General features: G+C 40.4%; 1 protein-coding gene across 1 annotated transcript; it reads left to right on the top strand.

Moving 5' to 3' along the window:
• Nucleotides 1-79,543: 79,543 nt before the first annotated feature.
• Nucleotides 79,544-217,005, top strand: LOC126235453 (Down syndrome cell adhesion molecule-like protein 1 homolog). Its single transcript, XM_049944175.1, has 17 exons — nucleotides 79,544-79,650; nucleotides 89,416-89,540; nucleotides 111,698-112,126; nucleotides 117,125-117,363; nucleotides 126,783-127,020; nucleotides 128,734-128,880; nucleotides 143,547-143,702; nucleotides 144,923-145,062; nucleotides 161,312-161,580; nucleotides 173,908-174,062; nucleotides 175,561-175,578; nucleotides 183,617-183,715; nucleotides 188,913-189,098; nucleotides 197,636-197,929; nucleotides 205,503-205,679; nucleotides 208,117-208,298; nucleotides 216,761-217,005. Exons 1-17 carry the CDS (start codon nucleotides 79,544-79,546, stop codon nucleotides 216,866-216,868), a joined length of 3,069 nt encoding a protein of 1,022 aa, XP_049800132.1. The 3' UTR covers nucleotides 216,869-217,005.
• Nucleotides 217,006-288,358: the final 71,353 nt, after the last annotated feature.

Below are 288,358 nucleotides of genomic sequence, written 5' to 3'. Positions count from 1 at the left end.
CTGGATCTGACGGGATACCAATTCGATTCTACACAGAGTACGCGAAAAAACTTGCCCCCCTTCTAACAGTCTCTAGAGGAACGGAAGGTTCCAAATGATAGGAAAAGAGCACAGGTAGTCCCAGTTTTCAAGAAGGGTCGTCGAGCAGATGCGCAAAACTATAGACCTATATCTCTGACATCGATCTGTTGTAGATTTTTAGAACATGCTTTTTGCTCGCGTATCATGTCGTTTCTGGAAACCCAGAATCTACTCTGTAGGAATCAACATGGATTCCGGAAACAGCGATCGTGTGAGAAACAACTCGCTTTATTTGTTCATGAGACCCAGAAAATATTAGATACAGGCTCCCAGGTAGATGCCGCTTTCCTTGACTTCGGAAGGCGTTCGATACAGTTCCACACTGTCGCCGATAAACAAAATAAGAGCCTACAGAATGTAGACCGGCTGTGTGGCTGGATTGAAGAGTTTTTAGCAAACAGGACACAGCATGTTGTTCTCAATGGAGAGACGTCTACAGACGTTAAAGTAACCTCTGGCGTGCCACAGGGGAGTGTTATGGGACCATTCCTTTTCACAATATATATAAATGACCTAGTAGATAGTGTCGGAAGCTCCATGCGGCTTTTCGCGAATGATGCTGTAGTATACAGAGAAGTTGCAGCATTAGAAAATTGCAGCGAAATGCAGGAAGATCTGCAGTGGATAGGCACTTGGTGCAAGGAGTGGCAACTGACCCTTAACATAGACAAATGTAATGTATTGCGAATACATAGAAAGAAGGATGATTATATGATAGCGGAACAAACTCTGGTAGCATTTACTTCTGTAAAATATCTGGGAGTATGCGTACGGAACGATTCGAAGTGGAATGATCATATAAAATTAATTGTTGGTAAGGCGGGTGCCAGGTTGAGAGTCATTGGGAGAGTCCTTAGAAAATGTAGTCCATCAACAAAGGAGGTGGCTTACAAAACACTCCTTCGACCTATACTTGAGCATTGCTCGTCAGTATGGGATCCGTACCAGGTCGGGTTGACAGAGGAGATAGAGAAGGTCCAAAGAAGAGCGGCGCGTTTTGTCACAGGGTTATTTGTTAAGCGCGACAGCGTTACGGAGATGTCTAGCAAACTCAAGTGGCACACTCTGCAAGAGAGGCGCTCTGCATCGGGTTGTAGCTTGCTGTCCAGGTTTCGAGAGGGTGCGTTTCTAGATGAGGTATCGAATATATTGCTTCCTCCTTATACCTCCAGAGGAGATAACGAATGTAAAATTAGAGAGGCTCGAGCGCGCACGGAGGCTTTCCGGCAGTCGTTCTTCCCGCGAACCATACGCGACTGGAACAGGAAATGGAGGTAATGACAGTGGCACGTAAAGTGCCCTCCGCCACACACCGTTGGGTGGCTTGCGAAGTATAAATATAGATGTAGATAGTGTACCTATCGCACACGCAAAGATTGCAGCACACACTGTAACATCAAATACTTGAAAAGCACGTAAAACGGTAAAAGAGTAACTGTTAAGCTGGATGTGCCAAAAGAAATCAAACGTGAAGACCTTTCATCGATTTCCAGTGATTCCCGATCCCGTACCTCCATTCGCGTTGGTGAGTAAGCCTTATCTGAGTCTCACAAGGGGGCCATCAGACCTATTAATCGCCGATTATGATGAGTCTAAGGTATGTTGCAGGGGGACCTGTCCTGAGTACTTTGACAGCGGGTGTTAATGAAACGTTCACTAGTTTCAGAGAAAATCTATGTTGAAGTTTTATACTCATCTCCTACACCAATAATGATAATAATATTTCAACCAGGCGAGTGGCTACCACACGGGCGGTACAAGTTCAGATCCTGCCCAAGTCTTCATTTTTTTCCCAATTTAATCCTACAGAATGTCATTAAATAAAATTTGTCATTCTCATCGTGTGGCAACCTTTTCGCGTATCTGATGTCGTTGATGAATTCGCCCTTTGATTGCTCATTGTAGTTCTCTCTCTGCTAGTGATGTATCTTCTTTTGACTGTCCTTCCGTAGAAACGCTTGGTTCTTCCATTTCACTGTACTTTTTTTAACACACACTGCTCTGACCATGCGTTGCGGACAACTGACGCTGGCGACAAATGCAAGCTGGCGGCTTACGGGGCCTGGTAATTCCGTAAGGGACAACAAGAGGTGAGGTCACGCCTCGGAAACGCAAGAAGCGTACGTTGTTCAAATATTTGGAATTTTAACTACGAGCCACAAAAGGAATACACGTTACTGCTACGAAAATCACTATTTTTGAATAATTTTGCATGACATATACTCAAATAATTTACTGGTTTGCTGCCGGGTGACGTCGTCGTCCACCGCTGATATTTCGGCAGGAGCACACCCTGCCATTCTCAAGGCACAACTGCAAGGAGGAAGCAATGTGCAAGGGATTTTAATACCTCGGTTCACAGGGGAGAAACAAGGCAGATACAACACACAGAACAAGTAACCGCAAAGTCAACACACAACCAAAGATAACCAACATCAGAAATATCGATACTGACTATTAATCAACAGGTGAGATAGCCCTAATTCTATGGAGGACTTTGAGGAACGTGCATTGGAGTCAGCTACCTTGAAACCTGCTTGTTTTTTTCGGATATGTAGACGATACTTTTGTTGTTAGGCCTCATGGTAGTGAGAATTTAAACTAGTTTTTGGAACACCAGAATTCAACCCAACCGAATATTCAGTTCACTATGGAGGTGGAAAAGAACGGATGCCTTCCCTTCCTTGATGTGTTGGTCAAAAGGAAGACTGATGGTACGTTGGGACATTCTGTTTATAGAAACCCCACCCACACTGACTTGTGTCTGCGAGCTGATAGTTGTCACCATCCAGCTCAGCGTGAAGTACTTCGTACCTTGGTTCACACGGGCCACGTTATCTCAGACACTGAAAGTTTGGCAGCTGAGCTATCACATCTTGAAGTCACCTTTCGTCAGAATGGTTATAGTGAGAGGCAGATCAAACGTGTGTTGCGCTATCAGCCTTCCGTGCAATGGTTGAGTGATGATAGCAACGAAGTGGCACCTAAGTCTATGGCCTTTTTGCCTTACGCAGGAAGCATTTCCAACAGGATTGGCCGTATTTTGCGGAAATATGATGTGAAATGTGTTTTTCGACCACTTTCTAGGATTAAGGCCCTGTTGGCGTCCGTAAAAGATGATCTTGGTTTGCGTAAGGCTGGTTCTATCGTATTCCTTGCAGTTGTGGCATGTCGTATATTGGTCAGACAATCAGGACTGTGGAAGACCGGTGTATTGAACATAAGTGTCACACACGCTTACAACAGAACATTGCCTTGACAGCGGTCATCCAATGGAATACAACAACACGGTGATTCTGGCTTGCACGTCCAGCTATTGCGATAGTGTCATTAAGGAAGCTGTTGAAATCAAACTGTCAACCGACCTTACAAACAGAGATGGTGGATTTTGTATAAATGCCATCAAAAAGCAGAGGAACAGAATTAGGGCTACCTCACCTGTTGGCCGGCCGGTGTGGCCGAGCGGTTCTAGGCGCTTCAGTCTAGAACCGCGTGACCGCTACGGTCGCGGGTTCCAATCCTGCCTCGGGCATGGATGTGTGTGATGTCCTTAGGTTAGTTAGGTTTAAGTAGTTCTAAGTTCTAGGGGACTGATGACCTCAGATGTTAAGTCCTATAGTGCTCAGAGCCATTTGAACCATTTGAGCCTACCTCACCTGTTGATTAATAGTCACTATCGATATTTCTGATGTTGGTTATCTTTGGTTGTGTGTTGACTTTGCGGTTACTTGTCCTGTTGTGGTATCTTCCTTGTTTCTCCCCTGTGAACCGAGGTATTAAATTCCCTTGCACATTGCTTCCTCCTTGCACTTGTGCCTTGAGAATGGCAGGGTGTGCTCCTGCCCAAGTACAGCGCTGGTCGACGACGTCACCCGGCAGCAAACCCGTAAGACTCTCGTAGGATTTGAACCTGTACTGCCAGCGTGGTAGTCATGAACCTTGGCTGCTGCTCTATGCTCGCTTGGTTGAATAATCGTGATTAACTTTATAGGCATAGGAGATAAGCGTAAAGCTTCAACATGGATTTCCTCGGAAACTAGGGGCCGTCGCATGTAAAGTCGATTGCCAGTTCCTCAGACAGGTCCCTCTTCAACATACCAAAGAGTCATGGAAGTCCCTGATTAAAAGGTCTGGTGTTCCCCTTGCCTGTGACTCTCTTATTAAGTGCAAACCTCTGCATGAAACTAATCATAGTAAAAGCATGCTGTCGATTCTCCAGCCTTCTAACGACAAAATTCCTTTCTCGAAGTACAGCGAGTTCTGTTCGGAAATTTACCTTGTGCTGTGAAGACAGCGCCTGTCACCTTTCTCGTCGTTCCAGGTAGAAGTGCTAACCTCTTTCTTCGTCCCTTTGGTTGATGCATTCTTGCCGCCTAGAGGTCATATCGTGTGCGGCACGTGATGCGCAGCGTCGGCGCCGGTGCTGCTGCGGACGTTCGTGGGCGCCACAGTTCGGCCGGGCGCCGCGTGGCGCGCTGCCTGCGAGGCGGCCGGCTCCCCGCGGCCCGCGGTCTCCTGGTCCCTCGACGGCACGCCGCTGGCGCCCGACCACAGGGTCGCGGAGTCGGCCACGACGGGCGCGCAGCTGTCGGAGCTGCTGGTGGCGCGCGTCGGGCCGGACGACGCCGGCGTCTACCGCTGCGTCGCCGCCAACGCCGCTGGCACTGTGTCGCACGAGGCGGCGCTCAGGGTGCTCGGGCCGCCGCACGTCAAGACCATGGAGGACCGCAGGGTCCCTGCAGGCACCGACGCCGTCTTCAGCTGCCGCGTCGCTGGATTCCCCATCAGTCAGATACAGTGGCAGAGGAATGGTGAGTTCAAGAAGCCAGTACTTCTCAAACATTCTCAGCTCAGCGCCTCCTTGCTGCTTTGGAACGGTGACCTGTGACCACCCTCCGCCCGTCAAAAAAAAAAAAAAAAAAAAAAAAAAAAAAAGTGTACCTACTACCACGTTTCACCGTCACAAGCCTTATAAGTGTAAACGTAGCCAAATTTACCTGGTGTATAAACTCTTAGTCTATCGCCAAAGACTTACTTATTTATTGCACCTGCCGTGTACGAGGTGTGATCAAAAACTAAAGAGAATTTTTGTACTTCGAGGGCTTCATGCATGCGATATTCAATTTTTTTTTATCTCGAAATTCCTGGCAGATTGAAACTGTGTGGTCCCGAGTTCGAGTCTCGCTCGGGCACACAGGTTTAATCTGCCAGGAAGTTTCATATCAGTGCACACTCCGCTGCAGAGTGAAAATCTCATTCTGGAAACATCCCCCAGGCTGGGGCTGAGCAATGTCTACGCAACATCCTTTCTTTCAGGAGTTCTAGTCCTGCAAGGTTCACAGGAGAGCTTCTGTAAAGTTTGGAAGCTAGGAGACGAGGTACTGGCGGAAGTAAAGCTGTGAGGACGGGCCGTGAGTCGTGCTTCGGTAGTTCAGTTTTCAAGTCTTCCCTCGAGTGAAAAGTTTAATTTTGCCGGCATGGTAGCTCAGCGTGTTCGGCCAGAGAGCCGGTTGGTCTCTGTAATAAAAAACTGAGTGGAAGGATCAACCACCGAACTTGAACAGGATGTCTTGCGACGTCCGCCACGACCCAACACAACGATCAAAGAAAAAAAAAATGTGTTGGTAGAGTACTTGCCCGCGAAAGGCAAAGGTCCCGAGTTCGAGTCTCGGTCCGGCACACAGTTTTAATCTGCCAGGATGTTTCATATCAGCGCACACTCCGCTGCAGAGTGAAAATCTCATTCTTTTTTAATCTTGTTGGTGCACATGTTCCTGATGTATCTTTGCATTTTAAGCTGTTTTGAATATTTAGTTTGTTTTTGACAGTCGAAAAGGTTATACGTTTTTTCGAGTGCTTGGAGAACAAGCACAAGATGAATAAAAGAATTTGCAATAAATTTAGCCGGCCGCTGTGGCCGAGCGGTTCTAGGCGCTTCAGTCAGGAACCGCGCTGCTGCTAATGTCGCAGGATCGAATCCTGCCTCGGGCATGGATGTGTGTCATGTCCTTAAGTTAGTTATGTTTAAGTAGTTCTAAGTCTAGCGGACTGATGAACTCAGATGTTAACTCCCATAGTGCTTAGATCCATTTGAACCATTTTTGCATTAAATTTCGCTTGAAAAGTGGAATAAAGTGCAGCAGCGCGTTCGAATTGTTGACTGTGGCTTTTGGCGAACCTACTATAAGTGAGACAAGAGTTTACGAGAGATATAAACGTTTCAAAGGGGACCGAGAAGACGTTGAATACGGCGACCACCATAGCACATCAGTTGCTGACGATATTGTGGAAGAAGTGAAGAAAATGGTTCTGTAAAACCGCCGAATCACCAACAGAGAGTTTGCTGGCGATGTTGGCGTGTCCTTTGGCTCACAGCAAACATTTTTTTCGGATGTTTGGGGCATAAACGTGTAGCGGAAATTTTTTTTCCGAAATTGCTGAGTTTCGACCAAAACCGACGCCGCGTAGACATCACCCAGGAATTGCTAGCTGAAATCGACAACAATCCAGAAATTCTAAAAGAAGGTTATAACAGGTGATGATCCACGGGTATACGGATATGACGTCGAAACCAAGGCTCAATTGCCCCAGTGGAAACTGCCTGAAGAGCCAAGACCGCAAAAAATTCGACTAGTTCTATCACATGTGAATGTTCTTCTCTTTGTTTTCATCGAATACAACGGGATAATCCATCAAGTGTTCCTGACCTATGGTCGTACGGTCAGTAAGTATTACTACCTGGAAGTTACGCGTCTTTTGCGTGAAGGAACGACGAAAATTGTAGCAAAACCACTAGTAGAAATTGCATCATGATAATACTCCCTGTCACACCTCAGTGCTTGTTCTTGATTTTTTTGGCAAAAACAAAACCGCTATGTCGCCTCAGCCACCGTATTGGCCAGACATGGCTCCCTGCGATTTCTTTCTATTCCTGAGGCTGAAGAGAACCATGATTCGACGTCGTTTTGCTGCCACTGATGAGATAAAAACAGAATCGCTGTTGGAGATGAACACCATAACGAAAATTGAGTTCCGGAAGTGGTTCCAAGATCGGAAAAAGCTCTGCCAAAGGGGATGTCATTGAAGAGGACAAAGTTGATGTTGATGAATAAATAAGGATTCTTTAAGAAAAATAAAATGTCCTTTACTTTTGATCGCACCTCGTACATCTAATCGGACATCGTCAGTAAGGCTGCGTTCACAGTGTCGCCCACATTGGTCGTCAGATGCCGTCGCCAGAGGCCACCCAATAACATCGGCCGACAGCGTGGTTACGGTGCCTCCAATCTTCTTCGTCAGTTTTTGACAGGGTCAAGGAGGTTAGCTTAGGTTGGGTTAGAATCTATTCTGTGTATGAAATAGATAAGAGTTTAATCTCCTAGGGTGGGATATGGTATAGCGTTGCCATATCTATCTGGTACCTCGTCGGGATACGCTAAGAAGGGGGTGTAGAAATGAAGTGAAAAGTCTATTTAATACAATTAATTTTTATTTAGAAGTTAAAAATCCAGCATCGATTGATATAGTACTGTGGATTATATGCGCAGGGCACTCAATTCCTCCTTCTTTAATTTTGTGAAACGTATTCCACTGGCCGCGTCGATGAAGCCTTCCGAAAATGGTGTTGCTAATTGTCTTCACGGAAAGAGATTAATTTATCTAATGGAATTTGCAGTTGTCTTAAAGTGTCTGTATAAAACTCTGCAATTGTCTCCGACGTTTCATTATTCAGCGAATCAAACTTCAACAGCTTCTGTTGGATTCCGTCAATTTCAGTAAAGTACTGAACAATTAAAAGGAGCATCTTTTCAGTCTTGTGGTTCGATGCGTCGGTGCCTATTCCATAAAATTGTTTTATGCATTCGGACAAAGAGTGCGATGCGAGAATATTTTTAACAATCGCTTTAGCTTTGTTGCTGGCTGTTGACTGCATTGCGGCGACTTTGGAGTCAGGATACATTGCGGCATTCAGTTTTACGATACAATCAAGAGAACAGAAGGACTGATCACGTTTGACAACTTTATAAGCTGTTGTGTGTTCTGCAGCACCAACGAAAAATTCTTCCTGGGTATCTTCTTCGAACAAGGATGTAGAAACAGGCTTTGTTACCGACGCTATAGCGTATCTATTGGCATGATTCTTCGTAGTAATGTCATGCCTCATATTTGCTTAACCTCCGTGAGTTGCTGATATGAGACAGCTTCGTTGTTTGACAAGAGACCACTCTATTGTGTAACCATTCGAAAAGTGACACTTTCTCTTTCTATCCTTAGATACTTTCGTAAGCCACGATAAGTTTATTATACGGTAAACAGTTTACTGTAACACTTTAGTCATCGTCACTAAACACTCCACGCCTATATACCCGCAGTAAACACTTCAAACATTGTTAACGTGCACTCGTTGTTCGTAATATGTTTGGAAAGAATGGCATTTCAGATGGCTACTCAAATGGGAACTACCCTACCCTTCCGCATGGCGCTGCTTAAATAGTTCCAGCCCCGTCCGTACTACTGGCGAAGTCTGGTATTTTCAAGAATGAAGGTATTTGCATCGCCGATACAGGATACGTCACATCAAGCGCCATCTGTGAGACGACCTTGTCAGCATAAACTTGTTGACATAAATAAAATTAACTGACTCGGCATTTACATATTGCACTGACAGAGAAGTTACTTCAGTACTTGAGCCAAGCTCGTAACAATACTTTGCAAATTCGGGACAAAATTGGGTCTCGTTTGGATTTCAGGACAAGAAGGTCCACATTTTGATGGTTCAAATGGCTCTGAGCACTATGCGACTTAACTTCTGAGGTCATCAGTCGCCTAGAACTTAGAACTAATTAAACCTAACTAACCTAAGGACATTACACACATCCATGCCCGAGGCAGGAATCGAACCTGCGACCGTAGCGGTCGCTCGGTTCCAAACTGTAGCGCCTAGAACCGCACGCCACATTTTGATGATCCCGATATATTGGGATTGATGGCACCCATAGATGAACACCACAATGCCTGTGTGCTTGGGGGCAAGTGCTGCATTGTGGCTTCTGCTATTAAGAAAACGCCTAATGCATGTGAATGAGTTTCGAAAAGAACTTGGCAGGCATTGTACACCATTTTCACAGTTACTGGAATAACCATACGTGCTTTACGAACGTATCTGGTGAAGAGAGAAACGTTCTGTTATACATACACACTCGAGATTATTCGTGATGGTACTAAAAGCAAGATGACAAACACACTGCACAACCTCAAATACATTCAGAATCACAGAGATTAAGTCAATTAACCTTTAACGACTTGATTCAGCCTATGTTTGAAGGACATGATCAATTTTAGAAAGAGACACTCCGAACATCTAAAACACATAAAAAGTGGAAACACAAGCACCATATTTGCAAACCACCTTTTACAATATTGTCACCATCCTACTGGCATCAAGACCCTGCAGTCGAGTCGCCGTAAGAAGATCCCTGCCAGCTTTCAACTGCAATGCTGCAGGCGAAAACAATAGCCTTCTATAGAGATCTGACAACAATGATGTGCTGCCACTGAGACGTTTACTAAACCACGTTACTATGTGACTAGTTAAGGCACGCAAGACAAGTGACCGCGCCCAGCCCTCTGCAACAATTAAAATTCATAGCCCAGTAACATTGTTCAAATGGCTCTAAGCACTATGGGACTTAACATCTGAGTTCATTAGTCCCCTAGACTTACAGCTACTTCAAACTAACTAACCTAAGGACATCACACACATCCAGGCCCGAGGCAAGATTCGAACCTGCGACCGTAGCAGCCGCATGGTTCCGGACTGACATACCCCAGTACTGCCGCGCTTTGTGGTAAAACTTGTGAAACAAACCGCACGTGACATTGGAGTTACGACAAAGCCCTACAGTACTGGACTGTTACCTTCAATTATGCATGTTAACAATTGATATACAGGGTGTTACAAAAAGGTACGGCCAAACTTTCAGGAAACATTCCTCACACACAAATAAAGAAAAGATGTTATGTGGACATGTGTCCGGAAACGCTTAATTTCCATGTTAGAGCTCATTTTAGTTTCGTCAGTATGTAATTCTACCTACGCTCAATGGAGCACGTTATCATGATTTCATACGGGATACTCTACCTGTGCTGCTAGAACATGTGCCTTTACAAGTACGGCACAACATGTGGTTCATGCACGATGGAGCTCCTGCACATTTCAGTCGAAGTATTCGTACGCTTCTCAACAACAGATTCGGTGACCGATGGATTGGTAGAGGCGGACCAATTCCATGGCCTCCACGCTCTCCTGACCTCAAACCTCTTGACTTTCATTTATGGCGGCATTTGAAAGCTCTTATCTACGCATCCCAGGTACCAAATGTAGAGACTCTTCGTGCTCGTATTGTGGACGGCTGTGATACAATACGCCATTCTCCAGGGCTGCATCAGCGCATCAGGGATTCCATGCGACGGAGGGTGGATGCATGTATCCTCGCTAACGGAGGACATTTTGAACATTTCCTGTAACAAAGTGTTTGAAGTCACACTGGTACGTTCTGTTGCTGTGTGTTTCCATTCCATGATTAATGTGATTTGAAGAGAAGTAATAAAATGAGCTCTAACATGGAAAGTAAGCGTTTCCGGACACATGTCCACGTAACATATTTTCTTTCTTTGTGTGTGAGGAATGTTCCCTGAAAGTTTGGCCGTACCTTTTTGTAACACCCTGTATGTGGTTGACATTCACATTGTACTAGACAAGGGCCATTTGGCGCCAACTTCTGTTACTGTACATGTATGATTCGAGTAGTCCATTTTCCTACTGAAGAGAACAAATCTGTATTTTTCGAAACCACAATAAAGACTTGATAAGCCTTTAATCCAGCAACTAATTGGCTGTTATTTTCCAGTCCAATTTTCTACATGCGCAGCCACGTTTAAAATTTTGAACAAATCTATTTGTTTCTGAGGTTGGTCAGGTGAATTGCAATCTAGGGCCAGTATGAACATGGGAAATCTCCCAAAATCACCCTCACATGGGGGATGGGGGGGGGGGGGCAGATTGACCTACAGCATCTGTTACAATGTATTCCTCGTCTGAAGTTTGTCACATTATAATGCAACCATGCCAACAAGACTGCAGAATTCGTGGACTGCGTGCTGGATTGCACCCGTCGAGGTCTCAATTCATGGAGAGAAGCGTGCGGTTCTGTAATTTGCAGTTTAGCAGAGCAGCAAACACCCATTGTTACAAATTCATGAAATGAGAAGTCTGTATACAGAGCTCAGATACAAGCGCAAACTTCATACATCCGTATTTTTAGTAGTCTGACAGTAGCTGGCACCATGTGAAAAACATCACAAATTGTACAAAACTGTTAGAAGCTCTTAGAAGAAACTAAACTGCGCCCAAACGGGCTATGAAGGCCCAATGGTACCCACCGGCCGTATGTCAGTTTACGAGACCGGTGCCACTACTTCTCAGTCAAGTAGCTCCTGAGCTGCAAGGGGAATACCGCCGAACGGCGGCACAGCTTTGAGATTTCGCATTAAATTGCTGTGGGTAGACTCCCTGCTAGTCAGTATTCATTCACGTTCTGGGTTCCTTATGCTGAGTTCATACGTCTGCGTGGCGGGGCGGGAAGAAAGCTCATTAGCCAAGATAGTTTTCTTTTCTAAGAATTGGGGGAGGAGAGTGGAGAGCAGTCACCCTCCTCTGCCCCTACTTGGATACCAGCAGGATAGAAAAATTGTAAAGTTAACCAAAGATTTGAATGTGTGCCTATCTAACAGATGTTGAGTGTTATATAAGAGCGTGAAAATACGGGAATACGAGATGCAGTCATGCAGAAGAGCATCAGACTATTTGAAGAACTGATGAGTATAAATAAAACTAAAAACATTTTAATTAAAAATGTATAAACTCCAAAGAACTCGACACTGAAGCACTCTTGTATGAACGACTGTTGCACAAAGCATGTGGTTAACGTGATCATTGTACATTATACGTCGAATTTGTCAGTGACATATAAAGGGCATTCACAAGCGTTACTAAATTCTGGCATTTCAGTGGAACATTACATACGGTATGCATTAAATGCTTGTGATTAAATACGGCACATTGCTAGCCATCTCATGCGGAAGACATGCTACACTACTAGCCATTAAAATTCCTACACCAAGAAGAAATGCAGATGAAAAACGGGTATTCATTGGACAAATATATTATACTAGAACTGACATGTGATTACATTTTCACGCAATTTGGGTGCATAGATCCTGAGAAATCAGTACCCAGAACAACCATCTCTGGCCGTAATAACGGCCTTGATACCCCTGGTCATTGAGTCGAACAGAGCTTGGATGGCGTGTACAGGTAAAGCTGCCCATACAGCTTCAACACGATACCACAGTTCATCACGAGTAGTGACTGGCGTATTTTGACGAGCCAGTTGCTCGGCCACCATTGACCAGACGTTTTCAGTTGGTGAGAGATCTGGAGAATGTGCTGGCGAGGGCAGCAGTCGATTATTTTCTGTATCCAGAAAGGCCCGTACTGGACCTGCAACATGCGGTCGTGCACTATCCTGCTGAAATGTAGGGTTTCGCAGGGATCGAATGAAGGGTAGAGCCACGGGTCGTAACACATCTGAAATATAACGTCCACTGTTCAAAGTGCCGTCAATGCGAACAAGAGGTGACCGAGACGTGTAACCAGTGGCACCCCATACCATCACGCCGGGGGATACGCCAGAATGACGATGACGAATACACGCTTCCAATGTGCGTTCACCGCGATGTCGTCAAACACGGATGCGACCATCATGATGCTGTAAAAAGAACCTGGATTCATCCGAAAAAATGACATTTTGCCATTCGTGCACCCAGGTTCGTCGTTGAGTACACCATCGCAGACCTCCTTCCTGTGATGCAGCGTCAAGGGTAAACGCAGCCATGGTCTCCGAGCTGATAGTCCATGCTGCTGCAAACGTCGTCGAACAGTTCGTGCACATGGTTGTTGTCTTGCAAACGTCCCCATCTGTTGACTCAGGGATCGAGACGTGGCTGCACGATCCGTTACAGTCATGTGGATAAGATGCCTATCATCTCGGCTGCTAGCGATACGAGGCCGTTGGGATCCAGCACGGCGTTCCGTATTACCCTCCTGATTCCACCGATTCCATATTCTGCTAACAGTTATTGGATCTCGACCAAAGCGAGCACCAGTGTCGCGATACGATAAACCGCAATCGCGATAGGCTACAGTCCGACCTTTATCAAAGTCGGAAACGTGATGGTACGCATTTATCCTCCTTACATGGGGCATCACAACAATGTTTCACCAGGCAATGCAGGTCAACTGCTGTTTGTGTATGAGTAATCGGTTGGAAACTTTCCTCATGTCAGCACGTTGTAGGTGTCGCCACCGGCGCCAACCTTATGTGAATGCTCTGAAAAGCTAATCATTTGCATATCACGGCATCTTCTTCCTGTAGGTTCAATTTCGCGTCTGTAGCACGTCATCTTCGTGGGATAGCAGTTTTAATGGTCAGTAGTGTATGTTGTGCTCTACGAATTTTCCAGTTTTTATAGGGATAAACTGAAACTATAGTGTTCATCTTCGACACAGTTGTGTAGAAGTGTAATGAAACCATTCGGTATTTCCTTTGTGTATCAGATAAATGTGTTCTGAAAATCTGGATATTCAGATTTCATTATTTTAAGGTGCTACTCGTCTTGATTTGCCACTATCTTTCACTCATTGTATCAGATCTCATCATTGTGTATTTTCGAAGGCTGGCTCCTGTAAGAAACAAAATTCGTACTATTTCCGCAGTTGCTGTAATCTGCGTTTTGAGCTTTATACACAATTTGGCAGTATTATCCTCGTTCAGACACCCGTTCCCCTTATTTCTGTATGTACATAAGTCAATAAAGGTAGGGAACTGTCGGGTATTATCGGACAGCTGTTTGTATCGGACAAGAGCTGTTTCTTAACTCTAACGCCAATGACAGCGCCTGGAGGACCACTGTTGCTTAAACTATGGAGGAACACGACCACGTAAGTGATTTTGTATTACAGTGCGTTCCGCTGTGGCAGAAAGTTAGCTGTTTCTGGTGAGTTTTTTGGTGAACGAACTTAATTTTGGAGTGTTCAGTTTTGTTGTCAAGTAAGTAATGCTACAGTTTTATTGTATCTTGGATCCATCTGACATTATTCTCTATACTGCAGGCTGTAAAGGGCCCCACACAGTATCGAAGGATTGCAGTATACGTCGCCAGGTTGTGCGATCTGTCCGAAGATTGTAAGTGTGTTCGCCAAAATACATTTTTAAATCCGGAGGTGCGCATAAAGATCATCCGAAATTCTGCTAAACGCATTCTCTGAAAAATATTTTGAACAGTTAGTTCATGAGCCCACTCGAACAGTATACGGTTGTGAAAACACGCTTGACCTCTTGGCAACAAGTAGCTCTGAGCTAATAACGAGCATCAAAACAGATACAAGGTTTAGTGAACACCGTCGTCGTACCGACGCTGAATACCGTAACTCCCAAACCCTCCGAAAATAAACGAAAAATATTTCTATTCAAAAAAGCGGATAAAAATTGGCTTGACGCTTTTCTTAGAGACAAACTCCACTCCTTCCTCAATAACAATGGACAGGGGATAGATAAATAATGTGAACAATGGTAGTAGCAGGATGGTTGTGTTTGATGGTCAACAACGCAGATGATGCACGTGTAGCGCTGGCGTGTTCAGTGCGGACTAGCATCAGTCCATGTTGTTGACGAGTAGTGCACACTTCGTATCTACAGTCAGAGGCCGAGGTCGACGAGCTATGAAAGACCGAACAGAATTCCAAAGAGGGCAAACTGTGGGGGTCCGATTAGCTGGAGTATCAGTAACGAAGATAGCCAACTTATTGAATGTTTCAAGAGCAGCTGTTCTAACAGTCATGACAGCCTACACAAAACATGGAAAGACATCATCGTGTAAACGTAATAGTGGGAGCAAATCAAAACTTAATGACAGAGATCATCGTACGCTAACACGAATTGTGTCAAAACAACACAAAACCACGGCAGCTAAAGTGACTGCAGAGCTCAATAGCCATCTTCGAGACCCTGTATCATCGACACTGTCCGCCGAGAACTCCTTAAATCATGGGTGAGCTGCTATACCAAACCAATTAGTGATGACAAACAATGCAAAGAAGCGTAAAACATGGTGTCAGGAGCATAAATTCTGGACGGCTGATCAGTGGAAACACGTCATATGGTCCGATGAGTCAACGTTTTCGTTATTTCCGACACCGGGCCGAATTTATGTCTGGGGAACGCCAAAAGAGGCCTACAATCCGGATTGCTTGATTCCAACGGTTAAGCATGGAGGTGGAAGTGTGATGGTGTGGGCAGCCATATCACGGTATTTTGCTGGTCCCATCATTACTCTCCAAGGTCGTCTTACAGCCAACGATTATGTGAACATTTTAGGTGATCAGATGCACCTCATGCTTAAAATGTTGTTCCCCAAAAATGATGCCATATTTCAGGACGACAATGCATCCATTCACACAGCCAGAACAGTACAATCTTGGTATGAGGAGCATGCAACTAAACTGCAGCGTCTTGCCTGGCCAGTACAGTCCCCGGACTTGAATATTATCGAACCCTTGCGGGCGGTATTTGAGCGCAGACTCCGAAGCAGATTTCCGACCCCCTCGTCACTATTGGAGTTAGGAGAGGTTCTGATCGAAGTGCGGCATAACATTCCACGGGAGACTGTAAAATAACTATGTGCCAGTATTCCAAGAAGAATCGCATCTGTATTACGGGCAAATGGGGGTCCAGCCCCTTATTAATAAACCATTCCCAAGTAAGTACAGGTGTTCACATTATTTCGCCTATCCCCTGTAAGTGTAGATCAAATGTGGCTTGAATTCAAATAAATAGTATCTACAGCAACTGAGAGATTTACGCCAAACCAATTTACAAATGACGGCGTTGATCCCCCATGGTACACAAAACGGGTCAGAATACTGTTACAGAAACAACGAAAAAAGCATGTCAAATTTAAATGAACGTTAAGTCACCAAGACTGGCGATCTTTTATAAACGCTCGAAATTTTGCGCGGACTTCAATGCGAGATGCATACTTCCCACAATGAAACTTTGTCTCTAAATCTGGCAGAAAATCCAAAGAGATTCTGGTCTTATGTAAATTATGCTAGCGGCAAGACACAATCAATGTCTTCTCTGCGCGATAGCAATGGAAATACTATTGATGACTGTGCTGCTAAAGCGGAGTTACTAAACACAGCCTTCTGAAATGCCTTCACCAAAGAAGACGAAGTAAATATTCCAGATTCGAATCAAGAACAGCTGCCAAAACGAGTAGCTTAGAAGTAGATATCATCAGAGTAATGCAGCAACTTAAATCACTTAATAAAAGGAAGTCTTCGGGTCCAGACATTATACCGATTAGATTCCTTTCATATTTCGCTGATGCAATAGCTCCCTACTTAACAAGTACATACAACTGCTCGCTCGACGAAAGATCCGAACCCAAAGACTGGAAGGTAGCACAGGCCACACCAATATTCAAAAAATGCAATTGGAGTAATCCACTAAATTACAGGCCCATATCATTAACGTCAGTATGCCGCAGGATTTTGGAACATATATTGTGGTTCAAATGGTTCAAATGGCTCTGAGCACTATGGGACTCAACTGCTGTGGTCATAAGTCCCCTAGAACTTAGAACTACTTAAACCTAACTAACCTAAGGACAGCACACACATCCATGCCCGAGGCAGGATTCGAACCTGCGACCGTAGCGATCGTGCGGTTCCAGACTGTAGCGCCTTTAACCGCTCGGCCACTCCGGCCGGCTCATATATTGTGTTCGAACGCTAGAATCACGTTAAAGAGAACGGTCTATTGGCACATAGCACGGGTTTAGAAAACATCGTTCTTATGAAACACAACTACAACGATTTAGGAGACAATCTGAGCAGCCGTCTTAGGTTGTTTGCAGATGATGCACTCGTTTATCGGCTATTAAGATCATCAGAAGATCAAAACAAATCAGAAAACGATTTAGAAAAAAAATCTATCTGGCGTGAAAATTGACAGTTTCCCCTAAATAATGAAAAGTGTTAGGTCATCCCCATGAATGCCAAAAGGATTGCGCAATAAATCAGTCAAATCTAAAAAACTAAATAACAAGGAATTACAATTACGAACAGCTTAAATTGGAAAGAACCAAAAATGTTATGAGAGTACTGCTGCGCTTTGTGGGATCCTTACCAGATAGTATAACCGGGGTACATCGAGAAAGTTCAAAGAAGGGCATCACATTTTGTATTATCGACAAATAGGGGAGAGTCACGGACATGATACAGGATTTGAAGTGGACATTTTGTATTATCGACAAATAAGAGAGAGAGTGTCACGGACGTGATACAGGATTTGGAGTGGACATCATTAAAACAAAGGCGTTTCTCCCCGATATTGTCAACATTTCTATAGACGCATCCAGATTGCAATAGAAACTGTGTAAATACTTGCTGTTAGTCAATGAGAAAGGAACTGCACTACCACACTAGAAATATATTCACAGCCAACGTGGCGTCAGTGAAAAGTGTAGCGTATTCTGTAAAAGAGCCCACAGTTCACAAGAAAAGAATTCAAAACAACCTTAATAGCAGCCAATTCCCGTTTCTTTTTAAAATTTACTTTTTGCTTATATTCGTGGAGACACGGAGATCAGCTGACGCTGCTGATAAACATAACAGTTCATATTACATCCCAGAGCTTCTCGAATAGGCTACTGGTTGAAACTGCTTGGCAAATCGCTCGTGTGTGGCGAGGCAAGCGACCAGTTGCAGGTGATATCGCTGCGACCCGTCGCTCGCATGTGAGCTCCTCAACAATGTATAGCGCAAGTAATGACAATGGGAATGTTTCAGGGCGGTAGAGTGAGCACAAATTAGCTCGACCCGTATCTGCGCAGAACGGCGCTGTTGGGGAAGGGGGTAGTGGTGAGGTTGCCTTGCAAATGGCCACCGCGAGGTACGAGAGATGCAGGCTCAAACACATATCTTGTATAGGTTGTAAGCTACAGTTATTGAGTCGGGAACAACTGTATTAAAGGATTACATCAGTATGACGAATAATTCAATAAATGTAGACGAACAAAGTCACTAGTTTCTCATTAGAGTACTTAAATAGTGGCATAACCAGAAAATCATCCAAACAACAAAATTTTGATCATGTGCTGCCAGAAGAAAATCTCGTACAACAATAACGGTATAAAAAAATGTAGCGGAGCGGACTGCTTCACTAACTATGATTCTGAAATTATAAAATAAAGAACGTATGTAACGTGGAAGTTAGCTTTCTGTCCGTGGCAAACTGTCTGTCAATATTACCTAAATATAACGCCGATAAACAAGTAAGTTTTCGACCAAATGGCCTTCTTCTGAATTAAGACACACACACAGCCTTTTAGCCAAAAGCTTACTTGTTTAGCAGTAGTTTTGTTGTGCCTCTCTGCGACTCGACACCTCCACTATACGGTGAGTAGCAATCTATCATTTCATAATATTAGCATTATTTCACTCTGAATTTTTCGTTGTTTGATTTTACCTGAATACGAAATTTTCTTCCCCGTCTTTCCTGATGCAGTAAAACCTTGATATGTATCTGTAACAATGTTTTCCATCTCTTCTTTTATTTTTTTTTTCACTGTACCGTTTGGAATAGCTAGCGTTTCTCGATACCCTCTCCAGCATAATTTTGGTGAAATTTCTACTTCCTCGTTTACACTATCAGAACATAGAGATGGATTCGCAGAACGCTCAGAACAAGAATGCGTTTCTGCGCTACGATCACACTATTTGCGCAAGCTCTGCGTTTGCGTTATATTTCCGGTTGCACCTGACAAAACAGATAGCACTGAAACTTAAATTTGTATCGTTTTCTTCATTAACAGACAACGGTAGAGAAGTCGGGACATAAATCGGCGAAAAAAACGTAAAGAAAGTCACGGAAAAAGTCAGACTTCTTGAAAAGATAATCGGAGAAGTGAGAGACAAATATTCATTTCCAAGAAGTTCATTAGGTAACACACTTAAGAGTTTACAGGAAAACAAAGACGTTGCGGTGTTTTTGGAAACATTTCTTTCTGAGAACATTAACTGATAAACAGAAAATAGTACTGTATGGTCTTGTTAAAATTTTTTACAACCAGCTTACACCGTCGAGTAAAGATGAGTTCTTAAAACTAGTGTATAAATATGCAGAGCAAATGAAAATAAGGCATCGGTTCAATAAAACAAAAATGAAATCATATGAAGACTTTTACTACGATTTTATGAAAAGACTAAAGGCTGAGAACAGTTGAATCCATCAGTTTGCATAGAGCAATAGGTTTCAGCAAGGAGCAAGTTGACAGATTTTCTGACAGACGAACCGAGGGCATGGCGAGATTGGTCCCAACCAAGATCGCAGACACAGAGGACGCAAAAACTGACTGACAAAAAAGAAAGACTATTTAAGAATTAACAGGAAGATGTATATTAGTTCCCTACCTCTGGTGTTTCTATCTTCCGCCTGTGAGAAAAAGCCATATGCTTGGCCAGTGTTGCCAACTCCGTGATACTGAAAGTTTCCAAGTCATTTAAAAAGTCGCCGTTTTTAATCAAAATACCCCAACTTTAAATCAAATACAGAAATAAATAAATTATTAAATTTAATAGTTTTCAGCGTTGTTGCGTGCCGTTTGTGGTGAAATAACGACTTAATAAACTTTCGTAATCGTTCGCTCTCTGTGTTTCTTTAGAGTTTTCTGCGCTTCGAAGTCGTTTAGTAAATTTCGTGCTTTAGTTTCCAACTGACGTTCATTCCGTTTCTAGTGAAATATTTCAGTAAAATTTTCATTCAGTGTTTTAACTTCTCTTAGTGATCCAGGCCGGCCCGGGTGGCCCAGCGGTTCTAGGCGCTACAGTCTGGAACCGCGCAACTGCTACGGTCGCAGGTTCGAATCCTGCCTCGGGCATGGATGTGTGTCATGTCTTTAGGTTAGTTAGGTTTAAGTAGTTCTAAGTTCTAGGGGACTGATAACCTTAGAAGTTACGTCCCATATTGATCAGAGCCATTTAGTGTTCCAGTGGTAGCTTGAATTTTTTGGTTTTAGCTAATAATTTTGTGAAATTTTGCTGGTATTGTTATTAGCTGTGGTGTAGTAGTATTAATACGAGTAGTTGCTTTCTTAATAGGCAGAGAATTTCGAGACCATTATTGTTGGTTCTTAAATAGTTCTACTGGTGTAACTGAACTTTGGTAACGTAGATGTATGGTTCTTTTTCAATAACTGTAAAATTTTACCATGAGTGAGAAGTGTGGGTTCTGTCGTAGGTTTGTGAGTAGTGGGTTACGGTGTGGGATTTGTTCAATGTATTTTCATTGGGGGGAATGCAGTGGGGAAGCCAGTGGTCATTTTAGTGAGGTCCTCTCCTGGGAATGCAGGATCTGTAGCAGAAATAAGTTGATAGAGGAGCAGGAGCGTAAGATCTGTGCCCTTCAGGTGCAGTTACAATGCGCAAAGGAGGAACTAGATAGGTTGAGGAGGGTGAAGGGTGGTGGGGAATGGGAACTGGCAGTTGGCAAGAAGGCAGCTAGGAAGAGGAGGTATTCAGTTTTACTTTGCGTACATGCAATAGATTTGACCAACTGTCAGAGTTGAGTGGACAGGAGCCTCGTGTAGCTGTAGATGTAGGGAACATGCAGCAGACCTCAGCAATTAGGAAGCCTAGGTTAGTCGCAAAGTCTAGCAGAAAGAAGAAGGTTCTGCAGCTAGATAGTTCTCACGGTAGAAGTGTGGGCCAGCAGTTGCAGGAAGTGTTGGGGAGTGAGTACCAGGTCACCAGCATTGTGAAGCCTAGTGCAGGGTTGACTCAGAGGAGTTATGTAGGAATTTTACGAAGGAGGATAAGGTAGTGATAGTGGGTGGAGGAGGGAACAGTCTCGATAGGGACGGGGAATATGATGTAGGTGGTGACCTGGTAAAGATAGCTACTCAAACTGGTGGCACTAATGTGCATTTCGTGCAACTGCTTCATCGTCATGATCGACCTCACCTTAATGCGGCTGTTAGGCGCGTTAACGTGGGGCTGGAGAGGGCGCTGATGGCACAGGGCATGGGTCACATCTCAGTGGTGCCAGTTGGGTCTATCAGTAGAACGGGTTTCACTAGGCATGGCCTGCACCTCAATATGTGTGGGAAGGGGATGCTGGCTAAGCTTATAGGTGACAGTGTAGTGGGTGGTGGTGGTGGTGGTGGTGGTGGTGGTGTCACTCATGAAAAAATTCCTGTAGTAGTTGGTGCTAGAGGTGCACCTTTTTTAGATTGAAGTCAGCTGCTAGGTATACCTGCTTAAAGGAAGTCCCTCTAACTAAGGGCTCACCTTCCAAGGATGTAATGTTTCCAAGTAGAGAAGGAATTAGCATATTTTATCAAAATATAAGAGATATTAGAGATAAAGTTAGTGAACTGCTTATAGATGTTGACTATGAAAATATTGGTGTATCAGAGCACCACTTAAATAATTTGACAATTCAGAGGCTTCCTTTACTGGGCTACAGATTGGCTGGCTGTTCAAATGGTTCAAATGGCTCTGAGCACTATGGGACTCAACTGCTGTGGTCATCAGTCCCCTAGAACTTAGAACTACTTAAGCCTAACTAACCTAAGGATATCACACACATCCATGCCCGAGGCAGGATTCGAACCTGCGACCGTAGCAGTCGCACGGTTCCGGACTGCGCGCCTAGAACCGCGAGACCACCGCGGCCGGCATGGCTGGCTGTTTCTCAGGGAGTTCCTTGCGGGGTGGGGGAGTGGCTATGTACGTAAAAAACAGTATTCCATTTGAGTCCGTAGATGTATCACGACACTGCACTGAGCAGATATTTGAATGTTGTGCATCGGTAGTTGAATTTAGTGAAACTAAACATCTAATTGTTGTTTATAGGTCCCCTAACTCCTACTTCAGAGCATTTCTGCTCAAGCTAGAGAGGGTTCTTGATTCACTTTGTAGGAAGTTTAATGAAATAATTTCATTAAAAAATAATCATGATCATAAGTTACCTTTTTTAAATTTGCTTTTGAGTTAATTTTCTTCTGTCTGTCTTTTTGTACGTACGTACGAACTTTGTTGTAGAACCTACCTCTTATTTACGTGTGGTAATAAAAAATTCATTTACATGGATTAAGTACATTTAAAATTACGTGAACTCATATTAACTGATTAAGAATATTTAGTTGATAAATTAAATCCTTTACATAATTCGGCCTTGGCACACGTTTTCTAAATGCAGTGGGTTTTTTTTCCTTAAATATTTACTGAATTCTTTCCCGGCGTTAGCTATGGAACACAAGACTGTCTCTATTAGCAGAAAATGGTTAAATATTGCCAAGCCGACGTTTAATTATCACTGATATAACACACTTGACTATACATTTAAGTTATTTGAAAGAAGCAAAATTGTTAAATTTCAACATTAACTATCCGCCTATGAATGCACAAATCCGTCAGTCTCAGGATCGCTGTAAAAGAAGAACATTTTCTTAATTCACTGCTTATTTTTATCTGTTCCCGATTTACGGGTTTGGTTAATTTTTCTTAGCGGAACAATTTTTTTAAATGTGCCGCCGCTGCAAATCGATCGGTCGCGGCACAGCCCAGCAACACCGCTAAAAATGCTGAAAATTCTTTAAATAAATATTATAGATGACATGGGCAAGCTAATTTACATTAATAATACACACTTTTGATAAATTATAATATATTTATACCACAACAATAATTCAACTTACATTAGTTTGTAATTTCTGCTCTAATGGCGGCTGAATCTCGATACAGACAAAAGAAGTCTACCCATTCATAAAATACTTCGTCACAGCTTCCTCTCGCTTTCAGCTCTACAGGGAGATGACCAAAGAATCCACAGTACGTGGTGCTTTTATACTACTGCTGACTATTAACATTTCTTTGCAATCTTACGACATTATTTTCTTCTATGGCTGAATTTTACATTTTTGTTATCGCAGATATTGACACTTTTCACAATTATATTATGAATATAGAAATATTACCATCCTGAATACAGAGATAATATTACTACAAAAAAATATTATAATAATAATGAATGTCCTTTACACAAAATTCAATAATATTTGTTGTTAAATAATTACAGTATTTACAAAGTGCTTTTTAGCGGCGTATATGGTACAAATAAATTTTAGTTTATAAATAGTGTTAGTTTGCCAGGGAATGTTACATTGCCCCCTGGCAGCATTTGGCAAAGAGTTTCTATACTTTGACACAATGGTGCCAGTAACGTTCTTTACAATTCTGTATTTTTCTTATGGAATGGCTCTTTTAATTAGTCCCAGGGTTATATATATGTTCATGGCTCCCCCTTTTGGGCGAAGGCAGACAGGAAACCTGGGCAAAACTGTGCCGGAGCCCAGCCATCCCAGTTGGTTCATGATTAATCTTGTCTCTTTAACAGTCATTCTTTTGAATTGATTTAGCAGTTTGTCATCAACGGTTACATAATATCACAGTCACATACAGTTCAACGAAAGTTTTTTGTGTGTGATTAACAACTCGTTATTATTAATTTTGCGATATACTGCAAGGTCACTTGTCCTAGGATAAATCACTTAGTTTTTTTAAATAATTTAGCACAACGTCACTTTTCATTATGTTCCCACTACACGTGTGTTACAAATCCATCTCCTACACTTGTTAGTGTTCATTTTCTCTTATCAGTTTACGGGTAAACATAATAAATGTTCAATATTTATCAAAAATGGAGTCATTGACATGTTATGCAGTTTGTGTAAATATTTTGGAATATGTCAATAATGCTGTAGTTGGTGAGCGGTGCGGAGTGATTGTTGAGCGGCGCTCGGCGCGGCGCGTCGGCTCCGTGTAGGTCACCGCCCCCGGTGTTGACAGCTACGGCGCGGAGAGGCGTGTGGCTGTCTGGTCTGCTACGGGCTGCTGCGGCCGCTGCATGGCTGAGGTAGCCGGATGCGCGTTGTATATCAGCTCGCCCGTGTGACATCTTCTTGCAGTGCTCCAGCAAACATGCAACAAGTTCACAAACAGTGTACTATCCTTATGGGCATTTTTCCTGCTGTGGGAAAAAACGCACACAGTTATTGGCAGTTATTATTCAGTAGGCCTTCACTAGTCTGGTTTGCACAATGTTTCGTTGTCACAGTAACACGTTTTATGGGCACACAATATTTTTTCACCATGTCATGTCACACGCAAGTTTTCACCCTAGGACAAAATGTATCTCTGTAGTCAATGCGCTTTTCTGGCGTCCCTTGACACACAAAGAGTTATAGTTTGACACTAACTTGGTCCACCGTCCGTTATCGGCTCACTGTTCGTGTCGTGCTAGTTCCTTGTCCACTTGCACACACGGCGATGATACAGTTTCTTATCGCTTGTTCAAAACAACTTCGTGACGTATTGCTGCAGGTTTAACAGTCACTGTCTGTCTCTGCCACACAATTCTGCACTTTTATTTAAGTTTTTTCATTTACAATGTCCGTTGTGCAATTTTTGTAACAGCACATACGTAACTTCTTTGTTCGCTCTTTACCAAGGTGTGTGATATTTGCGTACATGGTAACAAATATTAAAATTTCGTATTAGTTTGCCCAAAAATCATCTATATTTATGTTCTAGTAGATTTTATTTGTGCATTCCAGCCGGATTCAGGCATATTGTTCAATAACTCCTTTGAAATTATGTCTCACTTTACTTGCAAGGTCCTACGTAACTACAGTGTAGTCTCTGTAGGCTAAAATTGACTTGGACTGTATTAGGCTAGCTCTTTTTTACTGATTGAATCTGCACATGCTTCAATTGAAGCTTCTTTGTGCGTAACTTTGCGTTACTTAAATTTGCAATAAGTTTGCCTCCCATGGTGCCCTCGGGTCACTACTGGGTGCATTATTCTCTTTGATAACACTGGTTTGATAATAAAGTTCTCAGGGTCTCGTATTGCTGATATTATTCTGGGTTCGAATCTGTCAATCTGACAGCTACATATATACACATATACATATAATAGAAAAGATTGTACCAAGAAATATTTCAAGTTTGACACACATATAGAATATTATGCAGTACACAAACTAATCACTACTAAAATGTTCCTCCTGACTGAACTCTGTCACAATTTAACACTATAAATAATTGCACTAATCCGGTTATCTGTGCAGACATTTAGAGCATGTTTTAGCTAACACTAATTAAAAAAGACATAACACAAATATTCATAAACAAAAGAGAAAGGCAATCATATTCTTATAACTAAATACTTCTACACTAGTACATTATCTCTACAGGTCACACATCATTAATGTTCATTCATTTTCAAAAGAATGTTGTCCACATAGGACTATAGTCATTTACTGTAGGAATATTTTTACATTCTTACGCAGATACAGTCCCCGTACTCTCCCTAAGTGGGGATCTGCTAAGAGATAGCTACTATTTCCTTCTTGGACTAAGGAATGGAGTATGAGGCTCGACAGTAGGTTTTGTGAGGCTTCACCTCGATATTGTATTGATACCCCTTAACAATTCCTGGTCGTTCTAAAAATACATCTGCATAATTAGATAATAACTGTACCAAATCCTGCTGTTGCATTGAGTTAAAATTTTCGGACTGTGATACTTTGTTCACAAGTGCGTCCACATTTGCTTTTAATTGATCACTTTGTACGTCTGGATAATAGAGATTTTGTCCTAGACAATGATTGTCTAAATGTAGTATCCACTGATTCCTACATTTTATATTAATAACATTACAATTAGGCACAGGTACCTCTTCAGATCTGAGCATGGACAATTCTATCCTCCTACCCGCGTTCATCAAACTTAATTTTCCCCGAGAAAGGTCGATTACTGCGTCCCTTTCTCTCAAAAAATCTACCCCCAAAATGCAGGCTACCTTTAAACCCTTTACTACCAGGAATGAGCACGCTATGGCTTCTCCCCCTATATACATCTCTACCCGCACTTGGAGTTTAATTATTTGTCGCTGTGCACTGATGGCTCCAGTGACTTTGCAATTGTTCACATGAAAAGTCAGCATACGCTTTTCTTTCCCCAGTACTCTGAATAAGTCCATACTCATGACACTGACACCTGTATCTACGATTGCTTGCACATCAATATTGTTAATTTTGATCTCTATTATCGCTTGTACTTTGTCTTTGTGCTCCTTTATGCACGTGGATGGTTCAGTTATTAATTCATGTCCCATCTGTACCCCGTCATTATACCTGAGGATACAGATTCTCGATGTTTTGTTCTGTGTCGAGCTGCTCTCACTCCAAACCTCAGCCGACGATGGAGAGCGTATCTCGGCTGAATCTAGTTTGTTGGATTATTACTGGTGGATGGGTGTGGCTGCTCTGTGTCACTGACCTCCACTATGTGTAAGTTGTGTTGTGTCGGCCGCCACGGTTGCGCAATTGGCGCATTTTGTGGTGGCGGTCGGTTATTGTCATATCTTTCGCTGTTTTGCCGGTCCGGACTGGGCCTCTGGTTCTGTGGCCAAGTTCGGTTTGCATCGTTATAGGTATTAGTGTTCCACGGCCCCCTGGCATTTTTCCATCTACTATTGCTTGGTGGGCCTGTTTCATATCCGTCGTCGAACCTCCTTTTCCGGTCACTATTCACCGGCGGACTATTGCCGTTCCGGTCTCTACCTCTATTCCCGTTTTGTACATAATCTTGTCTCCTATTGTTACCTCCGCCGTTTCCATTATTTGGTGGAGGCGTGTTATTTCGACCATTTCTGTAACCGTTTCCGTTACTGTTCAGAGGCTGCCTTAACATCCTCCTGAATCAGGTCAATTGATTCGAGAACAGACAAGAAATGTTCTATGTCGTTCTCCGGTACGTGTATAAGTTTTTCCTTTACGTGTATCGGCAAGCGTGATTTCAAAAGTCTGATCAAATCCCGGGATGAAATCTGCTCGTCCCAGTAACGGGTCTTATTAATGTACTTCTCAAAATATTTTCGCAAATTGCCTAATCGTGGAGAATACGGCTCTGGATTATATACCTCTTTCCGTAATCTCTCCTGAATACATGTTGACCAATATTTGGCCAAGAATGCCTTTTCAAATTGCTCATATGTGTCGCAACTGTCAGCTGCTTCGGTTGCCCATAATGCAGCATCTCCTTGTATGTAAGACATAACGAACTGTATTTTCTGTGTATGACTCCAAACGCTAGGCAAAATGTTTCTAAATCCCTTGATAAACACCACAGGGTGAACAGATTTCTTCTCCGTTGTAAAGATCTGAAACTGTCCGTTTCTAATCAGGCTTTCTTCAATCACTATTTTGGAATGACATTTGTTTGTTTCGCTAACATTGGTTGCCTGTTCTGTCTCGCAGTCGCAATTTTTTACTGCTGTATTTATATCCCTATCATTGTTGGACCTGGCTGGCGTGACACACGCCTGTGCGTCGCCGTGCAGCAAGCTGTTTTCTAGCTCGGCAAGACGACGGTTGACATTCCGCTGCCACAGCGGAATGTCAGTGTGTACCGCCTTTTTTAGGTCCTGCATTTCCGCATTGGAGCCCACATCTTTGGCCTCATACCGCCTTTTTTAGGTCCTGCATTTCCGCATTGGAGCCCACATCTTTGGCCTCAATCGCGGCGTGCGCTTTCTCATCTATCTTTTTTATAAACTCGTTTTCAATTTCGTGCACTTGTTCGGACATTTTGTGCTCAATTACTTGACTTGTGTCAATTTCTAATTGTTCCATCCTGTTAGCCAGTACACTGATTTCACCCACGATACTGGCGTTAGCCACTTGGACATTGTCTACTCTTTCGCTCAGTTCTTGCACCGCTTTGGGTATGGTTTCATAGTTTTGTCTCAAACTAACAATCTCACTTTGCATAGTTTCCAAAGATTGCATTAACTGCAAGTCTCTCTCATGCAGGCGTCGATCACGCTCTGCTTCTTTAGCATCACGTTCTCTATCGCGTTCTGCTCGCATACTTACAAATTCAGCTTGGAAATTGAGCATGCGCTCGAACATAACTCTTAATGATTGCACTTCTGACACCTCACCACTCTCTGGTCCGTGTCTAGTGCTTGCGGGTGGCACAGTATATCTACTATCAACTGAATCACTGGCTGGCAGTGGCAACATTTCTTGCCCTTCTGCCCCCAGATTCTCACATTGTACTTCCTGAATTACGCCACTAACATTACTTTGTGTCCCACTTTCTAACTCGGTATCACTACTTGCTAACTGTTGTTCATTATCCATGTTGGTATCTTTCTGACTACGCAATCTAACCATAGTCAACAAAAGAAACAAAATCTGAACTAAATATCCTAACACTCAGGTCTCACTCACATAATCACACAAGAAATGGTCATTTGGTGAAACACACTTATTATATACTACAGTGACTAACTACTCAAATGTCCTGTTATTTTAAAAAAGAAAACACTAACAACAAGCACACCACTAATGATCCGAGAACACTGCACTGAGGCTACTTTACTACCCACAGAACAACTACACTGTAGCTTTACCTTTTGGTGATCTATCTTGGGTGCAGCTGCCCCCTGGTATTGTGGTAGGTAATTAATTTTCGATATAATGAGCTCTCTTCTTCAGCTTGCCTCTGGGTATATAGTGTTCTCATGCAAAAAATCATATACAGGTATTACCACACAATATTGGTTAGACAATACATACAATACACGGAAAAAAATATTAATTGTTCTCCAACAAAGTTCGACTATAATAATTCCCTAGTTATCTCATGGGTATTTAGTGGCCACTGCATATTCGAGCCCCACGTTGGGCGCCAATTTAATGAAATAATGAAATTTCATTAAAGAATGATCATCAGTTACCTTTTTTTTAAAATTTGTTTCCTTAGTTAATTTTCTTTACCTTTCTTTATGTACGTCTGAACTTTGTTGTAGAACTTGTTATTTACGTGTGGTAATAAAAAAATTCATTTTACACGGAATTAAGTACATTTAAAAATTACGTGAACTCATATTAACTGATTAAGAATATTTAGTTGATAAATTAAATCCTTTACATAATTCGGCCTTGGCACACGTTTTCTAAATGCAGTGGGTTTTTTTTCCTTAAATATTTACTGAATTCTTTCTCGGCGTTAGCTATGGAACACAAGACTGTCTCTATTAGCAGAAAATGGTTAAATATTGCCAAGCCGACGTTTAATTATCACTGATATAACACACTTGACTATACATTTAAGTTATTTGAAAGAAGCAAAATTGTTAAATTTCAACATTAACTATCCGCCTATGAATGCGCAAATCCGTCAGTCTCAGGATCGCTGTAAAAGAAGAACATTTTCTTAATTCACTGCTTATTTTTATCTGTTCCCGATTTACGGGTTTGGTTAATTTTTCTTAGCGGAACAATTTTTTTAAATGTGCCGCCGCTGCAAATCGATCGGTCGCGGCACAGCCCAGCAACACCGCTAAAAATGCTGAAAATTCTTTAAATAAATATTATAGATGACATGGGCAAGCTAATTTACATTAATAATACACACTTTTGATAAATTACAATATATTTATACCACAACAATAATTCAACTTACATTAGTTTGTAATTTCTGCTCTAATGGCGGGTAAATCTTGATACAGACAAAAGAAGTCTACCCATTCATAAAATACTTCGTCACAGCTTCCTCTCGCTTTCAGCTCTACAGGGAGATGACCAAAGAATCCACAGTACGTGGTGCTTTTATACTACTGCTGACTATTAACATTTCTTTGCAATCTCATGACATTATTTTCTTCTATGGCTGAATTTTACATTTTTGTTATCGCAGATATTGACACATTTCACAATTATATTATGAATATAGAAATATTACCATCCTGAATACAGAGAGAATATTACTACAAAAAAATATTATAATAATAATGAATGTCCTTTACACAAAATTTAATAATATTTTTTGTTAAATAATTACAGTATTTACAAATTGCTTTTTAGCGGCGTATATGGTACAAATAAATTTTAGTTTATAAATAGTGTTAGTTTGCCAGGGAACGTTACAGAAGTACCAGAAACTGGTTCTACGTGGTGACTTCAATATAAATTTTGTATATGATGGTGCAAGAAAAAGGATGTTGGTAGTGCTCCTAAATTCATATTATCTGATGCAGACTGTGTTTTTTCCAACTAGGGTCCAAGGGAACAGTAGCACAGCCATAGACAATATTTTTATTCATTCTTCATTACTAGATAGGCATTCTGTTAGTAAAAGCGTGAATGGCCTTTCAGACCATGATACACAAATTTTAACACTAAAAGGCTTTTGTACTCAAACCAAGGTCATATTTAATTACAAACTATCCAACAGCATTACAGAGTTTTTTATACCTTGTCAAGGAACAAGAGTGGCCGGATGTTTACAGCGTCGATAACATCGATGATAAATACAATGCTTTCCTGAACACATTTCTCATGATCTTTGAGAGTTGCTTTCCATTAGAAAATTCTAAACGGGGTACTAGCAGTAATGGGCAGCCCGGGTGGCTGACTTGTGGGATAAGGATATCATATAGAACAAAGAGGGAATTATATCAAAATGTTAGAAGTAGTCACAATCAAGCTACAGTAGCCCATTACAAACAGTACTGTAAGGTGCTTAAAAATGTTATCAGAAAGGCCAAGAGTGTGTGGTATGCAAATAGAATAGCTAATTCACAGGATAAAATTAAACCATATGGTCTGTTGTGAAGGAAGTGTCTGGTCAACAGCACAAGGTCGACGATATAAAGCCAGTTCGCAGTAAAAATATTTCTGTTACTGAGAAATCTGATATATGTACAGTATTTAACAATTATTTTCTGAGCTTTGCTGGTGAATTAAATAAAAATTTAGTTTCTGCAGGAAATCATATAACATTCTTACCAAATTCCTTTCCGAGATTGATGTCTGAAATACTCCTCTGTGATACAGACAAGAGGAAGATCGAGTCAGTAATTAAATCACTGAAGACTGAGGACTCTCATGGTTATGGTAGAGTGTCTAGAAGAATATTAAAGTACTCTGCTGCATATGTTAGCCCTGTATTTTGCCATATTTGTAATTTTTCCTTTAGGAATGGTCAGTTTCCTGAGCAATTAAAGTACTCAGTAGTAAAGGCGCTTTATTTAAAGGGAGAAAGGGATAATGTAGATAATTGTAGACCTATTTCTATGCCATCAGTGTTTGCAAAAGTTATTGAAAAGACTTTGTGCCCCAGGGATCAGTGTTGGGGCCACTCCTTTTCCTTATTTATATAAATGATATGCCCTCTAGTATTAAGGGTAACTCTAAAATATTCCTGTTTGCTGATGATACTAGCTTGGTAGTAAAGGATGTTGTGTGAAACATTGGCTCGGTTTCAAACAGTGCGGTACATGACCTCAGTTCATGGCTTGTTGAAAATAAACTAAAGCTAAATCACAGTAAGACCCAGTTTTTACAATTTCTAACACACAATTCAACAAAACCTGACGTTTTAATTTCACAGAATGGGCATATGATTAGTGAAACTGAACAGTTCAAATTTCTGGGTGTTCAGATAGATAGTAAGCTGTCATGGAAAGCCCACATTCAGGATCTTGTTCAAAGACTTAATACTGCCATTTTTGCTATTAGAACGGTATCGGAAGTGAGTGATCGTTCGACAAGAAAATTAGTCTACTTTGCTTATTTTCACTCGCTATTGTCATATGGTATTATATTTTGGGGTAGCTCTTCCCATTCTAAAAGGATATTTTTGGCTCAGAAACGGGCGGTTCGGGCAGTAAGTGGTGTTAGTTCACGAACCTCTTGTCGACCTCTGTTCACGAGTCTGGGTATTTTGACATTGGCTTTTCAATACGTATATTCCTTATTGTCGTTTCTTGTTAACAATATTAGTTTATTCCCAAGAATAAGCAACTTTCACTCGGTTAATACTCGGCAGAAATCAAACCTGCATTTGGATCGGGCTTCCTTAACTCTTGTGCAAAAGGTGTGCAGTATACTGCTGCATCCATTTTTAATAAGCTGCCACTCGAATTCAAAAATCTTAGTAGTAATCCACGCGCTTTCAAATCGAAACTGAAGAGTTTCCTCATGGGTCACTCCTATTCGGTCGAGGAGTTCCTTGAAAAATTAAGCTGATATTTATTGTATTGCTGATAGCGTTTACTTAAACTTATGGACTGACTTTTTTAAGGTTCATGAATATTTATTTTTATCTGTTATTATGTTTGTGTTGTATTTCATGCACTGACACATTCCATGACCTTGGAGATTTGCTCCTCAATTTGGTCCTACGGAACTCGACGAATGAATAAAATAAATAAATCAATCAATCAAATTTCGCTTAAAATTTATTATTATATTTAATCTAAATTGATAATGATAATCAGATGCTACCTAAAGTAAACTATTTTTTTAAACTTAGATTCACATTAAATCATCATCCTCACTAGGTCCAGCTGCTTCATTATCAAGAATAATCTGTCCGATGTAACTTGATGTTGTAGCTATCAGTTTCAACACGAATTCAGGTAGTTCATATGAATGACAGCACTTTCCTATGCGCTTTCGCCCACTTCTTAATGTAAGAATCGAGTTCAGAGTATTGATATTCATCCTATTTGCGCAATTTTGCTTTCACAGTGCTCATTTGGCTGATAACCCTCTCCACTTCTGCATTTGAATGGGGGAGACTTTAATTGTGAGAGTTTAATTGCGAGACACCATAACTCTTGAAAGGAATTCATGTCTGTAGAATCTTTATAAGCACCTATTCCAGTCCAAAAGTCCACTGACTAATGGTTGAGTCAGTTAAGTTCAAGCTTAGTACAACCAAATATTTCAGCTAATTCAGTAATCGGTTCCTTAAGAGACTTGAGAACCTCGTTCACTGAGAATATGTTAATTTTTTTCAAGATGTGAATGTTATTAGGAAGGTTATTTTTTAATTCTTTAGTGAGTTTTATTGTGAAATGTATGCACTATTTACGAAGATTTTCCGTTTCACAACTGAGTTCAATTTCTGAAATGATTTTCTTCAATTCGTACCACATATATAGTTTAGGATCACGTGTCAGGATATCTACTTTCGCTTTAGGTATTGCAATTCCCCAGGTCACTGACTGTATGAGATTTGTCAAATCCAGAAGCAATTTTGTAGGGTCAACGTTCGCGCTTTCAAAAACCTTGGTCGTTTTTTTGCACTTTCTGTACTATTGGTTTTAAATAACACAAACATCACAGGACCACAAAACATGTACAACATTTCTGCTGTGTAGCTGTTTTGTTTAGATCTGACATTCTGAAAGTGAAGTTTCATTTCTTCCCACTGTGATAATATTCTTGCAACAACGAGCTCAAAAGTAAGCCACCGCGTCTCATACACAACTGGAATTTTCAAATGTTTCTCCCCGTGATTTAATGTTTTATAAATGTCCCTGTACAGTGCTTGGCGCTTAGAAGAATGCGAAAACCAGCTGTAGGTTTCTCGAACCAAAAAGTCTATACTTCTCCGTAATGTCTCTTCTGCTGCATGAGAGTGAATGACAAACACAACGAATCATAATTGGGTTTTAGGTTTAAGTCTCATTTCAGCCTCTCATATAAAACATTGTTTATTCCTTTGTTTACGGAAGCTCTGTCAAACCTGAACCCAATCATATTGTCTAGGTTAAGTTTATGACACTCCAACAAAGCTTTTATTGAATTAACAATGGCTTCAGCTGCGCTAGATTCTAATCCCACCAGACCCAAGGACGCCACACTATTTTTTGCATTAAGACGCTGAAATAGCGTATACAAACGCCAAGTAATTTTGTAACGGATATATTTGTTGTTTCGTCAAAAATTAAGCTGACTCCATTACCACCAATAGCTTGACGCAAATTTTCCGAAAAGTGTGAAGCTAACACGTTTACGACAATTTCTCTGCACTTAGTTCAGTGTAACTGGAGTTCTCTCGCACATTTACTATCTGAAAATAGTTTTTTACACAATTCTGAAAAGTGATCATACGAAAGAAATTCACTGTGGGAGTGAACATGCAGATTCCTGCTTCTGATAATTTATTGGCATTTTTTTAGAGTCGCTTTTAAACGGAAGCTTCGAAAACATTCAAAAGGATCCGAAAATTTGCTGTGTTTTAACATAATGTCTGTTAAATTTGCATCAATTTCGCAGTTGCAGAAGTACAGTAGGCTCTTGTAGCGTCATTTTCAACAGAATGTAACCACCCTTTATACTGAGGATAGCACTGCGAAACCTGTCTGTAATGTTGTTGGTATTTAGGATTAGATTCCATCGCGAAACACGTGCGAAATGCACATTTTGCACACAGACACATTTGGAATCAAACGCTGAATTGAACATAACAGTGCAGTCAAACTGCATATCAGTACGCTGCATTCTGGAAGAGTCATTGTTGTAAATTGTTTATTTGTTCTGTTCTTTAGATTAGGCCGGTATTACACTATCAAATTTCTTTGTCCAATATCTTAGTCAAAGATATTTGATAGTGTAATAGGGACTTTGTCGAATGTCGTCCAATATTTGATCTAGGGCCTCGCTGTATATTTGATCAAAGAAATCGCTTGTCTTCTGTTCACTGCAATGTGACATGTTACCACATGGAGCGCTAGCATCGCTGCAGCGTTCTGTCATCTGTAGTGTTTTTATAACCATTGCCGGTAAATACAATTAGTGTGTGCCGACAACAACCGACCTGATCTGACCTAACCTAACCTAACATAACATAACCCTCTCCTGTGGCAAGGAATCGGAGTGTTACAGTGAGCCTGTCTTTTGAAGATGTAGCAGTTCTTAAGTGAATATTGTGCTTTGTGATATGAGGATACACTTCATTGAGCACATACAGAGATGTATGCTCATCCATTCTTAAGTAATTGATGTACGACTTGACGTCTTCCACTGTAAGCTCACGTAACAAGTTTTGTTGAATGCTTTTATCGTGTCGTCGTAAAAACCATGGCTTCACCCAGATTAGATTAGTTTTTCGTTCCATAGATCCGTGCTGAGGAGATCCTCGTGGATGTGGAACGTCGATTTTTTTAAAGCAGAAATAATACTAATAGTATGAATAAATACGATACATCATTTGTTTCTATTAAAAATTTCGCCACTGGAGTAGGAGTTGTCCACTAGTAAGTCTTTCAGGCTCCTTTTAAACTGATCTTTATTTCTAACTATATTTTTTATGTTTGCTGGCAAATTATTGAAGATGAGTGTTCCTGAGTAGTGGACCCCTTTTTGAACTAAAGTAAGTGCTTTTAAGTCCTTGTGCAGATCCTTTTTGTTCCTGGTATTGTATATATGAACTGAGTTGTTTGCTGGAAAAAGAGATATATTATTTAGGACAAATTTCATTAAGGAGTAAATATACTGAGAGGCAGTAGTTAGTATACCCAGTTCTTTGAAGAGGTTTCTGCAGGAAGTCCGTGAATTTACTCCACAAATAATACGTATTACACGCTTTTGGACTCTGAAAACTTTTGTTTGACTTTAAGACTTACCCCAAAATATTATCCCATATGACATTATGGAATGAAAGTAGGCAAAGAATGCAAGCTTTTTCATTTTATGTTGCCTATGTCTGCTAACACTCGAATTGCAAATACAGATTTGTTAAGGTGTTTCTGCAGTTCTGTGGTGTGCTCCTCCCAACTGAATTTATTATCAAGTTGTAATCCCAGGAATTTAAGACTGTCAACCTCGTATGTATGGTTCCTTTTTTTTCCCCCACTTATTTTCTGCATGTGCACACAATGCAATTGCGGTATGTGCAACTGCTGCTGTTAATAACAAGTTGTTGTCAGCCATCTTGAACTTTGACGAAAAATTTGATGACAGTGTAATGGTCTTTCTTCATAAGATCTTCTCGTCTGCTATTAACTAGCCATTTTTCGCTCCTAAAACGAAACATTCATCATTTATACACATACAGTTTGCAAGTGAATCCTGACGATACACTTTAGTAACATGATGGTATATACCTCTCAGGATCCTTAGGAAACCTGAAAAAGACAGCTGTGGTGTCTTCTTCCTATTGCTGCTGCAATTTATTGCGCTACAAACGCTCCCGATGGCAGAAACCATTGTGTAAATCAAAATAAACAGTCACTATTCGATTTCACGATCGCGCCGAACTCACAGTTCAACCTACCGGCCGCTTGGGGCGCTGCTGGCGCTGAAGGCAACAAAATCTAGGCGAAGTGTCGCGACTGTTATGTTAGACTGTTGTAATACCACAGTCTAATATAACAGTCGCGACACTCACTGCTGTAAAAGTTGTTGCCGTTTGACAGGTGGAGCGACACTAGCGCTCCAAGCGGCAGGTAAGGTGAACGTCAGATGCGTCGTAAGCATAATGTTTGTTTGCATCCATTTCCTACGTTATTTCCAAATTATTCGAGTTAGTTTCTTGCCTCCAAGAGTTTGTGTAGTATCAGAAGGCATATATGTTTCTAAAAATGATTCTAAAATAAGCGCAAGTATGGACAAAAACCATTAATATAGTGGCAAGCTACAACACATTCGTGAAGAAACACTTGTGACATTGGACAGAATTGCAGCTTACCACGTCGATATCAAAAGAATATAAACACACAGAATCACATGTAAGAAGCACAGACATGTACCTCTACATGCAAAAGCGATGGACAGCTCGTTTATCGTTCTGTAGGCCTACTGTGTTTGTCATTGTCGCCTGTTGCCACAAGTACGACCTTCATCTTTATATTATTCTAAGTGGGAGAAAGATGCTGAAAACATTATAATGAGCTGATTATATTACATTTCACGCAAAACCAAATATTTGAATAATTTTCAAACAGTCTGTCTGTAGGCACTTTCCTTGTCCCATAATAGTTTCGCTCGAAGTTTAGCGATCTGCACATTCTGACACTACACACGCTTTTGTAAGACATGAACAGCTGCACTTAATCTAACCACTTCATCGTCAAAGCAGGTCTGTGTTGATGATTCTCACGAATCTGGCACTAATACATGGAGAGTTGAACTGGCTGCTTCTGTGTCATAGGACTGTTTTACAGCTTTAGATTGACTGTCAAACCTTTGTGGCAGTTTCCTCTTCATCGTCAGTTGAGGTGGCTTATTTGGAATGTCAAACAGTGTGAGTACTGCATTCCACACGAGTTTGTTATTGTCTGCGTTCATGAACTGGTTTTGTTCGAAATGTAGCGAACAAAACCTAATATTATTATACAGGTAAACCGGGTCTTTCTTCATAAGATCTTCTCGTCTGCTATTAACTAGCCATTTTTTGCTCCTAATTTTTTTTTATCTTTATTGATTTTCAATTCCCCCGAAGGGGCCGGGCTGGCAGCAGCTTACTACGCTGCTCTACAGCCTACAAACTTTTTTTAAATAAAGGAAGAAGAAAGAAACAAGGTAAAACAGGCGATAAAATGGTGATTTAAAGTGTAAAATGGCGTAAAAATGCGGAAAGTTAAAACAGAAAGCAAAAGGGGTTGCAATGTAGATAAAATACACAGGAAGCAGACAAGTAACATAGTAGACACACAATTAAAAAACACGGCGACAGTCTGGTTTCTGTTTGCAAGAGATAAAAGGCACACCCAGCGACAGTATGATGGCCGTTCGCAACAAGTCCCAAAAAACACAACACGGAACACTCATTGTAAAACACGCACTGTAGAACACTCACTGGAGAACACTGCACGAAAGTGGCAGCACAAAGATGACACTCCCAAACCAAAGGCAGATGGGGGGGGGGGGCGGGGGGGGGGATGACCTGCAGGAGGGGGAAAAACAAGGAGGGAGGAGAGGAAAAAAAACGAAAAGGGGGGGGGGAACCAAGGAGGGAGAGGACTAATAACGGGGGAGAAGGGGGAGAGGGAATGAGAGGAGGGAAATGTAAAAGGACGTGGGGGAGAGAAGGGGGCAAAGAGAGGGGAGGTGGGGAAGAAAGAGGAGGGAAGGGGGGGGGGAGAGGGAGCCCGGGTAAAGGACAGAGGAAAGGAGGGGGAGTGAGGATCAGAGTTGATATGAGGGATAAGTGGAGGGAGAGAGGGCATCATCCGGGAGGGGGAGTTGATGGAAGCCACCTTGGGAAAGGAGATGTAGGGTGTAGAGATGGAGGGTAGGGGTTTGCTCCTAAAATTTTTTTCCCCTTTATTGTAATTTTAATCACCTATACAGGCGGGCTGGCAGCAGCACATTACGCTGCTCTTCAGCCTTAAGTGGAACAATAACATGACATAGAGGTGATACAGACAATACAGAAAAACGGCGGGCAAAAAATGGTGATACAAAAAAACAATAAACATGAAGCCGTTCACGTTGGACGATAAAAACACTAACACTTGTGGACACGGCGCACAAAACACGGAGAACGGCGATGGCACATGTGAACAGTGGAGTCGTAACTGCACGAAACACGAAACGAAGCACACACACGAGATACTGATGTCGATGATCTCCGGCGCGCGAATATTCACTATGCGTGTGCGAGTCCGGGGACCTGCCAAGAGAGGAGGAGGAGGAAGGGGAGTGGGAGAGCGAGAGGGGAGAGCAGAGATGCCACGGGCGGGGGAGAAAGGGGGGAGGGAGGAAGGGGGACGGGAAACCGGGGGGAAGAAGGGTGGAGGGAGGGGACGTGGGAAAAGGAAAGAGAAGGCAAGGGAAGAGAAGGGAGGGAGGGTGCCCAAAGGAAAGGACACCGGAAGTGGGGGGTGGGGCAGGGTCAAAGTTGATAGGAGGGGTAGATGGAGGGGAGGAGGACATCATCAGGGAGGGGGAGCCGGCGGAAGCCACCTTGGGAGAGGGTAGGGAGGGTGGAGAGATGGAGACCGGGTGGGACGTGTGAATACAGGCGCGGCAGCGGGCGGGGATGGGAGAGGATCGGGGAGACGAGCGGGTGAGGAGGATCGAGTTTGCGGGAGGTGTACAGGATCCGTATCCTTTCAAGGAAAAGGAGGAGGTGGGGGAAGGGGATGAGATTGTACAGGATCCGCGTGGGGGAGGGGAGACGGATACGATAGGCGAGGCGGAGAGCATGTCGTTCAAGGATTTGGAGGGATTTATAAAAGGTAGGGGGGGCGGAGATCCAAGCCGGATGAGCATAACAAAGGATAGGGCGGATTAGGGACTTATAGGTGCGGAGGATGGTGGAGGGGTCCAGACCCCACGTACGGCCAGAGAGGAGCTTGAGGAGACTGAGGCGGGAGCGTGCCTTGGCTTGGATTGTCCGGAGGTGGGGAGTCCAGGAGAGGCGACGGTCGAGGGTGACGCCAAGGTACTTAAGGGTGGGAGTGAGGGTGATAGGACGGCCATAGATGGTGAGATAGAAATCAAGGAGGCGGAAGGAAGGGGTGGTTTTGCCTACAATTTGCTCCTAAAACGAAACATTCATCATTTATACACATACAGTTTGCAAGTGAATCCTGACGATACACTTTAGTAACATGATGGTATATACCTCTCAGGATCCTTAGGAAACCTAAAAAAGACAGCTGTGGTGTCTTCTTCCTATTGCTGCTGCAATTTATTGCGCTACAAACGCTCCCGATGGTAGAAACCATTGTGTAAATCAAAATAAACAGTCACTATTCAATTTCACGATCGCGCCGAACTCACAGTTCAACCTACCGGCCGCTTGGGGCGCTGCTGGCGCTGAAGGCAACAAAATCTAGGCGAAGTGTCGCGACTGTTATGTTAGACTGTTGTAATACCCCTTCTAGCGCTACGTCAAAGATCTTTGTCGGAATATTTGATCACATCTTTGATCAAATCTTTGACAAAGAAATTTGATAGTGTAATACCGGCCTTAGAGCGAAGGAGATCACAGCGCAAGTTGCTCTTGCTTTACAGGTGGTGCAATATAGGAAGGAATCATGTTCATTTACTCTGCAAAGCTCTTACTAATTATTGTTCGAATATAAGATGATTGCTAGCGTCAGGTTTATACTCATCTCCTTACCGAACAACTTAATTCCCGTCGCTCCGCAATCTTCCTCTCCCTGGACCTCGAACGTGCCTATGACCGCGTATGGCATTCCGGTCTCCTCTTCAAGCTCCAAACCTTCGCCCTTCCCATTAACTACGTCCGTCTGATAGGATCCTTTCTCTCCCGCCGTCCTTCCTATGTCACCATCCATAACACAGATTCCTACACCTTTTTCCCCTCTGCCGGTGTGCCCCAAGCCTCCGTCCTCTCCCCCCTTCTGTACCTCTTGTACACGGCGGATATGCCGCCGCCGTCAGCCCCTGTCCACCTTCTCCAGTTTGCCGATGACACCGCCTTCCTTGCCCTTGCCCCCACCCTACAGCGCTCCCAACACCTTCTCCAATCCCATCTTGACCGGTTCACCGCTTGGTGCAACCAGTGGTTGCTCAAGGTCAATCCCTCCAAAACCCAGGCGATCATTGTAGGCAAAACCACCCCTTCCTTCCGCCTCCTTGATTTCTACATCACCATCTATGGCCGTCCTATCGCCCTCACTCCCACCCTTAAGTACCTTGGCGTCACCCTTGACCGTCGCCTCTCCTGGACTCCCCACCTCCGGACAATCCAAGCCAAGGCACGCTCCCGACTCAACCTCCTAAAGCTCCTCTCTGGCCGTACGTGGGGTCTGGACCCCTCCACCATCCTCCACACCTATAAATCCCTCATCCGCCCTATCCTTTGTTATGCCCATCCGGCTTGGATCTCCGCCCCCCCTCCCTTTTATAAATCCCTCCAAATCCTTGAACGCCATGCTCTCCGCCTCGCCTATCGCATCCGTCTCCCCTCCCCCACGCGGATCCTGTATGATCTCATCCCCTTCCCCCACCTCCTGCTTTTCCTTGAAAGGATATGGATCCTGTACACCTCCCGTAAACTCGACCCTCCTCACCCGCTCGTCTCCCCGATCCTCTCCCACCCCCGCCCGCTGCCGCGCCTGTATGCACACGTCCCACCTGGTCTCCATCTCTCCACCCTCCTTACCCTCTCCCAAGGTGGCTTCCGCCAGCTCCCCCTCCCTGATGATGTCCTCCTCCCCTCCATCTACCCCTCCTATCAACTTTGACCCTGCCCCCCCCACTTCCTGTGTCCTTTCCTTTAGGCACCCTCCCTCCCTTCTCTTCCCTTCCCTTCCCTTCCCTTCTCTTTCCTTTTTCCCCGTCACCTCCCTCCACCGCTCTTCCCCCGGGCTTCCCCTCCCCCTTCCTCCCTCCCCCCCTTTCTCCCCTGCCCGTGGCATCTCTGCTCTCCCCTCTCGCTCTCCCACTCCCCTTCCTCCTCCTCCTCTCTTGGCAGGTCCCCGGACTCGCACACGCATAGTGAACATTCGCGCGCCGGAGGTCATCGCCATTAGTGTCTCGTGTGTGTGTCTTCGTTTGTGTTTAGTGTTTGTTCGCCGGAACGCCGCCACTGTTCACGTGTACCATCGCCATCGTCCCTGTTTTGTGCGCCGTGTCCACTAGTGTCGGTGATGTTTTCTCATCAGGCGTGAACGGCTCCGTGTTTTTTGTTTTTTGGTGTCTACATTGTTTTGCCCGCCATTTTTGATTGTATTCTCTGTGTCCCCTCTATTTCTTACTTATTGTAAATCTCAAGGCTGAAGAGCGGCGTACTCAGCTGCTGCCAGCCCGCCTTATGTAAGGTGATAAAAATTACAATAAAGGAAAAAAAAAAAACAAAAACAAAACGTCAGGTTCACCTCTTACACTCCCGCACTTACGAACCCATAATCGCAGGAGAGGTATTTTCTGTAGATATTTTCTCCGTATGCCTCTCTACATTACTGCAGAAGTATTACAGTAGTACCGAATATTGCGTATAATTTGCGAGTTTTAGTGACAAAACATCTTCAAATTTCCCATAAAACATCCAAGAAGACCCCAAAAAATGCGCCGGCCTTCGCGGTCGCCTCCCTCTTTTTATTCGTTCCTTTTTAATGGATCGACAGTTCAGGGTACGTGTGGGTTCTGTCCTGTCAGACACCTTTCGCCAGGAGAATGGGGTGCCACAGGGCTCAGTTTTGAGCGTCGCTCTCTTCGCCATAGCGATCAATCCAATAATGGATTGCCTCCCAGCTGATGTATCAGGCTCCCTTTTCATGGACGATTTTACCATCTATTGCAGCGCGCTGCGTACGTGTTTACTGGAGCGCTGTCTTCAGCGTTCTCTTGACCGTCTTTACTCCTGGAGTGTCGCCAATGGCTTCCGTTTTTCTGCCGAGAAGACGGTCTGTATTAACTTCTGGCGCTACAAAGAGTTTCTCCCACCGTCCTTACGACTCGGTCCCGTTGCTCTCCCATTCGTGGAGACAACAAAATTTTTAGGTCTTACATTTGACAGGAAACTTAGTTGGTCTCCACATGTGTCATATTTGGCTGCCCGTTGTACCCGTTCTCTAAATGTCCTCCGTGTTCTCAGTGGTATGTCGTGGGGAGCGGATCGAACCGTCCTACTTCGCCTATATCGGTCGATCGTCCGCTCCAAGCTGGATTATGGGAGCTTCATATACTCCTCTGCACAGCCATCCATCTTACGCTGCCTCAACTCCATACAACATCGGGGTTTACGACTTGCGATCAGAGCGTTTTATACTAGTCCCGTCGAGAGTCTTCATGCTGACGCTAGTGAGTTGCCACTCACCTACCGGCGCGATATACTGCTTTGTCGGTATGCCTGTCGGCTACTGGCAATGCCCGACCACCCGTCTTATCGTTCCTTTTTTGATGACTCTCTCGACCGTCAATATGGGTTGTATGTCTCTGCCCTGCTACCCCCTGGTGTTCGCTTTCGTCGCCTCCTTCAACACCTTAATTTTTCACTCCCTGCAACCTTTCGAGTGGGCGAGAGCCACACGCCACCTTGGCTCCAGGCTCAGGTTCGCGTCCACCTTGACCTCTGCTCGCTCCCAAAGGAGGTTACCCCCGGTTCAGTCTACCACTCCCGTTTTGTCGAACTTCGTTCGAAGTTCATTAATATGACCTTCATTTATACAGATGGCTCTAAGACCAATGACGGGGTCGGGTGTTCTTTTATTGTCGGGGCACAAAGTTTCAAATACCGGCTCCATGGCCATTGTTCGGTCTTCACAGCTGAGCTCTTTGCCCTCTACCAGGCTGTTCTTTACATCTGCCGCCACCGACATTCTGCATCTGTCATCTGCTCCGATTCCCTGAGCGCTATCCAGAGCCTCAGTGATCCGTACCCGGTTCACCCTTTCGTGCACCGGATCCAACGCTCTCTTCAGCAGCTGGTGGACGTCGGTTCTCTGGTTAGCTTTATGTGGGTTCCTGGCCATGTCGGTATCCCTGGGAACGAAGCTGCAGATGCCGCGGCCAAGGCTGCGGTCCTCCAGCCTCGGACAGCTTCTTGTTGTGTCCCTTCGTCAGATTGTAGCAGGGCCATTTGTCGGCGCATTTTATCGCTGTGGCATGCCGATTGGGCTGCACTTACAGACAACAAGCTTCGGGCCTTGAAACCTCTTCCCGTGGCTTGGACGTCCTCCTCACGCCCTTCTCGGCGGGAGGAGGTAGTTTTGGCCCGGTTACGAATTGGACACTGCCGGTTCAGCCATCGCCATCTGCTGACGGCTGCGCCGGCGCCGTTCTGCCCATGTGGGCAATTGCTGACGGTCCGCCACATTTTAACGTCCTGTCCGGATTTTAACACACTGCGTCTTGATCTTGGCCTGCCGTGTACTCTAGAAGCCATTTTAGCGGATGACCCACGGGCAGCTGCTCGCGTTCTTCATTTTATCAATTTGACAACCCTCTCTAAGGACATTTGATTATGCTATTTTCTTTTTTTTAATCCTATGCCTGTCAGTCTGTCTTTTATCGTGTTTTCCGTTTCGTTGCTGTTTTAAACTTGTGACTCGCGGTGCATTCCTAACGTAGTCTGGGCGCTAATGACCGTTGAAGTTGTGCGCCCTAAAACCACAAAAAAAACCAAAAAAAAAAAAAAAAATGCGCCAGTCCCAAACGTTAATTGTTGTCGCTGTTGTGCTTGTCAGGTACCCCATATTTAGCGATTCTCCCCCCCATATAGGCAACACTGCACGCAACACACTACGGCAAACTCACACCGCTGTTGTGACATTGTCATTTTGTCCAAGTAGCTTTGTAAATAAATGACTGCTACCGAACTGAACGTCTACCGAGGAAACGTGTATCACAAACATAGTATACGTGGCACCAGTGCTCTTGGTTCACACACCTGCCGCATCCAGACAGGTGACGTTCAAACAGTGAAGTTTTTGCGATCTGAAAGGTTGACGAGCGGTTTTTGAAGCAAACATGTTATGTGAGTAAAGGCTGCCCGATTTTTGCCAACTGATGACAAGCTTGACGCGATGGTGGAGGGAGCAAGCAGAAAAGGGGGCTGTCTAATTTTTTAGCCTCTCCATCTAGTACTGTTGCTCTGAGACTCCTGCTTCTCCCGGCGTACGGAATGTAGCCGAGTAACGTCTTCGAGGACCGCCGATATTTCTATAGATAAACACTCTTATCATTTTTGATACAAATGAGACGAGAGATCAATAGTGGACTTTGATACTTGCCCTGGAGTAATGAAAGAAGGCAGCAAGTAATATAAAAAAATTTTATCTCACGCTTATCCAACATGCATACGACATAGATCGTTTGGGACAATTTCCAAACTTCATCAGAAACCAGATATTTTATTGTGCAAAGGTTAAGTCCCTATGAAATGGATTGACTACTTGGGGACACAGTGCACATCATATAAACCTCCATCACACATTAAATTTGATTAGTAGTTATTCTAAATGTAAAAGGACTTTAATTCTTTATCTTTCAGGGGAACAACTATAAGACGTGAGAATATATGTCAAGGGTCATTATTTGTAAAGCAGCTCTCACTAAACTGGTGGTTTATCGTAATGATCAACAACCCACATGAACTGATATCGAACCAAGGGTAAAATTATACAGTCTCTTTCATGCACGACAACAATGTTTAAATAAAATTACTGGAGAAAACCATCATGAATGACTTCAGAGGCAAGGATGTAAAAACTGGTAGATCACACAAAGAGGAGAATAATCCTTCACCGCCATTAAAATAATCACACACTATATAGTTACTGAAAGAGACAGCTGCTTCTTCAATACCATTCAATCCCACATGTGAAACAAACTTAACTACAGAGTGACTGAAGTCAATGTCAGAGCCTTCACCCTAAAATTAATCAATTTCATAACTGCCATTATATTTGACAAATTTTATGCACATTGGAAATCATTCTGCATACCATCATGTATTTCAGTCAACAGTACTCGTAAAGTGTGTGTTCACATCTTTATTTCGTTTACACATGGCAGTTACAAGTTCGTATGTAATAAACAGAAATAACTTCAAATTCTGCCGCCAAATTCAGATAAATACATATCAAGACTATGAGTTGAAAGCTGAAAGTCTGCTTATCTTTGCAAAAAAAATTAATTTATATCAGCATCAAGGAGTTTTGCAGACTGCAGAAAACACTACTTTTAAACAAATGCGGAAAGATTCTCAGCTAAAAAACACTAGAGCTGGTGCCACATGGTCAGTATTGATATGAACGAAGGAAGAACTCAAGTTTAAAAGTCACTCACAAAAATTAATAGAAAAACTCCGCATTCAAAATAAGAAACACTTCCAAACATTTAGTGAAACTGATGAAGCAATTTACTAACAAAAGACAAGTCTCTGCCATCACTAACCAAAATAGAAATTGCACTAAACCATTTTCCAAGGAACATTCATACTTATTAGTCTGGCAGTAGAACCCAGAATTCCTTTCAAAAAAGCCAGCCAGCATTGGTAACTGTGAACACAAGGTTTTTAAGGAAGTGGTTAAGGGTCTCACAGCCAGTAGTTTGAAGGGGGAAAGGAGCAACTGCTCTGACTCTCACAGAAGCAACTGTACCAGAGCTCTATGGAGAAGGTTATCAAAGTAGGCACTACGGTATCAGAGATCACAAGGAAGTCTTTATTTCCCACACCAGCAGATGTGAATGCATACACCCACACATTCATAATCACAGGGATTATTTTTGAACACGGAATGGATGAGGTGAACATAATGGTTATTGCATGAAATAAAACTGACGGTAATTTTAGGCTATTGTCACACTATGGGGATTCTCTTTCCAAGGGACAACAATGTAAGTACAACACATCTATCTGTGCAGCATACAACCAAGGTTGCAAAGCAATGTCATGTGACAAAAAAGTTTAAAATTGGCTTAGACAGCTACTTTTCAATGTCTGTTATTTTTTTAATTATAATAATGCATCATCTTAACTCTATAATTCACAAGTAATGCAACTTCCTACTGGAAAAACTCAGAGCAGGTGGGGGAGGCATAAATATTAAAAACATCATCTAACTTCATATTGACATGTTATACGTCAGATGCTGCTTAACTTCATAAGAAGAAATTCGCCTGTAATTAGGTAACTTTTAGAAAATTTCACATGAAAGTAATTGAAAATTGATAAACATGGTCAAAGCTTTTAATCATGCAACTGAGAAGGAAAACACCAAATTGTGTATGATTCAAACATGTTGGGACTTCTTCATGAGATGCCACATTCAGTGATTCTGCTCAACCAAGGCGTTTTGCCTCCAAGAATCTGCAATGTAGAAAAAGTACTTCTCTATCATGGTTGTCTGCATTTTCTCACTTCTTGTTGCTGGCAGCCAAGTTGATAGCACATCTAGGTCATTGTGCTGGACTGTGTTGTCTACTCTGGGTGTGGACCACATCAAAAGCACATTTATGGTGCCAGCTGTGAGACAGCCAGAACGACTGCATGAGCAGCCCTCATCATGGCCTCAGACGTCTGCGGGAGCATCTTGGCAAGGTGTGAGACTTTGTTACAGCATTACCACTATATCAACCAGTTGCAGTGATCTCTTCATTTGCCGAGTGGTGTATTTTCCCCTGAGAGAGGTCATCTAGCTGCTCTTCTTGCATTTTTGTCCTGCCGTGCTTTTGAACACACTACAATGTCTTCTGTCACCTCTTGCATCGAGGTGGTTGTGACAAAATCACTGGCCATCGTCAATATGGAGGTGTTCACCAGTCGTTCCTCTGACTATGCACCTTGATGTGGACATAGGTGGGAATCGCCAGTCTTCTTCTTCAGAGCCATGCAGTATAGTCAAGCTTTACACACATTCCTGGGGGTGATGGGGGCGGGTAGGGGAGCTTTGGCTGTTCTGCCATTGGTGCAGAATCACCTTGCTACAGCTCTGGAAACTACATGAGTTGACAGACAAGTACGTGTTTATGTTCCGATTAAAACTCTTTTCCAAAAAAACTTATTTGTTAATGCTTTTCAGTTTGAATCCTTCAAAAATTTTAATGACCTAAATGCAAAGGATGCAAAAATATTGTATATTCAATGAACATCTATTCGTAGTACATCTAGTTTTTTAATTCTATTTATTAATGTATCGGCACTGTTTAGTGGAAGGGATGTTCCTATACAACCTTCAGAAAAAAATTGTGTATCTGATACTATCCAATCTTCCCCTGCATTTTTGACAATTTTAGGAAGCTGATGAGTATTGTATAGGCCTATAACACATTTTGTAGTAAATTGGTGGTTGCTAATCAGCAATATCTGGTGAGGAAAATTGTTCGCATTAATCAGGGAGTAGGTATTTATACAGTTACTGCAATATTTCCAACGGTTTTCTTTTCATTGACCAGTATCTACTAAGAATGTGTTTGGAAGTTTACCTTGGACTGAGTAATTCATGAACAGATCATAAAATTAACATTGTGCTTTTGAGAAAATTTGTGATGTATTTTACATCCGTTCCTATGAATTTCTTTTAGCCTTTTGATCTCCTTTTTATGTAGGTAAATTTCTGCCACAGAACCATAGACAACTGGTTTTCCCAAATGGTACTCTAGTAATTCGAGATGCAAAGAAGGAAGATGAAGGTGGATACTTATGTGTAGCATCCAATCCTGATGGACTTACTTCAAGAAGCAAATTAATGGTACAAGTAATGGGTAAGTCATATCAAAACTATCACATAGAGCTTTTCTGTGCTGCAGTCACAAATATATGACATGCTGAGAATCTTAAGAGCCACAGAGTACAGTCACGCATTTTTGAGAAAAAACAGGTTTATGAAAATAAGGTACGTAGACAAATGAACAGTCTGATAGATCTGAACTGCGTTTTAACCAAGTCTCAGCATCCTGTACATCCTATTAAAAAAGTAATGTGTCCACTTTATGTAATGTAATTTTAATCAATGTTTAGGATCATATTTATCATTAATGTTAATTCACAAAATTTCTCTATATATGCTAGTGACAATAGTGCCCTTTAACAGTTGTAAAATTTGTAATTAATGTGAAACTGGAATCAGAATATAAAGAACAGAAACCAAATGCACCACACACATAATTATGACCTACTCCACCATTTCATGGTCCTTGTTATCATTATTTTAATTAATCACATTCTGTGACTTTAGCTTCAGATAAAAATTCAACAAAGTAATGATTTTAAGAATACAATGAATAACCAGTTGTTGTATCTAAAAAAAAGATGTAAAACTATGGATGCCATTATACACATAAGCTGTATGATAAAATATGTTTTCATAAATGAGGTCCACAACTTATTCTAATTGAACAAATGCAAGTTAATCCTATTTATTTATTTTGCATGTCCAGGAAATGAAATTATTATTATAATTCTAGTGGATCATTAATAACATACACACAGAGATACCAAATGTTAGTTCTGATCAAGGATAATACAAAAGAGCCATATTACCTGCTGTCAGTCCTTATAATAATCTTGTTTATCATGGTATATTTCCATGGCTGAGCAGCAGACATTCCTTACTGCCATAAGGAAAAGGCTAATTTGATGTCCAGTGTCACAAAGAATATTTTCTTGTTGTGTGGACTGTAATAGTTTTTGCTGAACCCACAGAGAGTTATTTGAAGAATACAAATGCCTCTGCTTCATAAAACAGAATGTGGTGTCTTCTCTCAGCAACTGAAAATGCCGAAAGTAACACCCTTATATAAAAAAGGTGATCTCATCAATGTATGGGTAACTATAGGCCTGTGTCTCTATTGTCAGGGTTTTTGAAAATTATTGAAAAAGTGTTCCTTTCAAAACTAACTACATTCTCCAACAAGAATAATATTATTTCTGGATGTCAACATGGTTTCAGACCACAGCGATCAATTGAAACAGCCACTTTCAATCTGATAAAACATGTCTTAAATGCAGTGGACAACCACAGAAATATCTCAGGTTTATTCTTGGACCTAACAAAGCTTTTGATATGATTGATCATTCTGTGTTCCTGAGGAAGCTTGAATGGTATGGTGTAAGAGGTGTGCCAAATCAGTGGATTAAATCATATTTGTAATATCACTCTCAGGTAACTGAAATTAAGTACATGGGAGGAAATGAACTCCAGGTACACCTTTCAGAACCATGTGGACTAAGTCATGGTGTTCCACAAGGCTCCATTTTAGGTCCCTTTCTTTTTTTGGTGAACATTAATGATTTCCCATAACACATTAGGGATTTTGAACCAGTACTGTTTACAGATGACACCAGTCTGTTGATCGAAGGGAATAAAGAAGAAACTCTTACTGCATCTGCAAAAGATATTACAAAAGGAGAGTCTGAATGGTTTACCAGAAACAGGCTAATAGTTAATCGCCAAAAAACAGTACTCATGAATTTCCACGCTGATCAAAATAAAAATGTGGCTCAACCCGTAATATGTATAGATAACCAAAACATTATTGCTGTCAATGAAACTAAATTTCTTAGAATTCATAGCCAGGAAAATCTTAAATGGATCACTCATGTCTCATCCCTAAATTCAAAACTAGCAAAAATTAACTATATAGTAAGAATTCTTTGCAACAATACTAGTGCAGAAACAGTTAGGGCTATATACTTTGCTCAGGTACATTCAATACTGAAGTACAGTATCATTTTCTGGGGAAATGTACACCAGGCTGTAACAGTTTTCAGGAAACAAAAGGCAATTATAAGAATAATGAAACAAGTGAGCAGCAGAAAACCATGCAAACACTTCTTTAAAGATCTAAAGAGCCCACCCCTTCCCTGCATTTGTATACTGGAAGTAGTCAAGCATGTAAGAAAAGCATACTGAGAAAACAAAACCTTTTTTGTCAAAACAAAAGTGTCCATGATTACAGTACCAGATCAAACAGTGACATACATGTTACTCATTGCCAAAAAGATGCGTATATCATGCAAGAACAAAAGTTTACAACAGATTACCAAGACACATAAAATCTCTTCCTGAACTACAAAGCTTTAAAAAGTCTGTGACAGCCTACCTTCTGAAAAATTGCTTCTGTTCAACCTCACAGTATCTTATGCAAGAAAAAATGTAATTTGTATCTTTAATTGTAGAAATAAGTTATAAATATACAGTATTTTAAAAAATTTGAAATTATTAACTGTATAGATCCAATTTGATAAAAAAATTTTGATAATGTATGTTTGACATTTGAAAAACCAATAGCTAAAAAGGTTTTCTGTCCAATATCCTGTGTACAATATATGTACTGAAAAAGAGATTTATATGGACAAATGAATCAATAAATAAATAAATAACTGATAGGGAGAAGTTGTCCACTTCTTGGATGTCTTCACAGTATCACTTTTCAGTAAGACCCCATACAGAGAATAAAAAACAGGGATGATATTAAGGAATTACACCAAGATTTTTTAACTAATTGTCTCCATTAGATCATAGATATAGTCACTAAGCGAATTTGAAATTACTGATTTCCATGAGCTAGAAATAAGCCACAAAACATCAACAACTCATTTAAGTGATACTGAGGTGTCATTTATTAGATGCAGTGCAATAGAGGGCCATATGCTGATTAAAAGTGAGTCAGGCTTTGATGGCAATTACCATGTGGTTGACAATTTCTCTTTTTCTTATTCAGGGATATAGGTTACAGTATATAGATATGTCATTTAAAGCCTCAAATACAGACAATCAACAACTGGACTATGTAAGGGACAGTCTAATAAAAATGGGACAAATGGAAAAAGTAAGTAAAATGTTTGCTATTTCGTAAGTAATTGCCATAACAGTTAATATATTTATCCCACTGTGAGACAAGTCAGTCAGTTCCCTCATGGAAAAATGTTTGTAGTTGTCTACAGAACCAGGATTGTAGCTCTTCATATGAAGCAAATCAACTGTCATGAATATCTTTCTTCATAGATCCAAAAATATGGAAATCACAGGTGGGCTCACTTGTTGCCAAGGTTGTTTCGACTATGTTGCAGAAGTGTTGATCCTTAATACAGTCCCAACCTCTCCTTGTGTGATTTCCATATTTTTGGAGCCCTGAAGAAAGACATTCATACCCAGTGATTTGCTTAAGAGGAAGAGCTGCATACCTGGGCACAATTGTGGTTTGGTAGGCAACTGCAAACAGTTTTCCATTAAGGCACTGACCCTCTTGTTTCACATTGGGGTAAATACATTAACAGTTATGATGATTACTTTTGAAATAATAAAAAATTTACTTACTTTTTTCCACCAGTCCCTTGTACATCAATGATTGACATACGCTGATGCAGTTGCAGCCTTAGCACTGTATCAACATTCTGTCAGTTACATCCCTGTGCACTTCTTTTCTAGATGACACTTTCATCATGTAAAGTAATACCAGTCACCCACACATGACTTACATTGTGAACAAATATCAAAGCAAACAATAAGTGTTACTGTGAGCTGTATTTTTCCACATATTTGCAATGCTAAGAGCAACATTCCAAAAGAAAACTGTTCATCTCTGATAGAAGACGTAGGTGAGCATCATTAACAGCTTAAAAAATTCTTAGTTATGATGCATTTTTAGCATGATCACACTCCATATTGATGCTGCTTACACTGAAGTGAAGTGACATATCCACTTTGTACACTCACATTCAGAAAAAATAGAACACCTTGAACAACTAGAGACAGAACGTTCATATTCACAGAACATGTACATTAGTATGTTCTGCAGAAATGATAAGCACTTCAGTTAACTCAGTTCAGCATAAGTTCTGTTGCCTAATAGGCACAGGATCCGCCATGGGCCCTGATAATTTGTTCCATGTGTGATGGTATCGACGCATATAAGGTGGTATAGCCATCCATGTTGCATTCACCTGGTTCCAAAGTTCTTCTTTGGTGGTTGACATGAAGTCCCAATACAGCACCTGTTGTTTCACCATATTCCACTCATTTTGACTGGCAACAAGTCTGGTAATCTGGCAGGCCAGGGCAAAAGGCTGACATCTTATGACATCAAGAAGGCATGTGTTGAGGCAGCAACATGTGGCCAAATATTGTTTTGCTGAAAATGGCATCTGGGGTGTTGCACAGAAAGTGTACAGCTGCAGCTCACCGGATGTCACTCATGTTGGTCATACTGGTCCAAATAGTCCCAAAGTATAGTTGGTTTCTGCTATTCTGTCATACTAGTTTTTCACATCGCTGATCTTTCAGCAGAAACAGGATCCTTTTTATGGTCAGTATATGGGAATATTGGATTGGACATGCTACTTTTTGTGGATGCCCATTCTAGATATTCATTATTTCAAACATATTGTTCCATAAATCTTACTGTGAAGAAGGGCCATGAATGACTTGGAATGAGCCAGACACTCATGCTATACATTAACAGTTACAGCAGTCACTTCAAGTTGCTTCTGTTATGCAGACTGACAATCAGTAATGATACTGAAAATCTGCTCTCTGTGTGAATTACTTCTATGTTACATTACATATATATTATCAGGAAAGCAGCTGCTCTGAAAAAAGCCACTGCTGTCTCTCTTACACTACTCAGCTCCTGTTTACTCTATACTAAGCATTTAATTAACTCAACTAATCTCAGAGAACACTGTCAGTTGTCTCTATGCAAGGAAAGTTAAAAGCCAACACCCTGCAACTATCATCAAAAGAACCCAGGTGAGGTAAGGGAGCATTATGGTCTGGGCAATGTTTTTGTGGCATCCCCTGGGTGGCATCATTCTGGGAAGAACAGTGGATAAACACAAGGATGCATCTGTCCTTGGGGAACATGTCTACCCCCACTTGCAGTTTGGTTTTCCTTGGCATGATGGCATCTAGTGGCAGGGCAACAGAACATCTCACACAGCTTGCAGAGTATGTGCATGGTTTTAAAAGAACCAGGATGAGTTTACCGTACTCCCTGACCACCAAACTCGCAGTATTTAAACCCAATTGAAAATCTGTGGGATCACCTCTATCAGGCTGTTCACATCATGGAGGCTCAGCTGAGAAATCTAGCACAGCAAGCCACGGTACTGGAGTCAGCATGGCTCCACATCCCAGTTGGTACCTCTTCCAGAACCTCACTGACTCTGTTCCTGCATATCTTGCAGTGCTCTGTGCTGCAAAAGGTAGTTGTTCAAACGTTTGACATGTGGTCACATTATGTGACTGGACAGTGTATGAGTGGCTAGTAAAGTAGGCCTACTCTTACTTTGTTTTTGAATGTGCTGAGATTTCCAATTCAATGTCTGATGTCTTCCAGCTGTCTGTTACAGTCGTTATCTTCCAGAAACTCACTGATCTCTTCCTGCATGTTTTGCAGTGCTCTGTGCTGCAAAAGGTGGTTGTTCAGGCATTTGACATGAGGTCACATTCTGTGACTGGACAGTGTAGGAGTGTCTAGTAAAGTAGGCCTACACTTACTTTGTTTTTAAATGCACTGAGATTTCCAATTCCATGTCCGATGTCTACCACCTACATATTACAGTACAGATTTTACTTTCTGTATACAAATCTCCAGTCTGAATCCTAAGCATGGATTGTATGGAGATTATTTTTACTTCTGTTGTTATTCTTAATTTCGCAGATCATCCTAAATTCATTCTTAATATTAACTATTTGGAGATACCAACTACACAAAATATTTTTACTGCTTGCATAATAAATACTTTTTTGAAATTAACTGCATTGCCACAAAATATCATGTCATAGCATAGTATTGCATGCTAGTAAACTAGCAATCAAGTCTGCTGGTGAACACAGCGAGGGAGATTTTCTAAGTGCAAAGCAAGTAGAGCTGAGTTGAGTTTTTTAGTTAACTTATGCATGTGCTGTTGGCACCTCAGCCTTTTATGCATATGGTTACTTAATAATTTAAGACAGACATTTTGGAAAAAACTATTATTTTTACTGAGTCACCTCCTTCCCAAACATACCTGGAACTGTGTTCGTGAAAATTCCTTCTCCAGCATTCTCTCTGTCTCATGATTAAATTTTTGAATTTTCATCAGTTAGATCTTTCATTGCTTAGTTACCATATTCTAATGAAATTAGGGGACATCTAACTTCATTAAATGTCAATTACTTATAGTGACCAGTTATGGCAGTTTCTCTATATTATCATTTATTGTTTTTATTTGTAACTAGGCTATTTTCAGAATAAATGGCCTTTTATTTTCTGTTTCCATGTTGTTTTAGAGGCACCTGTCATTGATCGTCTATACACGAAAAAAGATGTACAGAAAGGAATGAGAGTGCACCTGCATTGTGTTGTTGTCAAAGGAGACTTTCCTATATCACTGCAATGGCTAAAGGATGGCAAAATCATTCCCTATAGACTGTCAGTTGCTGAACGAACCATTGATGAATACTCAAGCACATTGACAATCAGTAAAGTTACAGAGGAGCATAGAGGAAATTACACATGCATTGCAGGAAATGCTGTTGCCAATACAAGCCATACGACGCAGCTTATAGTTAACGGTAATGAAATTTCACAATGTTCTTATTCATTAACTGATATTTATATATGAAAATATGGAATAAATTTATTAATGTACAGAAAGTTCTGGTGGAAATTACGAATTATTTTGGAATAAAGGATACAACTCACAAAAGCAGAAGTGCTGCATCGTCGATTGGTACACAAACCAAAGATACGAAGCTTGACTAGCTTTCAGAATCCACTTTTTTCCTAGCTATAGGAAAAACACACACACACACACACACACACACACACACACACACACACACACACACACACACACACAGAGTCACTCGCATGGGTACCCCTATACCCCTGTCTCCGTGTTGTGCTCAGTCGACTGCCAGCTCCTCACTCAGAGTTACTGGCAGTCAACTGAGCACAGTTTAGGGAGACAAATATGTGCATGTGAGTAAGTTTGTGTGTATGTTTTCATGCATCTTTTTCCTACAGCCAGAAAAAGGAACCACATTCCAAAAGCTAGCCAAGCTTCTCACCTCTTGTTTATGTGTCTATCAATGATGCAGCACTTCTGCCTTTCGGTGAGTCATTTCATTTATTCTTGAATTAATTTAGTATAGCTTAACAACTGAATTAGTAAATAGTAATAGTGATTAAGATAAGCAAATTTACCAATAGTTATACAGGTAAATCATCATACAAAGCACAAGAAGCAAATTTTGTTCATTTAAAAAGTACTATGATAAGGTGAGCCATACTACACTGAACCAAAACATATACTTTTTCTCTCCAAAATCTTTTGAATGTCCATCAGTACTGTTCGTGTTCCTAACTTCCTTCAACAGATAGGCAGTTCCACAGTATTAAAAAAATCAGACCAGCTTCTTAAGATTTATAATGTTACACTTAGGTTTAATTTTTTGGAATGCCCTACTGTCCACTATCTAAGTATTATTTAATAATGTGTCAGAAATATGAAATAAATAACATATCTATGCCTCCTGGTAAGTGATATTTTTTTTATGCAGCTAATGTATGAAGACATGATGAAAAGTAATCCTTCCAAATTTTTATGTGAAAACTCTTAAAGCTTTTTAGGTCAATAATCATAATTTCATTATATATGATAATCATAATTTCCTTCCTTATTAGCTACCATTTTTGGTGAAATGAAAGCTAAACAATAACCAAAGTAGAGGCAGCCTCTTTGAAAGTGCATTTCATTACACACCAGTGAAATCTAAATATGCTGCTGGTTAATGTTCGATGTCATACTGTTCCACCCCACACATTGTGATATTTGGGATCTCTGTGGATATGCAGTCCACAAAATGATCAAGATGTTGCCCCTCAAGCCTGCTCCATTCTTCAACAGTGGTCCTCATAAGCTCATCCTGTGTGGTAAGTGGGCTCTTGCAATCACATACTGTGAATTTCACCTCATTCCTAACATGCTCAATTGGATTTATGTCTGTAGACACTGCAGACCTTTCCATTTTCTTGATTTCTGCCTCCTGGAGAGAGCTGTTCATGATATGGGCATGGAATCTTCATACATTACAATCTTGAACAATGAATCATACTACTACACAGCCCTCAAATTACCCTTGATATTAGTGAGAGGTGTCTGACATAATGATATCAGCCCAAAAAATGAGTGAGCCAACTCTCTGTAGAACCAATGAGACAGCATGTCTGAGGGTCTGGTAACATTAGTACCTTGGTACCTGGCCACCTCCTGAGTCTTCTAATATCATCACAAGGCATCAGACAAATCCTGCAATTGTTGAAGAAGAAAACTTGATGCCATTGATCCATGTTCCATTTCAGATGTTCCCTAACTTAACTTGCACCATGGCACTCCTTTGCCCAGTTTGCAGCATGGTGCCAAGGAGGTTGTACTGTTGTTTGTAATTGACACCTAGAAGCCAAATTTATCATGTGGAAATGATATCTTTACTGTCTGGTTTGACATAGGTTTTCTCAGTCACATCCAAAAAGGCGATACCATTATCAGTTGATTTACTCATTGCTGGGTGTCATGTTTATGTCTATACCAAAACTTAAACTAATATTCTTCTCTCTGGAGATGAGATCACTAAGTTCTTCCTCACTTCCTGCAATGAGGGTAGTATCACCTGCAAAGTGTAAGTTGTTGATTTTCCTGCCACAAATTGAAATTCCACCATCCCAGTCATCCAGTGCATCCCTGATGTCATGCTCTGGGTATGTGTTATAGAGCAAAGATGACAGTATACAACCTTGTCTGATTCAACCCACCTTTATTGCAGCAGTACAGCTGTTACAAAGACCTTTAAGTAATGATACTAGTTGTTTTAGAACCACAAACTCATTGAGCTCATGCCAGAACTCGTCCCACATTTCACTATTTCTAATGCTTTTTTATAGTATAGGAAACAAAGAAGGCAGAGACACACAACTCTTGGCATTTTGCAGTTATCTGCCTTAAATTCATGACTGCCTCTCAAGTACCTGACCCTGTCACAAAACCTGCTTGTTCTGCAGAAATCTGAGACTGCAGGAATTTAGGCATTGTGTCATTACATACAGGAGGTCTTCATTAGTATGCTATATTAATACTATGGTACGATAGTTGGGCCAGTCCCTAACTGATCCTTTTTTGTGCCAAGGAACTAGAACAAATGTAGTCCAGTCTGTAGGCTGTTCACCATTACATATTATGAGGTGTATCTAGATAGAACAGCTTGCACATGTCACATTAGATTCAGATACTCTGAGGTGGACAGAAGAACTGTGGCCATGCAAAAAATGAGTGACACACAAATATATATGTCATTGCACTATTATACTTAAGTTGTAAAGTAACTTGTTTGGTGTGCTTGCAGACAGATACAAGTAAGCAATGGCCTGTCGAGGCATGCCTTACTGAATATAATGTCAACAAGTCTTTGTCCATCCTGGGCACCATATTCTCATTCACTGTACTAAATGCTTGTCCTAATGCAAAGGCCATAGACAACTCCACTTGTAGACGAAGTCTCACAGTTTGATCTCCACTACAAACTGTATCTACGAGCAGCAACCCAAAAAGGTGAAATCTTCAATGCTAGTCCTGTCATAAGCAAACATTGAACATGAACCATTCATTGCTACCTGTGGTCACTGCTTATCACAATGCAGAAGTCCAGCAGCACAGAGATTGCTGATCTGGCCATGCTTTTGGTTAATGGCAAACTTTGAACCGCTGCCCATGGCACCAGTCAGGAAATGTCTCAGTGCACCAGCTCCAGTTGCATCCATTGGCGAGGGCACAACAATCCCCCCCACCCCCAAACCTCCCCACCATCATCATGTAGTGTCATTTGCTGCTATGAGGGGGGGGGGGGGGCAGGTGTGGATGTGCAGTAAGTGATGAGGAAACTGGAGCCGAGTCTGTAGCTGGTGCCATGTCCCAGCTTGTGTCCCATCATTCACTTGCAACTGAAAAATGAGATGGAAGGCACATTCTTCCAATTGCCAATGGAGCACAAATTTCATGTCGTTGACCCACAATGGCATCGGGAGGTGGAATGGCAGCCCATTAGCAGGCTGCAGTATGGAGTGGACCATGGACTGGCTGGGGCATTGGGTCCAGACCCATGTGTTCAGGACTTGATAGTGCCAACACCAGACTCCCATGTCGCTGGATGGAGGGCACGCTGCATCATCCAGGCACACAATGAATCTGTAAACAAAGACTTCGTGACAGGATCACACAAATTACAAGGCTGAAGTTGGTTCCAATTCCGCAATGTGAACCTCCTGGACTCTGTACACGAAACATGGATCTACCTAATGATTTTACAATACTGTCAAGTTCCCAGCTCTTCCATCTGCCATACAATCTGAAAGAAATTGTTGATTAGCTTTATGCATTGCCTGAATGGTTGACTAGGCACTGGCCACTGAGATGGGTGCAGCAGCTGAAGCAGTGTGTGGTGGCAGCAACCATGGAGCAACTCCACTAGCAAAGGACCATTGCAGGGCTGGGAGTGATAAAACAAGAGGAAGACCAGCAAAACTCATTCCCATGTATGGTGGTGCATAGCTTGTCCATCTGCTATTTGAAAGTGCGCATGAAGTGCTCTGATTCTCCATTTGACTGTAGGTGAAAATGCACACTGATAATGTGACAAATACCATTGGTTGCACAAATGTCCTCAGATTCTGCCAACAAAAATCAAGATCCACTGTCAGTCACTACCAACTCTGGAAGACCTCCAATGCAAAATATGGACTACAAAGACTTGGATTGTGCAACATTTCAGTACTGAATTCATGGGCACAACAAAAGGAAACTTGCTATATGTATTGATGACAATCAGTCAATGAATGTTCCAGCCATGCAGGATTAGCCGAGTGGTCTAAGGCACTGGTCCCAGCGGAGGTTCGAGTCCTCCCTCGGGCATGGGTGTGTGTGTTTGTTCTTAGGATAATTTAGATTAAGTAGTGTGTAAGCTTTGGGACTGATGACCTTAGCATTTAAGTCCCATAAGATTTCACACACATTTGAACATTTTTTGAATGTTCCAATATGGTCCAGCAAAGTCCAAATGAACATGCTGCCAAGACACTTCTGGTTTTGGCCAATCAAAAAATTGTTGAGGAGGGGCTGCCTGCTGCTCCACACAAGCATGGCACTATGCTGTCGTCTGTTCTATTTGAGCATCCATGGCAAACCAAGTGCAGTGTTTGTGAGCTAATTGTTTCGTGCAGACCATGCCCCAGTAACCTTGGTGCAGGAAGCTGTGCTCATGTCCCTGGAGAGTCTTTGGGATCACCACATGTGCTTGTTCTGATGCAGTACATAGCAAAATAGCACCTTGAAGCACTGACAAGTCATGCCGACGTGCAAAGTATCAGCAGATCACTGCGCTCATTATTTGTTTCACTGAGTGAGGCCAACCCGTGTGGACATAGCACAGCAAAATCTGCAAGTCTGGGTCCACTTCTGTTGCCTGGGTGACATTCTGGTGATCTAGGGGAACTGGTCCAGAGCATCTAACTGCTATGCATCGATGTGACAACATCAAGCTTCCGATGTTTCAAATTGTACGTCCGGTCTGACAGAAAGATGCAAGAGCGCGTTTGAATTGGCATGCTTGGATGTGTCCCCCTACCGATAATGCAAGAGAATAAGAGCCCATGACTGCAATTTTTGTGCAGTGTGGTTTGGAATAGATTTGTCCAGATTGAAAAGTGACTGCAGTGCTTTGTGCTCAGTGACTAAGTAGAATTTTGTTCCATGCAGGCACTGGTGAAATTTAGTCACTCCATATATGATTGCAAGAGCCTTCTTCTCTCTATATGAATAATCGGACGGAGCCTTGTTGAGAAGTTTGGAGGCAAAAGCTATTGGTCTGCCTGCAGAATGAATTCTGTGTGAAAGTATGAGGATGCATTTGTGGCCAAGACAACTGGTTTGCCAGAATTTAAATGGACCAGACAATGAACAATTTCTGAAATGCAATGTCACATTTGTGGGAGCATGCAAAAGGTACATGCTTGCACTAAAAACAATGTAAGGGCACTGTGATTTGAGCTGCATTAGGAATGAAGTGAATGTAGTAGGTCAGCTCCCTAGTACTGATTGCAGATCAGAGAGATTTCTTGGAGGTTTGAGATCACGAATAGCCTGCAAGTGTGACTGCGTCAGATGAATATGTTGGGAACTGATCATAAAACATAAGTACTCAAGTTCTGTCTGGAAGAACACACACTTGTCTTCATTACATCTGAGGCCTGCCTCTGACAACACTTGGAACAGGGTAAGCAAATTGCTGAGGTGCTCTCCTGGTGTGTGGCCTGATACCATTACATCTTCCAAGTATTTTATACATGAAGGCACAGATGCAGCTAATTGTTCCAGATAGCACTAAAAGATCACTGGTGCTGATGCACTACAAAAGGAAAATGAAGAAATTTGTAGAGTTCCATGTGTGTATTAACGACAGACACTTCCTGTGATTGTTAATCTAATGGAATCTCTAGGTACACATCACACAAATTGATCTTGGACAAGTAGCAACTGGCTCCTAAGTGCTCCATAAGCTCATCACATCATGGCAGTGGGAAGGAATCAACTACTGTCTGAGGTTTCACTGTTGCCTTAAAGTCTGTGCAGATTCTCAATTTCCCTGAAGCGTATGTGTTACCACACAAGCTCTGCAAAAGTGAGGCTGTGCATTGTCTTTGATTATCACAGGAGCAACAAAAATGGTAGCTTTACCTAACCCCTCAACAAAAAAATCTTTAAATTCACCACACAACTGAGTAACACTGTCTCTAGAGTCAGATGAAGTAACTGCTAGCACATTGTCTACAGTAAGCTAGCCAAACAAATCAAGGTCAAAAATGTTAGCACTGTCCCATGAATGAAAAACTTGGAATGACACACTCTTTTGCAAATTTTGATTGATGGCAGGAAGGCTACAAGATCCAAATACTGGAATATCCTGTCCATTACACCCTGTCAGTGTTGTAGTTGTTGACTTCTGTAACCTGTGTTTTCCAAGGAGCTCATAAGTAGTGCAATTTAGCAATGACACTGAAGCACCTATTTCTAACTGAAACTGAACACTTTGGCCAGCAGTAATGAAATCCACTAAAAGTTTGTTGAAGTGTCATTGCGCTGAAGAAACTAATAATTGTTTGTATTGCACAGTTTCTATGTTATGTCCTACACTAGCACCACAGCACGGCTCATAATGAACAACATGAATTTGCATGTGTTGCATATGTAGCAACATTGTGGATGATGCTGGGAAAGGGTATTACAGATAGATAGGTTGTTATTCACACAAAATTCCAGTGACTGCTCTCCACGTTCATTCCTCACACCCAAGCGGTAAAGTCCAATCCTACAGGTCTCATGTGTCCGTCATCTATAGTCTCACTAATCTTCATGATAAAATCACCCTGAATGGTTAATATTTCCTTTAAGGTATCTTTCTGGTGGTGTGTTCTAACAGCTCATAAAATTCATTGAGTTCTATTCCCAGTAAAGCTGTAGTGGGAGCATAAACCTGAATGATGCTGGTAATACAAGGAGAAGCTTTCATTTTAATGGAAATTATTCTATCACAAATGGGTTCATAAACAATGACAGCATTACCAAGGCTCTTAGGAATCACTATAGTGATACCATTTCTACTCACCTCCTCACTTCCAGAAAAATACAGTATATTCTACATCTACATCCATACTCCGCAAGCCACCTGACAGTGTGTGGCGGAGGGTACCCTGAGTACCTCTATCGGTTCCCCCTTCTATTCCAGTCTCGTACCGTTCGTGGAAAGAAGTATTGTCGGTATGCTTCTGTGTGGGCTCTAATCTCTCTGATTTTATCCTCATGGTCTCTTCGCGAGATATACATAGGAGGGAGCAATATACTGCTTGACTCTTCGGTGAAGGTATGTTCTCGAAACTTTAACAAAAGCCCGTACCGAGCTACTGAGCGTCTCTCCCGCAGAGTCTTCCACTGGAGTTTATCTATCATCTCCGTAACGCTTTCACGATTACTAAATGATCCTGTAATGAAGCGCGCTGCTCTCCGTTGGATCTTCTCTATCTCTTCTATCAACCCTATCTGGTACGGATCCCACACTGCTGAGCAGTATTCAAGCAGTGAGCGAACAAGCGTACTGTAACCTACTTCCTTTGTATTCGGATTGCATTTCCTTAGGATTCTTCCAATGAATCTCAGTCTGGCATCTGCTTTACCGACGATCAACTTTATGTGATCATTCCATTTTAAATCACTCCTAATGCGTACTCCCAGATAATTTATGGAATTAACTGCTTCCAGTTGTTGACCTGCTATTTTGTAGCTAAATGATAAGGGATCTATCTTTCTATGTATTCGCAGCACATTGCACTTGTCTACATTGAGATTCAATTGCCATTCCCTGCACCATGCGTCAATTCGCTGCAGATCCTCCTGCATTTCAGTACAATTTTCCATTGTTACAACCTCTCGATACACCACAGCATCATCTGCAAAAAGCCTCAGTGAACTTCCGATGTCATCCACAAGGTCAATTATGTATATTCTTTGCCTTGAATCACAAAGTGACTACATTCTTTCCAGTATGACTTGCTAAGTCCAAATACATGTAGATCTTGAAAGGCAATTTCTCTCCCCATGGTAGCAAACTTTTGTGTCTTCAAGAGGCCTCACACATTCCATGTTATTTTGCTTTTAATGGGTTGGATTGGTCTTTGCATTCTGAGGCTCCCCTCAACCCTGTTGCCTTCAGAGATCCAACTTGGGGCTTGTTCCAGAATCTAATTTAAGACTGAGTAAATCCATGAGGTTGTCATGGGAAAATAATAGTGCTGATTTCCCATTGCCTTTCATTGTTTTATTTAGGCCATCCTGAACATGAAGTGAGATGCTTTTTGTAGCCACTCCCCTGAAGCACAGACCACTGACACCTTACTGAAGTCCCCCTTCTCTGCTGCAGGTGCTGTTAATCTCTTCACCATAAATCTGGCAAGGGGCCATATGTCAAGGTGCTACTATCTGGAGCCAGATGAGCCCTGGTTGTTTCAACAATGTTAATACTCCTAGCAGTCCTTGTTAGTTGTGATATGAGGCTTATGACCAGTAATAGCGGAGTTATGTCATAACACTGTGTAAATACGCAATATGTTTTAAGGTACTGATTTACTTGTACCGAAGATTAGCCATGAGGCCAACAGTGGGTCTTGAGACTAAACTGGTATTTCAGGTCACCTCACACAATATCACTGTAAAGAAAAATCTATTAATCAAAGCATTAAATATTATAATTGTATATAATGTTCATTGCATAAAATGTAAGAGACACTGTATCTTCTAGTTACTGGTACATATTATATTAATATCGAGTTGAGCCTCTATGGACTGCGTGGTAACAACCAAATTCATTTTAGTGTTTAGGTCTCGTTCTTGTTCCAGCTTTGACTTCCTGCCAGTATCTTCTGCACCCACCAAGAAGTGCCTGTTTATGCTGTTCGAATAATGGTCCTCTCTGTCTTTTGGACGTTGATGCCATTTTAAAACCTTGGTAGTTGTTCACCAATCTTCTAAATTTGTTGTCAGGAATTTCTCTTTCCTGAGATACCAATCTGCCTAAGATCTTTTTCACATTCTTGGCCTTGTTTTCTTAGATTGGATGAAACTCCATATTCTTTTAGTTAGTCGGTCACCATCCATCCTCATGATATGACTGTAAAATAAGAATCGTCTCTTCTTAATGGATGCTCTGATAGGTTCTGTCTTGCTGTACAAGTCATCATTTGCTCTCATTCGCCATTGTCCATCAACCCATCTATTACCTAGGATTTTCCTTAATATATTACTAGTATATTATTACTAAAGCATGAAAAAATAAAATGTGTATTCACTTAATTTTCTCAGAAAGTGAACAAGTTTCTATAAATAGTTTCAGAATGTTCAATGTAGAAAGAGGATGAAATATAAATCCTGTAAATGACATTACAGATGTTTAAAACACTAAATCAAGGGAAGTATTTTTCATACCACCATATTCCTCTCCCATCAAAAAGAAATTAACACTGGTACAGTAACATTTTGCTACTCTCTTATGTGTAGTACTAAATCAGAGAATTGTATTCAATTAAATAATTATTATAATTCTTACAGTGCCTCCCACATGGTTACATGAGCCTGAAGATATTAATGTGCTTATGGGTGATACTTTATTAATACCCTGTGCTGCTGATGGGTCACCAAAGCCAGTAATATTATGGAGAAAAGAATCAGATAACTCAGAGTCTTCATCCCAGAATCACATTTTTCAGGCAGCAAATTATAAGTGAGTAAAGCATATAAGACAGCTTTAACTATTTACTGTCAAGAGAAAATAACTTTGCTGGATATATTAAGAGATATAAATGACAGTATTTTTCCTACCTATGTCTCTCCAAAACATGAGACAATAGTCAACTGGCTCGTTTTAGTCTTGTAAAATGTTATGTCATTGAGTGTTTCTATTTTGTTAACTCTAAATTGCATTTATTAAAATATTTCAGTAATTTTTTATATGGTATACTTTTGCCTCACCATTTCTATATCTCATTTCTTTATGTCTAAAAACAAAGATGATGTGACTTACCAAACGAAAGCGCTGGCAGGTCGATAGACACACAAACAAACACAAACATACACACAAAATTCTAGCTTTCGCAACCAATGGTTGCTTCGTCAGGAAAGAGGGAAGGAGAGGGAAAGACGAAAGGATGTGGGTTTTAAGGGAGAGGGTAAGGAGTCATTACAATGCCGGGAGCGGAAAGACTTACCTTAGGGGGAAAAAAGGACTGGTATACACTCGCACACACACACACACACATATCCATCCACACATATACAGACACAAGACTCTCTTCCCTCTCCTTCCCTCTTTCCTGACGAAGCAACCATTGGTTGCAAAAGCTAGAATTTTGTGTGTATGTTTGTGTTTGTTTGTGTGCGTATCGACCTGCCAGCGCTTTCGTTTGGTAAGTCACATCGTCTTTGTTTTTAGATATATTTTTCCCACGTGGAATGTTTCCCTCTGTTATATTAATATCATTTCTTTATGTCATTGATGTGCAGTACTTAACTGTGTTGGATACAACATCCAGTAGCAAATCAATTTGTCTTCAGTGATTCCTTTATCAAGGGTCTATGAATTGAAGTCTTTTAAAAAAAATTATTGGATTTCAAAATTTGGCCATACAACCAGCCTACATTTGGTTTGTTATTCGTTGGTTTTTCATGATTTCAAAATTATCCAAATATTAATGGCAACAATGAAATTACATAAATGTGTAGCATACAAAGTTTGACATACAGTATCTAAAGTAGAGTAAAAAAGATGAAGAATATAACATAGTATACATGGAGAAAACTGTCTACCAGTGCTGTAGAAACTAGTAAAGCCTCTTTTTATAGATATTTTGCAATATATATTTTAATGATCTTCAAATATCTGTTCTTTGATAGAGGGTAACACTCGCCACATGTGTAGCATGATTACAAATGAAAGCAGGTTGGACAGCACCAATGGTAACAACGACAATACATTTGGACTTTCCCATCAAGATATAAGAAGTGTGATACACAGTAGAATATTAAAAAGTTCAAGGTATTTCTAAGTATGGGCTACACTTAATAAGCCATAATTCCAAAATCACAGAAATTGAATATATGCACGTAAATGGGTACCAGTTAGTATCTCATTACTGTAGGCACAATAAAGGAAAGGGCGAATAAAAATATAAGCTCCTTGTCTGTGCTCTGAAGGCCCACAGGGTGTTGACCAGCCATCGTGTCAACCTCTACCATTTGGCATCATGCGAATGTGATACAATAGAGTATGTCCTGGGCCATAGACCTAAATCAGTAATTCACTCAACAGCCTGTAACCTCCCCCTCACTTATCAACCTTAATGACAGTGAAAAATTAAACCGCGTGCACCTAATGGAAATTTGGGAAAAGCAATCGTCACCGAAGTTAATTTGTCGGTAAAGAGGGAGGAAAGGGTTACATCTAAATGAAAGGAAAAATGCAAATGAAATTGGTGAAAATTAATTTTGAGAAAATGGTAAAATTAGTAAAGAAAGTAAATGTGTGGTCGTTACATTAACAATTAATTGGTGTTAATTAGATATTTGAGATTTGGGGAAAATTATGGTCGCCAGTCCTATGGACAACTGCTATAATAACTGAAAATGAAAGATTAATGCACATATAATTAGCACTAAAAGCGTGGCAACTGAAGGTTGACAGTGTTGTGTGAAAACTGAATGTTTGTCAGAAGTAATAAATTTCGCTACACTCTTAGTTTAGCAAAAGAATTAATAAAACCAGAAAATTGAAAGTTAATTTAGTGACTGAAATTATTAGTGAACTTTGTTTCTGAAGCACTATAAAATTCAATAAAATAAGGTTAGTCTTGGGCTACCTCAACAACCATTTCAAAAGCTACTCGAATCTACGCAATTTAGAAATAAGAGATTTAACTTTGAACTTGAATTAAATGATTCTGAACAATTAACAATAGTAAAATTTAGTACGTACCAAGCTGAGTTGCAGTCACAGGTAAGCTAAAATATGGTAACAAAACTCGCACTCTTTATTTCTGCTCGTGTAATCTAAATATTGTAGCCAGCTATGAATACTTCAACTGGACTTTGAAATTAAAACAGTGAAATGGAATGATATTACTTTAACGCTGGCGTATGAATTTCAACGACACTCGGGTTCATTCCAGAAAAGGAAGGGACCCTGCTTGGTAATGCAATTGGGACAATGAGCAACAAAGGTTCATGCTAAGTTGCTGTATTTTTTGATGCAACAGTTTGAAAAGCTTTCTGCCATACAGTTCTAAGACTTTACGTGCTCTTAGTCTTCCTTGTTGGTTGATTGAAGGTTTGAAGTCATCGATCGAGGAGGTGGCGACAGCCACTCATTGTCGGCCGTCGCTGTTGTAGAAGCTGGATGTTGGCGTGCCTTCTTCTCGACACGGTCAGCATGCGAAACGGGCTCTTGATGTGTGCCAGCTAATGCTTCCCGTCCGCGACATCGTGTCAGAAACTATCATAGCAAGTCGAGCGCAATTACATGCTGACAAACCCCGAGAGCGCGGCAAATCATGGGAGCGTCACACAACACACCTGTTCCACCGCCCTACTCCAGCCAGACTCTCTGCCCGCGATCCATGCGGCAGAGTTAACACTCCCAAAGATCCTAAACACTTTGGTTCTCCACACGACCTATCGATGTAGTCGTTCGATAGCACAGTTTTTCCTAGGCCAGACCCAGCATAAAAGTATAATTAATATTTACAAAACAAACCAATTATACATTGACATAAATGCATAAATAGTAAAACAATTACAATATATAAAGACACAGAAATGTCATATCTTCAGGTAACAAATAAAGGAAAAAAATTTATAGTACAATAGATGGAAATAGGAGAATATGCATTTCCGGCGTTACAAGCCTTTTGAGTGCTGTACATCAGGAACACACTTATAAACAAACAAGGTAGTAGCTCTGACAATGTAAAGGCACATACAAAACCTCATCTAGTGTGTGCCTTTTGATCTCTACTTCTGTTACCTGTAATTCATCTTCATTTGTTTGGAATTTCACAGTATGAGTCCTTGTAATATTAAGGGTCGAGCTGTTTTCTGAGAGCCAGTTTTAAGTATGTTCCACTATTCTCCTGGGTGCATAGGGTGTGGTTGTGTTTGATGCCTTTTTGGTATGTGATGAGCAACAGCAAAGTGTGTAAGTGAGCGAGAGTTTTCAAGAATGGATGGGAAAATGTCCATGATGAACTCCAGTCAGGCCAATCATTGGTAATTTTGGAAGATTTCATCAAATATGTAGATGATATGATTCATAAAGAGTGGCGATTCACAATTTCAGTTTTACCATTGGAATTCCTGAATGTTGGTAGAACACCTTTGTACAAAATTATCTTAGAAATGTTGCAGTTCCACAAATTGTGTGCTTTTTTGGTTCCCAGGCAGCTTACTGAGAAAAACAAAATGGAAAGAAGGGCTTGCACTCTCTATTTTTTGGACTGATATCATGAGAAAGGTGATCAGCCTTTAGAGAACATTGTCACAGGGGACAAGACATGTGTTTGTTACATGATCCTAGAGTCTAAATGTCACTTAATGGAGTGGTGTTGCACATCACAAGTCAAAGTCAGAGCCAAGCAGATAATCTCAACATGTAAGAGATGGCAACCATGTTTTGGGATAGACATGGAGTCTTGTTAGTTGAGTTTGTGCAGAAACAGACAACAACAAAAGCAGCCACTTACTGTGCTACCCTGAAAAACCTTCAGTGTGTAATACAGAATAAGTATTGTGTCCTTCTGATGTCAGGAGTTTTGTTACTGCTGATAATGCCAGACCCCATTTTGCCATGCGTGCACAAAATCTGATCAGATCTTCTGGGTGGAAACAACAGTCCACCCACTGCACAGTCCAGACTTATGGCCAAGAGATTTTCACTTGTTCTGTTACCTGAAGGAGATTCTCAGAGGCAAGCACTTTGCAACAGATAACAAGCTGAAAAAAGCAGTTAAAGATTGTTTATCCTCACAGGTGGCCGATGTCTGTGACTTAGGGATACGAAAGACTGTAGAACATTATGACAAATGTTTAAACAAATATGGAAATTATGTAGAAAAACAGAGTAATATGTAAGGAATTAAATAAAAACAGTTTTTGAAAACTGTTTTGTAAGAAATCAGACCTTACTTTCCAAATAACCCTCATATGCAAGAACAGAGCAAACCAACAAACAAATCTTGTGGGGCATCATACTCAATCAGGGTGTATATGACCCGGGAAAACCCCAGGAATTTTTTCATCCGTGAGAAAACCGGGAAAAACCCAGGAATTGTTTAGAACTCCGGGAATTTTTCAATGTTAAATTTTTGTGATTTTGACTGGTAAGAACCAATACTCTAATAAAGGATATTACTGTATCCCGCTATTGCAGATTGCAGAGTAATATTGCAGCAACAAAACATGAAAAAAAACCAAAATAAAAATTAATTTGCAAAGGAAATGCACCGTATACAACAACAAAACACAGTGCTCATACAAGCGTCTGCCAACAGCAAAGTGTCTCAAACGCTTTAGGAAGACTATGCAATGCTACATAACAACAAATTTCCTCCGATGAGCGTGATGTGACAACTGTTTAAATTAGAATTGTTTGAGCAGTTACGGGCGGGCTCTAGCGCATGCGCAGTTGATTCGCGTATGAGTAGTACCTTCTTTCACTTCTGGTCACAGAAGTATGGCTGGACACCACTACTTAATATTGCCCCGGTTTGGAAATATAGTAAATCTGGCGCTGATACCCAGAGCAGTCTGAGTTGTGGTGGGGAGATGGGTCGTCTCCATGTGACCTGTGTTTACGTTCAGTGATTTGGTTGTTTCCTCTTTGTTTATTGCTCTCACGTTAAATGAAAACAAACGGATTTTTGCAGCTGGGAGTTATCAAATGAATTAAAATACGTTGGCATAATTACAGAAGGCTAAAATATGGTATTAGTTTTAGATTTTATTTGCAACTTCCTCACAGTCAAGCATTAATCGCCTTGCAGAACAATGAAGTAATTTTTGTCGGTTTGCTAAAGATATTTGGCTTTCATTAATCTTTTCTGCTTATTTGAAACAAAGTGTTTAATTTCACACTATTGACTAGTTTCAACTGTTCGCTGCATTTCAAGTGCACGTATGGCATTATGCTATAATAAAGAACTAAACATGAGATAATACAGTACTCCAAGAAAATTGACATATGAATCCGGACATATGAATGTGCATTTTAAACTGAATTATGGATTTTAGTATGGTTCACAAAATTCTGATGCTCTTGAAGTATTCTCTGATGTCTTGTTTTGTTTATGACATAATGTACGATCTTTTAATGTTTTACACGTACGAACATATGAGCTTCCTGCGTCATCGTAGCTGAATAAGCACGGTGACGCCTATTATCTGGCACTCTCTTCCAACTGCTGAAACAAACCTATTTCTAACAGGTCGCAGGAAAATATTGTGGTTGGTGGTTTGAAAAGTGTTACATTCAAACTAAATTTCCTTTTATGCAAGATGAACTGTATGCAAGAATGTACGATGAATTTCTTAAATCACAGAGTGTTTGACTTTCGTTTAAAAATCTACTCTTTGAGGACAACCATTTAGAAGAATTTCGAGCCCAGAAGATCAGACATTTACGTCGTTATTAAAAATTTTACTAGCACATTTGTGTAACACGTGCAAAAAAGATCAACATTATATGTGGAAGCTTAGCTTCTCTTCCAGCGTATTAATCTTAGACACCAATATTATATGTGAATGCCATGTATATTAATTTAAACCATTAACTTTTCTTATTTGTGTGTTCACGCTACTTGATCTTGCCATTGGCTGACTACATCACGTGTCCTATGCTGTCATCAACCGGTGAGATCACGTGACATGAGCTAAGACTGGCTTACAAAAGCGCATCGCAATCTCGATTTCAGTGCTTCGGAAAGTGACATGCGGTGTTTGGTGGAATTGAAATTTATACCTGTGTACATGTTGCTGCACACCAGAGGTCTTTCAAAACGTGTTTTCCCCCCTGAGTTTTGTTTTCTAAAGTGCCAGGAAATTCTACATCGGTATATAAAACCTTAAACATTCAAAGAATTGATGAGTTTTACAGTGCTGAAGAAGAGTATACTTTCACTTAACACAGAAAAAGTGTATTTTCACCTGGGAGAAAGTGTATTTTTAACCGGGAAATCTGGGAATTTTTTTTCCTTGTCCACGTATACACCCTGTCAATGTTTCCCCACTCTGTATTTGGTCTTACTCCCAGGGAGTTATTTGTTAATGTATCCTTCTACTTTCTACTGTTAAATAAGCATCAATCCATACAAGGCCTTTAACATCACACCATTACAGTTGCCACAGTAGAATTTTATGATCTACACAAACGAAGGCCTGAGCATGATGACAGAAAATGTCAAGAGGACGGTATTACATGTGACCACCACCTACCATGTTTACTTGAGTATAAGACTATGCCCCTTCTGTAAGAGGTATCTGTTCTTTCAGACATGTCTGAAAGAACAGATACCATCGGTGACCATGCAGCTCGTTAGAATGAAATTACAATGAAAGAAACACCCTTAGCTGCTTACAGGCTTTGACGTACGTCAACGGGGACAGATGAAAATGTGTGCTCCGACCGAAAGAACAGATACCATCTTAGTATATATATAGTTAAGGCTCACCGGCCACTTGACCATCTTCTTCTTCTGTGCGAATGCACAAACAGTGCCCAAACTCTTATGGGAATCAGCAGCGCGCCATGAGTAATGAGTATAATGGGCGGGGGCACTACGAATGTAGTGCGGGACAATACGTTGAGAATGTGGGTTTCGCAGGAGGCGTGCCAGAGATAAATCCCTGTAGTCGTGCTATCCTCTGTGGCTCAGATGGGTAGAGTGTCTGCCATGTAAGCAGGAGATCCCGGGTTCGAGTCCTGGCAGGGCAGCGTGGAGTGTAAAAATCGCAGAGGGAGACCAAGAGATGAATACACTAAACAGATTCAGAAGGATGTAGGTTGCAGTAGGTACTGGGAGATGAAGAACCTTGCACAGGATAGAGTAGCATAGACAGCTGCATCAAATCAGGCTCTGGACTGAAGACCACAACACAACAACAACACAATGGGTCTCTGCAACAAATGCGTGGTTCATGCACACATACTGACTGCTGTTAATCAGTGATGAAGATTGGAATTTCTGCACCAATACCACAGCTGGACATCCACTGAGTGGCAACAGGTGGCATTTTCAGATGAATCACATCTTATGCTCTACGTGACAGATGGGTGTTGGTGTCAACAGAGAGAAACGTCTGAAAGCAAATACTCTGTAACAGTTGTTGAAAGGGTCCAGGTTGGAGGAGGGAGCTTTATGGTCTGGGGAATGTTTTTGTGGCACTCCCTGGGTGATCCTGTTATTCTAGAAGGCACAGTGGATCAACGCAAGAATGCAGCTATTGTTGGGGACGATGTCCACTCCTACATCATGCAGCATAAGGGTATCTGCCAGCAGGACAATGCAAATTACCACACAGCTCATAGAATACGTGCCTGGTTTGAAGAGTACCAGAATGTTTTTATTGCACTTCCCTGACCATCAAATTCCCCAGGTTAAATACCCTATCAAGATCTGTGGGACCATCTCAGTTGGGCTGTTCACAGTGTGGTTCCACAACCAGGAAACCAAGCACAGTTGGCCATGGCACTGGTGTTAGCATGGCTCACACATCCCTGTTGGTACCTTCCAAAATCTCATTGACTCTCTTCCTGCATGTCTTACACTGGTCTGCACTGCTAAAGGTAGCTATTCAGACTTTTGACAGGTCATTACATTAATGTGATTGGACATTGTATATTGATTTCTCTGTAGAATCCCTTTACAGAAGACAGCCTGAACTGTTTTTAATATATTATTCTCATAAAGGTGATTCAGTACTCTGTTGTAAGCTGTTGTCTCAAATTTTTCGTAAAATGGGAAGGTGGGAGGTATATGTGTCTATAATTAGGTATCACTGGCTTTTTGGTACTTCCGTTAATGGGTGTTAAAACTGCATACTTCCATCACTCAGAAAATCATTTCAACCCATCATCTGATTGTAGCTCAAGGGGGTGCTGGTGGGGGTACTACCCAATCAGCAGAATATTATAGTACTCACACCAATATTTTATTATAGCACTTGGCTAAAATACACTGGTGTCCAATATTAAAGCAACAAACAGAAATTTTGCAAAGTTGCATTTATTTTTCCACCAACAGTATAAACAGGTGAAACCAAAGTAGAAACCCTGTAAATAATATAGAACATAAACAACTGCAACATGCATGAAAATGTTCATCACTTTTTCCAACATAATAGATTCACACACACATTCTGACAACTGGTTAACGTGCTTACTGTGGAGAGTGACCACCTATGGCAGTAATAAAGGCTTCACAACAATGGAGCATGCTGTGAATAATGCCATCAATGTCATGTTGAGGCAATAATGTCCATTCTTCCTGCAGAGCTGGTAGCAAGTCTTAGAGAGTAGTTGGTTTATTCTGACATGAAGTAACCCATCTCCCTAGAGCATCCCAGACATGCTCTATGAGATTCAAATCCAGAGAGTGAGCAGGCCACACCATGCTTGCAGTGTCTTCCATTTCCAAGAAAACATCAACCACTTGTGCTCTAGGAGGTTGAGCATTATCATCCATCAGTGTGAAGTATAAGCACACAGCACCTTGCAGCAACCATATATTAGGTCCCAAGACATCATCATGAACCTGAAAGCAGTTAAACCTTTCTGCTTCACCCATACAGTTTCATGAAGAGGTGTTCGAGTGGTCAAAATAATCCTTGCCCAAACCATTAGCAATCTTCCTCGACATCAGTCTGTTTCCACAATATCTGGGTCTCAGAGTCATACAGCAAGTCTCCTACAATAAAGGCCACTCTGTCGAAGCCTTCTCAATACTATTTGCATCGATACATGTCCAGTGGATGCTGCAAGGACAGATGCTGTTTGCTGCACAGTACTAAGGCAGTACTGTCACGCCTTACAACCAAACAACAGTCCTCTCTTTCTGATGTCACAATGGGTGGCCCTGCCCTTATCTTCATGATGCAGCTTTGGTCTTTCTAAACCCTTGTCACATCCAAGAAACAACAGAATGATTCACTTTAAGACATCAGGTAACATGAGTTTGGGACTGTTGGCTTGGGTTGTTTGGGGAAGGAGACCAGACAGCGAGGTCATCTGTCTCATCGGATTAGGGAAGGACGGGGAAGGGAGTCGGCCATGCCCATTGAAAGGAACCATCCCGGCATTTGCCTGGAGCGATTTAGGGAAATCACAGAAAACCTAAATCAGGATGGCCGGATGCGGGATTGAACTGTCGTCCTCCCGAATGCGAGTCCAGTGTCTAACCACTGCGCCACCTCGCTCGGTAGTTTGGGACTGTACTGCTTCCATTCTTCCTATAGCCCTCCACTGATCATTTACACTGTAATATTTTGCATTAATCGTTGCTACTAGTAGTTCTTTTTTGCAAACAGTGATTTAGACTTAACTACATTCAGATACATACGCATAAACATATTATAAAATTTCACATTTTCAAGAAATTCCATAGAGTAGTTTTCAAGAAAATACAATGATTTCAGTTTGTGTTTGAAGTTCATTTTGTTACTCATTAGATTCTTCGTTTCAATGATAAAGTTGTGAAAGATTTTTGTGGCAAAATACCTTACTCATTTCTGTGCCCAGTATTATGGATCATTGGTTAGTGTAAAGGATTCCTCTTCTTCTTATTATAATGATGAATGTTAGCCTACTGTTGTTTTCAGACTTAAATTCATCATTGGAACGACAGTTTATTGAGCTGTCTTCAACAAGTTCTAGAGTGGACATTACGTATTGTTACAAGTTTCTGTGCGAAAACACTTTCTGCCTTTAGGAAAAGTTATCAGAATCTATGATGCCATAACAGATTAGAGAACAAAAGTAGAAAAATTAAGTCAACTTTTGAAATTTGCAACTGCATCTCTGCTGTTACCCATAAAGGGATAAGTTGCAGAGCTTGGAAGCTACAGATTTGTAGCCTGTGAGTTTCATTTTCGATTTTTATCTGCAGGCGACTGTGTATTACTGTTTTGCTTATAATTGCACCAAAATGACAAATATTGTAAGCAATCTCAATGGCCTTGTCACTGGACAATCATCTTTTTGAGACAAAATGTACTTGACGTTTCAGTTGTTCTTGCCTTCCAACATTACGCGAAATAAAGCTGTTGAGCACCTGGCCTAACATGTCAACATTTGAATTAAGATTTCTCTCATACAGATGAATGATCAAATCAGTTATAAAATTTATTACATTCCTCACAGATCTGAATGTGTGATAGGATATACTGTAAGCAAATGAATCTGATTTTTCTCAGCACCAACACAGTTTGGCAATACGGGCTTTGTCTGCTTTCTACCACCATGCTTACACAAACCTCATCCCCCCCACACTTCACTATTGCTCCATCTCTATGTACAGAAGCACCATCTTATGTGGTGCAGGCTTAAACAGGTCTGGAGCTCATGTGCTTTCTGGTGACACCAGTGGCAGCACGATGGTGGCAAGCTAGCCTGCAGTGATTAGTTGGCAGTCAGTGATGTCAGCGCGCAGGCTGGCAGAGAGCAGAGTCAGTGTGTCCACATACAGCTGGCTAGTGACATAAGCAGCAGGCTGTCCCCGGCCCATAGCCATGTGTGGTTCCTTTTTGGGGGAACTGACACACAAGCAAACTCTGGTTGGCAGTTAATATCATGAAACGAAGCGTTCACAAGTTGCGCTGTTCATATTTCATTACATTCACTGACACAGTCTGATGTGGAAGCATGGCATGGCATTCAGTCCGACTTTGATGATCAAGACTATGGAGGCAGGGGAACTGCATGAAGTGACTTAACTTGAGCCTGGTGCCATTATGACTCACACGCGGGTCCCGAAACTGCAATGGACTAGCCTGGTGTCATGGTGGGCGAAGTCCAGAGTTTGACAGGAATACAAACACAGACACTTGCAGGGCAGTTAATCCAGTCTCAAAGCCCGACGCGATGGAGGCACAGATGTGAGTGCAGGAGCTCCGATGCAGAAGCTGCCGATGAGCCAAGAGGTAATGACTACAGCTTGAGGGGAGACCAGCTGATGATGTAGTCCACTAGACAAAAGGTCTCTACAGCAAGCAGTGGCTTGGGGGCATATTCTAACCCCATATGATGGCTGGCATGCATGCAGGCTGCATTCCATGTCGTGTTGTTAATAAATAGCTTGGGCATTTGAAATGGACATGGCAGCCAGAATGTGTGATGTAGTTTGCGGGGGTGCTTGGTGTACCTGTGGTAGGCCCAGACTGACCAGTTGGACCATCTGCCTGGGCTTGGTGGGCGGGGACTGAGGCATATGTGGTGGTGCAGTGACAGCTGACAGCATTCGTGTGCCAGCAGCTGTGCCAGAGAGCCTCTCTGTCTGGTAATGGGAAATTGTCATCCATCAACAAGTTATCTTCCACTGGATCAAAGAAATAACCAGCTGCTGGAGTGGATAAGACATTAATCAGGTTTACTTGGTCGATCAAGACTTTAGATGGCTCACCCTTGTACTCGATGTTGAATTTTTTTTTTTCCACTGCGAGTGATTACATGTTGCGGCCCCAAGTAGGACGACTGATATTGAGGCTGCACTGCATCAGTGCACAACATTACAATGTGTACATCATTGTAGACTGCCATGTATAAATCCTTTGTTGTTGCCATGCCATGTCAGTGCATGTGATTGGTGGCTGGCCGTATGGCTGTTCAGATGATCTACCAATAGCAGGGTACTTCCTCCATGAAATCTCCAGGAATGGAGAGTTGTGTTATCTGTAGATGAAAGGTCAATCTCTTCCTTTGGTGAAACTTGCAGTCTGAGAAGTACTACAGAAGTGCTTCCATCCAGGTGATGTGGCAAATGGAGACTAATTTGAGTCATAGGCTGGTGGAGGCATGGTGGCACAGGCTGTCAGGCTGGTCATCACTCTCCTGTTCATGGGCAAAATCTTTAAAGTTTATAGGAGGAGAGACAACAGCACAAGTGCAGACACACTGGTGGCAACTATATTGGCTACCCCAGAAATACCACAAATGTTTGTGTAGCACTGTGACATGTACTCCAACTGCTGGGACTGGTGTGGTGAACATTTGGTGAAGTTAACGCCTGAAACAAGTGAGTGACGGGCTTGTGGTTGGTATAAGTCATGAAGGAATAGGCTTCTACTGACAGGTGGAAGTATTTTACTGCCTCATACACTGTGAACAACCACACTCATAGACACTCCAAGCATGTTGTGACATCATTAGCTTCCATGAGAAGAAGCTGAGTGGCTACCAGCTACTGTGGGCATGCTGCTGGAGCACTGCACCTACAGCAATCTGGCCAGGGTCAACAACCACACCCAGTTCAGTGTCGTAAACTGGGTGCATGAGTAGTGTCACTTCTGCGAAGTTTCATATGGTTTTGGTGAAGTTTTTTTCCATTGTGTCTGTCCAGTGCACAGGAATCCTTTCCTTCACAGAGGGGATGTGCAGAGCTCCAGTAAGCAGCTCCTCCACAGCAACAGCATTAGGGAGAAGTGCCGATAAAACTTCAGCATGCCAAGGTAGTGGTGTAACTTATTGTGTGTTGGTGGGTGTGGCATTTTTAAGGTTTCCTATACCTTATCAGGTAATGGCTTGGATCCATTTGGAGTGAACAGTGTCCCAGAATCTCTGTTTCCATGGCAACAAATATACACTCCAGGGGTTAACAATAATGCTGACCTCACCCAGGTGCTGAAAGAAAGTTGTTAGCGGATGGCGATGGAGCTCGGGGGACTTCAAGAAGACCAAGATGTCATCAAGATACATGAAACAACTTGGTAAACCTTGTAAGATGCCATCCAAGAAACGCTGCCAGGCCTGGGCAAGATTCTGAAGACCAGCTGTTGTATACATGTTCTTGAAGAGCACAAATGGCATGGTTATTGACATTTTTTTAATGCCTTCAGCAGTCACTGGAATTTATGTGAATATCTTTGTGTAGTTGATTGTGTTGTAAATTACTGAGCCCGCCAAGGCATGGCTAAAATCTTGGAAGTGTGCTACCATGTATCGTTCCGGCAGTATTCATGAATTCAAGACATGATAGTTCCCATATGGGCACCACAGATTGTCTTTTTTTGGAACTAAGTGTCAGGCAGAGGACCACGTGCTGCTTGATGGTCAGACAATGCCTTGTCATAGCATGGAATTAAACTCAGCCTTTGCTGCAGCAAGCCTGCTGGGTGCAAGTCAATATGGTGACATGAAGTGGTAGGACAGGGTGTGGTTATGATGTGGTGGACTGTTGACTGTTTCATGACCCTCGGAGCATCGGGCAGGTGAGTGAGCTCTGGAAATTTGTTGATGATGTTAGCATACAGCCTGGGACAATTAATTGGTTTTTGTGCTGAACGCAGCAGCCTGCTGCTATCTTCAAACTTGTAGTTGTGTCTGTCAGCTGGGTGTTTGTGATATCAGCAAGTATCTTGTAGTGTCCAAGGAAATCCAGCCTTAGGGTTGGCTTGTTGATTTCAACCACAGTGGAGGTCCACACCAAATGTGTGGCATAGTCGAAGATCGAGAATCCAGATTTCATTGGTATATCATAGATTTAGATTGTTGAAGTATTTGCAGCCCTGAGAGATAGTGCCCTGGTGATCCTCTGGTCCCTCAGTGTGTCTCAAAGCAATATTGAGAGGTCGAAAGCTGTGTCTACAATGTATCTGACACCACCAGCCTGCTCCACAATGGAGAGATGCTTTGATATAGCACTGCAGCTGGGTGCATCTAATCCCGGTTACAGCTGGCATTTGGGTGTGAACTGGGTGGCTGGCACTTTGTCTCATCATTACTGAAGCAGGCATGGTACTAGCAGAACCCATTTGGTGGCTGATTTGATGGTGGCTGAGTACAGCTAGAGTGGCTGGTGCTGCATTGCCAGTTGGGCAAGTCGGATCATCAGTAGTTGGATCAGATGCTGCTATTGTGCCTGCTGCATTCCGTCCACACTGCACCAAATGGTCGATCTCCATGCTCAGTTCTGCCAAGTTCTGAACTAGCTGGTGCAGATCAGCACCTGAGACAGTAGGTGCGGGAGGTGTGTGCCACCATGGATGTGGGGGAACAGTGTCATAGGCTGCTGCAGCCACGGTACAGGGGACCATTGTCAGCACATCATGCACCTGATCAGCCAAGTCAGCAGTGGCATAGAACTGCATATCTGTCTGCATAGCTATGAGAGCCTGCACCTTTTCTGGGAGGCTGCACATGCAGATAGCATGCAGCAGCAAGTCTGGCATCATGTAGCACTGTGCGAGGCTCTGCAGATGGCACAGGAACTGAGATGGCCTCCTGTCACCACATTCCTATTGGCACAGCAACTGATGTACTCATTGCTCTCCTTTAACTGGTGACATCATTGGGGCAGCAATTATGTCCCAGACTTGGACAGTGTAGTTCTGGTTGAGCTGGCTCATGACAGGCCCAAATTTGGCGAGGTCACAGGTTATATTGTTACTTAGGAAGACCACCTCCACTTGTCTGAATCACATGAATGGCTCATGGGGCCAAAATGGAGGCAGACTGACCAATGTCTGCCCAATGCTTGTCACTACTCCAGCAGTGTGACATTGCTGAGCTGGTCCTGGGCATGTGGAGCCTCTGCATGTGGACATGCCTGTAATTCACTTTCAAGCCTCTGATTTGTACACTAGAAGATCTTCTATAGTCTTTTGCAGTTCCTCTAAGGCTGCCATCTTGGTTTAGAGTCAAGATTAGATTAGATTATTTTTTCATTCCATAGATCCGTGCTGAGGAGATCCTCATGGATGTGGAACATGTCTTTTTATTTATTATTTTTTTTAAAGCTGAAATAACAATACTAATAGTATGAATATATACAATACATCATTTGTTTCTATTAAAAAATTCGTCAATGGAGTAGAAGGCATTGGCCACTAGTAAGTCTTTCAGGCTCCTTTTAAACTGATCTTTATTTGTAACTAAATTTTTTATGTTTGCTGGCAAATTATTGAAGATGAGTGTTCCTGAGTAGTGGACCCCTTTTTGAACTAAAGTAAGTGCTGTTAATTCATTGTGCACATCATTTTTGTTCCTGGTATTGTATGTATGAACTGAGCTGTTTTTTGGAAAAAGAGATATATTATTTAGGACAAATTTCATTAAGGAGTAAATATACTGAAAGGCAGTAGTTAGTATACCCAGTTCTTTGAAGTGGTTTGTACAGGATGTCTGTGAATTTACTCCGAAAATAATACGTATTACATGCTTTTGGAGTCTGAAAACTTTTGTTTGACTTGAAGAGTTACCCCAAAATATTATACCATATGACATTATGGAATGAAAGTAGGCAAACTATGCAAGCTTTTTCATTTTTAGGTCACCTATGTCTGCTAACACTCGAATTGCAAATACAGATTTGTTAAGGCGTTTCTGCAGTTCTGTGGTCTGCTCCTCCCAACTGAATTTATTATCAAGTTGTAATCCCAGGAATTTAAGACTGTCAACCTCTTCTATCGGCTCTTCTTCATACTTTATGCATATCCTGGGTGGAAACCTCTTACAGGTTCTGAATTGCATATAGTGAATCTTTTTGAAGTTTAATGTCAGTGAGTTGGCTTTAAACCATTTATTAATGTCCATGAAAATATCATCAGCAGATCTTTCTAGAACTACACTCGACATACTATTTATTGCAATACTTGTGTCATCTGCCAACAAAACAAACTCAGCTTCTGGCAGTGTAATTGATGAGAGATCATTAATGTACACAAGAAAAAGCAAGTGCCCTAAGATGGATCCTTGTGGGACACCACATGTAATTTCTTCCCATTCTGATGATGACTGATGACTTAATTCACTAGTCCCTTACAATGACACCCTTTGTTTCCTGTTAGCGAGGTATGACTTGAACCATTTTGTAGCACTGCCCGTGACACCGTAGAATTCTAATTTATTTAAAAGTATGTTGTGGTTCACAAAATCGAATGCCTTTGACAAATCACAGAAAATACCTGCTGCTTGTAACTTGTTATTTAATGAATTAAGTACATTTTCACTGTAGGTGTAAATAGCCTTCTCGATATCAGAACCCTTCAGAAATCCAAACTGTGTTCTTGATAATATGTTATTTGTGGTCAGATGGTTGAGAAGCTGTCTGTGCATTACTTTTTCTAAAATTTTTGAGAATGCTGGCAAAAGTGAAATCGGTCTGTAGTTTGATGGTATCTCTTTATCCCCTTTCTTGAATAGAGGCTTAACATCTGCATATTTTAGCCAGTCAGGAAATGTCCCAGTTATAATTGACTGGTTACACAAGTAACTTATAATCATACTAAACTCACAAGAACATGCCTTAATTAACTTTGTTGATATTTCATCATAACCACTAGAATTCTTTGTTTTTAAAGATTTTATTATGGAAGTTATTTCTTTTGGTGAGTGACATATCCATGTACCTGAAGCTATTTGTAAAGGCTAGGTTCAGATATTCAAGGGCATTATTTACTGATCCTGACAATCCCATTCTATCAGTAACGGATATAAAGTACTTGTTAAATAGATTTGTCACACTATGCCCATCGGTTACTAATGTGTCATCTACCCTTAGTGCTATTTTCTCCTGTTCCTTTCTGGTTCTACCTGTCTCCTCTTTCACTATATCCCATATTGTTTTTATTTTGTTCCCTGGCATTGCTATCTTCTTCTCGTAGTTCATTTCTTTAGATGTCTGAATTACTTTTTTTTAATATTTTACAGTATTCCTTGTATTTAGCTAAATCATCAGCATTTGAGCTATTCTTGGTTGACAGATACATTTTCCTTTTTGTCTTACAGGAAATCTTTATTCCTTGTGTAATCCATGGCCTTATTATAGACTTCTGTTTAATTTGAGTAACTTTTAGAGGAAAACAGTTTTAAAACATGGTACTGACATTGTTCATGAATGTGTTATATTTTTCATTCTGCAGAAGTAGGAAGCTAGCTTAAATCCTGAAGTGTCTAACATATCTATAACAGTGGTCACTTGATGTTCAGAGAGACAGATTATGTCAATTTGGTTAGATGAATTCATTTCATCGATACAAATGACTAGTTCATCAACTTTATTTCTGAGTCCCGCAATGTTCTGGTGTAATAAAGATAACTGATACTGCGCACTAATGGTATTATAGTTGCTTAGGCGAAGATGAACTGGCAGTTTCCGATTACTTTCTGTTAAACATTATTTAAAAGGAGGCTGTATGCTAAAATCTGACTCCTGTTCATCTGTTTTCTCAAACTGAGTGTGTCTGCCAATATCTCTTAAAACTCGTTTTCTTTCCCCCTTTCCTATCCCAAAAAAGGCATCCCTCTGACACCTGTGACCACTGGTATTTTACCACTTGTGACAGTGTCCCCCTTTAAGTTTTCTGTGATCAACCCAGACAGTTTTCCCTTCCCTTTCCTATTGAGGTGAAGGCCATGCCTAGTGTAGTCCCATCTATCGATAGCATCCACAGGAATCAAACCAATATGAGACCCTATATCCGTCCTAAGCAGCCACTCCAACTCCAAGTTCACCCTCCCTACGGAAGAGTTCAAATGAGGCTGATCATGGCGTCTCAACACAGACACAAATCCCACACTCGTATGCTTCGTTCCACCAGGGAAAAGCAGATAAAGATAATTTGACAGAAAATAGATAAATGTTCAGAGTTGAAAGATTTTTCACATGTGACTGAGGGTGAACAAAGAATTGTTTGTTTGGTAACAAGATACTGTTCGCACACAAGGATGTCAGCTCGATTCCACTCATGATTCCACTTCACAGAGTTAATCACCACATGTTTACACTACAGATCTCATTGAGGTCGCCAGTGAAGCAGGAACATGTAGAACTGCTGGTTAAAAGTGAATAGTGTAATGGGCCAGTTTTATTGCTGCACACACACACACACACACTGTGCTCAGAGTGTAGGAAGTGGTGATGGTAACTGACAGAAAATCTGTTGGCATAATGGTACATTTATTTGTGGCAAAGGAATATGCAATCAATTGATAATGTTTTGTAATAATGAAAGTCTTTGCTCTTGCATTCGTGTGGTCACAGTAATGGGCATTGCTCGAATGCTATTCCCAGGGAATGTACATTACTCAGTGATTGATCACATTGTTTGATTGCATTACTAAAAGAAAAACAGTGGATGCATGAGCCAACAAAACCAATAACCATCTTCCAACCCAAAAGGCACTGTGAACTTCACAGTCGCGATGTAAAAAGATGGACAAATGGATGGTGCTGTCCAAATAATCCCAAATGCATTGTCAGGAGCTCACATTAAGCTCAACTGATATGGTCCAAAACAATTAGAATCAGACTTGTCGAACAGTATTTACATTGTTCATTGCTTTATGTTGTGCACACCACCGCCAAGATTTGGCTACAAAGTAAATCTGTGGGTGAGTCAGCAGATGCTGGTTGCTAGTTTGTACTGGCTGTAACAACAGCTTGCACATTTCTCAGCAGCAGACACAACCTCAATATGTTGCAAGTATCAGTATTTGCCAGAGCATTGTTCTGTGCAGTTGTGAGTGCATTGTGTTGGAGCAATGTGAATTCGAGTATGGGAAAATTGTTAATGCTTGTACGGTGGATGCTTCTGTAATCAGGGGAGCTGAAGTGTTTGTGTTTCAAGAGGCATTGTATCATAGATTTGTACCAGTTACACGGAAAGCCAAATCACCCACTAACTCACAATTCAGTCAAAAGTGTGTGTTGAGCGATCATCATGAAATGTCATTGACATGGATTGTGACAGGAAATAAGAGGACAGCAGCTGCAAAAGTCACCACAGAACAGAATGTCACACTCATGAACCCCATCAGCACTAAAAAATGCATAATCCTTCATATACAGGGAACTACAGGCTGAGCCGGAATTCTGAAATGTCCCATTAGTGATAGGAATTTCTGTAACAAGAAAACATAGTGCCAAGGTCATAAAACCTGGACTGTCAAACAATGGAAGAAAGTGGTTTGGGCACTTAGTCTTATTCCAAACTGTTTCCAACTTCTGCCCAAGTTTAAATCCCAAGAATGAAACATGTTGGGGTCAGTTATGATTTGCGAAATATACTGTGGTATTCCATGGGGCCCACTGTTAGTAAAGTTACTTTACTGCTAAGGTTTCTGTGACCATTTTGGCTGACCAGGTCCATCTCACATAACAATGTTTGTTCCCTAGTGGTGCTAATGTGTTAAAAATGACATGGCCCCTTTCACACTGGTGGTTTTGTGAGCACAAGGATGTATTGTTGCATCTCCCCTGGCCATCACAGCCACAAGATCTCAATGATTTTGAGAATTTGTGGTCTAATTTAGACAGAAGGATACATGACTGATATCCAGCTCCATCATCATTATTCGACTTGCCACTATTTTGCCGAAAGAGTGGTATAAGATTCCCCCGAAAACCATATAGGTCCTGTGGTTTCATTCTGAAAGGACTGTAAGCTGTTTTGAATGCCAACAGGTTTCCTACACTGTACATGTGGTTTTTTGGTGTTTTTTATATTTTTGTCCAACCCCTGCAGAACATGTGCCAATTATCATACTAATTAGCATTATAGTCATCACATAACCTGATAGAGAGAAGCTGTAACAAATTTAGAATGTTGAAATAGTGACAGCTACAGACATGAAGAACTTTCAGAGTAACACTGAGATAGCTTGATGGAGGAAGGACTTATCAATAAATTAGATACAACAGAGAAACTGCTATGCATCACCACCACCCAAGAAGATACCACAGCACTTTAACAACTTGCAAGTTTTCCCAGTGCTGACTTGTGTGAAATTAATGAAGAAGGTCCTTTTATTTTATTTGTAGCAAGTAATGACGAAATGTCGGCAGGCTACACCCTGTGGCTATTGGAAAGCTCATTAGGTGGGAATATGAGTCATTATTTAAACCTGTAATTACATTATGGCTGCAGGGTTAAAAACTGTTTGAACAAAGCAAGTTTTTATGCCTACATCACCAAGTTACTTACTACTAAATAATGCGTTGTAAGCACTGTACATATATAGCTTATAAGTATGAAGAATTGCTAAATAAAATGGTGTATTGTCATGAGTCACTGCAGTTAGGCAATTTAGCAAATTCATAAACCCATATGGGGAAAACATAAGAAAGCTGTTACCAGTTTGTGTTTGGACATTCTGATCTGAGTGAGTCACACAATTGATTTATATTCAAGTGAGCATGACTGATGTGTAGACAGTGGCAAAAGTCTTCTGTGATGATTTTCACGAGACATGAACTCCAGGTAGCCAAACAATGCAAGTAGGAGAATACAGTTTTGCAGTTGCGAAGATAAAAAAGTCTTGGATCTTCATAAGTGACAGGCTCAAATGGGAACATCATATCAGAAGGTGTGAAGAAACATGTAATATCATAAGAGCTACAACTGGAGCATGGTTGGCTACCAATCGACAAACAGCGATGACTCTATACTAGAGCCTGTTAATGACATGCTTTCATGATGGTTACATGTGCTATGGATCAGCACCAGTGAGCCCATTTGAGCCCAACTTTGTGTAGTAGAATTCCTGGCATGTAATTACATGGCTATTATGATGACCTCAACAGATTCATGACTGATTGAAGCAAATTAGACACTTTTAAAAAAGTGTGCAACAATTTCCTTCTTTATTTATACTTTAAAGATATGTGTCTCTATATGATAAAATCTAAGCAGTGTATGTATTGTATGACCATAAAAATGTGGTAAATCAACAGCTTCCACCAGTAGTGGTCTACATTAGATTGGGTTAGATTAGATTTACTTTCATTCCAATTGATCTGTAGTGAGGAGATCCTCCAGGATATAGAACATGTCAGATAAAGAATAATACATGACAAATATTTACAACTGAAACCAATAACCTAATGCACCTTCCACTGGTCCCAAGGGAATGATCGTCATTTTTTTAATGAACACTATATGAAAGAATCATTTTACAAACACTAATGCACTGAAATTAAAATAAAAAAGTTTTTTATTTATAAGGTAATAAACATGTAATAGAACTACTACTACAATACTTATTTACAATGAAGACATTACTGCACTAAAATGGTGCAGAAGTTAAGACTGTACTCACACATACACACACTTATTTACAATGAACACATTACTGCACTGAAATGGTGCAGAAGTTATATTGAACTTATATATATATTGACACACACACACACACACACCAGTTGGTTCTACTGAGAAATTCATCAATAGAGTAGAAGGAGTTGGCCACCAATAAATCCTTTAGGCTTCTCTTAAACTGAATTTCATTGGTTGTTAAGCTTTTTATAGCTGCTAGCAAGTTATAGAAAATTTGTGTTCCTGAATAATGCACACCTTTTTGTACGAGAGTAAGTGATTTTAAATACTTGTGAAGATTATTCTTGTTTCAAGTATTGATTCCATTAATTGAGCTGTTGGTTTGAAAAAGTGATATATTTTTAATGACAAATTTCATTAAGGAATAAATATATTGGGAAGTAGTAGTTAGAATCCCTAGTTCCCTAAACAGGCTTCTGCAGGATGTTTTTGAGTTCACACCACATGTAACTTACTGCACACTTTTGTGCCCAGAAAACTTTAGCTTGGCTTGATGAATTACCCCAAAAAATAATCCCATATAACATTAAGGAATGAAAGTAAGCATAGTATGCCAGCTTTTTCATTTTTATATTCCCTATGTCTGACAGAATTCACATTGCAAATAGTTTGCGTAGATGCTTCAGCAGTTCTGTGGCTTGCTCCTCCCAGTTGAATTTATTATCAAGCTGTAATCCCAAGAATTTAACACCGTCCACTTCTTCTATCTGCTTGTCATCATATGTTAGGCATATACTCGTGGGACACCCCTTACAAGTTATGAAGTGCATGTAGTGTGTTTTTTTCAAAGTTTAGTGACAAGAAATTGGCTAGGAACCAGTGATTAATGTCCACAAATGTTTTACTAGCCGATCTTTCTAAGACTACACTTGATTTGCTATTTATTGCAATGGTTGTGTCATTGGCAAACAGAACGAACTTGGCATCTGGTAATATAAGTAGAAGCAGAAATTACAGAAAAGGTTATGTATGGCTCCACTCATACTGATCTTATGTCAGATCATACAAAACCTTAACTCTGCAAACTGATATTAGGACACATTTAAGATTTCAAAACCACAATCTTAGCAACAAACTGTAACAACAACACAATTCCGCTGCCAATACAATGGGATATGAGCCCACCCAACAAGGAGTCATATACAAGCTAGATCCATCCTCAACCAAGGTGACAACTGAGCTGACTGCAATACTGGAAGCATTGATATGTACACAGACAATTTACAAATAGAAAATGATCATAAAATCCAATGGTAAGTTAGCTTGCAATTAATAAGAAACCACCACATCAGTTGTACAAATTCAACATCCAACACATTCATTGAAATCATGTTCAATATGAAGATAAAACTTTGATAAATTATGATAGCTTGGATGAAATCCCACTTTGGAATCCCTTGTAGTGAAAAGATAGACAACTTTGCTAAATAAACATCTGCAAATGGCACTCTTAAATGTGTGTAAAGACTGGGATTCCTATTCTCAGAAAGCAAGTGACAGTAACCTGGCAAGACAAATGAGAAACAACTTCTAAAATCAGAGGTAGCTGTTATGCATTAATTCATCCAATTGTTTCAGCAGTACCATGGTTTCATAAGATAAAAACATCAAGAAGTCTTACACCAGCTATTGCAAGACTGAAGTTTAATCACCGGAACTTCCAGAAACTCCTTCACATCAACTTTAGTACCACATCATTTTACATTGTGATAGAAATAGTTGCACTTAAAAATGTCTAAATGTAAATTCAAACAAATTAGCCATCAGTACCTAATCAATCCCAAAATCTTATTAGCTATTTATAATATTCCAACATACAAACTATTGTACAAGTTTCTGATTGACACATACATCTTATTACAGGAAACTAATTACTGAACTAATGAAACTTACTTTGTCCATTCATCGTATGCAACATCTTTAAAAGGAGAACAGTATAACTGATTGTATAATTTTAGATAGATTTACACTCTGTCATTAACACAGATTGAGATGGAAAATACATATAGTTGAGATGGAATATAAAAAAGTTGTATTGGTTTGTACTTTCCTGTTAGACAATGTACCCATGTGACCTATGTCATATCCATCAGTTTAGTGACACTCTATTTTAAATACTGTATGTCAAAATTTGTATTCTGTATTTTTTCTTACAAATCAGTTTCTACTTCATTAATGAATTTTCCTCGTCTAAATTATTAATATGTTCCATTTTAAGATAAGCATATCTTTGGATATAACTGTGAAGTCAAGCCTATTGACAGATACAATTCTTGTCTCGCTGTCCATGTTTTGATTTTAGTCAGTTGAATGAATTACATTTTGTGAAACCTATGTAAGAGAACAGTGATGTATTGTCAAAAGTTTCAAATTTCATCTAAAGAAAACCAATTTTGTAAATTGTACAATATGTTTTATTTCATATATTTACTTATGCTAAGGTTAATAAAAGCCTTTCAGTACTTGAAGTACTATCACAAACAATATAATCATTTGCAATATGGGTTAAACAATTACAAGTAACATCTCAAAGTCATTGTTCAACTTTCTGGCATAGCTCCAAAATAATTGATGATCTGCCATATGTACTCATATATAAGCCTGCCCCTACAATTCTTTCCTTTTACTATCCCTTCAGCTATTATTTTCTGCAATGACTCATGTTGTGTATGTGGCAAACCACTCTGTCTCTTTGCTTCATTATGTTCTTTATTAATTGTTTTCTTGTTCACTCAGTACAAGAATTATTTCTTCCTTATTCGATCAGGCTATCTGATTTTCCCCATTGAACATGTTTTGCATCACATGATGAATCCATAATTCAGTCTGCACATGAACAGTTCTCACCAAATTTTCAAAAGTTCAGTGAATACTGATTTCCAAAGTTGACCAATTAATATATCATCCATGCAGGTACAGTCTTAACTGATTTGTGTATTAATTTATGAATCTGATTATTTTAACAGGGTTCTCAATAATGGCAGCCTTTGGATTGAGAATGTTTTGCCAGAAGACAAGGGCTATTATTCGTGTGAAGCAAAAAATGAAATTGGAATGGCACTGAATAAAATTATTTATGTTACTGTGCATGGTAAGTATACAAAACTGTTAACATTCCCTATCAGTTTGTCCAATATTTCTTCATAACAAACTTGTGTTTATTATTACTTAAAACTTCTGTTCTGTGAAAAAGGTAAAGTATGAACCCTAAACAGCCAACCTCAAATTGCTGGCACTTGCTACTTTGGTGACAGCATTAGTAGGCTACTGGACACTTGTAACAACTGAAACTTTGTAAAATGCTGTTAGTTCCTCACCAAAAATGTTAGGGAATTAGTAACTCAAGCTGGCCTACAAATCTAAAGACTGTCTGATGTCTAACAGATTGTTTGTATGTACATTTTCCTAAATTCACTGGTATAACTAGTTATTTATAAAATAATTTGTGTATCAAAGTAGCTCACATATGAAACCAAATTATGAAAAATACATTAAGTCACAATATGTTCTACATGAAACTTTTGTTCCAGTTCTATTACATGCTCCTGTACCTTTCTCTCTCCTGTCCATTGTCCACTCCCAACAACCTCTTGATAGTCACCAGCCAATCATGAGATTAGAGCTCAGATTAGATTTACTTTCATTCCAATTGATCTGTAGTGAAGAGGTCCTCCAGGACATAGAACATATCAGAAAAACAATAGTACATGACACATATTTACAACTTAAACAAATACTGTAATGTACCTTCCACAGATCCCAGGAGGAATGATTGCCTTTTTTTACAATGAACACTATATGAAAGGATCATTTTACAGGTTTTACAACACTCATTTATTAAGATCACATTAATGCACTGAATACACATGCGCACACACACACACACACACACACACACACACACACACACACACACACACAAAATATCAGTTGGTTCTACTGAGAAATTCATCAGTGGAGTAGAAGGAGTTGGCCACCAATAAATCCTTTAGGGTTCTCTTAAACTGAATTTCATTGGTTGTTAAGCTTTTTATGGCTGCTGGCAAGTTATTGAAAATGTGTGTTGCTGAATAATGCACAGCTTTTTGTACAAGAGTAAGTGACTTGACTCCATGAACTGAGCTGTTGATTTGAAAAAGTGATATGTTTTTAATGACAAATTTCATTAAGGAATAAATATATTGGGAAGCAGTAGTTAGTATCCCTAGTTCCCTAAACAGGCCTCTGCAGGATATTCCTGAGTTCGCATCACATATAACTCTTGTTGCACATTTTTGTGCCCAGAAAACTTAAGCTTGGCTTGATGAATTACCCCAAAAAATAATCCCATAAGACATAATAGAGTGAAAGTAAGCATAGTATGCTTTTTCATTTTTATATCACCTCTGTCTGACAGTATTCACGTTGCAAATATAGTTTGTGTAGACACTTCAGCAGTTCTGTGGTGTGCTACTCCCAGTTGAACTTATTATCAAGCTGTAAGCCCAAGAATTTAACACTGTCCACTTCTTCTATCTGCTTGTCATCATATGTTAGAGTTATACTCTAGGGATACCCCTTACAAGTTCTGATCTGTACGTAGTGTGTTTTTTCAAAGTTTAGTGACAAAGAATTGGCTAGGAACCAGTGGTTACTATATTTTGTTAGCCAGGCTTTCTGAGACTATGCTTGATTTGCTATTTATTGCAATGTTTGTATCATTAGAAAACAAAACAAACCTGGCATCTGGTAATGTTACTGAGGAAAGGACATTGATATACCGGTACACAAGAAAAACTAATGGCCCTAAGATGGAACCTTTTGGGACCCCACATGTAATTAGTTCCCAGTTGGATGACAGCTTAATACATGTCTCTTTCCTAATAACGCCCTTTGTTTCCTGCCAGAGATATAAGATTTTAACCATTTTGCAGCATTTCCTGTTACACCATTATATTCTAATTTACTTAAAAGAATATTGTGATTTATGCAGTCAAATGACTTTGACAGATCACAAAATATACCAGTTCCTGCAATTTTTTGTCTAACAAATGAAGTACGTTTTCACTGTAAGGGTAGATAGCTTTCTCAATATCAGAACCCTGTAGAAATCCAAACTGCAACTTTGTCAGTATGTTCTTTGTGATAAGATGGTTATAAAGCTGATTGTACATTACCTTTTCCAAAATTTTTGAGAATGCTTGCAAAAGTGAAATTGGATGGAAATTTGACACTATTTCTGTATCTCCAGTCTTAAACAGTGGCTTAACTTCAGCCTATTTCAACCATTCAGGAAATATTCCACTGATAAACGATTGGTTACACAGATAGCTTAATGTGTTACTTAACTCAGAATCACAATCTTTAGTTAACTTTATTGATATTTCATCATACCCACTAGATATTTTTGATTTTAAAGATTTTATGATGGACATTACTTCTGCTGGGGTAGTGAGGGTCAAATTCAAATTATGGAAGTTACTTGAAATGTCTGGTCTGCGGTATCCCATGCAGAATCTACAGAACCTCACACCCCATCTTTTCAGTAACAGTTGTAAAATGTTTGTTAAAGAATTCTGCAACACTATACACATCTGTCACCAATGTATCATTTACTCGTAATGCTATTTGCCCCTCGTCATGTCTGGTTCTACCAGTCTCCTCCTTCACTGTATCTTGTATTTTCTTTGTTTTGCTATCTGATATGACTATCTTTTCCTTGTAATATATGTGCTTTGATGTCTGTAGTACAGTCTTTAATATTTTGCAGTATTTCTTGTAATGTGGTATAGCATCAATATCAGAACTGATTCAGATTGACTGATACAGTTTTCTTTTTATTTTACAAGATACCTCTATTCCTTGGTAATCCATGCCTTCTTTGTAGACTTTACTCTAACCTTGGTTAGTTTTGGAGGAAAACAGTGTTCAGAAAAGGTAAGCACTTTATTAGCAAAAGTGTTTTCATTCATGCCATGAGCACTGTAAACATCACTCCAGTGAATGTCTCTGAGGAGTGTCCTAAAATAATAAATTTTTGGCTCATTGATTACCTTCTTGAGTTCAGATTTAACAGATTTTATATACTATTCAGTATTAACATTTAACAAAAGGAGCTGCATTTCATGGTCTGAGAGGCCATTGACTATTAGAGTTGCTATCCAAAATTTTCGGGACTGGTGCTGCCATCTGTTGAAAACCTTAGCTTTGGACTAATGGTCACTGTTATAACCAGGAATAACACAATAACCTCTTCAGTCTGGTTTATTAAATCACAAATCACTTTTTAACAATTATGTTAGCCAAGCGTCTACCCAGGCTAACACTCAGAAGTAATGCATAATTAAAGTTTGGTTATACCAATGTCCAAATGTGCATGGTGGGGTGCACGTCCCATAATTATTCCCAAGTCCAGTGAAGTTCAATCTCTCCAAGTGAAGTCGCAAGATTTCCATCGAGCAGCCAGGTAACCTCGAGTGGTGCGGCGAGTCATCCACAAGCAGCTGGAACACGGCTTACTGCACTTCCCGATGAGAACTGTCGTTTGCGGCGGCGGCCGGCTTTATATAAGGCTTGCTATTTAATGGAGCCGTTGGCTGGGGTTGCTGTTTTCCAGGGAAAACCAATTGCAATGTTTCCTGGCGTAGCCAATTGCTGGGTGCTGACAAACGCGTGCGCGCAAAGGCGGCCAGCGATGGTATCCGCGAGCCGCCCGGAGAAGTGCGGCCCGCGATGTATTTCTAGGCCATGTAAGGGGGCGAGCGTGTGAAGACGGCCAGCGATGGAAGCAGCAGGCCGCCCAGAGAAGTGCGGCCAGCGATGTATTTGGCGGCCGCGTACTGGAGCGCGTTGTTCGGTGTTTGTTAGAAGTGGTGTATACCACACCCCTTCCCCCGTGGGGAAGCGTGGAAACATTGGCTGCGAATGAACGCCACGTCCATGGCATCCTCCTCCTCCAAAACCTCGGCGTCAGCGGTGAGACTGGGCACAGGAGCATAAGGGCGAAAATGCCCTGGCCGGGGGCGAAGGTTATAGTGTGCGGACCGCGGCATTAGAGGAGGCAGTGCAGGAGGAACCAGTGGCATGTCTTCATCGGCATCCGGAGTGACCTGGGGGTGGCAATCGGGAGAGACCTCAGAGTCCCCGGCTGGCTGTGGCTGGGTCTGGTCCACGTCCGGGGAAAGAAACTCTGGCTGGGAGGCATCGTCCGTGAGCCGAACGGGGGCCAACTGCAAGGACCACCCGGGCGTGCCCTCCCCTGGTTGGCATGGCGAATCAGGGGAAGCAGGGGATGGGAGGAGAATATGCCGAGGGGGGAGGAGAAAAACGATTGTGAAGGCAGGCGAGGGCGAAGCTGATTGGCATGTCGAAGAACCTCCCGGCCGGGAAGTTGAACCCGGAAGACTTCCCTGCCCCTGCCCTGGATGATGGTGGCTGGAATCCAGGCTGGTTGTTGGCCGAATCCCTTCGCCCACACCAGAGTACCCGGACAGAAACGAGAAGCAGACAGCGACAGAGCCAACCGAGGTGTCAGCAGAAGCAGATTCATGAGGGTCCGGGGCTGCCGTCCGTGAAGAGGTTCCGCCGGGCTTTTATCTCCGATGGGTGTGGACCTGTAACTGCTCAAGAAAAAAGTAAGAGATGCGTCGGGGGAGTGATCCTGGAGGTATTTCTTCATCTGCGTTTTGAAGGTGCGGACCATCCTCTCCGCCTCGCCATTAGATTGAGGATGGAAGGGGGGCGTCGGAATGTGGCGAATGCCATGCCGGACACAGAAAACCCGAAAAGCCTCACTGCGGAACTGCGGACCGTTATCCGAGACGAGAACCTCCGGCAGACCTTCAATGGCAAATATTTTATCTAAGGCTGCAATAGTGGTGGAGGTGGAAACGGAGTTGCAGCGGACAATATATGGAAACCGGGAATATGCATCGACGACAATAAAAAACATGGCATTAAACACTGGCCCAGCGAAATCAACGTGCACCCATTCCCACGGGTGAGCACATGGTGGCTAAGAGGCAAAGGAAAGTCGTGGAGCTGCCTGCTGGCGTTGGCAGGAGGGACACGTCTGCGTGAGGCGTTCAATCTCCTGAGTCATAGCGGGCCAGTATGTGAATCGGCGAGCCAAAAGCTTTGTCCGGGATATCCCCCAATGACCTTGGTGTAACAGGTGCAGAACGTGCTGATGTAAAGACTGCAGAATGACTACCCGTGGATGTCTGTCGTCCAAAAGAAGTAGAAGGACCCCGTCAACCAACTGAAGATGATGGCGGACAGTAAAGAACTGACGAAACGCCGCGGAAGCCGTGGGAGGCGGTCGTTCGGGCCATCCATTACGCACGTGACGACAGACTTGTCGGAGCACCTCGTCGTTACTGGTTGCGTCCGCTACGCGAGAGCTGGTAATGGGAAACGCCTCTACTGCGGCCTGTGCTTCTTCATCTACATGAAAACACAGAATTTCCTCTTTGTTGAAATCCAAATCCGGTCCCCATGGAAGGCGGGAGATGGCGTCAGTGTTGGCATGCTCGGTTGTGTTGCGAAAGTGGATTTCATTCTGGTATCGTGCCAAAAACAAAGCCCAGCACTGAAGACGGTGAGCAGTGTGAAACTGTGTACCATACACAAAAACATGGAACTTCTTTAAGGCGAAGATGATGGCCAGTGCCTCTTTTTCAATTTGGGAATACCGACGTTGTGTATCGGTTAATGTTTTCGATGCATAGGCCACAGGGTGCTCCGACCCATCTGCCTCCCTGTGAGCCAGGACCGCCCCGATGCCTGTATCCGAGGCATCCGTTGCAATGACGATTTGCTTAGTAGGGTCAAAACGTGTGAGGCACGGGGCCTGCAGTAATTGGGATTTCAACCTGTGGAAGGCGCGGTCGCATGCCGGCGTCCACTCGAAAGGAACCCCTTTTTTGCATAACTGAGACAAGGGGGCAGTTGCCGTCGCAGCCGCGGGTAAGAATTTTCGGTAATATGAAATCTTCCCCAGAAAGGAACGAACTTGTGTCAGCATTGTAGGTCGTGGCAGCTTGATGATGGCTTCTATATGTTTCTCTAACGGACGAACACCCGAACATGAAATGATGTGGCCCAGGTACTCAATTTCAGGTTGGAAAAACAACATTTTTCTTTCCTACATTTTAGGCCAGCCTCCCGTAAGACATGGAATAAAGATTGCAGGTTGTGAAGGTGTTCCTCCGTCGTACGACCCGTCACCATGATGTCGTCCAAATAGTTAATGCATCCATCCACTTTAAGGACTAATTGTTCCAAAAACCGCACTGGCTATCCCAAACATAAGGCGTTTCAGACGATATAACCCGTGCGGTGTGTTGAGGGTCAGGAACTGCTGAGATGCGGCACCAAGTGGGAGTTGTAGGTATGCTTCAGCGAGGTCTATTTTCGAGAATTTTCCACCCTTCAATTTGGACAGCAACTCCTCCGGCTTTGGAATAGGATATGTCTCGATCTCTGATTGAGCATTAACTGTTACTTTAAAGTCGCTGCAGAGACGGAGCTGCCCTGACTGCTTCCGAACAACGACGAGGGGAGTAGCCCACTGACTAGAAGGAATAGGCTCAAGAACGCCACTTGCCGTGAGGTGGTCCAACTCCTTCTTCACTTGATCTCTGAGAGCTAAAGGAACGGCACGGGCGCGAAAATACCAAGGCCGCGCATTCCGTTTCAGTGTGATGTGTGCCTCAAAATTTTTTGCGGAACCGAGGCCGGGGGTGAACAGGTCTGCATAATCCTTGCAAAGCCTGTCCAGATCTGAGTACGGAACCTCATCCGACACCAAATTCACAGAATCGTCGATTGAAAAACCAAATTTCCTAAATGCATCCAGCCCAAATAAATTCTCAGAGGAATCCCTGTTAATGACTAAGAAGGTGACCTGGCGGGTGACATTCTGGTATGTCGTCGGCAAGTCGACTTGACCGCAGACTGGAATGAAATGTTTACCATACGCCATGAGGTGCCGCTGCGTGTCGTGCAAGGGAGGAGTGCCAAATCTCAAATATGTGGCGTAATTTAGAATGCTCACGGCTGCGCCACTGTCAACCTGTAATTGAATCGGTTTTCCCGCAATCAGGACTTCAATAAAAAGCCTATTGGTGGTCTCCTGATTATCAATAGCGGCGATCAGATTAACATCCATCGGAAGATCCGAAGGTTGCTGCGGCCAGCGGGACTTTCGACCCACAGAAGCTAAATGGCCCTCGGAAGAACATTTGTAGCAAAAGGCCGATCGATCAGGACAGTCATCTCATTGATGTTTTTTAAAACAATCAGGACATGATGGCAAACGTTTTGGCACCCACGACCAGTTTGAGCGGTTGGAGCGAGGTGGCGGACGGTTCTGCTGAGTGGACCGACGGCCTGTCCGCACTATCGCTATTTCGGAATCATCACTCGGGTGGGCCTTAGCCGCCGGCTCTGATGTTTTTACATTGACTGCTGCAATGTCGACCCATGATTCTAGATTCTTGCCTGCTGCACGGATCACCTCGAAGCTTTGTGCCAAGTCCAAGACTTTATCCAATGAGGGGTCAACGAGCTGAAGGGCCTCATGTTGGAACTCCCTGTCTGGCGTATCCCTGATTATCATGTCCTGGATCATTTCTTCGGCGTAGGAGTTCTTATTTTTAGAGGTAACAAAGTGACATCGTCGCCCCAAGCCTTGCAATTCCGCTGCCCACTCTCTATGCATCTGATTCGGCTGTTTCTTGCATTGGTAAAAGGCGACTCGAGATGAAATAACATGGGTATGGCGCTGGTAATATTTAGTGAGCAACGAGCGAATCTCAGCAAAAGTCAGCCCTGAAGGTTTTGATAAGGGGGCCAGCTTGCACAAGAGCCGATAAATCTCAGGTATAGACCAAGACAAAAACAAAGATTTCATGAGGCCAATGTCAGTTACCTTGAAAGCATGGAAATGTTCCAGCAATCAGGATTCGTAGGCTTCCCTGTCCTCTAACGTTTCTTCAAAAGACGGAAACGGCGGTACTTGCTGCGTGGCCTGCGTCTGCATGAACCCTTGTATAAGTGGCTGGAGGGTGTTGAGGAGCAGCCTGTGGTTCTCGTCCTGCTGCTGGAGAAGTGTCTTGAGGAGATCTTCCAACGTCCCCTGGTGCGTGCTCATCGCCATTTTATTGTGTTATAACCAGGAATAACACAATAACCTCTTCAGTCTGGTTTATTAAATCACAAATCACTTTTTAACAATTATGTTAGCCAAGCATCTACCCAGGCTAACACTCAGAAGTAATGCATAATTAAAGTTTGGTTATACCAATGTCCAAATGTGCATGGTGGGGTGCACGTCCCGTAATTATTCCCAAGTCCAGTGAAGTTCAGTCTCTCCAAGTGAAGTCGCAAGATTTCCGCCGAGCAGCCAGGTAACCTCGAGTGGTGCGGCGAGTCATCCACAAGCAGCTGGAACACGGCGTACTGCACTTCCCGATGAGAACTGTTGTTTGCGGCGGCGGCCGGCTTGCTAGTTAATGGAGCCGTCGGCTGGGGTTGCTGTTTTCCAGGGAAAACCAATTGCAATGTTTCCTGGCGTAGCCAATTGCTGGGTGCTGACAAACGCGCGCGCACGAAGGCGGCCAGCGATGGTAGCTGCGAGCCACCCGGAGAAGTGCGGCCCGCGATATATTTCTAGGCCACGCAAGGGGGCGAGCGTGTGAAGACGGCCAGCGATGGAAGCAGCAGGCCGCCCAGAGAAGTGCGGCCAGCGATGTATTTGGCAGCCGCGTACTGGAGCGCGTTGTTCGGTGTTTGTTAGAAGTGGTGTATACCACAGTCACCATCACCCTTGAAGTAGTTCCTATCTGCAAGTACACACCAGTCCCAGCACTTCTGCCACTGCTCAAACGTATTCTGGAAGTCCTGTTCTTTAAGGGTGTTTATCACTGCCAGCAGTGCTACTTGAATCCTCTCTAGAGTGTTGAACCAACAACCTTTCAACTTGAGTTTCAGTTTTGGGTATAGCGAGAAGTCGCAACGTCCCAAATCTGGTGAGTATGGTGGGTGGGGTACAACCGCCATGTTGTTTTTTGCCAGAAAGGTGATGGTGAGCAAGGACATGTGACAGGACGCATTGTTGTGATGCAGCAACCAGTTCCCTTGATGGCAAAGTTTGGGCTATCGTCGCCAAACATTTTCATGGATCCATCACAAAATGTCACAGTAGTATGTGGAATTCACTGTTTGGTTGGGTGGGACAAATTTTTTGTGCACAATATCTGGCGTTGTGCAGCTAACGGGCCTTCCAGAGTGAGCATCATCTTCAGCACCTGCATGGCCGGCCCTTAACCGAGCATGCCGCTCAAACACATGCTTATGGCTCATGCTCTGTCCCCGAAACTCTTGTTGAATCATTGCAAGGGTCTCCATAGCACTTTTCCCGAGATTCACACTGAATTTGATACACGTGCTGTTCTGTTTGCTGATCCATCATAAAATTGCCACATACCGGACATAGAGTATTATGTAAATCACTGTGGAGACGCAACATGTCATCCCAGCTGAATATCACTCCATACACTGACTCATCAGATATGCAGCTCTCAGCACCTGGTGGTGCAAAGGGCTACTACTTCTACTTTCCAGTTGGCAGCACCAGTCCCAAAAATTTTGGCTTCCACTTCATAAATTTGTTCATTGGACTTTTCTATAAAGCTATTATCAGTGGCTGTTTGTGAGCAACTTGCTACCCTAGTTGGGAACTATACAGTGCAAATGAAGTTGAATGATAGTGTTACTAACTCAAATGAGTTCTTATTGGGAGAGTCTTTAAGGAAATCTGCATTGAAGTCATCAGCAACCACTACTTCTTTGTATTTGGTTGTTAATTGGGCCAGTACAGCTTCAAGATGGCTTATGAACAGATTAAAGTTACCTGCAGGTGCTTGAAATACAATTAATATTATGAAGGATTTTTTATGAAATTCTACTTCTGTTGCACATGCTTCCATATGCTGTTCTAAGCAAAATTAATGAATGTCAATGTTCTTAAATTTATGACAGTTCCTGATGAGTGTGGCAACTCCTCCTTTCTCCATTTCTGCTCTACAAATGTGAGATGCTAACTTAAATCCTGTAACACTTAATAGTTCTTTACCAGTGGTCACAAGATGTTAAGAGAGGCAGATTATGTCAGCTGGGTTTGAGGTTTCTAATTCATCTATGCAGATAATTAATTCATTAATTTTATTTCTCAGTCCTCGAATATTTTGATGCAATAAACATAGCTGACATTTCACATTAACTGATTGTTAAAAATTCTTAACGAACAGCTGTTTATGCTGATGTAATAAGCTAGAATTACTTTTTTTGGTTTGTTAGTTCATCATCCTGTGCTGCCCTCCAGTGACAGGAATGAGAGTCATCCATGTGCAACCTTATGAACACCTTGTTTTTTCTCACTTACCCCTTTACTTTTTCAGTTGTCATGCTCTGGATCACTTGTGGAAATACTCACTCCAGTGGCCCCTCTCCATTTACGCTTCTCCAATAGCTTGATTCAAATTTTACACTGACACTTCAAATAACATCACTTAAGTGTAACACCCAGGCAAAATTTACACATAAATAAAGTCACTGAAGAAAGAAATAACTTTAATCACATAAACAACTTTAAGACTGACATCTTCCCAGTTACATGAAAATGCCTTGCCCTATACTCACACCATTACAACCACAATCTATATTTACAAAACAGTTCTTCATAAAATCTGTTCCTAAAATTATGTTTACTTTTAGTTCTAGTACCACAAAGAATTCAACTTCCATCTCCTTTCCTTGTACTAAAACCGTAATTTTTGCCCCATCAGTTCTAACCCAATCACAGGCATGACTGTTAGTTTTCTTTCTACACACAGAAAATCAAATAACACTAACAGTAGTGTCCAAAAGGTTCTTCTTCATTTCCATTTACTTCTACTTCAATTACAAAATTTTAATAGGCTCTTACTTTCCTTCTTCTTCACCATCATCAAGCATAAAACCTTCAATGAAAAAATAAAAACTCCAAGTAGAAACATGAATAATGTAGGAAAACATAGATTGCTACTTACTGTAGAGATGACATGTTAAATTGCAGACAGGTACATTTAAAACATTTACACATAAGCTTTCAGCCACAGCCTGCATCAGAAAAAGAAAAACTCATCCCATGCATTTACACAAGCAAGTGTGCACACTTGACCACCAAGTTGGGTAGCTCGAACCAGGATGCAACGGCCATTCTGGCCGGAACTGCTGGAGTTGGCAGTAATGTGTGCATGAGTTGTGCTTGCTTGTGTGAATGAATGAGGTGTGTTTCTCTTTTTCTGTCAAAGGCTGTGGCCAAAACCTTACTTCTAAGTGTCTTTTACTTGTGCCTGTCTGCAACTTAACATGTTGTCTTTATGGTAAATAGCAATGTATCTTTTCATACATTGTTGATAAAATCATCAATGGTTATTTCCAACAGTCTCATCTCTCATTTCTCTTCTGCTTAGGTAACTCCTTCTTCTTTCTTTCTTTTACCAGTTGAGATTTCCTGTTCCTGTTCTTTTCATTCTCATTCTCGATAGATTTTATGCTATCTCCCTTTTCATTGGCTTCTGAGTATCCTGGATAATTATCAACCTTCATTTCCTTTCATATGTATAGAATTGTAATTTTATCTTCCTCAGCTAATGATTCTTGTACTTGAATATCTTGCCCTTTAAGCTTTACATCACCATCTTCACCATTTCCATCACTTTCTTTCTGCAAATCACTGTTACCCTCAAAATCAATATAACTGAATCTTACCCATTTTCATGGCTAATATTACTCTCACTGTCACACCAATTTTTACTCTCCACTTGAGTTTCATCTTCTATATTACTTAATTCTTCACTAATGCTTACCAATGTGTTGATATTTTCTTCTTCTTCTTCTTCTTCTTCTTCCACAATTTGTTGAACAAATAGTCATCTTATACTTTCTGTTTCCTCTAAATTATCCAGAAAATTCAGTACTTCCTTATACCCTATTGCTTGGAGTAATTCCTCATTATGTTCTTCACTTGAACCCTTAGCCTATTGTATATCTAGTCCGATATTAACTTCATCCCATACATCAACTATGTTTTTACCATCCCTATTTACACCAATTGATTTTATACTTCCCTTTAATTCACATACATCAGCAGTACTATTTTATACTATACATTTACGATTTACTTTGTTTTCCTGTACTAAATTCTCTTTCTCCTTTAACATTTGCATTACATAAATTCACATATTTTGGACCAGCATCGTGGCAGGTCCTTACTTATAGTGTCTTTCATTTTCCTTATTGTTCTCATTGTATATTTCATCATAACAACCCTGTCTATTTACATCCCTTCAATCTTCATTTCAAAGAATATAACTTTTTCAACCCTCACACCTGATTCCTCTTCTTCCTCTCGTACTATTGTCATAACAGTGATCAGATATCATAGTGACATGTTCTACATTACCATCATTCCTCCAATAGCTCATTTCATTGTTGCTGTTAAAAGCTCATTTTTTGCATTATCAACACAATCAACCAAGATTAAAAAATTCTTCACAGTTTCAGAACATGGTATTTTTATAACCTACTTGAAGCCACTTGGTAACTTGATATACAACATTTCATTTATCTCTCCTACATCCACATCTACATCTACATCTGTACTATGCAAACCACTGTGAGGTGTGTGGCAGAGGGTATATCCCACCATACCAGTTACTACTGGTCCTTCACATTTCATTCAATATGAAGTGCAGGAAAAATGATTGAATGCCTCTGTGCAAGCAGTAATTATTGTAATCTTGTCACCATGATCCCTGTGTAAGCAATACATGGGGGATTGTAGTATATTCCTAAAATCGTCATTTAAAGCCAGTTCTTGAAACTTTGTTAACAGGTTTTCACAGGTTAGTTTACGTCTATACTCATGAGTCTTCCAGTTCAGTCCCTTCAGTATCTCCGTGACACTCTCCTACAGATCAAACAAACCCATGACCATCTATGCTACCCTTCTCTGTCTAGATTTAGTATCCCCTGTTAGTCGTATTTGGTACAGGTCCCACACACTTGAGCAATGTTGTAGAACTGGTTGCATTAGTAATTTGTATAGCAATCTCTTTTGTAGACTGATTGCACTTCCCCAGTAAACCAAAGTCTACCATGTGCTGTACTGAAGACTGAGCCCAAGTGATCATTATATTTCATATCCCTTCAAAGTGTTAAACCAAGGTATTTGTATGAATTTGATGATTCCAACAATGACTAATTGAGATTAAGTCATAGGATACTACATTTTTTCATTTTGCGAAGTGCACAATTTTACATTTCTGAACATTCAGTGCAATCTGCCAGTCTTTACACCACTTTCAAGCCTTACTGAGATCTGACTGAATATTTATGCAACTTCTTTCCAATAGTACTTCATTATAGATAACTTCCATCATTTGCAAAAAATCTGAGATTGCTTTTAATATTGTCTGCTAGGTAATTCATATAAACATTTTATTAATATACAACATGAACAGTTCCCTCAGGCACAGCTGAAGTTGCTTTTACATCTTACAATGACTCTCCATCCAAGATAACATAGTGTCATCCCTACTGAAAAGCCCTCAATGCAGTTACAAATCTTACTTGATACCCCTATGACTGACAATAATTGAAGATGTGGCACTGAGTCAAATGCTTTTCGGCAATAAAGAAATACTGCATCTACCTGACTACCTTAATCCAAAGCTTTCAGCATATCATGTGAAAAAAGTGCGAGTTGGGTTTCACATGAGCCATGTTTTTGGTATCCATGTTGGCTGGCATTGAGCTCAGAATATGTTCTACGATTCTCCAACAAATCAATGTCAGGGATATTGGACAGTAGTTTTGTGGATCACCATTACTACCCTTCTTGTAGACAGGTGAGACCTGTTCTTTCTTCTAGATCTGGGTGCGGGTTTGAGGGATCTACAATAGATTATCAAAGAATTCGCTATAGAAGAAAGAGTAAATAAAATGGAGAGAGGGTATGGAATAACTAGGAATGTCTACAACAAAAGGTGTCTGTCTAAAAATTTGAAGATACAACATTACAACACAGTAGTAAAACCAGAATGTCTTTAAGCAAGTGAATGTTTAGTACTGAACTACAAATTACACAAACTTGAAGTCCTAGAAAGAAAAATCATTTGAAAAGTATTTGGACCACCAAAAAGTACAGAGCTATGGAAATTAAAAAGCAATGAAGTAGTTTATCGCAACATAGAAAACATAAATAAAACACTACGAAAGAGGCGACTCCTATTTTTTGGACACTTATACAGAATGAACAGCAACAGGTTAACCAAACAGATTTTTAAACATCTTTGGGACAAAAAGTCAACAATAGCCTGGGTTCAAGAAGTTAGGAAAGATTTGGCAAGAAATGGTCTGAGGAGAGAAAAAGGATACATAGTGAAAAGATGAAAGAATACTCGAGGAAAAACAACAGACAAGGAAGCATTGAAATTGGTGCGTGGTCCTTAGATGACCCAAACAAATAAAGAAAGAAGAAGATTATTGTTAGGAGAGGAGCTAACTAAGCCACAAATTCAATATAAAATCTGACAGGGATTCCATCGAGCCCTGGAGCTTTGTTAAATTTGTTTGATTGGCACTAATACTCATTTCATTCATCTTTTCATGGTATGAGGTTTAAATTGAGGAAATTCTCTTGGGTTTTCCTTTGGAAAGGAACATTTGAAAACAAAGTTAAGCATTTCAGTTTTTGCTTTGCTATCCTGTCTTATTGGCTAGGGATGTGACACAATTTTTGGTGCCACTAACAGTCTTTAAATGTGACTAGAATTTCTTTGGTGCTACAGCAGTCATTGAAGGCATCACACATTGCTGTTTTGACAGCCAAACGTGTTTCATTCATCATTTCTCCATCTATAGCCCTATGCTTTGTTTTACATCTATTATGCAGTAATCTCTGTCGCTTTAGACATTTATTTACAGTGACTATATACCATGGAGGTTCCCTCCCATTATGAACTGTTGTACTGGGTACATATCTATCCAGTGCATGGTCAACTATTCTTTTCAACTTGAGCCATTGTTCTTCTCTGTGCTCCTACCCTGTGCTGAAAGTTTCAAGTTCCTCACTGAGATACAACACTATTATTTTTTTATCTAGTTTACTAAATATATATATAATCTTTCTGCTTGTTTTACTGGTCCTTTGTACTTTGGTAATCATTGTTGCCACAGCCACAACGTGGTCACCGATACCATTTTAGGTGTGGACATCCTCAAACATCATCCTCAAAGTTGTCAGATCTATTTGTTGCCATTAGGTCCAATATATTTCCATCATGAATGGGGTTCCTAACTATCTGTTACAGGTACTTTTCAGAAAAGGCATTTAGTAATGTTTCGCAGGATGTCTTATCATGCCCACCACTAACAAAACTGTAATTTTCTCAGTTAATTGTTGGATGATTAAAGCCTCCACATATAATTACAGTATGATTGTGGAACTTATGTATAAGTGAACTGAGGTTTTCTCTAAAGTTTTTGATTACCTCAAGAGATGAGTGTGGTGGGTGATAGAAGGACCCAGTTATCATTTTGTGCCCACTCCTGATACTGAGTCTTGTTCAAACAGTCCCACATGCAGCTTCAATTTCTATCTCAGTGGATCTGAGTTTCTTGTCTACTGTGACAAATACACCACCACAATTTCACATTTGCCTATCCTTTCGACATACACTTAAATTTTCCCCAAATATCACTGCTATCAATTTCAGATTTCAACCAGCTTTCTGTACCTAGTATTATGTGAGCCTCACTTCTTTCCATGGGCGTTTGAAACTCTGGCACTTATTACAAATGGTTTGGCAGGCATTTCTTTCAATTTTACACTGATGCTTTGAAGTTTCCTACAGCTATCATTATATAGACTTAGTGGAGAGTTGCCTAATCTAAGAAAAACCTTCTGTGCACACCACACACCATCAGCTACCTGAGTAGCAGCCTCTGATGTGTGGTGAACACCTGATCCATTTGTGGGGACCCTATAGTTCTCAACCCTATGGTGCAACTCCAGGAAATGACAACATAGCTTGTCACAGAACCTTTGAAATCTTTGGTTCAGTCCTTCCACTTGACTCAGAACCAAAGGGCCACCATCAGTTCTGGGGACAATGCTGCAAATTGTGAGCTTTGTTGATACTTCATGCACAGGGCTGGTCTTCTCAACCTTCTCTGCCAGTCTCTGAAATGACCCAACTATGACCTCGGTGCCCAGACGACAGGCATCATTTGTTCCAACCCATGCCACAGTCTGCAATTGATTGCACTCTGTTCCCTCAATAGCTGCTGGAATAGTCTCTTCAACATGTTGAGTGAGGCCTCCAGGCATACATACTGAGTGCACCTGGTGTCCTTTCCCGTCCCTTGCTGTCATTTCCCTGAGGGCAGTACATGTGAACTACCAATGCTTAATAGACCCCCTTCCACTTCATATTGGTCTCCTCTTGACACCAGACAAAACAGCTTTTTCCAAAATAGGTGAAGTGGGTTTCTGTGAAAGACAGCACCCCAGACTTGTTGGTTAGGGGGATCAGTACAACACCCTAAGTCCTCCCTCATCCCCATCCACCCTGTACAGGACACCCAGATGTACCATTGACATACCACTTGCAGTCAAGTGGGCAAGTATTGACAGATCCTGTACTTTTGCCAGAGAAGACAGAATCCATGGAAGAGGATAGTAATTGAGATACCTCTGGTATTGGTATCACATGTACACAACTCTCAGAAGCTCTTCCAACACACTGATTTGCATCAGCTGCCAATCATTTGGCAATAGTCAGGACAATTTCCAGCTGCTTATGAATGTCAACTAACTCATCCCATGTTTCACAGGGGGACTGCATTTTGGCTGCTGCAATGTATTACAAGGCAGTGAACAAACACCTATAAAGTAAACCTGTTGACTATTTTTTAATCTGTTGAGCTATAAAGTTGCCAATTCCCTATAGAAATTGGAGCAAGTACACAAAACAAGATTTCTATAAAGGCAGTGCAAAAACCTGTGGTGAAAATTACTATTTCCCTAAAACATTTTGAGGTTGATTATAGTTGTTAGCAAACTCAAAAACAGAGTTAATTTATGATAAATAGATATTATATAGTCTACTCCTCCATAATGGAAAACTAGCTATAGCACAATATTTTAGAATATCTGCTACAGTAACTAAATAACAAACACCAATTTATTACAAATTGCTCATAGATTACGTAAAGGACAACAGTACCTTCCGAAAATTCTCAAAAATGCATATTTATTTGCACTGATATATACTGAAAATCAGGGGTAGTGTTTTCTTTGGCAGAACTGTATACCACAAATGCTGATTTACTTTTAAATAAGTTATGTACATAAAACACTCATACTGGTAATTCATGAAAGTATAGTTTTGTAAGCATCCAAAAATTCTCAAAAATAACCTGTTTCTCATGTAATTGTACAATGAAATTAGAGAATGAGGATAGGCCTACTGTTCTAAAAATTTTAAAAGACCACAATTAAGTTTAAGCCTATAATTGATGATAACAGTATGAGTTTAACACAGCACTCATGAATGTTCAAAATTTCACAATATATCAACAATAGAAATGGGTATTGATACAATCAGTGAAAGATTATGCAGAAGTGATGTGAACAGTAAAATATGAAAATGTGGAACTTCAAATTGACACACAAATCTTGTATATACAGTCTCACACAAAGGTAAATTCTGAAGTCGGCTTTTATATATAAATAAACATGTATATTGCATGGATTTTTCACATAGCTGTTTCTGTGCAGACCTTTACACTGGTGTGCTGAAGAAGAAGATTGCAGTGTGAGTTTATCTCAGTCAAAATTGTTAAACTGTGAAGCACCAACAAAATATATCTTCCACCTGTTGTAGCTAACAATATTAATAACCATATTATGTATTGTTAAGATATTTTTATTTTGTCAGCAGTGTTCAAAATGTTCTCTCCTTCCTCTTCTATAACTAGGAGCTCACTTGAACCCAATGTTAGCCTTTCTTTGCTTCTTCTTGGACCAGTATTCCTCTAAAAACAATTTACTAAATTCCTTAAAAAGTTGTGCTCCTTTCCCTGACTTCACACCACCATGATTCATTGTCTGCAGCTGAAAGATTCTTTACACAATTAATGTTACTCTTCTCTGGTTATCCTTCTGGACTATCATCCCGCACATATCTCAATCTGACACAGGATATAGTTCGGAATTTGGTGCAAATTTTTTAGTAACAAATTTATTTAAAATATTACTGCCATCACTGCACACAGCAAAGATGCCACCAGAATAAAAATCCCAACACCTGTCTTTACTACATTCACTTCTTACCTAATTTCACTCAACTCTTTCTCAATAATGAATTACCTCTTTTCATATTCACTAGTTTGCCCTTTCAGCCTGTCCTTTAATTTGTCAAACTGCCCTCGCCAATCTCATCCTTACGGTTTTCTATGCTCTTCCTTCATTACTTTTTTTGACTGTTTAGTGACCATATCATGCCTTCAATTAGTTTCTTCAATCTTCTTGACTATGTTTTTGCTAAAATTGTCTATCTTCTTATTGATGCTCTCAAATTCTCTAAGTAGCTGCTGTATTTCTGTACGACAGTCCTGTGTTTTCTTACAAAGCTGCTGGTGCAGCTTTTGCATCATAAATGCCATTACCTCTGTAGGTTGCTCCCTTCTTCTAGGTCTTACTTTATCCGGATGTACACAATCTACTTCAGGGTTCCACTATTTCCATATTTTAATAAATTTCTTTTCCTCTTTCTTTTAACTCTGTTGTGCTTCCATCTTCAGAGTCTCTATTAATCATCCTTTCTTCCAATTTTTGTTCTGTTGTCTTTCCTGGATCTCGACATCCTCAACCATTACATTCTCTGCCTTTGTCACACTATCTCTCTTATTTCATCCATTATTCACAATGACCATCACTGACATATCATTTCCCTCCAACTGATCTTTCAGATTTCAAATTACTTTCATAAATTCACTCAAACTGTTTTTCAGTCACTAATAATTAAACACTACTATGTTTGTGAATAGTGATTAGTGTTATTATTATTATTATTAGCATCATCATTATCATTATTCTTAAGTCAGATTCAGATTGTGGACTAACAGTTACTAAATGTCAAACCATGCGATACTCCAATCTGAAAACAGCTTCTAACTATCAAAAATGAACATCTTTTCATTCTTTCAGTTAACTATAGAAGTTTTCCTATATTGCTGTAATTTTTCAGAAACTTGATAGCATGGATTTTGTAACTGTTAAAATTTCCAAGTAATTGACAACCATTTTACTTTAACTAACACTTAAAAACAAGTTCAAAAGTTATCCAGAATTTACTCATTATAATGCAAGCAAATATACTGCATTATTAACACCCCTCACAGCTACCAGAATCTTTCCATGTTCCTGTATGCTTTACTTTGTTTTAACAGTTACCAATTTCTTTGCAAAAGACATAAATTAAATAAATACTCTGTTAGTTAGAGTAAAATGCTTGTCAATTACTTCAAAATTTTAACAGTTACAAAATCCATGCTATCAAGTTTCTGAAAAATTAAAGCAACATAGGAACACTTCTATAGTTAATTTCTTCAAGACTGTAGTTTTCTTTATGAGCATTAATCACCAAAATTAAGGGAACTTCTGATGGTCATCAACACTAAATTTCCATCTATGTGATTTTGTTACTTTACATCCGTAATTATGTTGACAACATTTAATATTCAAAAGCTAATGGTAAAAGCTAATGGTACTTCAAATTCACTTCCTTCAAAACACAAAGTGAAATGGCCACACATGACACCAGATAATGTAAAACACATTAAATCACATTTTTATTCTTCATAAACCTTTTTTCCCCAGTTTTAATCACCCACTCTCACACCTTCCTCTCTTCCGTCCGCAGTCCAACCCCTATCAACCTGTGAATAGTTAGCAGCCAGTCACTTAAGTTTGTTATCTAGTGCAGCCCTTCAGAGACAAAAATGGAAGTCATCCATTTGTGACTTATAAATGTCTTATTCTGTTTCAAACATCTTGTCTTTGCTGTATGAATGAAGGTAATAAAAGTCAACCACGATGGGAACTTTTAGTGTTTTGAGTAATGTTTAATTTTATTGGTGAAACAATGGTTCAGAACATTTAAGTGTATAGCATATTTTACTATTTTAACCAGAGAAATAAAATGTTATAGTCATTACCTTCAAATGTTACAAAAATAATACATTTAAAAAATATGAGTACATTTTGTCGTAGAGGAGCCCAACATTCAGGAGCATTACGAGCCCTACAGCAAATAATGACCACTGTATCCCAGTACATATATTCGCTGATGCGTTTTGTAATTAAGAACCCTGCACAATTTCCATCAAATAAGAACTATCACAAATATAATACAAGAGGGAAAGAAAATCCTCATTGTGAACTTAAGAACCTGACAGTTGTTCAGAGAGGCGTCAAATGGTCAGGAACAAAAAATTTTAACCATCTCCCTGACCAGATAAAATGTTTAAGAGAAAATGAATCTCTTTTTAAAGCAAAACTAAAGGAATACTTGTTAAATATGTCTGTTTATACATTAGAAAAGTTTTATGATGCAAAAAGGGAAATAGCATTTAGATAGAATTATCCATCTTGTTAACAAAGAAATGTGCTTGCAATTTTTCTCCAAATTAAAACATGAAATTTTGTATTAACACTCAAAGAAATCTGCTGTTATATGTACAATATCTGTTTTTCCTCTAAACTTTGTATTAACTATATGCAGTTATGTAGAACATTTTTTATATATTTAATGAAGACTGTTTTGTATCTTTTTGTATGTTTGTTGTTTTGTATGTTTGACTTGTTCCACATCTCATGTGACATGCTCACAATACAAGGTCTACGGAACATGAAATAAATAAATAAGTAAATAAATAAAATCACCAAGCACTGAGGGGACATAAGTCATGGGATATCTCTTAATATCATATTGGACCTCCTTTTGCCCAGTGTAGTGCAACAGTTTGATGTGGCATGGACTGAACAAATGGTTGCCAGTCTCCTGCAGAAATATTTAGCCTTGCTGCCTTTATAGCCATCCATAATTGTGAAATTATTGCCGGTGCAGGATATTGTGTACAAACTGATCTCAGTTATGTCCCATAATTGTTAGATGGGATTCTTGTCAAATGATCTGGGTGGCCAAATTATTCGCTTGAATTTCCTGGAACATTATTCAAACCAATCGCAAACATGACACTGGCTCTATAGGGCCTGCACCACTCATCTGACCAGGCCATGTTTTTCCAGTCATCTATCATCTAACTGATATGGTCACGAGCCAGGTGAGGCACTGCACGTGATTTCATGCTGTTAGCAAAGGCACTCGCATCGGTCATCTGTTGCCATAGCCATTAGTGCCAAATTTCACCACACTATCCTAACAGACATATTTGTTGTAGGTCCCACATTGGTTTCTGCAGTTATTTCATGCAGTGTTAATTGTCTGTTAGCACTGACAACTCTACACAAATGCCACTGCTCTCAGTCATTAAGTGAAGGCCATTGGTCACTGCATTGTCAGTGGTGAGAGGTAATGCCTGAAATTTAGTATTCTCAGCACACTCCTGACGTTGTGGATCTCATAATACTGAATTCGCTAACGATTTCCAAAACAGAACATTCCATGCTTCTAGTGCCAACAACCGTTCTGGATTCAAAGTCTGTTAATTCCCATCATGCAGCCATAATTATGTTGGAAATCTTTTCACATGAATTACCTGAGTACAAATTACAGCTCCACCTATGCACTACCCTTTCATACCTTGTGTAGGTGATAATATCACCATTTATATATGTGCGTATCAATATCTTATGATTTTTGTCACTTCCATGTAAACTGGCAATGATAAATGTTACGTTTGAAGTATCAGATGAAAATAGAAAGTATCTGCACCATTATAATTTCTGCCAATCCTGATTTATAATAGATATTCACATAATGGATACATGGAATTTTGTATTGTGCTGTTGAAATGACATTGAAACTGCTAATTCAATATATAGGTTTACTGAATAAATAGAGTTCAAAACTTAAAAGCCAAAAGTACCACAGGCCACATACTTATTTGAATATTTACTTTTTTCTCCAGTTCCTGCAAGATTTTCCACATCTCTTCAGAATGTGACTGTTGCTAAAGGTGGGACAGCTGCAATTGATTGTGTGGCAAGAGGTGACAAGCCCATAACAGTAAAATGGTTTCATGGTGGGGATCTGTTTGAGGCACATAACCATCCAAGGGCTGATGTCAGTGAAGAAAGCTTGGAGTTCGGTATTCACTCGAGAATAACACTGAAAAATGTTCTTCGAAATGATACTTCAGCATTCTTGTGTCATGCAGATAACCAATATGGGAATGATCAATCAGAGATCTGGGTCATTGTTCAAGAAGTTCCTGAGCCACCTGGAAATCTTCATGTACTCAACTTTAGTAGCAGAGCTGTAAATCTCACATGGGAGCAACCTTACAGTGGCAACAGTCAAATCACTGTATATACTATTCAGCATAAGCACAAATTAGGTAAGTTTTTGTTGGATCAAGAGACTGATTATGCTGCAAAAACATGTACAGAAAATTACCTGCAGATGTTGTAGGACTTGTCAAAACAATTGCACTAGAGGTTTCAGTGAAATTCTGGATAGACTAATGTTGTAGGCACATAAATAAACACATCTGTGATGAACATTTTTGCTGTCACTTAAACATTGCCATAATGTTTGATGGCCACCCAGAAACCATATCACCACATATCTTACAAAGAAGTTCAAAAAATTTGTAAAATTAATAAAATGTTTAATAAGGATTGGTTCACTTTATTTGTCCATCAGCAGACAAAAATAAGTACAACAAAATAGACAAGAATTTCATAACAAGATCATAATCAGTATGTCATCCAAAATTTATTTTGAAAGTTATTAACTACTGTATCTTAGTAACATTTTTGGATTAGAGCATATTACAGACTTCTTGCTCATATGAAGCTGTCTATAAGGACTTAGTAGACTCAGTTATACTTGTTATCCACAGATTTAATGTTGTCATTGCAACATTCAGTAAAAAGTGCTTATTGCCAGATATGCCAGTGACAAAAACAATAGACCTGTTGCAGAGAAATTTTTTCTCGTGGTGTTCTTGATCTGATGAAAGACTATTCAGTCAACATAGTTTTAAGCTTCTGATCAAAGATTAGAAATGATTGGTCTAGATGCCAAGAAGTTCAGTTAATCATTGGAAGTGGAATTATCCATAATGGTTACTAATAGTCTCACTGTTGGACATTTTAATCATAAAACTAACCAACTAACCTGACACTATTGTCATCGGAGCTTCCAAAATTAATCTTCTGTGCTGTTATAATCTTAATGTGTTGGTAAACACTTCCACATCTTATCATATTTGAGTTTCCTTTTAACGCACAGCTATAATATAAACTGCTTGTGCTCAAGCTTGTCAAAAATGAATGGAATGGCACCATTATATCACTGGAACAATATATTCCAACAGCAGTCTAATGATCCTGGTTACCAATTCATTAGTTCTACAGTTGTACAGATGATTAATCACATCAGAGCATATTAATACCACAGAAACTTTGGCTTACATCTCATTATTATATCTAAAAATTATTTGCCACACCACTCCATATCTGGCACTTCTGTGAATAATTTAATAAAATTATCATGTTCGTACAGAAGTAGGAAATGCTAGTAGAATATAAAGAAATAAATGAATAAACATAGTCACTCATTGATTATTGGATACAGTGAATGGTTGGTACACACAAAACAAGAACTATAAAATGGTTTCCTGTGTTACCCAAATATCTAATGATATGTAATAAATGTTTTCCTTAAATGCACCAGTGATGAGAATAAACTTCTTCATAGTACACACACACACACACACACACACACACACACACACACACACACACACACACAGAGAGAGAGAGAGAGAGAGAGAGAGAGAGAGAGAGAGATTGTCCTTGTGATCCACTTGGAGCCCTATTGTGCTTATAAACTGGCAATATATTTCAGAGTACCACTCTGTGACAATGAAGCTGTCTTTATGTTTGTGGCTGTGAATTCTGAAAGAGAACACAAATTATACATTGTGCTACTATGTTCCAGATCTCGTTTTTATGCCTATACACCACTCAAAAACTCAACTCTGAAAAGAGTAGCTTTTTTTCTGCTCTAATAACATTTGTAATTCTTTGTCTTGGTCAAGTTTTTCCACATTTTGCAGTATTTTCACTTCTGTTTATTGTATTCTTGCCTTCCTATGACAAGTTGCTAATTATGAGCCAGATGTGTTTTAATGTTGTTAAAAATTGTGTGGGATACAATGAAGTTTTAATTGTTGAGACTGACAGTTACCTATAATTTTTTTTAAAAAAATGGCTAATCTTAATTACAGTACTAGCTAAGTTTTCAAGCTAAAATGTTGCTGATGATATTCATACTGTATCTTTAGTTAATACATATACATTTCCCGTGATAAGAATTATTTTAAGTTCAATTTGATGATAAAGAACCTATTGGGTAACAGAAACAAAGGATGATCATGCATATAGCCCTGACACGTCATATAGCATCCAAAGTACATCTGAAAAGTTTTGTGACCGGTCTTTGAAAATAAAGAAAACAAGAGTTACAAAGAAAAGACCCTTAGTTGCCTTCAAAGTAATCACCATTAGCCACAACACACTTCTGACATTGGTTGTAAATCTGTTGTAAACTGTCAGCAAACACTTCTTGTTGATTCACTCGAAGCACCATGTTCACATGTTGCTGGATGTCTGCAATGTCTGCAAATGTTCATGAACAATAGTGCTTACACTGTGTTTGCATATCTTCAACTCTTCTGCTCTCATTCTAAAAGGCACCTGCTGATCATCACACTCATCCAATGTTGTCTGGGATTGTACATAGTGACCTGAATACAGATCATCCTCAACATCATCCTTTCCATCTCTAAAGCATTCAAACCACTGAGACATACACTTTCTTCTCACTGCTTCAACACTATACACTTGCACTAACATTCTAAGAGCGTCTGCCACTGTTTTCTGTAATTTAAAGCAAAACTTCATGTTAATGCATTACACAATTTTGCAATGACCCAAGTGTGATGGATGGTCAGGCTGTCTTTGACAATGAGAGCAGAACAGCTGAAGATAAGCAAAGACTGTAGCAAAGACTGTAGTTCATGAACACTTGCAGCCATTGGTGTTTTGATGTTAGCACATTTATTTCTATACTCTTGGAAAAGTATGGGTATCTTTTGCAGAGTATTCATTTGTAAATAACTTAATTGTTTTATCTGGCTTCACAGTGTGACAGCTTTTATTCATCTAACAATTATTCCATGTTGTTGTTGTTGTTGTTGTTGTTGTTGTTGTTATGGTCTTCAGTCCAGAGACTGGTTTGACACAACTCTCCATGCTGCCCTATCCTGTGCAAGCTTTTTCATCTCTGAGTAACTACCACAACCTACATCCTTCTGAATCTGCTTAGTGTATTCTTCCCTTGGTCTCCCTCTACAATTATTACCCTCCACACTTCCTTCCAATACTAAATTGGTGATGGCTTGATGCCTCAGAACATGTAGTACCAACTAATCCCTTCTTCTAGTCAAGTTGTGCCACAAATTCCTCTTCTCCCCAATTCTATTCAGTATCTCCTCATTAGTTATGTGATCTACCCATATAATCTTCAGCATTCTTCTGTAGCACCACATTTTGAAAGTTTCTATTCTCTTCTTGTCCAAACTATATATCATCCATATTTCATTTCCATACATGGCTACACTCCATACAAATACTTTCAGAAAGGACTTCCTGCACTTAAATATATACTCAATGTTAACAAATTTCTCTTCCTCAGAAATGCTTTCCTTGTTATTGCCAGTCTACATTTTATATCCTCTCTACTTCAACCACCATCAGTTATTTTGCTCTCCAAATAACAAAACTCATCTACTACTTTAAGCGTCTCATTCCCTAATCTAATTCCCTCAGCATCACCTGATTTAATTAGACTACATTCCATTATCCTCATTTTACTTTTGTTGATGTTCATCTTACATCCTCCTTTCAAAACACTGTCCATTCCGTTCAGCTGCTCTTCCAGGACCTTTGCTGTCTCTGATAGAATTACAATGTTGTCAGAAAACCTCAAAGTTTTTATTTCTTCTCCATGGATTTTAATTCCTACTGCAGATTTTTCTGTTGTTTCCTTTACTGCTTGCTCAATGTACAGATTGAATAACATAAGGGATAGGCTACAAATATGTCTCACTCCATTCTCAACCACTGCTTCCATTTCATGCCCTTCGACTCTTATGACTGCCATCTGGTTTCTGTACAAATTGTAAATAGCCTTTCGCTCCCTGTATTTGACTCATGTCACCTTCAGAATTTGAAAGAGAGTATTCCAATCGACATTGTCAAAAGCTTTTTCTAAGTCTACAAATGCTAGAAAAGTAGGTTTGCCTTTCCTTAATCTATCTTCTAAGATAAGTTATAGGGTCAGTATTACCTTGTATGTTCCAACGTTTCTATGGAATCCAAACTGATCTGCCCTAAGGTCAGCTTTTATCAGCTTTTCCATTTGTCTGTACAGAATTCATGTCAATATTTTGCAGCAGTGACTTATTAAACTGATAGTTCGCTAATTTTCACACCTGTCAACACCTGTTTTCTTTGGGATTGGAATTATTATGTTCTTCTTGAAGTCTGGTGGCATTTTGCCTGTCACATACATCTTGATCACAAGATGGTAGAGTTTTAAGGTTCATAAATTTCAAGTTCTACAAAATTGTTTTTTTTGACTTGTAGTAGGCACTGTCACTGACCACATTTTACAAACACTTGTTAAATTCCATGTTGTTATTATTTCTTACTTGACAGTCGGGTTTAAAGCCTCAAGTTTTACTTTGATTAAGTTTTCAATGTAATAAAGCATCCAAAGATAGAGCAAAAATATAATTAAGGATCAGGGAAATCAAAGTCGGCAAGTGCTATACGTACAGCAAATAGTCAGTAAATGCAACATAATACTAAAGATTTGGCATGGCAGATACAAAATGCAGTAGAAACATCATAACACCAATAGATTAAATTTACTCTGCAACAGAAAATATCTTTATCACTGAGTGTTTGGTAATAATTTTGCACTGCTGACAATATTTCAGCTCTATACACGAAGCACATTGAATATAAAGAATCCAATGAGTATGTCACTATGCAAAATTCCTGAAGGATTTGTGTTTATGTTTGCATGTGAAAGAGCGAGAGAGAGAGAGAGAGAGAGAGAGAGAGAGAGAGAGAGAGAGCACATCCATATGGCCAATACTATCTCTTTAATGAGAGAAGGATATGATAAAATCCCAAATGCAGAACTGCTTTGAAGGTTATCACAGTAAGTTAGGGTGTTAAAAGTCCTCTGAAAGGCTAATATGCTCATTTTGTTAATAACATCCTTTTCAGACATAATCATTGGTTTTCTTGTGTAGTGGCATGGGAGAAGAATGTTTCTCAGATGACTGTTCCGGGTGATCAGACTTTTGCGAGTATCACTGGACTGCAGCCAGCTAATAGCTACCATTTTAGAGTTACAGCAAGAAACAGTCTTGGATCTTCAAATGCTAGTGATACAATCACAGTAACCACTGCAGAAGAAGCTCCTGGAGAAGCACCACAAGAAATAAGAGTCAGGGCTGTCAGCTCAGAAAGTCTTCATGTAAGCTGGAAGGTAAATTTCCTGTTACTCAAGTGTGTTAAAGACAAATATGATAAGCAAAACAAATAGATTCCATTATCAGGTGCAGTCCCATGAATAATAAAGCAATAGTAATGGATATAAATTTCCCAAAACTAGTTATGAAGTGAATAAATTAACCTACAGTAGTGGAGGATGACAATATTTTTATATATGATGCAAACTGTAATTAGATGTCCTCTTTTAATGTCTATAGTTATTACTCTGTAACCAAGTATATGCCACTTGTTTATTCTAAATACTTCTGGATTAAAGAAGACCATTCACTGAAAAGGAGAAGCCCTGAGTCATGGATAGGTATATACAAAAGGAAACTTCCTACCTTTCACAGTAAGCATTTTAAGCCATTTTTGAGCTGGTGTCAAGCACACACACATACACACACGTGGGCACACATGTGTGCTGGTGGACACACAGTGCCAGTGCTGCATGTCGCCACGTGGACTAGATTGTATCGGTTGTGATGGAGTTTGTGTCAGGTGGGGTGGTTGAGGGAGAGAGAGAGGCAGTGGGTGACAGGAAAAGGAGGCAGCCTGTTTTACAGGTAGGAATGCAGGAGAGAGGGGTGGTAGGTGCATGGGCTAGGCATGCAATGCACGGTTGCCAGAGCCAGTGGGGAAAAGTGAAGTGGTGATGTGAACTGGGAGGGGGCAGGGGGTGACAGGATGGAGAAAGGAGAAACTGTTGGATGGGGTGTGTGAGGACAGTGGGTTACCAGAGACTGGCACCAGGAAAATTATGGGTTGGCGGTGGCCATTCATCCTGTGGACAGCAGTTGGTAGTCATACTGACATAGAAAGCTGTGCAATGTTTGCAGCAGAGTTGATTTATGACATGGTTGTTTTCACAGGTGGCCAGGCCTCTCATGGGGTATGATAAGCCTGTGACAGGACTGGAGTGTGAATCATTGGGTGGTTGGATTGGGCAGGTGTTGCACCTTGGTTTACCACAGGGATATGATATCTGTGGCAAGGGGTTGGGAGAGGGAGTAACATAGTGATGGACTAGGATGTTGTGTAGGTTGGGTGGGTGACAAGGCATCACTTTAGGAGGGAAGGACATGATGAGAGGTAATGAAAGCTCAGAGGATGGATATGGTTTGGCTGTTTCAGTCCAGGGTGATGTTGGGTGACAGGGAAGGTGTTCCTTTTAGCTGATTCATGGGGGTAGTGGGAGGATTGGGAATGTGTGAGGATATGGCATGGAAAATCTGTGGACTAGGTTTCGGAGGTAGTGCCAGTCTTTGAAGGCCTTCCTGAAACATTGCCATACAGGACAAAGGAGTTATCATCACTGCACATATGTTGTTCATTTGTGGTCAGACTGCATGTATGGGAGGTTTTTTTTAAAAAAAAATTAAAAATAAAGAGATGGCAGCTGTTAAAACTCAGGTACTGTTACTGGTTAGTAGGTTTAATGTGGATAGGGTTGTGAATGGAACCGTCATCATAGAGGTGGAGGTCAACATTCTGGAAGGTGGCACATTGGGTTGAGGAAGACTAGGTGAAGTGGATGGGAGAGATGTTGAAGTTATGAAGGAACAAGGATAGGAAGTCTTGGCCCACAGTCCAGATCATGAAGATATCATCAATGAACATGGAGCGGGTTATGGGTTTGGTGTTTTGGGAGGCTTTCTTACATCATTTGTTTATTCCTTCAAGCAAATGGGATGAGATAATATGCATTAGTTCTTAACTTTCTTGTACAGGGTGGCACTTGAAAAACTATCCCCAAATACAGAATGCTGACCAGTTATGCACAAATTGTTGCCTGCTACCATCAGGTATAACAACAAATGGAGACATATGTAATAACTAGATAATAAAGAAACAACTATATAAAATGAAGTTAAGGCATGTGTCAACAATAGACTTAGACACACACACACACACACACACACACACACAAATGCAAATGCAAATGCACACACACGACAGCAGTCTCAGGCAACTGAAACCACACAGCGAGCAGCAGCAACAGTGCATGATGGGAGTGGCAACTGGGTGGGGGTAAGGAGGAGACTGGGGTGATGGGGGAAGGGGGGAAGGGTAGTATGGTGGGGGTGGTGGACAGTGAAGTGCTGCAGGTTAGACAGAGGGCAGTGGAGAGGTGGGGAGGGGGGGGGGGTGAAGGAAAAGGAGAGAAGTAGAAAGACTGGATGTGATGGAGGAATGACAGCTGTGTAATGTTGGAATGGGAAGAGGCTGGATGGGTGAGGACAATGACTAATGTAGCTTGAGGCCAGGATGGTTACAGGAATTTAGGATGTATTGCAGGGAAAGTTCCCACCTGCACAATTCAGAAAAGCTGGTGTTGGTGGGAGAGTTCCATATGGAACAGGCTGTGAATCAGTCATTTAAATGAAAGATGTCATATTGGTCCACTTGTTCCTTGGCCACAGTTTCTCATTGGCCATTCATGTGGATAGACAGCTTGTTGGTTGTCATGCACACATAGAATGCAGCACAGTGGTTGAGCTTAGCTTGTAGGTCACATGACTGGTTTCACAGTTAGCCCTGCCTTGGTGATGTTTGTGACTGAACTGGAGTAGGTAGTGGTGGGAGGATGTTTGCATCTAGGTCTATTACAGGGTTATCTATGAGGTAATGGTGTGGGAGCAGGGGTTGTGGAAGGATGGACAAGTATATTGTGTAGGTTTGGTGGACAGTGGAATACCACTGTGGGAGGGTTGGGAAGAATAGTGAGCAGGACATTTATCATTTCAGGGCATGACGAAAGGTAGTCGAAACTCTGGCAGAGAACATAATTCAGTTCTCCAGTCCTGGGTGGTATTGAGTTATGAGGGGAAAGTTCCTCTGTGGCTGGATGGTGGGACTTTGGGAGGTGGTGGGAGACTGGAAAGATAAGGCGTGGGAGATATGTTTCTGTGCAAGTTTGGGAGAATAATTATGGTCTATGTAGGCTTCAGTGAGACCTTTGGTATATTTCAAGAGGAACCAGTCATCACTGCGAAGACCAAGGCTGTATCAAAGGGACTTCTTGGTATGGAACAGTTGTTGAACTGGATGTATTGCTGGTGGTTAGTAGGTTTGATATGGACAGACCACCACCTACTCCAGTCTGATCACCAACATCACTTATCCCACCAAAGGCAGGGTTACCTGTGAAACCAGTCATGTGATCTACAAGCTAAGCTGCAACCACTGTGCTGCATTCAATGTGGGCATGACAACCAATAAGCTGTCTGTCCACATGAATGGTCACCAACAAACTGTGGCCAAGAAACAAGTAAACTACCCTTTAGCTGAAACGAGCCAAACATGACATCCTTCATTTCAATGATTGCTTCACAGCCTGTGCCATATGGATCCTTTCCACCAACACCAGCTTTTCAGAATTGTGCAGGTGGGAGCTTTCCCTGCAATACATCCTACATTCCCCTAACCCCCCTGGCCTCTTTCAGTTCCAGCACTACACAGCCGTCATTCCTCCATCACACCCAGTCATCTTACTTCTCTCCTTTTCCTGTACTCCCCCCCCCCCCCCCCCCCCGCCTCCCTGCCTCTCCACTGCCCTCTGTCTAATGTGCAGCACTTCACTGTCCGCCACCCCCACCATACTATTCCTTCCCCTCCTTGCCCTAGCCTCCTCCTTACCCCCACCCAGTCTGCACTCCCATCACCCACTGGTGCTGCTGCTTGCAGAGTGGTTTCAGTTGCCTGAGACTGCAGTCATGGTCGAAAGCTATATTTGTGACAGTTTTTTTGTTGTGCCTATCTGCAACTCAGCATCTCCGCTGTCTGGTAAGTAGCAACTTTCCTTTTTGTAATATTGTTACATTCCATCCTTGATTTTCCACTGTTTGATTAAAACACTGTAATTATGTATCCATAGTTTCAACAGTAGTTTACAAACAACATAACTTGAAAATGGTCCTTTAAAAGGCTCATAAGGTTTGATATTGAAGTATCTTTCTTTTGAACTGAAAATGCATTCTTTTAACAGAATTATGTGTCACAGTCATGATGAATGCAACATTATTCAAATTCCCTCAATGTGATCCATTTATTCACATGTTTGTGGCATTGATATATGTGCAAGAGCTCAGTTGCAAAATATAGAGCATCGATTAATTTGCAGTGATTACAAAACCTAGAAACTAACACAAACACACACACACACACGAAAGGCAATATGTCTGCAACTGGTGTGCATGTTCACTCAAATTGCTCAGTACATGTGAACTGTGAGGGCAACTGCACTCAACTTCCATGATGCTCGTTCAAGTGCCATGCACTCGAATTGCCCTTCTGTCAACTATAGTTACCCAAGCACAGCTTGCCAGCTGTAGGAGCATGGTACATGAATGCGAGATGAAGGAGAGTATAAAAGGAAAAATTAATTCAAAATAATATATCCTGAGTGTGGAAAATGACAGTTGTAACAATGTCTGGGAAAGATCTTCATTAATAACTGATAAAGATGTGGGCTATATGTGCTGTGGCAAGTGCTCTGCTCTCCTGTCTTATACATGTGCCACCACACATCTGAAGACACTTTCCTGCAAAATATGACAAATATAAGTTATGAAGCATCAGCAGTTTCAGTGAAAGCTGTAGTAAATACAAAGGTGCATAGAGTTGTGAGTTGGAGACCTTCATCTATTTACATTAACATTAGGTGTAGGATTTCATGCTTTATGTCAGGAGCTTGCAAATGTTGGTTCAGAATTGTCACATGTAGACGTTTCCAACATTTTCCCTCATCCTATGATTGTAGCACAAAGTACTGAAAGATAAGCCAATAAAATACAAGTGAGTTTGATGCTCAATATTATCTAGGCAATAGACATGAATGCATGTGGATGTATAGTTGATATATGGACCAATACAAATTGGAAAATATGTTGCCTGTACAGTATTGCGCACTTTGCTTATCAGGCTTAGGCACTGCAAAATATGGTACTGTTACAGCTCACTTTTCTGAGGCAAAAAAAATGCTGAATTTATTTTGAGCTACATCGAGGAAACATTATTCAAACTATTAGGAGTAAATCCCCAGCATTTTAATGTGATTTCATTTGCCACTGATGTAGACAGTAAAATATGTAATGCACTGCAATCCTTTCAGCATTATGTATGCATTACACATGTTTTGAATACAGTCCAGAAACACATATTGGTTGACAATTATTTGATAAATGGGCTTGGAGTGGTTTACTCCATGACTTATGCTGCTACAGATAGTGTCCGTTTCATGGAGAAAACTTTTGATGTGAATTGGATGCAGATAAGCTTGAAGCAAGAAATGGAGAGTAAGTGGAACAGCTTGTTTAGAATGCTACACTATGTAATAAGACAGTATAACAAAATCATGGAACTGCTTCCAGACAGAGGCATTTCTGAAAAACTTACTGGTTATGACAACAACACTGCAAAAGAACTATTGAAATTTTTAGAGTCATTCAGAGATGCAATTGGAAACTTGGGAGTTGAGAATTCTCCAACAATTCAGTTTGTTTTGTTATGGGTGCACAAACTGAAAAGACATTGTGCAGAGATACATATGTTGAAATTGCTATAAACACGCTGCATGTCCAGAAAATGAAAATTGTGCTTAATCGCAAAATGCTGGTTTCAGTGTTACTGATATTTTGGCAGTGCGTTACAACAGTTGTATTATCATCTGTTAACATCAGTGTGCGATTTGCAGGGGGGGATGGGGGGGATTTCCCCCCCCCCCCCCCCCCCCTCTGCATCAGACCATCCCCTCCTCTGGTTTTAGTTTATGCATCCCAACCTGGGATGTTTATTTCCCACGCACTGGAGTAAAACTTTACATATAATTTGAATTTGTGGAGCCAAACACTGAAAGATTTTAATAAGTGTTACTAATAATATTATTAATATGTTTCAGTTTTCTATCATCAGAATAAGTACAGCTTTTCGCAAATGTGCCTCTACTTTTTGAATTCCCCTCGTATACCTGTATATAGATGATTTTGTAAATAAGCTTTACCTATAATGTACTTTTAAAGATATAACAAGGGATGGCTTTTCTAATAGTGCATACGCGTGAATAGTGAGTTTCGGCATTAACATCTATTTATAAGTAGCTGTTTAACCATGCGTGATGCCACGGTACAAGCTAGTAACATATATAATTCTATTAACCCCCTAAGACACCCCCCCCCCCACTGGTAAAAGCACAAATCGCACCCTGGTTAACATCTATTAACTGCAGATACGATGAGTGCTGAAACAGTGCTGTCTCCATCTCACAGATGAGAAAGTCAAAATTCGGACATTGTACAGAATAGTAACAATTCTGTAGTCACCCTTCCAATTATTGGAAATGATGTATGTTTCTAATAGTGATGAGATTTTGAAAACTGCATACCGAGTATGTGATGAAATATGTTTCTGATAAGTTAGAACAAAATTATAACTTGGCAGTAATATCTTACACTGTTTTTGTTATATTTGAAAATATTTGTTTTTGACTGTCGAGAGAATGTCATCTGCACTCAGCAGCCAAGAAAATGAAGTCTCTGTTTTCAGAATGAGTAGACTGTAGGCTATGTCACACTCAATCTGCCCACAAAGTTGAATTTTATTTAACCTGAATGTATACTCTTGAAAATGAAGATCTGTTTGAAAGGTGATAGTGTAACCCTAGTCTCTTTCCCAAACTGTCAAATTTAGCGAAAAGAATGTCTTGTCTTCCATACTCAAATGTGAATAGCGAAAGAAATTCCATTGTGGTTTGACACAATATCTCAGACAGATGACACAAACTTGATCTGAAATGAGTCTATTCATTGTAATTATGCCAACAGGGAATAATTTGGAGACAATTTTGTTCTTTTTAGATTTCTAATTTGTTAGAGGGTCAAGTTCACGTATGTGCATGTGAGCCAGTAAAGCAGATAGTGTTATAACAAACAGCACTGTTACAAAAATTGGTATTTACATAGTTTTCCTGTGAAACTCCATACTGTTTCTAAATTTTCCTTATTGGCTAAAGCACACTATTTTCTCTTATGGATCATAAGGCATAATGGTGCCTGTTGAGCTTTAATCTCTCTAATTTTATCTTCTTGATATATTAGCTCATTTAATTTTAACATAAACCACACTATAATGTGCATCTGCCACTGCAGTTGGATGCTAATATCTGTGACACTTCCATGCTTGCTAAATGAACCTGGTATTAAATGTTCTGCTCTTCTTTGGATCTTCTCTATTTCTTCTAACGAATTTATCTGGTATGGTTATGGGATGAGCAATACTCAAGTATTGCTTGAACAAAGGTTTTTTTATGTTGCATTATTTGTGGCTGGACTACATTTCTTGTGGATTCTCCCAGTTAATTTCAGTCTGGCATCTACCTTTTCTATGACTAGTTTTAGGAGTCCATTCAATATTAAATCACTCCATACATATACTCTCAGGAGTTTAATGGCTGTAAGCACTCCCAGTGCCTGTTCTGAAATCATGTAATCATTCAATAAAGTGTCTTTCTATCCATTAATGTGTAGTATGCTATATTTTTAATGTTGTGAGTCAGCTGCCAATCCCTGCACCAACTGTTGATCCAAGTATATAATCCAAAAGGAAACAAACATACTTAGAACTGTTGATTTCACCATGCATGAGATCATAATTGGAGCTTTTTTGGTTAGTTTCATCCACAATTATCGTGAATGGTATCCACATTAAAAAACAAAGCAATGCTAGATGAAAGATAATGTTCCCACTGTTCTGTTAATCTTGTAGAATAATCCTTGCACATTACTAAAATACATACAGCTGTCCACTTGTTCCGGAAAATAACTGTGTTCATGTTAGTGTACTAGGTTTCTTGTCTACATTTTTCCTTAGAATGTGTGCATGATCTCACAAAACCTGTAGGTTTGTGTTATAACAGGAACAACATTAATAAACATTGTGGGTGAGCCTGATAGAAATAATTTCTGAACGAATGTATTTTAATAAAAATTAAAAGAATATCACTACTACATCAATAAATGTGATTATCTAACCACATTTTGGAAACAACAATCCCATTTTTTGCACATCTTAGGTAAAAGTATCATACCTACTTAAACTTGTCTTCTGGTAATCATATTTTCAAGATCTAACCTGTTTATAATGACTGGTTCTGCTTTATTTCACTGTACCTAATACAACAAATCATAACAGTTGTCACTGTTGAGAAAAGCATGAGGAACATCACATGTATGTGAATCTGTAAGCTTCAGTGCAAGCAATCTCAATAAAATCTACTGTACTCCTATTCTGTAACAATATAATCAAAAGAATAGTTGCTACTCTCCATATAGCAAAGATGCTGAGCCACAGAAAGGCACAACAAAAAGACTGTCAGAAAATTTGCTTTTAGCCAAAAAGGCCTTTGTCAAAAATAGACAACATCCACATTACAGACACACACACACACACACACACACACACACACACAGGTGCAAATGCAACACACACATGACTGCAGTTTCTGGTAGCTGGAGCCAGACTATGACCAGAGGCTCATTATGAGAGAGGCAAATGAGTGGGGTTAAGGAGGGGATGGTACAGTGCTGCTGGGAGGCGTGCAGGGACGAGGTGGAGAGTAGGCAGCTAGGTGCAGTTAGGAGGTTGTACGGAGGGCAGGGGGAGTGAAGGAGGGGTTAACAGGAAAGGGGAGTAGTTAAAAGATGGGGTGCATTGGTGGAATATAGGACTGTGTAGTGCTGTAATGGGAACAGGAAGGGATTCGATGGGCAAGGATAATGACTAACGAAGGTTGAGGCCAGGAGGGTTATGGGAACATAGGATATATTCCAGGGAGAGTTCCCACCTGTGCAGTTCAGGAAAGATGGGGTGGTGGGAAGGATCCAGATGGCACAGGCTATGAGCATTCATTGAAATAAAGGGTGTCGTGTTGGGCATGACAAGAGTTAGTTGAAACTCTCTCCACCTCATTCTTGCCTGCTCCCAGCAGTACTTTACTATCCCCCACCCCCACCCCTACTCTACTATCCCTCCCTCTCCCTGCCCCAGCCTCCTCCCTACCCCCACACGGTTGCCTCTCCCATAAGGCGTTGCTGCTCGCAGCTAATTTTCTGACGGTCTTTTTGCTGTGCCTTTCTGCGACTGAGCATCTCTGCCACACGGTGAGTAGTAGCAACTATCCTTTTCATTATATTGTTACATTCCATCCTAGATTTTCCATTGTTAGCATTCCTATTCTGTATTTGAAATATGATGCTTTCTTTTCCCTTTTTCCCCCTAGTGTGTTCAAAATTTGTTCAGCCAATTTTCATAAATAGTTTTTCATAAATTGTTACCTCGAACTTATAAATTAACGTCTCTGTGCTTTTACTATTTGTTTTCATATTTAATGTGTTTTGTAATCTATTTCTTTATTTATAGCCACCACGTGATCAATATCAACATGGAGAAATAATGGGTTACTACATTGGTTACCGTACAAGTAACTCATCTGAACCATTCCATTATAAAACATATGAAGTTCTCCCAGGTGCCGAGCTGAGAATCCTCCTTACAGGTCTTCAGAAATTTACAGAGTATGTTATATTTGTTCAAGCATACAACAGTGCAGGTGCAGGGCCTCAAAGCTTAGGAGTCTCAGTTTTTACTGAAGAAGATGGTAATTTTATAATTTAATTCAATTTTGGATAAACTTTTATTGTACAACATTTATAGATAATATATTACAAACATGTGAAGATATAACTGTGTGTTTACATAATGCTTATTAAAAGTAATGAGTTATTTTCTTTTACTTATTATCTTGTTTTTACTAACTTTGTACTTCTTCCTCCCCTCCCCTGTTACAGTTAGGTTCTGGAGTCATGCATACTGCTTTCTCCATAATATCTTCTATGACTAAATGCATATTGTGAATATTTATTACTGTACAGGCCTCAGAGGGCAGCCAAGCCATTAAAAATGTCAATAAGTTTATTAATATGCATAGACAGGGTGGACCTGAACTCCATTGACAAAATTTTGGATGTTATTCAGGAATTTTTATGAGTGGTTCCATACAGAATAATATTGTAATTATAATTTGTTCAGTATCTTACCCCAATTATCTTTTCTTTGGTAAATATACATCACAATAGTGAAAAAACCTGTAATATGCTGTTACCAAAATATACAACATAAAATACAGGGTAATGCAACAGCTCGCAGACAGATGTAAAAGTATGTTATGTGCTTACTGTCACCAAGTGAGCATGTCGTTATAGCACCACTATAGCACTTTTCCACTGCATTCAGTGACCCCATAGATGAGATGCATATTTTCCAACTCTTCATGAGTAATGTTTACTGCTGTGTAATATCTAAACACTACAAGTACAATAATACATATAATTCCAAGGCAACCATGTCTTTTGCCTCATCTATTTATTAATACTAAATTTTAATAGAAACTTGTTGATCTTTCTAATGAATTGTTAAAGTCATAGTTTTCTCATCTGATACTTCCATGTTTTGTACAGTTACAATGGGATTACATTAAATCATGTAAGTTCTCGGTACCAGTATTCTGCATGTGGCACATACCCTCAACATTCATCACATACTGTGTAATAAATAGTATTAGTAAAGGCACAATGTGAGGTTATGTAATGCTGGACTTACAGTGAGCTTGCTTAAACTCCCTTCCTTGTTGTCTTGATTTGCAGTGCACTCCCTGTCAGAAGTGTAACAAGTTTTCTCTCAGGTTGTATTTTGTTTCTTTTGGCTTCCTCATGTCTAGTCTTTCCCATTGCCATCAATGTTCATCTAATTGATCACTCACTCACCCCATGTGTGTGTGTGTGATTCACTGTTTCTTTCACTGGATTTTTTCTCTTACTCTCCGTTCACAAACTTGGTATACCTATCCAGTGAGGTAAAAACAGTTCATCTGTGTCTACCAACTATTTAGTTTTGTTTCTGCCAACTACTCACTTCCATTTTGTGTCATTCATTCTCCCCAAACTTCATTTGCATTATATTAGTAACACAAAAACCTATAAGTACCAAACACACAATAAGTAACAGTATGAATGTGATAATCCTCGTTATGCAACAATAGTTTTCTTATATTTGCTCTCCATTTCAGTGAGGGACTATTGAATTCTAGATATTAAGATATAGATCATTAAAAAATAATCTACTTATTGCATTACTGCTTGGTAGGTGCTGAAAGTCATGTAATGAGTAAGTTGCTGAATAAGTGATTTAATGCAATACAGAATGCATAATTTTGAATAATCATAGTATTTGTAATTTAGTAAACTAGATAAAATTCACAATTTTCAGACCTCTGTCTGACTGAAATTGTTTTAAAATTTTGTAATTTCCTTAGTTCCAGAATTACCTCCTGGAAATCTTAAATGCACCAGTACATCATCACAAAACATACTTGTAACATGGTTGCCTATAGCAGCAGATGATGTCAATGGTATTCTACTTGGCTACAAAGTTCTGTACAACACAGTTTCTGACTGGGATGGTAAGCAATATTCTGAAATTTTATTCAAAGTTTTGAGTGTGTTGGACTACGTTTTAGCCACTTCCACTGACGTACCAAACATAAGACAATACCAATACCACCAAACTTCAAACAGTTAATCATTTCCACTCAATAAACTCTGCATCTTTCTTTTTAAAAGGAGAAATTTGAGTAATTCATCATAGTATGGAATGAAAACAAAATTTTCATGTATGTTGTTCCTTTACTACTTGTCTAAAAAGTGATACAGGCTACTTTTGTATAAGCAGTGCAACTATAACTACGTAAAAAAGTAAATAACTGAAAAATTAATTTAACAGTTGCATGCTCTAAATTAGAAAAGTCGGGAACTGCAGTTTTTAACAGGAATATGCTGCTATCATAGGCCATCAAAAACTGGAGCTACAGTGTTAGAATGCCTTAGAGAAAAATTGGAGAATACTGTTCATAAGATTTGTGACCTTTAGACTTGCTATCTATACATTGACAGACTTGCATGATTAAAATGGCTTCCAGGATTTATGTGACATTTTTCTTAATTTATTTCCTGAAAATTACCTTCAGCAATCAACTAGAGAATTTGCTTGTGAGTGTAACATGCAGCGGTTGGACAAAAGTAGAGAAACATCATGAGAAATACTTGTTTGAACATAAATGCAGATGCTAGCCATGCCTTCAGGCTGTACTGTTGTATTTGACCCTGCATCACACCTGTGCAATGTTCCCAAGTGTCAGTCATGGTCATAACAGTGTTCTGTGTAGCTGTGATTGCATCATGTTGGAGCTAAGTGAATCTGAACTTGAGCAAAATGTTGTTGCTTGGATGCTGGATGCTTCCATAACCAAGGAAGCCAGATTGGCTGGTGTTTTGAGAGACATTGTATCATAGATTATATTACAATTAGGGAAAGGCACAGAACATAATCCAAAGAACATGATCCACTAAGTCACAATGCAGATGATAGTATGTTTCAAGTGATCATGACAGGTGGTCATTGAAGAGATTGTGACAAAAAATACAAGGAGAACAGCTGCAATTGTCTCTGCAGAATTGAATGTCACACTCACAAATCCTGTCAGCACAAAAACAATGTAAAGGGAGCTTCATAAACAAGGACTTGCAGAGTGAGTTGGACTTCTAAAACCACTCATCAGTGATGAAAATGCCCTTAACAGGAAAACATGGTGCTGAAGACATAAAATCTGGACTGTGGTGCAATGGAAGAAAGTAATTGGGTTGGATGATTCTTGTTTCACACTGATTCCAGCTTCTAGCCAATCTTATATCCCAAGAGTGATACATGGCCGGGGTTCAGTGAGGATTTGGGCAAGCATATCATGATATTTCATGGGCCCCATGGTTACTCAATCAGGTTGCGTTGCTGCCGAGGATTATGTGGCCACTCTGTCTGATCTGGTCCATCCCGTGGCACAATGTTTGTTCCCCAATGGTGTTGCAGTGTTCCAAGTTGACAGAGCTCCTGTTCACATTGTCTGGAACTAGTTTTTTGAGAATGAAATGTTGCATCTCCCCTGGCCACTGCAATTGAGACTTTGTGGCCTACTGTACATTGGAGAGAAGGGTGTGTGACTGTTATCCATCTCCATCATTTCTACCTAAACTTGCTACTATTTTACAAGAGGGATGGTATAAAATTCCCCAGAACACCATACAGAACCTGTATTTATCTATTCCAAGATGACTGGAAGCTATTTCGAATGCCAATAGGTTTCTTATCCCATATCAAGCATGGTTATGTGTTGTGTTTTTGATGTTTCCATATTTTTGTCCAACCCTGTATATATTGGTGACCAACAAATATAAGCTTCTCTATTAGTGATTGTAAGACTTTTGTGGCACGAGACATCACAGAGTTCAATGGTGATACCAAGAAAAGAAAGAGAAGTTGTACTTAGCAAATGTGACAAATAACAGATTGCAAATTATGTGAACAGGTTACACCAGACATTCATCTCTAAGGCTGCATGAGGAGTACCAGTGAATTAACTTCAAGAGTATTGTGTAATATGATTTATAAAATCCTGTGACAGTTATTACCATGTGTTATATTGCACACAAAGTTATTGTCCCAGTTTGTCAAAGTGGCTATATGACTACTAAGTGACAGAACTGAATCAGAGTCACCATGTTTGTTGTAAGTACGGAAAGCACAGTTCTAGCTCATACGAAGAGTATTAATGTAAAACACACATGTCCATTAATGACCATTTAGACATGAAGTCTTAAACAAAGCAGCTTTACTCATCCCCAAATCTAAGTTCATTCAAGGGGTGCTGCCTTTCAGGGTGTCCTCCAGCAAATAGACACTCATAAAGTACTGTAGAGCTCTCAGTGACACATGTATACAAGTCATAGGTACCTCTCAGTTAATTCAGACAACTAACTGTCATTGGACCTTGCAGCCTCTTAAATACCCAACAAGTGGAATGACACTAACATGTTCTTGTTCAGTGCACACATTACTGACATTTTAAAATAGTGCAACCACATTGGCATCTTCTAACAGATTTGACACTATCTGTAAGCCTGTGTTGTGATTATGCTGTTTATGACTGCTGAGCAGGCAACCCTGCATATATGACTGTACTGTGGGAGGTCACAGTACCTCTAGGATACAGCAGATACATATGTGTCAAATAAGGTTGTGAGGAATGGAAAAGACACACTGTGGTTCAATAGTGATGAAAAGTTACTATGAAACTGAAAAGAGTTTCATCAGAGTTTTAAATTATATCTGTAAATAAAGTGAAAACCCTAACTGATAAATAAAAGCTGGTTGAAGCTAAAATGATCTTAAGCAGAGGAACGTAAGAAGTGTTCAATGAATTGGAAAATTATGCCTACCAATCTGATAAAAAATCCAAAGGTCTTTCAGCCATCGGTAATGTCAGTAAATGAATGAAAATCATTTATTTAGTCACTCAGTGCTGATAATAATAAATCTGGCCTTTCATAATTGTTTCACAGAGGAAGATCATACTACAGTACCTCTTCTCAACCATTACATAAATGCTGAAATGACAAGTATTGAGATAAAGGATCTCAGAATAGGAAATCAGCTAAAATCGCTCAGCAGACTAAAGATAACTGTACCTTATGGGTTAGCTGCACTATTTTATATAGCTGTTTCAAAGGAATTTATTCCCCTTCAGCAACAGTGGGTTGCTGGAGCAACAAAGCATTATATAAACTGGAAAAAATTGTCTTTGTGTAGACACACATTGCTGCAAGCCTGATGTCAGTCTGTTGTAGATTCATGGATTGCATTTTATGATAATGTATTATGACTTTTTAGCAGACTGTAAAGCTCCAATGTGTGAATCAACATGAATTCCACAAACAGCAATGTCATTATTCCTTTTTCTCTTTTCTTGGAGAGGATGGCTGGTGAAGAACAATGGAATGAATTTTTATGCAGTCTTCTGTATCATTTGATTTCACTTCACAGATGTGTTATGGATTTTTTACTTGATGGTGGAAATACATGCCACAAGCACATACTAATGAGATGGACTTCGGTGGAATTACTTGTGTGGTGCAAGTACGCAGATGCATTTTATTTTGAAAAAGGTTGTTGTACAACACTGTATCAGCTTGTCTGTCAGTAAGACAAACCTTTCCTGTTTTAGATATGGTTTACATCATTGATTAAAAAAGCTTTATACAGCTCTCTAGTCAACTTTCCAGAATTCAGTGATGTGATTGTGATGTTTCAGTATTTTTTGAGATACTTGTTGTCCAATTTTTGAATCCTAGATCCAAATGAAGCTGTTGTTCACTTTAGACAAAAAAAGACCAGAGACAACAGTTTTTCTGATAGTGTGATGGAGTACATTTCAGTATAGTAATGCATGACATTATTCATATTCAACCTTTCCTCTAGCACCAACTTTGATCTTTTAATCATCAGAGTTCCATCAAAAGTTGATTGGTACTGGCACCCTGAATAAAAGATAAATGAATAAACAAAAATATACTTCAGATGAAGATCTCACCTTTGATTAATTATAAACAATAAAACCAAATACTTTTTACACTTGTTTGGTCCATATTAATGACAAGATTGGGATCAAAGTTTGGTGTGAGATCACAAGCCTGGATTCAAAAATCTTCAGCAGCAACCAGGATTAATAATTTTTCTATGATGAATCCAATGCCTCTGTTTGAACTTCTGAGCCTACCTGTTGGTGGCTTTGAAATCAGTATTTTCAAATTGCCTTGCAGCAGATCAAGCCCACTGCTGCAAGTTCTGGGTCATAACTAGTTGTTAGTTCTGCTGAGTTACCTCAAAGTGACCGTAAGTCTTTGATCAAGAATCATATATTTGTAAGCAACATTTCCATCAATCCTTACATGTTTTTCCCATTTCAGCAATTACTCTTAATGTTTAAGGTTTTTAGGGTCCTGTCTAGACATGCCTGAAATACATTGATAACTTTTGTTTCATGATCCTGTGGAATCTTGTCCTTGTACAGTTTTGCCTTTTTCTTCTCTAGCTCATAACCTTCTGAAGAAGGTATGGTATCGTTCCCACTGGAATACTTTGATTTTAAGAATGCTATGATGGATGATATTTCTTTGGGAGACATGAGCATCATATCCATTTTACTGAAGTTATTTTTAAAGACTGGTCTCAGATACTCCATTGCACTGCACACCGAACCTGATAACCCTAAGCTGGCAGTAAAAGAAATGAAGTACTTGTTTAAAAGGTTTGCAACAATACATGTACTAGTTACCAAAGCCTCATTTATTTTTAGAGATATCTATTCCTCTCCCTTTTTGGCCCCACATGTCTCTGTCTTCACTATATCCCATACATCTCTGTTTTTAGATATATATAAAAACAGAGACGATGAGACTTACCAAACAAAAGTGCTGGCAGGTCGATAGACACACAAACAAACACAAACATACACACAAAATTCAAGCTTTCGCAACAAACGGTTGCGTCATCAGGAAAGAGGGAAGGAGGGGCAAATACGAAAGGATGTGGGTTTTAAGGGAGAGGGTAAGGAGTCATTCCAATCCCAGGAGTGGAAAGACTTACCTTAGGGGGAAAAAAGGACAGGTATACACTCGCACACACACACATATCCATCCGCACATACACAGACACAAGCAGACATTTGTAAAGGCAAAGAGTTTGGGCAGAGATGTCAATCGAGGCGGAAGTAAAGAGGCAAAGATGTTGTTGAAAGACAGGTGAGGTATAAGCGACGGCAACTTGAAATTAGCGGAGGTTGAGGCCTGGAGGATAACGAGAAGAGAGGATATACTGAAGGGCAAGTTCCCATCTCCGGAGTTCTGACAGGTTGGTGTTAGTTCCCACTAGTTACTTCCCACTATATACATATATATGTGACTTACCAAATGAAAGTGCTGGCAGGTTGACAGACACAGAAACAAACACAAACATACACACAAAATTCTAGCTTTCGCAACCAACGGTTGCCTCGTCAGGAAAGAGGGAAGGAGAGGGAAATATATATATCACTGGTCACGTGATATTCAGAGAGGCAGATTATATCAAATGGTTTGCTCAACTCTAATACAATAACTGATTTTGTGCACTGGCTGAATTACAACTGGATGAACCTAATTTTCCTGCCAATTTTTGAGTTTCTCTAGTTTCAACCAGAGGCTCTCTGTGTAAATTGAGTACTGTGGTGTGCGTACTGTAAGACCTTCCATACACACACCATCAGATTATTTGACTTGTCGCTCTAACGAATTAGGTGAGTGTCAGCAATATGTCTCGTGGTCTTATCGTGGCGTGTTTATCTTCTGCCGTTAGGTCAGACGATAGAAATACCACTTGCTCGCTTAGAGTAGCAGATTGACGGTGCCAACTTTAAACAGAACTTGATTAATTTTCACACACATTTATTAAAATAATAAAAAGCATAGACATAATGTAACTTGATTCTGTATGCTGTTTACAATTGACAATCTGAAGTTCCTTTGGTCTTGGTACGTTAATCTTATTCTCACATATCTCTGATACTTGACAAAGTGTCTATGCATTTATCTTCATGGATATGTACAGGAATATGATAATATTATTAGGCGCAGACTGAAACTTGACTATAGACTGGTACAGACTAACTGCAGACTGGTACAGACTGGTGCAGTCAATGCAGACTGACTAATCGGCGGTCTGTACACTTGTTATAATACCTCACGCGTTCAGGTATCACTGCGCAAGGGTGATCCGAGAAGAGAAAAGGTTCTAAGTTAGCAGCAATCTCATTGGCTGCATTACATATTAATATGCGGATCGGCGGAAGCAGAATTTGGTCCGTCTCTAAGGCAGCGCCATCTCGTAGTGCGGAGACGGATGAGCGCTGTGCCTGCACTGTTGTGCTTAGCGGGGCGCACTCTAGTGGGAAAGTTGTGTACGCGCTGACTACGCGGAACTATGTAAACAACAAGTACATTAAAATTTGCTTTCTGGCTGCCTGTTTGATCAATGTGAATGTCATTTTCAGCCTGTCTCTGAACATCTTTTGTTTCTGCCCTCCCTAGCCTAAGAAAACTGCTGATCTGTCACTTGTAACCACTAGTACTTTACCATTTGTGACAGTACCCCCCCCCCCCCCCCCCTCTTACGTTACTTGCTATTAGCTCTCAGACAGTTTTCCCTTCCCTTTCCTGTTGAGGTGAAGGCCATGCCTAGTATAGCCCCACCTGCTGATAGAGTCAACAAGAACCACACTGATGTGAGACCCCATATATGATCCAAGCAGCCATTCCACCTCAATTAACTCTCCTAACAGAAGAATTTAAATGAGGCCGGTCATGGCGCCTCAGAACAGACACAAGCCTAACACCATTATGTCTCATTGCTGAAGCTATCTTTACCAGGTCACTTTCAATTGAATAATTAGGGTTCCTATCTATGCTGTAGCACCAGGTGCTACAGAAGAATGCTGAAGATTAGATGGGTAGATCACATAACTAATGAGGAGGTATTGAATAGGATTTCGGAGAAGAGAAATTTGTGGCACAACTTGACTAGAAGAAGGGATCGGTTGGTAGGACATGTTCTGAGGCATCAAAGGATCACCAATTTAGTATTGGAGGGCAGCGTGGAGGGTAATAATTGTAGAGGGAGACCAAGAGATGAATACACTAAGCAGATTCAGAAGGAGTTAGGTTGCAGTTGCTACTGGGAGATGAAGCAGCTTGCACACGATAGAGTAGCATGGAGAGCTGCATCAAACCAGTCTCAGGTCTGAAGACCACAACAACAACAACATATATGCTGTTGCCTGCCCCACCCACTATTACCATGGTGTCTTCCTTTATGAAGTCTTTACAAAGTGAAACTACATTCTCCATCACCTGACGTAGATTTACACTAGGTTTAAAAAAACTTGTGACCTGGTAACTTGACCCTAGTTCATCCTGCAACAGTTGGCCAACACCTTTACCGTGTGAACTACCTAACAACAAAACTTCCTTCTTCTTCACAGCTTTTTCTGACTCCTTACTTTTCAAACACTTTTTGAAAGTTTGTTGTAGCCACAGGTGTCATCTAATTTGATATCTGTCACTACCCTGCATTAAAAGAATGCCAGTGTCTGCAGTGTATTAATAGTCTTTCAAGCTATGTAACTTTACGGAACTATTTATGTTGTTAATGTCCAAAATCTCTATTGTATAAGACTGGAAACAGTTCATAATGTACCACTCTTATTAGGTTTCTGTCATTTACATTAAATTTAATGAAGTTAACATGGGTCCACATCGTATCCACTTCCTGCCAACTGATCTGATGTGGATTTGTTCCATCCATTTTGTCAGCCTATGACTTTTAAGCAGCAATATTGTGACTGTCTCTTGCTATCTTACTTGATCTGTTCAGCATCTTGGTGTGCAAGCCTTCACTTTTCATGTTTACTTTGATACCAAGTTTGACTCAATTCCCCAGTAGTATTAATGGGATACATTAGGCACAAGCAAGTCAGTGAAAGACTTGTATCTGGCCATTGAGACACATAAACTTATTATTAGTCAAACTTTCAACAGTTTGCGTTACATTATTCGATTTCTTTTTTTGCTTGTTCTTGTTAGCAGATAGAGCCTCAGAGTTGTAGTTGCTGTGTGGAACAGCCTCATTTGGATGTTTCATAATTGAGTCATTTGGTTGTGTTTCAATCAAAATCACATCCTGTATAACACTAATTTACATGGATATATTTTTATCAGTGATATTTTCATTGGTGGTTGTTTAGGTAACTACAGTCATGGGTCTCTGTGCACTAGCAACCATCACATATGTCATGGGCAGAATAATAACAGCTTCTGGCAGTGGAGCTTTGTCTGCAAGCAACTGGGCCACATGCTTCCGTAAACACTGGGTGCATAGGTGGCCTGGCGAGCCAAATCTGGCACAGATAGGAATGCTGGCCATCATAAAAAACTATGGTGCAGTACCTGCACACATTTATGTAGGATGGAATGTGTTTCTGGAGATCAACCACAAATTGTCAGACACCATTCAGCATGGGGAATTTGTGGAACTTCAGTCAGTACTCCCTGGTACTACTAATGACTTTACTGTACATGGATACTAACTCATTGCATCTGTTTTGTTGGCTGGCACTTAAAAAGGCAATTCGAAAATTCTAACCACTCCGTACCTGAATGAGCATCATCACCATTCATATCACCAATGATCGAAATTACAGCAACAAGATGCAATAGCAAACAGATAAGTGAAATCAGCCACAGCAGATGTCCCCACAGAGCTCTGTCCTCTGGTGGAAGTGCCAGCAGCCACACACACCAAACGCTCCGTTCACCATGCCGTTTCCTTGTAAGCATATTCTTCAATAAAACTTCTCCATGTAGCCTATCAACTGTGTCACATATCCAGAAAAGTATTACTGAAGACAACAGCTCTGAAAGCCTTTACACGCACTTAAGCTTTCTCTGTCCATGATATCCATATACTGCAATACAGAATGGTATCCACATGAATGCTACTTCCCAGCTTTGACAAGTAATCTAGTACAGCACCAGAATTGTTTGATTGGGGACTTCCTAGCAAATATAACGTAGCATATTGTTCTTAATGGGTAGAAATGGTCAAACTAATGCTAACTTCAGGCGTAACGCAAGGAACTGCTACAGAGTCATTACTATTCGTAGTCATACAAATGATGTGACGGATAATTTCTGAAGCTGTATTCATGAAAAAATGTGAAAAAGAAATCCAGTGTAATTGATAAATCTTTGTTTATACAATATGGATTACCAGCACTTAAAGCTTGCACAGTTGTGAATCTAAATCTACATCTACATCCATAATCTGCAAACCACTGCAAATTCCATGCCAGAGGATATGTCCCTTTGTTCCAGTTAATAGGGCTACTTCCTGTTCCATTCATGTCTGGAGTGTGGGAAGAATGATTGTTTGAATGCCTCTGTGCATGCTGTAATTATTCTAATCTTGCCCTCATGATCCTTATGTGAGCGATATGTAGGGGGTCACAGTACAGGGTGTTTATAAATGAATATCGGGGTTTTAATGCTTTATAATATTTATTATATTAAACTTACAGTTATAAATGATATGTCAAATGAAAGAGCACTCAAAAAGTTTTACCAAGAACATTATAAATGTTCAATATGAGCACCATTTGTCACGTGGCACACGTCATGTCTATAGCCGAGTTCTTCCAAAACGTTGATAAGTGTGTCTTCAGTGATCGTAACAACAGCTGCATCAGTCCGGTTTCTTAATTCAGGGAGGTCTGCTGGTAATGGAGGCACATACACACAATCCTTGATGAAGCCCCAAAGGAAAAAATCGCATGGCGTTAGGTTGGGTGAACAAAGCAAGCCCTGTCATTGGGCCCCTTGCGGCCTATCCAGCACTTGGGTACAGTGAAGTTCAACCAATTGCATACTTTACATTGCCAGTGAGGTGGCGCACTATCTTGCTGGAAAATGAAGTTCTCTGGCTCATCTTCTTTCAACTGAGGGAAGAGCCATTGCTCTAGCAGCTGTTGCTACACTCACTGAAGACACACTTATCAACATTTGGGAAGAACTTGGCTATAGACTTGATGTGTGCCATGTGACAAATGGTGCCCACATTGAACATTTATAAGGTTCTTGGTAAAACTGTTTGAGTTGCTCTTTCATTTGACATATCATTTATAACTGTATGTTTAATGTAATAAATATCATAAAGTGTTAAAACCCCGATATTCATTTATAAACACCCTGTATATTCCTAGAGTCACCATTTAAAGCCAGTTTTTGAAACTTTGTTGATAAGACTTTCTCGGGGGTTTACATCTATCTTCAAGAGTCTGCTAACTCAGTTTCTTCAGCATCACTGTAAACTCACTCATGGGTAAAATAAACCTGTGACCATTCATGATGCCCTTCTCTGTATATACACTACTGGCCATTAAAATTGCTACACCATGAAGATGACAGGCTACAGACACGAGACTTAACCGACAGGAAGAAGATGCTGTGATATGCAAATGATTAGATTTTCAGAGGATTCACACAAGGTTAGCGCCGGTGGTGACACCTAAAACATGCTGACATGAGGAAAGTTTCCAACGCATTTCTCATACACAAACAGCAGCTGACCGGCGTTGTCTGGTGAAACGTTTTTGTGATGCTTCGTGTAAGGATGAGAAATCCGTACCATCACATTTCAGACTTTGATAAAGGTCAGAATGAAGCCTATCGCGATTACAATTTATCGTATCGCTCTCGTTGGTCGAGATCCAATAACTGTTAGAAGAATATGCAATCGGTGGGTTCAGGAGGGTAATAGGGAACGCCGTGCTGGATCCCAACAGCCTCGTATCACTAGCAGTCGAGATGACAGGCATCTCATCTGCATGGCTGTAACAGATTGTGCAGCCACATCTCGATCCCTGAGTCAACAGATGGGGACGTTTGCAAGACAACAACCATCTGCACAAACAGTTCAACGACGTTTGCAGTAGCATGGATTATCAGCTGAGGGACCGTGGCTGCGATTACCCTTGACACTGCATCACAGACAGGAGCGCCCACGATGGTGTACTCAATGACGAACCTGGCTGCACGAATGGGAAAACGTAATTTTTTCAGATGAATCCAGGTTCTGTTTACAGCATCACGATGGTTGCATCCATGTTTGGCGACATCGTGGTGAACGCACATTGGAAGCATGTATTCGTTATCGCCATACTGGCATACCGCCCGGCATGATGGTATGGGGTGCCATTGGTTACACGTCTCGGTCACCTCTTGTTCGCATTGACGGCCCTTTGAACAGTGGACGTTACATTTCAGATGTGTTACAACACGAGGCTCTACCCTTCATTCGATCCCTGCGAAACCCTACATTTCAGCAGAATAACGCACGACCGCATGCTGCAGGTCCTGTACAGGCCTTTCTGGATACAGAAAATGTTCGACTGCTGCCCTGGCCAGCACATTCTCCAGATCTCTCACCAATTGAAAACGTCTGGTCAATGGTGGCTGAGCAACTGGCTCGTCACAATACGCCAGTCACTACTCTTGATGAACTGTGGTATCATGTTGAAGCTGCATGGGCAGCTGTACCTGTACATGCCATCCAAGCTCTGTTTGACTCAATACCTAGGTGTATCAAGGGTGTTATTACGGCCAGAGGTGGTTGTTCTGGGTACTGATTTCTCAGGATCTGTGCACCCAAATTGCGTGAAAATGTAATCACATGTCAGTTCTAGTATAATATATTTGTCCAGTGAATACCTGTTCATCATCTGCATTTCTTCTTGGTGTAGCAATTCTAATGGCCAGTAGTGTATTCAGTATCCCCTCTTAGTCCTATTTGGTACAGGTCCCACACACTTTAGCAGTACTCTAGAATGAGTCGCATGAGTGATTTATAAGCAATCTCCTTTGTACACTGTTTGCACTTTCCCAGTATTCTACCAATGTACTGAAGTCTACCGCCTACTTTACCCACAGCTGAACCTATGTGATCATTACATTTCATATCCCTACAAAGTGTTATAGCCAGGTATTAGTATGAGTTGGCTGATTCCAACTGTGACTCACTGATATTATAGCCATAGGATACTACATTTTTTTCATTTTGATGAGTGCACAACTTTACATTTCTGAACATTTAAAACAAGTCTCCAATCATTGCACCACTTTGAAATCTTATCAAGAGCTGACTGAATATTTATGTAGCTTATTTCAGACACTACTTCATTACAGATAACTGCATCATTTGCAACAACTAAGAGGTTACTGTTAATTCACTAGTAATATTGTCTGCAAGGTCACTAACATACAACATGAACAGCAAGGGTCCCAACACACTTCCCTTGGGCACACCCAAATTTACCTATACATCTGATGACGATTTTCCACTGTGGATAAAATGCTGTGTCCTCCCTACGAAAATGTTATCAGTTCAGTCACAAATGTCACTTGATACTTGAAACCCCATATGATCAAACTTTGGACAATAAGTGTGGCTGTAGTGCTGAGTCAAATGCTTTTTTGAAAATCAAGAAATTCTGCATCCATCTGACTGCCTTGATCCACAGCCTTGCGTATGTAATTTGAGAAAAGTGTGAGTTGGGTTTCACATGATCGGTGTTTTCAGAATCCATGCTGGTTGGCATGAAAGAGGTCATTCTGTTTAAGATACCTCTTTATGTTTGAGCTCAGAATATTTTCTAAGATTCTACAGCAAGCCAATGTCAAAGATATTGGACAGTAGTTTTGTGGATCACTTCTATTATCCTTCTTGTAGATTGCTGTTACCTGTGCTTTCTTCCAAGTATTAGGCATGGTGTTTTGTTTGAGGGCTGTACAATAGATTACAGTTAGAAGAGAGACTAACTCAGTTGCAAATTCAGTATACAATCTGATAGGGATTCCATCAGACCCTGGAGCTTTGTTCAAAATGATTTCAGTTTTTCCTCAACGCCACTGACACTAATACTGATTCCACTCATCTTTTCAGTGGTATGAGGAAGAACTAAGTTTTTTTTTTGGCAGTTGTTTAATTTCAATAACATTTGTTTCATCCTCAGACTAAACATATTTTATTTAATATGACCAGTGGAAACACCATTGTCAAGATAATGACAAAATAATATGTCAAGCAACTCATGATGAACATTTAGTGCTCAAAATAAATCATGCTCTACTTAAGAACTAGGTTTGTCTCTTAACGGAGATTTCATTCCTCATAGGTTAAAGAACTTCTTAATTGCTTTACACAACTGTTTAAATAAATAATAATCGAGCATGTTTCACACCATCGCTGCGGTGTCTCGTTGCTGATGCTGGCTCTAAATTTGGTTGTCTAGGGTAAACACATGAGGTTCCGTGTTTTTCATGTGCTTTTGATGATAAAGAACGAGCGAAACCAACACATATGTAAACATCAAACATTTATTACTTTGGTGGCCATATTGATTCCACTGTCCACCAAAGACCATAACACAACACAAAGTAATACTTCCTTTACATGTTCTTTGACTTGTTTTGCCAAACAATAACACAGAAACACACTTCACCAAAGTGACATTCCGACTGCCTCTACTGCCTCCGACTGCTCTCTCGACCCTTCTAGCTGCTTGTATTTATAACATTGTCAAAGAACTACTAAAAAGAGATACAGTTTATGAGTCACATGTACATCTGTTATCATAATTTGTGCAGAAAAGTTATTAATTTGCATCGAGTGACATAATTTAACATGTTATTAAAATGACAGACAGATTTGTTGACTTGACAGAATAATTCTTTGTTACAAAAAGGTCGTTTTTTAGAAGTTTGTCAATTGACTTCTCTAATTTGCATAAATAAGTAAGTAACGTGAATTATGAAGAATTACATAGGTTTTCGTCTAAAATAGGATTGATTACGTGAATACTGAGTGAAAACGCTCCTAGTGAACAAATAGGTTTCACTGGGCGATTTTTATTTAAGGAGATCCAAAATACGTAAGTTGGCCACTATTTCTCGTACTTCATATTAATTATTTAAGATGAACTTAGTGTTTTTACATGATGACATTTGCTGTATCAGTGATCAAGTGATATTAACTTTTGTGTGGGTCAGTTATTCAGTATAATTTAATGGGTTGACTGTTTATGGAGACATGTTGTGCAATCATTGTTAACATACACAATAACTTTTCTATAATCATAAATACTCATTAAACTGGTTGAATTTGGAAGGGATCGCATACTTCATTAAAGTAAAGCCTTTAATATGTATCGTTACAATCTGTAGTATTGTTTCAATTTTTTCCTACTTGTTTCAGTAATCAATGAAGTGGTATATTTTAACTGGTTCTTTTTTGACATCTGACGTAATTTTTGCCGTTTGTGTGTGCACCAGAAACTTTATCTATTACTTTGTACAATTAAGAGCAGCTTCACTTCAGAGTTTATTCAAATGTTATCTGCAAATCTTTTATTCTCGGTATTCCACAGCTTTTTGAAATTTTAGGAATTTCATTGTCAGAACACCATAGGATGCTACATAAACAGTCTCTTTATCATGTTAGCTGAATATTGTGCCTTTTGCAGTTTTTAATTAAACTTTTCCAATTTTTCATTCATGGTGTTCGATGATCTGGTATTTTCCTTTTTTTCATATTCAGAGGTATCGGCACCTGTTGAATCATCCACTGAAGAATGCAGACTGGAATTAATGGGCCTGCAGAAATACTGTAACTACAGTATAGAGGTGAAAGGCTACACAAGAATGGGAGATGGAATTCCAAGTAGACCAGTCTTTTGCAGGACACAAGAGGATGGTACGAAATGTGTTAGTACTGTTGCATAATATGGTATGATAGACTGTAATACTCCAATTATAAACACTCAGTTCATGGCAGGCTATAGCCACCAGTCAAAGAAACTGAAGCAACTGGACAGGGCTGATGGAAACACAAATAATTAAAGGCAAATTTTAAAAATAAGAGAAATGAAATTAATAATAATAATGTGTACAGGAAAATAGTACTGGCTTCATTTGCTGGAAAATGGAAGTGTATAACACACTGGTACAAAAAAAAATAAGAAATTTCAAGTCTTGGCACCTTTCCTTTACAGATAATTTTAACACAGGAGGAAAGTGAAAGTTATGACTGAAAAGAGAAGCTCAGTTGGGATAAAGTGTTAACAGTTATTTGGAGACAGAGAGTAGAAAACAGAAAGAAAAAAATCAAGAGATCACACTGTCTTGGAAGTGAGGGGTCGTATGGTACAAAACTTTAATGATCATAACATGGTTGCAAAGGCTACTCATATATACCAGGATTTCTGTGCCTGTTAAGTTTATTAGGGAAATAAGACGAATCACAGAAAGTGTTTTGTAAGGTGTAGTAAAGATCAATCCTAATCACAATTTAGAGTCCTTCACTGTTTTGTACCACTGTTTGCTCCATTACAATTGTTCCACTTTTGGCAACCAGTACACACACACTTTTGTATCCTAAAACAGTCTGAAATTTATTATCTAGCTTTTTTAAAAAGCTGTATCATCAAAGTAGCCTTTAATATATAACTTCGGCACAATTTCAGTGCAGTAATGTGTTCATTGTAAATAAATATTATAGTAGTTTTATTACATGTTTATTACCTTAATACCTTATAAATAAAAAAAACTTTTTTTATTTTAAATTCAGTGCATTAGTGTTTGTAAAATGGTTCTTTCATATAGTGTTCACTAAAAAAAATACGATCATTCCATTTGGGACCTGTGGAATGGTACATTAGCTTATTTGTTTGAGTTGTAAATATTTGTCATGTATTATTGTTTTTCTGACGTGTTCTACATCCTGGAGGACCACCTCACTACAGATCATTTGGAATGAAAGTAAATCTTATCTAATCTAAACTATCAACAACACACTGATTTACTTCAAAAAATTATATTATTTTGGAAAAATATAATAAATTTAGAATAAGATAAACATATTTCTATTTCAGCACTTAAATTCAGCTGATGTTGTGTGATTTTTCTAATTTTCAGTACCTGATAAGCCTGATGACATCAAGGCACTTGTGGTGAATGCGGAAACATTGTTAATATCTTGGTTAAAGCCAAAATTTCCAAACGGCATCATCAAAAAATACATTGTATATGTGCGGTCACTGGATGGTGGAACATTGGTAAATATTGCTAACCAACAAGAGGTGACAGGCAATTGTGGGTCATAGTTTTGGAGACAACATCTCAGGAATATATTATTGGGAAAAAACACATAATTTGATTTTAATTGGACACACCAAAATTATTTCAGAAAATAGAGAGAGACATTTTCTAGTTTGTTAGTTTCATGCATCATCTTTTGTACACTACAAAATTTTATCGAATATAAGGAGTTGTCGAGGAGAAATTTTTTCAGTTCGTTTTCTAATTTAACTTTTATATTATTTGGTAAGTGATCATATGTTTTGGTGGCAACATTTTGCAGCCCTTTTTGTCCGAAAGACAACCTTAATGTGGAGTAACAAATTTCATTTTTCCTTGTGGCATTGTAATTGTGTACATCACTGTTGCTTTCGAATCGCAGTGGATTTTTTGAAACAAACTTCATGAGAATAAATATCATGTGAAGCATTAGTCAAAATGCATGAGTCCTTAAATAGGTGTTTACAAGTTGATCATGGCTGAGCACCACATATTACTCTTACAGAATGTTTTTGAGCAATGAACACTCTTCCTTAAAGCTGAGTTGCCCATTACATTGTTCCATGTGACATTATTGAATGAAAATATGTCAGCTTACTGATTTGTCTCTCCCAAAGATTTGCATTGATTTAAATGGAAATGTGGCAGAATTAAGTTGCTTTAGTAGTTCTAAAATGTGTTTGTTCCAGTTTAAATTCTCATCAATATGGATTCCAAAATTTTTTTGACATTTTCATCCTAGTTATTATTTCCTCAGTGTATTTTACACTTATATTGGTGTAGAACTTCTAGATAGGTGGAACTGAATATGATGTGTCTTTTCGATACTGAGAGTGAGTCCATTCACAGAAAACGACTCTAGTGTAGTTTTAACCTTAGAATAGATGAGAGATGGGAGAGGGGGAAATAACCCACACACACACAAATGAAAGGGCTTGGTCTGACAAACCCAACATTTTATTTACATTCCAGAATAAGTAAGACATAAATTTTCAACTGAATTGCCTAAAATACTTCTTTTGCTGTTTATTAGTATTTAAATTTACCATAAATTTCTTTAAAAATAACACTGAATTTCCTCCAAACTTCTATAAATCAAATTATAAAGCATTTAAAAACATTCTTGAACACTTAAAACTACTTTTTTTTTATCTTTGAAATCTCGCATCCTTAACAAGTTCAGAATTTAGGACTGTTACACAGTATTCCACAATATTACACATTTTAATGCAGAGTACAGTCTAATAAAATATAGTTGTCATTCATTATGATATACATTTTACTTATCAGAATTTTCTGCACAATCTTTGCATAACATTACAGAATGGACAGACATAGCCACTTTCTACAACTTTTACAAAAAAATTTTGTTTTGTTGTCTTTCCATTTATGAGAACAACCACATTTGCATTCTGGAACAACTTCATTCTCACCCGTAATCCTAGATAGCTGTGCTTCCAGTAGGCAAACGCCCCTTGGGGGATTCTTCTGGTAAGCTCTCTGTGCCACATACAGTTTTATCGGTTCCAAATTCAGTTGCTTGAGAAACAGCCTCTCGAAATATCCAGTCCTGTGTTTACTTTGTCTTGTACATATGTATTTATAACAGTAATGTACCAAATGACATAAAACACCCAATGACCAATGTCTTGTCTGCCTTCCATCATTACATTTTTAATACCTAGCATCAACCACTTCCGCTCCACTCTTTGTTGAGTTATAGAACACAATACAGTAATCTTTGGCTTCTTCAGATTACCCATTTCTTCACCAAATGTACTGTAATATGCATTGAAGACAGCAAAATCACATTTTTATTTTTATTTGGTACATAGGACACCAATATGAAATTGCCACTAAATCTGAATATGGACAAATGTATTTCTCTTTTATTTTTGCACTATGTTCCAGCAAGTGTAAGCTTACAATTTATGAAAAGTTTTTGAGCAAAAGTGTAGCTTGTGAACCAGTTGTCAAGGGCAATATTCCTTCCAGTTTCTTTCATTGGCACTACAAGTCTAAGCACAACATTGCCACCTGTGTTACTCATTTGAAAGAAACCTGCAGGTTTCTGTCCTACATATAATTCAAAATTTTGTACATAGTATGTTCCTGCATCTGCCATGATAAATATTTTGATCCATACTTTCTGTGTTTTGAAAGAATGTACGTTCTGAAAGAACAACATCCCCAAAGGGATAGTAAAATTTCATCCAGTAACATTTCGTCCACTGTTATGTATTCACTTGCTCTGTAATGCCTTGTCTAGTGTTTTGTGAATCCCTCCATAATATCACGTACAGGGGCCAACTTACCACTTTCTTACATTCCTCTTTTGTGTGAATATTATCTAATCTAACACATACAAAAGAAAATGAAGTCTTTTCAGAGACATAAATTCTGTCCCTGTGCCACAAGTGTCCAAAATTCATACAGAAGACCCAAAAATGCCTTGGACTATAACTTTTTTAAGTTTCTGCAGTATTTGGGTCATTTTAATTAAGAGATTTTACATGACCTATGTAAGTATTTGTGCTCTGTATTATCAAGTCAACCAAATTGTCATCAATGAACAGTTTCCAGACTTCAAAAATGGCTTCCCAACTTACACTAGGAAAATGGGTAACTATGCTGTGAAATTTGGTATAGACTTCTTGGTTGGCAACATTTTTCAGCCATTTAGTGTGCCCATCTCTTGACAGATAGCAAGGAGAAGATTCACTGGAAGAGGGACTGGAACCGCTACACAACTTCATAGAGAGTCTTGATTAGTTTTAGTGATCATACTCACATATCCGACAGGAATAATAACATTATCTTCTCTGTCCAGCTGTTTGTCACTCATTTCACACACTGTGTCATGATCACTTTCAGGGCCAAAATTAGAATCTGCATCACGATTGTCATCATCACTTTCTAATAACAGCTTTTCAGTTTCTTCCTTACTTAGTGGACACTGTTAAGCCATTTTTAAGCAGTTTTACTGCTCACAGTCAGCATGACAAGGAAAATGCATAAGCAGAAAAAGCTAATGTAAATGGATGGGCTGTGTCTATCAGACCCAGAACATGTTCGTTCCCATGTCAACAATAGATTGGCAAACAAGGAGGAATGGTGAGACAAGTAGTGGTCTTCTCTAGGAACATTAACTGAAAGCTACAATGAATGGCATAGTATTAAATAGTGTACTGGAAATGAAATGAGCATTTGGCATCATTGGCTCGGAGGCCCCTTATGGGGCAGGTCTTATTACATTCAATGCCACATTGGGCAACCTGCATTCTGGATGGGGATGAAATGATTATGAACACAACACAACATCCAGTCCCTGAGTGGAGAAAATCCCCAACCCAGCTGGGAATTGAACCCAGGCCCCTTAGGATGGCAGTCCGTCACGCTGACCATTCAGCTATCGGGGTGGACAATAGTGTACTATCGTGGATATGTTTTTAAAAAAATCCACATGGGTCTGAGAGTTACAGTCCATGTGTTCTAGGGTAAGAACATTATTTATCATTTCTCCCATTGCTATACGTATGTTTGGACTGATTACAATACCACTCCCAAAGAAAAAACTAATTCTGCTTGTTGTATGTTAGCCAGACAGTCACTGGCGTGTATGAGGAACGATAGCGGATCTAAGATTGAGCCTTGTGGAAGCCCATAAGTGCCTTCTCCTCAGACAGAAGAATCTCCCCTGCTTAAATTGGCTGTGTTATTAAGTATAACTGTCTGCATTCTTTTAATTACATGTGACATTATACATTGGTTTTGCTATACCATCACTTACATAAAACTTCAGTTTGTCCAGGAGAATATTATGAGTCACACAGTCAGATGCATTAGATAGGTCACAGAAAATGCCAGCCAGTGATATTTTTTTATTCATTACTTGTAAAATTTGGCGAGTGGATGTGCAAATGGCATTCTCAGTTGTGCAATTCTTCAAAAATCCACAGAAATTTTGTAAAATGATGTGAGTAGAAAATAGGTTTGTAGTTAACTGACATCTTTCAAATCTTCTTCTGGACAGATTTAAGAAAGACATATATCAGTCTCTCAGCGGAATATATCCTGAGTTATTGGTGCATTACATATTTCAGAGAAGACAGTGCTTATTACATTCTGTTTGTTTCTCTGATGGATTCTCCATCAAATCCAGATGACCATTTATTTTTAGAGAATATATAATTTTCTTCATTTCAGAACGAGAAATGGGTGAGACATCTGTATGGTTGAATTTTAAGTAAGTTGCTTGCTCAAAATATTCTTTTCATTTTCCTCTTGGACTTTTTATCCCTATACTTTGTCCACATTTAAAAATGATTATTAAACATATCTTCTACCTGTAACTGATCATTTATTGCCCTACCATTTAAATTAATAGTGATGTTGTCATGTTCAGTGGTTTGTTGTCGTCCTATTGGCAATCTCAATCTCTCTTCATTCATCCGTTAACAATATACATTGTATGGATGTAGTCAATTACAATATAGTTCCTTATCTGCAGTTTGTTTCAAAAACTTGGATAATAAATACAGATATTTTATATCAGTATATATAAATAATATTACTTTTCCATATTCAGATATTTTTCAATGCTATAAATCTATGTGTTGGTAAAAATTTTTTAAGATCTACCTTGAATCTATGAAATTCTTTAATTTTCTTTATTGTAGAAGGGAATGCACTAAAAAGTATTTTGGGCTGGTTGTTTACACGTTTTTGGTAGAGTGCTCCTTTGTGGGTGTCCCTGTGAAAATCATCCCTGTTCCTTGTTTCATGGTTATGAACCTGATTATTTAATGTTGAAAATTCCTGGCGAGTTTTCAGAAAGTATACACATTCATATATGTATAAGCTAGGAATAGTCATTATTTTAAATTGTTTTACTTCACTCTGTATAGCCTTAAAGTCTGTTGTCAGAACTACTGATTGCTGACATAATGTACATATTCCTTGATTTTTAATAACTGTTCTTAGTAATGTTGAATAGTTTTTGTAGTGTGCAACTGCAGGATATTTATTTCTTCTTGCTGACAGATACAATTCCCTTTTCCTTTCATGTTGTTGTGGTCTTCAATCCAGTGACTGGTTTGATGCAGCTCTCCATGCTACTTTATCCTGTACATGCCTCTTCATCTCTGAGTAACTATACTGCAACCTACATCCTTCTAAATCTGCAAACTGTATTCGACTCTTGGTCCCTCTAAAATAATTTTTACCCCCCCCCCCCTTCCCGCTGCCCTCCCCCTCCCATGCTTCCCTCCAGTACTAAATTGGTGATCCCTTGATGCCCTCAGAATGTGTCCTACCAACAGACCCCTTCTTCTAGTGAGGTTGTGCCACAAATTTGTCTTCTCCCCAATTCTATTCAGTGTCTCCTCATTAGTTATGTGATCTACCCATCTAAGAGTGTGGTTTGAAAAATTCTTGGAATCACCACGAGAGGTCAACGCTAGCGCAACCAGTTGCTCATGTGATATTCATGGGACTGTTGCCTGTAAACACGTGCCATGTCAGTGCTCATGGAAGAGAGCTATGGCGGTGACATGGCTCTGTTGTTGTGCCCGTGTAGTGATTTGCGAAGATGGAAAAAAATCAAGATTCAAGCAGTGATTAAGTACTTTGTAAAGAAAGGTATGAAAGCAAAGGACATTCATGCTAATTTCCAGAATACACTGGGGGACTCTGCTCCTTCATATTCAACTGTTGCCAAGTGGACAAATGAATTTAAATTTGGTCGAGAGAGCTTCGATGATGCTCCATGCATCGTTTGGCGCCAAGTTGTGTCACTAGTCCAGAAATCATTGCAAAAGTGGACAAAATGGTCATGGAGGATTGCCAATTGAAAGAGTGAGAAATTTCTCACACTTGCCAGATGTCATCTGAAAGGGTATATCACATTTTAACTGAAGAATTAGAAATGAAAAAATTATCTGCAAGATGGGTGCTGCAACTATTGACACACATATGCCATCGTCATGGCAAAATTACATGAACTAAGTTATGAATTGTTGCCATACCCACATTATTCACCTGATATGGCTCAGTCAGATTTCCATCTCTTCACAAAACTGAAAATTATTCTTGGTGGATGAAGATTCACTTCAAACGGAGAACTGATAGCCGGAGTTGACAACTATTTTGCAGGCCTGGAGGAAGCTCATTTTCAAGATGGGATCAAGGCACTGGATCATCATTGGACCAAGTGCATTACTCTACAAGGAGACTAATTGAAAAATAAAAAAATAAGTGTCAGTGATGTAAGTACTTTTTTTCTATTCCATTCCGAGAACTTTTCAAACCACCCTCATAATCTTCAGCATTCCTCTGTAGCACCACATTTCGAAAGCTTCTATTCTCTTCTTATGTAAACGGTTTATCATCCCAGAATGAGATTTTCACTCTGCAGCGGAGTGTGCGCTGATATGAAAATTCCTGGCAGATTAAAACTGTGTGCCCGACCGAGACTCGAACTCGGGACCTTTGCCTTTCGCGGGCAAGTGCTCTACCATCTGAGCTACCGAAGCACGACTCACACCCGGTACTCACAGCTTTACTTCTGCCAGTATCTCGTCTCCTACCTTCCAAACTTTACAGAAGCTCTCCTGCGAATGCAGAAGTAAAGCTGTGAGTACCAGGCGTGAGTCATGATTCGGTAGCTCAGATGGTAGAGCACTTGCCCGCGAAAGGCAAAGGTCCTGAGTTCGAGTCTTGGTCGGGCACACATTTTTAATCTGCCAGGAAGTTTCGTTGTTTATCATCCATCTTTCACTTCCATACATGGCTACAATACATACAAATACATTCAGAAAGGACTTCCTAATACTTAAATCTAGACTCAACATTAACAAATTTCTCTTCTTCAGAATCGCTTTTCTTGCCATTGCCAGTTTACATTTTATATCCTCCCTTCTTTTACCATTATCAGTTATTTTGCTACCCAAATAGCAAAACTCATCTAGTACTTTAAGTTTCTCATTCCCGAATCTAATACCCTCAGCATCACCTGATTTAAATTGACTACATTCCATTATTATCATTTTGCTTTTGTTGATATTCATTTTATATCCTCCTTTCAAGACGCTGTCCATTCCATTCAACTGCTGTTCCAAGTCCTTTGCTGCCTCTGATAGAATTACAATGTCATCGGTGAACCTCAAAATTCTCCCTGGAATTTAATTCCTACTCCAAATTTTTCTATTTTTCCTTTACTGCATGCTCAATATACAGTTTGAGTAATATCGGGTTAGGCTACAACCCTGTCTCACTCCCTTCTCAACCAGTTCTTCTCTTTCATGCCCCTTGACTCTTGTAACTGCCATCTGGTTTCTCTACAGATTGTAAATAGACTTTCACTCCCTGTACTTTACCCTTGACACCTTTAGAATTTGAAAGAGAGTATTCCAGCCAGTGTTGTCAAAACCTTTCTCTAAGCCTACAAATGCTATAAACATAGGTTTGCCTTTCCTTAACCTATCTTCTAAGATAAGTCGTAGGGTCAGTATTGCCTCACGTGTTCCTAAATTTCTCCGGAACCCAAACTGATCTTCCCCTAGTTTGGCTTCTACCAGTTTTCCCATTCTTCTGTAAAGGATTCATGTTAGCATTTTGCAGCTGTAATGTATTAAACTGATAGTTCAGTAATATTCACACCTGTCAGCAGCAGTTTTCTTTGGAATTGGAGTGATCATATTCTTCTTGTAGTCTGAAGGTATTTTGCCTGTCTCATACATCTTGCTCACCAGATGGAAGAGTCTTGTCATGGCTGGATCTCTCAAGGCTATTAGTAGCTCTAACAGAATGTTTTCTATTGCCGGGGCTATGTTTCAACTTAGATCTTTCAGTGCTTTGTCAAATTCTTCACACAGTATCATATCTCCTTCTCATCTTCATCTACGTCCTCTTCCATTTTCATAACATTGCCCTCAAGTACATCTCCTTTGCAAAGACCATCTATATACTCCTTCCACCTTTCTGTTTTCCTTTCTTTACTTAAAACTGGTTTTCCATTTGAGCTCTTGATATTCGTACAGGTGGTTCTCTTTTCTCCAAAGGTCTCTTTAACTTGCCTGTAGGCAGCATCTACTTTACCCCTAGTGATATGTTTCTACATCCTTACATTTGTCCTCTAGCCATTCCTGCCTAGCCATTTTGCACTTCCTGTTGATCTCATTTTTTAGACATTTGTATTCCTTTTCACCTGCTTCATTTATTGTGTTTTTATATTTTCTCCTTTCATCAACTGAATTCAATATCTCTCATGTTACCCAAGGATTTCAACTAGCCTTTGTCTTTTTATCTGCTTGATCCTCTGCTGCCTTCACTATTTCATCTTTCAGTGCTACCCATTCTTCTTCTACTGTATTCCATTCCCCTTTTCTTGTCAACCATTTCCTAATGCTGCTTCTGAAACTCTTTACAACCACCAGTTGATCCAGGTTCCATTGCCTTAACTTCCTACCTTTTTGCTGTTTCTTCAGTTTCAATCTGCAGTTCATTGCCAATAAATTGTGGTCAGAATCCACATCTGCCCCTGAAAATGTCTTACAATTTAAAACCTTGTTCCAAAATCTCTTTCTTATCATGTTGTTGTTGTTGTGGTCTTCAGTCCTGAGACTGGTTTGATGCAGCTCTCCATGCCACTCTATCCTGTGCAAGCCTCTTCATCTCCCAGTACCTACTGCAACCTACATCCTTCTGAATCTGCTTAGTGTATGGATCTCTTGGTCTCCCTCTACGATTTTTACCCTCCACGCTGCCCTCCAATGCTAAATTTGTGATCCCTTGATGCCTCAAAACATGTCCTACCAACCGATCCCTTCTTCTAGTCAAGTTGTGCCACAAACTTCTCTTCTCCCCAATCCTATTCAATACCTCCTCATTAGTTACGTGATCTACCCACCTTATCTTCAGCATTCTTCTGTAGCACCACATTTCGAAAGCTTCTATTCTCTTCTTGTCCAAACTATTTATCGTCCATGTTTCACTTCCATACATGGCTACACTCCATACAAATACTTTCAGAAACGACTTCCTGACACTTAAATCTATACTCGATGTTAACAAATTTCTCTTCTTCAGAAACGCTTTCCTTGCCATTGCCAGTCTACATTTTACATCCTCTCTACTTCGACCATCTTCAGTTTTTTGCTCCCCTAATAGCAAAACTCCTTTACTACTTTGTCATTTCCTAATATAATTCCCTCAGCATCACCCGACTTAACTCGACTACATTCCATTATCCTTGTTTTGCTTTTGTTGATGTTCATCTTATATCCTCCTTTCAAGACACTGTCCAGTCCGTTCAACTGCTCTTCCAAGTCCTTTGCTGTCTCTGACAGAATTACAATGTCATCGGCGAACCTCAAAGTTTTTACTTCATCTCCATGAATTTTAATACCTACTCCGAATTTTTCTTTTGTTTCCTTTACTGCTTGCTCAATATACAGATTGAATAACATCGGGGAGAGGCTACAACCCTGTCTCACTCCTTTCCCAACCACTGCTTCCCTTTCATGCCCCTCGACTCTTATAACTGCCATCTGGTTTCTGTACAAATTGTAAATAGCCTTTCGCTCCTTGTATTTTACCTCTGCCACCTTCAGAATTTGAAAGAGGGTATTCCAGTTAACGTTGTCAAAAGCTTTCTCTAAGTCTACAAATGCTAGAAACGTAGGTTTGCCTTTTCATAATCTTTCTTCTAAGATAAGTCGTAAGGTTAGTATTGCCTCACGTGTTCCAACATTTCTACGGAATCCAAACTGATCTTCCCCGAGGTCCGCTTCTACCAGTTTTTCCATTCGTCTGTAAAGAATTCGCGTTAGTATTTTGCAGCTGTGACTTATTAAACTGATAGTTCGGTAATTTTCACATCTGTCAATACCTGCTTTCTTTGGGATTGGAATTATTATATTCTTCTTGAAGTCTGAGGGTATTTCGCCTGTCTCATACATCTTGCTCACCAGATGGTAGAGTTTTGTCATGACTGGCCCTCCCAAGGCCATCAGTAGTTCTAATGGAATGTTGTCTACTCCCGGGGCCTTGTTTCGACTCAGGTCTTTCAGTGCTCTGTCAAACTCTTCACCCAGTATCTTATCTCCCATTTCATCTTCATCTACATCCTCTTCCATTTCCAGAATATTGTCCTCAAGTGCATCGCCCTTGTATAAACCCTCTATATACTCCTTCCACCTTTCTGCCTTCCCTTCTTTGCTTAGAACTGGGTTGCCATCTGAGCTCTTGATATTCATACAAGTGGTTCTCTTCTCTCCAAAGGTCTCTTTAATTTTCCTGTAGGCAGTATCTATCTTACCCCTAGTGAGACAAGCCTCTACATTCTTACATTTGTCCTCTAGCCATCCCTGCTTAGCCATTTTGCACTTCCTGTCGGTCTCATTTTTGAGACGTTTGTATTCCTTTTTGCCTGCTTCATTTACTGCATTTTTATATTTTCTCCTCTCATCAATTAAATTCAATATTTCTTCTGTTACCCAAGGATTTCTATTAGCCCTCGTCTTTTTACCTACTTGATCCTCTGCTGCCTTCACTACTTCATCCCTCAGAGCTACCCATTCTACTTCTACTGTATTTCTTTCCCCCATTCCTGTCAATTGTTCCCTTATGCTCTCCCTGAAACTCTCTACAACCTCTGGTTCTTTCAGTTTATCCAGGTCCCATCTCCTTAAATTCCCACCTTTTTGCAGTTTCTTCAGTTTCAATCTGCAGTTCATAACCAATAGATTGTGGTCAGAATCCACATCTGCCCCTGGAAATGTCTTACAATTTAAAACCTGGTTCCTAAATCTCTGTCTTACCATTATATAATCTATCTGATACCTTTTAGTATCTCCAGGATTCTTCCATGTATACAACCTTCTTTTATGATTCTTGAACCAAGTGTTAGCTATGATTAAGTTATGCTCTGTGGAAAATTCTACAAGGCGGCTTCCTCTTTCATTTCTTCCCCCCAATCCATATTCACCTACTATGTTTCCTTCTCTCCCTTTTCCTACTGACGAATTCCAGTCACCCATGACTATTAAATTTTTGTCTCCCTTCACTACCTGAATAATTTCTTATCATGTCCTTAATGTATTTGAAACCTTCTGGTGACTCCAGGTCTCTTTCACATTTACAACCCTCTTTCTTGATTCTTAAACCAAGCATCAGCCATGATTAAATTAAGCTCTGTGCATAATTCTACCAGGTGGCTCCCTCTTTCATTCCTTCCCCCAGATCATATTCACCTACTAATTTTCCTTCTCTCCCTTTTCATACTATTGAATTCCAGTTCCCCATGACTATTAAATTTTCATCTCCCTTAACTATCTGAATAATTTCTTTTATCTCATCATACATTTCCTCAATCTCCTTCTCATCTGTGGATCTACTTGGCTTATAAACTTGTACTATTGTGGTATTCATGTCTATCTCAGCTACAATAATGCATTCACTATGCTGGTCATAGTAACTAATCTGCATTCCTGTTTTCTTATTCATTATTCAACCTACTCTTGCATTATCCCTATCTGATTTTGTATTTATAACCCTGTATTCACCTGAGCAGAAGTCCTGTTCCTCCTCCCACTGAACTTCACTAATTCCCACTATATCTAACTTTAATCTATCAATTTACCTTTTTAAATTTTCTAACCTACCTGCCCGATTAGGGCATCTGACAGTCCATGCTCCAATGTGTAGATCGCCAATTTTGTTCCTCCTGATAACGACATCCTCCTGAGTAGTCCCTGCCCAGAGATCCCAATGGGGGACTTTTGCCTCCAGAATATTTTACCCAAGAGGATACCATCATCATTTCACCATTCAGTAGAGCTGCATGCCCTCAGGAAAAGTTACCACTGTAATTTCCCCTTGATTTCAGCTGTTCACAGTATGAGCACTGCAAGGCCATTTTGGTTGATGTTACAAGGCCAAATCAGTCAATGATCAAGACTGTTGTCCCTGAAACTACTGAAAAGGTTGCTGCCCCTCTTCAGGAACCATACATTTGTCTGGTTCTCAACAGATACCCTTCCATTGTGGTTGTACCTAGGGTGTGGCTATCTGTATTGCTGAGGCATGCAAGCCTCTCCACCAGCGGCAAGGTCTATGGTTCATGGAGGGTTTCCTATCATATGATACTTTAATCCTCCCAGTGATCCATGGTTTTTATATGACTGTTTAATGTCCTTTCTGATTAGCTTATGCGGAAACCTGTTTTCAAGCACTGATTTGAATGTATCATGGAATAGATTAAATTTTATGTCAGCATTTTGTTCATTATAAATTTCATGTCAGCATTTGGTTCGTTATAAATTTCAACCCAGATCATCTCTTGTAAATTATACTTAAAAATGTTCATCCTGAAATCATTAATTATTCCAACTGATTTCCGCTGAGGAGTATCTATACCACAAGGCATTCCTCATTTATCCTAACGGACTGTGCATCATGACTAGAGAGAACATTTGCTACTGGGTGTACCGTTAGTTTCTTGTTTTGAGCTTCAGAAAAGAAAGCACTATCAATCTGAGTCCTGTTGTCAATATCCATCAGTGTTGAAAAGTTAATTGTTGAGATCAAATTTTAAGGTCCGAGAAAGGTTTTAGGTGATATTTCCTATCACAGTCCTTTATAAAATCTACACTGAAATTACTGCTTGCTGCTGTGTGACATACAGCATAGTAGAGAATCCATATTCTTCATAAGGAGTTCAAAATTTCTGAGAAGGGATCTATTACTGTTAGAATTAAAAGTAAACTATTTTTCACCATTAATTCACAAGCACACACTTTTGTGCACTGATTACTACAATGTTTCAATGTTTCTAAATTTGTGCTCTATCTAAATGTATATAACAACTCTTTTGCACATGTTAACTCTTTATCAGTAAGGTACTGAACTGTAATCTTTTATAGTTAACTTCTCTCACCCTGTGGTTGTGTGGTGCTCAGATAGGTGCTGGATATCTGTCTTTTCAGAGCTCTCTAAATAATCCAAACAGACAGGAAGCTCAATTAGCTTATGACTCAGTCCTGTAATATTCTGATGAAATAAGGTAAGTTTCTTTTCTGTGCATTCTTAACCATTTTTCAGGGTTCTTATGTTATTTGAACTTATTTCACAACACGGTGCCTGACTTCTGACTCTAACCCCCTCTGGTGCCACTAACCACAGGGATCTTGCTTTGTGTTATGATGACCTCCCATATATTTTCTGCAGGAGGAGGAGCCAACCTGTCTTTCTCCCCCTTATTCAAGTGTAGCTCATCTATAAAGGAGACCACATGTAGAACACATTCTTGAGTACTAATCGAATGTGTGGTATCCACACAAGGTTGGAAATGAAGACATCAAAGAAAATCACAGGCATGCTGCTAGATTTATTACCAGTAGGTTTGATTAACGTATGAGTATTACAGAAATGCTCCATAAACTCAAATGGGGATCACAGGTGGGATGATGACCTTCTTTTTGCAAAACACGATTGAGAAAGTTTAGAGAACCAGCATTTGTGGCTGACTCCAGAACAGTTTCTTACATTCACCAGAGTAAATTTTGTGTAAGGACCACAAAGAAAATATAAGAGAAATCAGAACTTATATGGAGACATATAGACACCATTTTTTCTTCACTCCATTTATGAGTGGAACAGTAAAGGAAATAACTGGTCATGGTACAAGATACCCTCATCTGTGCAACACATAATGGGTTATGGAGTATGATGCAGATGTAGCTGTAGATATCAAGGTTCTAGTCATTGGTGTTTGATCTTCAGTCCAAAGACTGGTTTGATGCAGCTCTACATGTTAGTCTATTTCATGTAAGTTTTTTCACATCTGTAAAACTAATGCTACCTGCATCCACTGGAATGTGCTTACTGATGTCAAGCTTTGGTCTCCCTCTACAGTTTAAAGACCTTCCCTCTCCTCCCCAGAAACACACTTCCTTTCACTTCCAAATTGACTAAATTTGATGTCTCCCCAATTGACTTTAGTATATCTTCATTAGTTATCCAGTTTACCCATCTAATCTTAATCATACTTCTGTAAAAATACCATATTTCAAAAACTTCTATTCTCTTCTTATCTGTTTATCATACATGTTTCATGTTCATATTCAATTATTCTTCCAACATATACTTTCAGAAATTTGAAAAATGGCTTCCTACACTTAATTTTATTTTATCACTTATTCAGGTTTCTATCACAGTTGCATACAATTACTTGATTGTGACTAGTTTTCAATGTTAATGTTCATTTTGAAACCATTGCCTGCATTCCAAATATTGATTAGAGTATAATTCCACTGATACGAGGCATCTTCATGGATCAGATCTGTATAGTAAATTTGGTATGACCATAATACAGAAGTGGTACATTCAAGAGGCTATGAGGGTGTGCTGAAAACGAATGCCTCCAATTTTTTATGTGAGAAGACTTAAAACTTTGCAGTTAAAACAAACATTATTAACATTCTACATCTTTATTCTTCATGTCTACTCGTTTGCAGTCCTCTGCTGCTAGAGGGCTCTGAATTGTAGCATGTAACATGGCAATGTCCAACATAATATGTCAGTCTATGAGAAACAGCAGGCTATAATCAAGTTTCAATTTCAAAGAGTTCATCCACACATGAAGCACCCTCTGCTTCACTATGACAATGCCAGACTATATGTGTGTGCTGTGATCCGATTTTCCAAAACTTAAAGAATATCTAAAATGACTTTGATAGTGATGAATGTGTGCAAGCAGAGATAAGTTTATGGCTCTGTCAACAATGTCAAACATTCTACACTGAAGGTATCAACAAACTGGTGTCTCATTGGGATAAATGTGCTTGTCACCAGAGTGACTATGTTGAGAAAAACAAATGTGTAGACATGAAGAATAAAGATGTAGACTGTTAATAACATTAGTTTTATTTAAAAAGCTTTAAGACTTTTCACATACAAACTTTGGAGGCATTACTTTTCAGCACACCCTGATAGTTCATACTGGAGGTCAGAACTAGAGCTATTTGTATTGTTGAACAGATGATTATTTTGTGAAAAATTTTACACTAGGAAAAATAAAGTATAATCAAAACCAAAATGAGCATTTGAATCAAAGTTTGCAAATCCAGATTGTTACACCTTCACCACTTGTCCACTGGACTTTCTCGTCATAGAACTACAGTTATCAGGACTTAAATGACACACAAACCTTTTATATGAATTTTACTGTTCTACTAGATATATAAGTTTATAGTTTGTAGCAAAGTTGTGACTGGATGTATGTCCCAAACAACAAAAAATAAAATAAGTGAGCTACTTAACTGTCAAAGTTACAAGCCTAGTACAACTCAAAAGTCATGAACCAGATTTGTTATGTGCTTCAAACTGCTAGTTCAAAATGTAACCAAAACACAGCAAAGACAAAAATGGCGGACTAATAAGTAACATAACAAACAGCTTCCCACAAGTAACTGACCTACCCGCCTGTTATTCCATGCTCATAATTAATCAGTCATGTGAGTCTCTGACTCCACCAATAAAAATGTTTGAGAGGACTCAAAGAACAGTCATTAGCTGCCTGGTCACCAAAGCTATGATTATATACCTTAACAAAAGCTATGCCTCTCATATTGATATTGTCTGCTGATGGGGATACAAAACAAGTTTTCTCAAAAACTACAGAGCCTCAAGCTAAAGACAAAACTAGGTGATTCTTTTTCCAATGAAGAACATGTGTTTAAAACTTCATATAAATCTGTGACCTACAATTGCTTTATGACATGCAAAATGTTTTCTTTATTTTCAGAGAAACGATAACTTCAGTTAATATTTTATTGTTATTGCACATATTTTATCATCATAAAAAGCAAATAACTTGATTAATAATTTGGTAAGAATGTTATTTTTAAAAATGTACATCTTATGTAAAATAAAATTTGAAGTCTTCTGAAGCTCACAGTACAAAAGGAAAAACTAGGAAGTTAATAATAAATAAAATCATGGCTAACAGTGTGTGTGTGCAATGAAGAGTTTAAAACATTGGAGACCTGATGTGATGGCTCTTAATTAACAAAATTTTTTGTTTTAACTAAATTTCAGTAGCATCTGGTGCCATAATAAAATGAATATCTGTGCAAGCATTGATAAATTCCCTTTTGTTTTTCAAGATTTTTCCCCAATTTGCAAGAAAATTTGGTTATTATGTTAGAACATTTTAATCCTTCACAGCTGAGGGAAGAATATGAAATTCCTCCTACACAGACACATTATATTTTGTCTCATCTAATCGCTCACCATCGCTACGAGCTCTGGGTGACTGCAGCTACAGTGGTAGGAGAGAGTGACGCCAGTCTGCATGTAGTACAAATACCAACAGAACAAGTTCCAGCAAGGATTGCATCATTTGGAACCCATATGATGGCAGCCAGAGGAGAACAACTTGCTCTGCCCTGCATCACTGTTGGGCAACCCCATCCTAGTACAATATGGAGTAAGGGGTTAGTAAAATTCATTGGTTACTTCTGTGACTTACATCATAATTTATGAAATTTTTTATAATGAAGTTATTTTACTTTTAGGAAAACTTGCTTAAAATTTTAAAGAATGGTCAGAACTGGTTTCTTTGCTGTGAATCTCTCACAAGTTGTTTCCTTACAGCAGTCTTACAGGTAATAGAATAGTGTGATGAGTTTGAAATGTGGAATACCAAACATTAATTTTTTTAATGAGCTACTGTGGAATTGTATGAAGGTTAGAGACAAATATTAGCCTGCAGGTAATGTTATAGGGTATGGCTAGAATACACACAGCATAAAAATAATAATAAAATAGTGATATAGAATTGCTGGTCAATAATTACCTCTAGGTGGCAAAAAAATTAGCATTGTCGAGATACACATGTATAAGTACATGACACTAGCCTAGCATTTGGAAGTATTAATTCCTCCTTCAAGGAGGAGTGAGGGATAGGTCAGGAAATGATAAAAACGAAGAGCAGATCACTCAGACTCCAGGATGAGAGGTACCAATTGTATAATAATAATAATAATAATAACTGAAGTTATTACATAAACCTAGTTGGTTAATATGAAGATAAAAAATAATGAGGAGGAAGAGCAGTGTGAAGGAAATAATCTCCAAAGGGAAATTTCACTTGTGTGAAAATAAAACAATAGTCATTACAAGCCATCACCAGTCTTCAACATGTAGACAAAAGCTGATTCAAACACAAATTTTATGATCCACAAATTATTTTGTCCATCGCATAAGAGGAAAGACCAATAGAAACTGAGACAATTTGAGGATTAGGGAAAGTGTACCATGGGTGCCCATGTTTAAGAATGAGAAGGAAATCAGCAATGAAAAGAGTTTCGTATTCCATACTCCCATCTTCCATAATCATTCTAATACTGTCCTATAGTTAACAGTTTCAAAGTGACATCTGAAAATGACTGTGCTTTTGTTGATCTCCAAGCACAGTCTATTGTCCAAACATACTTGTATGGGTATCTGTCCCATATCCACTACACATATTTTAGGTTCTTCTTAATGCTACCATCATCTATATTAGCATTCCCCACACAGTCTGTTCACTACCAATTTTGTGTCATCTCATTGTCATTTCAGGCTTGTACCACAGGAAGCAAGGAGAGGATGTTATTTGGTGGCCAGTATCCTCTTTCTATAACACAGACTGTATGCATATATTAACTAGGCTCTTTATTCATAAGAACAGAAAATTACTTAACTCAAGATAGTCCACCTGTTGTGGTACAAGCCCTCTGTAATAGACCATGAACGAACAAACATCATGGCAGTCTTGCACTTGTTACCTATTTGGCATTATATTTCCTTATCCTTGCTCTCAAACTTTTTTGACATTACATTGGTAATCAGGTGGAATTTTTCTGTTTTACCTTGATGACACTTTTTCTTCATTGTCCCAACAGTTTAGTGGACCTTGAACCCTGTAATCATCGAAATTTCCATGATAGAGTTCTGCATTTCTTTCTCTTTTTTTTGTGATGATTAAGATTTTCTGTTCAGTTAATTCAGTTTGATGAAGTTTAAGATAAATTTCTTCAGTACCAAGGTGCAGCATTAATGCTAACATTTTACACACGAAAATGCATAGCTTCAGTACTGAAATGTCTATTAATTCTTTTTCTTTCATGGTATCCCCTAAATAAATCTTCCTTTCTCAGTATTAGTTGGTGAATTCTTTGATTGTACCATCCTGGGGTGAATAAGTAGCTGGCATCAGTAACAATGACTTAACTGCTCAGTGTACATTTTTCAACCAGTGTTTCTTTAAGAATGCAGACAAATGGTCTACAACTTCTAATGTGAAGCTCCTCAAAGGCTTGTCCTGGTTATGCCCAACACAAAACTTGATATTATTCTTGTCAGACGATTTCCTTGGAAATGAATTCCTGCATTTTTGTACATACAAATAGGACATATGCAGCCAGATAAACTGAATGATAGCAAACAACATGTGTTTAATAGTTGTACCAGCTTGTGTTTAGTGTGAACAATAAAATCACTTCTGTGAGTGTGTAACAATAATGGTAATTCTTGGATGGAGCAATTCATAAAATAAGGGAAAGGCAACCACTCACCTATAGCAGACTGATGCATGGAGCACAGAAAAACATAACAGAAAATATCATTTGCAATAGCTTTTGAGCACTAGTTCTTTTTCCAACAACAGCACGCACATTCACACCAAAGTCTTGGCCAAAGTAGCAGCTACAGTAAACACAGAGAAAGCCCATTGCAAATGTGGCCAAAATGCCGATGACAGTTTTTACAAAGCGATGTGGCTCTGCACCCAGAAAACCTTCATAAATCATTTTTCCTTTCTTTCAGAATTACTCAGATTTCTTCATGTAACTTCCCCTTATTCTTTGACATTTGACAGTACATGTTTTTGTACTAATTTGTCACATTTCAACCACTTTGCTCTCAAGTGTATTCATTTAACTTGAGCAGATTAGGGCCTTTAGGCCCTCTCTTATGTTGGTCCAGGTTTCACACATACAGTGCATTTTTAAATCATACAATATTATGAAAAGGGATTTCATAATATTGTTACAGCCCATCCTGGATTTTTGATTGTTTGATTTTTAAGTCATAGTTACCCAAGGAAAAAAAACAATAATCTGATTTATGTAATAAAAATTATCTGGATGTATTTATAGAGAACGTGAATAAATACTACTGACTATGAACTAATAACAACAACAACAGCAGCAGCAGCAGTGATAGCAGCAGATATAAAATGTACTTACAGGCATACAAAAGTTGTTTCTCACGTAGAAAGTTCTGAGGGAAAGAACTTTATGTAGACTGCGCTAACTGAGAAAAGGGTAACAAATGCATGTGGGGACAAGGGTAGACATTATTATTACTTTAATATATATGTCTTTGTCTTTTGAAGCTGTAGATGTTATTCAGTTTTCTAATATAATGTGGGAGGACATTCCAGAGTCTGGCTCTTGCTACTGAAAAGGATTCTTAAGAAAATGGCTGATTGATGTAGTGGGACAGAAAGGATTTTGCTCTGATGAGTTAAGGTCAGTGAAAGTTATGGGAGGAGTGTAAATTGATAAGACAGAAGAAGAGATAAAAGTATGGAAATCTGTTGCACATGTCTGCATATAGTTGCAATAGCTGTTATAAGAGAGTGAAAGTTGATCAAAGAGCAAAATGCCACACATATATCAAACACAGGTGTTCATCGCCAGTTTCAGATGCTGTGAGCTTTCCCTAAGAAAGACCTTTCAGGATAACGTCAAACTAATCACAATTGGAAATATAAGTGTTTGTACAAGTTCAATTGCAGATAGGCACAACAAAAAGACTGTCATAAATAAAGCTTTTGGCCCTCATCAAAAATAAACGAGACACACACACACACACACACACATATGCGCACCCAAATGCAAACGCAACTGACACACACATGACTGCAGTCTCAGGCAACTGTAGCCACACTGTGTGCAGCAGCACCAGCACATGATGGCAGTGGTGACTGGGTGGAAGTAAGGAGGAAGTTGGGGCAGAGAGGGGGAGGTATAGCAGAGTGGGTGGCAGACAGTGCAGTGCTGCTCAGGAGCACGCAGGGGTGAGGTGGAGAGAGGGTAGGGCAGCTATGTACAGGTGAGAGGTTAGATGGAGGGCAGGGGAGAGGTGGGAGCAGAAGCAGGTAGCAGAAAAGGAGGGAAATAAAAAGACTGGGTGCATTAATGGAATGAGGGCTGTGTAGTGCTGGAATGGCAACAGGGAGGCAAGATGGATGAGGACAATGTGTAACAAAGGTAGAGCCCAAGAGGGTTACAGTAACATAGGATATATTGCAGGGAAAGTTCCCACTTGTGCAATTCAGAAAAGCTGCTGTTGGTGGGAAGGATCCATATGGCACAGGCTGTGAAGCAGTCATTGAAATGAAGGATATCATGTTTGGCTCCATGCTCAGCAATGGGGTGGTCCATTGTTTCTTGGTCACAGTTTGTCAGTGGCCATTCATGCGGACAGATAGCTTGTTGGTTGTCGTGCCCACATAGAATGCAGCACAGTGGTTGCAGCTTAGCTTGTAGATCACATGACTGGTTTCGCAGGTAGCCCTGCCTTTGATAGGATAGGTGATGTTTGTGACTGGACTGAGGAAGGATGTATGGGATAGGGCTTGCATCTAAGTCTACTACTGATGTATGAGCCATGAGGTAAGGGGCTGGGAGCAGGGATTGTGTAGGGATGGATGAGTATATTGTGTAGGTTTGGTGGATGGTGGAAAACCACTGTGGGAGGGGCAGGAAGGATAGTGAGCAGGACACTTCTCATTTCAGGGCATGACAAGAGGTAGTTGAAACCCTGGCGGAGAATGTAATTCAGTTGCTCCAGTCCTGGAGTTAAGAGGGGGATGCTCCTCTGCGGCTGGATGGTGGGATTTTGGGAGGTGGTGGGAGACTGGAAAGATAAGGCAACAGGATGTTTCTTTTTGTACAAGGTTGGGAGGATCATTATGGTCTGTGAAGGCAGCAGTGAGACCCGTGGTATATTTCAAGAGGACCACTCATCACTGCAGATGCGATGACTACAAGTGGCTAGGCTGTACGGAAGGGACTTCTTGGTATAGAACAGGTGGCAGCTGTCAAAGTGGAGGTATTGCTGGTGGTTTGTAGTTTTGATATGGACGAAGTTAGTCATTGTTCTCACCCATCCAGCCCCCCTGTCCCCATTCCAGCACTATACAGTCCTCATTACACCATCACACCCAGTCTTACTACTTCTCTCCTTTTCCACTACCCCCTCCCCTCTCCCCCCATCTCTCCCCTGCTCTCCCTCTAACCTCCCAACTGCACATAGCTGCCCTACACTCGCTCCACCTTGTCCCTGTGTGCTCCAGAGCAGCACTGCACTATCTCCCACCAAACCTCCTATCCCTCCCCCCTCCCTGCCCAAGCCTTCTCCGTACCCCCACCCAATCTTATTTTTCTCAGATGCTTGCTCTTGTTGTGTTACGCAGATAGTTCACCTGTGACTTAACAATAACAATACTACCTTTCTTTTGGTGTATCAGCTAGCTGGCTTTGAGTTCCTTGCCTCTTGCCGTTGAACATTTATTGTGCTGTATGAAATTTCTTCTTCTTCTTCTTCTTCTTCTTCTTCTTCTTCTTCTCCTTCTTTTTTACTATCTTATTGACAAACTAGGATCACATTAAAACTTCAGTTCCTCTTCTTCCTATGTTGTTGTTTCCTATTTTTCCAGCATTCCCTCATTTTCTCCCCATGAAGTCTCTTCCTTTCTTCTGTCCATGTTGTTCCCAATTTTCTATTTCTTCTGCTTTGAAAGCCTTCCAAATTTAGTATTTTAATTTTAAACAGTTTGTTTCTGCTATTTCTGATTCTTTGATGTTGTTTCTTTCTAGATCCTTCCTTACTTCTGTAATCCATGCTATTTTCAATTTCTTCTTCCAGAAATACAGGAGTTTTTTTTTTTTTTTTTTTTTTTTTTTTTTTTTTTTTTTTTTTTGTTAGTCTATTTCCATCCATTCAGTAGAGGTGTCTGAAAAAGGTTAATCTTCGTTAGGCCATTACTTCATATATTTTCTCTATATTTTTGTAGATCTACTCATTACTTCTTATTTTCCAATGATATGCAGTTTTTATTGCACCCATAATTTTTCTAATAATCCTTCTTTCCAGTACCTCTAATCTGTCCATCTTATAGCTTATCATTAGTCATTCAGATCCATGTACACATTCTGGTCATACCACTGTGGTGTTGTGTTTTAGTTTTGTTTTTCTAGATATACATTTCTTGTTGTAAATATTTTTGGTCAAACCATTTGTTAATTCTTGCATCTATTTCAGGTTTTTCTAGTCAATTCTGTTGTATAGTCTCTCCCGGATATTTAAATTTATTTACTCATTCTATTTTTACCTATTTGTGTTTCTATGAATTTTGGCACAATTTTTGTATTTGTCATGAATTTTGTTTTTGCAGCTGAAATTTTGAGACCAGTTATGTTTGCTATTTTTTCCAGAAGGTTTATCTGAATAACTGCTTCTGTCAGGTTTTCTGAAAGTATTTCAAAATCATCTACAAAAATGAGTTCTTGAAATCTATAAATGACACTATTATTGGTTTGCTGGTTAACATTCTATGGCGAATTATTGACTTTAAGTTAAAAATTTGTTCTGCGCAGGATCTTCCCTTTCGAAAACCACCCTGATATTCTCCCAGTTGTGTGTCTAAAGTATCTACCACCCTGTTCAGGAGAATTTTTGATAATATTTTATATGCCACTGGCAGAAGTGACACTTCCAGAATGAGATTTTCACTCTGCAGCAGAGTGTGCACTGATATGAAACTTCCTGGCAGATTAAAACTGTGTGCCAGACCGAGACTTGAACTCGGTACCTTTGCCTTTCGTGGGCAAATGCTCTGGTCCCGAGTTCGAGTCTCGGTCCGGCACACAGTTTTAATCTACCAGGAAGTTTCAGAAGTGACACTTCTCTATAATTATTGACATTTTGTTTGTCTCCCTTTTTATTAGCTAGTGGATTAATGCTGTTTTCCATTCAAGTGGAATCTTTTCAATTTTCCAAATGTTCTCAAGAAGCAGTTGTAGGTCCTTTATGATTGTTGGTTCTGACCACTTCAATAATTCTGCTGTAATGGAGTCTTCACCACTTGCTTTATTGTTTTTGAGTGTTTTGATGGCTTCATGAATTTCTAACTCTGTTGGTGGGAAATATTCCTCTAGATTTTGAGGTGTCACTGGAAATTCTAATTTATCTGTTGGAACTGGACAATTTAACAGCTTTTCAAAAAAATTTTCTAAAATTTCACAATTTTCTTTGTTATTTAATCCCATTTTGCTATTTTCATCTTTGAAACAAATACTTGGTGCCTGATATCCTTTAAGTATGTAATATAAGTTTGGTTTTACAGTTTATTTGGTTTTACAGTTTAGTATATTTTTTCCTGTCAATTTCTGACTTTTTTTAAATATTTGAATTTGATTTGCAAGCATGTCATTTCCCTCATGTTTGCTTGTCTTGATTGCTTTTAAAATGATTTCCAACCCGCTCATGCTAGGTTAACAATTTATTTAAGGTTTTTGCATCTATATTGTTGAATGATGGCTGGGAGAACCTGCGTCTCTAAGTCTGCTATTTTGCAAAATTCCTGAACCACCTGCTGATTTTGTTCCTACTAAAACCATAGTGATAATTCCTGTTCTCTAATTTCTACTTTTCTTCATTCTGAATTATACATTTTTGAAGCTTTTATCTATTGTTGATTATCTGATCAAGTTTAAGTTATAACACCACGTATTGGTACCCAAAAAAACTTTTCCTACAGTTACAAAGACCTGATCTGTCCCAATTCTTCATTGCAATGCAAACTTGCTATGGAGGAAGAGGAGTTTAGTGTTTAATGTCCCGTTGACAACGAGGTCATTAGAGACGGAGCACAAGCTCGGATTAGGGAAGGGTGGGGAAGGAAATCGGCCATGCCCTTTGAAAGGAACTATCCTGGCATTTGACTGAAGTGATTTAGGGAAATCATGGAAAACCTAATCTGGATGGCCAGATGCAGGTTTGAACCATTGTCCTCCCCCAAAACTTGGTATGCCGCTATGCAAACTCACCAGATTTTATTAACTGCATCAATTAATCCAAAGATTGCTGTGATGGTTGAGGTCCAAGTGCACATAATGTTGTGAGGCACACCCATCTCTCACTGAGCTCCTGTCAATGAGTGTATGACAGTCTCGGATCTTCTTTACTATTAATAAACATTCATTACCAGAAAATGTGAACATTTATTCACTCGTGATATTCTTCATAGACTTATTTAAATTACACCTGAACAGTCCTACATGAAGCCCAATCAGAGAGCATAATATGCTGCACCAACAAGAATGTCTTGCATGTTAATGTGAATAACTGTAGCACTTCTATAGTTGGCAGTGGCTGGAGTGAGGCTCCAACATAAATATGTTAATGGCCACTTGCTACAGTGGCATGACACTGTAGTTACTTTAGAACAATAATGTTCAGTATTTCAATTTTTTTAATAGTTTACATATATATGAAATGCTGACTTTGCAACTGTTTGCATGCAAATGGAATCTCAATATCTGATGGGCCAATGTAGTAAATATATCTCACAAGGCACTGGAGTCTTTCACATGATTCCAATTCATTGACACTCTTTCTACAGTTTGGCACCATGGTGAAATTGAATCGCAGAATCTGTTACAACATTTTATTTCAGTTTCATAGATGGAATGCATGACATTTATTTTGTTTTATGTCATATTCCTTTCACTTCTGTGACAGTCCATTCCACACTCTTAACACATGTTAAAGCACCAACAACAACAAACAACATTATATGCACCTTGACATTTTTCCATATCAAACACAAATGTGTAGGATTCATAAAAAATGCATCTGTATGGACACTGATTCACTGCACAGATCCACAGGCTTTAATTTGCCCAACTGAAATTCTCATGCCATAGTCACTATACCCAGAACTTTGAGTTACCTTAAAAACTAAAAAGAAGGTTACCACATGTCACAAAATACCATCCTCATATGAACTGCACCAGCTGAAACATTATTATTTTCTAATGTTCTATGTCCACATAATGACCATTAAGATATTACCAATAATAAGTGGATTTATTGGTGGTGAACTACTCTTACTCCACTGAGAAATTTCTTAGTAGAGCTAGTTGATACAGATGTTATTGAGACACTGCCTGATAAGAAAAGTGAAGCACCCTGAAAGGGATGAGGAAACAAAATGAAGCTTTGAGGGTTGAGTGGGTATGTGTTGTTACTGCAATGATTACAAATAACTTGGCAGTATGAGCCCACTTATCAGTATCATGCTGCTCTCCCACTGGCCTGGAGGTATACACTGATTCAGCTGGGAAGGATGTCATACAGCCATTCTGTCCTCTTCTGACACAAACTGTTCACCACTGTTGTAACTGGTCTTGGCGATCCTGGATACTGGCACTGGAACAAAGTTGATGTCCAAGTATATCTCACACATTTTATTGGGGACAGATCTGGTAGTGTAGCTGACCTCTTGAGTACCTCAGCATCACGCAGACAGTTTGTACAAATATGTGTCATATGTGATCAAGCATTTTCCTGTTAAAAATGACACTACAACAATGTCACATGAGAGGCAACACACAAGGATGCAGGATGTCTGTGAGACACCGTTGTGCCACCAAAATTCTCTGTCACTACCAGCCATGTTCTGGTTGCAAACCCAGTGGCTCCCCACACCATGACACCAGAAGTAACACCATTGTGTGTCTCCAAAATATTAGAAGGAAGCTTCCTCTCCCCAGGTTGCCACTGTACTTACCTGTAATGTTCATCTGGAATAGTGCAGAACTGCACTTCATTGTTGAGCACAGTACAACACCATTCATCAGCAGTCCAAGCCTTCTTGTCACATCAGTGAGCCAAACACTGTCATTTTGTATTGTGGTTTCAATGGCAGCCTACACATGGGGCAATAATTCCCTAGTCTAGCTGCTGCTAGTCTCCAACTAAAGGTGTGGGATGACTCAGAATGTTGCAGAAAGTCCATTAATTGTTCACACTAGCAGGTGTAGATGTGAAGGGATGATGATATGCTTGGTGCACAATACAGCAACCAGATGTGGTTGACTGTAACCTTGGCAATGAGTAGGCCTGCCCTCATGTTCCCATGCAGTCCAGCATCGGGCCACTGTAACATCTGAATACTCCATAAATCTGCATACTGCATGATTCAACCGGTTGGCCAAATGGAGTACCACAGTGAGATCCTTTTGAAACTCTGTCAGGTGCTGTTATGTTGTCTTGCCTGAGTACATGGCATCTCCATCTCCTGCACAGAATCACTCAACATCTGACACTTTTCACATCCCATATTTAAGTAACATGCCTGGTAACAGCACTAAGAATGAACAATACTAATGCTATCTGGTAGCTGTTCTTCCTGCACAGAGAATTGCAATTATGATCATTTACATACCCACCAATGCTGAGTAAATGAATGAAGTTGCATTGACATTCTGCCATATCTTCTGGGTGCTTCACATTTTTTGTCAGGCAGTGGAATATCAAATAATGTGAGTGCTACATAAAACCTTGACTTCTGCACATATTGATTGTAGTAGTGCAGTCTGTGTAAATAAGTACTGTAAAATTATCCTATGTGCTTCAGTGTACAGTGAAACCTTGTGGTAATTTGAGATAATTGGGACTGAGTAGAGCTCAAATTTGGGAAAACTCAAATTACATGAAGAGTGACAATTTTAGCTATCTTTTATTTAAAAATTGATTCAAAACTTGATGCTTTGTTAGAATACCATTGCTCTAGTTTGGTTTTGTTTCATTACCAGTTACCTCCTGTTACTTTGTCTGTGCTCCATTCTCCTGGTAATGGAAAATCCAGGATGGAATGTAACAATTTTGTGAAAAGGAAAGTTGCAACTCACCATATAGCGCAGATTCTGAGTCACAGATGGGCACAACAAAAAGACTGTCACAAATAAAGCTTTTGGCCAGTAAGGTCTTCATCAAAATTAGACAACAAACACACACATACACACTCACACAAACACAACTCACACATACATGACTGCAGTCTCAGGCAATTCACGTCACACCTCAATCATGTGTGAGTTTGTGTTTGTCATCCAATTTTCATGAAAACCTTACTGGCCAAAAGCTTTATTTTAAACAGTCTTTCTGTTGTGCCTATCTGTGACTCAGCATCTCCACTACATGGTGAGTTGCAACTTTCCTTTCCACAAACTGTTAAAATTCTCATGATACCATTTTTATGTCTCCTCACTGCCCGATCTTTTCAGTACTAAAACTCTCATCTCCAAAGAAACAAATTTCCTTTCTTATTTTGAAGAGTCAGCATTCACGCTAGTGAAAAATGGCAAGAACAATAATAAATACAAAACATTTCTTGACTGCACATACACACTGCACTGAGCCTGAGCAGACACTGGCTAACTGGCAGCAGGTGAAACAGTAATAGAGGCTAAAGCGGGCATGATTGTAAACTATATATGCATGAGCATCTCAGCCACTCTTCACATCCATTCCCTGTGCCCCTGTGCGTTTTCTATTTTATACATGATATTTTTATGTAGTAATCGTCCATCATCCACCTCGATTAAAGACTCAGATTTCCAGGGCTTGAATTGTCACGGTTTTACTGTATACACATTTACATCTTTGTGACAAAATTGGTGTTAACTTTGAAAGAAGTTTTTTTGCTTACTCCATTTCCTTAAGGACCATTTACCTTAGAAACTGTGGATCAAACTTCTGGTACATATAACACCATCATGTAACGCAGTCACCAACACAATAGCCATCATCTTGGTACTTGCTTGAAAATACGAATTATTTGTATTCTTTCTGCTAGCACCACTAATTCAGGTAGAAACTTGCTCTACCGTATGTTTGTGGTTTCCACTGCCATAACTAGACTCAATGTCTTCCAGTGCCTTTCCAGTCTTTCACATTTCTTTCTTTCTTTCCCCCCCCCCCCCCCCCCTCCCCACTTGATTATTTAATTTTTCTTTTCTTCTTTCTAGTGACATTTATTTTTGTCTCAGCAGTAAATCTTGCTACATTCTGTCCTTCATTTTGCCAACTGTTTTCTCTACCACTTTAACTCTTTATGTGTTTAATTGAATCCACCTTCAGGCAGGCTTAATTTTGTGCTGTTCTGACTCAGCATTCTTTCTTACTTGAGCATTGCACATCTCAGATCATATAATTCTTATCTCTCTTTTGGATAAAGAAATTCTAGTTTCAAAACCAAATGTTTGCATCACTTTTGGTCTACATATGCATCTCTTACCATCCTCTTAGAGACTGTGTTTTCCTCATTTGTGACTGTTGGGTTATAGAAGCAACAAACTCAGCTTCCTGTCATTGGGAATTATTATTTACTTCCATGGTTTTTAGCATTTTCATTGAATATCTAATATTTGTTTTACAATGTAATCACACTGTATGAACAATAATTTTACTGATACTTTGTCTTCGTTACATTGTATTCTTTCTTCCACAAACATTCTGTGCTCATGAGAAGTGCAGACTGTACACAGTTGTGAGAGTCTAGCTTATCATATACTCTCTACTTTTTTTCCTCCACTTACCACATGATTAATTAGCCATAAAATTTACATATTTTGCTACTGAATTAAATAATATAAGAAATTACACAAACCATTTATATCTAATAAAGTGATTTTTTTCAGAGGTCAGATTATTCAAGAAAATAATCGTATACACATCAATGCTGAGTGGACTCTCCATATTTCCTCAGTAGAGACATCTGATACTGGAAATTATTCATGCCGAGTGCAGAATATCTTAGGAGCTGATGAAATCACATACACAGTGACAGTGAAAAGTAAGAATTTATGTGAACTAAATAACAAATATATTTGCTTTCAATAACCATAGATCCATAAAATTTAACTAGTTTATTCAGCAGATTTATCAACATATATAGAGATTGTTAGAATGACTGATACTGATGGATGAAATACAATGTTAATTTCGAGATTTCTTTTATTGAGAGCCATAGGCAGAAAAAGCAAAGTTACATTCATTCTATTTCCTTGAACATTCTCCTTCATGATGAGATCTATAAAATGTGATTGATTAAGTTGGAATGGTAGGGGTTAATTTCTCTGATAAATGAAACCAAAAGGGATGGAGGAAGTGTGTCCACGTAACACTGAAGTGTTTTACATCTTCACAATCTTAAAAATGGAAGGCATTCAGTTAGGAATTTAAGGAACTATGATTGGAACTACATTCTAAAGTCACAAGTAAGACATTATTGATAAGAAAATCTTTTTCCTAGTGTAAGCCACAGCTAGGTTATGACACTGCCTGTACAATGTAATAAGAATCTTTTCACATTTGAATTCTGTTAGTTAAACACTTATTTTTCTTCTGTATGTTTGAGCTCACTTTGTTGTACTCATAAAAATTCCTATGAAAGATCCAAAGTTACTTCTTGCTTTAGATTTCATTGGTACACATAATGCAGTGGAGAACAGCCAAAATACATCAGCACAATGGAACCACCAGTGTCACAATATCTCACTTCTAGTGACTGCTGTCTTATTCATGAACACAATTGTTAACTGAACAAGGGGTGGGTGGAGAAAATTTATACCAACTGTATTTCTGCACAGACAGAAGCTTCCACAAAAATTCAGTAGGAAGGATCTGTGGAGATGTTTTGACACTCCCATCCTCTTATGCACCCTTTTGGTTATTAATAATGCAGAACTATGCAGGCAGAAACTTTTTTTACAACATAATTTCTTGATTTCTACCTGGTCTATGACAGTGACCTCTTTGTCAACATCTTAACAGCCATGACATAGTGTCTCTGGTTTTCTCCATTTTGTTTGGCAGTTTCCTCTATTGAACACTACCTCTCATTCATGTACAGATCTTTATTACTCTAGTGTATATTTCTTTATTGTTGTCTGTTTACTATGCTCTTATTATGTAAATTTAGTGCTTCATATTATCAGCTTCATTGGAATTTGAATATTATTTTTTACATTCCACAGATTCTTTTTCTCAGTTTTTCTGCCTATATCATTTTGTCCTGAATTATTATTTCTCTCTTCTCCACCTCTGTATCTTCCAACAGATTTTCACCATTTTTCCCCCTCTCTCATACATATCCGAATATTTCTGTTAGCTTTCCAGCCACTCATGTCCTTGAAACTATTATGATTATGGCTGTAATATTCCTTGTGAATAAAACACATACCAGCAGATCATATTTTCAATGTAGTGAAATATTTGAGAATACAATAAGTTATTTTATCCACTCTTGGGGACCTAAATTTAATATACTGTGTTCTTACATGCTTTCAAAGACAGAAGGAATAATGGGTGTAAGTATGCAATTTATCAGCTTAATTCATTTTCTCTTAGGTACAATTTCATTATTCTTCTTTTCATCATTCAGTAGAATCTTTTACAAAGTAGAGAATTGCTCAGTGATGCCATCATTTTCTTTCTCAAGAGGCTTCACATTTTATCCTTGGATTTTATAAATAAGTCACCCAATTTTTGAAATACACTTTGAAACTAAACCTGAGTTGGGAAACATTTACATTAAAAATTCAATGTCATTGTAAAACTGCACAAAAATCTCTTATATTTTTAAAGATATGGAACAAAACATTGCGTATTGATATGAAGACTAAATAGTTTGCATCATTTTTCACAGAGAAATATCCCAAATTGATTTGTTCAGTATTAACTATATCACACAACTTGCAAAGTTCTATAATCATGTGAACTTGAAACAAGAAAGGCTGTCATGTTTAAACTTAATCAGTAACTCAGTTTATAATAGTTAATCAATGTAAGTTTGTATCAGAATGTCACTGTGTTCATTTCAGATGACTAAAAGTGTACATACTCAAATAGTGTGTTGGAACACACCTGTGAAATAAATGAGTGAGCCATATCTTCACGGCACAGATGTTATTACATTTTCACTTACCTCAGACATTTTGGGATATTTGATCCACTGGATCATACTAAAAAGAATTTCACAGGTGCTGTACTAAAGGCCTGCATCTGGCATTTAGCTCACTTGTATTGATCAGCAAAGGTAGTTCCATGAAACTCTGGCAGATTTTGCTGGTCTCCTTTGTACACAGTGATCTACTGCATGCAGTTAAGTTATGCAGCTCATGCTCAAATCGTCTGATCATCTAATTACTTGAACCCTGATCAATTGACCTCTGCAGGAAAATGTGAAAGCAAAGTTAGAATCCAAAGATTAGATTCTGATCATCTAATTACTTGAACCCTGATCAATTGACCTCTGCAGGAAAATGTGAAAGCAAAGTTAGAATCCAAAGATGAGTGTGAAAGGCAGCGCTTGTAGCATGGTCTGAGAAAGATTATCACTGTTGATTAAACAGACTAGAAATCATGATTGTTACATGCACTGTGGTAGGTGCTCTTCTCTCTTGTCTTTCAGTTCCATCATGATGTATCTGAAGACATCTGCAGAAGATATCAAAATGTAAATTCTGAAGTATCGCCAACTTCAGTTAATGATATTGTAACTAGAAAGTGTGCAGAAATTTGTGCCAGAATCTACATCCATTTACTTTTGTATCATGAAGAGGATTTCACATTTTGTTGGAAGCTTGTAGACTTTGCTTCACAGTTTCAACATTCTGCCTAATCCTACAGCAGTGTCACTGAAAATTGGAAGACAAGACAATAAAACATAGGTATATTTGATGTTAAGGCTATGCCATTTCATGTACAGCAGTTACATGGACAGTTCAGTAATGAAAAAGATGCCACCTAACAACTACTGAGAACTTTTCTCACTGTGATTGAACACTGAGAAGAAAAAAATCTGGGAAATTTACTAAGAATCACAGTCTTGAAACATTGTTTAATTTGCAAATTTTTGAAACAGATTTGCTGCCACCAGAGTTTTAATTTTTTAGATAGTAACATTCACACCAGTGCCAACAGATTTTCACATCCAGATTTCATTTAATAAAGCAGAGCATGTTATAAAAATGAATAATTTGATGTTTCACTCTGAAATCAACAATCATTACAAAGATTAATAGTTACTGCATTCTTTCTACATTTTACGTAGTCCATATTTTTGTTGTTGTTTAGCGATAGCTTCTTTCCTCTTGTAGATGATAATGTTGCAGTTAGATCTATCGTGCTGACATATGTGTGTGCAGTATAATCTAAACTGATCTGAGCACCTTCCATTAGCTGGTGGGAATATGAAAGGCCACACCAAGTCACAGACACACACAGTTTTTGTTATAACGTCAAGTTGAACAAATATATTTCTAGGACGACACAATACATGTAAGTCACAGATCAAGTAAACAAAGTAAGACGTATGTACACTGTAACAGTCAAATCAGCACTGAGTCCAAGTCTAGCAGCTGCTGGCTGGCTGGCCGCTTAGGTGGCGCGGCTGCTGCATGGCTGGCAGACAGCGTTGCATGTAGAGGACGCGCGTAACTGCGCGGCGGCACTTTGAAAGATCGGCGAGTCACAACACCTTTCCCCCCTTTGAATTTTTTGCACTGGTCTTGATGGAGATGGTCTGTAGATTGCTACAGTCCACAGGTGTTGTTTGACTGGCTGTAAAGTCTCGAGGAGGAGGCTTCCCGTATGGACGGAAGTGTCCCTGATGATAACAGGTCGAGATGACAGGAGATGTGGGGGTTGAATCTGCTGGGGCCTCGTGCCCCAATCTGCCCGTTGCGGCAAGCCCAGTTGTTATAACAGGAGACATGGGCGATGTGTCGGTGTCCGTAGGAGAAGGAGGCAAGTAGAGTTGCTCCGACAGATGATGGTCATCTGGTTCCTGCATGGGCATGTCTCCTGGTGGTGTCAGTTCTTGTGCTGGCACTGAGATGATGGTGAGAGGACTGCGTTGTGAGTAATGAGAGATTCCAAGTTCCCGAGCGTCAGGTAGAGCCGAAGTTGGTGTAGCGGCATTCGGAACAGGTGTTGCTGGCACACGAGGCCGAAGCTGGTCTGAATGACACACTGCAACACCCATGTCCGTCTGGTTTTCATACAGGCATCAGCCACGGTGTCGTAAGATGCATCCAGGACACCATTTTGGCCACCTGCCATATTCCCATACCCATACAAGGTCGCCGACGGTGAACCAGCCAAGCGAAGGCACCCGCGGCCCTGAGGTGGAAGGCCGCAGAAGATGAAGTAGCGTGCGGGGCTGTTGGCCATGTAAGAGCTCAGCTGGACTGTGGTCGCCCTTGGGGGTGAAACGGTAAGAAGCCAGAAATTGGAGAAGCGCATCATCAGCAGCAGAAGAAGTCAGGAGTTTCCTCATGTGAGCCTAAAATGTGCGGACCAGACGTTCAGCCTCACAGTTTGACTGTGGATGGAACAGAGGGGCCATGACATGCATGACGCCGTGACGGGCACAAAAATCTACAAAACTGGAAGAGGCAAATTGCGGACCATTATCAGTAACAAGAGTAGAGGGAAGGCCTTCCAAAGAGAAAATATGAGCTTGAGCATTTGTGGTTGCCGCGGTGGTAGGCGACGTGCAATGGACAATGAAAGGAAAGTTAGAGTAGGCGTCAATAACGAGAAGCCAATAAGTACCTAAACAAGGTCCCGCGAAGTCAGCATGACTATGCTCCCAGGGCTTCTCAGGCGAAGGCCACAGTGACAAAGATGACCTCGGGGCGGCGGAATGGGACGCACAAGGGCCGCAGGCAGCGACCATGTGTGCGATTTCAGCGTCGATTCCAGGCCAGTACACATGACGGCGCGCCAGAGATTTTGTGCAAGAAACACCCCAGTGCCCTTGGTGAAGGAGGCGCAAGATTGAAGCATGCAAAGATGCAGGTACCACAACACGTGGCGAAGCATTGTCGGTGGAAAGGAGGAAAACACCATCCCTAGCCGTGAGGCGGTAACGCAAAGCGTAGCAGTACCGCAACGGAACAGAAGTCTTAATAGATGGACGATCTGGCCGACCCTTCTGAATAAAGCATAAAACCCGAGGGAGGGTAGGATCAGAACCCATAGCAGCCGCCAGCCAGTCCCTGGTGATGGGGAACCTTTCCACAACCCACTTCTCGGCAACACCCAGGTGGAAACACAAAAGTTCGTCCCTATAGAATGCCAGATTAGGACCCATGGGTAGGTGAGACACTGCATCAGCATTTGCATGTTGAGCTGTTGGCCGGAAATGAATCTCATAATTGAAATGAGACAAGTAAAAGCCCAACGCAAGAGGCGGTGTGCAGCCTTGCCGGGAAGTGACATTGATGGATGAAACAAGGAAACAAGTGGTTTGTGGTCTGTAACAAGATGAAATTTGGATCCATAGAGAGAAACACCAAACTTATGAAGAGCATAAATAATGGCCAAAGCTTCTTTTTCAATTTGAGAATATTTTAGTTGGGCAACCGTGAGCTTTTTGGAGGCATAAGCAATGAGTTGTTCAGAACTGTCAGAAAAACGGTGCGCAAGGACTGCACCAACCCTGTATTGAGAGGCGTCCGTGGCAAGAACAAGATGTTGGCCAGGTCGATAAGTAGCCAGGCACGGGGCCGTTTCAGCATAGTCTTCAATTTCTGGAAAGCCGCATCGCATGACACGGACCAGTGAAAGGGCACTTTTTTATGCAACAGGTGATGCAACGGCTGAGCCACCGAAGCCGAAGATGGTAAAAACCTATGATAGTATACTATTTTCCCCAAGAAGGCCTGCAGTTCCTTAACAGATGTAGGGCGAGGAAGGGCATCAGTCGCAGCGACAGTTTGCTGAAGCAGACGAATACCATCCCGAGAGAGTTGAAAACCCAAGTATGTGATAGATGTCTGAAAAAAATTTGATTTCTGAAGACCAGCAGTTTGTAAGACGTGAAAATGTGTGTGGACATTCTGAAGATGTTCTTCAGTGGTGGAGCCAGTGTTGTCCTGGTAATTTATACACCAAGGGACAGTGAGCAATAATTGTTCCAAGAATCACTGAAAGAGAGCAGGGGCGCTGGCAATCGTTGGTATTGATAGAGGCCGAAAGGCCTGTTAAGGACCAGGAACTGCCAGGAAGCAGCGTTGAGAGGAAGTTGATGATAAGCTTCTGACAGGTCAAGTTAAGAAAAACACTGGCCTCCAGCAAGTTTAGTGAACAATTCTTCAGGTCGGGGCATAGGGTCAGTGTCGATAAGGCGTTGAGCATTTACAGTGGCTTTGAAATCACCACAGAGACGAATATCACAATTTGGCTTAGCAACGACAATGACAGGAGAGGATCACTCACTGGAAGTGACAGGAAGCAAGACCCCTGAAGCAGTGAGACGATACAGCTCCCATTGGACCCGATCATGAAGGGCCACAGGAATGGGCCAAGCCTGAAAAAACTTAGGCCAAGCAGTGGGTTTGAGCGTGATATGAGCTTCAAAGTCGTTTGCACGGCCTAACCCATGAGAAAAAAGGGATGAAAATGTCGTCGACAAGGAATCCAATTGAGCATAAGGAATAGCATCAGAGATGATATTGACAGTGTCATCTATGGAGAACCCAAAAACGTGAAAGGCATCGAAACCAAAAAGATTCTCCATGTTACTATGGTCGACCACAAATATGGGAACAGTGCGAATGACGGATTTCTAAGATACCTCAGCATTAAATTGTCCCAAGAGAGAAATCTTCTGTTTATTGTACGTTTGTAATTGCCTAGTGACAGGTGATAGGATTGGAGAACCCAACTGAAGATAGGTCTGAGAATTGATGATAGTGGCAGCAGAACCAGTATCCACCTGCATGCGAACATCCTGACCAAGGATTTGGACAGTGAGGAATAACTTCACTGAAATGGAAGAAGTACAATTGACAGATAACCAGAAGCAGAATCTGCGTCATGTTCATGAACATCAGGTACGCGGTCAGATTTGCAAACGGGTGACACATGACCCTTCTTTTTGCATTTGTAACACACGGCCCAACGTTGGGGACAATCCTCACGTGAATGTTTCGTAAAACACCGTGGACATGAAGGAAGTTGCCGTGGGTTTTGCTCCAGTTTCTTAGAGGTTTGTTTATGGTTAGGCCGAGGCTGCACTTGAGAGCGTACTGCGGCCATGTCGGCCGGCGGGGACATGCCGCACGTGGCATCAACAGCACACAGAGGTTGTACATCCCCAACGTCACCCCATGCTTCTACTTGCACTCCAGCAGTACGAGAAATTTCAAAAGACTGAGCGATGGAGAGGACTTCATCTAGAGTCGGATTTGCCAACTGAATGGCATGTTGCCTAACTTCTTTGTCGGGCGCTGACTGGATAATAGCATCCCATACCATGGAATCGGCATAGGATTGTGAACTTCAGTAACAAATTGACACTTTCTACTGAGGCCGTGAAGTTCAGCAGCCCAAGAACGATAGGATTGATTCGGTTGTTTTTGACAATGATAAAGGCAACACGAGAAGCTACCACATGTGTATGCTTTTGAAAATATATGGACAGAAGTGAGCACATTTCAGCAAAGGACAAAGACACAGGATCTTTCAAAGGAGCCAATTGCGTCAACAACCAATACATTTGAGGTGAAATCCATCAAAGGAACAGAGACTTAGATGTTTTGTCGTCCGTGACTTGAAATGCCAAGAAGTGCTGTCGAAGACGTTTTTCGTAATCAGACCGTTCTTCTGCCGTTTTGTCTTAAGAAGGAAAAGGAGGTAGAGACAACAACGAGAGACACCCTGCATTGGATGCCGCGACGAAATCACGAATTGCATTTGTGAAGAAGCATTTGTTGTTCTATGAGACCTTGCAATAGTTGCTCTAAATTAGCCATGGAAACTTGTGGGTCAACGATGAAAAAGAAAAATTCACTACCTCATCACCAATTGTTATGTCAAGTTGAACAAATATATTTCTAGGACGACACAATACATGTAAGTCACAGATCAAGTAAACAAAGTAAGATGTGTGTACACTGTAACAGTCAAATCAGCATTGAGTCCAAGTCTAGCGGCCGCTGGCTGGCTGGCCGCTTAGGTGGCATGGCTGCTGCATGGCTGGCAGACAGTGATGCATGTAGAGGATGCGCGTAATTGCGCGGCGGCTCTTTGAAAGATCGGCGAGTCACAACAGTTTTTATGCTCACAACAGATGGGTGGCAGATGGATCAGATCTGTTTGCCTCAGCTTGTCCAAATTTGCCATGCTTGACTACTAAATGCTTGTTTCAAGCATCTGCACTCAAGAACACCATGCCCAAGTGTGGTGCATTTGAGTATGAGTGCAGAAAATCACCATTGGGTAGATCTCTAGTGAATACTATTAGTGTATGCCTTAAACAAGAGGGTTGGGAAGATTGTTATTTCCTCCTAGCAGCTGAATGGAGATTCACCACAGCTTTCATCTGTTCATCAAAGATGGTAATTCATGCACAAAATTAATCTTGAAAACATATGACAATGTACCAGTGCATCTAAATATTTTTTATCCGGCAGTGTACAATATTGTGAAACTGTAATGCTTAACTAACAATATTATTAAATGTGGAGCTACAAACATAATCTGCTTATAATATTTAAAGAAATGAAATAAAATTTCCTTGGTGTTCTTAACACATAGCCAGAATTTCTACTTGAGTTAGTGCCTTCACTTTTCATATAGACCGATTTACAAGGTGATGTTTTCTCAGCTTCCAAATCATCTCGTTACTTGTTGATAACATTCAAGTTTTATAATACTGAGTGAGGAAATTTGTGAACTACATTTGAAACAACAATGCTTAGGCACTGTTTGTCTCTCATGTCATAGCACATTGTTCCTGTGTGGGAAAAGTAAAAGATTTATTCTATGTGCTTTGTTTTGAAACTTTATGGACGGTTATTAATTGAACATACACACTCAGTTTAACATGGCACAAGCACAGTTAAGTACTGAATATACAAAGTACTGATAAGAATGTCTCAAATATGATCATGAAATGCTTGGTACAGATAGGTAGTTCATTGATACCATAGTCACAAAAAACAAACAATAAAATTATGAGGAGTATCTGCAATTGAATCTGATCACTTTTATGTGTGTTCAGCTTTTATTTTGTATATAACTTGACTAATGCAGTGTCTGATTGACAGACTCTTCACATAGACGTGGAAACAAACAAAATGCAAAAAGTTAACACTGCTCACAAATTAAAATTGTGTATAAAATGTGAACTCTACCTCTGTTTTTTTTTTACACAAAGTGCTTGGGAACTGAATTAGAACATGACTTAAAAGTTGTAGTAATTTTCATTTCAGTTGATTCTGTTGTTATTCTGTACACTGCATACCATGACTTTATTTTATTGTCATGTGAATGCTGAAACAAGAAAATATTAATTTTGAACCTATATTTAAAGAATCATAATTATTCTTACAGCTCCATTGCCTCCAACTGACTTCAGAGTTTCTTCTGCCACTGAAACAAGTTTATCTTTGAAGTGGTCAGCACCAGATGACAGTATTTATGCAGCTGAAGGTACAGGAAAGATTATAATATATTACCAACACCATATTTCTTTTAAACTGTATTGCTTATAGACGTATAATAAATCAAGGCAAAACATAATTTGTACTGCATTTTAATATTTACTTGTTTGGTAATATCAATCTAGATTATTAAATGGACTAAAATGGTGCACAATCCTAGTTGCATGTTGCCTACCTAATGGCTTCCAGGGCAAGAAGAAGTTGATTTTCACTGTTTCGTATAATTATCTACCAAATTTATAAATTTAAAATCCTGTCATAATCTGCTCATTAAGAGGTATAATTTTATGTTAACAGTCTAACACAACAATTAAATTAAAAGCCCTACAACTGTGGGCAGTTTTTCCATTTTTCTGTATAAAACCACAGACCAGTGCTATTCAGTAATTAGAATAGTTGTTAAGATTTTAAGATTTCATGAAAAGAATATAACAAGAAAACTAAAAACTGAATTCACAACGTAATTTGGGAATCATGAAAATCGTGTTCAACATTATAAACACAGGAAAAGCTTACAGACAACTTTTCAGTGTGTGGTATATCTTGAAGCAAGGTTCCACACACAGGCTCTCAAATTATTTGTAAAGTTGCTGGCACAAGAAGATAGTATGTGTAAGTGAGTGGGTAACACTTTGAGAATGTGTAAAATGCATCTCCCAATGTTCCCTTTCACTGAGGATGGCAATGTCATCAGCAAATCTTATGACTGATACCCTTTCACCCAGAACTTTAATCCCACTTTGGACCTTTCTTTTATTTCCATCATTGCTTCTTCTATTTCCATCATTGCTTCTTTAGTGTACAGGTTGAACATATAACGTTCTTATGCATTATTTTACTTATTGTAGCTGGCAATCTGTCACAGGAGAAGTCCTAAATTCTCAGTCACTGTAAAAATTCCAACTTCGGAAAAGTTAAACTTAAAAATCAATCTCGTATTTTGTTTCAGCTGAATATTTATTACAATCTCAAAGTAAATAAAGGCATCTTGACAAATCTGAAATAAGTTGTAACATTCCTGAGACTGGTTTGATGCAGCTCTCCATGCTACTCTATCCTGTGCAAGCTTCTTCATCTCCCAGTACTTACTGCAACGTACATCCTTCCGAATCTGCTTAGCGTATTCATCTCTTGGTCTCCCTCTATGATTTTTACCCTCCATGCTGCCCTACAATGGTAAATTGGTGATCCCTTGATGCCTCAGAACATGTCCTACCAACCGATCCCTTCTTCTAGTCAAGTAGTGCCACAAACTCCTCTTCTCCCCAATTCTATTCAATACCTCCTCATTAGTTATGTGATCTACCCATTTAATCTTCAGCATTCTTCTGTAGCACCACATTTCGAAAGCTTCTATTCTCTTCTTGTCCAAACTATTTATCATCCACGTTTCACTTCCATACATGGCTACACTCCATACAAATACTTTCAGAAACGACTTCCTGACACTTAAATCTATACTCGATGTTAACAAATTTCTCTTCTTCAGAAACGCTTTCCTTGCCATTGCCAGTCTACATTTTATATCCTCTCTACTTTGACCGTCATCGGTTATTTTGCTCCCCAAATAGCAAAACTCCTTTACTACTTTAAGTGTCTCATTTCCTAATCTAATTCCCCCAGCATCATCCGACTTAATTCGACTACATTCCATTATCCTCGTTTTGCTTTTGTTGATATTCATATTATATCCTCCTTTCAAGACACTGTCCATTCCGTTCAACTGCTCTTCCAAGTCCTTTGCTGTCTCTGACAGAATTACAACGTCATCGGTGAACCTCAAAGTTTTTATTTCTTCTCCATGGATTTTAATATCTACTCCAAATTTTCCTTTTGTTTCCTTTACTGCTTTCTCAATATACAGATTGAATAACATTGGGGAGAGGCTACAACCCTGTCTCAATCCCTTCCCAACCGCTGCTTCGCTTTCATGTCCCTCAACTCTTATAACTGCTATCTGGTTTCTGTACAAATTGTAAATAGCCTTTCGCTCCCTGTATTTTGCCCCTACCACCTTTAGAATTTGAAAGAGAGTATTCCAGTCAACATTGTCAAAATCTTTCTCTAAGTCTACAAATGCTAGAAACGTAGGTTTGCCTTTCCTTAATCTTTCTTCTAAGATAAGTCGTAAGGTCAGTATTGCCTCACGTGTTCCAATATTTCTACAGAATCCAAACTGATCATCCCCAAGGTCAGCTTCGACTAGTTTTTCCATTCGTCTGTAAAGAATTTGCATTATTATTTTGCAGCTGTGGCTTATTAAACTCATTGTTCAGTAATTTTCACATTTTTCAACACCTGCTTTCTTTGGGATTGGAATTATTATATTCTTCTTGAAGTCTGAGGGTATTTTGCCTGTCTCATACATCTTGCTCACCAGATGGTAGAGTTTTGTCAGGACTGGTTCTCCCAAGGCCGTCAGTAGTTCTAATGGAATGTTGTCTACTCCTGGGGCCTTGTTTCGACTCAGTTCTTTCAGTGCTCTGTCAAACTCTTCACGCAGTATTGTATCTCCCATTTCATCTTCATCTACATTCTCTTCCATTTCCAGAATATTGTCCTCAAGTACGTCACCCTTGTATAAACCCTCTATATACTCTTTCCACCTTTCTGCCTTCCCTTCTTTGCTTAGAACTGGGTTGCCATCTGAGCTCTTGATATTCATACAAGTGGTTCTCTTCTCTCCAAAGGTCTCTTTAATTTTCCTGTACGCAGTATCTATCTTACCCCTAGTGAGACAAGCCTCTACATCCTTACATTTGTCCTGTAGCCATCCCTGCTTAGCCATTTTGCACTTCCTGTCGATCTCATTTTTGAGACGTTTGTATTCCTTTTTGCCTGCTTCATTTACTGCATGTTTATATTTTCTCCTTTCATCAATTACATTCAATATTTCTTCTGTTACCCAAGGATTTCTATTAGCCCTCATCTTTTTACCTACTTGATCCTCTGCTGCCTTCACTATTTCATCCCTCAGAGCTACACATACTTCTTCTACTGTATTTCTTTCCCCCATTCCTGTCAATTGTTCCCTTATGCTCTCCCTGAAACTCTGTACAACCTCTGGTTTAGTCAGTTTATCCAGGTCCCATCTCCTTAAATTCCCACCTTTTTGCAGTTTCTTCAGTTTTAATCTACAGTTCATAATGAATAGATTGTGGTCAGAGTCCACATCTGCCCCTGGAAATGTCTTACAATTTAAAACCTGGTTCCTAAATCTCTGTCTTACCATTATATAATCTATCTGATACCTTCTAGTATCTCCAGGATTCTTCCATGTATACAACCTTCTTTTATGATTCTTGAACCAAGTGTTAGCTATGATTAAGTTATGCTCTGTGCAAAACTCTACCAGGCGGCTTCCTCTTTCATTTCTTAGCCCCAATCCATATTCACCTACTACGTTTCCTTCACTCCCTTTTCCTACTCTCAAATTCCAGTCACCCATGACTATTAAATTTTTGCTTCTCCCTTCACTACCTGAATAATTTCTTTTATCTCATCATACATTTCATCAATTTCTTCATCATCTGCAGAGCTAGTTGGCATATAAACTTGTACTACTGTAGTAGGTTTGGGCTTCGTGTCTATCTTGGCCACAATAATGTGTTCACTATGCTGTTTGTAGTAGCTTACCCGCACTCCTATTTTTTTATTCATTATTAAACCTACTCCTGCATTACCCCTATTTGATTTTGTATTTATAACCCTGTATTCACCTGACCAAAAGTCTTGTTCCTCCTGCCACCGAACTTCACTAATTCCGACTATATCTAACTTTAACCTATCCATTTCCCTTTTTAAATTTTATAACCTACCTGCCCGATTAAGGGATCTGACATTCCACGCTCCGATCCGTAGATTGCCAGTTTTCTTTTTCCTGACAATGACGTCCCCTTGAGTAGTCTCCTCCTGGAGATCCGAATGGGGGACTATTTTACCTCCAGAATGTTTTACCCAAGAGGACCATCATCATTTAACGATACAGTAAAGCTGCATGCCCTCGGGAAAAATTACGGCTGTAGTTTCCCCTTGCTTTCAGCCATTCGCAGTACCAGCACAGCAAGGCCGTTTTGGTTAGTGTTACAAGGTCAGATCAGTCAATCATCCAGACTGTTGCCCCTGCAACTACTGAAAAGGCTGCTGCCCCTCTTCAGGAACCACAGGTTTGTCTGCCCTCTCAACAGATACCCCTCCGTTGTGGTTGCACCTACGGTATGGCCATCTGTATCGCTGAGGCACGCAAGCCTCCCCACCAACGGCAAGGTCCATGGTTCATGGGGGGGGGGGGGGGGGGGGGGAACACACTTACAGTAATGAAATAAATCATGGTCAACTAGCTACATGCTTTCTATCCAAATACAGTCAAAGTACTTTGCCAACATGGCTGTAACTATTTATACTTTCTTAACCATCCCAAACAATCCTCGGCACTTTTTAGAATCATTTTTTGATTAATTAATAATTAAAATTGACATATAAAAATTGAAAGTACATGTATGATAGTATGTTTATTCCAGAACAGCTAGTACACTATTATATTAGTACTTGTCTGTTATTTTATTTGAGAATAACTTCTCGAATAAGAAATTACAATAATACATTTACATTTTTCATTAATTTCTAGAGACTCCCTTCATGGAAAATGTTCCCTTCATTTACGGAGCTTCTACACATTAGTGCTATTAAGATTCCATAATTATTTTCTTATTAACTTTTCCACAAGTACATATTTCCATACACCTCTATGTCAGAAATGAGAAGTAAAAATGGATTAAGAGGAAGAGAAATGATTAGTGCAATCAACAAACAGAGGAAAAAGAGAGAGCAGGAGTGGAGGAGAGTGAATGCGAAAAGTAAAACAAGTAATGTATGTATCATAAAAATGTAAAAAGTGTTCAGTTATTGAACAGCCCTCCAGTGGACTTCCATATTTCATAATATAATTCCAAATGTGGATTTTGTAACTGATTAAAAGTAACTCAAAATAGTCAAAACTATAATTTTAATATCCGGAAGACACATTTTCATTACGATTGCTCTTCTATCCATCTGAAATCCATTGTATATGTTCAGTGACTGTAGCATATTTAGAATCTATAAATTTCTAGTTTAAAATTATTTTCATTTTTCATTTGCAAAAAATATTAATATCGTCAGAAATATTAACACCATTTTATTTACAGGCTATACTTTATACTTTAAACGAGAGTTTGGTGAATGGGAAAAGGTCATTGTACAGGCTGAAGATAAAAACTTTACTCTTGGAAACCTTCAGTGTGGTTCTAAATATCAGCTTTATCTTCAAGCCTTCAACCACATGGGCAACAGTAGTCCTACAAAAAATATAACTGCTTACACACAAGGGAAAGGTAACACCATCATATTTTATAATTACAAATTTTTCCAAAATTGTAACTGTTTCATAAGATCAATCTAGAGCCTATTTAGAAATAAAAACTGGAAACTGTGTAAGTATAAGCAAATAACACATAGTATGAAATGTAAAACACAATCTAGACTACAATAAATCACAGTACTAAAGATAATAATAAAAGATACAAATGTGTTAACATGAATAGTCGGAATGCAATTTCTTCATTTTTGCACTCCATGAATTCCTTGACTGATAAAAGTGCCTCAGTCCTAGGCCCACTCCCACTGTGTGTGATATTTCTGAAATCTTTTAGTGGTACAGTCTATATTTGTGAAGCTAGTATAGTGATAAGTTTGATTTTAAAATAGTAACTTCTAGCTGATTACTTGGCATTCTCTGATTATATATTTTTATGTCACCTAATTGTCATCCGAACCCCACCAGGTGAAATGTTATCAGGACTGTCAACAAGCAGTCAATGACCAAATTTGGAAATAATATTATCAGTCATGCATCTTTTCAGGATTCCCTAGTGTTTATGTACAATATACAGCCCTCAGGTCTCCTTCGGATCATGTATTGAAAATCCCATAATTTTCTTCAAGGCAACTACTGAACACTGTCAGGTGGTGTGTGTTGGTTACTGTTGGTAAGTACCAACTGTCAATTTCCACTTTTTGTCAGACTATTGTGGAAGCCTCATTTGACGGTCACACGTGCGCGATCGAGTTGTTTGCAGACAGATTATAGTAGTGTGTTCTGAGCACCCTACCAGAAGTCAAGCTATGGTGTTTCACATGTTGCTGCTGCTGAGTGGCACTGAAGCTGGAAGCCAACCCAAAATTAATAGCTAACTGGATCCTCGTCTATTTTGCTGTGTTACTGTCATCAGAAGTTCTCTTTTTTCTCCATGCCTAATGTTGGTAACACAAGACTTCCAGGCTATACTTATTTGGAATGCTGAGTCCTTATTTGTTGGGTTACCTCCCATGCAAATATGTTTTGCTGCCATTAACACAAAGTCCCAGAAAGACAAAACTGAGGCTATAATCCTTGTTTTCTCATCAGCGTCCTCTACTGAGGCCATACTGTCCTATTGGACACCTGTAAACATCTTTAGGCCAATATTGTCTTTGACAAATGTAACAAACTCCTTACTTTTGCTTGGATACAAAAGGCACTTCTAGTGTTGTGTCAGTTCAGGACTCTTCCGATACTTATCTCCTATTGCCTCCCTCCCTCCCAGCCATCAGCTGTCCTTCCTCAACCCTCCTTCCCACTTTTCACCTCCTTCCTCCCTTCACCCACTCCACCTGACACAACCCCTCACCCTAGTCAAACTGCAGAACTGCAGCCCCAGCTCATTGTATTCAACCACCACAATGTAGATATATCTCGTCTTTTCCCTGTCCCATCATGTTGTATAAGTTATCTCTAATTGCAGTGACACTGATATCATCAGTATGAAGAATAGCTGTATATGATCCCCTGTGTATACTATAAACTGTACAAGTTTTAGCGGTGAACCTTGTTGTAGTGCATGAAAACTTATGAGGCTGTTACACAGTAATTACTTCCAGACAGTGCTCTTCTCTCCCTCTGTCTGTAACCTGCTTCCTCTCCCCCTTTCATGCCCCACTCAGATTACTGCTTTTGTTCAATGCAAGAATTTCGTTCCAGATGCAACAGCCCTCATATGTCTGTGAGGTGTGCCTGTTGTGTGAATGTGTGTATGTGTTTTCTTTTATGAAGAAGGCTTTGGCCAAATGCCAACGTGTAACTGTCTTTTTGTTATCCCTGACTGCAACTCAAGGTGTCACCTTTGCAGTGAGTAGCAATCTGACCTTTTCACAGTATTATTGATATCTCAATCTGGACTTTTTGAATAAAATAAAATAAATTATATTGGACTTCGTGCAATGAAAGTAAATTTAGGTGGAGCAAAGTTTAATTGGAACAAAGTCATATTCAGCTTTTCATTTACTTAGGTACATGTCACAAATGTACGGCGTGCAAACAGTGTAATAATTAGCATAATTACTGGAAAGAAGAATTATGAATTATCAGTGGTGCAATCATTGCAAGTGTTGTTTCTTCAGCTTGCTGTGTCACAAGGTGACAGGCAGCAGTGTGACTTGACACACTTCCTCCAGCTGCTGAGATGAGAGAGTCATCCTAATTCATCTTGAAATGGGGCACAGCTTCTTACTCTCAACTTTCTCTTTTGGTATGAGGGCTGACCAGTATGCAGAATGTGTATGCTGTGTGCCATAACCTCAATTTTTAACAACTAACCTGAGCTGTCAGAACACTGCAAAAGTATGCCAAGCTCTGCAGATAGAGTGTGAATACTGTGCCTTGTGCCTGGGCATTAGATGCCTCAGAACGAACATCTACTCATGTTTCGTTTGTAATAAATATGTAGACAAAACACACAAACTTTCACAGTTGTTGCATCATTTGTGACACAGTCCTTGCTAAATAATAACCCGCTTGATAGTACAGTTGTCAAGTTATATTGTTAAAGTACATCTTGCCAAAAAGCTTTACTAACTTCGTTGTTATCTGAAGGGCAAAACTTGTGCAATTAGATTTCCTGAAACTTTCTGATTTTATAAATGGTGTCAGCAAGTTTAGCTCCTTGGGTACCATTTCATGTATCTCTTTTCTCAATTTTCTTCCCAAAATTGAGTGCTCATCAAATTTCTCGCATTTTTCAAATGAAATGAAAACAAGGGTTTTGTAATTAAGTATAAATGCAACACAACCAGTAGACTGACACAATTTTATTCCATGGAAGCCTTAACAACTTGAACACAGTATTTAAGTAACATACAGCAGGAACCAATTACATACACAAAGAGCTGTAGCAATACACATAGAGGCCTGAGGCTGCCGTAAGTAAACTGCCCACCCCCACCTCTCTCTCTCTCTCTCTCTCTCTCTCTCTCTCTCTCTCTCTCTCTCTATCTCCATCACACACACACACACACACACACACACACACACACACACACACACACACACACAAGTCAGAGGCACCTTCTGCAGATGACACAGTAGTGCCACACAAGCCGCCTTCTGGAGGTACACACATGCATCACTGCGAAGGGACTGGGAACAGTTCCCTGCACAGTCATCTACATACATAAGTGAGATCATACATCTTTTAGTCATAAATTTACAAAAATAAAACTGAAAAATAGAACTCTCACTGAAACAAATAATGATAAAATCAGTTAGCTTCACCACAAATGTCGTTTAGTTCACTGTGAAGATATAAATAGTGTGGATAACAATGAAGAATGTAATAAACTTGGCTTACCCTCAGCATTGTTTCCAAGTTGATTTCCTCATTCAGTAACAACATATACGTAGAGAAGAATATACATGACACATTACATCAGTGTGCCATTTATTTATTTATTTATATACTTGTTCCATAGATCTGTACATGTGACTCAGATGTGGAACATGTCAATGTACATAATAAAATACATAGAATAAAGACATTGTTATAGTATTAATAACAGTGCACAAAAGTCATACTTATTAGCTTAAAAACTAGTCAACATAAATGTGAAGATAGCAGTTTCATATTTAGGGCATTATTGCATCTATTTTAACCTTGAACAGTAATCAAAACTTCCCACTTTGGGTTTAAAAGTGACCCAAAAATGGAAATGAGAAAAACAGGAATTTTTACATTAGGGCATTATTACATTAGTTTAACAGTAAACAGTGTCAAAAAATTTAAAAACATCTTTCCAATCTGGGTTTTACTTATTTCTCTGAAAGAATTCCTCTAGTGAATAAAGTGAGGTCTCAAGTAAATAATTTTTCAAGCTATGTTTAAATACTGATGTACTACTCCTTATACTTTTGATGCTGTTGGGTAGGGAATTGAAAATTTTCGTTCCGGCATACTTTACCCCTTTCTGCGTAAGTGTCAAGTTCTTTAACTCACAGTGGAAATCCTCTTTTCTTCTGGTGTTATGTTCATGATGTAGGCTATTCGTTTCATACAGAGTAGGGTTATTTATTATGAAGCACGTCAGTGAATATATGTACTGAGATGTTGCTGTCAGTATTTCAAGTCGTTTAAAAAGATTTCGACATGAGGTTCGTGGGGGTACACCACAAATGATTCTTATTGCTCTTTTTTGTACTGTGATGATTTTCTTTGCGGCAGGTGTATCGTCCCAGAAGATGATGCCATAACACATGACTGAATGAAAATAGCCAAAGTAAGCTGACTTTGAGATGGTAATATCATTGAAGCGTGACAAAATTCGTAAAGCAAATGTTCCCGACGTCAGCCGTTTTAGTGTTTGTAGAACGTGATGTTCCCAGTTCAGCCTACTGTCCATGTATACGCCTAGGAATTTTGATAAGTACACTTGCTTTATCATCTGATCATTCTGTGTGATAACTATTTCTTTTGGGTTTTTTTGGGTTGTCTGGAACTGGATAAAATTGTTTTTTTCAGGTTTATTGAAAGGGAGTTAATACTAAACCAACCCATAACTTCTTTAAGGATATCATTGACCTCGGATTCTAAGTCAGTAGTTGACACATTATCCACCACAATGCTCGTATCATCAGCGAATATTGTAAATTTACACTGCTTATTGATGGATAAAGGCAGGTCATTAACATATATGAGGAACAGCAAGGGCCCAAGCACTGATCCCTGTGGCACTCCATGCTGCACAATTCCCCACTCAGAGTCCACTATATATTGTGATACACTATCTGAAACATCTAGAATAATCTTCTGCTTCCTATTTTCGAGGTACGATTTTAACCAGTTCCCTACAGGTCCTGTAATTCCATAATGACAGGCCTTCTTAAAGAGTGTCTGGTGATCTACACAGTCGAACGCCTTTGATAGGTCACATAAGACACCAATTGGCAGCCTCTTGCTGTTTATAGACTCTAGAACATCATTTGTGAATGAGAAAATTGCGTTATCTATTGAAACTCCATTTTGAAAACCAAACTGCTGACTGTTAATGATGTTCAGGTCGCCAAGGTGTGCCACAATCCTGTTGTACAGAGCTTTTTCTAGGACTTTTGAAAATGTTGTTAATAGAGAGATAGGGCGATAGTTTGACACATTTGTAGCATCCCCCGCTTTGTACAGGAGCCTGACAACAGAGTATTTCATTCTGTCTGGAAACACTCCTTGTTGCATGGATGTGTTGCAGATGTGAGACAAAACTTCGGTCACTTCACTACAGCAAGCCTTCAACAGCTTGCTTGAAATATCGTCGATACCAGCAGGATGTTTATTTTTCAAAGACTGTATGATGTTTTTGATTTCATTGGCAGTAATGGGAAGCACACTTATTTGACTGAAAGGTTCTGGAAAACTATTTTTCATTATACAGGCAGCTTTATCTACAGAACTATGGCAACCTATCTGTGTTGGGACAGTTAAAAAATGTTGGTTAAAGATTTCAGCAATTTCCTCACTATTAGTTATCTCTGAGTTGTCAACAGTTAAAACAATATTTTTGTCTTTGGTGTAGTTTACAGTCCTTGTTTCTCTCTTTATCACATTCCAGATTGTTTTAATTTTATTTTCAGAATTAGTAATTTCAGATGCTATACACATACTTTTAGAGTTTTTAATTACTTTGGCAAGAATTTTACAGTAGAGTTTATAATGTTTTAGCTGAGCAGGGTTGTTAGAAGTCTTTGATGCTATGTAGAGTTGTCTTTTTCTCTGACAGGAAGCTATGATGCCCTCAGTGAGCCATGGTTTTTTTTTTGCAGACCTAGCAGGTTGGACTCTGTATGACTTTTTTGGAAATACACTTTCAAAGGTACCTGCTATCTCATTTGTGAATAAATTGTATTTTGAATTAGCAGTTTCTGCTAGATAAACAGGTGTCCAGTCAGTATGCTGAAGACATGATCTGAACGTTTGAATAGCTTCCTCACTTATTTTCCTTACTGTTTTTCCATCTAAGTGAGGTGTCACTCAGAGGAATTCCCAAGCTGTTGAAAGTAACTCATTGTCCGTCATGGTCAGACAGACCATTTATAACCATTTCAATAATAATATGGTTGACTTTACTCTGATCAACAAAAACGTTATCAATGAGAGTACTGGAAGAGGTTGTGGTTCTGGTGGGCGAGCTAACCAAGGGAACAAGGTTGTACGTGCACATGAGATTTTCAAACTCCACCTTGCAGGGAGAATTAACCAAGAAATCTATGTTAAAACCCCCAACAACTACCATGCCCCTATTTTTTCTACTTAAGTACAACAAAAGAGTATCTAATTGTTTAACAAACACTTTAAAATTACCAGATGGTGCCCTGTAAACTGCCACAACTGTTAATCTGGAGACAGTGTCTGGCACCTCTATAGCACATACTTCAAAATGTAACTCAAAGCAGAATCTTTGTACATCTATTGCCGTGAACAAGACATTGTTTTTTACATATACAGCTACTCCTCATTAATCCATATAGTTCCTGCAATAAGATGTTGCCAAAACATAGTTGGGAATAGGGACCTCTTCAATACTAGCAGTGATGTGGTGTTCTGTTAGACACAGAATGTGGGCACTGTTTATACCTTTTGTGTCTTCTATATTTGCTGTGAACTGATCCAGCTTGCAGTATAGGCCTCTTATGTTCTGATGAAACACTGTTAACTTTTGTTTGTCTTTAATTGTATTGCTGTTTGAGTGAACTTTCGTTTGTGTATTAATTACTTGTTGCAGATTTTTGTTACTGGACCAAATCCTGCTAGAGTTGGCCCAGCTCACTAGTTTCCCTCGTTGGTTAGGGCTATGACTGGTCTGCTTTCATGTCGTTATTGTTTAGACCTATTATTTCATGAAAAGCTTTTCCAACGTCTGCTGCTAGTTTATTTTTGCCAAACTGATTTAGATGTAGTCCATGCTTTGTGAAGCAGTGTCTCTCATACCTGTCTGTATCCAGTAGTGTCACATTCGTAAACTTAGTGCAAAAGTGTTTCAGTTTACTATTCGTTAGGCGAATTTCTCTGTTCACACAAGACCAGTCTGTCAGGTCATATCTCGTGGGCACAGTTGTTAGTATTATGTTTGTATGCTGTAATAACTGCAGCAATACGAGTAGCTTTTTAATGAAAGTGCTGGCCTCGTTGCAATAAACATCGTTTGCTCCTGCGAGCCCGCATCTCGTGGTCGTGCGGTAGCGTTCTCGCTTCCCACGCCCAGGTTCCCGGGTTCGATTCCCGGCGGGGTCAGGGATTTTCTCTGCCTCGTGATGGCTGGGTGTTGTGTGCTGTCCTTAGGTTAGTTAGGTTTAAGTAGTTCTAAGTTCTAGGGGACTTATGAACACAGCAGTTGAGTCCCATAGTGCTCAGAGCCATTTGAACCATTTTGCTCCTGCGATTATCGCAACACAGTCTTTTTCCGTGAATTTAGCACATTCTGTGTGTATGTCTTCTACCACATTCACGAATTTTGCTCCTGGTTTAACAATTGCTGATATACACGAACCATCTTGAGCAGAGTTCGACATGCATGTCGAAATATTGCGAGTATGACTGTCTCCAAATATTTTTACGTTATTTTTCCGTTGTGTTTATTTACGTACGCAATCGGAACTTTTTCTTACGCAACTACGCGTGTTTTGTGTACACGTGTTGCCGTCTACCACAATTTTAGATGCACTGCTTTTGTTATTTGAATTATCACTGTTTATCAAGCACTGAACTTTGTCCACTGTTGAGGCTTCTTTATTCACTTGTGGGTTTCCTTTCTTGTATATAAATGTGGCGTCGTCGACGGTTACGTTTTCACGACGTACATAACACCGATCTACACACACTGTCGAAGCACTACTGTTTTGTAGAGCTGTATATCGGTCCTGGGGGACAGCGTATTTCACTTCTAGCACTTCAATATCGGTTTGTAGCATTCTGATTATTTCGTCCTTATTTTTGATAATGTTTGAAAGTTTACTTTCACACGCGGCTGCCATGCACGGCTCACAGGTCCACAAATAGTCATCAGTTAGGCGTTTTAAGTTGATATTGGAGCAATTTTCATGAAACCAGTACTTGCAGGTTCTACACTGAATTCCTTTACGGACTTTTCTGATACACAATTTACAATTACTATTACTTTTTATCTTCATAACTGGGAGCTGAACCTACACGTACTTTCTCTATCGGCGCCATCTTGTAACTAGTCCAATTATGCCTTTACTATCTATGGCTAGTGCAGCATCAGTTGTCCAATCCTTTAGCACTATGTTTCATCCTAGGTCCCTAATTTGGCATCTTAAGTAGAGAAACCTCCATGAGTATGGGAAGACAGGAAGATGGATTGTGGCAGGCTGAAACTTAGTGTTGATAGAACACTAAAGATGAATGGCAGAGATATAAGTTTATGATCTGCTTTTGAACACAGTTTTAAAGTCATACTAATTTCAATACATGTTTCTCCATTAATTAAAAAATTATCCTAGTGTATTAAAGACATGCTTTAAAATAATAATCACACTGTTTGTGTTTTTTTTAAGCTCCTATTGCTCCAACGAAAGAAGATCTACTGGCCACCAACTCTACCTTCATACAACTGAATGTTGGCACATGGAATACTGGTGGCTGCCCAATAACCACATTAGTTGTAGAATATAAACTGAAAACTGGAACAAAATGGATACTTGTGTCAAACAACCTAAAGTACACAGAAGAGAAGTTTTCCATTCTTGATCTTAATCCAGTGACAAATTATGAGCTTCGGATGACTGCTCACAACAGTGCAGGTTCCACTGTAGTCACATATGACTTCACAACTTTATCCAGCACAGGAGGTAATTATATTTGTCTCATTAAATCAAGTCCTTTTCAATAAATTATTTTTTTTCTTTCACTTCCTTCCTCATTTCTTTGCTTTATTTTATCGGTCTTGTGAATGGTATATTATTTGCTCTGGTTTTTAATCTGCAGTCCTGCTGGGCAGAATATACATTTCTCTTTGTCTGTATTGTTATTTAAACTTTACACAACTATATTTTCTGTTTCAACCTTTATTCTTTTAATATTTGTGTTAGCAACAGTTCTGATCATTTTTTAGTATTTCAGTTTGGCTCAATGTTTGAGAGTAAGGCTTTTAATTAGATACCACTATGGTGACTTGGGTGTCCCTGATCTACCCCATTTAACCAACCAAGGAAAGGAGACCTACAGCTTAACATGGGTTCCGAAAGCTTAACATGGATTCCAAACCATGTATCATTTCTCATGACTCCTCGCACTCTTGACAAGTTAAGATTAGATTAACCGTGTATCATTTCTCATGGCTCCTCACACTCTTGACAAGTTAAGATTAGATTAAAGGAAGCCTGAAAATGTCTGTTCTGTGTGTGTGTGTGTGTGTGTGTGTGTGTGTGTGTGTGTGTGAGAGAGAGAGAGAGAGTTTGTGTGCGTGTCTTTGTGTGGGTGAGTGGGTGTGATGTTTGTCTTTAGATGTAGGTCTTTATCCCTCTCTCTCTCTCTCTCTCTCTCTCTCTCTCTCTCTCTCTCTCTCTCTCTTTTAGTACCTTATGTACAAAATTCCTTTCTTTCCCATCTTCATGTTCATATTAACAACTTCTCTTCAGTTTTACCATGCTTTAAGTGTACAGTTGCAATGTTCCTATGTTCATATTAATCTTTGTGCTTTGTCATGTGTAGTTATTAAAGACACTCATGTATAAAAAGAAACATTGGAGTTTGTCCCATCGGCAATGCGGTCATTAGAGATGGAACACTAGCTCAAATAAAGCAACTAATCTGGCATTTGCATGGAGTGATTTAGGGAAATCGGGGAAAACACAACTCTGGATGGCCAGATGGGGATTTGAATTGTTATCCTCCCAAATGTGGATACAGAATGCTAATCACTCATGTATGATTATGGCATCTGTGCCCAGAAATAAGTTGATATACTCATTCTCGCATTGTTAGCAAAGGCATCTGATCATGGCAGTAGATTTTTCATCTGAATTTAAGTGTATATGGTTCTCTTAGCAGTATGCCTCATAAAAAGCACATTGCCCATGTGGTTAGGTCTATCTCCAACCCCCATCCTCCCCATCCTCTAACTGTCCATGACCAAATAATACCTGCATTTATGTGTTGTGGTTTGCCCAGGGCCAGGCCTTATGACAATATTCATATAACATGTGAAGCTATTCTATTTGGAAAACTGTGTTTCCACTATGCTAACAATCTCTGATTCACTTATACCTTCATATAATTCACTCATTATTATATCTAAAAACAAAGATGATGTGACTTACCGAACAAAAGTGCTGGCAGGTCGATAGACACACAAACATGCACACAAAATTCAAGCTTTTGCAACAAACAGTTGCTTCTCAGGAAAGAGAGAAGGAGAGGGAAAGACGAAAGGATGTGGGTTTTAAGGGAGAGGGTAAGGAGTCATTCCAATCCCGGGAGCGGAAAGACTTACCTTAGGGGGAAAAAAGGACAGGTATACACTCGCACACACACACATATCCATCCGCACATACATAGACACCAGCAGACATTTGTAAAGGCAAAGCCCTGTCCTTTTTTCCCCCTAAGGTAAGTCTTTCCGCTCCCGGGATTGGAATGACTCCTTACCCTCTCCCTTAAAACCCACATCCTTTCGTCTTTCCCTCTCCTTCCCTCTTTCCTGATGAAGCAACCATTTATTGTGAAAGCTTGAATTTCGTGTGTATGTTTGTGTTTGTTTGTGTGTCTATCGACCTGCCAGCACTTTTGTTTGGTAAGTCACATCATCTTTGTTTTAAGATATATTTTTCCCACGTGGAATGTTTCCCTCTATTATATTCACTCATTATTATAATAGATTTGATAGTATTTGCCTTCATTTTATGAGGTTTCATTTTGCACAGTCTTCTTCAAATTTATTTTTATAAGAAGAGTTTTTGTGCCAATTTCCTTCTCACCACTATAAGTTCTACATTTACCATTGAGACATGACTTATCTATAATATAAAATCATGACTGATTGTGAATTCTGTGATTCTTCTCCTATCCATTCCCAGAGTACCTCTGTCATCCTGATTTAGTGCAATGTTCTGTTAGCTGTTGTCATGCTTCATCAAATCAAGTAGAACAAATAGCTAATTCACTATTCCTGAGTTCTTACTCTTCCCCTTCACAATTTGACATCATAACCTGAACCATCAGTTAACTATAGAACAAAATTTACTTGCTATCTAATACATCAGTGGTACTGATAACAGCAGTGATTCATCATGGCATTTAAGCACTGAGGCCTTAGTAGGTGCTGTAGGGAGTCGGCAACACATCTGCACACACAAGTCACCCAACTCCCGTAAATTCTGGGGTGGGAGAGTTCAGATCTGACAAGCTGGGGGCCAGCACATCAATTGGAACTTGCACTGTGTTCCACGACCCACTCCAACACACCCCTGACCTTGTGGCATGGTGCATTATCTTGTTGAAAAAGCCTCTGCTGTTAGGAAACATGATCATCATGAAGGGGTGTACATGGTCTGCAACAAGTGTACAGTACTCCTTGACCATCGTGGTGCCTTGCATGAGTTTCACTGGACCCATGCATGCCCATGAGAATCTTCCCCAGAGCATAATGGAGCTGTCACCAGCTTGTCTCCATCCCACAGACCAGATATCAATGAGCTGTTCCCTTCGAAGACAACAAATTCACACTCTTCCATCAGCACCATGAAGGAGTTATTGAGATTTATCAGACCATTCAACACTCTGCCACTGCATGAATGTCCAGTGCTGATGGTCACGTGCCATTTCAGTTATAGATGCTGATGTCATCGTGTTAACATTGGCACATTCACACATTTTCAGCTGTGGAGGCCCATTGTTAGGAGTGTTTGGTACACTGTGTGTTGAGACACACTTGTACTTTGCCCAGAATTAAAGTCTGATGTTAGTTTCATCACAGTTTGCTGCCTGTCCTGTTTTACCAGTCTGGCCAGCCAATGACATCCAACATCTGGACATTTGTAATGAGGGGTGACTTCCCAACCGCATGACATTTGGACATGGTTTCACCTTGATTTTACCATGGTTTCACCACATTTTGAAGACAGTCACTGTAGCACTCCTCAAACATCTGTCAAGCTGTGCCGTTTCTGGAATGCTTGTGTCGAGCCTCTGGGTCTCTGTCAAACTCAGATAGATCACGTGCCTTCCCCATTCCACATATGAACAGCACACTCACTGATACTATGTGCAACATTCATGTGTCTGACTAGCAATTACTCCTTACGAGATGACACTGCTATCATCTGGACAGGTGAGTAGTAGGTTGGTGTCGTCATGTTCTGGCTGTTCAGTGTCTACCCAATACTACAAGAACTTCTCTTCCTTCACTGCTTGTCAGATCACCTCCATAATAAGCTTAGTACCTCGCTATGCTAGTCATTTCTCATAACACTGATAACATTTTGAATCTCGTGCCATGGTTGTCATCTATTACGCCTTATCTTACTATGCCTTTAATACATCTGATCCTTATTCAAACTCTGAGCTTACCAATTTTAACAAAAGGCTATTTATTTTGTTCTGTGGTTTCTTTTTCTACAGAATCCGCAAATCTTATATATCAAGATATCACCAATATTTGGTGTGACTGCAAAAGAACTGAGTCACTCCCTTAATCCCTAAACTCTTATCTGGATATCAAGACATAGTTTTTTAGTTTCCATAAACTGGCCTAGGAAAATACCAGTTTTGATCCTTCAACAAGGATGTGGTCTTGTTGTTTCCTTCCATCCATTCTTGTTGGACATAAGCAACACTCAGTTCCTAACAAAATTTTGCAAATCCTAACAAAAAACCTTGTTTGGTGGTACTTAATAAATTTTCTCATGCTTATGTGTTCTTCTGTGCCTCTTTGTATGCAATACTTCAAATTCAAGAATAAAAACTTGAAATTATCAGTGTTGAACTGTAATTTATGTTTATAAATTTATTTTTGTACAATTGAGGAAGACTTTAGAAATCAAGATACTTGTAACTTATATAAGTTGTTTTTGATAATGAAGTATTGCATTATTCACAAGACTTGAACATTTCACTTGCTTTTATCATGTCATACACAAATCCAGCATCATCACTTCATAACTGTTTGGATCAGGAAACTACATTACCTTTTGAGCCTCCCCCCTCCACCCACTCCTCTCTCTCTCTCTCTCTCTCTCTCTCTCTCTCTCTCTCTCTCTCTCCCCTCTTTCCCACCTACTTCCAGTGCCATGGCAGTGCTGACTGTTTGTTAGCTGTTATGACCAGTTGTCTGGGTATTGTGGCAATTGAGAGAGATGGATGGGGGAAACTGAGTAGCTGGCACAACATTACTATCGACTGCTATGGCACCACTACTAGATGAAAATGGTCCTTCGGCAAGTTCTTCAACAGGATCACACTGAACTCTGGCATTTGGAGTGTGACTATAAAACAATGGGGCTACAGCTGTAAAGCATTCTATTTCAAAAACATACATATTTAGTTACTGTCAACCGCAGTATACTCCACTCCTCTATTCCCACAATGCCCCATGTGAACAGTGCTGAAAGTCTTCCTCTATGAGCTTCTTGATATTGCATGCCACTTTTTTCTTACACTGCTTCATAAGATTGAAATCTTGTTCCTTCTAATGCAGGTTTGACCTTGGGAAGTAGATAAAAGTCACATGGTGCTAGGTAAGGTGAATAAGATGGGTGGTAAAACAATGGGATACTTTACTTTGCTAGAAACCTCTTAACAGACAATGTGGTAGGAGCTCATGTGTTGTCTTGATGCAGACCCTATGACTTGTTCTTTCACATTTCATGCCACCTTTTTTTTCTCAAAGAGCTGAGCAAGAACCTCAAGGTAGTAATGTTTATTAATAGTTTGAAATCAGGAATCTAGTAATGATACACAGTTCCGTTATACATTATTTGTCAACTCCTACAGTTTCAGCAATCAATAAAATACTCAACCAACTCAGATCAAATCAGATTATGTACGTTTTTGATATTTTCATCTGCTTTTGATGACGGAGGATGTCCCAGGTGTGACCCAACTTCAGCGTCTTGGTGGCCTTCTTGTAAATGCTTGAAACACTCAGAAACCCACGTACATGATACACAAACTTAACTGTACACTCCTTTCAGAAAAAGATAGGTTTCAGTAGCAGTTTTTCAAAGTTTTGTGTGAAACTTCATGACAGTTTGTTGCTGTGTTATTACATTTATCATTTTTCTGGCAAAACGGAATAACAGCTTTTACACAAATGAAGGCCAAGACCACCCTGATTTGCCTAGAGACACCACAGAAGCTGCATTTGACTAAGAAGGTTCATGCCTCACAGCTGTTGGTTGTTCATCTTTGGTGCACACTTACTTACTTTGTGACAGCATCAGACCCATTATGTTATAGCCACACCTCAAACAAGCCAGTGTAGGGCTGGTCTCAATCTCTTCTGTGTGTGTGTTATGATGTGTGCAGTGGAATACATGGCATGAGTTTTTATCATATTGGCTAAGGTGGTTTTCCAGTAGACTCTCAGTGTAATATATAGAACTCTAATACAGCTTGGACTGGGAAATAACAACTTAAGGTAGCTTGCACTGTTTCTATTAACATCTTGTATATATATTTCTTGTGACAAATAAATCATTTCAGTAGTGTATGTAGACAACCTTTTTACAAAGAGTAGAAATAAAGCTACTTTGGAAAAAAAATAGCCACTGGTCTTTTACTACTACTCAGTTGCTGATTTTTTTCTAGTACTTCAAAGCATTTCTGTACCGTACACACACCACTATCAGCTGTCTACATTCTGGCAAAGTCAATTTGTTCAATATATACATTAGAGTTATGTGAAACTTACATTCCTGAGTCTAAATATTCAGGTACTTTGCAGGAGTGGCTCATGAGGTATTCTTTCAGATTCTCTCTCTCTCTCTCTCTCTCTCTCTCTCTCTCTCTCTCTCTCCCTCCCTCCCTCCCTCCCTCCCTCCCTCCCTTTTTTAAAAAAATATTTGGAGATTTTCAATTTCATGCCTGATGTCCCTCAGCGATTTTTTATAAAATTTTGCATCAGAATATAAAACTCCATTCAGAACCCTACATATGGATACATAGTCTGTACAGAAACTGTTGTTACTTTTAGAATTGTGGTTGTGAATTGCACATTCGTCCTAAATTCCCTCTTGTTATTAACCAGGAGAGGGGGTGGAGTAAAGCTCATCACATTCACAGCATTTGAGAAGTATTTTGGTGAACTTTGGGTTCCTCAGCTGGAGACTGGTGAATGCTGCTGAACCTCTATAACTATAAGCTGTGTGCATTCTTCTGTGACCACCATGCTATACAGCTGTGGAACATTCTGCGTCACAGGCAATGATGATGGGAGAGAATAGGGATTGGGAGGAAACAAGAACAGAGTGGAAAATGCCAAGAAAAGTAAGGGTAAGAAATAAGGGATAAGGGAATGGTTGTGTATGTGAACTAGTGGAGTTTTAGGCTAGGGGGTTGCAGTAATAGAGGATGTGCTGATGAGGTGGGTCCAAATAGCAGGGACACAGAAGCAGTTGTTAATGTGTGATGTTATGGTTTGTAGCTGGCAAGTTTGCATTTGTATAGAAATACAGAATTCAACATTGACCATTCATGTAGATACACAGTTGGTTAGTTAAATGGACTAGGATATGACTTACATTTTGTGGACATGGATAGTACAATTACAGGTAAGATATCCCTTATCTCAGGATACAACAACAGCTAGTTGAAGCCCTGACAATGAATTTGGTTTTATTTTCAAGCTCTGATATTAAGTGGTACAAAAAGCATTAATTAGTATCTGGTCTGTAGAGGTGACACAATTGTTTGGTCATAGGAAAATATCTTGTGGGAAGTCTGGTTGTGCACTAAGTGGGTAGAATATGGTCTGTATGACAAGGACTTGATAAGATTAACACTATATTTGGATAAATGTTCCCACTTATCAGAGTTGCAGGGGATGTAAGAGAGATTTATTTTGGATGTGGAATGTGTGAAGTGGAGCATTGGCAGTCTTTGGTGGACGTTTTTGTAGAGGTGTCAGAGCTGGATGGCCACTCCCTGAAAAATTGCTCATTTCCACTTGGTGAATCTAATTTGATGGTGGAAGGCATCATTTTGAACATCAGAGTCTATATAGGAAACCTGTCATTATAAATTGTATATGAAGTAAAAACTTAATATGAGGGACAAGATTTTAGGCTTCAGCTGAAATGGTGTTGAATGAAGTAAGAGTAATAAATAATAAAAGAAATATTATTCATATTGTGCAGTTAACAGAAAATATAACATTAATGACAAGTTCACTGTGTGAATCCCAAAATGTTACACATTCTGTTTCAGCTGTTGTGCAGCCTGAACTCATTATGTGGGGAAATTATAGAAGAAAGTACTTCTACAAAGATCCTGGTGTAATAATACCTGTTGCTGTTATAACACTTATTGGAGTAACTTTTGGAATTGGGATGTTTCTGTATGTGAAAAGAAAGAAAAGAAGCCACACTGACAGCAAGAGTGAAGGTAATATATTTAATTTCAACTATAGATTATTTTATCATCAGGTGTAATTTTTTTCATCTGACTGCTTGGACTTTTAATCTGAATTCCAGACAAGATCACTTTCATCCACCTTCTTCATTTTCCCATCTATTCCTATGGTTCATTATTTTTGCATTGCTTAGTTCTTAAATGGAAGCCACAAGAATGACCCAGTTGTTTGCCATTATCACAAAAATAAATGTTTCGATGATAGAAAACAGGAAAGTATAAATAAATGGTAAAGATGCAGACAAGAAATAACAGTGTACTAAAAGATTTGATGAAGTGTTATCTAAATAACTTAATATTATATACGGAACAGTGGTTGCAAAAATTTTGCAAGTATAGTTTTGAGCTTTTATTCTCTATTACTGAGAAAACTGTCACATACTATTGCCCTCACAAAGTGCTGCTAATTTAATGTTCAAACTGAATTCTAATCAAAAGATTTCTCAGTGATGGAAATTTTAAGTAGAACTAAATTAAACTGCTGCATTTAAAGTAGTTTCTTTTTCATGGCAAGACCAACTAGACTAGTAAAATATGTAAACAATAAAAATCATCTTTAAAGAGCTAGAAATAAGTAACTCAGAACCAAAGGGTAAGAAATACAAATAGTGCACACCCCAGTCAATGTCTTGCAGCAAATGCTTCCTAGAAGCTGGTAGATGATCACAAAAAATAAAGCCATGAATTAATCAAAAAAACAGATAATTTTGTAATTACCATTTGGAAATACAACCCATCACTTTTAAAGATACTCTGTGCTCTAATAGCAGTACATATATGCCATCAAATGAGTCTTTCTCATATTTCTAGACCCTCCTCTGTGTACATAGGCTATTTATTTCATTGACAGTGTGAGTTATTCAAAGTCTTTAAAAAATTTTACTGCTTCAGGAAGTGTATCAGTACTTAACATGTCTTCGAAATGGTAATATCTTGTGAGACAATACATTTTTTTAATAACTAAAAGCACATTTGATACTAATGATGCAGGATTTGTTCTATGCCAACAGCAACTTCCTCAAAAGTGAAGGTACCCTTTTAAATCCAAACCACTAGCAGTTTTACATGTGAAATTTTTGTGCCACAATATTATTTCATAATGAATGAAACTATCCGTTTAAAATTTTAATCTTAAAGGATAATTCAGAGAAATTATAATTTTATTTCGTCTTAAAGTGGAATTCAGAGTGATTATAATTTTATTAAACCATTAGACCTAACAGCTTCCTCTAATGGTGAAATCTAAACTTGGGTAATTATTAAAGAGAAGTTCTGTGAGGAGATGGAGAGTAATTTGTGATGAAATGTAGTAGGGCTGACAAACAGTGTTGTTCTCTCAAATACCAAAATGAGGAAGTCACATGTAGTAAAAAGGCTCTTATATAATCAAATATGACTGAGGGGTAAATATTTTTATATCATATCTCAAATGTCGATCATATATGCTCACTATCACTAGCTGATGTGACAAGGATCAAGGCAATCAGTTACATGTGATATTTTTTGTCATTCTGAAAGCATTTGGCTTAACACCATGACAATGCTCATTAAAGATAATATGATCACACAGAGAATCAAACAGAATTTGTGACTGGGCTGAGGATTTCTTGGCTGGGAAGACCAGCATCTTATCTTGGATGGAAATTCATCAACAAATGTAGAAGCGATTCTTGCTATGTTCCATATAGAAAGGGAATAGGAAGAAACCATAATACATGGTATGATGGGAAGTACCCTCTGCCATTTACTGTGGTTTATAGAGTATAGATGTAGGTGTAGTATGTAAGTTGAGGTACATCACCAACCCAAGCTTCAACAATATTAGGAAAAGGATGGTTGCTACTCACCATAAAGCTGATGCATTGACCTCCGGAAACACACATTGCATTCCAGTCCAAGCTGCTAGAGATGGCAGTTGTGGTTGTGAGAGGTATGATTACTTGTGTGTGTGTGTGTGTGTGTGTGTGTGTGTGTGTGTGTGTGTGTGTGTGTGTGTGCATTGTTCTTTTCTGAAGAAGGCCACTGCCAAAAGCTGAAAGTGTAACAGTCTCACTGTTCCTGTCGACAATTCACTGTGTAATCTTTATGGTGAGTACAAATTTTCCTAATATTTTTGATATTCCAACGTGGAGTTTCCATTGTTTCAAGTAAAATTTCATGTTTAATGTTATTGATTGCTTCTTTAGATAAAAGAAAATGTGTCCTTTGGATAAATATGGACATGGTTCAGCACTAGACCAAGGGAAAAAAAATGCAATATTTCAAGCATGTCTAAAATTAATATTATGGAATGGTGCCTGATATGATAATTTATACTGTAATACAAAGCATCATGCTCTAAAATTATTGCAAAGGTCTTCAGATTAATATATTGACAATATGTTTTTATACAACTGATTTCTTGTTTTAGGTGAGAATATGGCAGATCCACATGTCCAATCTGAAGATAAGATGGGGTACGGTACTGCAGATGTCTCACAGGACCAGAAGCTCCATCAAACTTCATCTGCATCAGATACAACAGCAAGAGTGAACCCTTATGCTACATTTAGGTTAACCGATGAAGAAAAACTAAAAGCTATAATTAACGATGTAAGGATACTGTGAATGTAAATTTTTACAAAATTTTTGCATGATATAACTACTGGACACTGTCCAAGAAAACATGACTTAACATGGAACTAAATGTGTTCAAAATTGATAGAATTATAGTTTTACTATGTAGAGGCATGACAAAATACATTTGTTGTTCATTTGTTGCACTGAAAGTGAGATTAGTAATAATGGTGTTCTTCCATCAATAGAAATAGAGGTAAGTAAAGTGGAATAAAAAATGTGGGTTGCTTCAAGATTATGACATCTCTGTTGTGTACAAAAAGTACTGTGTGCCATATAGATGTAACGAAAATAGTTATAAAGTGGGCATGTGGTTCTACAAGGTGATGTTCACTCAAAATGACTCATCAGTGCATTACAATTAATATTCCTAAACAAACAAATTGCCTTATCTAGGAACACTCAATATTCCTAGTGCAAGAACTTCATTGTGAACAAAAGCCTTAGTTGAATACATGTTGTTATGACTAAATCACTTATTATTAATTTCTCCATATCTGGATGATGATGCTGTTGATTCTGCAACTGATGTTCAATTAATGAAAAGCTAGTCCAGTTGCTTTCATATAACTTCTTTAAGTTCACACAACTGGTTTTGGCCTCTGAATCTGAAACTGTCACGTACTAGTACATAATATGATGTTCATATAAATGGTATATATTTTTTATAATAGCAGGTAAGAGATGATGCTTATTTATGTATTGTATAAGTGCAAAAGTAGTGTATAATCAAAGAATGGAAAATCCAGGATGGAATGTATGTGTGTCTACTGCTGACAAAGGCCTTAATGGCCAAACGCTACGATTGTGTGAATCTTTTTATTGTGCCTATTGCGGCTCAGCATCTCTGCTATATGGAAAGTAATATATAACTTACTTCATGCTGTAGAGAACCAATATCAAATTATAAAAGGAGTAGAAGTTAAGTCGATTTTAAAAAGTTTTGCACCCAATGTTGTCATAAGAAAAATGGGTGTGTTGTAATTACAAAAACTGCACAATCTGATCCTTTAAAACTGCTAAATGGTTTAGCTTAAAAAGAGTTATCTGATATGTTTCAAGTACTGGATTGTACTGTTCATACAATTACGACATTCCCATTTTCCCAAGGCGTCATTGGGCTTGAAACGCTCTTAAATCCATTTGAAGTCTATTGTTTTTATCATTTGATGTTGCTTCTCTACAGCATAATTTGAGTTGTATATTATTTGTGCACTTGTACTGTACATATATAACCACTGTCTCTCATCTCCTATTTAAAAAAATCGATATACACTTCATATTATGTACAAATATGTGGCAGTTTCACATTCACTTGATAAGGGCCCAATGCAAAGTCTGAAACTGGTTGTATGAATTTAATGGGGTGTTTAAAAAAAGAGAGAGAGAGAGAGAGAGGAGCAGCAACTGGAGCAACTTTTCATCACATGATTATTTATTGTTATAAAAACTGTATTATACTTTCCACAGCAACTACTGGAAGAGCATAGTTACAGATTTCTGTTCTTTACCATAATCAGGGGTAGCAAACTGTGTCAAAATCAGAAATATCTGAAATGCTTTTGTTTTGTCTTTGAATGGAGGAAGCAGTTTAATGGATATGGCTTCTACGACTAAAATATTCAGTACCACTTTTTATGATACTGACCTTCCTCTAGTAGCACCATCAGTATTATGTAATTCACCGTAGGCTTTCAACAGCTGGCCGTCTTTTCCCCTCAGACTATGATTAAAATTTGGTATATAGTTTCTGTTACATCAGTGCACAATGTGAAGGTTTATAAATTACTGCTATAATGAATATTTTGCAGTGATTTATAAGTTATTTATGATGATTTTTGGCTTGGGGTGCTTTAAGTGAAAAAATCTGATCATCAAACCCATAGTCACTTATCCCATGTTAATACATTTATTCATCCCTTTAAAAAAAATAATGTCTATTTTTAAAACTCTCATTAATGAAGCTCCAAAAGAAAGCATATGCAGACATGAGCAAGAAATTACAAAAAAGTCAACTTTTGGAATCATATTTTCCACAGTCCAACAAAAGAGGGTTCTGATTGGTGAGTATGGAAATTCAAGCAAAATATTAACATTCCCCAGGATCATAGGTTAAGGGCATTTGGATGGTGTGTGTGACACTATAGGAATGATGTGTTGGTAACACAGTAGATTTGAAAACTGAACAGACTAGAAATGATAGGTCAAGAGTGCACAAGAAAACAACAAGGAGAGATGAAATTACAAATACAGATGAAGCATAGACTGGCATTAACAAAGGGAACTGAAAGGAAGTAAATGATTAAGAAGCAACTACAGAAGGAAGAAAGAATTTGTAGTACTGTCCCCACAAGATATGAATTTTTCATACAGGAAAATGCTGAGAGAGCAGAGGTTGTCGCACTCCCATTTCTTTAAATAATGTGGAAATGTCGAGAAGCAAAAGTTAGTAGAAACTCCTCAGTCTGTAAAAAGATTAACACACAAAAAATAAAAAAACTTCCTTCATCATACCTTAATGAAAGATCTTTCTAAGAACTGTAGAAAATTCTGGTCCTAGGTTAACTCAGTAAATGTGTCAAAGGCTTCTATCCCATCACTCATCAACCAGTCTAGTGTGGCAATAAAAGACAGCAAAAGGAAAGCTGAAGTCTTAAATTTTGTGTTTGAAAAAGTCTTTTATATGAGAGGATCGTACTGAGATGCCATTCTTTGATCACTGCAAAGCTTCCCATATGGAGGGCATAAAAATAGACATCCCTGGCACTGAAAAGCAACTGAATGAAGAAGCAACTGAATGAGCTGAAAACAAATAAGTTGGCAGGTCTGTACAGAATCCCAGTTCAGTTTTACAGTCACATTCTTCAACACTGGCCCCTTACTTTGCTTGGATTTATCGCAAGTCTCTCGCCAGCACAAAGTGTTAAGTGACTGGTAGAAAGTGCAGGTGACTTCTGTATACAAGAAGGGTAAAAGAACAGACATGCAAAATTACAGAGCAATATCATTAACATTGGTTTGCTGCAGAATTTTTGAGCATATTAAGTGTTTGAATATAGCAAATTTAATTGAGGCACAAAAACTTCTGTATGCATATTAGCATGGATTTAGAATGCATCACTCATGTTAAATTCTGCTTGCACATGTCTCTCGTATAGATACGTTCATCGTAATCCCCACATTGATTTCTGTGGCTGTTTCATGCAGCATTGTTTGGCTTCTAGCAGTGACAACTGCATACAAATGCCAGCTGCTCTTGGTCATTAAGTGAAGACCGTCAGCAACTGTGTTGCCTGTGGTGAGAGGTAACACATGAAATATGGTATTTTTGACTTGCTCTTGACACTATGGATTGCTAAATATTAAATTTCCTGATGACTTCCAAAATGTCATGTCACACGCATCAAGCTCCCACTAACATTCTGTGTTCAAAGCCTATTAATTCCTGTCATGCAACTGTAATCATATCGGAAATCTTTTCACATGAATCACCTGAGTACAAATGAGAGCTCCAACAATGCACTGCTCTTCTATACCTTGTGTACATGGTACTTTCACCATCTGTATATATGCAAATAACTATCCTATGACTTTTGTCACCTCAATGTACGAGGGGGGACCCAAAAATAACAGGAATTTCTTTCTAGAAAGCATATACTTTATTGTTTTCAAATACAACCTTAATCTCCTTTGAAGTACTCTCCATTAGCATTAATACACTTGTCCAAACGTTCATTCCAGTGTTCGAAGCACCTTTTAAATTCCTCCTCTTTGATCCCTGCTAGCGCTTTCATGACATTGCATTCTACGTCTTCCACATCCGCAAAACGCTTCCCTCTCAAGTCTCTTTTCATCCCCGGGTATAGGAAGAAGACCGAAGGTGCTACATCTGGTGAATAGGGCGCTTGGATCAAGGTAGTCGTCTTTGTTGAGGCCAAAAACTGGCGAATTCTGAGAGCCGTGTGCACGGGAGCGTTGTCGTGATGCAGGAAGCACATGCCAAAATCCCACAAAGCCGGACGTTTTCGCAACAAACTTCTGCAAAGCCATTTTATAACCTCCAAATAGAATTGTTAGTTTACTGTCTGATTTTCAGGGACAAATTCAGAGTGTGTGATCCCTTTGATGTTAAAAAAACAGATCAACATCGTTTTCACATTCGATTTTAGTTGTCGATCTTTTTTTGGTCGAGGTGAGGCAGGTGACTTCCATTGTGATGACTTTTGTTTACTTTCTGGATCGTACCCATAGCACCATGACTCATCACCTGTAACGATTTTGTTGAAAAAATGTGGATCATCTTTGAACGCATCCTTCATTTCGAGGCAGGCTTGAATGTGACGATCCCTTTGATCTCCAGTAAGAAGCTTCGGCATGAATTTTGCTGCATGGTCTTTGTAGTCTGTCTGAATCATTGGAACAGTTTCTGCTGCATTCTTGCTGAGCAAGAAACAAAACTTCACTGCCGCACGTTGTTCGTAAGAACTAGCCATTTCCTCGTGTCATGTCTGCACTGTACACACACTCAAAGAACTTCCAAAGAAACTACACCTCTCACTTTTGGGCGATGCCGCATGGCAGAATGACTCAGCAGAGCTCCTACTACAACTCTCTGGCGGCACAACCTCCTACTACAAGTACACGATGTGCAGCATTATGATTCCAGTTACTTTTGGATCCCCCCTTGTATAAGCCTATTATATGACCTTCCAAGTGGTACTGATGCAATTCTTTATCTGTGGTATAGTACAAACATGATTTTTCTGTTTGTTATGCAGGGACAAGCCAGCCAGATGTCTTAACTGATGTATCATGATTTATATTGTAGGATTAATGAATTTGGTAGTTGTCAAAGCTTATTTGTAATCAATTGAACAACACTGGTGTCTATTAACTCCTGAATGAGCTACCATCACAACTTGGTCCAGAAATGATGCTGAAAACAGATGACTCCTTAACTAGCTTAACTCACTCTTGAGTGCTGCAGATAACATTGCTACATGCGTCCCTTCATTGTTAAATTGTTATTTTCTTATCCATCAGCCTGCTATGAATGACTTGCATTCAGAACATTACCAGGTGCTAAGTTACCCACATAGTCTTCTTTGTCCTGCACTGAATGTTTCTGAAGCACTTCACTTGCAATGATGACTGTTATCACTTAGTAATTGCCTAGACCAAAGTACAGAGCTGTAAAAATTATAAGTATCAGTAATTGTTTGACTCAAGCTTCTCATAAGTTGGATACTGTAATGGTAAAACTCAAGACATGCTAAAATTACTTTTCTCACAAAGAATTAAAAATCCGTTGCCAGTTTATTATAAACAAAAGAAACATGTCAGTACCTATTCATTTCAGTTGTTCACTGTTCCTTTCTAGCTACTTATCATAACATTTCTTCTTCAGTATATATTATTTTTGTTTGCACATTTGGACAGGTATTTCTGAACTCAGTTGTGTATTTGCATTTAGCTTTTATTTCATATATAGTGTTTCTGTTCTAATGAGGTTCTGAGAAGTAACAATTATGTATTTGTTTTTGTGCAGCTGATTGTGATTAGTAATTAGTAATTTGTGTGGTACATCTTGAAACAGGATACAATAAATTATCACGTGTTCCATGTTTTGTAAACAGTTTTCTTGGCCATCTTTTGGTGTTATATTTTCTGCTAATTTTAGTATTATTTTCTACCAGTTTTTTCTGTCATTCTTTCTGTTATATTTTTCAATTTTGGTATTAATTTCTGATGGATATTTTGAAGTATTGTATGTTATTGACCTTTTTCCTTCTATTGAAAATGAAAATATAGCTATCAAATAACTTTATTTTTACTGCCTCATTTCATTACATTACTGAAAAAGAGGAACTTTTACATTAAACCTTTTAAATCCAATCAATTAAAGAAAAAGTAGTTCCGCAACCATACATGTGAAAGTTTTTCAAAAGAAAACATAACTACAAAGTTCTCCTCCATGACAATCTGGGAACACTTCCATGTAGTGTGGAAACAGCCACCTGGAGTCTCTATCTGAACACAGAAGACAAAGTGCCTTCAGCACCAACACTAAACATTTGATAATGGCTGATTGGCTGATAGAAACAAACTGAGCTGATACTGTGTTGATTTATGTGTTTGTGGAACTAAAGTACTATATTTAATGCTTTTCACAATGATACTTGTGAGCTATTTTATAGCATTGCAATAAAGGTTTTGTAAAAATTGTGTTTTTAGAACAACTTATGCAAAAGTGATTGGAAATGTGACATCAGCAACTAAACTTGTTGCCAGAATGAAGTTCACAGGATGTAGGATATTTTTATTTGACATCACATTTAGAGTTGTAGTTCTTTACACATGAAATGACCTTTCATTTCAAGATTGTACAGGTACCTCATTCATGAGAAGTAAGTCAAAATCCAATTTCAAGATAAAAAAACTGTCAATTACCAATATTAGTAAACTTCTCCCCTAAGATTTATGACATTTATAAATGGGTGCTAAAATATGTGACTTTATGGGTGCTAAAAATATGTCACTGTACTTCTTTTTTACAATTGTATTGACCAAGTATGATCACATTAACAACTTCAGTTCCTCTTCTTCCTTTGTTATTGTTTCCTATTTTTCCATTATTCCCTAATTTTCTTCCTTTCTTCTGTCCATGTTGTTCCTGATTTTTTATTTCTTCTGCTTTGAAAGTCTTCAGGGTGTTTATAAATGAATATTGGGGTTTTAATGCTTTAAAATATTTATGACATTAAACTTACAGTTATAAATGTTATGTCAAATGAAAGAGCAACTCAAACAGTTGTGTTTGGCACCAGTGCACATGCGCAGTGTGCAATGTTTCTGCTGCAATCCATGAGACAGATTGAACTTCACTGTACCCAAGCACTGGATAGGCTGCAAGGGGCCCAATGACAGGGCTTGCTTTGCATGGCCTCCACATTCACCCAACCTAACACCATGCAATTTTTTCCTTTGGAGCTTCACCAAGGATGATGTGTATGTGCCTCCACTACCAGCAGACCTCCCTGTATTAAGAAACTGGATTGAAGCAACTGTTGCTACAATCACTGAAGACACACTTATCAATGTTAGGGAAGAACTCGGCTATAGACTTGATGTGTGCCATGTGACAAATGGTGCTGACATTGAACATCTTTAAGGTTCTTGGTAAAACTGTCTGAGTAGCTCTTTCATTTGGCATATCATTTATAACTGTAAGTTTAATATAATAAATATTATAAAGCGTTAAAACCCCAGTATTCATTTATAAACACCCTGTATTTTATTTTTAAAATGGTTTCTTTCTGCTATTTCTGATTCTTTGATGTTGTTTCTTTCTAGATCTTTCCTTACTTCTGTAATCCCTGCTATTGTCAATTTCTTCTTCCAGAAATATAGGAGTATTTGTTTTGTTAGTTATTTCCATCCATTCGGTAGAGGTGTCCAAAAAAAGTTAATTTTGTTTGGCCATTACTTCATATATTTTCTCTATATTTTTGTAGATCTACTCATTACTTCTTATTTTCCAACCATCTGCAGTTTTTATTGCACTCATTATATTTTTAATAATCCTTCTTTTCATTACCTCTAGTTTATCCATGTTATAGATCATTGTTACGCATTCAGATCCATATAAACATTCTGGTTGCACCACTGAGGTGTAGTGTTTTAGTTTTGTTTTTTCTAGATATACATTTCTTGTTGTAAATATCCTTGGTCAAACCATATGCTCTTTCCATTTTGTTAATACTTACATCTATTGCATATTTTTCTAGTCCATTCTGTTGTATAGTTTGTCCTAGACATTTCAATTATTTTCTCACTCTATTTCACCTATTTGTGTTTCTATGAATTTTGGCGCATTTTTTATATTTGTCATGAATTTTGTTTTTTCAGCTGAAATTGTACATTATTGTTTAAGCAAAATTTTTCTCTCACTGCCTTTGAAATAGTACACATCTATTAGTCTTTCCTCATAAAAACATTTGGAAAATGCCTCTCATTAAATAGAAGATCCTTATTATCAGAGAGTCTTCCACCATCACCTTGTCTCTATTGTGTTGCATCACTTTCAACAATTTCTTTTTCCGAAGACAAATTAAGCCTGTACGGTTTTCCCAGTACGTGAAATTAATGTGCACAGGTTAAGAAAATGGAAATGAGCTTTCTGTACCATTTCACAGGTTCAGAAAGTGAAAAATTAATTTTCTGTGCCATTTCATGGTACTATGCACTCATTCAATTACATTCAGTAGACTATCAGAGAGGTCGCCTGCCCTATAGTCAAGTTCTAATCAACAAATTGCAGATCTCTGTTTTTTTTCACCAGACTTCCTGTAAGGATTTTGCATTTCAGTCATATCTGTGATTTAATACTTACCCTTCTATATTATGCTGCCTAAAGAAAATAATATTTTATTTTTCAGTATGAAAGCTGTAGTGAATACTGGAAGGTAAACAAAAATCCTGATTCTGAAAATGAAGGAGTTGATTGGATACCACTACATAGTCTGTACCAAGCTCACAGGTACTGACTTTTGTGCCATCTACTGATACTGTGTACAAATCCATACAACATTTAATGGTGTAGTGTAAAACAGTGGAAAAAGTGCCTTACTTCATTATCATTACAATAATAATGAACATGTTAATATTGACTGTTAATTCCATGTTCCAGACTATAATTAATTAAGCAGTCTGTGTTTATGAATTACATAATTAATGCAATTTTTTACTGTGATATTATAAAGAAAAATATATTTGATGTGAAGTTTATGTACTGTGTTGTTAAATAAAGCAAATAAAACTTTTCTAATAAAATGTATTCACTGTAGTGAAAAGAGAAGAGAGGACCTTTGGAAAGACATGTGCTTTCTACAATCAGGATGCCTTTTGACATGATCACTTGGTAATTTGAAATATGTGAAATGAATACTCACCACCATAGCAGAGGTTGCTAAGACATGCCTGTGCTATGGCACTCGATACAGACGTACCTGGTTCCAGTGCTGGAGATGGACAAAATATTCACCACTAGTATTTGGCTGGCAAGGGGAGAAGAGGTGGTAGCATAAAGGTCTTGGTCAAACAAGCAAGTTCCTAACCACTAGACTTCCTGTTAATGTGCTAGATGAAATTTCAGATTTCTCTGCCGTGATTCATGGGGTGAGGTTATGTGACACTATTGATGTTGATCAGCCTGATGGCTGTGGACATTAACCTTGATGGTATTTGAGAGAAGTAGGCCATCTGCCAGCACCTAGTTTCACTGTCTTCATTCTCTCCTCATTGTGTAACACAAACATGACACCACACTATTCATACATCCATTACACTCTCCCACACTCAAGAGATACACTTAAGACACAACTATCATACATCACCAGTAACAGGACCAATGCATGTGGGGGAAGAAAACCCTTTTCAGTTTGACAGCTGAACCTATCTCTTGGAGTCTCCCAAGCAACAATGCCAAAGAAATCTTTCATTCCTTCTTTCTGTCAGATGACTATGAAATGGACCAGCCTTTTTGAAAACATCAGCATCCAAACAAGAACAGCTGTTTAAATATCAGAAGATAGGTGATAACTAGTTTTCAATGAAAAACTTGACATGCCCAAAGTTTTTTTCTAGTATTGTGTATTATTTACCTTATATAAACAAAAATGAGTAGTTAATAAATTATGCTCAGAAAAGTGAGTCATCACTCCATTATTGGAAGTGGTTTGCTGATCTTTAGGCTTATATATGGGTATTACTAAGCATATTTGCCTGTAAGAAAATATGCTCTGAATTGTCACTGGTTAATGAATTGGAAAGATAACTTAAGAGTAGTGCTGTCAAGTCAGGACATAATAATGGTTTATTTGTCCATAATAACTTTTACAGTTGTGGACATAGTCAGTCAGTACATACATGAACAATAATAATAGTTTTGTAGTAGTAATAAAGTACATACAACATTAAAAATCCTTGATGGAGTACAAACATTTAGCAATTAACAACTGCTTTAATTTTATTTTAAATATGTTTCCTTTTAACATTTTTATGGTATTTGGCAGTCTGTTGTAAAAAAACCTTCCAGCAGAAAATGGATTATGATCGGTTGCTTTTTTATTTCTGAATTCATGTGGTAGTCCTCTTTCTTCCTTGTATTATAACTATGGATATCACTATTTATTAAACTGTGCTCCATATTTTCTTTTACAAACAGTATAGTCCTTACAACATGTAATGAATACACTGTTAGTATATTATACTTAATGAAGTATTCTCTACAGGATTGGCGTTTACTAACATTCACTATTATCCTAATTGCTCTCTTCTGGGCTTTAAAAGTCCTATCCATGTATACCACTGGTGCCCCGCCCCAAATCTCAATACCGTATTGTAGGAGGGAGTGTATAATACCAAAATAGATTAGTCTTAAGACTGGTGATGCTATTATGCTAGAAAGGTGTTTTAGCGGGTAGGTATTACACGAGATGTTTTTACACATGTAGCTGATGTGCTCCTTCCATGTAAGATGTTCATCAACTATAATACCCAGGAATTTATGTTTATCAATGTTTCAATTGATAACTCTGGCTCAGTATTCACTTGTCTTGATTTGTAATTTAGCACAAACTCCATTAGAATGGTATTTTCCTTATTTAATGCCAATTTATTTTTAGTCATATATTCTGTATAAGTCCCCCGGTTGTATGATACAACTTAACACATTGTCTCCTGTCAGCAAGGTACGATCTTAACAAATCTAATGCCACTCCTCTGACCCCATAAGTTTCTAACTTATGTAGAAGAATGGAGCAATTTACAGTATCAAAAGCCTTAGATAGATCTAGAAAGGTGACAGTAACTTTGTTTCCATCATCAAGTTTATTCAATAATGCTTGAATAAATGTGGCTATGGCTGTTATTGTAGACTTGCCCTTCCTGAAACCATGTTGAGAACTTTTTAATATATTGTACTTAGAGAAAAATGATTCCATTTGATCAAGAAATAGCCTTTCCAACAACTTACTAAGTTCTGATGTCAATGAAATAGGCCTATAACTTTATTCATCAGTAGTTTTTCCCTTTTTGTGCACTGGTCTTATTTCAGTGACTTTTAACAAGTCAGGAAATGACCCCTGTCTGAAAGAGCTGTTTATTAAATGTTGCAGTGGCTTTATTAACTCATTACTGCATTCTTTCAGAAATTTGGCTGAGATGTCATCCCAACCACTGGATGTACTTGCATTTAAGTTGGAAATTGTTCTCAGGATTTCCTGTTCTGTAACCTCAAGAAGAACGAATTACTGACATTACTTGGATTTAGCACCTGCAGTGGGTTGATCACATCCTCCTTACTCATCTTACTAAACTGATCTATGAATCTCTCACATACTTCTTTTGGGTCATTAACCAATTTTTCATTGCCCCTTATTATTATGTTGTTACACAATGCCTTGTCATTCCCCCCACTTTCCTTCTTTATTATATTCCACGCTGTTTTGCTAACATTACAGGAGTGACTCATCTGTTCTGCATACTTCTGTGCCTTTAATGTCTTAAGTGCTTCCCTATAGGTTTTTCTACAGGCTTTGTATTTAGACTGAAAGTACTGCAGTTTGGTGTCTTTAAAAAGAATATATAGATCATTCATGTCATTCTTTAATTTCATCACATTAGGGGGGAGTTTAAGATTCCTGGAGCTGTTAGTTTTCTTCAGTATTTTGACCCTTGGGCAAACTTGATTTAGACAATGGGTTAATGTTGTATAAAATATTTCCCACTTTCCATTAATGTCTTCTGTTACATATAGGCCTACCTGATACCAGTTTGTGTGCAAGTTTTTCCTTTAATGCATGATAGTCAAGCTTTCTTTTATAAGTAAATTGTTCCTCATGAGATACTATTTCTTTGTCAGTGTGAAGCTCTAGGACTAATGCACTATGATCTGAAATGTGGTTCTCAACAGTTCCAACTACAAGGTCCTCCTTACTTAAGTTTGTAATAACATGGTCAATACATGTCTGAGAGTCACCTGTAATTCTTGTTGGTGTTGAATTCACGTGGTTGTAATTATAGGACTGTAATATCTCAATATATCTAAGATAACTTACACTATTAGTTAAGGAGTCAATGTTCATGTCCCCTACTATTATAGTCTGTTTTTTTATGAGGTGAGAGTTTATCAATAAGTTCCTCTAAATGGTAAAAGAATTCTTCCATGTTACTGTTAGGGGATCTGTACAGGCTAGCTATTATTAAACTGCTATATCTGAGCTTTATTCTTATGGCAGCTATTTCAAAGACCATCTCAGATGCAAGTGTATCTATCCAATAAATTTTTTCGCTCTGGACATTATTTTTGACATAAATACCAGCACCACCACCTTTATGTTGTTCACTACAATAGACACTGACAATTTTATAATTACTTAAATTAATGCTGCATAATTCTTCAGTTTTGCACCCTAGTTCATTCTCAAGATAAATATGAGGGCTACTAACACTTAGAAATTCGTCAATTTGTTCAATTTTATTGGACATTTTGCAATATTATTTTGATTTTACTGTGATTTGCGATGTTGTCAAGTACTTCACCTTCACGTATGTATGGTGAAGGCTGAGTTAGTCTAAAAAAGTTTCTGTCAGACTTCTTTCAGTTGTGAACAAACTGTTTTTATATATTAAGTTTTTTAGTTTGATTCTTTCTTTTATGATTAAATTTCATTTTTCACACAAATAGCGTTTACCTGCATAATTTAAGTGCAATCTGTGGGATGTGTGTTGACCTCTATCCAACTTTCCTATATCTAGAACAGAACAATTTCCATAGTTTGAACATAGTGCCTTAATTCTAATATTCGTTTTTCGTATTTCCTTGTTTACGCACGAGTTGTAGATCAGATCGTGCCGATGTAGAACAGTAGCAACAATTGTATTTTTCTGCTTATGATTATAATGGTCTATAGAAACAACATCTTAGTCAGCAGAAATAATTTTTAATGACCTGATGAATTTTGTAATCTCGTATTTTTTAAATTAATATCTGTTAGTTGTATATACCATGTCTGCCAGAGTAAACCTAATGCTCATGTATTTTATTATTGTTTAGTAGTGAGTGCAATGTTTGCTGTCACTGAGTGGCAGTAATCACTGAATTTGGTGGCAGTTGATTTCAGTGTATTATCATTTCTGCCACAACCATATTTTGGGAACTCAGTTTTATTTGCATCACTATTACTATATCTTTCTTGTTTAAAAATGTTCCCAAACTTTTCTTATATTATTCTTGAAGCATGCACTTTTTTGTTTTTTTGCATACTGGTCTTGTTTTATTGCTATAATAACAAACTGAAGGGATTTAAAATACTGATGCTAATGGAGTTTCAACCATTGATAACAATTTGTCTTCTGAATTAGCTAAAGTTCTCTCTTTCAAATGCAACATATTTTAATTCTGGGTGTTATCTATTTCTTGTCCTTACTGCTGATATATTTTACCCATGTTTGTGTTATGGGAAAACAAGACAAAGTCCTGCAGGAACTGTCAGTACCACTAGGGTGTTTGTTCCCTGTTCCAATACTGTGATCCAAGATTCAAAGAGCTGTTAAACACAGTATTAATTAACCGCTGTGTAAGGCGGGTGACCTTGAGCGGGACTTAGCCGCAGAGCGAGGCTGTCGTGCAACACGGGCCCTAGTATTACTAGGCCCATGTTGCAGAAGAATTCACTTCCTGTTGCGCAACGTGCTGATAAGGAGCGCTGCTGGGCTTATGTCAGCTGTGTGGCCACTTCTTATCAGTACTTGCAGGCTCATTCGACTCGAGGCAGCCGCACGCTACACATCGCCATGCCGTACAGGAGGAGAATGTATAGAAGGAGGAGCAGATTGCCAGTGTACAAGACGGTGGACACCTTTTCAATTACACCAATTCATTGTCTGCCTCTTAAATCACTTCCTAGTACACTTCATGCAATTTCTCCTCAGACACTTTGATTGTTCATGATTCTGTGAAACAATAACTTTTCACTGCAATAAAAACATAACTAGTCAGTGCATTTTATTGTTCACATTTGGTTATCGTGTTAAGACAAACCACTATCACTTTTACATCTAAATCAGAAAAAATAGTTGGATCCAAAAACAAATCAGTAATGATTGTTGTACTAAACCCTTCAATCTTCTTAAGGAATTTTACTGTAGCAAATAATTCAAAGCTGGACACCAATGTTACCATGAGCCTTCAATCAGTACTGTCTGACAGAAAATAAATGGTATGCCTCCAAAAACAATAGTTCTCCAGTTAAGCCTGTATAGCTGTAATGAAGCTTAAGATATTTCCTGCTGATTGCCTGTAAGCTGTCAGTACCACTAGGGTGTTTGTTCCCTGTTCCAATACTGTGATCCAAGATTCAAAGAGCTGTTAAACACAGTATTAATTAACCTAAAGAGCCTAGGACACAATTCATATCTTGCATATGTAGCCACTCTCCTTTCCTCGTGCTTGTTCTATAGTAGAACAATACTAGCTCATAATAATTAAAATGTAAGTGCTGGATACCATTGATTTCCAATAAGCATAACAGCATAACACATCTAGTAAATGTCCAACTGTTTTTTTTATTTTCCTGTATGGATATGAGAAGGTCATAATTTTTATTAATGAGGCTTCTGATATTTCAATGGAAGATACTAAATGTGACAGTGGGAAATTCAGGATGGAATGCAACAATATTATGAAAAGGGTAGTTGCTACTCACTGTATAGTAGAGATGCTGAGTCACAAATATGCACAGCAAAAAGACTCTCAGAAAATGAGCTTTCGGCCAATAATGCCTTCATCAGAGATAGAACTACACACACACACACACACTCTCTCTCTCTCTCTCTCTCTCTCTCTCTCTCTCTCTCTCTCTCTCTCTCTCTCTCTCGCAAATGCAACTCACACACACAACAGCAGCTTCTGGCTGCTGTGCCTCAGCAGCCAGAGACACGGTCGTGTTTGTGTGTTCCGATTTTCATTTTCTGACGGTATTTTTGTTGTGCTTATCTGCAACTCACAAGTCAGCATCTCCACTGTGTGATGAGTAGCGAATATTTTTTCATAATATTGTGAAGATACTGAAGGAGTGTTTTGAGTGTTTTTTAATGTCCGTGACTCCGTCCAAGCTGCACCATTTTATTTTGCTAGTAGCTGTTGCTGTTTAACTGTACTTATTCTGCACCTCTGTCTTTCTCACAATTTTATCTTAAAAATGGCCTATGGAACACATAGTAAATCACTGGGAGAAGATGGATACTGCTTTGGTCAGATGGCAATACTTTTGGTGATCAGCCATGCAAGTAGCTTATTATCAGAAGCAGTCTGAAGTTGTGTGCTACACTCAGTTGTGAATCTCTCCACAGCAATTTCTGAAGTCCTGAATAAACATGTACCCTAAAACTCTTGATCAAGGGTTATCATACCACTCAAAGACTGATGTGACATTTACATTACAATGAGGAACATTCTCATCAATGTACCTGATTGTGGTTGCAGTTCAAATTGTTGCCTGTACCTCCTACTATTAAAGTGTGACCTTTTCCAAGATATGTCCGCAACAGCTTCATTCACAAGTGACATAGCAGAGCCTTGTTCTTGGGCCTAAATTACTAGTTACGTGCAAATATTCTCCTTTAGAGATCTGTATCATTTCTGACATTCTTCTCCCATTACTACTACCCAACACTTTCCTTTACAGCTCTAATTTGCACCTTATTCCCTGTGCAGACTGACTCCTTCTGAGGTTGTTGGATTGTCTGTCTGCACTCTCTGTAGTCTTCAAAGTATGAAAGCTGTTGGAGTCAGACTGAAGTTATCACACTTGCAGATCTTCCTGGACCTTTTCACTGATTCAGAAGGCTTGTCTGTAATCTTGTTTCTTGATCTGACCTTGGCATTGCTTACTACTGCATACTGCAGCTTGCAATTGTGTTAATCCTTCATTTTTTATTGCCAAATCAGTTCTAGTACAAGCTTTGTTAATTGTCTACTCTTTTTCCCAAGGTATGTAGTGTTTATTTATTTATTTTATGTGATAGTGACATAGTGACATTCAATGCATCTCCCAAAATGGACAGCATTATTCATAATGGATATTGTATTACACCCCACATGAAAATAATGCTGACATCTCCTCCCCCCCCCCCTCCCCCCCCCCCTCCACACACACGCTCACACACTGATTGTCAGCCCTGCCGAAAAATTTTGTTTCAGGTTTTCAGTTAAAGATCTTCATTCAATGGAAAATAACAATTAAGAGATTACCAAATTGCATTTTATGATAAGATAGTTTTATTATAAGATAGTTTAAAAATGAAAATAATTCAGCAACAATTTTCAGCACTGCAATTTGAATGTAGACTTTAAAATCAGATACTTATGAATAATAAAGTTCAGATGATTTTTAAGGGTAGTTCATTTAACCTGAAGAGTTGATTAAAGAAGATTACAGAATATTATACTTCGTATATTGCTATAAACTGATGACACACTGGTATTTTCTGCTTCTGGCACAGCACGTAGTCTACTCCCGTGCTGCACGCACTCCTCACTCAAGATGTCTAGCATCAGTTGCATACTGTGCATTATGGAAACATTAATGCAGACAAACCATAACATGCCTTCTGACATGGCAATCTCTAGTGGGCACCAGCTTTGATCTTCAACAGCATGTGCACCAGCAACAGTGGAATGCTGCCATTGCAGCAGTACACCAGCTCATGCTTCCACTCATACTCCAGGGTTAACACCATTCTCACAGCACACCACTCACTCTCCCCCCATCCGTCTCCTATCCATACCCATGCACCTTTGCCAGCAAGATGCAGCTATGGCCAGTCTTCTTCACACAGTACCAGGACTCATTTGCCACCCAGTCACTGCATTCCCCCTGCGACACCTGCTGCTGCTCCTGCCAGTTTGGCCTTCACCTTGAAGATGCAGCCACAGCTTATGAGGGTGGCTCAGCACATCACATGGCAACAATGATACAGTCAGTATTTCCCATCACAGCAACTGGACCCACAAGCCATTGTGTCCTACCTGGATGCTGCCTTGTCCTAGGTGAGCCCAACACTGCCCCACCACATTGCACCTTCATCCAGAAGATGCAGCCTTGCACGTCTTCCTCATGAGGGTGGTTCAGCGCTTCATGTCCTCACCATGTCTGTGTTCAGTATGACATTGTGCTGGCTCCATTGTTTTATCCAGTGCTACTAGTGTTCCTCCCTTCCTTGGCAGCATCAGCATACAATGAATGGCTGCTTTCCACTGAGTTATTGCCCTCTCCTCTACCTGGCCCTGCACTGCCCCGCACATTATGTGCTTTTGCAACAAATGTGCTCCCGTGGCTGGCCTCCCACACTTCATGCCTCCTCTTCTCTGGGTGAATTGCAATAGCATGCCTCTTTCCTCACTTGCTGTGGTATTCTGACCTCTCATTCCGTGTGCCTATGCAAGCAATGTGATGACCATCATGCCACTCTGGGACAACCTACTGGCCCTCTTCCTTGTGTGCCCCAAAGCACACCATGGTGACAACCTTTTGCACCACTTCAGGGCCTTTCTACCGACCCTGCTTCTTCCATGCTCCTGTGAATGTCAAATCTTGCAACGATCCTTCCACCAAATAAGTCCTCCTTACTGGCTCTCCTTTCGTGCTCCTACGCACATCATGGTGACGACATTCCCACTGCTTTATGCCTCCCTGCTGCCTCCTTATTCTGTGCTCCAGTGCACACCACATCTGGGAACAATCCTCCCACCAATCCAGACCTCCCAACCAGGTCACCTTCTTTTGTGCCCCTGCACATATTCCATCTAGCGACAACGTTCCCACAGCATCAGGCCTCCAAACAGCTCTCACATCTCTTGTGCTCTGCATGCACTACCTCAATGCCTAAAAGTGCGTCCACCACCACAAGATACCTCTGATGCTCCTCATGGGTGAATCCAATGCTGCCCAGTGCATACACCTCCACAGACCCTATCTATGTCATTTCAGGCATTAGCCTTCCCAGCACCCCACCACCCCATGCCCCAATCTCTGCACTCCAGGCACATTCCCCTTCCCTTGCTGGCTCCATCATCTCTCAACCACCTCTGTCAGCCATGCCAGAAACTGCACAATGCTTCGTGCCTTTACTTAGAAGATACAGTCATGGGTGGTCTCCCTCATAAGGGTGACACAGCACTCTGTGCCCTCATCGTCGCCACAATGGTCCTGCAGCTTTTTTCCATTTTCAGAAGTTTCACCGACATCCTTCACAGCTATGCCCTGTTTGTGCACACCCTTTACAGCAACTGCTTCACAACCTCGGCACCCAGATTCCAGAGAAAAGATCGCAGTCCCCTCTAGCTTTCCACACGCTTGGAATCCTGTCATCTGGACAAGGCATTGCTTCTCTGTGGCTACCCATTGGCACTGCTCTTTCTTGTCAGATATTCTGTCCAGCCGGACCTTCCCCCCCCCCCTCCCCGCCATTCCCACAGGGGAAAGGATGCAGGATCCATAGCTGAGATCAAGATGGGCTCTTCATCTTTTTCCTTAAGGGAGAAGCGATCTGATGTACCTGGCCATGTCAGCTACTTCAGCTTCCAGTACAACTGTAACCAATGGGGAGTCTGCCCCAGTGTCACAGGGGCTCCTCCACCAATACACACCAAGTATTGTTAGTATACTACATGTTACGGAAACTTTACTACAACAAACTGTAATATGGTTGTTGACATGCCAACCTCTAGCAGATATCACCAGCCTTGCTCTCAACCAGTGAACACATCAACAACAGCAGCACTGCCATCACAGGGACTACACTGGATCTGCCACTATGTGCTTGCTGACCATTGTGTGACATCCTTCCACCCACTGCCTAAGAAACCACTCAACTGCAAGCAGTCTGCAGTACACCAGCTAACGCTCTGTACTTAATGCTGGCCTCATGGCCATCATTTGGAGGTCACACCATGCCAACTGCCAGTCTCTGCTTTTGGGGCCATTGCTTGTCTGACACTAGCCTTCCCTGTACTTGGTACCTCTGCAATCATCACAGTTACTATCGTACACCACATCACAATTGTCTAGTATCATGACCTACATCACAACATCATCAAGAACTTAGATCATGACAGAATCTTGGTTGTCCTACATTACCAGATCAGAAGGATCCCTTTCAGTTGTATCAGTCAGAAGCTACCTTACGCTGAACTTGATCTTTCTCTGCTGTATTAATGAAGTGATAAAATATTACTTCTACTTACATGCTACTTGGGAACTCATCATTTATTGCATGCAGCCTACCAGTCAGGACAAATCAGATAAAAATTTGTATACAATTCCTGTGTGACAGGTAGTTGCATAAATTTATTAGTAACGTTTTTATAAATAGAAACTTAGCATTTGTCGGGCAAGGTGAATGTGGCACAGTTTTACGCTATATAATGTAGTATCTTCTAGGTTCAAGTAAAATAATATTTCTATAGCTGCAAATGCACTAAAATTAAATTTATTTATATGTTCATAAACGCTATGAGTCTTCACTATTAACTTAGTTAATCTGAGCAGTAATTCAATAATAAGACGTTAATTTTTGCATGACTGTCACTAAGGTGTTACAGACCACTGGAATATTTCATAAAGGGTGTCCATATTAGGCCAAAGAAGGCCAATGAAAAGCAGGCAATGGGTTCGACTGAATGTTGGTCACCAATGCACTGGTGTTTCACCTCTGCACTGGTGTTTCACCTCTTATTCTCACCAAACAAATGGGATGGGTGAAGGGATTCGGCTACGGTATGTGGAATCTTATTTGGCACTGATAAGTTGTTGTGGTTACTCACATATTGTTATTCAAAAAATTGTTCAAATGGCTCTAAGCACTATGGGACTTAACATCTGAGGTCATCAGTACCCTAGACGTAGAACTACTTAAACCTAACTAATCTAAGGACATCACACACATCCATGCCCGATGCATGATTCGAACCTGCGACCGTAGCAGCAACTCGGTTCCGGACTGAAGTGCCTAGAATCGCTTGGCCACAGCTGCCGGCCATATTGTTACTGATATAAGGTAGCATTACAATTACAGTTTTGTCAACCAATGTTATGAAAGAAGAAAAGGATTTAGCAGTGGCTGAACGTTGTTCAACATTTATTTTACTGCAAGAAGCTGGTCATCAGAATAATAAGAAGAAACAACTCATGTCGTTAACGGCAGAATTATACCTACTGGAAGTGGTGATAATTGTTTGTAACATGTGAAGTATCTGTCTCTTCATGATTTTTGCATGCACAAAGCATAGACGATTTCACTCTCAGCAATTTCAGCTGTCCTCTTAGGTTTTTGGCTAACTTCACATTCGGAAATCGCCACGTATTCGTAATTAACAGCCAAATATTTGTGGCAAGGAAGAGTATGAATTTTATTTTTCACTCACAGCACTTTACGCTGTTCCCTTAGGTTTCTGCCCAATCATACACTCAGAAATCGTCACATATTCGGAAATAAACAGCCAAATATTTATGGTATTTCATCCTTCGTTTTCTAATAAGATGGAAGTTGCAAAATCAAAGAAACTCATTCTTCAGAGAACGCGCATTTATATGTGAATAACATCAAATGTTGCAGATCATACTTGTATAACTTTCGTAAAAAGTACCAGAATGTGTTAAGAAAGCTAAGTTGAAGAAAAAAAAGAAAGAAAATTAGCAAATAGCAAAATGCGAATCTGCTTCCTTTGACTCAGTAATTTACATCCTCATCCACTATGCTGCGCTACTGACAAGCAGTTTTCGTCTTCTGTGCCTGTTATCATCGTATCTCTTGAAGGCTTATATCATTGATGCATCATTAACTGACATTTAATTATGAGGATGACATGTTCGTGTCAAATCTTTAATGGATCATTGTCTTGGAACAGCATACTGCACGTTATAATACAAAGCAAGTAAACTCGCCAAAATCAATATGACGTCTGTTGCATCATGTGGCACGTCATTTTGACGCCATTTTGCTGTTAATGTATATTACACACGACACTGGTATCCAAGCACTGTTTTAAAAACCAGGAAGCAGTGTGTTGAGATAAAATTAATGTTTGACCTTATAGCTTCCCAACCCCATGTTACTGACTGCAGACAAAACAACTACTGAACTTCTGCCAAGCGTATACTTGCACAACTTCTTAAGAAACAGCAAAGTATCATCCAGTCTTTATATGCCACCTGGTACGTTTCATGACGATGGAGGGGTAATAATCCCAAGAACTTCTTGGAGAATAACAAGCCAAAACAGTGATCTACACTCTTTTCTTTCCAATACGGAAAGAAAGCTAGAAAAAGTGAATCAATCAGGGATGAAGTAACTGATTATTTTTATTTGTAAGGTAGAGCAGAATGGCAGGATAGGAGAGGCTTGGGAGATACCAACATACCATGCAATACCGACAACATCACTTTCTCAGTTAAGTAGTGTTGTGGTCAGTGGGAGATAGTGCAGCAGCATAGAAGATGATGCCAGATGTAGAGTGCAGAGCTGACAAATTCTTGAAAATTCTTGTGGTGCTAAAATTAATTTCTACTGAATTTTGATGTCATGTTTGATTTATACTTAGATTGAGATAAGCATTTCAAAACCTCTTTGGCAGCAGTAACTCACGGTTAGCCAGGAGGAAAGGTATATACTTTGAGGGGTGATAGTACTGGCGATTCTGAATAAAAAAACTTCAAATTAAAATATGCCCTTTTCTTAACTATATCCAACACACTGTTGTTCAAAAATCATTTGCCACTCACATTTCTTTTCTTCACCAGTACTCAGATGCAAACACACCAAATTGACAAGAGGCTATGTAGTGTTGTCCTTACTGACCATTTCAGTGTGCATTTCACTTGTGCATGATAGGGCCAGTGTCACAGTACATCAATGAAAGATATCCTGGGCGATGGACCAGTTACAGCGGGGTCATTTCTTGGCCACTGAGATCACTCGATCTTACTCGATTAGATTACTGTTTGTGGGGTTGGCTTAAGGGTGATGCCTAGAGGTACACAGTGGGGACAAAGGAAGAACTTGCTCATATTTCACATGTGTGTGCTCAAGTAAAGAACTGTATGAATGAGCTCAGATCAGCAACACAACAGCTCTACAAGAACTGCAAAATGCATTGTAGTTGATGGTGGACTTCTTGAACATCTTTTGTGAGGAAATGTACACAATTAAACGAAGCATTAGATCGCAATGTTTCATTTACTGTCCCTTATATTTTTCCTGGTCCCCTTCATTTTCATTAGTTTCCTCAGAAACTGTTAAGAAAAGTATCGGTACATATTTTCATATGACGTTTCTTGTTCAGAATCAGTAACAATATCATCCCTCGAAGCATGTACCTTTCCTCTTGCTCACCCTGTATAATGTAAACAGACAGTATGTTTTCTAGCGCATCTTTTAGCATGGGTTTTGTTAACTCTTCGAGTATTAACAAAACCATTAAAGACTTGTCTCTGGCTCTGCCATGATATCTGAGCGGGGAAATATCGACATACGAGTACGGGGTAATGTCGACAGTGTGTAGATACTTATACATGCTCTTAAGTTCAGAAAAAAGTTACTTACACTTAAGTAAGGTCTTATACCTAATTTCGGACGGCGAAGACAAGAAAAAGAAAATCAGAGAGGGCTAAATGCACTGAAGCAACCCTAAAAAAGGCATCAAGTTCAGTGAAGTCAAGGCGAGCACTAAACAGCATATCAAAGAAGCTAAGAATACTAAAAATTACACTTTTTGGGAAAGACGATCTGTTTTTGTTTCTGAACAAGGGCAAGAATTAGTCAGACATGTGACTACAATGACACAATTATTATATGGCATTTCCCTGGTTGAGATGCGGCGAACTGCCTATGACCTTGCTGAAAAAAGGTATTCAACGTTTTTCGATTTTTCTGGTACGGATACATGTTTTATTTTTCTGAGTCACAGAGGATGCCATGATTTTTACCGTGGAAGTTACAGAATCCAAAACAACACGAAAAATCTCTTAAGGCGTCGGTATTCATCCAGTCTCTCCTAAATATGCTTGAAAAATCGAAGTGAAAAAGGATACAACGTAACTGTATATTTGAAATGTTCATTCAATATTAAATGCATAGTGAATCTGGACATGTTTCGTAATACATGACGAGTCTACATTAAAAAAAAATGTTTCATAATACATGACGAATCTGCGTTTCTACAAAAAATAAAAAAAATGTAACTTTACATTTTATGTTTCCTCTTGAGCTCAAGAGAGCGTGTTACGTTTAATAAAACGCGTTTTTATTACATTAATAATACTAACGCCTGAAATAAAGTTTGGTATACGAAAGTAAAAGAAAACATTACCTCTGTGTTCAGCTTTTTTATTGCGAATTTATCCTGCAGAAAGCCCATGCTGCTGAAGGCAAAACATGACGATTTGTAGACTTAATCAAGATCGCCCCCAGTTTTGTTTGTTTCTCTTTGTCGTTTACTGGGAAAAGATGTCAATAGAGGCTCCTTTATCTTTTCTACATCATGCACATTACTTTCTAACAGTTAATTATTTCCCTCCAAGACTAATCTGTTCAATTTGTTTTTATAGTTGTAGTTCGTAGTGTCACATAAACATCCCTGTTCACGAAAAAACTCTATCAGCTTTAATGCTGTATTCATATTCCATTCCATATTCCATTATTTTTAAACAAAATAAATACACAACCGTTTAACATAGACGGGAAATCGCTACTGAACCAACGAACATTCGGCCCTGCATCCTAACCGGAAGAGAGATTCCAAGGCCTACCCACTGCCAACGCTTTGACGATATTGTAGGCAGTCCAAACGGAACCGTAACTTCAGGACGTCAGCTTGGTTGTCAACGATTTGCCGCCCGTACTCACTAAGCAAATCTCGGCTAATAAAGCGATTAGTTGTTCACTGGCGTTCTTTGGGCTAGTGCGTAGTTCTACGCTGTATCCATTTTTTTTCTTAGTTCATGAAAACATGACTTACCTAATTTATTTTCCTCTCTGCGATAATGTATTGGGGTAAATAAACATTTTTATTTTCTGGGACATTTCATTCGATACACATAGAACGGCGGAAGGGGTTAATTTGTCACAGATGTAATTTGTATTCTGAATATATGTAAATGAACAATGAAGTGGCAAAACTCAGCAATCATGCAGAGTGGCTGCTAACTGTTGCTTCTTGGCACGTGCACATTCCAATCTGCCACAGTTTGTATCATGTCATTCAGAAAGATGTTTTCAGACATGTCTTTTCAGTGTAGTTGTATACATGGAAGAATCCTGGAGATACTAGAAGGGATCAGATAGATTATATAACAGTAAGACAGAGATTTAGGAACCAGGTTTTAAATTGTAAGACATTTCCAGGGGCAGATGTGGACTCTGACCACAATCTATTCGTTATGAACTGTAGATTAAAACTGAAGAAACTACAAAAAGGTGGGAATTTAAGGAGATGGGACCTGGATAAACTGACTAAACCAGAGGTTGTACAGAGTTTTAGGGAGAGCATAAGGGAACAATTGACAGGGATGGGGGAAAGAAATACAGTAGAAGAAGAATGGGTAGCTCTGAGGGATGAAGTAGTGAAGGCAGCAGAGGATCAAGCAGGTAAAAAGACGAGGGCTAGTAGAAATCCTTGGGTAACAGAAGAAATATTGAATTTAATTGATGAAAGGAGAAAATATAAAAATACAGTAAATGAAGCAGGCAAAAAGGAATACAAACGTCTCAAAAATGAGATCGACAGGAAGTGCAAAATGGCTAAGCAGGGATGGCTAAGAGGACAAATGTAATGATGTAGAGGCTTATCTCACTAGGGGTAAGATAGATACTGCCTACAGGAAAATTAAAGAGACCTTTGGAGAAAAGAGAATCACTTGTATGAATATCAAGATCTCAGATGGAAACCCATTTCAAAGCAAAGAAGGGAAAGCAGAAAGGTGGAAGGAGTATATAGAGGGTCTATACAAGGGCGATGTACTTGAGGACAATATTATGGAAATGGAAGAGGATGTAGATGAAGATGAAATGGGAAATACGATACTGCGTGAAGAGTTTGATAGAGCACTGAAAGACCTGAGTCGAAACAAGGCCCCGGGAGTAGACAACTATCCACTGGAACTACTGACGGCCTTGGGAGAGCCAGTCCTGACAAAACTCTACCATCTGGTGAGCAAGATATATGAGACAGGCGAAATACCCTCAGACTTCAAGAAGAATATAATAATTCCAATCCCAGAGGAAGAAAGTGTTGACAGGTGTGAAAGTTGGCGAACTATCAACTTAATAAGTCTCAGCGGCAAAATACCGCACGAATTCTTTACAGACGAATGGAAAAACTGGTAGAAGCCGACCTTGGGGAAGACCATTTCGGATTCCGTAGAAATGGAGGAATATTTGAGGTAATACTGACCCTACGACTTATCTTAGAAGATAGAATAAGGAAAGGTAAACCTACGTTTCTAGCATTTGTATACTTGGAGAAAGCTTTTGACAATGTTGACTGGAATACTCTCTTTCAGATTCTGAAGGTGGCAGGGGTCAAGAACAGGGAGCGAAAGGCTATTTACAATTTGTACAGAAACCAGATGGCAGTTATAAGAGTAGAGGGAAAGGGAAGCAGTGGTTGGGAAAGGAGTGAGACAGGGTTGTAGCCTCTCCCCGATGTTATTCAATCTGTATATTGAGCAAGCAGTAAAGGAAACAAAAGAAAAATGTGGAGTAGGAATTAAAATCTATGAGGAAGAAATAAAAACTTTGCGGTTTGCGATGACTCTGTAATTCTGTCAGAGACAGCAAAGGACCTGGAAGAGCAATTTAACGGAATGGACAACGTCTTGAAAAGAGGATATAAGACGAACATCAACAAAAGCAAAACGAGGATAATGGAATTTAGTCTAATTCAAATTAAGTCGGTTGATGTTGAGGGAATTATATTAGGAAATGAGACAACTAAAGCAGTAAAGGAGATTTGCTATTTGGGGAGCAAAATAACTGATGATGGTTGAAGTAGAGAGGATATAAAATGTAGACTGGCAATAGCAAGGAAAGCGTTTCTGAAGAAGAGAAATTTGTTGACATCGAGTGTAGATTCATGTGTCAGGAGGTCTTTTCTAAAAGTATTTGTATGTAGTAAAGCCATGTATGGATGTGAAACATGGACGATAAATAGTTTGGACAAGAAGAGAGTAGAAGCTTTATGAAATATGGTGCTACAGAAGAATGCTGAAGATTAGATGGGTAGATCACATAACTAATGAGGAGGTATTGAATAGAATTAGGGAGAAGAGGAGTTTGTGGCACAACTTGACAAGAAGAAGGGACCGGTTGGTAGGACATGTTCTGAGGCATCAAGGGATCACAAATTTAGCATTGGAGGGCAGCGTGGAGGGTAAAAATCGTAGAGGGAGACCAAGAGATGAAGGATGTAGGTTGCAGTAAGTACTGGGAAATGAAGAAGCTTGCACAGGATAGAGTAGCATGGAGAGCTGCATCAAACCAGTCTCAGGACTGAAGGCAACAACAACAACAACTTTTCAGTGTGATCTTTCTGATGAAGAAATGTTACGTCTCTCATAGAAATTCGACGTTGAATTCGAAACTGAATTTACTGATGAGGATGAGAACTTTGTATAAGACACAAGTGCAAATAAAGATGAAGACGTTGTGAACAAGGAGGGTTTAGTGGAGGCGGATTCAGATACTTATCCATTACAGGAGGCCCAGCTGAATGCCTCAACAAAGGTGGTCATTAAGGGTGGAACCAAGTGGTAACTTTTGGAAGCTTGTCAGTTTTTCATCTTGAGGAAGAAGGTCGGACACAGATGTACTAAAGGAAATATGTGGTACCACTACTTACGCTTGCCAACGATTTGACGACTCAGTCATCTGAGCTCTCTGTCTTATTTTTGATGAAGCAGTGGTAAGTCTTACGACGAAATACACAGACTCGAATTTTCGAACAGTACTAAAAATAGTGAAATTACCGTGTCACTAAGGAACTGAGAAAATGATACCTAGTCGTCATGTACGCTCATGGAGTCATTTGTAAAAAAACCTCCTTTAATTAAGGATGTTATACCAAGGTGCTGATTTCAGTAGTGTCTTATATTTCGGATGAAAAACCAAGCCGAGATGAACGCCTGCCAGCCAACAAATTCATTCAATTTGGGGAACATTAATAGAAAACAGTATTCGCCCTGCAGAAAACATAATGATAGATTTGAAACTATTACCAAGCAAAACAAGATGCAGATTCACTCGGTTCAACAACAAACCTGCCAAATATAGTTTCATATTCAGCATTGCTGACGATGTAGAAACAGAGCATATATGTAATGCTCTCCCGTATCTCACTTGCGATTTGGTATTTAATGGGGGTGTGCAAACCCCAGGCAGTGCAGTAGCTAACATGAGTGCTGCGAAGCATGTCAGAGATCGTACTGGTATTCTTGATAACTTAGCAGTTGCATTGCTTATCCATTGGTACATTAGATCGGTGCATAAGATTGTAGCCTTTTTTGTGTTACATAAAATGGTATTCTGGTTGCTCTGGGTTTATTTATCGATAGTCATTTTTATTAGTAGTTCATTGTTGCTATTTGAGTTTACATATTGTCATTTTGTCATTTGGAGATAGTGAGTGGAGCTGTGGATGCTAGAAAATGGAGTTACAAGTGGAGAAATCGGAACACTTCCGACATATCTTCTGTTTGGCTAGGAAGTCTTTCGCGACATATTTCTTGAGTAAAAATCTCTCGGTGTACATGCCGCGTCAAATCAGGATAAAACACCAAGCTTTCGACCACTACCTCCATGGTCGTCGTCAGGGCTAAAACTGACTGTCGTGAACTTTTTTTTTTTTTTTTTTCTTTATTGAATTTCAATTCCCCCCGAAGGGGGCAGGCTGGCAGCAGCTTACTACGCCGCTCTTCAGCCTACAGAAGTTGTGTTAAAAAGATGAAGATAAGAAAAAAATAACAGTTGGCGACAAAATCGGTGAGTTAAAGGTAAAATGGCAGAAAATTCTAGAACTTAAAACATAAAACACAGGGTTGATGATACTAAGAAAATACACAAGAAGCAGAAAAATAACAGACAGACAGTTAAAAAAACACGGCGACAGTCTGGATTCTGTTCGCAAAATATAAAATGCACACCCAGCGACAGCATGATTTCTGTTCGCATCACTGTGGAAGGACGCACAACACTGAACACTCACTTAAACACGGCACTAAAAAGTGGGCACAAACATGACATACCACAGCCGAGAGCAGGTGGGGGGGAAACAGGACAGATGACGGAGAAATAAAAAAGGGGGGGAAGGAGAGGAAAAGGGGAAGGGTGGGAGGGGGGAAAGAAGCCAGTGGAGAATGAGGACCCATAAGAGGGGTGGGGGGGCGCTGAGCAGACGGGCCAGGGAGTGGGGAAGGCAGAGGAGGGGAATGCAAAAGGACTCGGGGGGGGGGGGAGAAGGGACCTAGGGGGAGGATGGGCGGGGAGAAAACACAGGAGAGAAGGGGGGAGGAAGAGGGAGCCCAGGGAAAGGACGGAGGAAAGGAGGGGGAGTGAGGATCAGAGTTGATAGGAAGGATAAATGGAGGGAGAGAGGGCATCATCCGGGAGGGGGAGTTGACGGAAGCCACCTTGGGAAAGGAGATGGAGGGTGTAGAGATGGAGGGTAGGGGGGACACAACGGTGAAGACGTGGCAGGGGGCGGGGATGGGAGAGGAGAGGAGCAACCAGGGGGTGAGGGGGTTCAAGACGGCGGGAGGTGTAGAGGATGCGGATATGTTCGAGGAATAGGAGGAGATGGGGGAAAGGAATGAGATCATAGAGGATCCGCGTGGGGGACGGGAGGCGGATACGGAAGGCAAGGCGGAGTGCATGACGCTCAAGGATCTGGAGGGACTGATAGAATTTGGGGGGGGCAGATATCCAGGCAGGACTGGCGTAACAGAGGATGGGACGGATTAAGGATTTGTAGGTGTGGAGGATGGTAGAGGGGTGCAACCCCCATGTCCGGCCAGAGAGGAGTTTGAGGAGTCGGAGGCGGTTGCGGGCTTTGGATTGGATGGAGCGGAGATGAGGTAGCCAGGTGAGGTGACGGTCAATGGTGAGGCCAAGGTAGGTGAGGGTGGGGGTGAGGCGTACAGGACGTGCGCAGACAGTAAGGGAGAAATCCAGGAGCCGGAAGGAGCGAGTGGTACGACCTACGATGATTGCCTGGGTCTTGGAAGGATTGAGTTTCAGGAGCCATTGGTTACACCATGCAGCAAAAAGGTCAAGGTGATTCTGGAGAAGGCGTTGGGACCGTTGGAGGGTAGGAGCGAGGGCGAGGAATGCGGTGTCATCAGCATATTGCAAGAGGTGTACTGGAGGGGGGGGGTTGGGGCATATCTGCCGTGTACAGGAGGTAGAGGAGAGGGGAGAGGACAGAGCCCTGGGGCACACCGGCAGAGGGGTAGAAGGTGTGGGAATTGGCATTATGGATGGTAACATAGGAGGTGCGGTGGGAGAGGAAGGAGGCCACCAGACGGATATAGTTGATAGGAAGGGCGTAGGTTTGGAGTTTAAACAGGAGACCGGGATGCCAGACACGGTCGTAGGCCTTTTCGAGGTCAAGTGAGACAAAAATGGCGGAGCGACGGGAGTTAAGCTGGAGGGAGAGGAGATGAGTGAGGCGGAGGAGTTGGTCATCAGCAGAGAAGGAAGGTCGAAAGCCACATTGGGTGTTTGGGAGGAGGTGGTTTTGGTGGAGGTGGAGATGGATGCGCCGGGAAAGGATGGATTCCAAGAGCTTGCTGAACACCGATGTGAGACAGATAGGACGATAGGAAGAGGCATCAGATGGAGGCTTATTGGGTTTGGAGAACATCAGGATACGGGAGGTTTTCCACAGGGCGGGATAGAAGCCAGTGGCAAGGATGACATTGTAGAGGGTGGCAAGGAGGGAAAGGAAGGAGGGAGGGCAGTGTTTGAGGTGGCGGTAGGTAACGCAGTCGTGGCCGGGAGCAGTGTTGCGTTTAGTGCGGAGTGTGAGGCTGATGTCCTGTGTAGTGATGGGAGTGTTAAGTGCAGAAGGAGGGGTGTGGCCCAAGTACTGGAAGCTAGGAGCAAGGGGAGGAACAGAGGTATTCGTACGGTCCATGACATCAGGGAAGAGGGAATAATCAAAGTGGGGATCATCTGGGATGGAAAAAACATCAGAGAGGTGGGAGGCAAAGTGGTTGGCCTTACTGAGGTTGTCAGGAAAGGGACGGTCATTAAGGAGGAGAGGGTACTGGGGGGTGGGGCGGTTCCCAGTAAGGCGGTGGAAAGCAGACCAATACGTGGAAGAGTTGATGGGGAGCGTGGTGTTGAGTTGTGTACATGTCTGGCGCCAGGCTCGGCGTTTCTTCGCAACAAGCAGGTTGCGGATGTGTCGCTGTAATTGCCGGTGGCGGGTAAGTGTATCCCGGTCACGAGTGCGGAGAAAAGAGCGGTAGAGGCGGCGGGACTCGCGAAGGAGAAGGACGGCCTGTGGAGGCAGTCGTGAACTAGCGAGGTTCCCACTTTTATATGCAAAGGACGGCTTCTGATTGGCTGGAATACGTCAGCGATATGGCGCGTAGTGAAGTGGTGCCCTCTACTTCCATAGATGTAGTTGCTATCCCGCGTTGCTTGCAGCGCCATCCCTTGAATCAGGAGGTAAAGTGCGAGAAGTTTTTCTCTGCGATTTTTCTTTATCCAGTGCACTCTTCCAAGTGTTGCTAAGTGCATAGCCGTTGTCTCTATTAAAGTTATTATCGCTAAGTCTAATTTCGACTGCTTCCCGGATCACAGAGTCCCAGTAATTCGATGTGTGGGCTATTACTCTGGTTTCTTCAAATAAAATCTTATGCTTGTTAAGCAGGCTATGTTCAGCCACCGCTGATTTTTCCAAATACCTGTATTTCAGGTGGCGTTGGTGCTCGATGCAGCGGTCGGCAACGGTTCTTACAGACTGGCCCACGTAATTCTTGCCGCATTCGCAAGGAATAGTATAAATTCCTGGCACTCTTAAGCCGAGACTATCTTTGACTGGTCTCAACATTTCCTTAATTTTCCTAGGTGGTCGGAAAACTGGTTTTATTCCTTGCCTCTTCAGGACTCTGGCTATCTTGCTCGTTGTAGCACCACAAAAAGGAAGCCGCGCTATGTGTTGGTCCTCTTCTTGTATGTGGCCGGCATCGTGTCTTACTTTCTTGGACAATACTGATTTAATTTCACCGGCAGAATAACCATTCCTCTTGAAAACAGTCGTCAAATGGTTAATCTCGGGACCGAGGTGGTCCTTGTCGGAAATAGTCCTGGCTCTGTGTACTAAAGTATTCAGCATATCTCTCTTCTGAGACGGATGATGGAAGCTATGGCTATGCAGATATAAGTCTGTATGGGTTGGCTTCCTGTACACAGAATGGCCCAGTCGTCCATCCGGCTTTCGCTCTACCAACACATCTAAAAAAGGTAACTTCCCTTCCTTCTCTACCTCCAATGTAAATTTTATGTTTGGATGTACACCATTCAGATGTTCGACGAACTGCTGCAGCGTGTCGCTGCCGTGTGGCCAGATTAAAAAAGTATCGTCGACGTATCTGTAGAAGCATGATGGGCGGAGGTGAGCACTGCTCAGGGCTCGTTCTTCGAAGTCCTCCATGAAAAAATTCGCTATTGCTGGTGACAGTGGCGAACCCATGGCTGTTCCATCAGTCATTTCATAATAATTTCCACTGTATAAAAAATAAGTGGTCGTCAAGGTATGCCGGAACAACTTCAAAATTTCTGAGGAGAAATGAGCAGCCAACAATTGTAATGTGTCATCCACAGGTACTTTGGTGAACAGAGAAACCACGTCGAGGCTGACCATGATATCACTTGGGCCTATCTTCATCTGTTTTATGATATCAACAAACATTTTTGAATTTTTAATATGATGTGGGCAGTGACCAACTATAGGCGCCAACAATTTAGTTAAGTGCTTTGCAAGCTTGTACGTAGGAGAGCCAATAGCGCTAACAATCGGTCTCAACGGGACGTTCTCCTTTTTAGCCCTGACGACGACCATGGAGGTAGTGGTCGCAAGCTTGGTGTTTTATCCTGATTTGACGCGGCATGTACACCGAGAGATTTTTACTCAAGAAATACGTCGCGAAAGACTTCGTAGCCATATTAGTTTCCTCTACGGGGAGGACATAGCGCGCAGCGTTCGTCACCTGGAGAAGCTGCGCCTGAAACAGTCTCAGTTGCTGAGCACTCTGGCTTTTTTACAACGCTGTCGTGACAAGGAGGTAGTACCGAAGTTTGCAGTCGTCAAACACCACATCAGAAGCGCTGCAGTAAACAGAATTTTACGAAAGACCAGCCATGCTATTGTGAAAGAGAGGATACGTCATACCAGGTATGAACTAGACATGAACGCTCGCCTGTTATTTAGTTGCCATTTATTTCTGGCCGGAGTCCTCTGACCATTGGACTGGGAATGGGTGGATATGGCTTTGGCGGCCCACCAACGAGCCAATTTAAGCAGGACTACGGCGAAACAGGCCGATAAATTTGAGCGGCTTAACCGTGATCAAGGAACTACTGGGTCCAACGGCATTCACCGTACTGTTATCAACTTCTCTGACAAGGAACTTGATGAAGCTACCATCTCGGCTCTCAGTAAAGGATTGAACTTTGCCCCAGCTCCACGTAAGTTACCGGTGGTTGAGATCATTAGTGGAGTGGAACAAGCAGTTCGTCATCTTCCTCAAGAAGCAGCGGATGACGTAAGGCTTGCTACTAGCCGGATTTTAGCGACATCCAAGCCGCCTAAGTCAAACATCAGCAGAGAGGAGAGACAAGGACTGAAATTGTTGCAGAAGGATGAAGATCTAGTTGTTTTACCTGCTGACAAGGGGAACGCCACGGTAATCCTCAATGCTACAGATTACCACAAGAAAGTTGGATTATTACTGGAGGACAGCACATACCGGATTCTCAGACGGGATCCCACATCGGCGCTCAGCAGGAAGACAAGCTTGCAAAGCACTTAACTAAATTGTTGGCGCCTATAGTTGGTCACTGCCCACATCATATTAAAAATTCAAAAATGTTTGTTGATATCATAAAACAGATGAAGATAGGCCCAAGTGATATCATGGTCAGCCTCGACGTGGTTTCTCTGTTCACCAAAGTACCTGTGGATGACACATTACAATTGTTGGCTGCTCATTTCTCCTCAGAAATTTTGAAGTTGTTCCGGCATACCTTGACGACCACTTATTTTTTATACAGTGGAAATTATTATGAAATGACTGATGGAACAGCCATGGGTTCGCCACTGTCACCAGCAATAGCGAATTTTTTCATGGAGGACTTCGAAGAACGAGCCCTGAGCAGTGCTCACCTCCGCCCATCATGCTTCTACAGATACGTCGACGATACTTTTTTAATCTGGCCACACGGCAGCGACACGCTGCAGCAGTTCGTCGAACATCTGAATGGTGTACATCCAAACATAAAATTTACATTGGAGGTAGAGAAGGAAGGGAAGTTACCTTTTTTAGATGTGTTTGTAGAGCGAAAGCCGGATGGACGACTGGGCCATTCTGTGTACAGGAAGCCAACCCATACAGACTTATATCTGCATAGCCATAGCTTCCATCATCCGTCTCAGAAGAGAGATATGCTGAATACTTTAGTACACAGAGCCAGGACTATTTCCGACAAGGACCACCTCGGTCCCGAGATTAACCATTTGACGACTGTTTTCAAGAGGAATGGTTATTCTGCCGGTGAAATTAAATCAGTATTGTCCAAGAAAGTAAGACACGATGCCGGCCACATACAAGAAGAGGACCAACACATAGCGCGGCTTCCTTTTTGCGGTGCTACAACGAGCAAGATAGCCAGAGTCCTGAAGAGGCAAGGAATAAAACCAGTTTTCCGACCACCTAGGAAAATTAAGGAAATGTTGAGACCAGTCAAAGATAGTCTCGGCTTAAGAGTGCCAGGAATTTATACTATTCCTTGCGAATGCGGCAAGAATTACGTGGGCCAGTCTGTAAGAACCGTTGCCGACCGCTGCATCGAGCACCAACGCCACCTGAAATACAGGTATTTGGAAAAATCAGCGGTGGCTGAACATAGCCTGCTTAACAAGCATAAGATTTTATTTGAAGAAACCAGAGTAATAGCCCACACATCGAATTACTGGGACTCTGTGATCCGGGAAGCAGTCGAAATTAGACTTAGCGATAATAACTTTAATAGAGACAACGGCTATGCACTTAGCAACACTTGGAAGAGTGCACTGGATAAAGAAAAATCGCAGAGAAAAACTTCTCGCACTTTACCTCCTGATTCAAGGGATGGCGCTGCAAGCAACGCGGGATAGCAACTACATCTATGGAAGTAGAGGGCACCACTTCACTACGCGCCATATCGCTGACGTATTCCAGCCAATCAGAAGCCGTCCTTTGCATATAAAAGTGGGAACCTCGCTAGTTCACGACACCCCCTACCCTCCATCTCTACACCCTCCATCTCCTTTCCCAAGGTGGCTTCCGTCAACTCCCCTCCCGGATGATGCCCTCTCTCCCTCCATTTATCCTTCCTATCAACTCTGATCCTCACCCCCCTCCTTTCCTCCGACCTTTCCCTGGGCTCCCTCTTCCTCCCCCCTTCCATCCTGTGTTTTCTCCCCGCCCAACCTCCCCCTGTGTCCCTTCTCCTCCCCCACCCCCCGAGTCCTTTTGCATTCCCCTCCTCTGCCTTCCCCACTCCCTGGCACGTCTGCTCAGCACCCCCCACCCCTCTTATGGGTCTTCTCCATTGGCTTCTTTCCCCCCTCCCACCCTTCACTTTTCCTCTCCTTCCCCCCCCCCCTTTTTTTTCCCCATCATCTGTCCAGTTTCCCCCCCACCTGCTCTCGGCTGTGGTATGTCATATTTGTGCCAACTTTTTAGTGCCGTGTTTAAGTGAGTGTTCAGTGTTGTGCGTCTTTCCACGGTGTTGCGAACAGAAATCATGCTGTCGCTGGGTGTGCATTTTATATCTTGCGAACAGAAACCAGACTGTCGCCGTGTTTTTTTAACTGTCTGTCTTATTTTTCTGCTTCTTGTGTATTATCTTAGCATCATCACCCATGTGTTTTATGTTTTAAGTTCTAGAATTTTCTGCCATTTTACCTTTAAGTCACCGATTTTATCGCCAACTGTTATTTTTTATTATCTTCCTCTTTTTAACACAAATTCTGTAGGCTGCAGAGCGGCGTAGTCAGCTGCTGCCAGCCCGCCCCCTTCGGGGGGAATTGAAATTCAATAAAGAAAAAAACAAAAATAGTTCACGACAGTCAGTTTTAGCCCTGACGACGACCATGGAGGTAGTGGTCGAAAGCTTGGTGTTTTATCCTGATTTGACGCGGCATGTACACTGAGAGATTTTTACTCATATCTTCTGTTTGATTTCAACAGAGAAGTGACAACAATGAAGGCAGCCACAAACATTTGCGCCATGTATGGGGATAATGCTATTGAACAGTACATGGCAAGAAAACGGTTTTCTCGTTTTAGGGTGTATCGTTTTGGCGTTAATGACCTTCTATGTTCAGACAGACCTTCGGGGTTTGATGAAGATTGTCCAAACACATTAATTCACAATGATCGACATCCGTGTACTCAAAAACTAGCAAATGTGATGAACTGTGATCATTCCACCACCTTGCAACATTTGTAAGCAATGGGGAAGTTTCAAAAATCGATTGTATGGATACCCCATGCTTCAAGCCAAAACCACAGAAGCAGATGGGTGGCCATATGCGTATCTGCTTGCTCGTCGACAGTTGGCTCATGAACAACACCGACCATTCCTATCCTTTATCGTTACTGAAGGTGAGAGGTGGCGTCTTTTACTAACATAAGGAAAAAAAAGGATTAGCTGAGCCCAAACAAAACAGTAAGTCCCTGTACGAAGACCTGAGTGCAAAACACAGAAGATAATGTTATGGTTCAAGGTTCAAATGGCTCTGAGCACTATGGGACTTAACTGTTGAGGTCATCAGTCCCCTAGAACTTACAACTACTTAAACCTAACTAACCTAAGAACGTCACACACATCCATGCCGGAGGCAGGATTCGAACCTGCGACCGTAGCGGTCGCGCGGTTCCAGACTGTAGCGCCTAGAACCGCTCGGCCACAGCGGCCGGCGATAATGTTATGCATCTGGTGGAACAGTGACAATATGGTGTACCACAAATTACTTCCCTGAGGTGTAGCGAACGCTGCTGACTTTTACTGTCAAAAATTGAGACGTCTTGCTGACTCAGTCCTAGAACAACGACCAGGAAGACTGCGTGAAGTGATCGCGCTCCATGGTGACGCTCGTCCGAGTTCTGCTAGACTGACAAAAAACGCTATGCAGGAGTTGGGCTGGGAAGTTGTCCCTAACCCACCTTCTTCGCTTGATCTCATGCCCTCAGATTTTCACGTTTTCTGCACTCTGTCGAACGAACTTCAAGGAACTTCTTTTCCAGATGACAGTGCGCTCCGAACATGGGTCAACGAGTTCTTCACTTCAACACCACATGATTTCGACAGTCGTTGAATCGAAATGATGCCCCAGCGTTGGCAGTCTGGCGTAAATGTTGAAACTGAAAACATTATTGTGACTGACGTCTCTGTTATGTGTATCTGTTATATTTATTAAACTTATGGAAAAACGCTACGAACTTAAGCATCAACCTAATAATTACTGTTGACCTCGGAAGAAGCTGAGAAGGCGGCTAGCTCTTGGTGATCTACCAGACGAGACTTTAAAGAACATGACAGCGTATGCTGCAAATCAAAGTCTAGCAGGACATCATTCCACTGATCGAATTTTAGCTGAAAGGGCCAAGTAAATACGTCGAAGGAGTTTCATAGGCATGGGACAATGTACTGCAGCATTCACAGTTGGTTATTAAATTTTAATTGGGAGCAGGGATAAATGTCTAAAGCATGGCTAAGACATCTTGTGAGACTATTTCATTCCTAATTCCAACACCTGTGGGGCTTCTGGCTTTTGGTTCTTTACCGGGATGAGCGGCGGCCATAGCCCAAACTGTAAAGAATGCACAAAATGCAGAGGAGAATTGCAGGACACTATAAGGCATAATAAGATGATGGACGCCATCACTGTTGAAGAAGGACTATATTTACAACCATGTACTACTTTGACTCATACAGGGATTTATTTCGCCAACAACACGACTTTATGCCTTTGACTCGCAGCTCTCATAACGGATTTTGTTGAATGCTTTATTATCTCTCCGTGAAACCCACGGCTTCACCTAAATACGTTTCCTTTTTTTGTGCTTCTCTTCCAAATATAAACAAAATGCGTTTGTGGTACACACAACTATAGAACAAAGTAAAAGTCTTCGTCGGCCATTAGGAAGGAATTTTGACGAAGTATTCGATGACCATGTCAAAGATTTTTGTCAAAGAAGTATGACTATTTAATCAAATTGCTTTGGAAAAGGAATCTGACTGTGTAATACCGTTCTTAAACAAATCACATCATACACTGGCGATAATCCTGCGAGATGGTTGCTCACTGAGCTCGAAAAACGTGCACTAAGTGTTGATCAAATTTATCGCAAAACATCCCAGTGACCAAATTGCGAGAGAATTAACCTTATACGAACAGGCATTTGATTGTCGTATTTGTGGGCTGCAGTGGGATATAAATGAGGAAACGCCAAACAGAAACCATTATCATGCAATAAAAAAGCTCTTTGGGGCAGCATACAATGCATACAACTTAAAATAATACCTACCACTACAAAAATTCTTTTCTTTCACAATTTAAGCAGGTATAATGCTCACTTCCTTGTTGAGCACTTTGGTGATCTGCTTGATAACGTCGAAAAATACATTTCATTCTCCAAAGTAATAAAACTCCACTTCCTGGATTCCCTACTTTTTATACCTCTTTGGAAAATTGCTGAGACAATGGATCAGGCGGACATGCACATCACTTTAACTGCACATCCCAATGACGCTAAGTTTCAGCTTGTGACGCAGAAAGGGGTCTTACCCTACAATTACCTGGATTTGATGGACAGGCTCAACAAAACACTTCGCCCGGCATAGCCTCATTCACTAATAAACTTACAGGTACTGGCAGGTACTGCCAGATCCGGTGTAAGGATGCGTGGTGAATGTTTTGCAGGAGATAGGCATCCCTACTTTAGGGGAATATGTCAGTCTGTATATGGACACCTACATACGCCTGCTCACAGATATTTTCGAGGAACTCCGGAATGTATGCGTGGCACATACAATCTGGACCCCGCATCTTTTTGTACAACACCACGACTTTCGTGGGATTCAGTGTTAAGAAGGACACATGATAGCAACGGACTATTGACTTTTTGTGACATGCTGCTGTTTTTCGAACGAGGGATTCACGATGGACGTTGCTAGTGTTTGCATAGACATGCTAAGACGAATAATCCACGAATGAGCAAGGAGGAGCACAAACCATATGACGATTTGATTTATATCCTGTGTTAAGATGTAAGGCACCTGCGTAGGTAAACCATACAGCAATCTATGCCGATTGGAGTGTTCTGATGTCTGTCCAAAAAGGAAATCGCCAGACTGGATAAGTTCCAAGATGTGGCTGCAGATTCTGGTGATGGATATTTTGTGAAGGCAGACACAGGGACTTTCTGTTGTGTCTAGAGCGACTAGTCCTGAATAATGGTTCTATCCCCAAACTGATGAAGAGCCTGGGCAACAAACAGAGATACATCACGCACCGCAGAAGACGCCAGCTGTGCCTCAGTTTGGGGATGGAGCTGCAAACTGTCACGTGGTTGAGGGAGTACACAGATGTAAGTACAGAAAAGAGGTCTCTCGCAACGTATGATTTTCAAAGAATTCTTAAAAATTAGTGAACAGTTCATTTTTAGGAAAATTATGGAAAGATTTGAGAATATGTCGAGAAATTCATTTAGTTTACTCTTGGTTTGGGTACTATGCCTCTGGAGATTACATCATCAGGTCTAATTTTAAGTGGGTCACTATCTTCCATCAAGGATTATTTACCCTGGAGATTACTAACGTTTCAGTGTAGTTCACAAAACCTGTTTATGTACGTATGAGTACACTGGACCTTCCCCATCTCCACTCTTTCACTACGAGTTTGCAAAGCCAGACTTTGCCAATACGAAGTTACTTTATATGGCTATATACAGTTTTATGTTTTAGGTGAAAGGCTGCAATCCATACGAATTAGGTGCTATCCTGAAGCTTCTAACATGTCTGGTTCCTGTAGTAGATAATCCTTATGGTATTACACCTCAAAATAATCGACTTGATGAAAGGTGAGGTGAATGGAAAGTTTCTGGGGCTCAGATCGAAAATGTGGAAAGACCATAAAGATACAAGTACCACCCAAAGACAGGCAAAGTGCGTGTATCATGGAGCTTCAAAGACTCCAACAACCTCAATTTATAAGGAATGTCTACTCAAGGGCTTTGGCGGTGCTCAGTCTCAACCTCCGCACTTGGTGCGCCAAGTAGTGTTTTTATTGCAAGGTCATGAGGTACATACTGCACTGCAGCTGAAGGTCAGTCTGCCACGTTGTGACAACAGATGGTTCATCTGTAAGGATAGGACCAGCACCCTCCTGTTCTCACACTATTCACTTGGATGACAGAGAGTGGAACTATTTATAATGTACGCGTGGGTGGAATAGTAGTAAGGACCGTTTGTCATAGGTGATCCTCTCACTAAAGGGTATAGGGCATAAATGACGAATTGCTCTAGAGAGAGAAATGAAAGAAGGGAGGGGTGAATATTATTATTAATAATAAACCTGATATTAAACTTGTCCTGTAACAAATCTGTTCTCAAAGAATCCTACGCGAGTGGGTTAATTCACGTAACAGAGAGAAAAAAGCCGAGTTTCTGTCATTATACAGTGTATGGTGGTATGGAGCAGACATTTAAAGTTTTTCTCATTTTTAGCTGAAACCAGGTATTGATTTTAACGATGAAACGATTTGTTGTGTTAGTATTTCACCTGTAGTAGTACAGTTAACCTACTTTCTCTGAAATTCTCAATGTCAGTGCAGTGGTTATCGGTTTTGCATTCGGCCAGGTGAAAAGCGTATCAAACAGTCTGAAACATTGTATTGTCAGCTTTTTTTTTTCTTCCCTGGAGGATTGCCACGTTAGCGGAATTTCGTCTAAATTTGACGGATTTCACACACTGTAAACGGGTGAAATTTGACGTTTAGTGGTCAAACGATTTTAAGGGATTTGTGGATTGCCTGCAACAATATTTTTCTGTTTAATTCAGTGTTTCCATTATACAATTAAAATACATATTTAGTGTGAAAAACCCTAGACTGGCAACGATAGGGCTCCAGCTAACTCTTACCATTAAAATATGATGAGACTGCTATTCAGCTTCCCTTCTTCCCACACATCCATTCCAATGAAACGTGCACGTTACACAATACCCATGAAACATGACGTCATCTACACATATCAACTTATCCTTCGAAGAATGTGTTTATATGCATAATTATCGTAATACGATTCGGCCGAAATTATAATGCTATTGAAAAATAGCAAGCTTATGCTTTTCTCAAGTTTAAATGAGAGCCCACAAGCAAGAAATAACAAATGAATCAGAACAGGCACCTTTCAGTTCTTTGGGTTCCATCTCTGATAAGCTCTTCTAGCTAAGTTATGATAATGCAGTTCACCAAGAAAACAATCCTTCCCGGTCTTAGTACCTTGCTTTTAGCTGTGCATTTACAAGTTGCCCTGGACCAAAGTTTAGCTGTAGCGTCGGTACAGTGCTTAGTGTTAAATTATTCATCTTAATGGTGCAGTTGATAGCACTGTAATCAGTGATTTTCTTTACAGTATTGTTAGTTGTGTTGTCAAAATGTCGAAACTAAAGGACAAAAAATACATCCAAAAGTTTAGAAAAGAGTAGCTTAGCAAAAACCAATTGAAAGACTGTCGTGTTGAGATCCTCGTCCATTCTTCCAGTGTGCAATGTCTATTTTGCCGGTGCTATTTAAATTCACGTCTGTCGGATTTATTGAATCATTCAAAAAGCAAAAAGCATGTAAGAGCTGAAGCACCCTGTCCTTCACAGGGGCGGCTGAAAGTAGTTTCTCATGTAGTCAGGCATTCCAAGTTTCTGTTGCAGATGCCGCTTTTTGAGATTAACTACTGCGCAGTAAGATCTGTGGATCACCTGTTTTGCAGCCTTTAAAAAAGGTGTTTTAAAGGTGCTGATCACACGTCTCATATGCGTTTACATAGAAGCCAGTGTAGTGCTGTGATTAAAAACATTCTTTTACTCACTTTTAAAGGGCAGTCCGGAAGAAAGTTCAGTATACTTATATATAAATCTGCGGGCATTAGTGTCAGTAAATCGTTAGCTACGTGCGTGGTATACTTTTCTGGAGCCGAAGGTCGCATTATTTCCACATTCTTGGGAATTGTGGAGTTAGAAGAAGCAACGTACTGGCAATAACCAATGGTCTGACATGTCTGCTTAATGAGTACATCCTCAACAGTCATTCAATGTGCTGTTTGGAAACTGACAATGCAGCAGTTATGGTGGGCATCAATAATGGTGTGTATCAGAATTTGAAAAGAGAAGTTCCAAATCTTGTCTTAATTCCTCGTGCCTGCCATTCCATACAACTGGCGGTATCTTCTGCTGCAGATGAAATCCTGCCCTGGAATTTAGAGTTTTGTTGTCAGAAACGTATTCTTGGTTTTTCGTCAAATCGCTTATAGAAAGTTTTTCGGTGCAATAAATGACGGAGCTAATCCACTGAAAATAGTTCAGAAGTGTCTACTTTAGAGGCTGTTACTCACGCTTTTCTCCGTGGATTAAACTGAAATCCCACTTTGAGATAACAGCGTTTGGTGAGAACTGAAACTTAGGTTCTCCATAATATGTACAATGATGACGTAAACAAAATTTATATTATTTTTCTGAAACCTCATTTGCAAGAACGTCAGATGTTAAATAAAGCATTTCAGTTAAATTCTGCAAACCAAGCACAGCTCCTAAACGGTGTTATTTTACTAATCTGTGGGCTTGTAAGCAGAATTGTTGTACCAGGGTATAAAAGTGATCTGTAATAGCAGATGTTCACAAATATGAGGCGCCGAGGTTATTCTTATCGTGAAGTGGAAGTCCTACTGCAAGGTATGAATATTTCCCTTAGAATTTCACCTCAGATTGAGAATGCAATAAGGAAGAAAATGTGAACATTTTCTTGTTGCCTTTTCTTCTGGCTGCAACGCTTGCCCCGAAATGTATCCTTAATTGCTTGCGAGTGGTAAAAGAACCAGTAGCATCGCTGGCTGAGGATATGGGGTTTTCGGACAGTACAGTAACCGAAACTGATTTTCAGTGCTCGAAGCTTACTACTGTCTAACGGAAGGAAATAAACAATACTGTGGCCTTCTGGAATGACATTAGGACACACAGAGGTGCCAGCGGCTTAAATCCTTTCCAAGAACTACCAGAACTGGCTATTATGCTTTTGGTTTTAACGTCGTCCAATGCAGATGTGGAAACGGCCTTTAGGCAACTGAATTTGATAAAAACATCTCTCCACAACAAACTAACGACTGTTATGGTGAATGCCATTATTATAATAAGAGCTGGTCTTAATCGTGTCACTATTACGAGCTGCTGGAAAATGTTCACCGAGAAATCGGCACCATGAAGCGTACGCCACAGATATTTCTTCACACGTTCCAGTATTTCAGCAGTGGACATGCGAGACAAGCTACGGTAGGACGAATTGGAAAATTAAATACTGTGGCTTGCACTACATAAATGTACTGAGTGGAATGTAAATTTATTAAACTTCCTTTTAGAAGTAGTAGTAAAAGTAATAATAATATGCAATGACGAGGGCAAAAAACTTATTTGTAAGTTATCAGTGCATTAAAATTTCATTTTTAGGAGGGTAAATAACAATAACAAGTATTTAGCGAAATTTTAACTTCAGTTTAACGGAATAAATTTTTCTGCGCTGGCAGCGCTACTGGCAGAAGTGCAGTTCTTCGTGAATTTCTGTAGTTTTTGCAGCGGAAGTCATTTAGTTCACCACTTCGACACGAGCAGAAGACAAAATATCAGTTTGACACGAAGGAAGCGTTTAGTTTTCTGACGATTCCTCAACAATACGTGTAGAATGTATAAAACGTTTTCTTAAGAAACGACAACCGAAACAGTATCAAGATAAGAAGAGTAATATATTAGGAAACGTCTTATAGGGAGTTAGACATTAACATGCTGACGCCTCAAAATCTTAATCATTCATCGAGTTTTAGATCTGCGGAACAATGTATTTTTTGGAAGATACATATACAGTCACCATTACCATTAAATTTGCATTGTTTTTACACAAATAAATACTCTCAAACAGCAGACAATTCGCTTCTGCTTGGTAACGATGTGACATCTTAGCTTCAACCTGTAAATTCAGTGGCTGAATCTCGAAAAAAATGTGTTCATAAATTTCACTGTGCTTTTACAACTTTAGTTGTCGAATGAAATATTACTTCCTATCATATATCCTTCGATGCAACCAAGCGCTGCACATGATTTCACCACTGTTATAAAGATGTCTTTACTGAAAACGCTACAGTTAAGACAAAACTGAATAGTATTTCAGAAGTGGCCTGAAAATGGGTACCAGCGACCGCTACGGTCGCAGGTTCGAATGCTGCCTCGGGCATGGATGTGTGTGATGTCCTTAGGTTAGTTAGGTTTAAGTAGTTCTAAGTTCTAGGGGACTGATGACCTCAGATGTTAAGTCCCCTAGTGCACAGAGCCTTTTTTTTTTTTTTGTGCCGGCACTAGTCAGCTGATCGAGTTACTTTTTTTTTTTGTGCCGGCACTAGTCAGCTGATCGAGTTACTGGTTTCAGTCGGTGTCAACTTGATATCACGTTGGCCCCGATTTGATGATTCTTGTTCTGTGCATGGAGATATACAAAGGGAGTTGTCAGTACCACAAACTTGAAGGCGACATCCGCCATGTCTTTTGCCCCAAACATTAGCTTCTAGTAAAGTTTTTTGATAAAAAATGCCACATTACTTCATTTCCGAATGTACCAGTCCTAATTATAGTTTAAAATGCAAAGAAATCACGTTTCATTCGTAAGCGGACTCGCTCAAGCGATATTCTCTGTTATGTGCACAAATTTGGGATGCACTGTTTATTTTCACTATAGTAGTTTCATTTCTGCTACTTGACTTTAGATTTCCTATCAGTCAAACTCGGAAATCTCTATGGGTGAACGCTGTGAGAACGAAAAATAGGAAACCGATCAAACATAGCAAAACATGTTTCCAGCATTGTCAGGAAAATGATGTAGACCGAACGTGAGTTTCGTTAGTTAGTTTTAAGGAAAATACTGGATTACGAAAGCGGCCATGTCATATTACGAACTTCTCTGCTTGCGTATTCGAAATGTATAGCAAAAAGAAAATTTCATTAACGAAGCGAAATGTGTCGTAATACAGCATCAAATATGCACTTAAAGATCAGAGAAACGACTGAAAATGCATTCCTGACGCTGTCAAAAATGGTTCAAATGGCTCTGAGCACTATGGGACTCAACTGCTGAGGTCATTAGTCCCCTAGAACTTAGAACTAGTTAAACCTAACTAACCTAAGGACATCACAAACATCCATGCCCGAGGCAGGATTCGAACCTGCGACCGTAGCGGTCTTGCGGTTCCAGACTGCAGCGCCTTTAACCGCACGGCCACTTCGGCCGGCATGACGCTGTCCTATTCATGAAAGCACTGTAACATTTTCTGTTTAAAAGAGCTGTTGATTACACAAGACAGAAATGAAGAAAACGAATCACTCGTCTGCTAATGTTTTGCTGCATCTAACATGACGGAGTCGGCTTCAAAGCAAATCGCTAGCGTCATTTCCCCTTATTATATACTTTCATGGTTCTGTGACACGTTCTACATTCTTTAGGATCTCCTCACTATGGGTCTTGAGAATGAGAAGTACATATAATATGAGCCAGCATTTAGGTTAGTAGCTAGATAACACATGACACTCACAAGTGACACAACTTCCGGGAGACGAAAAGCTAATTTCGAAAATAGTTTTTGGCAGTGGTGTTTACATGTGAGAACTAAACAGTTCAAATATTGATTTTCCGACTGTTAAATGTTTCACACAATGACCTGGAAATTAGCTGTTCCAGTTTCCGACTTGGTCGGCACGGTAGCTGTTTCTCTTCAGTTAAATATAGGGTTTGAGTAAATTTATATATTCCTCTTCTCTTTCACTACCCAAGAATTCACTCGGTCCAGACCAGCCGACATTTCAGAAGCAGGTAGACACCTGACAACCAAAGTATGTTTCAAAAAAGCTTGAGCGTTTCCATAGGATCGAAAAAGTACTTTCAAAATCGATTTTCTGCGGGTTTGCAAGACAGATCAGAAATCAGTTTCCCGTTGGAAAGCCAGTTTAAGGAAACCAATCATTGGAGCCCCAAATAAACATAGGAAACGTACAATATAATTACGAACTTCTGCGGGGGGCGTTGGGAGCGTAAGTGCGCAATCGCCGCCTTGCAAAATTGCATTCACAGTGCCTACTACAATACTGTTTTACTGTAGCAAGCAGTATTTTTTCTTAGCTGAAGGTCCCCGAAAACGATCAAACAATTTGTTAAATTTTCCTGTTTGCCTACTATATGACAGTGTAAAGTGATGTGCTGTTTGACGTGTTTGTCAAACAAATAGCATGTTCGACGTGTTTGCCAGAAATTTTGACTGGCCGAAGATTTGTCAAGATGGCGGACACTTTTGCGTCGATGGTTCCCGCATATTTTAGTGAAAATAGTTTTATTACCATTATCTCACCGTATAGTGAGTTTCCACGACTATGGAAACTACAATCAAGGATAAAAACAAAACAGCACTGGCATTACCAAAATGGTAGAAGTGTCGCATCTTACCCAGCCATATATTCCACAGGAGGAGATTGAGAAGAAAATAATTGTGTCTTTTGTTTCAGTGTGAGGATGAAGTAACTCTAAATGAGATGTTAGAAGTTTCACTGCGCATCAGCAGGAAGTTGTTGTAATCATCAGGTTGTGAATGTAACATTACCTTTAACAGGTTTTCATGTGTATATTTCTCTGCCATTCCCTGGACCAGCATCAAGTTTTCTTCTTCTGTTTTAAACGCAGTGTCCGATTCAGTTTTAAGTCCCCTGTACACGACCAAACAATTTGTCAAGCTTTATTATGTTTGCCAAATATTTGATCGTGTACGGTGCTGAATGACGTGTTTTTCAAGCACAGATAATGTCTGATGTGTTTGCGAGAAATTTTGATTGACGGATGTTTGACAACACGGAGAACGTTTTTGTGTCGATGTTTCGCCTCATATGTTTATTGCAAAACAGTTTTATTACAATTGTAACATCCACGAGATAAATTGTAGCTACACTGCGATCATCATTTCATCCTCATTCACTCGCAAGTCGCCGCAGTGGCGTTAAAGAACTTGTGGAGCGGCGGCCGAACAGCCCCGCGAGGGGTCTCCCGGCCACCAATGCCATACGCTCATTATTATTATTATTATTGTTGTTATTATTATGTAATTGGACATATCGATGTGTATCATACAAAGACAATGATAATTGTAAATCCCTTTAATGTTCTGCGTTTGTCTTCCTTTGTTTTTACCTTTTGTTGGTTGACTTATGTAGGTTGCGGACGCAAGACGTATATCAAACTGAGGTATGTTAAGAAATTGTAATTATTTGTTAGTTATTACTTGAGAATAGAGTTCATTATTATTATAAATATGAGTGAATAATTATTTGTAACTATAATTCCTCTCTCAATAATAATTATCTGTGCTAATTATTTCCTTCCGCTGCAAGGAGCGCAGCCATTAATGATAGCGATTTATATCGCGTTTTTATCTGTGTTTTCCTTAGGAAAAAATCAAAGGTTTGCTTGATGAAAATTAGTCTAAATAGTGCACAATATGAAAGTAAAGTTTAATAAGCATTTCAAATACTTATCCTATTAAAAAGAAAATTTACTCTAACAATAGAAAGTCTCTGTCAATTGTCTGCCGCCATCTTAACAGTTATCTCAGCGGCAAATTGAAATTACGCAACTCTGCAGACATATATGCCGAAGGTAATAAAATTGTCTAAAAATAAATGTGCACTGGTGGTCCCGAACTCATTTTAATGAAAATAATTCGAATCAGATTGTTTCATTAAAACAGTGCTCATAGCTCGATCCACATAACAAACTTTTCTTGCTGATGTATGGAGCCAAAATTAATTACGCACGAGTTGCGAAGAATATTGTTTCAGGTAACATACGTCAGTGTTGTGCGCGGCTGATATTCGGTGGTTTTAATGATCATTTTGCTGAAGATAACTGTTTCCATCATAATCAACAGTTGTATAGAATCTTGTATGAACTGTGATTTAGTGACACACAGCATACAGACAACACTTTAACACAAAATTAACTTGGATTTCTTTAGCAACTTGACCAAATCTTTAGCCAGGATAAAAATTATTTAGTAATTACTCAATGTAATATAGTAAGATTATCATTTTCATTTGCAAATTAGTTAAATACCAAACCACTGAATAACAGAGCGAACGTCACACAATGTATCTCACTGTATCTTGAGAATCCACAACTATGGAAACTACTATCAAAGATAAAAACAATATAGCACTGGCAATTAACAAAATAGTAGCGCTGAGGCATCTTTCCCAGACATATTATTACGCAGGCAGAGGTTAAGAAGAAAATCAGTATTCTACGCACAACATAAATCGGGAGTTCAATAAGATAAAAAAATATCGAAGTTCTCCTCCATTCTTCTACACAAGATGTAGGCTATCTGCTCCCACGTTATGATATTTTAATGAACTGTCATGACGGGACCAAGTACAAGAGAATCAATTTTCGGGTACTTGTCTTCTTTTCATTGGGACGGCGAAGTAACTCTAAATGAGTTTTTAGTAACTCGTTCTGTTTCACTGTCTATTCGCAGGAATTTGATGTTATCACCAGGATCCGCGTGTAACAATTCCTTTAACAGGTTTTCATGTGTATATTTCTCTCATTTTAAACCATTACCTGGACCAGCGTTTTGTTTTCTTCTTCTTTAAACATAGTGCCAGGGTCGCAGTTATAAATGCTTTACCTGAATTGGTAGCCATTGCCAGTAGAGTCGCTGGCCGGAATGGTCGGGCGGTTCTAGGCGCTACAGTCTGGAACCGCGCGACTGCTACGGTCGCAGGTTCGAATCCTGCCTCGGGCATGGATGTGTGTGATGTCCTTAGGTTAGTTAGGTTTAAGTAGTTCTAAGTTCTAGGGGACTGATGACCACAGAAGTTAAGTCCCATAGTACTCAGAGCCATTTGAACCATTTGAACCAGTAGAGTCAAAATACAACGTACACGACAAAGTCTGCTTCAGGAGTAAGGTTACAGTGGCAAACTTCGTTGACACGTGTACGGGTTGCCAATACGTCCGTGGTGAATGTGACACAAGTTTACTCTTTTAAGGGGGCCGTAACGAGTTCCTTCTGCCTCTCTCTGTCCATTTCCTCCCCCCCCCCCCCTCTCTGTCCAACTACTCCACCCACTCTCTCTGTTCACCTCCTCCCCCTCCCCCCTCCCCTCCACTCCCTGTCCCTCTCTCTGCCCGTCTTCTCCCCCTTCTCTGTGTCCAACACTCCTCCCTCCTCTTCCTCCCCCCTGTCCATTTCCCTCTCTTCCCTCTCCCTACCCATCTCCTCCTCGTCCCTTTCACTGTCCATTTCCTCCCACCGCTCTCTCTGTCCATCTCTTCCTCGCCCTGTCTGTGTCCAACTCCCTACTTCCTCTCTCAATCTGTCCATCTTCTTCTCCCCTCTTCTCTCTTCACGTTATCACCCCCAACTCAATAGGTGGCTGGTGGTTCTTACCCCGACAGTAGTTCTTCCTAGCGTGCCGAATTTGGCTGAAATCGTTCCAGGAGTTCAGGAAGAGATTTTTGCCCATGGCTTTGCCGGTGTACTTATATGATAAATACAGTTCACATGTATTTAACACGTTTCACATGCATTCGTACATATATTTCACTCGTATCTCTAGCGAATTTCGCCATGTAATTTAATTTTCAAACGGCTCAATGTTTATGACGTCAAATGTCCTGAACTATGTCAAGTACAATGATATAATCTTGCAAGTACATCAGTACATCGAGTGGTGTACGTGGATATTGTTTGAAAAATTGACTTGTGAACGGATCAAGATTCAGAAAGGGATACGGAAAGGCTGCGTATTATCAATTTACTTATTCACTCTGTATATAGAGCATATCATGACGTCGTACATGGTGCCACCGTTTAAAATGGTTCAAATGGCTCTAAGCATTATGGGACTTAACTTCTGAGGTCATCAGTCGCCTAGAGCTTAGAACTAATTAAACCTAACTAACCTAAGGAAATCACACACATCCATGCCCAAGGCAGGATTCGAACCTGCGACCGTAGCGGTCGCTCGGCTCCAGTTTGTAGCGCCTAGAACCGCACGGCCACTCCGGCCGGCTAACATATGAGGTCATCAATCCCCTAGACTTAGAACTACTTAAACCTAACTAACCTAAGGACATCACACACATCCATGCCCGAGGCAGGATTTGAACCTGCGACTGCAGCAGCAGCGTGGCTCCAGACTGGAGCGCCTAGAACCGCTGGACTACAGTGGCCGGAGCCACAGTTTTGCATGCATCTCAGTGTTTGACATCACATCATTTCCTGAACTATGCGTCGTACAATGATATATTATTTTAGATACGTTCACCAGCATATGAGGATACCGTCTGCCATATATGTTGTGATTACAGCTAGTAGCAAAGAAGGAATAAGATAAAACGTCGCTCATGACGCGGCTGTTTTTCACACATCTCAGTGATTACGATGTCATATCTCCTGCACTATGTGTCGCACAAAGATATGATACTGCTGGTATATTCATTGGTATATGTAAGTACTTTCTGCAAAATCTGGCGCGATTACAGTTAGTAACAAAGAAGTAATAAATTAAAACATCATGCTTCATACCGCAGTTTTACTGCACAAACAGTGAAAATGTAGCAAGCGGTAAACTTTTTTTTGGTTTCATCATCCTGTGGGGACTTTCAGCGAGAAGATGTTTCGTAAAGCTTTGAAATTGTGTGTTAAGTTCATTGCTCGTTACTAAGTGCCCTCATCCTGAAACAGCAGATGAATAAAGAATGGGTACTCGCCCGTTGTGGGCTACATTTCTTTTTCAACCCCCACCCATCCTTTGATAGGAAAGTATATATAGGGTAGCCTATGTGTTGATTCAGGGTACAAGCTATCTCTGTTCCAAATTTCATCCAAATCTGTCCAGCTGTTTCAACGTAAAGCAGCAACAAACATACTAACACACACACTAACTTTCGCATTTATAATACACTGACGGAAAAAAATCACAAGACCAAAAAAATAATTAATGTAGAGTAATGAAATTTCTGGAATATATTTGTCTAGGTAACACATGTAAGTAATTAGCATTGCAAGATCACATGTTAATATAACGCGAGATAAGCCATTGCAAATATGAAATGCTGGTACATCAATAACGGGTGAAACCGCCAGAATGTTGCATTCAAACGTGCATGCGTTGTTCTTTACAGGTGCCGGATCTGAGTTACATTGAGTTCCGATTGTTGCGCTTGGTCGGTCAATACATGGACGGTTATTGCTGTTTGTGGGTGACGCTAGAGTTGTCGTCCAATAATGTCCCACGATAATGTCCCATATGTACTCGACTGGAGACAGATCTGTGATCGAACAGGCCAAGGCCATACGTCGACATTCTGTAGAGCATGTTGAGATACAACAGCGGTATGTGGTAGAGCGTGATCCTGTTGGAAAACGCTCTGGAATGACTGGCACCACAACAGGTCGAATCATTAGGTTGACGTACAAATTTGTAGTCAGGGTGCTTGAGATATCCACGAGGGTGCTCCTGCTGTCTTACGAAATCGTTCCCCAGACCATAAATGTAGATGCAAGTCCATTGTGTCTAGTAGGCAAATTGGTTGGTTGCAGGTCCTCAATAGGCTCCTTCTAAAAATCACACGGCCATCACTGGCACCGAGGCAGAACCAGCGTTCATCAGAAAACACAACAAACATCCATCCCGACCTCTACCGAGCTCTCGCTTGATACCACTGATGTCACAAATTGGCGGTGGTTTGGCGTCCCTAAAATGCACGCTACAGGCCGTCTTGCTTGGAGCTGTCCTTCAAGCAACCAATCTGTAACAGTTCGCTGGGTCACTGTGGTGCAAACGGCTGCTCAAATTGCTGTTGCAGATGCAGTACGTAAATAATCTGCATGCATTCAATGTATCTGGCTTTCAGAAATCAAAACGTATTGGCAGAGTTACCGGAGAGAACTTCCACAATCCACGGAGGACAGTATCTGCTTTTGCATGGACACGGTATTTCTCACCGTGCAGCGACACAGAGCTCGTAATATTCTGTCTCCATGTTTCTAGAAGTGAGTTTCTTGCTCGGTAGTGTTAGCGAGTCATGAATTATTTATGTGTCAAGTTCTGCTAATTTATTTAGTTTTATTTGCGGTATATATACACAAGCAGAAAGTACTCGTGTGTTAATTTACAACGCCTCTACAATACCAACAGAGATTTCGCTAAGATTGGTTGAAAAATCCTTTATTTAAAGACTGGCTAACAGAGATTTCTGGTGAGAATGTTAAGGCAAGTGGCCGAGCGGTTCTACGCGCTACAGTCTGGAACCGCGCGAGCGCTACGGTCGCAGGTTCGAATCCTGCCTCGGGCATGGATGTGTGTGATGTCTTTAGGTTAGTTAGGTTTAAGTAGTTCTAGTTTCTAGGAGACTGATGACCTCAGAAGTTAAGTCCCATAGTGCTCAGAGCCATTTGGACCATTTTGTTAAGGCAAAGTGTAAATTTTGTGAATCCGTTTTTCACACCAAACACAGTGACCTTGTGCAGCAGGCAAAAAAAAAATTTCATCGTCCGGCATAAGTTCGTCGTCAGGGAAGTTGGACGAATTTGTTACATCAACTAAGGAACCTAACAAGACGGTAGAACAAGTTCAAGTTCCTCTGGCCTTTTTTGTAACACGTAATTCATCAATGCATAGTATTGATGATCTCAGTGAATTTTGCAGAAATACGTTTCACCACAGACTAACTGTAGCAGGAATTAAAATACATAGAAGGAAGTTTGTCTTGGTACCTCATTTTGAAAAACTTTTGTTGCAGGATTGGACTTTCTAGTATTCTGATTAATGAATTTAATGACATCAGTGCCAGCAACATGCTGGGAATTGCTATTGTGTTTTTTAATCGTCGTAAAATGGGTTGGGTTTCTCCTTTTTTGTCCCTGTCTGAGCTACAAAACTGTGACGCCCGGTGTATCAGTGCATGTATGTTGCAAACATTACGTGACAAGGGCTAAATGTAAAGAACATGAAGGAATTGATGATGATAACGCTAGTGTAATGGCAGGGATTAACTGTGGAGTTTGTGCCATATTGCGAAATGAATGTCTCAGTCTCTTTCATGATTCGATGAGTATGTCATTATTTACAGGCAGTGATTTCGTCAGCTTCAGGATATTTACCAATGAATTTAAATTTTCTCGTGTAAGAAACTTATAACTGATTTGCCCATTCTGCAGTACATCGCTGCATGTACAATTAAAACACCCTGTTTGCCGCACTAAATGATGGATACGAGTCAACAAAACTCGTTCAGTTATCACTGTAAATGGTTTTCGATTAAAAAATGTAGTTGTTCGAATTGTGGAACACTAGATTGAACTCTCTTTTATATTTGGTAGGGCGAGGTCGAAAGAGATGAATTACGCTGCCTTTCTCCTGCATTGCATGCGTCTAGATAACAAATATTACATATCTCATTTTTCTTCTTTCTTCGACCGAAGTGCAAACGCTTATTACATGGCCTGAAGCCGAGGCTGCAGGCCCTTCTAAGCTTTGGGAAGGCGTAAAAGTTTCAGTGGAGCGTATTGCAACGAAATTCGTTCTCTTAATATGTAGGAAGGACTTCCTGACAGAATCTTGAGAGCTACGAACGTTATCGTGCATATTTAGGATTTGAGATTTGGAAGAAGTTACACAATTCAAAATTGCGTACGGAGGAGGAAAGTGAGTTTAGGAAAAGGGGTTTTACGTTGCTTCTTAAATTACATAGTGAATTCAAGCAAGAATTCCTGATAACATTTTGAGAAATATGTCAGTGTTGTCAGTTTAAAATTCTTTGCGACTAGTCAAAGAATGATTTATACCTATAACGAAAAATCTACAAATCCCGGCGAAACGATCATAAAAACAGATTATCAGTGGTAAGATTTGACATCTGTTCAAAAGAAACTTGTGAGGCTCTAAATTTTACACGAGGTGGTGAACTATAAAGATGCTTCGTTTGTTAATCCTTTTGAGTGTTGAGTGGACGTAGAAACTTCTTTACTAGTTTACCACGGTCAAATGCAGAAGTGAAAGGAGTTTTCAGTACCATGAACATTGCGAAAAACAAACTACGCAATAGAATGCCATCGGAATTGTTAAACGTAATGATTACAATACAAGCAGGACTTACTCTGATGTGAATGTGCTGTAAAAATTAGGAATTTCCATCTGAAGTACTAAGCAAAGTAGGCACTATGACTGTATACAAGAAGAGTACAACTGATATTTTGCCAACAACTTTAGTTGCATCTTCGAGCGCTACAGACATTTCAAGCACGTCTACAGGCGTCCATTCATTTCTATCGATAATAAAACTTGATTGTGAAACTGATGATCCAACAAAACGTTTTATTTAAGTAAAGTAACGAACACTTTCGTTATCTTGCATGGTATTACTTGGGATGTTGAAATGATTGTCACTATAATTAGTTTGAGTTCATAGGTACAATTTACTGAACAAACGAATACCGACTATATTATAGTATTATAGGTGTCCCCCGCCCCCCTCCCCACCCCCCACTCTTCTACGTCCATGCACTTTCTCAGTCGTTCTGGCAGCTTCCGTATTTGCGTACCAAACCATTCTTTGGAGGTGGGCAGCTGCATGGTGGTGAACAAAACACTGCATGACCTCTCTCATTGTGTCGAATAGGGTATAGTCGCCAGAAGCCAGATTCTGAGAATGTGGAGACTCTGGCAGCACGCTGCACCTAGTTCACGCACGATGGCAAAGGTTTGGCAACTGGCTTGTGGTTGCACATAGTCGTGTTGGAGCAAAATGCCACGGCCCCATTTTCCGTGGCGGCGTTATTGAATGCGTCGGCAGAACAGGTGCAGTGAACTGTAGTACTGATCAATATTGAGTGTAATGCATACATGCATTCCCTTCACGTGTTTAGGCCAAGTATTACGCACATTTATGCGATCAGGAAAGCTCAGTAGCAGCCAGGGTACATGTAGATTTGACAGTTAAGCGTCAGCAAAGAGCATTAGTGATGAAATCATAGGAGGCAATGTTGTGCAATCTTAGTAGGGACAAGATGCGACTATTCGGGAGTAGGATCTTACAATATGAGACAGTGTTACCAGACAAACTTCCGTCACCATGTCCGCAAACGTGACGTCAGATCTGCCTAGCAACAGCGATCTGAACGCCCATTGGCTGAAAGTTTGGATAGATATATATGTGTAGGAAACGAGCGAAGTGTCCTCATTGGCTGAGGGAGAAAGGTGGGGCCTCGCTTGTCCGTCGGGAAGAGAGGGTGAGTTAGTAGCGAGGCGCCACGCAAAACGCACGGTCGAGTAACCGGGAGCGGCTCCAAAAGAACGGTCGCGAGCAGGCGCGGCTCGTGGTTTCTATACTGGGGAAGGCTGCGGAATTTATCGATCGGAGCCAACATAGACCTCAGGTTACGCTACAGATTAGTCTGACATAAACAACTAAGAATTCAGGGGGAGGGGGTGAGCAGATCACTCTCTGCCCATAATTTTACGTACTGTATCTTCTATAATCAGGTATTAAATATCGTTAGAAGCTAACTTCGAGTTAAAATCTTTGGTTAGTGTTTTTATACGTCATCATTACATTTTCTGACACTTTGCAGCAAATCATATGAAAAGATGCGTTTCGGAGAGATCTTTCATCCTATGGCCGTGTTTTTACCTATTAAATTGCACACTGAATTCATATTACGCTTGTTTCACACTCGCGGTATGTCGCAGATATTCACCAGCAAGTAAAACTCACTAAAATCTTGCAAACTATACTCCGAAAAAGAAACTTGCTAATATCACACGGTATCAACAAATGCAGTCAGCATCAGCAAGCAAGGAAAGTAAAGTAACGGGAGAAATTTCGCGCGCTTTGTCCTCTAACCACTTATGAAACTCTCGCTAGATGGCAGTACTGGTATGTTACTGTAGTGTAGTGCACTCTGGCGGGATATTTGCAAACTTATTCTAAATGTGGATAAAATAGCCAATGGCAGAAACAAAACAACTATGTAAAATATTATCAAAACAATAATACTAAACGTCGATTAATGACGCATCGAAGCGTAGTAGAGATGTGCAGAGACAGAGATTGGATAGCGAAGTTTCGGCCACTCTAGATTCCTTTATTACATAGATAGTGGAACCTGAAAAATATGTGGTGGTTGATATGACACCCTTAGGCTGCAAGCTCTGAGCCTTCGGGTCGGGTCGCCCATAAAGAGCAGTACTATGTAGAAGCCACGCCCCCAAACCGCTACTACATGCAGCTTACGGACGTTCCAAGGCGCAGCCTAAACACTACTAACCGTTCGGAAAACATCTATCGATACAAACAGTTCCAAAAACGTTGACCGTCGTAATTTTAATCGGAATGGGAAATATGCAAAATTCGTCCTGATAATTTAAATTATGTAATACGTTCTTGCGAAATTTACTTTAACATATATTTTGGGGCGGCTCCGCCTCAGAGCCTTTAATTACGAGCCGCGCCTGGTCGCGAGTAAATATTCTATCTGTTAAACATGACATATAATGTGAAGGTTAGTTATCAGTGAACGCCACGTGTCGAGGGCAATGTATATCAAGAGTATGGAAAGTGAGAAATGTGTTAATGTATTGTAAAGGGTTGAATAACTACGTAGCCAAGAGCCGCCATATTGGAAATTTTGTGAACTGTGTTTCAAAGTATTTTCTTTATTAAAACGAGTATAGTACAAACGTTGTTGACATTTAACAACTGGCATCCCGAAACACTTCACTTCAGCAGTATCACCTACATTGAACCTGGCGCCTGGGCGCTACTGCTGTGCGACGAGGGACTACCGAAGCAGCAAGACACCAGGATAGTAATACAGAAACCAGAGAAGTAAGGCAGAATAGCTTCCTTCTCGCTACAATGCCACTGAGGGCATTGTATGAGGTTCGTATATGGAGGGAGCCAATCCACCGGTAGTATCCTTTCCTGATACGAGAACACAGCCGCTATTTCTTTCTACGCGAATAGTTCCGTCCGTGATTTTTGGGAGGAGGGCTCCCAGTATGCATCTACTCCATAGACACGTTGCTTTTGTGGGGTCTCGTGGAAGGAACGTGACTCGCCGACGGTGGCCAGACGCTCAAAGAACACCGCTGGATTTGCGCCAACTGTCGGCATATCTCGAAATGCCTCTGTTCCTGCGCAATGGGGGCATCAATTGCGCACACGCCTTCTTCATGTTTGAATCGTCTTGGACGATGGTGTGGAGGATTGTCCGTGATAGACCTGTTGCCTTTTAGTTCATCAACGCGATTCGCCTGTGCCCCATTATCATCAAGTCATTGATACACTGGGATTGTTTCGTTTGCATGCAGTTTCTAACAAGGGAACCTCCCCATCGCACCCCCCTCAGATTTAGTTATAAGTTGGCACAGTGGATAGGCCTTGAAAAACTGAACACACATCAATTGAGAAAACAGGAAGAAGTTGTGTGGGACTATGAAAAAATAAGCAAAATATACAAACTGAGTAGTTCATGGGAAGATAAGCAACGTTAAGGATAATGGAAACGCAGGAGCGCCGTGGTGTCGTGGTAACGTGAGCAGCTGCGGAACGAGAGGTCCTGGGTTCAAATCTTCCATCGAGTGAAGAGTTTCATTTTTTATTTTCAATTTATGTGACAAACTCTTATGTTTTCATCACTTTTTCGGGAGTGATTATCACATCCACAAGAAAACCTAAATCGGGCAAGGTAGAAGAATCTTTTTACCCATTCGCCAAGTGTACAAGTTAGGTGGGTCGACAACATATTCATGTCATGTGACGCACATGCCGTCACCAGTGTCGTATAGAATATATCAGATGTGTTTTCCTGTGGAGGAATCGGTTGACCTATGACCTTGCGATCAAATGTTTTCGGTTCCCATTGGAGAGGCACGTCCTTTCGTCTGCTAATCGCACGGTTTTGCGATGCGGTCGCAAAACACAGACACTAAACTTATTACAGTGAACAGAGACGTCAATGAACGAACGGACAGATAATAACTATGCAAAAATAAAGAAAGTAAAATTTTCACTCGAGAGAAGACTTGGACCAAGGACCTCTCGTTCTGCAGCTGCTCACGCTACTACGAGACCACGGCGCTCCAGAGCTTACATCGTCCATGATGTTGCCTATGTGGCCCATGGACTACTCAGTTTGTATATTTTGCTTATTTTTTCACAGTTCCACACAACTTCTTCCTGTTTTCTCAATTGATCCGTGTTCAGTTTATCAAGGCCTATCCACTGTGCCAACTTATAACTACATCTGAGGGGGGTGCGATGAGGAGGTTCCCTTGTAAGTGCCCACTGCTTTTACGTTTTTCAGTGCAGCCCGTGCCTTCTCTGATATGCAACGAAACACAGATCTCTGACTTGGTGTTGTTTCCCCAGAAATGCCTACTTACTTCTTGCGGATATCTGAAGCAGCCAGTTCTTCCCTTCAGAGAAACCACACAGTCCACCGTTGCCACGCTTGTCTGCTTCCATGTTGTCTTACCGATCTCCACCAGCGTATTCGCAGGTTGGAACAAGTGCTACTGTAATACGCCACCTACGAGAAGCAGCAACATTATCTGGTGCCAGTAGACAGTATTATAGGCTATCTTCACGCATACATTGACACACATTTCAACTGCTACTTCACAAGAGTTATAGCGGGAGTGCCAACTAAATAAAACGAACTAAATAAAAATGTGTCGTAGAAAAATAGTATTACACAAAACGTGTAATGCATGCGTTTAACTCCTGTAAATATAATAAAATATCCGTGTGCTCTAACGTATTTGAAAGGAAAAATAGCTTCTTTTCGAACGCCTTTCACTTGAGCATTTGGCAACATGGAAGTACTCCGTATCGGCCTGAAGTCATCCTACTTCTACAGATTCCTCCGCTCTGATGGCAGGTAATACAGTAGTGGAAATCAGTATAAAGGCAGGGTTCCTACGAAAGTAGTACACAATTTCTGAAGCATACATGTATCGAATTTATTGTGAAAGTAATAGATACGTATAAGAGATAAACAATCGTGACGGATTTACGTAGTTTCTTTCATAACATTAGTAACAAAATAAGGCGTTTGCACTTTCTGGATGGAAATTAGTATAAATTATAGTATTGTTAGTATTTTGTCCAATCTTTGTTCTTCTTATTACCTTAAAAATTCTTTTAGGTTTTCATTTAGTTAGGTTTGTAGATCTTGCAGTGAAATTGTCGGCCAGTCTTCTCATGTCGCTCTTTTCAGCTCATGCCCGGCCTCAAATTGCTTTCCATTACGATAAACACGTCTTGCGAGTATTCCACAAAGGTTTTCCACGAGGTTCAAATCCAGGCTATGTGCAGGCCAGGCCGAGCCATTGATATCTTTGTCTTAAAACCACTTTTTTGTGCAGAAACCTTACAGATGGGTTGTCTTGTTGAAACATTACATTTTCGGCTCCTTGGTCCTTACACCTTTTAATCAAATGGTTCAAATGGCTCTGAGCACTATGGGACTTAACTGCTGTGGTCATAAGTCCCCAATAACTTAGAACTACTTAAACCTAACTAACCTAAGGACACCACACACATCCATGCCCGTAGCGGTCACGCGGTTCCAGACTGTAGAGCCTAGAACCGCAGGACCACTCCGGCCGGCACCTTTTAATCCATTCTGTCTTTAGCATCTCAGTGTAAATATCAAAATTTATTCAAGTGTTCACCCAAGCAGCGCGTGATGTACCTTTAGCGCAAAAAACCGCCGAAATCATAAAACTTCCATCACCAAAATTTTTGATCATTCTTACCTGCTGCTCTGTTGTCAGATCATGCCAATCATTCTGAAATCCGTCTGGACCATCTAAATTAAACTTCTTCTCATCACCGAAGATCATTTCATCCTATTCTAAAGTCCATGACATATGTTTTTCAGGAAAGTTCAGTCTAGCCTGTTTATGTTTGGATGTTAGAGCAGGTTTCTGCAGTCGTTTATTGAATGCAAGATGTTTTCATTTGACAAAATTTGTCGTACACATCTGGCAGTTACTGGCTTTTGTATCCCACCTGGGAGGCGGCGCTTGGGTAGGAACGGGAAAAGGGAAAGATACTAATCTCTCGGTACTGCAGATACAGTTAAATCACCTTTACTAGCGGATAAACATATGCAAACATATTACATAACATGCAAGGTGGTGTAAAGTTGAAGCGAAGTGTCCTGGCTGGCTGCACCCGATGAAACGGGCTGAATCTGTAGCGGAGCTCGTAGAGCTGCACAGCACCAGCTAGAGGACGTGCCGTCGCTGTCTCGTGGTAGTGTCAACCTTTGAAACTACACTCCTGGAAATTGAAATAAGAACACCGTGAATTCATTGTCCCAGGAAGGGGAAACTTTATTGACACATTCCTGGGGTCAGATACACCACATGATCACACTGACAGAACCACAGGCACATAGACACAGGCAACAGAGCATTCACAATGTCGGCACTAGTACAGTGTATATCCACCTTTCGCAGCAATGCAGGCTGCTATTCTGCCATGGAGACGATCGTAGAGATGCTGGATGTAGTCCTGTGGAACGGCTTGCCATGCCATTTCCACCTGGCGCCTCAGTTGGACCAGCGTTCGTGCTGGACGTGCAGACCGCGTGAGACGACGCTTCATCCAGTCCCAAACATGCTCAATGGGGGACAGATCCGGAGATCTTGCTGGCCAGGGTAGTTGACTTACACCTTCTAGAGCACGTTGGGTGGCACGGGGTACATGCGGACGTGCATTGTCCTGTTGGAACAGCAAGTTCCCTTGCCGGTCTAGGAATGGTAGAACGATGGGTTCGATGACGGTTTGGATGTACCGTGCACTATTCAGTGTCCCCTCGACGATCACCAGTGGTGTACGGCCAGTGTAGGAGATCGCTCCCCACACCATGATGCCGGGTGTTGGCCCTGTGTACCTCGGTCGTATGCAGTCCTGATTGTGGCGCTCACCTGCACGGCGCCAAACACGCATACGACCATCATTGGCACCAAGGCAGAAGCGACTCTCATCGCTGAAGACGACACGTCTCCATTCGTCCCTCCATTCACGCCTGTCGCGACACCACTGGAGGCGGGCTGCACGATGTTGGGGCGTGAGCGGAAGACGGCCTAACGGTGTGCGGGACCGTAGCCCAGCTTCATGGAGACGGTTGCGAATGGTCCTCGCCGATACCCCAGTTGCAACAGTGTCCCTAATTTGCTGGGAAGTGGCGGTGCGGTCCCCTACGGCACTGCGTAGGATCCTACGGTCTGGGCGTGCATCCGTGCGTCGCTGCGGTCCGGTCCCAGGTCGACGGGCACGTGCACCTTCCGCCGACCACTGGCGACAACATCGATGTACTGTGGAGACCTCACGCCCCACGTGTTGAGCAATTCGGCGGTACGTCCACCCGGCCTCCCGCATGCCCACTATACGCCCTCGCTCAAAGTCCGTCAACTGCACATACGGTTCACGTCCACGCTGTCGCGGCATGCTACCAGTGTTAAAGACTGCGATGGAGCTCCGTATGCCACGGCAAACTGGCTGACACTGACGGCGGCGGTGCACAAATGCTGCGCAGCTAGCGCCATTCGACGGCCAACACCGCGGTTCCTGGTGTGTCCGCTGTGCCGTGCGTGTGATCATTGCTTGTACAGCCCTCTCGCAGTGTCCGGAGCAAGTATGGTCAGTCTGACACACCGGTGTCAATGTGTTCTTTTTTCCATTTCCAGGAGTGTATGTGGCATCTTGCTGTCGATACCACACTGGCAACCGTAAATCACGAATAACATGAGAAGAATAACGTTTGCGACCCTTGGTTTGCGCAAAAGTAAACGTTTAGATGCCTCAGATAAGTTTCTACTTTGCCCATGTTTTCCGTTCTGTCCATATCGTCCGCAAATCTAACGAAGTTATAAATCACTGTACTTGAACGGTTTAATTTCTTGACAATTAGAGTCCCAGTTCCCTCTAAGCACCCATTTTTGTTTTTTCATAACATGATAACTGTTTTCCACGTGGCTTTCTCCTATCTGCAGGAAAGGAGCCTACGCACACACTGAAATTGCGCGAAGTTGATTGTCTTTATACCGAGTTCCACCCTTTACTACATGAATCGTTGATGTCTTGTTACACACAGCACTACTGACATCAAATGCGATACAGTTTGTCTGTATTTATCAGTCTACAGGATCCCATACTATTGCATGTGCACTGTGCACAACTACTTCAACCAACAATGTTAATTTTCCTACAAATATCCATGTCTTTATATTGATCTCCACTACTTTGGTGCAAGTATAGTCGTAACAGTCACGTGAATTAGCTGGATTACTATTACTGAAAAAAAGAAGGTTTTTTAAACAGCTTGAAGTAAAATCAACAAGTGCGGCATTAGAGTCAAAAATATCATCTTTAATTACGTGGACTACATGTACTCGCAGAAAAAGAACGTTACAAAAACGTAGACACAAAATATCTAAAATCCAGAGTAGAAATGAAATATTAGCACGTATATCGCTTTAAAGAAAAGTACAGTAGCACTTTCGTCATATGAAAATAGGAAAAGGTGAAACGAAACAAAAATGACTTGACAGCTTTAGGGATGAGGAAACTCCAGTTGGATCTCACAGGAGATGGAGTAATGACATTAAGTGTTATATACGAAAATTTTTGAATGCAATGTTGCAAAAGTTGAGGCATGAAGTGGAAACAGTGAGACATTCAGTAGATCAGGCGCGTAGGTGGTAGAAGGAATCAGTAAGGGATATGGATAAATGTTGCGTAAATCCGTCCAGAGTTATGGTAGTATCGACTGGGGGTAGTCTCGTCCTGTCGAGTTGTGGCGCTGCAGTGGGATTCTACGGCGGCCTCATGGCGAACACGACGTGCGTGCGGCCCGAAGCCCTGGGCGGCTTCTCGAAAGTGGGCGTGAGCACCTCGTAGGTGCGCGAGGCGTCCGGGAAGACGCAGATCTTGGTGATGGCCCAGAGGATCTGCTCGGGGCAATTGGCGGGCCCCCGCGGGCGCCGCCGCCTCGGCGGGCAGCAGGGGCAGGGCGCGGAGCGCGGCCACAGAGCGCTGCCCGGCGGCGCCGACGGCTCCGGCCGCGCCGCGGACTTGGCGCGCGGGGTCGAAGCCGCGCTCTGGTAGTCTGTGTCGGGCGAGGCGCCCTCCAACACTTCCTCCCCCGGAGGAGCGCCGGGCACGGGCCGCCGCACCGAGGAAGCCCTTTTGTCTGTCGGCTGAAACGTTCAGAGAATCGACAAAGTAAGGACACAGTCTCTCAGGTTTCGACGGCGTGATAGACTAATGGTGCCTTTCCGGGTGTTCGGTGTAGTTGTTGTTTCCATTTTATGCACAATATTGCGACGAGCGACCCATCTGTCTTCTTCTGGTGCCGCGGCTTCTGTTGTTATATGTACTTACTGCAACCACACTGAGCTATTGCTGGCCTCGCGTGCCTATTTATTCAGTAGCTGAGTTGGATTCCCGATGCCCAATGCGCCCTTTGATGCTCTTTTGTTTTTCAAAGCTCTTACTAACATTCTTTGAAAACACAAATTCTCCAAGCGTTTTCCATCTGTGATGGAAGTGATAGCCGGTATAACGATATGTTTACGTAATGTGTATACATAAACATACAGTTATAAATGTCCCCGTTCGTAGTCGCTAATTATAACAATATGTTTACTGTTGTGCTGTAACATATAGCTATAATCAGCGGTGGAAACATATTTGCGAACGCCGACCGTGTGCGGCTGTCTCTTGTTGGATCGTCTGATCAGTCGGAAGTTGCACTGCAGAGTAAATGCCTATTCAAAATATAATTATTTTTGGATAGCTTGTAATAGTACTTGAATTACGTAACCATTACGGCACCTCAACTCAACCTCTCGATACCAGAAATATTCAACTGTGTTTCTGTAAAGTAGTTGACATATTTCTGAGACAACATTCAGATTTGATTTAATTAATGTAGAGGTACTTTGATACATCGATATGATTGTATTGGAGTGTTATTATTCTTATGTGTATTCTTTCTTTTGTCACTATGCAGTATTTAGCAGCGTGAGCAACATCACAATCATTATTAAATTTTGACCTTTGTTGTGGTAGGGTTGCTAGAAGCTCAACATGAATTTCCTAAAGGACCATAGTTTATCATGCATTTACCAGTAGAATATGGCGCGGAGAAAATATTTCGCCGCATGCAACTTCCGTCCGATCTCGACGAAATAATTCGTGACTGTGAACTCTCTATTTGGCAGAAACATAAAGAAAATTAAATAACTTCATGAAAGAGTGAGACATAGATTCTATAACAAATAAATAGTCCATACACCAGTTCCATTTAACTCTGAATTTATGGCAATTAATAGATGAACTTACACTGCAATGAAGGATTTAACATGGATGCCGTTTTGACTGGTACTTCTCTTCACGTAATGAAAATAATTCCTTTGACGTTTTCACATACACGTCGCACAATAAATCTACTGCTATGCAGTATTGCACTTTTAGTATTACACTTTTACTTTACACTAAAATAATATTACTTTTAACAATAATAATACGACGGCAAGACATGCGCGTCCGACACAAGTTACAAGAGACAAGAGAAAAATGAGTAACTGAGTAACTGTTCATCGAGAACATCTCGTACATCAAAAGAATGTGTAAAACTGTTCTTCTTCTGTTCGTTTTTCGCGCTGCGGTTTTCAAAGTCAGTAACTCAGTGCATCTCTTATGGCGCTTCGACAATAAACACGTTACGTCACAGGTCGTTCACATTCTCACAACATTATTTGCTAACTGTAGCTGTTGCCGAGCAACTGATCGATTAGTGAATGATTTAAAATGATAATGTTACACCGGTGAGATCTTAATAAACTGAGTGCCAGACCGCAAGCCTTCATAGGTATTGCTCATAGTGTAACCTGACTTCCACGAATTAACTATTTATTTTAATGCTTTTTTTTTAATTATCTGTCTTTTGACCGGTTTGATGCGGCCCGCCACGAATTCCTCTCCTGTGCCAACCTCTTCATCTCATAGTAGCACTTGCAACCTACATTCTTAATTATTTGCTGGATGTATTCTAATCTCTGTTTTCCTTTACAGTGTTTGCCATCTACAGCTCCCACTAGTACCATGGAAGTCATTGCCTGATGTCTTAACAGATGTCCTATCATCCTGTCCCTTCTCCTTGTCAGTGTTTTCCACATATTCCTTTCGTCTCCAATTCTGTGCAGAGCCCCGTCATTCCTTACCTTGTCAGTCCACGTAATTTTCGACATTCGTCTGTAGCACCACATTTCAAATGCATCGATTCCCTTCTGTTTCAGTTTTCCATCAGTCCATATTTCACCACCATACAATGCTGTACTCCAGACGTACCTTCTCAGAAATTTTGTGCTCAAATTAAGGCCTATGTCTGATGCTAATAAACTTCTCTTGGACAGGTAAGACCTTTTTGCCAGTGCTAGTCAGCTTTTTGTGTCCTCCTTGCTCCGTCCGTAATTGGCTATTTTACTGCCTAGGTAGAAGAATTCCTTAACTTCATCTGCTTCGTGACCATCAATCCTGATGTTAATTGTCTCGCTGTTCTCATTTCTGCTACTTCTCATTACTTTCGGATTCCTTCGATTTACTGTCAAAAAATGGTTCAAATGGCTCTGAGCACTATGGGACTTAACATCTGTGGTCATCAGTCCCCTAGAACTTAGAACTACTTAAACCTAACTAACCTAAGGACATCACACACATCCATGCCCGAGGCAGGATTCGAACCTGCGACCGTAGCAGTCGCGCGGCTCCGGACTGAGCGCCTAGAACCGCGAGACCACCGCGGCCGGCGATTTACTGTCTGTCCATATCCTGTACTCATTACACCGTCCATTCCGTTCAGCAGATCACGTAATTCTTCTTCACTTTCACTCAGGATAGCAATGTCATCAGCTAATCTTAACTTTGATATCCTTTCACCTTGAATTTTAATTCCACTCCTGAATCTTTCTTTTATTTCCATCATTACTTCTTCGACGTACAGATTGGACAGTATTGGAGAAAGACTACATCCCTGTCTTACAACTTTTTTAATCAGAGCACTTCGTTCTTGGTCATCCAGTTCTATTACTCTCTATTGGCTCTTGTGCTTATTGTGTATTACCCGTCTCTCACTATAGATTACCCCTATTTTTCTCAGAATGCTGAATGCTTTCCACAGCAAATTATCATTTGACAACCGATCGACAGAGAAATAAACCAAGAACAACTTACAAAGCATAAACGAGTATACACCAATCTACCGACAGGCGAAAGAACGATTAAGTCTCTTCAAATGATGTCTCTAACTGCTGCTTCCCACAAAGCACTCCCGCAGTAGAACGAAGCTCCTGGAATGTGCGGGAACTTGTGCTGCACTCGTCGACGCACCCTCGTACATCGTTTAAGTCACCGGCCCTTCTTGCTTCTTATGTGGGCTCCTTTGTCGTGTCGAAGGTGGCACTGCTGGTGGTTTTACGGTCTACGTGTCTTGCTGCTGAGTAGGTGTGTCCGTAGTGAGCACATATGCTAGTTTCATCTGCTCCCATGACATTGTCAGAGGCCGGTCGTAGTACTGTATTTCGACCGTATGTTCGTTGCCTGTTAATACTGCGATAGTTACGGAGTATGGTGTCGTAATGGCGCAAGTACAGCATCTGTCTGCAACATCACAACATCACATGGAAGCCAAGTCGCCATGTCTTTATGTAAAAACTCTGTCTGATCTCCATGACGTAATGCTTGGGACAGGCGAAGCCTGCCTATCTGGACATGCAAGTATGACCAAAGGAAAAATGCATTTTATTTCTCAATAACACAGACATCTCCTCCAGCAGGAAATTCGCCACTCGTGTTTTCATCGTAAGTTTGGCTGATGTGTTAGACTCTGCAGTTCTTTCATCTGCCGTATATACGAACGGATACCCAAAAAGCACCGTAATTATTTTTTAAAAGTTATATATTTTAAAATTATTTACAAAATAACCTTATCCCCTTCAAAATACTCTCCACTACAACTAATTCATTTCTCCCACCGGTGCTTCCACTGTTCGAAACATTTTTTGTACTCATTTTAAGAAATGGCTGACAGCTCATCCCTCGCTTTTTTTCTTCACTTCTTCAACGTTGTCAGATCGCTGTCTTTTCATGCCCCTTTTCATGTGTGGAAATAAAAAAAAGTCACACGGAACCCGGTCAGGTGAGTAAGGTGCGTGGGACAGCGGAACCATCGCTTTTTTAGCCAAAAACCTTCTACAGACATGTGCAGGTGCACTGTCGTGGTGAAAAAAATCAGTCTCCTGTCTGCCACAAATCGGGTCTCTTTTGATGAACACTGTTGCGGAATCGTCTTAAAACTTCCAAATAAATTGACAAACTGTCTGTCGACAGTCAGTGAGCACAAACTGTCGAATTTTTTCAATATTCCCTTAGATTCGTGCAGCTGACGAGCGTCCAGAACGAGGTTTGTTATAAATCGACATGTCAACATTTTTAAATCGAGCAAACCACTCGTAAACTTGAGTTTTTGGCATAGGGTCATCTTGGTAAGCTGTTTTAAACACTAAAACAGTTTCAGCAGTATTTTTAATGAGTAGAAAACAAAATTTCACAGCTGCACGTTGTTCAATTAAACTAGCCATCATAAAAAACGAAACAAGAACAAAGCAACCCTGTTGTAGTGGTTTTCAGTCCAGAGACTGGTTTGATGCAGCTTTCCATGCTACTCTATCCTGTGCAAGCCTCTTCATCTCCGAATAACTACTCCAACCTACATTCTTCTGAATCTGCTTAGCGTATTCATCTCTTGGTCTCCCTCTACGATTTTTACTCTGCACGCTTTCCTCCAGTACTAAATTGTTGATCCCTTAGTGCCTCAGAACGTGTCCTATCAACCGATCCCTGCTCGAGTCAAGATGCGCCACAAATTCCTCTTCTCTCCAATTCTATTCAGTACCTCCTCATTAGTTCCATGATCTACCCATATAATCTTTAACATTCTTCTGTAGCACCACATATCGAAAGCTTCTATTCACTTCTTGTCTAAACAGTTTATAAATGCTTTCAGAAAAGACTTCCTGACACTTAAATCTGTACTCGACGTTATCAGATTTCTTTTCTGCGATATAAATGCCTAGCGGCGGAAATTTGCGGTACCCAAGCTCCGCCCACGGCAGTGTTATTCCGTTTTTCGTGTTTTTTTTTTTTGTTTTTGTTGGATATCCCCTCGTACTGCTTGTCGACGCAAGTCTTCACGTCTAGGTGACGCAACTTGCGTCTACAGGTCCTCAGTCTGTCTCTCTATCTCCTCTTGCAGCGCGAACGTTGTCCTCACACCCGGTCTTAGACACCGTCGTTAACGTGAAGTCACCGACTCGCTCTGCGCCATGCTTAAATTTGCTGTTTCCTTTTGTGTTTTCGGGGTCTACAAACCAGACACCCACACAATAACGCGCAATAATTATTTATTTCACGGACTGCAGCAGCGACTGAGAAACAGAGAACTAGCCCAAGAACAATTCGCTAAGAATAAACGAGTAAAAACCACTCTGCTGGTTGGCCTAAAAACAATTAAGTCACTTCACTAGCTGCTCGTAACTGGTGCTTCTCACACGTTGTTTAAATTGAAACCTCCGTCCCTGTTCAGTAGATTTTCTGACATCTCTGACGCAATAGTCTCCATAAATGCTATCCCAGAAACTTGGTGTTTGCACCACGATACTGGTGTCATCGTATTTGATTTCGTGATTATATTCGAGGCAGTGCTCAACGACAACTGATTTTCTTGGTTGTGCTAGTCGGGTACATAGCTGATGTTCCTTGCATCTCGCCTCGACTACACTAATAGTGTACCCAACGTAAGCCATATCACATTCGTGTGGAATGCAAAACGCATCCCGCTTTCGGAGATTCTGATCGTCCTCAACATTGATATGAAGGAAGATCGGTAGATTTATACGGTAACACGGCATCAAGTGTATTTCGCTTCCTAGAAACAAGATGGAAAATATTTTTTGTAATGTTAAAGACGATGTAGTTGACCGAAAGATGGGTGTATATCACATTTCATGCGAATGTGCCATGCTCTACAGAGGGCACTCTATCAGAACAGTCGAGTACAGATGCTAGGTACATCAGCGACCCACACGAATAAAACAACCAGGCAGTCGCCGAGTATTTACTCGAATATAATCAAGAAGTCGGATACGATGAGCCAGTACCGTGGTGCAAACACCAAGTTCCTGGGCCAGAAAGAATATTAGATTCTATCGAAATAAATATGTTAGAAAACTCAATAAATTGGAATGGATGATTCAGTTTAAACAAGGCTTGCTGTGCGGCACTCAGTTTATTAAGATCCCGCCGACTATATCATCCACCAAAGCTGGAAAACGCTGAAGAAATTTCCGTTTCGCGGAATGTCAGAGCAGGCTTGGGATGACAAAAGAGTATCACAGGGCGTTCTGGACGTCGAGAATCGATCTTGGCTATAAATAGCGGCCATAGTTCAAAGTCTGGTTGGAGTCATGGCAGCGAGTACACATAACAGGAAAAATCGCTACACCAGAGAAAAGTGCTTGGTCGGACGTCCAAATATTGTGCATAAAATGGAAACGAAGACTCAGCAGAACACCCGGAAGCGCACAATTAAAATAAGGACACTGCAAGTTAGCAACCCTCAGAATACATTATGCTAATATAACATCACCATTGGCCTTGATAACGGCTCTGATTAATCGAATGACTAATTGCAGGGAGACACTACTGGAGCAAAAGTTTTAAACTGCGCTGGAGCCACTGCACATGTGCGGCGCTCAGCGGCGAAAGTCGCTGACGAAACTATTCACTTTCGAAGTGTTTCAAGTTTTACGATATAAAATTGTCAGTTTAAATAAATGCGATGTGATGTGGGAAACTGAGAAAATTGTTGGCTTATGAACAGTTACGCTATGCGTAGGTGCTTTCGGAACATTTATAATCCTCACAAGAATAAATAAGTGAAGTGCAGTACTGCAGCTGATAAAGTTCTTCTTAATACGAACGTAGAAGCAGTGACGATGTAGACGTTTTAGGCAGTACACATTTTGGGAGAAGTAATAACATAAACAGACACCCCTATTTGTAGTTTGAAAATGATGTACACTGAAGTGACAAACGTTATGGATACATCCTACTATTGTGTGGGGTCTGCTTTTGCCCGACGTAGTGCAGCTACTCGACGTAGCGTAGATTCAACTAGTCGTTCGAAGTCTACTATTGAGCCATGATTCCTCTATAGCCGTCCATAGTTGCGAAAGTGTTGCCGGTTGAGGATTTTGTGTACGAGTTACCTCTGGCTTATATCCCACGAATGTTCGCTAGGATTCATGTCGGGCAATCTGGGCGACCAAATCATTCGCTCGAATTGTCCAGAATGTTCTTCAAACCAATCGCGAACAACTGTGGCCCAGCGACACGGCTATTCTCATCCGTAAAATTTCTATCATTGTTTGGAACATGAAGTCCACGAATGCCTGCGAATGGTCTACAAATAGCCGAAAATAACCATTTCCAGTCAATGATTGGTTCAGCTGGACCAGAGGGCACAGTTCATCCCACGCAAACACAGCCCACACCATTCTGTAGCCACCAGGCATCTGCACAGTGCCTTGTTGTCAACTTGGGTCCACGGCCACACTCGAACCCGACCATCAGATCGTAACCACTGAAATCGGGACTCATCTAACCAGGCGACGGCTTTCTAGTCGTCTAGGGTCCAACCGACATAGGCACGAGCCAAGGAGAGGCGCTGCAGGCGATGTCATACTCGTAGCTAAGGCACTCGCGTCGGTCGTCTGCTGCCACGGCCCACTGACGCCAACTTTCATCGCACTCTCATAACGGATACGTTCGTCGTACGTGCCACATTGATTTCTGCGTTTATTTTACGCAATGTCTGCTTGTCTCTTAACACTGACAATTCTACGCATACGCCTCTGCTCTCTGTCGTTCTCCATTGTGGCAGGTAATGCTTGAAATTTAGTCTTCTCGGCACACTCTTGACACTGTGGATCTCGGAGCACTGAATTTTCCAACGATTTCAGAAATGGAATATCCCATGTGTATAGCTCCAACTACCATTCCCGTTCGAAGTCCGTGTGGGGCCATAATTACGCCGGAAATCCTTTCACATGTATCACCTGAGTACAAATGATAGCCCCTTTATACCCTGTGTACGCGATACTATCGCCATCCCTATATATGTGCATATCGCTGTCCCATGACTTCTGTCACCTCACAAGGGAACCTCCCCATCGCACCCCCCTCAGATTTAGTTATACGTTGGCACAGTGGATAGGCCTTGAAAAACTGAACACAGATCAATCGAGAAAACAGGAAGAAGTTGTATGGAACTATGAAAAAATAAGCAAAATATACAAACTGAGTAGTCCATGTGCAAGATAGGCAACATCAAGGACAATGTCAGCTCACGAGCGCAGTGGTCCCGTGGTTAGTGTGAGCAGCTGTGGAATGAGAGGTCCTTGGTTCAATTCTTCCCTCACGTGAGAATTTTAATTTTTTATTTTCAGTTTATGTGACAAAACTCTTATGTTTTCATCACTTTTTTGGGAATGATTATCACATCCACAAGAAAACCTAAATCGACAAGGTAGAAGAATCTTTTTACCCATTCGCCATGCGTGCAAGTTAGGTGGGTCGACAACATATTCCTGTCATGTGACGCACATGCCGTCACCAGTGTCGTATAGAAAATATCAGACGTGTTTTCCCGTGGAGGAATCGGTTGACCTATGACCTTGCGATCAAATGTTTTCGGTTCCCATTGGAAAGGCACGTCCTTTCGTCTACTAATCGCACGGTTTTGCGGTGCGGTCGCAAAACACAGACACTAAACTTATTGCAGTGAACAGAGACGTCAATGAACGAACGGACAGATCATAACTTTGCGAAAATAAAGAAAGTAAAATTTTCAGTTGAGGGAAGACTTGAACCAAGGACCTCTCGTTCTGTAGCTACTCACGCTAACCACGGGACCACGGCACTCCCGAGCTGAAACCGTCCTTGATGTTGCCTATCTTGCGCATGGACTACTCAGTTTGTATATTTTACTAATTTTGTTCACGGTTCCACACAACTTCTTCCTGTTTCCTCGATTGATCTGTGTTCAGTTTTTCAAGGCCTATCCACTGTGCCAACGTATAACTAAATCTGAGGGGGGGGGGGGGTGCGATGGGGAGGTTCCCTTGTCAGTGTACCTACTCTGAGATTAATATGAACCCATCCTGAAGATACTGACGAAATAGCCAGATTTGATAAAAGCACAGCTGCACAAATTTGGAAGCTACCAACACAATGCAATGTGGAGTTAATGGCGAAAATGCAAACTTTAATTTCTAGGAAAAAAAAGGCTTTGATATCTGAAAGTCGTGGAACAGAGACTTCGCAAATAAGTGACATGGTAAATATGTGGTAGAAACTGACCAATTGTGGAGTTTTAAATGCGATGAAAATACTGTAGAGGCAAATGAGAACTTCCATTTGCAAAAATATACACTTTTTGCATTCACAATCTTAATTTATTAGTGGGTCTTGAAATCATTTAAGAATATCCGTGAATTATTCTACGTCATTCTTAGGAGTGTGAAGTACCTTGTGGGTTCTTCCACAGCAATTCTAACTAGTCCGCACAGGACACTGTCTTCTCAGCCATTGTCATCTGTCAAGCGGCGATCCTGCAACACTTTGCTTTTGCTGTAACGAACCACTAACGATGCGCCACTTTCTAGCCCAGCGTCGGTTCTTAACACTTTACGCATTAATATTTGTTTGTCATCTGAGTTATTCCAGGTTTTAGCAGACACAGTACAGGCCGCAGCAACGTGGCGAAGATTGTTTAACTTCAGAGCGAGTACATCGGTTGTCCTAGAAACTCTTACCTTCAACAGCTCCTTAAAAAGGGAGGGATGGTGTAATTTGTTCATTTTATCTTTCCACTATCTTACGTACTTTTTAATTAGCATTCCAGTCTAGCTATCACTATTCATCTCAGTACTACCCACCTACTAATGCCGTTAAGACTGCTACTTGTCAACAAACTTCAAGAACCACGAATTACTTACCCTAGAAAAAGACCCGTTTTACACTTCATAACGATAGATAAGGAACAGGGAAATTGTTGGACAGGAATAATCATAGATTATGATGGTCGGCACGAAAGACAGCACATTTGTAATGGAGGTTGGTCTGGTTTTGTTTTGCTTTAGGGCGCAGAAAACAACTGGGGTCATACTCGCCCAAGTCAAAACTATAGGACACGGAGGCAGAGAGGAGTTAAAAGACGACTATACGTCAGTCCCAGCTGACATAAAAGAAGACAGCTAAAAACAGGGGCGTGGAGAAAGGGCTGAAAAAGACACCATACAGAAACGGAGGTCCAAAACTAAAAATTAAATGGCCTTCGCCATACTGCTTTGGCGGATAAAAAGTAATACGTTGTCGACAGCCCGCGCGTAATTTGCTAAAGCGGCCCATAACTCAGACGGCAAACCCAAGCGGGAACGTAAACGGTTAAAATAGGGGCATTCCGTCAGGAAGTGGCGGATAGTTAAAACTTGGGCGCAATGTGTACAAAGTAGTGGGGTTACGCCACTTATCAAATGACGATGGCTAAAAAGGCAGTGTCCAATACGCAGCCGAGTTAAAATAACCTCCTCCCAGCGGGAGGGCCGAGGGGAGGTCGTCCAAGCCACTGGGAGAGGCTTAATAAGCCGGAGCTTATTCCCGTGAAGGGAGGACCATTAGCGATGCCAAAGGGATACCACCTCCTGACAGATGGTAACACAGAGATCATCGGAGGGAATAGGGGAACTCGCGGGCTGAGGTACGAGGACTGCAGCCTTGGTAGCAGCGTCAGCAGCCTTGTTTCCTGACAGACCCAAATGACCAGGAACCCACAGAAACATCACACTGGATCCACCAACAGTCATCAAGTGACAGTTTTCCTGGACCTGCTGCACAAAGGTATGGGCGGTGCACAGTGCGCATAGACTTTGGAGGGCGCTAAGTGAGTCTGAGCAGAGGACACATTTGATAACGCTGTGTCGCCGGATGTATGCCGTGGCCTGATACAGGGCGAAGAGCTCGGCTGTAAATACCGAGCAGTGTGCCGGAAGCCAATATCGAAAGACACGGGTGCCAATGACGGAGGCACACCCGACCCGACGATCAGTCCGAGAGCCATCAGTGTATACAAAAGTACTATTGCGAAGTTTCATGTGAACGTCATGAAACTGGAGGCGATAGAGCGATGCTGGAATAGTGTCCTTAGGAAGCGAATGAGGGCCGAGGTTAACATGGGCCGCTTCACGAAGCCAAGGTGGTGAAGGGTTCGTACCAACTGGGAAAGCTGCAGGTAGTGTGAAGTTAAGACGCCGTAGCAAGTGCCGAAAGTAGATTCCAGGAGGTAACAGTGAAGAGGGACGCGCCCCATACTGGCGGTCAAAGGAATCATCGAAGAAGCAGGTATAGGATGGGTGGCCACGTATGGCAGACAAACGGCGGGCATACCTGCTCAGGGGAAAGTCACGACGATAGGAGAGTGATAGTTCAGCAGTTTCAGCATACAGACTCTCAACTGGGCTAGCGTAAAAGGCACCAGTGGCAAAACAGGTGCCACAATGGTGGATAGTGTTGAAACGGCGTAAGAGAGATGGATGTGCAGATGCATAAACAAAGCACCCACAGTCGAGATTCGAATGGACAAGGGACCGGTACGAACAGAGGAGGCTGGTTCGATTGGCACCCCAGGAAGTACCATTGAGGACCCATAGCACAATGAGGAACCGCATACAGCGGGCGGCCAGTTAATACACATGGGAGGACCAAGAAGCGAATGGAAGGGCAACTGGCCCAAGATGTCAAGATGGTGGCAGGAACCATTTGCGCCGCCATAAATTAATACAGACGGTTTTGTCAGTGGAAAAACGAAAGCTATTTTCGATGCTCCAGGAGTAAAGACGGTCGAGATATCGTTGAAGGCCCCTCTCAGTGAGACAGGTCCGTGGAGAACTGCAGTAGATGGCAAAATCGTCAACAAAAAGGGAGCCGGAGATGCTTGGCGGGAGACAGGACATGATAGGGTTAATGGCGATAGCAAAGATGATGACGCCCAGGACGGAACCCTGAGGCACGCTGTTTCCTTGGATAAAGGTTTCCAATAAGGCACAACCCACACGCACCTTGAAAACTCGGTCTTTTAAAAATTCCTGAAGCAAACAGGGCAGGCGGTCATGGAAGACCAACGTGTAAAGAGTACAGATAATACTAGTTCTCCAGCAGGTATCGTAGGCCTTCTCCAAATCGAAAAAACACCGCCACAGTCTGGGATTTCTGCAGAAAACCATTCATGACGTGGGTGGACAAAGTAACGAGATGGTCAACTGCAGAACGCCGCACGCGAAATCCACACTCTGCATTCGTTAGTAAATTGCGCGACTCGAGCCACCATACCAGCCGGGCATGAATCATACGTTCTATCATCTTGCAAACGCAGCTGGTGAGAGAGATGGAACGGTAGCAAGAAGGGAGGTTTGTGTCCTTACCGGTTTTGGTATAGGTACGACGGTGGCTTCACGCCAAAGTCCGGGAAAGCCAAAGTCCGGGAAATGTGGCCTCTGCCCAAATGCGGTTGTACATGTTAAGCAGAAAGTGCTTGCCTGCAAGAGAAAGGTGCTGTAACATCTAAATGTGGACAGCGTCTGGCCCTAGAGCGGGGCGGAGGATCGGGATGAACTGAGAGCATGATCTAGCTGCCATAGTAAAGGTGGTATTGTAGCATTCACGGTTTTGAGAAGAGAACGGTATCGCCCGAGCCTCCTCCACTCGGTTCCGATGGAGGGAGGCAGGGTGATAGTGGGAAGAGCTCGAAATTTCCGCAAAACGGCGGCCCTAGTTGTTAGAGGTAGCGATAGGGCCCACAATAACATCGTCTGCTACTGTCAGGCCAGAAATTGGGGAATGGATCTTGGTCCCAGAGAGCCATCGGAAGGTAGCCCACACGACAGAGGGAGGGGTGGGACTGTTAAAAGAATTAGTGAATGAAATCCCGCTAGTTTTTTGCTATCCCAAAGAACGCGACGGCACTTTTCACGCATCTGTTTGTAATGAATGCAGTTTGCCATCGTAGGATGACGGTTAAAATCGCGGAGCTCACATCTCCATGCGCGAATTGCATCGCGGCATGCCTCAGTCCACCAAGGAACTGGGACACGGCATGATAAAGAGGAAGCGAGAGGATTTGAACGTTCCACAGCAGTAAGGATAACATTTGTAAGATATTTCACCTGGTCATCACAACTGGGAAATCTTGTTCTTTGAAGGTCGCCAGGGAGGAGTAAAGCCACCAGTCAGCCTTAGTAAGCTGCCATTTGGGGGTGCATGAAGATGGGGTAGGAGTCAGCAAACGGATAGCACATGGGAAATGGTCGCTTGAGTAGGCGTCAGAAAGAGCAGACCACTCAAGACGATGGGCAAGCTGGGCAGTGCAGTAGGAGATGTCCAAATGGGCATAGTTGTGCGAGGCGTCGGAAAGGACAGTGGGTGCTGCAGCGTTAAGGCAGAAGATGTTGAGTTGATTCAGAAGATCAACCAAGAGGGCACCTCTGTGACAGGTTCTGGAGAACCCCAAAGGGGATGATGCACATTAAAGTCACTGAGTAGCAAAAATGGGGGAGGTAGCTGCCCAATAAGCTGAGGGAAGTCTGCCCTGGTAACATCGAACGATGGAGGGACATAAATGGTACATAGGGAAAAAGTCAGGTGGGGAAGGAGAAGGCGACCTGCAACAGCTTGAAGATGGGTTTTCAGGGACATGGGTTGACTATGAATGTCATCCCATAGGAGCAGCATGACACCCCCATGAGATAGGATGCTGACCTCAGGGGAAACATCAAAACGAACTAAGAAGAAATGTGAAAACTCAAAGCGGTCATTAGGACGCAATTTCGCTTCCTAAAGGCAGAGTACAAGGGGACATTGCGATGCTAAAGAGTCATAATGAGGAAGAGAGGTAGGGGTGTCACTTCGGCGGCTGCAGAGTGAAAGCCTGCGAAGAGCATCTACTACAGGGCACAGAAGCAGGAATATCCTGCTCCATGGGGGCTACAGCAGCATAGGCCTGCTTGTGCGGTCGGTCTGTGGCGTCCAACGCAGAAAAACGGTTGGTGGTGCGAACCGGCGACGCGGAGGCTGGCCGGGCTAAGGTATCTCCTGGCGACACCACTGAAGAGGATCTTCAAGTCGGGGAAGGAGAAGACCATTTGCCCTTGGTGGACTTCTTAGAACCTGAAACTTCCTGGCAGATTAAAACTGTGTGCCGGACCGAGACTTGAACTCGGGACCTTTGTCTTTCGCGGGCAAGTGCTCTACCAACTGAGCTACCCAAGCACGACTCACGCCCCGTCCTCACAGCTTTACTTCTGCCAGTACCTCGTCTCCGACCTTCCAAACTTTACTTTCTTCTTCGAACCTTTCTGCTTAGACTCGGGTGTTGGTTGGCTGGAGGGATGTATGAAGTCTTCATGTGAGTACTCCTTCTGTCCTTTCTGGCCTGCTGGTTGTGTATCAGGTGGCTTCGCCCCTTGAGGCGAGAGTTTAACGGCTAGTTGCACAACTGGATGGAGGATGGCGATGCTACATTGACACTGGGCGATTTCATAACCTCAGAGCTGAAATGGAGGTCGCAAGTCTGCGTGGCCATATCCTTCATGGAGCGAGGGGTTACAAGAACGGACTATAGGTACCAGACAGAAGAATGCAGAGTTTTCGACTAGCCAATAACTTGCGAGCGACTGGTACGGCACTTTTTCCCTTATCCGGATCTCTTGAACAGCCCGCTCATCAAGACACAAAGGACAATCCTAAGAGGAGGCGGCATGGTCGCCATTGCAGGTGATACAGTGGGGAGAAGGAGGTGGACAATCGCTCTCGTGCGCATCCCTACCACAGGTTACACATTTGGGTGCATGTCGACAAGACGTTCTAGTGTGGTTGAAACGATGACACTGGTAGCAGCGCATCGGGTTCAGAATGTGCCAGACTGTGATAATTTCACGGCGTGTTTTGATCTTGGACGGAAGCACCACTCTATCAAAGGTGAGAAAAAGAGTGCCGGTGGACACTAAGGAAGAATCTACATTTTTCATTGCCCGATGGACGGCAATGACACCCTGCTCAGAGAGGTAAGCTAGGATTTCGGCCTGGGTTTGATCGTCGAGCAGCCTAGTGAAAATAACACCACGGGAAGAATTCAAAGTTCTATGGGCCTTGACATGAACAGGGTAGCCATAGAGAAGCGAGGCGGCAAGCAGTTGTTGTGCTTGAGAATCAGAAGTAGTCTTCAAAAGCAAAGAGCAGGATTTCACAGGGCTGGCAATTGCATCAACACCTTTCTGAATAATAAACGGATTTATCGTGGTGAATGACTAACCGTCTTCAGTACGTGAGACCACGATGAACCGTGGTGCATAGGGAAGGGTCTTTGAATCATTAGCCTCATTACGTTTACGTTTTGTAGACGTTGATTGTGTAGATGTTTGACTCATTGCGAGAAAATCCCCCATGATTGCCAGCGTCTCTGATGACGCACTCCTCCCAACTGGGGGCCCCCTTCACAAGGGGGCGCACCTGCCTTATGTGATTCTTCACACCGCAGGCCACACTTCCCAAACAGCTGACAGAGGGACCAGTCGGCAGTTTGGGAAGGTTGCAGCTCAGACACTCCCCCCTCTCTGGGCCTGGCCCATACCAGGGGTACGTGTAAACCCTACCCCTCGAGCCGGGTCTGGGAATTACGCATTACCCAGTCACCTGTTATACGTCGCATGCATGGGCCGGCCTTCAGGAGTGTACAGGGAGGAAGAAGGAAAAGAGGAATCTCAAACGCCGAAGCACAGGAATGAGATAAGAAGGAAAACAAAGAAAGGAAAAAGGGAGTGAAAAAACAATGGCGAGACTCTTCTTAAGTCAGTGACAGATAATGCAGAACATTCCCAATACCACCCCACACTTGTTCCCCAAGGAAGGGAAAAAGAATAGCAAGAGGATAGACATGCAGCACGGAAAGGAAAAAATGCTGCAAAGGCTGGGTACCCCTGGTAGCCAAGCACGAAACCACCAAAGAGTGGCGACCTCCCTCGTTGGGTACTGGAGCTGGAGTAGTATATTAACAACGAAAAATGGTACAGATTTTCACCACATGGGAAAGCAAGATAAAAGACGCAAATAGCATTTAGTTTGACACAAGGCAGGCTCAAGGCATAAAGGCCAAAATCGTTCTCTCAGTAAGGAATATGCCCTCCTCGAGCACTAATATTTATTTTGCGCCTGTTATTCATGCTGGCTACCAAACTGTTGAGGAGTCCTTGGGGGATAGTGTCCCATTCCTCTCTCAAGGCGGTTTTCAGTTCTTTCACTGTTCGGGGAGGGGGTGTTCATTGAGAAACATATATGCCAAGAGCGTCCCAGGGATGCTCTATAGCATTTAGGTCTTGGTAGTACGCAGGCCATCCCATAATTCCAATACCTTCACTTTCCAGTGTATCCGACCCCTCAAGGGCCCTGTGTGGGCGAACATTGTCGTCCATAAACAGGAAGTCTGCGCCTTCCGCACCCCTAAACAGACGAACATGAACCAGAATAACCTTCCTGCAGTATTTCTGTGCTCTAACGGTACCTTGTGCAGAGACACACAACTGTGTTTGGCCACGGTGCCTAATGCCTGTCCACACCATACTGCCTAGGCAATACCGATGATGTTCCTAAACGTTCTGTGGTGTGAAAGATACTCTCCTCTCTCTCCGAACCAACTGGTGACCAGAATCATTTGTCGCAATGAAGCGTGATTCGTCGGATTACATAACTGTGGACCACTGTTGCTGGCTCCAACCAACATAACCCTTATATTAAAGAACTCTTTCTCGTGGGGTTGAAGTGGGATGCACTTAATAGGTTTTTGAGCATACAAACCAGCATGATTTAACCACCGCGAAATGGTTCTGCAGAGAAACTTGTACAGGTAGTGGTTGCAATGTCTGTAGTGACCTGCCTAGTAGTGAGATGTCTGTTGCTTCTCGCCCTAGGGCTACGTATCGATCCTGATGCGATGTGGTGGTCCATCTACGACAACGGGGATGCTTTCACATAGTATTTCCGCCTTCAGCGGCCTTTTTTTAATCGCAAGGTGACTCTTTTGGACCCACTTACTACTGT

This window comes from Schistocerca nitens, chromosome 2, assembly GCF_023898315.1.
Source record: "Schistocerca nitens isolate TAMUIC-IGC-003100 chromosome 2, iqSchNite1.1, whole genome shotgun sequence".
Lineage (NCBI taxonomy): Eukaryota > Metazoa > Arthropoda > Insecta > Orthoptera > Acrididae > Schistocerca > Schistocerca nitens.
Note: the sequence above shows the minus strand (reverse complement) of the source record. Positions and strands in the feature narration are given on the sequence as shown.

Bases quoted from the DNA above. Each gene is read 5' to 3' on its own strand.
- LOC126235453 (XM_049944175.1), top strand. From the start codon at position 79,544: ATGCAGCAGCAAGTCTGGCATCATGTAGCACTGTGCGAGGCTCTGCAG. The intron at 127,021-128,733 runs GTAATTTTATAA...TAATTTCCTTAG, and splicing joins AGTTTTTACTGAAGAAGATG to TTCCAGAATTACCTCCTGGA. The intron at 208,299-216,760 runs GTAAGGATACTG...TTTATTTTTCAG, and splicing joins TAAAAGCTATAATTAACGAT to TATGAAAGCTGTAGTGAATA.